This window comes from Rhea pennata, chromosome 1 (assembly GCF_028389875.1).
Source record: "Rhea pennata isolate bPtePen1 chromosome 1, bPtePen1.pri, whole genome shotgun sequence".
Classification (NCBI taxonomy): domain Eukaryota; kingdom Metazoa; phylum Chordata; class Aves; order Rheiformes; family Rheidae; genus Rhea; species Rhea pennata.
Genome location: NC_084663.1, coordinates 46,059,307 through 46,347,664, shown reverse-complemented (window position 1 = coordinate 46,347,664; position 288,358 = coordinate 46,059,307). Strand labels below are relative to the sequence as shown.

The 288,358-nt window shown below is 34.8% G+C and overlaps 3 protein-coding genes across 3 annotated transcripts; 1 reads left to right on the top strand and 2 right to left on the bottom strand.

The window, feature by feature from the left end:
* Nucleotides 1-98,780: 98,780 nt before the first annotated feature.
* On the bottom strand, nt 98,781-118,349 carry ALX1 (ALX homeobox 1). Its single transcript, XM_062568135.1, has 4 exons — nt 118,118-118,349; nt 115,568-115,872; nt 111,781-111,909; nt 98,781-99,101 (listed from the first exon to the last, which is right to left on the bottom strand). Exons 1-4 carry the CDS (start codon nt 118,347-118,349, stop codon nt 98,781-98,783), a joined length of 987 nt encoding a protein of 328 aa, XP_062424119.1.
* Nucleotides 118,350-132,084: 13,735 nt separating this feature from the next.
* On the bottom strand, nt 132,085-250,809 carry LRRIQ1 (leucine rich repeats and IQ motif containing 1). The gene is made up of 26 exons (XM_062568124.1): nt 250,669-250,809; nt 249,281-249,392; nt 246,884-246,978; nt 245,674-245,788; nt 244,698-244,927; nt 243,144-243,218; nt 241,757-242,974; nt 240,733-240,885; nt 238,063-238,213; nt 232,838-233,031; nt 231,963-232,090; nt 225,711-225,784; nt 225,285-225,378; nt 217,116-217,289; nt 210,919-211,392; nt 208,593-208,734; nt 205,844-205,963; nt 187,687-187,776; nt 186,766-186,887; nt 186,035-186,130; nt 185,580-185,665; nt 177,443-177,544; nt 153,665-153,797; nt 152,040-152,100; nt 146,755-146,875; nt 132,085-132,224 (listed from the first exon to the last, which is right to left on the bottom strand). The coding sequence occupies exons 1-26, from the start codon at nt 250,807-250,809 to the stop codon at nt 132,085-132,087; spliced, it is 4,641 nt and encodes a 1,546-aa protein (XP_062424108.1).
* Nucleotides 250,810-255,141: 4,332 nt separating this feature from the next.
* TSPAN19 (tetraspanin 19) lies at nt 255,142-264,990 on the top strand. The gene is given in 8 exon segments (XM_062568114.1): nt 255,142-255,213; nt 255,305-255,377; nt 256,303-256,433; nt 257,731-257,805; nt 259,651-259,761; nt 262,242-262,385; nt 263,744-263,827; nt 264,916-264,990. Coding segments are annotated over 8 exon segments (759 nt in total). The 5' UTR covers nt 255,142-255,147.
* Nucleotides 264,991-288,358: the final 23,368 nt, after the last annotated feature.

Sequence of the window (288,358 nt, the reverse complement as noted above, 5' to 3'; positions counted from 1 at the left end):
CTTCTTGAAGGTGCTGAATTTGCATCATGATAACTGGTTCTTATCCTGTGTCAGCAATTAATTTTAGGATTTTCTGGCTCCAGATGCTCTTGCTATGAGCTGTTGCAGAGAATATTCTGCTGGAGCAAAACATTCATTTTCAGATCTCTAATCCATCACACCCTATTTAGTTTAGAAAAACTTTAGGATTCAGAATGTATGTGGTGCAATAAAATTGTTCTAGTGCATTCAACAAGGACTCTGCTCAGCAGCAAGAGTCAGCAAAAGAACATAGACTTAGCAAACCTTGACTTGAATGTTAGAATATAATTCTAATATAATTAAGCAATGACATTCTAATGTTTTCCAACCTAATAAATTAACTTACTTATAAACTTCTTAATGGTAGAATAATTTGTTTGTGGCATTATAAATTTTGCTAAAACATTTGCTAGTCTCACAAACTTTTACCAGTGTCATTAATCATATTTGCCTCGCTATAAAGGTAGTTATATGAAATGCAAACCACGTGAAGGGGAATAAACAGTAGAACTACAGTGCTTACACGGTATAAACTTTTACACTGGAGATCTTCAATGAAGTATTGCAGAAATCTGCAACAAAACCCATATTATTTAACATCTTCATTAATTTTATGGTGGAAGAAATAAATAGCACTCTTAGTCGGATTTGCAAATGATATTAAACCAAAATGTTTTTAAATACTTTAAACAGAGTAAATAAATAAAATAGAAAACATTGTTACTGGCAGGTTTTTTGATTGTGCTGAGAGCAGTTTGCTTTAAATGGGGTAAGTAAACAAAATAGAAAACAATATTACCAGCAGGTTTTGTTTTGATTGTACTGACAGCAGTTTTGCTTTAGAGAAAAGTTTACAAACCAGAATGCAGAAGTCCTGTGTAAGCCTTGGTCACATATAAAGGAAAGTGCCAAATTATGTACGAGAAATGTGTTTATTTCCTTCCGTTAAGCTCTGCTGAGGCTGGATGTTCCATTCAGTTTGATGACTGTAAGCTTCGACCCTCTCTGGTAAGGGCAACATTAGGTTTTCTACAGCTTGCAAAGGGTATTGAATAAAACTCTTCAACAATAGCATTTTCCAAACCGATCCAGTCATCTCCACTGATTTCTTAGAGGCTGTAGGGATAATAAAATACAGGAATAAGTAAACATGGAGAGAGCTTTCACTAAGGTTTAAATACTTTTTTCCCAACTTTGGAAGAGTGCCATAAGGCAGCATTTTTAATGTTAATGCAGACATTATTTGTAAACCATTTGTTCCACTGTTGGTTTAGATTAGAGTTATTACAGAATATATACAGGTAAAGTATGATATAGCCCACATTACAAGTGCATTCTATGTGCTTTTGCACAGAAATTTTCCAGTGCTATTTTATGCTACAAAGGAGGAATATCCAGAAAAGCGTCTCTCTCAAGAGAAGAGAAAGAGCTTATCATTATGGATATTTAGAGTTTCTTAATTGTATAAAGCTTCTGGTAGCTGAATGGAACATAAAGTCTAAGTAGTTTTAAAAAGTATCCGTGTGTCTATATTGATTGGAATTAACAAAGATCGAATCCTCAGTAATTTTCAAAATCTTTTCTACCAACAGGTTGATGTACTGAAATACAAAATGTGTACTGCCAGATCACAGGAACTGATTTTTTTATGGAAAGATCCTGCTTAATGTGCTTAATGTTTAAGCAACATTATATATACATATGCATGTATATGTATATGCATAAAAGCTTGCACATCATAATATGAACAATTTATACATTTACATATTATATATAAATTCACAAATACTCAGCATGGCTTAGGCATCAATTAAGAAAACAACTATATGTACTTCGATAATTTACTGATACATAGTGAAGGATTACATGAACAACAAAAAAGACCCAAGATTTTGTTTACTCAAAAAAACAATTTATTTCAAAACTTATTGTTAAAGAGATTTAAATGAGAGACCACACTGAAAGTCAGCCAAGTGTTCACAGGCCAACTGGGAACTTTAAGCAATGTATGTTGACTATTAGATTTCTAGCTGTAGAACTTCAGTCAGTCAAGGTCAATGATTAGAGTTTGCCCGTCTTCCAGAAAATCACCTAGTTTTAAGTGGAAGACTCCAGGAGTTGTAGAATCCACCTCTTCTCTTTCTACTATATTCAATGCTTACCATATTCATGATACATATTCATACATACATATATAGCATACATACATACATATATATATATATATAAAACATACATTTCTGAACTGAATTTCTGTATTTTCATGTCCCAGACAATGATAGTGTGATATTTTTCTCATCTAGGTCAATATGCTTTTAATATCTGACATTTTCTTCCTATAACTACATTATCCAGCATAATCTATCTGTTTTTTCCTTTGAGGAGACAAATATATTTAAATATATTGACTGACCTAAGTCATTTTAAACTCTATAAGGTTTGTTGTTCTCTTTTGTTTTTGTCATACCTTGTTTTTCAGCCTCAAACCACTTTTATGGATCTGGTGCACCTTCTCTCATTTTTTAGGGTTCTGTTAAAAATGTAAGTAGCTTTTTGCTCATCTTTTAGGTTGCAAAAATGAATTTAAAATAAAGAAAATAGCAGTGGTTTCAATGCGTATTATGTGAATGCAACTGTGTGCTAATGTATTTGAGGAAAGGAAACTTTCCTTTGCATCAAAGCCCTAAGGGAGTGCTCTGAAAACGTCTCTTGTTTCTTCTTCTTCTGGGAAAATTTACAGCAACTTATATATGGTAGTGTAGTCGCTAAATCAAAATGTAAGTCTCCTTATTAGGGTCATGAGTTGTCAATAAGGTTTTGATAGACTGATCAGAAGAAGCTCTCTGCCTGTCTACCTGAAAACTGCTTATTCATGTTTTTATAATAACAAAATGAATTTTAATGAACTTTCAATGCTTAAATACTTTGTAAACAACTGTGTTGGAAGGTGCCTGTCTAACATTTAGAACTTAGCTCATCACATGGTGCTGAAAGAAACTACTACTCTGTTTTTAAAAATAATTTTGGTGTAAGCAAGAGTGAAAATATGTAATTTCATAGAATTATGAAAAGTTAAGTACACTTTATATAGCATTTTTGTGGTAAACATTATCACTTTATAATCCAATAAATTCAATTTTTTATGATTTCAATAAAGAAATTTTGTGCTGATAAAACAAATTACTTCTAAAGAACATTAAGATGATGATAAATGATTTTTAAAAGTACTTCTATTTTTCTTCTTAAAAATAGTTCTATAGACTAAGTATTTAAATCCTGACAAGTACTGCCAAGTATATTCAAAAATATGTAATTAATGTGCTTAAGCTTTTACAGTATTCCCAAAGATATTTTCTATCACATATTTTTTCTTCCTTCCAGATTTATGCTTGAATACTTTATCTACAAAGATATTTCTGAAAAATTTTAAAAATGCTTGTACTTTATGAAAAAGAAAGTCTTCCACATCTTGTTAAAATCTCTTTGTAAGATTCAATGATAGTTTGTGAAGACAGAAGGGTCTTAAATAAAAATAAATTAAAAAAAAATGTAATTCAGTCATGATAGATTGAGTCCTGATAGATCAGGAATCAAAGTAGATGAAACTTTGTCCTAAGAATTTACCAGTTAATGCTATGATTTTGTGAAATATTTACTCAGGCACACAACTTCATCTGTATTGAAGTCTATAGATCCACTCATAATACTAGTGCATCCTAATATGGACTAAAAACAAGGTTGTCAGTGCAGACCACAAATAGGAATACAGTGGAGAGGTGATAGATATATGTAGTATACAACTGAAAGAGGAAAGGTGAAGCATCATTGATGGAGAGGACCTATATCATCTATATACATAATTATAGGCATCACTTTCAGTGTTCAGGCCTTTTTATAACTATAGGTATGAGGTAGCATTCCAAAAAAACATTTTGATATTTCCATTTCCATGCTTAGAGAGAGTTCCATTGCTGTCACTGAGCTTCAGGCTTAAGAATATTAAATTCAAGCTAAGGAATTAAAAGAACGATGCATTTTACTTTTTTTTTTTTTCTAATAAACTAATAAACATGATTATTTTTCCAGCTGCAGTACTTAGCAACCACAGAGAGGTACTTGAGGTTTTGTCATGCTGTGCTGAACATATCTGTAAAATTTGGGTAGCAAGGCTTATTGAAGAAGTGACTCACAGGAGAGAAAGCATTTAGATCTCAAAAAAAAAAAAAAAAAAAAAATTCTATGACAGACTTGCAGTGTCTCAAACTATAGATGATACATTAAACATTGAAAAGTTTCCAGAAAGCAGTGCCATAGAAGAAAGAGGCCTGTCTTGTCCCAGTCAGGTCAAGGTTATTATTCATTAATACGGAACGGCCACCCCGTCTTTGCCCAAAACTTCAAAGGCAAAGGAATATCAAAGACATTTTGAGATCTCCATTCTTTTGAGTCTCGAAGAGCTGTGCTTTGAGGATGGGGATGTTGGGGAAGCTGGGCTGTTTTTACTTTTTCCCCTCTGGTTTTCATAAACAAAGTAGTCAGTACAGGAAAAAAGATGCTGAAGAAGCTCACCTTACATATACAGTAACCACAAACATGCTTTAATTTTCCATTTCATGCAAATAATGTTATGTAGGAAAAATCTCCTATTGCTTAAATAGTCTTTCATCCACAGCTGAACTGAAAAGCACACTTCCAGACAACATTGTTTCAGAAAGATATAAGTTACCTGGTTTGGTGTTTGTGTAGTGTTTACTAACATGAATTTTTCTCTTCATTTCATCATTTTAAAATAGATATGGGGACATATAAACAAAATAATTTTTTCAAATAATTTGTTTTTCTTTTCAGCAGATGACTTTTTTTTTTAACTTAACATGAAAAGTTATTTAATCTTAAATGGGATACAAGAGGAAAGGTAAGAGGGGAGGGAGGAAGAAAGAGAAAGCAGAAAAAGAAAGATAAAACTGTTGAAGACGATTTGCTTCTACTTGAGGAAATTTAGAACTGTATCTTTTATTATATAATTCTACTGACCTGTTTCCTGGATATTGACTACAGATGTGTAGGAATTCTAAAGCATCCCAAAAACTATTGTACTTTATTTAAAATAAATAATTGTGGATAAAAAGTGGAATAGGTACTTTTTCTGCTGGTTTTAAAGTTAACTGCCCATTCACCAAAGTAATGAAACATACGGATTACAGTCCTTAATCTGTATTTAAACTGAGTGGCACACAGTTTATAGTAGAGGTAGAATATAATATCTGTCAGAATGCTTTTAAATGTGGTGGCTATGGAGTTTTACCAAGAAAAGAAAGATGCAGGTTTAAATCTCTATAAATAGAAGAATGAATTGAATCTCATCTCTAGGACACTGGGTGAATATTTTTACTCTTAATTTTTTTGGAAAAAGAGACTTCCACTGAGTTCTTATGTTATTTGTTCAGCTAAAACTATTCAAGGAAGCTTAGTCAAACTAATGAATGGTTTCTGGACAATAGGAACACCTTTAATAAATTGAATGTGCTCCTAACTTTTTTAACCTCTTTTCTAGTGACGAGTCTTCTTGACTTACAAAAATACCTGAACTCTTTCTTAGCTCTTCCTGCCAAACTTTGGGGGTCTGTAATTTCAGAGTCATTTTTCAAAATACAAAGAGAGCATCTATATCGGCTGTATCATGTACTTTCAAAACAAGAGGGTCTCAGGGTATTATAAAGCTTCAGAATAATTCAATAGATAATAAATCAATTCCTGGGTATGATAACTGGTGGGAAATTGCAATTTTACTTGCACTGTGGAATCAAAGGTAAAAAATCCATGCTTTGAAGCTCTGGAGAGAAGAATAATCTACAGGATGCCTGTGCCTGATCTAAAGCCAGTGGAAATATTAACATAACTTGCCAACAGAGTTTGCATATTTCTGTCAGACTTTCTACATAGTGCCATTTCTATGTCTGGAAAAAAACATACAGAAGCTGCAAAACAAGTTTTTGTAGGCTTTCAAGCATCCATCAAATAGTAATCCAGCTGGCCACTACTGGTGTAGATTATACTTAGATCAATGGCTTACAGGGAAAAAAGAATTCATTGAAGCAACCTGGCTCTGCAAAAAGTTACCATTCATGGCATATATTATTTACTATTGTAACATCTTCTTAGTGCTTTTAAAATGCTGCCTGGCATTTTCTAACTTCTCTGAGGACCGTGAGACTGAGGAAGTCCTGTTCATGGGTGCTCAAGGGGGCTCTAGACAGCATCTATCAGGTCAAGAGCAGCACCATTCAGATACAGCTCTGGGGCTTCTTGGGGCAAGTCAGCTCTTCAACACAGCCCTGTGCCATGCTGTGAGAGCTGCCCAGCTACTGATAATGCTTCTGTGAGAATCTCTGTCTTGCATTCAAAGGCATGATATGAACATGAGTTTCATCAGACAAAAGTTTCTATTTCCATCTGAGTCTATTTAATATTTATTTCTCTCTCTTTTTCTTTCCTTCTCTCCAGTCCTCCAAAGTATTTACAAGGACTTCTGAACTTTTTTTCTAAAATCAAACCTGTTTGGAGTCGCCTAAAGCTTTCTCTTGCTGCTATATGATGAATTTTCTTTCCAGACTACAGCAAGACAAAGAGGTATAGGGAAACAGACTTTTTGAATAGAAACATGCAGTTTCAAGTGGGTGGAAATAATGTAAAAATTTAGATTGAATTCCCAAAAAGTTTTGATGGAAACTAATAGGAGCAATATCATAGGTATTTCAGTTCTCCAGATCTTATTAACCAAGGTCTTTGAGCTTGGTGTACAAACTTGGTGTCAACACCAATGAAGTTTGAGGCTAAAGTTTTGGACAGGATGTCTAGATCCTCAGGTTCAGCTCCCTCTTGCATTTTATTTGGAGTAGGCTCTTGTGTCTGTCTTCCCCTGATAGAAATGTTTTTCTCTTTCTGTTTGTGTATTGAACTACAAACATAGATTATTCAAACAGCTCCACTCAGAACTTCAGTATTGCAGGAGCAATGGAATTATTTTAGGCTAATTACCACTAACAGTAAATGCACAGCATAAAAAATTTTCACTCTCTGAAGCCTTGTTATACTTAGGAGAATATTTTTCAAGAAAAAAACACAACCAGATTAAATTTTTGTCTTTCTAATGTTTTTAGTCAGTTATTTAAAACTAACAATGATAAAAGGGTGGAATAACATCACAAAGATCAAAATTATCTAATAAAATATAATATGCATATATAAATAATACTAATATAACATACTGTTAATTGTTAACAATCAATATATTATATTAATATATAATAATCTCTTATATAATATACTTAATATAAGTATATTAAGTATATGATTTTATTATATTAAATAAACGAATCTTATAATGATATATTGTATATATTATATATATTATATATATATGAATTTTAAAGAAAGCACAAATGATAGCAAGAGTGTTGGAGAAAAAAGATAACAGATAATATCAAAGATAATATTTCTACTGCCCCAAACATTCCAGAAGGGCAATGCTCTTATAGTAAACTTTAGGAGGACTCTGTAAGGCTGAGAGAAATTTACCTGGAAATATTTTTATACCTACACTATAATTATTTATTATTTCCCTTTATTTTCTGTCTTGTTAGAAAGCAAGTAATCCTCTAGAATTTCTTCTAAGACTTGATCCCAAACTAGTAAAAAACAAATGGAAAAAAAAATCCCTTTCACTTCCATGAGCTTTGGATCCAGCTCAAATAAGTGCCCATTTCTCTCAACTACATACAAAAAAATGGTTAATAGATCAAATGTGCTAATTGCTTAAGAAAAGGAAACTCCTTAAGTAAGGGGTTATTGGTAAGTGGAAAGGATAAGAATATACACACTTCTGGTCACAGTTTAAACTTTCCTTTCAAGAGTCATTGCCAAGATTAAAGCTTTATGATTAAATTCCTGTTTGACAAAGACGTCAATTACTTTATTTAGCGGTTTTATGATTTAATTAATGGCTTAAGACAACATCTTATTTAAAGCTTGAGCCATTTTTATGGTAAGGTACCGTTTACATTACTAACTTCTCATCCCACTGGGACCACCCTTGTGAAAGGGCAATTCATTCTAAGATTTCCTTATGGTGGAACCTGCTCTCCCTTCATGTCATGTGTTTTATAACTTAGTCATGTGGTTACCACACAACAGTTTGAAAAGCAGCTGTTTTCATCTCCTCTTTTTTTTCCACATTCTTCAATGTTATTCCCTCCGGAGTTGTGGTAAAGCTGTCACCACTGAGCAACACTCCTTGAAGCAAAATTTACCAGTGTGTACCAATGGCACAAGAAAGCAATAGTTTCCTGCTTCTGTACCTTGAAAGATCCACTTCAATACAACATACAGAAACTCAGACAAATAAAAACTTGACCAACAACTAACTTAAGATACATTACTCTTTTTCAGGCCATTAGGTGGTATCTCTGCAGCTACTCTCTGTTTTTTTCTTTATACAGTAAGAGATTTGTCAAAGTTATGCTAATATCAAACACTTTTTATTTTTTTTAATTATATAGAAAACTGTAACTACATAACTCTTTTTAAATATTTGTAAGGTAAGATTTCACCCTGCATCTTTAAGAGACAGTAAGGAATTAGGAGATCAGGGTCACAGCTGGCCCTACAAAAGATAACCAAACTACTATAGTCCATGTAGCTGAGTATCTAGTCTGCATTAATGACTACTTCAAGAAGAATATGATTCTTCCACTTCAAACTGCCACTTTATAGCTATTATTGAAATTCTACAGGCTAGAGTCCAGCCTTAGGAAGAGCATAACTAAACCTGAGTAATCCTGTGAATGATGGCTGCAACTCTGAGGCTGATGTCTCCTCCCATCACTGCCTTTCTTCAAGCAGATTCAAAGAGATAACCCAAAGGGACAGGGAGAGTTTTCTTCTTCCTCACCTTCAGCTACCTGCCACCAGGACTAGTTCATCTGAACTAAAAGCTATTTATCTAGAGACTGAATATATGTTGATGTTCATAATAACATTTGGTCTGGAATGTGCTATGACTTGATGCTTCCTTGCTGATCTACTAAAGGTCAGTCTTCATATTACCAGAAATTTACATCAACTTCAAATAGATTCCTATCTTTTATATTTTAGCTAGAAAGGCATGATATCTTAAATCCCTGCTGCTAATTGCAAAAATGTTCCTTTTTTTTCCAAAGAATCATAATTTCTCTTGAAAAAACACTTTAATTTAATTTAATTTAATTTAATTTAATTTATCTGTAATGGTCTATGATTTTTACTAATTAATTTATTATTCACAGCTTCATTAACTTCTTGTGAACATGACTTAGGATAACTTGTTTACGTTCCCCATTCAAGTATTAAAGGAAGGAAGGAAAGGAAGAAATATTAGTATGCAAACCTGAAAATGGAAATGGTTCACAATTCGTAAAATATTTTCCTTCTGTTTATCTCAGTCTGTCTATGATTTTACATGTACAATACATAAAAATACTTAAATAAGCACCTAACCTAGCCAGGTTAACATATTGGACATATGTATTCAAGGAATGATGTAGGAAGTCTTTTTTTTAAAAAAAAAAAAAAAAAAAAAAAAAAAAAAAAAAAGTATCTATCATATATTTGACAGGAAAAATTGTCATATGATTTGGACTCAGAGCTGTGTGGGAACAGACATGTCAATGTTGATGACAGTTTTGCATTTTCTCTCCAGAATGTTTCATACATTTCTTCATGAGTACTGCAGTGAAATTTTATGAACAGAACATGAATTAAAGTTCCTGGGGCTCCCTGTGCAGCTTGTAGTGCAAGTCCTTTATTAAACCTATCCTGTTTAACCCCTTACAAACCTCGAGCATCTCTCTTCACTGGTATCCAACCCTCTCTTGGCCACCTTGCGGTCACAAATACAACGGCCAAAAATACAGAGAAAAGGTCCCTAGGTGAATAACATGAGATGAAACAGTCATTTTTAATTTTACCTGCCTCAGGAGTTGGGAATTTTAGTTCAGGCATTCCAGTATAGATACCCACACATGAACTAAGTGTTTAAAATCCCGTTGTTACCGGTAGAGACTTAGTTAATTAAGGCAACAGAGTCAAGGGAACAATTCAGCTCAGTTTGAATAGACACTTGCTTTTGGTGAATTTAATTTTTTAGCTTCCACTGACTGTACTGATTAGACTTCCATTGACTAAAGTGGGTACCCAGGGCGCATGTAGACTCTACATTATAGAAACCTAGTAAGTGTCAAATTACTACACTCATCTTAAGATGAGCTGAATCCCATCTGTGGCAACAATTTTCTCTTCTTATTATATCCTTTAATTATGAGTTTGCAAGAACTTTTTTTTTTTTTTTGTTTTGGGGGGATGCTGGGTGTGATTAAATAAGAAAGTCTAGAATCTGTTAGAAGGAAAAGTGAATTGAATTTCTTCCTAGACTTAAAATTGTTCAATGGTTTATAATCTTTATCACTATAAACCATATTATAAAGCCAAGATTTTATTCATTTGCCTCTAAAGACAGAGATGATGTGGTAAGTGATGCTAGAGGATTGTAAAGTCCTCATCTTTTTTACATTTCTGGAGGATATTTTGATTTATTCCCAAAGTAACTGACGAGTTTGTTCATGTTCAAAAGATTACTACAGGTTCCTACAATACTGGAAGAATATTCTTTTTTTGGAAAAAAAATGAGAAATAAAAATAAAGTATTGTATATAGGAAATGCCCTTCAGTTACATGTATGGAGATAATTTCTATGTAATTCAATGGAAATTAAACTCTGTGCAGGGAAATTTAGTTTCAGACATTGTGATTGAGAAAATTCTCATGAGCTTAATTTCCAAAGTATTTCATGAAACTATATCATATAGAAACATGATATTTTTTTTTAATCATCCTTTTGACTTCTCACAGATATATGTATAATTCTGTCTCTAGTAGATTAATACTATTGGGGATTTGGGGGGGAGAAACATTTGAGGTTTTTCAGGAGAAATGGAGTCCAACTTTAATGTTAATCAATAAAATATAACAGATTTGTTTTCAGGTTACAAGAAAATAAGGATAAATTACTTTCTTTTGTATATTAATTCAGGTTCTATTTTATACAAACAGAAATGCTTCTCCAAAAAAAAGGAGGTAAAAGTGATCATTTCTCTGCTGGTCAAGAAGACTTTCATACAACATTATTATACAGTCACAGACAGGATGTGATTTCTGTGAAAAAGCTGGGAGACTTCTTCACTATATGTGCTTTGTAGACTTACTATCCTGACATTATTAGGAAATGATTATCCTGGAAATCATCAAGCCTATTTCATGCTGTCTTGGAGGGTTTTTTCTCTCAATTTGCTCTTTCTTTAAAAGCAAGACTGCTCAGTTATATTCATTTCATCTGTACCCTGGATATATCCTGTGGGTATCCTGCATTTTATGTGTATTAGATCAACTAGTAAAGCATACCAGCAGCATACTGAACTCTTTGCTACTGCAAGAGGAAAAAAAAATGCATCTCAAAATAGATAAATAAATAACAGAAAGAAATTTGTTTGTTACAGAAAGTATTTCATTGAATTTAGAGATAGTCTAAGTCTAGGACACTAAGGTTGATTACCTTCCGTAGGGACTGCAAAATAGCAATGCGCACATTGCAGGGTTTGAGGGGATGTGATCTGTTTATACATCGACTGCTTATTTAAATTAATTGTACACTCAAAAATTATCCATCCCTACTGTGTATTCCCTGTGTATTACTGTGTAATACTATGTATTACAGAAAGATAACTGATCCTAAAGCAACCAGAAACCACATTTAAAAGCCCAGCTGTCCTCTGCTGTCCAAAACCTGGATTCAGAGACTGTAAGAATAGCATCTTTCTTCTTATGACAGTTTCCATTTCTTTCAGTTTATTGCATGTCAGGAATTCCTGTAAAATGAATTTGCCCATTTTGGCATTTCCAGTTATGGAAGAAAAAGTATAAAAGCCAAAATCCTAAAGAAGGGGAAGCTCCCTGTAGCCTACTTTTGCAGCTCTCAGACAGTCCTCAGGTAAATGCGTCCATGTCTTGGTGATATCTACCAGTGTCTGTTCATAACCATAAAAGTAATTTCAAAATGTACAGAAAAAATGCACTTATGTGTACAGAAATCGGGAAAAATAGGTAAATGATTTGGGCTTATTTATCCTTGTTTTGCTTACTGTAAAGGGTTTATTAAACCATCCTGAAGGCCCAGCTAGAGTACCCGCACTGTCAGTACCAGCAATAAATTCTGGAAGACTGCTTCAAACTGCTGAATTCTGCTCCTTTCTTTTTCCTAGTCAATTCTTCTCAAAGGCTTTCAGTGCGAGTAGGCAAAGAGTCCTACTATTGGTAGCAGGTTTTTGTGCCTGCCTTTTAAACAAAGAATGGTGCTGAAACCACTGACAGCCTTCAGATGTGGTAGGCTATTGTAAATTTGTAGGGTGAATATGATGTTTTTACTATTGCTTGTCTGGATTCATACCACTGGCTACGGGACTTTTTTTTTTTTGTTTTTTCTTTTTTTAAGAGACTATATGCCACTACTTCATCCTGCAGCCAACCATTTTGCCACTTGGGATTTCCTTCAGTTTTACTAGTATAACTTACTTGACAGGTTTTCATGTGTCACACAGCTTTCTGCCAAATGTGGTGTTTGGTGTATCCTGCTTGTCGCTCACTTCATTTTTAGAGGAGTTTAAGTTATTTGCAAGGAATAGCGCTGGCAAAGGAAACAGCTGAAGCATTGTACAGTCAGCCAGGAAGAGTGGTTAGCAGACTCACTTATCTGTCTCCTCATTCTCCATGTTTAGATTTGTGATATAGAGTGCAGAAGTGAAGTAAGAATTAAATTACCATTGCAAAAACACTAAGAAAAGTACATTTAGAATATTAAGTGTGCATGATTACTACATTCTCATGGAACGCCCCATCTGACATAGCAACATGTAAATTCTGCGATGGGAGTGGCAGAAGAAAAGACTATTTAAAATAAGGTTACCACTTTAAGAGTGATAGAAGGGTGGAAACCGGACATTTCTGCCTTCAAATTTTGTATACTGATCACACGGCTCCTCCTTTCCCCTTTCCTTCTCTTGCATTATTTATTTTTTGTGGCTGGGTGTTTCTGATGTCGAAGTTTCTGTTCTTTGGCTCTTAGTTGTAGTCTTGTTGGAGCCTTAAATCCTCACCTGTGCACACGGCTTCCCAGCTGACCCACACAGAAACAAGAGTTAATTCAATTCAGCTACTAGATATCCTTGTATTAGCTTTCAGCTACTTTTGTTGATCTTTTCCTCCTTGTTTATCTCTGCTTTTTTTTCCCCACTGCCATTCTATAATGCTGCCTCTGTTAGAGCTCAGAGGAAAGTAAGTCAGACCTTCTGGATGCATTGATGCCAAGGAAGTGGTTTCCCTAGCAACAAAAACAAGGTGAAAGCTCCCAAAATTTCTTTCACTAATCGATGTAACTTCTGTTCCCAGCTATAGGCTAAGGAAAGATATAGAAATAGATCCATGAACTATCCTGTTATTACATCCTGCCACATATCTCAAAGAGCTCAATTTTAACTGTTCAATTTCCCATGTTTTAAAACCATCTCAGAACTCACACAAATGAAAATAACTTTTAAATTATTTTAGCACTTTGCTGTCAATAACTAACAAAACAATAACTCATAATAACTTCACACGTGCAGCACTCCATTCACATGCTGTTCAAATTGTCATGGGAAAGAAGAGGCCCACAGATAATGAATATTCTGTGCTCTCTCGGTAGCCAGGAACTAATGCAGTGTCTAGAACCAGTCTGTTTTATAACTATTCAGCACTAATTATGATGAATGTTATTTGACTAAGGGTTAAAAAATGAAAACAAGTTCTTTTTCTGTTTGTCAAGTTTTGGAAATGTCTATTTTCTTAGAAATTGGCAAGGAAGAATCCTCACCCCCTTCCTCTCACAAGAAGCAATGGTACCAGTTATGAGCTTTGAATATTTTTCCAATATCAGAGAAGTTAGGGAAAATTATTTTGCCAGAGAAACCATTAAAGCTAAGCATAAAAATAATCATAATTTTGCTTCCTAAAATGTTCACTTACCATATGTGCTTTATAACAGGAAAATGACCCTTAAAAATGACATCTTGTAAACTCACTTATACAATTTGCCATTAGATAGTATCTGCTTACTTTGCTGCCAAAGCTGAATTTGAGAGCTCTATCACTGTTGAAGAACAATGTTCATTTTCTTCTTCACTCAAGCTCTGTCAACATAATATTTCCTCAACTCATTGCTGGTATATACCACAGGGAAAGCAGCTTGCTTTCAAGACAGCAGGTGGAACTTCTTTTTCTCAGACTTTTTTTGATTACTTAGTAGTTATGAAACACAAATAACATTTTTTTATTTCCTATGAAGAATTTTATCCTCTGATAAAAATACTGCTTTGATATGAATACTTTAAAATATTGTGTTTCATGAATTGCCTATGTGGAATGTACAACTGATGTGTTGATTTGAAGGAAAAGTTATCAGAAAAACTTTAAAAAAGAGAAAGGAAAAATAGTAATCATTTGTACTGGTATTTACACCCCTTGAAAAATTGAAATCCAGGAACTTCATTCAAGAAACAGAGATGTAATCATACTGTTATCTATTTTTTCTTATTATATAAACTTCTGTACAAGATTAGGTAAATCGAACAACTTTAAAACTGTTCAGCTGAAGATGGAGAAGATTAAAAATGTATTCTGGAAATATGATCCTTAGTTCCAGTTTAGTGCACAGGAGAAATGAGACTTTGTTAAGAGGTGCCACAGATACAGTGTAGTCAGAAACAAAGGGCTGTATTTTGGGGGAGTACTCAGTGGCAATACACCTAAAAAATTTACCATTTCTGTAGCATTTGCAGAATTCCCTCTTTGCAGCAGAATTTTGTTTCTGCTGCTCAAATCCCTCTCAAAAATGCCTATTTTGGAATGTTTTTCTCATCCGCCGCATAACCTAGTATGGAAAGAACGAGCCTTAAACAAAACAATGTTTATCAGTATTTTCCATTGTAAGTAGTTATTAAATGAATGCACCTTTACCACATGCTTAGAATAGGATTAACTGGAATTTCTCAGGTTATTTCCACATTAGCATTCTAGTTCAGATCAATGTGCTTTTAAAATTAATCTGCTGGGTGTCACTATCTGCTGTGCTTTGGGTTTTCATCCTGGTGGGTTCATAGTGTGATAAGTGGATTCTTTTCATATTACATTAATGAAGATATCCTTAAGCACCACATCTAATGTGCTCCAACTATTAATGGGCATAGAGTCCATAGGGATAGACTAGAGCTAATCTGAAATAAATACCCCCAAAATACCTACTCTGTGGACATCAAGATCAGCTGTTTCACTACAGATCCACCCCTACTGTGCTGCATTATTTGCTAACGTAGACATAGCTTCAGTCTGATGTCAGCTGTAAGGCAAAGTGTTGTCTTTGTAACGGTAAAATCTGTACATCACATCAAGGCTGTTTTAGTGTCACTGTAAACATGCTGAATTTGAATCTGAAATAAGGCAAAAAGTCCAGTTCAAAAGATACAAAAATAAGAAGGGCGATGTGTAATAGCGTTTCAATTCACTTTATTGTCAGCATCAGCCTGTAGAGGAAACATTGGTGGAAACAATAAATAAAAACACACAAAAATTTTGCAGAACACTATAATTGCTATTGATTATAGGCTTCAGTTTTGTTTATTTGTGTAAACTGATTTCAGCCACCAGTAATGAGAATCCAAACACGGAATTCAAACCTAGGAAAACAGTTTTAAATGTGTTGTTTAACTTACTTTTTCTTATCACTCTCCTATTTGTAGTTGAGTTTAATAGGAGAACATTATACCATTATTATAATGGTACAGAAACACCTAGAAGCCCTTATAACTTAAATATGGAAGAGACCTGCCAAGTAGGTGTAAAATACAACAGGAAGAGGTAAAAAAGTAAAGTAAGAGGACAGTCACAAGTAGAGCATTCTCCTAAATGGGCTGCAGATATCAATGAATCAGTGAATTATTGCCTAACAGGATTAAAATAATATGTTAGGGAATGAGTCTGTCCACAGAAAGTACACTAGAAGTGCAAGCACAGTTTTTCTTGGCTTGACTCTGCATGATTCTGTGAGCATCAGAGCTGTTAAATTGCATCAAAGTACAGCCAAACCACGCTTTGTTTGTCCAGAAGCTCCCTTAATCTCACGGAACAGTTCTCTGACTCCCTTTTCTTATTATTATGTGGCCTTTTATTGTGAGGCCATTACTGTTACAGGACTTTGATAACATTACATTTACTGGCCCACTTTCAAGGACACAAAAGAAATACTAACAAAAATAAAGTACTCCAAACTGTGTAAAAACCTTATTTTTATTGGTTTATTTGCTTAATAACTCATGCGACCAGTATTTTTCCTGTTGTGCGAAAGATTTGTGACATTTATGTCTCCCCTCTTCTGACCAAAACACTCCACAGGCCCATTGATGCACAGCTGGTGCAAACCTGACATATCCAGGACTCTAACATGGTCTCCAGATGTTCAGAAACGCCAGACAAATGGCCACACTTTTCTCCAGGTGAAAAAGAATATATTTCCAGAAAATTCAGATATATACTATACGTATGTGTAGTTTATATTGCTTGATGAAGAACATGCCCATAATTTTCTTGTTTGAAGCTAGATATATTCAGATAGAAACTAGAAATGTTTTTGTAACAACCTTATAGGCTTTGAAAAAAAGCTATAATCTCCCTTGTAAAAGTTTATAATGTTCACTTGCATCTCACCTGCATCAACATCATTATTTCCTATATAAAGCCACAGAAGTCATCTGAAGTTTACTGATGATAGGAACATGAATGTCAACAATTAGGCTTTGTATAGGAATTCTACATTCCCTCCTGTGTCTGAACACATGGATTGACCGAGACTCTATCAATGTACATGAGAGGCAGTACAGGAGCCATTTAGTCACTGCAGCCCTCAGAGAGGCAATATTTCTTCTAGGTAAAGGAGAAGAAAGAACATCTGAAAAGTAACTTGTCTGAGGAGTAAAGACATGATTATTCAACAGTTTCTTTTGTTTTAAGTCACAATCTCCTCTAAGAAACCCTATTGTATTTTATTTTTTCTACTAATAGGTGAATTGCAAATTATCCCGGCAGTTCTGATTCATGTCCTGACTTGTAAACATATGGAAGCATGCATGCCATATCTGTCACAATCTAGCTATAAATTTGTTTGTCAGGGAGATTTTAGAACTCCTAAATTCACATCATGAAACGTTGCTCTAAAACCCTCTAATTTGTAGCGCTGCAGATGCAGTGCTGCTAACAGGAAGGCTCATCACAGATCCATGTTATAAAAAATTCTCCTAAACAATTCTTCATGCAGATAATGAAAAACAAACAAGCCTCTGAAACTGAGATGACATCTTTTCATGTTGCTTTTTTTTTTTCTTTTTCCTTCATTCAGAAGGTTACCTATGTTTAAAAGTATCATTTGCCTTTTAAAGGATAATGCTGAATACACCATTAACAGCGGTTGGCCAGTCTCAAAACTGAATGGCATTGTTTTGTTTCAAATAATTGAGCCCTTGTTACAAGGTTCCTAAGGGGATATTGTTTTAAAAAGCTATTTAATCCACGAGAAAGTGCTTAGACTGTATTGCTTTTCAAGGAGTGGCAAAGGTGACATAGAAGAAGGCACAAATACAAGAGTAAGAGAAAGATACAAAGGGCTTATTACGGGAAATGTCACAAGAGCAATACAGATAACAGTAGGAGAAAAATAAGAACAGAGAGGGAATTAGATGTAATCTAGGAGATGGCTTCCAGTACAGCAAAGCACATTGCACAGGGAAATTTGAGCTTATGTTGCCATAGTGAGGGAGTATAGTGATATAGCATATGAAATATCCAGAACCTGATTTTAATCTGCCTTGTTACATTCATGTAAATAAATCACTAGACCAGGTCTCGTACACCAGTGGCTGGTTTTCTGACAGCCAAATCCACTCTTCTTGTTCTCTGAAAAATGTAAAAATATGTTAAACTCTTCAGAAGGATGTTATTACAGTTCTTAATAAGTACTAGATGCTTTTGATAGTGCATGACTAAGTGAATAATAACAGTCTGCCATTCCTCTATTGCAATTTAATTGAGTAAGTGCTGATTGATTATTACCTTTAATAACTTTAAGACACTGGGAGCTTTGTACTGGAAGAAAAAATAAAGGCTAATCTTCCATAAACAAGCTTTATTTTTTCTGCAGAAAGGAGAGCTCTGCTATAAATTGATGGGTTTTAGATAGTGGTCTATATGCTCGCTATATAGTGTTTTGTGGCTCGCTAGATGGTGCTGTGCTCCAGGAGCACAGCTCAGCATCCACGCGACAAAAATCCCGCCGCAGCAAAAATCCCGTCGCGAGGCAGATGCAGGCCTAGCCGGGGGTGTCCAGCACACACTAGTCATATTCAGTAACCAAACGATCTAGGAGTCTACATTTAGGTACCTATTTTAAAAAACAGTGGACTAAATTTAGAGCTTGCATTTTACAGACAGCCACTCAGGGATAAGAAATTGGACTGGTTTCTCAAGTATGAGGAGTGCTTTTGGAAGCGGGCAGCTTTTTTGTTGTCTCAGTGAAGCTCTGAGTTTTCACTGGGCTGTAGAAGCTGTCCTCAGCTTTAGCCCCTTGAGCTTACTGCGTGCCGTGCACATGCAAAACTGTTGTTTCCTTCCTATTCTGAAGACAGTGATTGTGACCGTACCGCTCAGTAATATTCCTGCTGGGAAACTGGAGGTACTCTCAGTGCCATAGCTCATATAATCTCCTTGTTTTGCAGGGAACTTACTTGTGGAGAGTGTTTTGTCATTATCAGACATACAGGCTTCAGTTCACCCATGGGCTTAAATGTCTCACTCAATCAAAACATTACAGAAAAAGATGAGCTAGTAAACAGCAGAACAAGGTGTTCTATTACCCCTCATTGAGTGTACTTTTATCTCTTTGCAGTCATGTGGCAAACGGCTACTAGGAAATTTATAGCTAAACAAAGTTTTCATTTTCTGACTGAAAATTCTTTGACTAGTCTGGTTTCAGTCTAGCAGCATGGTACAGATATTTGAGATATGACCTCTCTTGGAGTCTTTTATATCACGGTGAATAGCCTTCATTACTTTTTATCTAAAAGCATCTTTGACATAGCTCGCTTGAAACAAACTTGCCTGCATGATCTGTGGCTTGGCTGGACTATGAAGGCTACATCTACACTGTTTTGCTATAAGGCCCCAAACATTTGATATTAATTTTCCTAGCTATTCATGCCATCTAAATTTTGGCAGCTGTAACACTGAATCTTGGGGTTACTTGGCTCCCATGGTACAGGAACCATCTTTCTGTAGGGATTATCGACCAGAATATAGACTCTCTGTACAATATACTTAGCTCAGGAGACCAGCAAAAGGTTACAGCAAAAAAATATAAAGGATATGTGCTTGAGGCAAGATGGAAACCAGTACTTTACTGGGACGAAAGAGGAAACCCCTGAGGCTGAAAAATGAATGGCACAAAGCACAATGCAGTGTGGCTATTGCAAAATAGCTACTAGCTCCACAGAAATCATTGTGGCAATGCTTTCCAGGGTAGTGTAATTCCATGTATGCCTCCTTGTGCTTACCAAGACCCATTGTCTACTTACACATCCAGATATTTTTGCAATATCAGGGGTGTCTTATACCCCTGCTGCTGCAGTGAGACTGGCAGGGTATATTTACTGTCTCAATGACTCATGACACGGGTGTAGCAGATGCTTCTGATGCTTGGAATAGAACAACCATGCTGTAAGTATGGAAATATAGCATAGTCTAAGATACTCCCTGGAGCATAGACCAGGCGTTTGCCAGGAACTCTATAAGCCTACTACATCAAGAAGTGCACACTACCATAAAGAAGCTTAGAGAACAAGCTGGTAAAAGTCCTATGTTAATCTGTCTTGTTTTTTTGCTCAGGAGTTTTGCTGACCTGGATTCTACATTGCTGCTGAATGCACACTTAGTAGCAACTTTGAGCAGCCTATCTGGACTTTTTGAGAGAGCTACAATTTCTATTTCGAAAGCATTCTTTGTGTGCTTGCCATCTCAAAGTCAAGCTGGAAAATAAGTGCTGCCTGGATCCATACTGCCTGCATATCTTAACACAGTGTATAAAGTAGCCATTGTCTTCATAGCCACTCTCTTTCTGGACTATAAACAGGCAGTAGTTCATAGCAGTACTCTACCCTAGATTGTACTGAAACCCAAATTATTTTTCAGGGGATGATTTTTATCTGTAGAGCCAACCTCCACTAAGGTCCATATCTGATAAACAACATACTAACCTGTAAGGTTCATCTCTTTCTTTGGAGGGTCTTTTTTTTCCAGAAGAAATGGCAACAGGAAGCATGCCAACAGACTGTTATGGTAGATTAGCAAGAAGAACATTTTTGCCTTCAAAGAAAGGAATTTCTGTGCTCAGTATTTATTCTTCAAATAGTATATATTTTTCAAATATATTGTTTGCTGTTTAGGTAACACAGCCTGACACATATTAGTTTACAAAGACCATGTTCATTGGAAAAAATTAAATATCAGAGCTCCTATACTTATTTTATTGTCTCCTGTTTGATCTAATCCCTTTATCAGGATTTACCATCGTAATTTCTTTCTGAAGAGTAAGAGAGTATCCTGGAATAATCAATTAGCCTGATTCGATCCTTCTTTTGTGTAAGGATCTTTCTGGCAAGGATTGCAGGGTTTGGTACCCTGCCTGGCAAGGGTGGAACCTTACTGAACAGTTCTGCACTTGGAAGGAGGCCAGATTACTCATAAATGACTTCACAGAAATCTCAGGAAAGTATCCCTTTGACTTCACTGGTAGAAAATGTCTAATCATTTTATAAATTCTGTTTAATTTCTAGTATCAGAGAAAACCACTGATATGTACCATGGGTTTCTACCAAAAAGGACACTTTATTCTGATGTGTCATGATGTCTTCTGGTGGTGGTATCCTGGAAATAATATACTTCAAACATTTCTGCCTACTATGAAAGTTAAGAGGTTTCAAATCTAGTACTGAAGCTTCCTATCTTTCCTTTCAAATGCATTTGTATATTGGTATATATTTGCATGTGTATATATATAGATATATATATGTATGTATGTACATGTATATATATGTATATGTTATATAAAGTGAGAGAAATTCTGCTATAGCAAACTACTGGAGCTAGGATTTGATATTGTATCTAAAATAATTAGTAGTTTCATTTGTTCTACTTACAAAATGGCAGAAGATTTCAAGGCAGGGCTTAGAATAATCTTTAAAAAATCAGTTATATGTTTCTGTCCAGTCATGTACTTCTTCTCAAAGATATTAAAATGAACAAAGCAAGAGAGATTCCAGAAGCCTTTCTGTGTTGTGTTTGCAAAGCAAAACTCATTGTCTGACATGGAAAGCTATATATTTTAAGTACCACAATGTGCCTGGACATCTCAAATAGCGTGTTCACAAAGTGGCTTTGAGTTGTAGGCCATAGACCTACACAGTGTCCAAGAAAAAGAGAATCAGTGTTCTCCACATTGGTGTTAAGCAACTGACACAGAGCACATAGCATACCTGGGTTTCTAAAGCTGAGAGCTAATGGAGACTCTTAGCTCTCTAATCTGGAAAAGTTTTCACCGAAGTCAAACTAATGAAAACTCAGGTGTAACTTGCACCCTGTTTTCATTTTTCTCTTTTTTCAGACTACAAAACTTGATTTATTTCCTTAGAAGGGAATCTGCACAACACCAGATCTTTTAAAGAAAAAGAAAAAAGTTGTTTTATTCTTTGAATGAATATCCTGATATCCGTCCTGTTGTGATTTATTCTTTAGTTGCCATCTAATTTTTCTACACTTTTTTCCCCTCCACTTAACACACCTTACATAAAATTTATGCTCAGACTTGATTCGATTAATGGAAATTCTCACAATCCTCTTTTCTAAGTCAAGATTAATTGGAGTTTTGTGCAGCATTACTACTCTATTTCTGTGTTATTTTCATGATTTGCAAAATATTTTTGAGGAGTTTTTTCCCCAAATAAATGGAAACATCAGACCCCCAAACATCCAACAATGATCAGTCTTCTAAGGTGAAAGTCTTGTCAATAACACTCTTGATAGTGCTTTTGTTCTAAAGTGCTTAAACCTCAAATCCAACTAAAATCAAGTTGCATCAATTGAAAAAAAGGAACTGTTCAGGTAAGATTTGCACAGATTTTTTGCCTTGGTCTTTCTCAGCTCTGGCTGTGAAAAGTCTGCTAGCAGAGTAGCCTGATACTCTTCTATCACTAGACCTCAAGCAAGTCAGGGCCCTTCAAAGAGATTTTAAGGGTCATTGTCTCATCCTTAGTTGACTAGACTGGCTACCTATGGTTCCTCTGCTCTGCCAATACTAGGGAAAAAGGATCTGACTGGTATATTCTGTTAGGTCAAAATAAATAGGAAATTATTTATTCCTGCAACTGACTAGCATAAAAAGTCTCAGCATAAAGTTGAGATAAATTCATCAGAAAGGTGGAATCCTCCCTATATTATGTTACTGAAGTTCAAGACCAAAAATTCTGTGTGGACATAAGAGGCATATACATAAGCACTTTTGAAAGCTGCAGAAGGCAGGCCCTGTAGGCCCATACAAAACCTCAACAAAGCACTGGCAGTTTGGTAGGAGGAGGAGGAGGGAAAGAAATCGTTTCTCAGAACCTACTACCTGGTCCCTATAGAAAAAAGAACGAGATGACTGAAGAAAATCTGAAGCTGCACAGGAAGTACTGAGTTTCCATTTAAAGATTGGTAAATAGCAAAGGAGCATTGTATGCTTTACTGTCACTCTACGTAAGCACACATGATGTGTTTAAATTCACTTTATTTTTGTGGCCTGAGTCTTTTAAAATTAGTTCACCTTCAATATAAGCAGCAAAAAAGTGCAAGGGTTGTAATAATTAGTGTGGGATGGATGGACTAGCATTCAAGTTATGCCTTCAATTTTATATTTTAATGGATTTTTCTGTTGCTGAATTTCCTAATTCTGACCAAAACTGAGCAGCAAAGAATCAAACCACAGAAGCTGTCTGTTCTTGTTGTAATTGCAATCTGGCCAGAAATGGAATGCAGAGAAAGTCTCATAAAAAATCTCACTACTTTTTCATATTCTAGAATTGAGAAATTGTGGTCAAATATCCAGAATAAAAAACAAACAAAATAAATAAATAAATGAAAATTGCCCCAATGATTGTCTGTGAACTGGGTCTTTAAGTACTGATGTGTGGGGAAAAAAAAAAAAAAAAAAAAAAAAAAAAAAAAAAACATATGCAAAGGAATAAAAATGAATGAATTGAATAATCCAGGAAGAAAAGGTTGTTTCAAATGATCCTTTACAAAATACAGACTGTGGCAAAACATGTTATTAAAAACTAAGCTACGTGATAATTGACTGTCTTTTCTTTCAAATATTTTTTTCTCAGGGATGTAGCAACAGTCCATGTAGGTGGGAATCAGATCCATCTGCAGCTGTTGCAGGGGAAGAGAGTAATGCTGTGATTTCTGCCTATGAGTCACCTGGGACTACTGCAAGTTGTTACTCCCTGATGGCTGACTGACAGCTTGGAGGTAGTGTGTGTTAAGGGAAGGTGTGAAGTTGAAATGATACAGATGGGGGAAACTATGATGCATTTCCTCTGTGGTGAGGTAAAATGCTCTTCCCTATTTCAAATATTCTGGTGGTGTTTGAACCGTAGGCTCTATTCCCAAATCTAACATTTCAATAAAGCTTTCAGTCTTTCAGAAGCACCATTAAGGAATATTAAAATCTTTCATTGCAACAATCTATTTTTTTTCCTTTGTGATCACCTTCAGGCTTGCTCTGATAGTTTTTGAGGTGAAGGCGTCTCTCCCTTTACCTCAGAGCTAGGCTGGACCTCCAGCAAGTACCATTATCTCACTGCAGTGTCCTGAACCAAATACAAAATTGATGTGCTAACAAACTTTTAATACGTATCAAATTCAATGTCATTGCCTTATGGTGACACCTAGCGGACAAAAAAAGACGGTAGGAACTTAAAACATCACTCGTGTTTTTTTGTTTTTTTGTTTTTTTGTTTTTTTTTTTTTTGAAAAAGAAAGTATTAAAGTTGTGTAAACTGCTTTATATAAAATACAGACCCTCAGTAAACCTAGCAATATTTTTTTCTTTCTCCCTGAAATTGAGAAGACTTTTCTCTAGTATTCACAAAACGTGACTGACCAAAACTCTGCAGAAATCAATCTCCCACACCAAAACATGTCTGAAGGTAGTGCTTCCTACTTTACTAGTAATTCGTCCCAACGATGTAATCCCTTTGTAGCTGAGGCCAGTCATAGAATTTATCAAATCTTTTTTGTATAAAAGCCTTCTGTTTTCAAACTGCTTTCAGAAGTCATCCACTGAAAATGTATGTCTATCTACTTTCATATGTACTTTCCTGTTCTTATGATGAGAATTTCCCAGTTTCTTCCAGGATAATACACTTTGTTTAGCAAGAAGATAAGTGTGAAAACAGGATATGATGTGCTTAGGAAGCTATGTGCAAAATCAGTAAGATTGTCTTGTGCCAGTTCAAAAACAATGAAGAAAAGGAGCAATTCAAGTAAGAATCACAGAATCACAGAATGGCTGAGGTTGGAAGGGACCTCTGGAGATCACCTAGTCTAACTCCCATTCTGAAGCAGGGTCACCTAGAGCACGTTACACAGGATCACGTCCAGGCAGGTTTTGAATATCTCCAGAGGAGGAGACTCCATAACATCTCTGGGCAACCTGTTCCAGTGCTCTGTCACTCTCACAGGGAAGAAGTTCTTCCTCGTTTTCAGGTGAAATTTCCTGTGTTTCACCTTGTGCCCTTTGCCTCTTGTCCTGTCACATGGCACTACTGAAAAGAGTTCAGCCCCATCCCCTTGACACCCTCCCTTAAGGTATCGATAGACATTGGTGAGCTCTCCTCTCAGCCTTCTCTTTTCCAGGCTAAACAAGCCCAGATCTCACAGCTTTTCCTTATAGGACAGATGCTCCAGCCTTCTGATCATCTTTGTAGCCCTATGCTGGACTCTCTCCAGTAGCTCCATATCTCTCTTGTATTGGAAAGCCCAGAACTGGATGCAGTACTCCAGATGTGACCTCACTAGGGCTGAGTAGAGATGCACAATCACCTCCCTCGACCTGTTCGCAACATTCTGCGTAATGCACCCCATTGGCCTTCTTGGCTACAAGAGCACATTGCTGGCTCATGGTCACCTTGTCATCCACCAGGACTCCCAGGTCCTTCTCCGCAGAGCTACTTTCCAGCAGGTCAGCCCCCAGCCTGTACTGGAGCGTGGGGTTATTCTTCCCTAGATGCAGGACCCTGCACTTGCCTTTGGTGAACTTCATGAGGTTTCTCTCCATCCAACCCTCTAGCCTCTCCAGATCTTCCTGAAACTATAGAGCTAGCAACTACTATAGCTTTATTTCTTATTTGTATGTTCTTCATTGACTGCATTTTACCTTTTTACTTAGGCTCAACTAGAGTTTAATTATACATACAATCCCGCACAAATGTGCCCAGTAAGACTGTGGAAGTGTTTCCACTGTAGCTTCCTATACTAGCTATAAAGCCTCTATGCACCAATCCATTTTATGATGAGACATATTTTATCTAACTTGAGCCAGAGTAATTTATTTCTTAATTTATCAGGAAAGCCTCTTTTGGAACAGAAAGGCACCACAATCCTTGCTTAGGATGCGAAAGGAGAAGAACTCACAAGGATCCTGGTTCACCGAGGTCCCTCAAAATAGTTACTTTGCCACACTCCTGATCTCCTGATTCCTTTGTCTCGGCAACATCTCTTGTGACTTTTGTTGTTAAAATAGTTTCTAACTTAGCTACCACATTCCAAAAATGTTTTCTTGTGAGGAATAATGGTTGGTATGGCTGTGCTGTCACCAGGGAGTTCAACTGCCAAGAGGTTATCTAAGACCTACAAGAACTGTTACACTGTTTTCATTGGCGCTACATGAGCATGGGATTGAGTTAACCACATGGCAGGGTTCACACAAGTGGTGTTCATTCTACTAAGATAGGCGGATCTGAGGATGATAAATAATATGAAACAGATCATTGTATGAGTATGAGTGCCTGAAATTATGCACTTGGAGAGCTGGCTTGCTCTGAGGGTGAATGGACTTGTATACGGTATGTACAGTTGAGGTGTTCTGCTTGGCCCTCAAACCAATACAATCACATATATAACAGTGGAGACCTCAGTCTTCTGGTTAGACTCCAGGTTTCTTCACTCACCCTCTGACTCATATTGTTAAGAAACTCTTCTATCAGAAAAACAAGGTACTTGATTTTGGGGGGGGGGGGTGGAATTTTACTACAAGTTCCTAGTAAGAGGGAGAAAAATTATTTTTGCTCAGAGGACTTTTAGGCAAAAGTCAGAGATCAGTAAAGGGATACGATCAGAGATGTAATCATACACTTTGCTGTCAGAAAGCAGAGCTCCTAGTATCTTTAGCCCTTTGGGACACACCACATGGCCAGAGTCTTCAAAAGTTCCTTTTAAGTGGTTTCCACACAGTCTGAAGAAAGCAGGAATGATGCTGTAGAAGCTCTTCCTTCCTAAACTCTGCCTCATATCTGCAGCTGAGATCATGATCCCTAGATGCTCCAGCAATAAGTTTACCTTTTGTGCAGTGTTTTGAAGACAGGTGCTAAGTAAGATCTACTTTTCCAACAATTGCATACTCCCAATTCGGTGGGACCCTGAGGGTTCAATGTGTCTGTAAATCAGGCCATTCTGTTTTAAAACTGCAACTCTGTCAGAAAGCTTTTTACACACTCGTAATTCAAAAACTTCTTTCCCAAACCAAAGTTATGCTGGGGGACTGGATGAGTCATGGGACTGAGAACTGAATATGAAGCCTTTCATCTCTAGATCACAAGTTCAAATATGCCTTGGGTCACTAAAGCTTTGCCATCTACTGACTTTTCAGCACTGTATGATCCAGTGCATATGAGAATGGCAAAATTCCATTCTTGAGCACTACGGGGAAATTCCACCAGGAGGGAAAAAGCCCTACACTACAATAAAATCTTATTGCTCTGCCTGAAAAAGCAGAGGACTTTTTTTTCCTCTTTCTTCTTCTTCTTCTTCTTTTATTTTATTTTTTAACAAAGATAAATAACTCTGTCTTATGAACCTGGAACATAAATATTTTTCCCTGAGTTAAAATAAAAGATACAACATAAAGTTTTACAACTTCATAGACAGTTGGGGTGACTCAGCATCAAGAAGAATCAGATCAAAAAAGACCTGACAAACAAGAACAATGAAATCCAGATAGGGCTACATTGCTATTTTCTTTTATATTTTCTTTTTTATCTTTTAAGATGTCAGAATGAAACATCATTTTGGAATGTTGTTATTGTTGTCCCTAACTTTAGATAATTGTGCTTAAATTTACATAGTATTAAGCATGGCAAACACTATTTTTATGCAAGTAAAAATAGAATCACTGTAGATACATTTTCTTCAGTATCCTTATTCCCAAAACACTAAAAAAGGGAATGAAGACCTAAGATGGAGGACAAGAAGTCAGGACACAGTATTTATGATCTCATTCAACCTCCGACGTTATCAGTCTGGAAGAGAAATTTAATCTTGAACATAAATTGCATTTCCTAAAAAAACATAATCTTGCCTTAAGACACCAAACGCACTGATTACAGGGAATGTCTGTGTTTACACATTTGTACAGAGCATGCTGACTGTATTAGTGTCCTAGGAAACAAACTGTGCAGAATAGAGACCTGCTCCAAGCACTAAGCAGAAAAAGAAAAAGAAATTTTGAAATCAGACCCTCCGATCTCTAAATCCTTTCAAATTCCTGAAGCACATTAGCTTTACTACTGCATGATGTGCGCGGTAGTATTTCCCCTAATGAAATCTGACTAAAAGTTTAAATGAGTTTAATGCATGAAATGTATAAATAAAATGTGGCCTTGATTAAATTTAGACTTGATACATAACTTAAATGGGTAGCACAAGAGGAGCTTCAGTATCATGTGTCCCGGCTATTTTTGGCTATACTTTGTTAAAAAGAGGGTGAATATTCTGCATACCTTCTAAAGGATAGGCAATACAAGGAAACAATAAAGTGCAACTCGGTTAAAAATCAGATATTTTCTGCTATTTTGTAATATTTCAGAAGGGCTTACTAAGTCACACACGGATGATGCATGGTTTCTCCACATTACATGTTAAAGTGAATCTAGGATCGTGCGTGACGCCTGACTGACAAGCATCCTCCAACCATCCCCAGAACGAGTAGTATCCGTGTAAGCTTTGTCACATTACCTCACTAATGTGTCTGAACCCTGACCTGCAGGAGCGCATTCTGTGGCGAGGAAGGTAATTCGCTTTCCGTATCCATTAAATCTTTGGCTTCTTTCCAAAGTCTTCCACTGGGCACCCGTACAGCCTACTGTCACAGCCCCTGAGAAGCTGACTTCAGTAAATTCAATTAATTTTATTGCAATCACAAAGGTGCCACAACCTCAGTGGTACCGCTATTACTGATTTACACTTAATCAGGATTCTCTACCCAAATTTGCTCCAACAAGAGCTGGATGTTAGCCAACTTTGTGCAGTAAGGAAACAGATACTGCTAATTTTCAGTCCACGACTCCCATTCCATTCTTTAAACTTCTATTTAGTTCACAATTAACTACAAATTTCCCTGAGAGAAAGTATTTGAAGGGGAGCAGGATTTCCTGAGATGGGCAGAATATACCAAAGAGAAGCTAACACTGACTTGTATATTTGCTGTTAGTGTCAAGCAGATACGTGACAGTCGCCATCTCATTTTTGGCAGTCAGTTATTACCCTTGTGCAAGCCCTCTACCAGGTATCGTTTCCCTCAAGGAGTCTGTACCCCTCAAGGGTCCCCTCTGGTCTCCGTCAGCTATACGCCCTGTGAGGACCCAAAAAAGAAGCACTGCTCACTCCAATTCTGTAATTATTCTGGGGGACCCAACATTGACTGTGAATAACAGACCTATTTTCTGAAGTTGATCAAAGCCGAGTCTGTGAAGAGCACTTGATATTTTTCACCAGGGGGTGTGGGGAGACACGCAACGTCGATTTTGCCTGCTGAAAGGAGGGTTGCCGGTTCTTGAGCAGCGAGCCCTGGAGCCTGCACCCTGCGGATGGGTAAACCAGCGCATGCGTGAAGCGCATACAGAGCGACCCACAGGCTGGAGCTTGTTCCCTGGCACACATCACAGAGGCAGTAGAGATTATTTGAACCATATTTTTGTCCACTTAATGGCACACTGGAAGGAAAAAAAAAAAAAAAAAAAAAAAAAAAAAAGATGCTGCTGTTTTAATTCTAATCGATGCCAAGCTGTAAAGAGAGCTAGGACTGCTCAGCCGATCCTCTGAGGAGGAAGAACAGAAGATACCAGACGAGCTCCTGCACACCTGCATACGGCAGCAAAATGACTGTTCTGCACTCCTCATTCAAGGGGAAGATATTTTTTTCTGCACCAGTTTCAGCAGGGCTCACTGGAGGAAGTATGCACAAATGCACACAGGCGCACACACACACTGCTAAACTTAAAATTTTTCCTTATTTTGGGTAATAAACAATTTTTAAACTGAGAATTTTTCCTAAGTAACACTTCCAGAAAGGTTCATCAGGTTACAGCTTTATATTAAAAATCTAAGACAATGAAAGTACACCCTGAGTCTTTTAAGCTTTTTCTTTCTTCTTTTCCTTTTTTTTTTTTTAAGTTCACTTTGGATTCTGCCACTTCTGAAACGATGAACACTGTAAAATTGGATTTGAAACCACAGCATTAAATGCTTAAAATCTGATCCTTCTGTTGGGACCTGGGATAAATTAAACTGATGTACATTATTTTTAAAGAAAGGAAAAAATATGGGAAGCGGGTTTTGAAGCCTGAAGGCAGAGAACAAAACAAGTTATGCAGGTGATATAAACCATCTTATTTTCATTTTTTTTAATGGTTTTCTGCTTCCATATGGTTTCTCAGACTGGAAATAATTCTCTACAAAATGCATTTCAATGTAATAACTAAAATGCTTTATATATATTTTTATGAAATGGCAGCAACTATATCCAATGATTGAAATCCATATTTTTTCCTCTACTTTTATTCAACTTTTAACATTTAGTGACTTTTAATATTTGCAAGTCTTACGGAGATTATACAGGAGCATGTACAAATTGGCAAATGGCATTAAGTGAGATATTTTAAACTATTTCTCATAAAGATATTTTCAACACAAGATGAAAAGGATTGAGTTTTTTATCCACTTTTTTGGAACATAAAACAATACAACACAGCAATAACTATGCTGAATTGCTTGGTGAAGTATTTGACAGTAAATTTGCAGTTATCAGCAACTTTTCTGATTCTATAAAATAATATTTGTTGAATTAATATCAAAATTGAGTATTCAGAACATGAGACTCAAAATAATTAGAGTAATACGGAAACAAGATACTGAGGATCTTCATCTCCTTATTTCAGATTAACAACCTAGTCTATTAAAACTAATTCTAACATAAGAATAGCACTTTGTGGCTATGACTTTGATTAGCATATTCTATTCAGAAATTCAGGATAACTATAGTTATCCTGAATAGTTAATAAATTCAACAGTGTCACAGAAGTGTTAGCCTTCCTTCCTAGATTAGGAAAGAGAGAGAAAGATTGGTTGAATTTCCAGTTGCTGCTTTGCAAAAAGGCCTGAAAAATAAAACATTCCTCCACCTAGATCATCTTCAAGAGATGATGGCTCAGTGTTTCTCGGCCATCCCCAGTAACGCAGTTTCAAATCCCTTTCATGTGCATCACGCACTAACTACAGCAAATAGCATCAGCGACCCCAGAGAATGCACATCTAACCCTTTCTGATGTGCTCCTTATTGCAATATTTGGTTCACATTTTGAAGGCTTACGCATGTTCCAGCCGGTGTAATTTGCTCATAAACGCAGAGCAGCTCCAGCAAGGAGCCAGAAATAAAACCCCATGTTTCGTGAGACTGCTGTTGTTCAGAGCTTTGTTAGTGAGAGAAAAAATCAATAGCTTTTAGGTAGCTGAAACAGAAAAAATGCCCATAGGAAAAAGAAGATGCAAGAGTAGCTAAAGGCTGGAAATCTTGTTAACCCCATAGGAATATTAGCATGGTACACTGGTATTCAGAAGGCAAATGTCTGAGGCTTGTTGGGGGAGCATAATGCACCAATTCTCCACAATAAGGACGCAGTCAGACACGCTGCTCTGCTTCTTACTGATCCATGTAAGATGGTTTGTGCCCCACGTCTGCTCCCAATTCCCCAGCCAGCCTGCTTACTCTAAATACATTTAGCAGTAGTATTTCTTTACTCAGGGCTTGACAGACCTGGGCGAAGGGGTGGCACGAAGCAGTGGGACTGGCAACCCTATGCACAGCGACAGCCTCAGTAGCGAGGGAGAGGAGGCAGAGGAGAAGGGATGATCAACAGCAACCTGCTCATCCAGAGCAGCTCCACGGAGCTCAGTCTCAGTGCACGGCCAGGTAACATCCTGTGGCATGCAACTACAATGCTCTAGTCTGCTACCAGAAAGGACAAATCAGTCATAAAACAGAGCAAAGGTTGGGAAACACTCAATTTGCACTGAACACCAAAGGTTCTCCATCAGAGTGAGTGTGTGGTCAATGGCATATCTTTTAACTGGCACATTATTAAAGTGCTATAATTTATATTTGGGATTTTTTTTAATTATTATTTTTAATTTTCCCATGCTATAACTTTTAAAAACATTGCTAGACTTGAGAAACTCTAAGATGGAACTCTCACCACATGGAGAGTGCAAATTTATCACTCTAACTTTTCAAACTTTTTTCAGTCTTAGAAGTCATGATGACCTCTTAATTTTCTTCTCCAAGTCATGGTGGAGAGAGGAAAAGCAGAAGAAAAACAGATTTAAATTGATTTTAGCCTTAGTCAAAAAAAAAGGGAAAAGATAAAGAATTACAAAATTCACATTTTCTTACTTTAAAATATTTGAATTTCATACCGATCTGACCTTTGAAAAAAAATCATATTTTTATAATAGTGTCCATCAAAGTTAATATGCATGTTATATGACCATAAATGTATTTTTAGATATCTTAATAGTGATAATATTGCTTGTTTTTCATAAGAAAACTACGCTGTGAAATCTCATCTCTGAAATAATAGGACTACTGTTATTATTGACTTCTATGGAGACAAGGGACAAGATCTCATCCATTTTTTGTTGTTTTTATAAAATGTTGCTGCCAGTTGACAGACAAAGTACAAAATGTAAAGCCACTGAAGAGATTTTGTAATTCTATAACCACATGATCGGTCTTAAAATAAGAAGTATTAGAGTGAGAATTATCTGGGGAATCAAAAGCTAATAAATATGTACTCAACTGAATAAAAAGTCTGAAGAGAGCTAGAAGGTGATATTGAAAAAGACCCATGAACCATACTCCTGATATTCTAGAAGTCACTTTAACAGATAAATATACATACACACATAGGATATACACAATTTTGTCGATAGAAAAACATGTCACAGCACACAAATTTTATAATTTCTTAGATATTTCTGAATAGTTTTTTATATGCTATGACCGTATCTGAACTATAGAAGAACTTGCTAGATATACAGCACTACTATGGAGTTTAAGAGTAAAATTTATATATATATATATTTATTTATTTATTTATTTATTTGTATATTTGTATATATATATATATATATATATATATATATATATATACACACATAGTTTAGGAGCCTAAGTTTCATTGTCTTTTAAGGATTCTTTGTCACTGACATCACTAGGATAGTTGGATACTATTACCAATATCACCATCCCGGCTAGTTCTAAGAAGACTATAAAAACAAAATATATTAACTGAAGTACTGTGTTGCCCTATTATTTCCATTTCCATTTCCGTTACTCATCTTGTTTCACAGATACAAGCATAAGCATGTTTGGGGGCTTGGAGAGGGGTGGATTTTTTGTTGTAATCAGATCCGAAACAAATGTTGGTACTCAGCAATAACTCTAGCAGAAAACATGTCTCTAAATTCTCTGCACTCCAAAATTAATGAAGGGATAGATTGAGAAATCATCTTGAGAGCACCTCTACAGTTTATTATGCCTCTTCAAAGTCCATATGTATCCCTGCGTTTCATTTTTAAAGGCTGTGGTTGTTTTTTTCCAAATCACAGAATAGGGTTTTCAATAAGAAACTATTAATTCTCTGTGGCTTCAACACTAGTAATAGGAACCATTTTGTGGTAATTATGTTTGAATTGTCACCATTTGTATTTCCAGAAATAAACTGAAGCATACATATGGGATGTCTATGTTGTTATCTTGTACCTCTGTGCAGAACTGGCAAAACCTCAGCCTGCTTCAGTTTTGTAACTGAAGTCAGAAATCAAATTTAGCAAAATGTTTTTAAATTTTTCTTTTAAAAAATAACACTTTTTGCTAGTTCATTTCAGATGGCTGCTCTCATGCTATACCTGAACACCCACATATATCTTTTTCAATTTGTGCACTTTCCAAGAATCACTGAAGTCATTTGTCACCTGCACCTGTTTCTAGCAGTTCTATAACCTACAGAAAGACAGAGAAAAGTAAAAGACCATTTGAAATGTTTCTATCATTCTATCTTTGAGGAATGCTACACATTTTCCTCTTTCTTGTAAAAGAAGAGGAAAAGATTTCTTATCACTTCCTCCAGCGCTTAGAAGCAACAGCAACTTATAAGGCAATTAATAAAACCTACCAGAATCAGTGACTCAAAATGAGGAATCACACACTCCTTCTGTACTGGAAAAAATGAAGAAAGTGGACTTCAGGAGTGGAAAAACACCTATTTAACAATTTTATTTTTTGAAGTCAAGACCGTAAAGCAACAGAATCATTTCATTGCTGTTGGCTTTCTATGTACCGAACAACAAAATCTCACATACTGGGGAATTTAGTCTCCTGGAGTTTCGCTGGCCTAAATAGCAATTTTAGGTCTTTTAAAAGACAATGTTCTAAATCTGTTTGTGAAGTAATTGTGATAAAATAAATCACCTAAGTTAGATATCCACTCTGCACAAACTCCCACTCTGCCTTGCTTCACCATGTGTCCCTAGCGGATATCCTACAGTTCCTTAGGATCTTCCGCTTTCTCCTTCTAAGTGAATGTAGCTCAAAGTTAAGTTAATGATTGTTCATTATATCCATGAACAAACAGTTAGTGAAAAGCAGCATAAGCCTCCTCTCTTATAGTTGCTGTACACCAAGGGAAACTACCCAGATTGATTTGCCATGCTGCCATTTGTCACATCTCATTACCTTAGCTACACTATGGTAAGTTACAGCAAGGATGTGACTAACAGTAACCACATGTAATGCTACACAGTACCATCTTGTCTGCCAAGGATATTTAACAAGACATGATTTCCAGAGATCAGGACCTTTTTTTTTTTCTTTTTAATTGCAGTTTTTGTGGCTAGAAGACAGAAGTGGGGAGCCTTTAACCCATTAAAAATCATCTTGTATGCTTCAAAATATTCAGTGCTATTAAGCATATATCCATATACGCAATCTGATTGTTGATAAGGCAAATTAAGAGTAAGCGGAAAGAATTCTTGAGCCTGATCCTATTCTCATTGAAGTCAATGGGCAAACCTATGCAACTTCACCGGGAGGAAGAACAGGGTCTCATCAATCTTAAATCTAGCAGTTCTGTAAACCTGAAGTCACTGTTGTTGCTTCAGGTCTTTGAATCCTGGAGCCAAAATGGTATGAACTCACTATAGACAATACTGTTGAACAGACTTAATATTTGATTCCAAAATGGGAAGGCCCAGATCCTCAGATTAACTAAAATTCACAATAGTGGTGTTACACTGATTTGCACAATCTGACTCGTAAATTAGGTTTTGTTCCATGAATGTGTGGCAAACCAGAATGTTGTAATAGTAAGTCTATTCTGATTCCTGAGCATATGTCTATGACTGAAACTCTAGACAACTTATCTGAACTACTGTGACCTCTGTCTTATGAGCCTGATATTTAATATAAACCTTGGTTGCCTGTCAGAAGCTAAATAAAATCAGGAAGGACTGAATATTTCTCAAAATAACATTGTAAATTTGACTTGGGGTCCATTACGTTTGATCTGAGTAGTGCTATTGTTATTACATGTTCAGAGAGCATTGAAAAGACAGCTTTTCAGTAGCAGCAGAAAGATGCATGTTGAAGATGATTGGAAGCTTGAGAAGGAAATGGTCTGAAAAGAGTTATTACTAACTGCTACATTCACAAGGCACTGGATTTTTCCCCTGAGTACAATTTTCCATTGTATACAGAAGTTTTCCTTAACATAAAAACAGAATAATTTTGTTACAACCCTTATGTTTTATGGAAAATACAAAACAATGAGGTTCACTGCAAACCAACTTGGTTTTACAAGTATGTGTAACAGAGACTATCTCACCCATAACTGGTCTTGTTTTCAGTATTTATAGTCATTCAGATTCCTAGACTTGTGCAATATTTGTCTCATCAAAAGAATCACATGGGAAACAATAATCACAGATGTGACTTCAAACTTATACAGAAATACCTTTACTCGGTATGCTTCTTATAGCCTTTTAAAGGTATTCTTTCCATAATTTTATTTTAGGTATGTCTGGCCCCAGGGAAACTCACTGAGTTTGAGTTTAGAAAAGTAAAATGAATTTTTTAAGTTAAATCCCTAGATCAGGACATCCTGTTTTGAAGTTTCAGAAAAATAAAAAATCGGTTACCATGTTCTTATGTCACCACTCTTGCTCGTTCCAGCCTGAGTAGCATGTCCTAAGAGGACAGAGCTGCTGTCAACTCATGTCACCTTTTCTCATGGAAATTTTACTATGTTCACTGATTTGTAAAGAAAGATTTTGTACTTCACCTTTTTTCTTGTTTCAATAACCCAGATAAACTCTTACAACATTAACAAGGTTGATATAATTTTCATCACTGAAAATTTGTGCCCCACTCTGCCCTAATCTGCCAATTCAGACAGATATCCACACTTTTAAACACCTTGTATATCTCAACAAATCACTCTGGAATTTATTTAGGTAGTTCATATAAAGAGAGAGAAATTTAAAATAGATCAGAGCAGTAATATGTGGAGGTCTAAGTTGGTAGGTGAGTGAATAGCATGACTGGCCTGATGTGCCCAAGGTTTCCTCTTTACATCTTAGAAAGTTATTTCTTCCTCTTTAGCAGCTTTACTTTTGAAGTCATGCTTTATTAGCTTTTCTTCTTTCCAAGTTTCTAGAATTTAATAGAGGATAGCATACAGTATACTTTAATCTTTGTATTATGCTCCTTAGCTTATGTTACACAAAAGGATTACAGTAGCTATTTTCCACCCTTATCTCTTGTTCTGCCTGATGTGGTTTCAATTTTAGTTTTGAACGTTTTCTGGAGAGCTGTTTACAGATCTTTGGAAGATTTTGTTGTTGAGGGAGTTGTTTTCTTTTTTGTTGCTTTTCTTTTTTTGTAATTTTGCAAGAGTTCTTAGTTCTTTTGTCCAGAGCGATATCTCCTGAGGTGCTATGTTGTTATCCACATTAGATGGTCATGTGAATAACTCAATAAAAATAAAATATGTAATGAATGATATAAGTGAGTTTAGTTAAAATTGATATTAATTTTGAGGATATTACAAGATTCCCATTTGTTGAAAGCGAATAATGCAAGATAAAGAAACACATTCAGGTGGTGGGAATACAACCTGGGCTTACGGAAGGTCCATGCAGTTTATGTGCAAGTACTTTGGACTGACTCTTCTACAACAGTTAGTGCTGAGGCTCCTACATGCTTGAATGAAGGCATTGTATAGTTGTTCCTATATGGCAAAAAGAAGGACAAATCACCATGATTTGGGAATGTATGATGTTCCAGAAAAACAATGTCAGCCAATATTCTAACTTACAAGGAAAACGTGACTGTGAATTCAGCAAGCTCTTTGAAAGCTAACTCTGACAACACAACGGGCTGCCCACAATGTTCAGCAGCAGCATTCTTATTTGTTTCATTCCTTCAACATGTTATTCATTGCAGTATTTACAACACAGAAGGATTACTTTTCACATCCTGTCACACTGCATTACATGCGAGATTTGTACTTTAATTATATTCAGATTCATTTGATTTCTAGAGAAAATAATGCAAATGAAGGGAAATTATTGGATTTTTTTTATAAAGTCACCAGTTTGTTGATTTGAGAAGAAATGGACGCTAAGCATTTCAGGTTTTTATAATGTTTAGCTATTTTATTATTACTATGTAAATATCATTTGGAGTATCAGATTGTTTATAATTTATTGATGCTACTTCGAATGCATGCAAGTCAATTTTAAATAACTCATAATAGATAACAAAATATCTTTCAGATTCCATTTCTGATAATAATTAAGGTTTTTAATGCAGGATAATTAATGGAAATTACAAAGCTAAGAAAACAATAAAAGAGAAATCTGATAACATCAGCATATTTTAGTAATCCTGAAACTTATTCATCTCAGTAAATTTTAGTCCTATAAAAAAATCTATTGGAAAAGAATTCTGTACATGAATAAAGGTTGGATGGTAATTTTTTATTCTTCAGTGACAGAAATAAAAGGTTATTTCTATCTTTATCTATGCAATACAAACTACTATATTTTAACAATAGCATTATAAATGGGAAATAGTGAAGAAAATTATGTCACAAGTTGGTGTGTAAATAATAGAGAGTAAAAAGTCATTTTATTTATCTCAACTATCTATTTTGGAGATTCCCAAATGTGAATTCCAATCTAAGTTGAAATTTTTGTCAGTATAACTGTTCGAGCTAGCAAGAGGAGGCTTTTGAGTTATATCTACATCAGTAAAAGCTTCATTCCATTTATGCTTAATATTAGCATGCTGCAAATTGCTTTCATATACAGCTTCAACGGAGGAGTCAACCTAAACTTGGAGAAAGGGCAAAAGCATCATTTAATGGGTATATATACTTATATATATATATGTTTCTGTGTGTGTGTATGACATATAAACTGACATAAAATGACATGTAATTATACTAGAAAGCTCCACTATATATATTTATATATATATGTGTGTGTGTGTGTGTATCTGTGTGTGCATGTGTGTGTGTGTGTGTATGACATATAAACTGTAATTATACTAGAAAGCTCCACTCTGAGTGTAAAACTAGCCATAGTCTATTTGGCAAAGGCAAAAAGAGAGTTAATCCTCTCCTAAATGCTGTTAATTAGAAACAGGAACACTACAAGAAAGGACAAATTAAGAATTCAAATCAGTGAAAAATCCCAAACAATCCTTTGCAGTCTTTATTTACCCAACAATGCTGTAAATAGGAAGCCGACACCATCAGTGTTACATTTCACCAGTTATCTGATAAACCAAAACAAGAGACACATTGGCACACTGGGTAGTCCTGTCAGTCACCACTAACCAGTTAGCAAGGAGCTCCACAGGACATCCAGACTATTCAGATATATGGTTTAATCTCTATTGTGGGAAAGAAGAATTTTTTTAATTCATCTTTTAAATAAGTATGTTTAAAGTCCATTAAGCTAGGCCTCATATTTAGCTCTAAAGAGATCACTGAATTTTTTCCAACCAAATGTTAATAATACACAGACACAGACAGGCGCGCAACTCCTGTTTTGATTTAACTTTAATAAGTGGGTCTCTAGGAAAAAAAAGAGGTTCATAGAAAACTCCAGAATGAGAGATAAACCATTTTACCATGCTTCTTGTAAAAAACAGGGAGGAAAGTGGGTGGATCACCAATCCTGCTACCGAAAGGAACCGCAGGAAAAACATGCTACAGGCAAGCTGACAGCATGTCCATAGGGTCAGAAAAACCGTTTAGACTGTGGGATGCTTTTCAGAAATGAAACCCAAACTTTCATAGTTGTAGGTTATATATTGTAAACTGTTGTGGCTTATTGGGTGCTCTTACATCTATTTTTCCTTTATGCCCTAAAATAGATTATATGCCATTTAATGTTAGGCATTTTATGAAGCATTTGGGGGTTAACCTCTCCGGATTTTAGGAGACTAACAAAGAACTCTTAAAGGGATCACTGGATGGGGGTTGCATTTTTTCAAGAAAGGTTTGGTAGGTGCAACAATTCTTTACTTTTAATTAAACCCAAGACTAACTGAATGTTAACTAGAAGTCAAAATAATTCAGAAATTATATCTAAGTAAATATTAGAGAAGAAGACATATAGCCTAACTTCAAAACTACAAAAGCTTAATATACATTTGCCATATTTAATCACCAAGTAAGTACAAAATCCAGCATCCACTGAAGTTAACATGAGTTGTTTTGGAGCCCTACTCTGCTGAGGAGTAAATAGCTAATTCATGTAGATTAATGTGTAGGATTTAGTTTCCTTCAATTTAGATGCTCATTTTTATTTTTATTGTTAATCCTGATCAGCCTTTTAATTTTCATTCACCAAAATTTACTACAGGGGAATAACCACTGATAAAGTTCAAGTCATAGGAAGACAAACACAAACTAGACTATCATTTTTTTTTTCTTTTTTCTTTTTTTTTTTCTTTTTTTTCACCTAACCTTTCATAGAACAGGTCTACATGATGCTATATGCTAAAAATGCCAGCAGTGACACTACAGTGACAACATCAGCACTTTTACCATAGTTAGCATTTGTGTCTTGGCACTTTAGCTGTGGGAGAGTCTAAGTAGAGACTAACAAAATGAGGGACATTAATGACATGACATAAAAATCTTCTGAAATACAGCAGAAAGACTGCTGTGAGTTTTGTGCTACCCTGCAAGTACAAATAAATCATATTCCTTGTATAAAATTGCATCATTTATAAATATATATAGGGTCAAAAAAAAAACTTTTAAGAAACAAGAGTTTTTAAATAATTTCTTAATTGATGAATATCTTCTATAGGCTAAATTCATATTTCTGGCACAGTCCCACTAGATCAAAACATTTTTAATGAGCCAGGAAGTTTTTTTTTTTTTTTTTTTTTTTTTTTTTTTTTTTTTAACTACAGAATAGAGAAAATTATATCTATCAAGAATAGCTTCCTCTTAGTCAGAGTTGTTAGACTGTATTTGAAATCGAATGACTGCTTCCTTTTTGGCTCAGGATTCACTGGGTAATGAAAAGATTACTGTTTGGAAAATTCAGGGAAATGGAGGACATGTCATTATTTGTGACATTTAATTAGAAAGGAAAAGATATAAGATAATGTATAATAATAAAAAATAATCTTGCATTAAGAGATTTGTATAACCTAATAGGTTTATTTCATCCATAAAATCTTATTCAAAACCTAGAATTTTAAGAGATTTTATATAACACACTAAGACAGTTTTGCTATGAGTTTTAAAGATCCAGTATTTTGTGTAACTGTAAAAGTTTTGCCAAAGCAATTTCCTTATCCTCTCTCCAAGTGAAATAAACTTAATGAATTGAGTTGGAATATATAATATAAATGGTCATTCCCAAGGATGGAGGTGAAAGGTATATTTTATTAAACTTTATTTACATTAAAACTTCAGATTAAAAAGGAATAAAGGGTTTATTCTGAGTTTTTCCACGTTAGCAATAAAACTCTACAAATAATATTGTAATTTTTAATGATTTCTATGTCATAAATGTTAAAATCTATTTCTGTGATACTTCATTCATTCTTTTATTCTGACGGAAATGGACATTTTGTCACCTCATAATCATCAAAAATTTACCAAGATTTCTGTCTAATGTAGGCTATTGAGTTAACTGAAGCTAATAAAACATTCCACAAGTTTCTTTCTTTTTTTTTTTTTTTTTTTTTTTACTCACAGGTAGAATAAAATCTTTCTTTTTTCTAATGAACCAATACTAGAGAAATAGTTAGATTCTGAAATATCTAAAACCTCTATCTCTCCTCTGAACATTATTTACCCTCTCATTAGATCTAATAATATTAAAAACCCAGAACTAAAGAATATCTAAAAACCTTAAGAAACTTTACAGAGAGATGGGATGGTACTGTAAACCCCGACATCCAGTGCTGCATTCTCTTGCATAATTCTGGTAAGTAGGAATAATTACATTAAAAGTCTGCTTGACTGAAAATTCCATAGGGCATTAGCTATAGCATATGGTTTTCCATCTGAGTAGTCTATTCCTTCATTTCAAACTAAAGTGCGATATGGTATACATTTAGAAGAAATATTACTGCCTGCAGTATAAAACATATCTATCTTTTATAGTTAAGAATTGCATAAAGACTCTTTCCATAATATTTTTTTTATTATTCCGTAAGAGTGAGCAGTAATTTCACAGTCTAATAAAACAGCAATGGTATTCCACACATATGCATTACCCAAGAATGTTAAACATGTTCTTTTCCTGGCATCAGCTGAAATTAATTTGAATCTCTCATTAACAAGCACATTAACATAAACCAAGAACATAACGTTAAAAATTGTTTTTCCAGAAAATAAATAGGATCTTTTGCTCTGTGGTGCTTAATATTCCTTTTATTCCCTGCATCTCAGTGACTTTAATAACTTACCGCTGCTCTGGAACTTATCGGTTATGTAGGCTTTTTCACACCCAGACTATAAAAAACAACAAATATTGTTTTTAATCCGAGCCACATTTTATCTACTCTTCTATTCTCCATATTTCGGTAACACCATACATTAGAAAGGAATGTTGATGTTTATTGAAACAAGAAGTTTTGTTGCTTTAGTGTTTTCACTTAAGTCATCTAATTATCTGTGTATTACCAGCTAAAGTAGGTTATAAGACAAAGTTTGATAGCCCTGAGAGAACAAGAGAACATAAAGACATAAGTCACTGGTTTTGCACTGTGATCCACGGACTGCTGGCGATCCGTGAGGTAATTGTCAGTGGTCTAGTGCTGGCCATGAAGCCATACAAACTTTACAGTGTTTTTAAAGAGATCAGATAAAATTTATGCTTGCTGATCTATGAGAAAGTTTGAAGGTCAGAGGTGTTTTGGAAGCCAATGAAGTAGATAATCAATGTGAAAAAAAGTGGTGAAAATTTTATCAGCAAAAGCCTGCTATAACACAACCAGAGATAGTAAATCCTTTAGTCAAATTGGGTCAAGTTATAGCTACAGTAATAACTAACCTTGGACCTAGCCATCAATCTGAGTTTGGCTGTGGTATCATATTAATGTTGGCTTGTCCCTAGTTATTTAAAATAATTAGAATTTAATGCTTTTCTGTTCCACATAACATATAAAGAAGATGCATACAGTTCTTCTGTGTCTACAGCTCTGTTATATCATATCTCCTCTTCTCAACCTAGCTCTTTTAAAGCTTACTTGGATATCTGTGCGCTATCTTGTCATCTGTCAGACACATATATCCTAATTTTGCTTGAGGGGATGTGGAAGCAAGGGTCATAAATGTTAATTGTGAACTCTTGTGTCATAGTTGAAGGGAAAAGAGTACTGAAATTCTAACAAAGATCTCTTCTGTCCAGTATGTGTCCAGTATGAACCTAACTGCTGTTTCACGAACTGAAGATCAAGATCACTCTACTGAAGTTAATTAATTAGGATGTTAGAAAATGATGGAGAATAAGGCCCCATTCTGAGTTTGCAAAAACATTTTTCTTCATATTTTCCAGTGTTACACTATAATTTGGGCAGAGATGTCAATAGCAACAACATGAAAATGACTACTATCGTACTATCTGCTGTCTCCTCAAAATCTCTCATAGCAGGTCAGACAGTGTCTCTAGCAGCTGAATCCATTTGATCCAAAGTAAATAACAACACCTATTTTAGGCATGCAAACTTCATTTTTAGCCAGTGGAGAGAAGGAACATTTTAGATTCAGTTCATCATAAAGTAGGGGTGAAATAAGTAAATCGGCTAAATGCTGTCTTAGAAGACCTGATTTTAGTCTGTTGATTAGTGGAGAGCTTCATATTACTAGCTCAGATACACAAGAGACTAAAGTTTGGTAGAATATACACTTAGCCATCAGTATATGACCAAAGCCATTGTCACACTCTCCTTTAGGAGGCCACAATATACTCCATATTTTGGCCATTTGTGGGTATGTGAAGAAAATAATCCTGCCTTCCTTTTTCTCCTTAGTTAACAGTCAATGCCCAAGGAAAGAGTAACGGGAGCGCTCTCTGAATCCCTGCTACTTCGTTGGAGCTTTACTCTAGTAGTAATTCTGTTCAAAAGCTTTCAGGAGAACAGTTCTGTCACTCTCACAAAGTAACTTTGGGCTGAAATGGGAACCCTACACTCATGTTCCTCTCTTAATAGAAAAGGAGTTTTTAAGTCACCAGCAATGTATACTTCTCCTGTTAATTGCCTGCATTTTTCTAGCTACCACATGACCCATTTGACAGGTCACCTGCCTCAGTGAGGGCACAGAGGAAGTGTATTGGTAAATGACTTTACTGCAGCTATTTCTGCTGTGTGTGTTCTGCTCGTAACAAAGGAAAAGGAGAAATATTAACTGACAAGAAGTTTCATTTTTAAGCGTGCTTATTGTCTAATTCTGGAACTTATGTGGGCTAATGGGTAACTAGGTAATGTGAAAGTGTATTGTGATTAACTGAAATGTAAAAGGTTTTGAAATCCTTAAATGTTGTTTCTAAGTGAATGTAAATTGTAATTGTAAGATGTATTTGGAATAACTGGGATAAAGCTGTTACAAGTGAGTCCCCCAAATCGCTGGAGGCTGAAATATATGCTTGAGACACTTGTAAAAGCTTTACTTCAAAGCACACATTGCTCTAAGCTAGATTTCTCTTAGCCTTAAAAAGGAAATCTCTAACTCAATTAATTCAATCAACCAAACTCAAGCCGTGAAGTGCTCTTAGCTAGACATGCCGCTGAAACTCAGCTACATTCTGATTTACTGTATTAACTTGATATTGCATATTGTAACTAGTCTCAAACTACTTTTTCATTAAAAAGAAAAACACACAGATATGAAATTGGTTGCGTAAATCAGATCTGTTTAATTTAACTTTGTGGCTTTGTCACATCATTTTACTTCTTTGAAGCATGCAGAGTGTATGTAGTTTTCCATCTAAAACAGGGGTGATTCGTAGTAATAGAGTGAGGGAGATGGGTTTTGGACTGTTTCTTCCCTCAGTTCTGTCTGTCTTCACATCATCACATTTCCAAGAAGAAGAATTGGCTGAAAAATGACTCTGAGTAAGCCCTGCTTAGTGTTTTTTTAGTGTAAAACTTGAAAGTGACATTACGGTATCAGGCAGCTGTTTGGGGGAATTTTTCTTTTTTTTTTTCCCCAACCAGATGCAAAAGCAATGATATGAAACTGAAAGAAACCACAGCTCAGTCGTCTGCCTTCCACTTAATTTTTCATACAAATTTAAGGTCAGGTTGTGGCCTGGTAACCAGTGAGGTGTATGTAACACTAGAACAGTAATTCTCTGAAACTGATTACGAAGAGAAGCAAGAGAGGATGGACAAGAGCCTGCTCTTGGTTAAACTGCTCTTAAGCTAGATCAGCTCCATTGCTGTATGGAGTAAACAATTTCTTCAGATTTATGCTACTGTTAAATAAGCGCAGAATTCATCAATGGGTCACAACGGTGCTCTTTTGTTTGATTTTAAAGATGATAATCTTTTATACATATACCTATAGCTTATATATTGAATGTATGTATAAAACACATATCTACATAGAGAAACAAGCTGCAAGATATTTTCAGACAAGATAATAATATCATTTATTATAGAAAGCTTGTTATTTCACACACAAAAGCCAAGTATCACTAAAGCAACACTTAATGAGCTACAGTTGGATTTTGCTTTTATTTGGTAAATACAAGATCTACTCTTGCTTGCTCCTTCTTTAAACATTTACTTGTCTACTGTTAAAAAAAATGTATGTCAGGGTAACGTATTGTGGTTTTTGTTTTTGTTTTTTGAGTTTTCTTTCCAGAGACATTTCTGTATTGGCAGAAAGGTTGTTTGAAAAATTTAATAGGACTTACCTAACTTGACCTTCTATCTGGGCTCACTGACACAATACAGCTCTGAGTCTAGGTTGAGGGGATGTCCAGAAGCTGGTAAGGACCAATTCTTCACCAGAAATTTTCATGTTGCAGAAACTAATCTTATATTTTCAAAGAACTGGATTTCTTGTAACCTTAGTGAGAAGAATGATAAAGGAATTTTTTGGGGGGTCATAATTTAAAACACATTTCTGTTTTGATAAATTCCCAATAGAACCCAGGGAAGCCTCAAAACCACCTTGACTCTCTACCAGTTTTCTGACCTGTTGCCTCTGAAGTTGATCTACTGAGCTTCCAGCTAGGCAGGCTTCCTCAGAGATGGAAATATATAATAGCTCCTTAAACTCCCTAATTTTCAAAGCATGAAGATATAGCTCACTTGGATACCAAAGAGCACTGAGAGTTTCACCTCTGGCATCCCAGATACCCTTTAGTCTTCAAAGGGCCAGGGGCTACCGAGGGCCGAGATGATCCCGAATTTCCATGTACCCCAGCTCTGTAGTTCACCCGACAGCTGCAAAAGAGCCCACACCAAACTCTGTGTGTTTCTTCTCAGACTATTGCCCCACACGAATACTTATAGCAAAGCTAACCATCTTCTCAATAACAAAAATCTGATAAAAAGATTTGGTTGCTGGTCAGTGGCGAGTAACTGGGAGTCTGACAATATTATGTTAGCTCCAGGGAGCAGCTGCCTGTCTGACAAGAGCTGACAGGTCATCGGGTGCCAGCAAAGGATATGTAGGATATAAAGGTGTAGGTAACTCACTGTGAAAATAGTACACTCCATGGTGAGATGCACGTTCTAGTTTTTCAACTTTTTTTTGCTTTTATCAGACTGGTCGGAAATTTTGAAAATGTGAATATTTTCACTGAACTCGATCCCCATTTCCCAGGTGAAGTCCAACTGATAAGAGAATCACTACAAATATAAATCAGTTCTGTTGTCTAACTGCAGAGAAACAGAAAGATCCTGTTGTTCTGCCCTCCTTTGATTCATGCCTAAGACTTAACTCTGAAGACTATCTTATTTAAACTTCAGTGTTAGTATAAACTTCACCATAACCATTCATATCTTACTCTTCAGCTAACCTCTTTCTTTAAATCACTTGGGTAGGAAATGAAAAAGCAGGTCAGATTTCAGAGACATTTTAGACTGGCGACAAATCAGATAGTTCAGGAAAGACTTATTCAGGCAGAGAGGCTCCAAATAGAAAAACCTCAAAATATTGTATTAACTTTCCACGGGTTTAATAAAGTTTTTATTTCACAGTTTGCCTGTTTACAACATCTTCTGATACAAATGAAAAAGTATCAGGGTAAAAGAACTCAGTAAAAGTGACCTTGGTAATACACAAGACAAATTTATTACAGTGTGAAAGCATCTCCATTAATTCTAATCTATTACAAAGTTCATTGGAAAGACCAATTTTTACAAAGTTAATTAGAAACAGTGCAAAGCAGATTTTGCTGACCAAATACTATGATTTGTTAGTGTCTTCTCTGAATGAGTGTTCTGATGGTAGAAAACTGCTAGTGCAGATAATACTAATTTCTCTGTCAATAGGCAAAGCAATCGTGTTTTTATTGCAAACATATTCCCACCTTACTTAGTAAAACTTTAACTTTGCTGAAATAATTTTGAATTTTTCCATTAATTTCTGTGTAGCCTTAAGTTCCCCTCTTTGGATATTTTGTACAATTGGAATCTTGTTGACATTCACAAAAGGTGAAGATATTTTAAAAAAAAGACCTTTACATTACAGAGGTTCAATAAAATAATGCATCACAGCTGAATAGAATAGCTCAAAAAAAGCAAATAATTTCCTGTTTAGATATTAAAGAAAGATCTAGTATTTCCAGTCGCTTTACACAACACTGCATATAAACCATCCACAACACTGCATATAAACAATACACAATATATAAAAATATTCTATTTGTGAAACTAATGTATTTTATACAAAAAGACAAAAGTACTGACATTTAATAGCTCACTAATATTTTCACATAAATTCTTGCTATTACACATTTTGTTTCAGTTTTGCATAGTGATAACTTTCTTGTCAATCACTGAATTTCCAGGAATGTAAATAAGAAATTGCATCTGTTACTTGTAATTTCCCCAATCAAACTCTGAACTCTTTCCTTAATGTTTTCAACAATTCTAGCATGTGGTACTTGAGATAATCCTGAACCCAGTATGTTTTCCTGATGGCTAGATTTGCCTGTCACTAGTGTTTGCTTACGAGCAGTATCATATGAATGAGGTGAAATTTCATTGGAAGGAGCATATTGAAAACGTGTGTGTATCCTGCTTTGTCACATCTGTGTAAAGTTTCCCCCCCCCCAATGCAATTGTTTTTACTTTCTTTTAATCTTGCACAGAAATGTAAAAGTGGAATAACTGACCCCGTGTTCAAAGTCATTGTCAGAGACAATGAAGTCATAGGCTTCTGTTTTTAATAATGTCTTGCAAAACACAAAGCATCATTAATCATATTCAGAGGATAAAAGACACACAGATTTCCTAGTCTCAAACATTCCTGAAGCCTTGAACATTTCAGTGCTGTAGATTCACACAGATAACATCCCTCAACTCTGCACAAAAACTTAATCAGCAAATGAAGTGACAAATAAAACCATTTTTTATTTTAAAATGTAGTATCTGAGACCACCCTCTATGCAAAGCAAAATAGCTTAGAATGCCTATTCTATAATATTGGTTCCACAACCAATGATATCTGTAAGTAGGTTCTCTCATTCTTGCTTTAGAGAGGAATTCAGTTAAACTACACCTAGGAACATTAATAAGGACTTCCATGCAAGAAATAAAACAGAAAACAATCATGCTGTTGCAATATTCACATTCTTGCTTCCTTTGCAACTAGTTCCACTTGCGGGTAAGCTTTGTGTTTTATTGATTTTAGATGAATGTCAGAAAAAAAATCAGACTACAAATTCCTCTAAATATTATTCTCTGCACACTTGCATCTGCCTTCCTATCTAACTGTCCAGACTTTAATATCAAGCCCAATACTGCCAAATATGATTACCTTCAATACTGAATTAATTTTGTCTTGAAATAGTTCATTTGTGCATTAATGCTTCAAAAAAATCATATTTCTCTAGGAGAAGGGAATGCAATGGTAAAGAAATTTGCCAAGAAATTTGGCTCTCTCCAATCCAGCATGTGCCAATTTGGATCCAAGAAAAGGAATAACCACAATATTGTATTTAAATACGTTGGTTTCAGTTCAGCAAACTTGGCTTCACTATGGCTTGAGTTTAAACATGTGCTTAAAATACTTTGCTGAGTTAGGACTATGTTCTCAATATGTATGTAAACTGGCAATAAAAAAGGAAAAATATTTTGTATACTGCACTTACATTTTACAATTTATTCAGAAACAAGAAAGAGAAGGCCAAAACTTGCCTAGAGTTACAGCTCATGTGGTCCCAGATGAAAGGAGGACTAACTAGACTCAGTCTAGTCTGCAGGATGAAATCCAGCATCTGTGAAGGCCCATGGAAGATTTACCTACAACCAAGATTTAATTTCTAAGCGCTGTCATGCTGCACTAGAATAGATACAGCTAGCAAAAAGTTCCTCAGCAGTGCAGACAGTCTAGGGAGGTGGAGGTGGAATAGCCAATATATTGCACTCCCACAGGCTGGTTGCTGACCACCATTAATACTGTCCTGAGCCAGTTTAAGTACATTTTTTTCCATTTATCCTGACAAAAATATCTTCATCATTATTCAGAAGCTAAAGTGATTTCCACATTAGAGCTAGACAGATTTGCACAGTACTGCATTGCAATAGCTTGCAGTTCTGCATTCTATATTCTGATTTGGCTGAAAAGTACACATAAATTAATTAGTATGGATAGATACATCCATACATACATATGCATTGTATGACTTCAGTCATCCAGTCTTCAAGAAGAGCAAGAAGGAGGACCCAGGCCAGTCAGCCTCACCTCCATCCCTGGAAAGGTGATGGAACAGCTCATTCTGAATGTCATCTCCAGACATATGGAAGAGATGATGATGATCAGGAGTAGCCAGCATGCATTCACCAAGGGGAAATCCTGCTTAACCAATGTGATAACCTTCTAGGATGGAATGACTGGCTGGGTAGAAGGGGGGAGAGCAGTGGACCTTGTGTACCTTGACTTCAGCAAGGCTTTTGACACTGTCTCCCATAACATCCTCCTAGCCAAGCTCAGGAAGTGTGGGTTAGATGAGTGGACAGTGAAGTGGATTGAAAACTGGCTGAAAGGCAGACCTCAGAGGGTCGTCATCAGTAGCATGGAGTCTAGTTGGAGGCCTGTGGCTAGTGGCATCCCCCAAGGCTCAGTACTGGGTCCCATCCTGTTCAACTTCTTCATCAATGACCTGGATGAGGGGACGGAGTGCCTCCTCAGCAAGTTTGCTGATGATACCAAGCTGGGAGGAGTGGCTGATACACCAGAGGGCTGTGCTGCCATTCAGAGAGACCTGGAGAGGCTGGAGAGTTGGGCAGAGAGGAACCTCCTGAAGCTCAACAAGGGCAAGTGCAGAGTCCTGCACTTAGGGAAAAATAACCCTAGGCACCAGTACAAGCTGAGTGCTGACCGTCTGGAGAGCAGCTCTGCAGAGAAGGACCTGGGAGTGCTGGTAGATGATAAATTGACCATGAGCCAGCAATGTGCCCTTGTGACCAAGAAGGCCAATGGTCTCCTGGGGAGCATTGGGAAGAGTGTTGCCAGGAGTTCAAGGGAGGTGATCCTGCCCCTCTGCTCAGCCCTGGGGAGGCCTCATCTCGAGTATTGTGTCCAGTTCTGGGCTCCCCAGGACAAGACACACATGGAACTACTGGAGAGAGTCCAGTGTAGGGTTACGAAGATGATCAGAGGGCTGGAGCACCTGCTCTATGAGGAACGGCTGCGAGAGCTGGGCCTCTTCAGCCTGGGGAAGAGAAGCCTGAGGGGGGATCTTATCAATGTGCACAAGTACCTGAAGGGAGGGTGTCAAGGGGACGGGGACAAACTCTTTTCAGTGGTGCCATGTGACAGGACAAGAGGCAATGGGCAGAAACTGAAGCACAGAAAGTTCCGCCTGACCGTGAGGGGGAATTTCTTCCCTGTGAGAGTGACAGAGCACTGGCACAGGTTGCCCAGAGAGGTTGTGGAGTCTCCTCTCTTCAAGGCCCGCCTGGATGCGACCCTGTCTAACATGCTCTAGGTGACCCTGCTGAGCGGGGAGGATGGACTAGATGATCTCCAGAGGTCCCTTCCAGCCTTACTGATTCTATGACTTTTGTTCAATATACACATTCATATTTGTGAAAATTCATTTTCCTTCATTCTTCATAAGCAAGTAAGTACACTCTACCTACAACTTTATGCTACCTTTTATTTACAGTAAACAATTTATTTACTAAATTATTTCATTTAGCGTGGTCCTTCTTCTTAAATTTCTCTCTTTATATTTAGTATGGTTGCAAAGAATTTACAGAGATAAGGAAATAATCTATTCTTTTCAATCTGAAGAATAGCATTTATTCACTGAAATAAGGTTTACAGACAAGAAGAACAGAACTGAAGAGAGAAGATCCCACTTACTCCCTTCAAACATTGAATGAGAAAGAAATTTGATATGTGTAGGTCTTTCTGTTTGTCTGAACGAGCTTCTCCACATTTACACTCAGGTTTCTAAACTGCAAAGAACTTCAACAGCTCTCATCAGAATTTATAAAAAATATAGACAGTATTTTTCATATATAGGTTATATCTATGTTCAGTGAACAATCGAACAAATTAATTTATTGAAAGGATTGTATTCAGTGAATATTAAAGAATGATAATGGAAAGAAAATTTCAAATTTTTAATCATGGCTGTTCTCACTGAAAATTGGATTTTTGGAATTGCCTCTATAATCATATAATTATGTGTCTGTATATAACAAGTTATACATATATACATATGTTACATGTATGTATGTATGTAACAGATCTGTAGGATCTATTGTCCGGTTGACTTGCATGGTGACATTCTCTCAAAAAACTGTAAATCATTTGATGTAGTAGGTATACTACCAAGTTTGTAAGTTATACAAATATATATTCAGAAAAAATAACTAATAATCTGGTATCAATAAACTAGTCAAATCATTCACAATAAGAAGGAAACTTAAGATGAAACATAAAATAAAACCAGATCATTTTTCTATGCTATCTATGTAGCAGTTTATTTTTAACCAAAATATGTACATTCTTTGGCTCAAATTTTCCCTTCTGAATGAATGAAGATACAAAGCATATTGCACTCTTATGACATCAAATTCACAATGATGAGATTTTTAGATATTATCAAGTTTCACTGGTTTTTCAATGAAAAATAAATCTGTCTCTGAAAGTTGAGTTTCTGTGGAGGAGAAAAAGGCAGTTCATAAATGTATTGAATATCTAGCTAATTGAGATAGCTAAAAACCATGCATAAATCGTTATGTGTGGGTTCTCTTCAGTACCCATCTATTCTGTACTTACTATTCCGTACTTATAACAGCCCTTGGGAGGCCATATCCTTGCATTTTGTATTTTTACGTATTATGCCTGAGAGCTTCTTGCAATTTTACTGCCTTGGTATCACAGTGGTTAGCATCACTGTGAGGTCAAGTATCAGCTCATATGAAATCATGCCCACTACCATATCAGTGCTAACAATCATCCATCACTGTTTACTTGACATCACAGTTATGTGCCTACAGACCGAGTAACAGACCGAAGTATGTACTGGCAACATCACAGCATTTTGCATTTATATGTATACTTGTGGGTGAAGTGTTGCATGAACAGGTCTAAACAATTATGTACATTCTCACCGGAAAAAATGAATAGCTTTCTATATTGCACTCAGAATGTAAGAAATAATTTTGATTAGATAAGGATTATCAAGAGCTTGGAGTGTTTTTTTCTGAATTCTATTGGAATACCTTTAAGTGTTTGAGAGCTGACATAATTAAAAAAAAAAAATCTTTTGGGATTCTTTCTCGATAATTTTTGTAGAATTCAGTCAAACGTATGATTATTTATTCAATATAACCTAAAGTATAAATGAAGAAGTAGTCAGTTACTATGACATGACTTTTTTTTCCTAAATTATCTTTAAATTTCAGCATTTCTTCATTTCCTCCTACATTATTTCCATTCATTTTGAGCTCAAATATTGTTTCTTTAAGAGTGAAATTTGAAAAATCTTACACTGAAAGTAATAAAGAGCAACTTTTCATTGCAAAATGCAATATAGTGATAAGTAATTTGTATCTAGTAAAAATACAGCTATTCCTAATCACTTCATAATAATGATGACACACAAAAATATTCAATAAAAAAAGACTCCAAAAATAAGTATTCAATGGAAAAGACTTTTGCAACAGTGGAAGAATTGTAGGCTGAACTAAGCTGGTTATAGTAGAGATCAGAGCCACAAATGTATGAATTTCAAAAGTTCTGCTCATTTTATTCACATGGCTAGGAAATAGTACTGGCTTTCTTTACTGTGGAGCAATGAGATATACTTGTTTTCCTGTTAGGATTAAACAGCTAAATTATGAATTCACTTTTGTGCTTGATAAACATTAATAGTTATGGTGCACCTCTAACTCTCATCCTCCACAGTTCTCAGTTTAAACAGCCTTTACACACAACCTGTCCCCCATTCTCCTGTTCCCTGCCCACTGGGATCAGTGAATGCATTTATTCATGGTCAGCCAGACTGGGAACCAGATCTGTGTTGAAAATATTATTTTTTTTAACTGATTCATTCAGATCAATTCTAGACTGGGGAATGGATCCATGTGACACTGCAGGGCAAGGAGGCTGTGAGAGAAAATGAGTGTGTGGGTGGAAGATGGGATTACTGCTTTCACTAACAGTAAGTTTGTGACACTTTAAAGTGTATGTTTTGCTACAGCAGTAAGGTAGCTGCTGTACCACTCTTTCAATCAAGGCTAAGGAACATCAAAATTGATTCTGTGATGGTAAAAGTAATAAATCTGCTGCCACTTCTCTTGCCTGGCTTTGTTGTCCGATGCTATTCAGAAATTTTGAGAGACGTATGCTATGATAGCTTAATTCTTGTTAAGTGAATGCTGTTTACATATTTGCACAGTTCACTTCCCAAAGGCAGAAGTGAGCAGAAGTTCAGTTTATTAACAATACGTTTCAATCGTACATGCCCTTAGTCTTCTCCAGAATTAACACAATAAGCCAAAGTTCTGTTCAATGGGGACAATACCTGACTTTACTTAGAGAAAGAAAGCCAAGAGAGTATGTGTTTCTGAGGTTTTAGTAAAGTTTATCTTCTTTTGAGGTTAGCTCCATTTTCTGTTTTCACATACAAGAAAAAACATGTTTCTAAACAGCCTCTGTGTAAGTTTACTGAATTTAACTGTGGATTTTTTCTTTTAAGCATGGTACAGAGGTCAGCCTTAGTCCATTACCTTTTATCTGTAAATGCTTGATTACTACTTGCTGATTTCCTTAACCTTGAACCACATAAATCAGTAAATCCTTTTTGGGAGCTGAACCATTTAGTAATTCAATGTTAAACATCTGTCTTTAGAAAAACTGTAAATTCATTTTATAAAGAGGCAATTCAGCATAGCTAATAAATATGATTTCATGCTTTTTTGCTTCCCAGATGGTTCTAGGTTCTAGAGTATAATGAATTAGTAACTTCTGAAACTGTTGTAAGGGAATAAGATGCTAAATGCAAAAGTGCAGATTTCTGAATAATAGCCTTGTACTTTACAAAAATATTAAGATGTCCTTTTCTCACGGGGACAGCAAATCTGTGAGGATTTGAGTTATGGGATACATCATTCTGATACTGTCTCTTAGCTGGTGCAAATTCAAGCAGCACCAGTAACTACAGTAAGCATATCTGATTTCCGCAGCTGAATACTTAGCTCTATTCCTGTGTTTGGAACAGCAGTTCCCTCTATACCCACATGTAATTATTTACATACCAGCTTTCACACTGAAATCTGATTAAGGTAAGAATTAAATAGCAGGTGAGAAACCACCACTGAAAGAGTTGTCCAGACTTCTACAATCAACGGAGAGGAACAAGCACGCCCGAGGTGTGGCACGTCTCCTAAGGGAGGCACGATTCAAGTTCTGTGAATCATGCTGGAGAAGTCCTTTTTTTCCTTTGAGCAATAAAAGGCAAGCATGACTAGCCCAGACCTACCCCAGTGACCATACTCTGGAGATCTACAGTGAGATAAAACTAATTTCTTAATCAGATTTGAAAATGCAAACTAAATAATGTTGAAGGAAAGGCTTCACTCTTCGATGAGGAAACTAGGGTGACAAAAAGTACTGCTGCTCTTCAGCTCAATCTTCTGGCCTTAACACGTAGCTGTTTGCTGAGTTCTCCCACTAAACACATTTATTTTTATTTTACAAACTAAATACTCTTTGGACACAAGAGAAGTCATTCCAAATATTATTCTTAGTTTTTCTGATACACTTTGGGTGCGTCATTGAATTCCCAAGGAATCTGTTGTAATTTCTGCTCATATTATTGTAGGTGTCAGTGGTTTTGGACTGGCTGAGTTAATGCACTTCGTAGTGCCTCCCAGTCCTCAGTAGCATTAACCTGAGTTTGTTGTCTTTGTTTTACCACGAAGTGAGCCATCAATTAGACACATACTAGTGAGAGGATGCACTAGAGGCATTAGCAATTCCTTTCTAAAACGGGAGCACCTACTGAGTGCTCAGTGGTAAACCTGAAATCGAGAAAAGTGTCAAAATATTTGCTGGGTGGATACTTTGTGTTAAGTACCCAACCTGGGCTGCCTATTAGGCTTAACTACAATTAGAGGGAGAGTGGCTATCACCGCTCTTAATTCGCTAAGAAAACATGAATAAGTGGTTTCTAATTAGCTTCAGGCAAAGGTAGAGTCTCCCCAGAGGGGGGTTCTAGGTCCACGTGGAAGCTCCCTGTGGGATAAAGCCTGAACATCCTCCAGCCTCATAGCATGATGAAGATGGTGCTTTATTAAAAACATCTACTTTAACTGTGCCTACAATACCACAAGTAACAGCACATGGAGTCCATTTTTTTTATAATTCCTGGTTTCAGCTTGTAAAAAATCCAAAGGATAGTTTATGCTAATAGCAACATCATGGGCTCTGTTTTCCTTGGCTTTACTGAGGACGTAAGAAAAATTCCCATAGACTTGAATAAGTGATTTGTCTTTGGAAATTGGGCAAACTTATTGCTTACATGACTAATTTAAATTTTCAGATTATCCATAAATACATTCTAACTGCATTATTCTAAGCCAGTCTAAGAGGTAGTTATGAACTATTGCCTTTTTAAAGCTATTCACTCCTTTTTTTCTTCTTTAGAGTTACACAAAAACACTATTTGAAGCTGTGTGATTGGATATCTAACACTGAGAGTGTCTCTGTTCCTTGTTGGGTGAATCTTTAGCTCACTTCCCCATCCAAAATGCCTAAACAAACAACTCTGTATTTAACACTCAGGGAATGGCTTATCCACTCAGATTATCAAAACACTCTCTGTGCCTTGCAGTCCTTTAGTACACAAGATTATACCTATTCATCTTTCCAGAAACTAGAATTACTCTGTTTCCAAAGTGAATTTGCATATTTTAATTATATGAGCACAAGCATTCTGCAAAGTCTTTCCTGAGCTCTAGTTCTGAGTAAGTGTGTCAAGATTTGTCTTATCACAAAACACTGAGCTCAGCCATTGCGTAGCATTTTAGCTTTAGTGATTAGTAATTTAACTATTCTTCAGAATTAATGATTTAGCCAGTATGAGATTTAATCCTAATTTTGGAATTAAACCATCTCCCCTTCTTCAATACAATTCAGAACCCCTGTGTTAGCTATTTTTCTTCATGTATCAAAGCACTCACCTGTAGTGCTAGTGAATAGCCATCAAATCTGTGCATGGCTCTGACTGCGCAGGAGCTCAGGGCAGGCTCGAGGCATGTGCACTCCCCATCCCAGGCTCTGCTGCCCATGGAGGGCAAGCAGCCACGCAGGGCAGCTGGTTGCCAGAAGCAAAATAAGGTCTTTACTAGGAGGAGGAACTAGGAGGTTACCTTCAGCAAAGGTCTGTGCTCTGGCCACCCAACATTTGATTTCTCATCTCCAGTAAGATGTTTACATGAAGCATTCACTCTTCTAAAATGTCAGTCAGGGCCAAGTTTAGGAAAAAACAGAAATCTTCAACTATTTTTGTTAAGTCTTCTTGTTGTTCAGTTTTCACCATAAACTGCTGTCTCTTTTACATCCCTCCCAGTTTTTCAGACATGGGAGGACATGACATTGCCACGAAGAAATAATATGCTGCAGTTTTATATTCCTCCCATCCTAGTCATGTTCTTTGTTTTATCTCTCTCTTCAAAATCCAGACAGGATGATCTCATTAATATAATACATCTTTAAACCTGAGGTTGCCTCCTACATGATGCTCACAATGTCTTCTCACTTCATGCAGGACATGAATTGAAGACTTTCTTACTCTCCAGAGTTTCTTAAATGATCATGGAAACTTTAGACTGGCAATAGTCTGGTGAGAGGTATCTATGACTGCTCTATCTTCCTTACCTCATTATTCACATGGGAAGGAAGGGAAGGAGGGAAAGAAAAGAAGGAAAGGAGGGGAGGAAAAAAGGGAAGGCAGAGAAAGCAAGGGAAGGGAGTTATGTTTGCTCCAACATAAAAAAGCATACCACATCAAACAAAGTTGCTATTAAAGAGAAAGTCAAGACAGGAAGCTAAGAATCAAAGATCTGTAGATTTCTAGGACTTCTGCTGGTCCAGAGGACTGTAACTTTTTGCCCTAAATCACACAACATTTTTAAAAATCTTTAATCCATAAAGATCAACAGTAACATCTTCCCCCCCCAAAAAAAAAAAAGAAAAAAAGAAAAAAAGAAAAGAAAATGAATTAGAAAAATAATATAGAGAATATAACAAGAGGGATGAATTAGATGAAACCCCTTCTTATCAAGCCCTTGAGAGATCCCATTTACTATATCTGATTTCTTCATCTGCAATATCAAAAAATCAGTTATAAAACATAATTCAGGAATCTGGTCCATCTCTTTTTGAAGATTTGAGGACAAATCCTCTACAAAGTTTCCATTCAGAAGCTCAGATCACAGAACTCAATGCCCATTTCTGCCCATCTCAAAGATAACCAGCATCAATGTCAGCATTTTGTAGTGGAAGATGAATGTTATACCTAGGAGAGAGGAAAATAAATTGCTTTCTTACTATTTCTTCTCTTCTTTCTTCCTTTGGATAGACATTTTGATGCATCTCAGAACTTGGCATGTTCAAGGCAGTCCAAGCAGAGAGGGATGAACAGGACAAGCAAGGGTGGATGATAAATATAATTTATTTATTGACCATATATGTGGGACATATTTATTTGGGAACAGTCTGGCAGGTTCACAGGTATATATTATTCATCAGTACATTACATGTCAGTATATTGTACCACTTCATGAATGTACTTTTGTTTTCATTGTCCTACTGGTAAATTTACTGAGCAAATCTGCTGTTGGTCTTCCAGCCTTTTCTATAATTTAACAATTGTTAACAAAAACATTTGCAAAATTGTTATAAACATATAGTCAATTTTTTTTTTTTTTTAGTGTGTTGAATAGTGTTACTTGTTCCAAAATGAATAAAGAAACACTCAAATATGCTTTGCTGTTGTGTGAAACACAGTGATGAAATTATCTTGGTCACTGTTCAGAAGAAAGTGAATCCTCCTACTCTGGACCAGATCCATTCTGTTCCTTTTCACTTACATTCTCTATTTAGGACATCCACACTGCAAATTCTGCCCTTTGTGCAGGATAAACTTATTATCAAGGACACAACTGACTGTAGAAATCCCATGTCGGTTCTTTTAAAAGATGATGAAAACAAAGCAAAATATACAATAAGCTGTAAAGTGACCAATATCCTTTAAATGTTATGGGAAAGGACTAGGACTACGTGTGTGAACAACAGCAGAAACTAGTTTTTCATGGATGAAAAATACTTTCCCAGAGGCAATAGAAACAAAATAAAATAACCCAAAATATAGTAATTCTGGAATCAGAGGGTATAACCAATTTTTTTTCTCTACATGTATTTTTTGTTCAAATGTTATTTCTGTTTTGAGGGGCTGCCAAAATAGTCTAGCTTGTCTCCCAATAAAGTTATGTGTTATTCCCTCTGGAATGGGTAGGGAAAAGGGAGTCAAATGAGGCATGTTATCAGGTAACATAAATAGTTTATAGTGTTTTGAAATCATGGTCCCTTTATCTGACTAGGGGAATTTTGCCAAGCATTGACATTAAAAGCAGGAGGAACTTAAATAAGACGACTCCTAGCCTGCCAGAAGATGGTTCTTTATGATTTCACCCCAAATCTGCAGCCCTACTATTTTTCTTAAAAACACGTTTTGGCTTCTCTCCATCTAAAACTTTTGCTGATCCACTGTACTTGGCACATTAATTTTCTGTGATGATTTTGGCAGCCATCAGACATTGGCTGTGCCTAGTAAGGGGGGAAAAAAAAGAAAGAAAGGAAACATGGATATGCTTGTCATGGGGTAAGTTTTCCTTTCTATTTCATTACTGATAGCAAGCACCACTTCATTAACTGTAGATAATGTATAAGAAAAATTAATAGGAAGTAGATTGTGATCTGTTATTTTTATCAAATCTGGCCATCTAATACAAGCTACTGGATGCTAAGTAAAATCTGATATTGCAAACTATATAGCATTCATGTTACAAGCAGCTAGCTCAAACATAGTAAAAATATGTCTTTTACCAATATGGATGCAGTAAAACTCTCATAAGCCTCAGGTGATTTCACTGTTGATCTAGGAAGTTCACTTTGCCTACAAGCAGTTGGAGAATCCATTCCTCACCCAACACAATAAATCTACAGTTGTGGTTGACCTTCTGTCAAAGTCCTAACAGCTGTCTGCTGGTCTTCCTCACATTTTCGTCTTTTCTTGTCTTGTCTCTTTCTTCTCTTTTCACCTCTTTGTATTTGGTGGATAAAGCCCATATGAAGCCCACTTGGACAATAAGGCCCACCCACCTGTTAGAGAGGCAAAAGAGATGTAAAAGAATTTCTCTCATTAAAAAAACTGATAACCATTGTAGAGTATCCCAGAAGTGTATGATTGCTATTCTGAAATCTCATGGTTTTCATACACTGAAAGCAAAAATTGAGGAATTTGGATTAAAAGAAGGAGCAAATAGAAAGTCACTCAGAGGGAACATGAAGTTTGTTTGTGACTTCTCAATATGTAGCACATTGAACTGTTAGCTCTTTACCACAATTTTCCTTCAAAAGTATGGATTACTGCAATACTGGAGCACTGAACCTGGGAGTCCAACATATGCTCATCACACTCATCAGTTTGTGAAGGAACAAGGGCATTGGTGCAGCACACATCAGTAGAAAAGGAGGAATTGGAGAGGCAACCAAAGATGTTGAGTTTTCCTAAAATTCACAGGTCATCCCTATTTTTTTTATGTTCAGATCTGTCTCAGCTCTGAAACTATGCATCAGATTCTCATCACCGTTACTAGAGAATGTTTGTGTCTCTTGAGTTCCACTGCAATTTGAATCTGAAAACGAGCCTTGAAATAAATACAAAATTAAATAAAATAAAATAAAATAAGTGAAGGATTTTGGCATTTATTCAGGTCTATCACACAAGAAGAGACCTCTCATGGCAAACACAGGAATCATCAGGCAGTTACAATGTTATATCAAGAAAACAAGGAATTTTCCCAACTCATGTAAGGAAAGTAAAAAAAAATAATTCCACTCAAAAATAACAATGTTTTATATAATATATCTTCTAGACCATAATTAGGGAAAAATCAGAAATAAGAAGCAAATTTAGTGAAAGAGATCCAAGTTTTCAATTAGACTACAATATGAGAATTTATCAGAGCCCTGTAGCAGAATTTAACAATTCTATGTTGCTAACCAGCTCATAATTTCCTTGCTATTATCAGTGGTTTATGGCTGTAGTGTTGCAATCAGCAAATACTAAAAGAGGTTTTATGCCAAAGCTGGGCTGATATTCTCTCCCCAGCAGTCAATCTGAATGTATATAGTATGTAGCATCTCTAAATGCATCCTGCTGCTGATAGATGAAACAAGAGACAACCAAGCAAGCAAAATATATACTAACTTTAAACAAAACAATCTGTCACTCATGGTCTGATTTCAAACTGGCTTATTCAAGCTGCTTCAATTTAACGAACAAACCACCTTTTTAAACATTAGCAGTGGGGGAAATAATCAAATCTATCCTGAAATACGGTGAAAATTAAAATGCAGTATGACATGCATAATTATTTTGAAACTCAATTTTCACCTAGTAGAAGACAGAATATCGTGTATATGTGTGTTTAAGACCAGGGCTGAGGCTTCATACGTTACATCATTCACTTCTATTCCCTGAGAAAGAGACTCTCCAGGTCATACTCTAAAACAAATTCTTCAATCTTTAAAGCAAAATTCATGCCAACAGAAATTTTAAGTAACTAAGAATTGCACAGTTTGGCCAATTTAGAGTTTTTCTTAGCAAAACATTGGCTCACCATGTATTTTTGAGCAATGTCACTCATTGAAATATGCCAGGTTTCTGAAATCATCAAATTGTCCTGTATATCTGGATGTATGAAAGCCATGAAATTTTAGACTGAAAACAAAATTCTTAAGAGAGTAGCCTAAAAAGCTAGGGAAATTTTCCTGAACATCCATGTCTGGGCACTTTTCTAGACTTGATATTCTATGGAAAAACTCAATTTTCTCTCTTCCCTGGTGAATTCCTTCACTGTGCCTTACCAAATGAGTTTCTCTGTCTTTAAAGTAGTCCCATCAAAACTATTTTACTCTCATTTAATAGCCATCAAGCAACTCAACAGCTGGTTTCTGGAGCACTTCATGAGAAACAGCAGGCATATTCAAGAACTTGTTCCAAATCACATCACACTAAAACACAAACCTCCATGGATCTACTAGAACACAGATGTGTGTCTACCAGCATTCTCCTTCCTCCTCCTCTTGGAAGTTTTCTTTTTTGAGAAGTCTTGGGGTAGAACAGAAAAAATGGTTAAAATCTATTTCAGTCATTGTTCTCCAACCATCTCCAGAAAATGCAGAAGAGGTTTGTTCTATGTGAAAGAAACAGGGAAGAGATACAAAAGTATTATTCTATCCTGTTGATAATTTGTCCTAGGCTTCTTTCATTCAAATTACCCTTTGATAATGACAATAAGGTAATGTTTCATTTATGTATAAGGATCAGTTTCAGTTCAGATTTGATAAACACGCCGTGAGAATCTTTCATAGCCCATTTTACAACCCAACAGGACATAGAGGTGATAGAAAATCTACATCATGACCTCTGATGTGCCTGTGTGTGCATTATCAATATAGTTCTGCAAACATCCAACGGCAGAAATACACTGTAGAGTACCAGGGTAACACAGCATCTTAGCTGGACATCAAGTACCTGAAATATGGACTTAGCATCTAAAGTGTGAATTAGCTGTCCTAGCTCTTCTGTTACTCTGGCTGTTGCATTGCTTACTCACTTTGAAAATGTTGCCCTGAATCTCTAACCAGGGTCTCCAGATGTTACTACAAAATAAATACAAATCAATAATTTATGTACAATCACTTTCAAAAAGAGTAGCCAAAAGGCAGTCATTTTTATTAGCGTTCTACCACTCTTTCTTCTCCCTTTTTTTTTTCTTGTGGGTGACAGGCTACATGAAGGCAGCAGACAGAAAAGTTAAGTGACAGTGATAAGCACTTACATAAGGTCTTAGCAGTGTCTCTCACCACACTGCCAGAACAAAGAGCAAAGAGCTAACTCTTTAAAAAAGATATTGAGTGGTGTCTTGCTCTATCAAAATAAACACTAAATAAAACTTTTTAGAATATTTTCTATTAAATTATTGCATATAATTATCAGCACCCTAAAGAGAGCCAAAATACAAAATCTTGGAAACATGTATATATTTCGTGTTTCCAAAAGCACTTTGATGTTTCAGTAGGAAATACAATTAACAGAACTTAACTTAGGAATCATCTTTCAAGTTGTTTATACTTATTTCTTCCTACTCTTTTTTCCCCTCTTTAATTATTTATTCAATATTCCCTTAGAGAAGTAGATGAGGGGAAAGAATTATTTATATAATGGAGACCACATACTGTATAACGAAACATTTCATAAGTAGCACACTCACTCTTGTCCTTCATAAGTGTTCACAAAGAATGGTTTTATCCTTCACGGGGCAGGCTTATCCAAAGTAAACAATGTTCTCCTCAAGGAGTGTATGTTGACATGTTTGTGAAAAATGCACGCAGTCTGCAAGAGAGACATTGCTCTAGATTACTACTAAAAGCCAATATAGGTAGATATTTTTACAAGAGATGGAGAAAATGGTTGCATTGAGAACATAATTCATGGTAAGCTTGTTAAATGGAAATCTTTATTTTTAGGAACAAACACAGCGTGTTGCTATTAATCTTCATTTAGAAGGGGGTACTGTAACAGCATTATGATAAGTGAACCATTTTTGAGCTCATTTTAGAACTAGTTGGGAATTTTTTGAAGAAATGTTTTTTCATCTCCTTGCTTCTCATTGAAGACTAATTCATGTATCTGCATGGCACTGCATTGTGTCATATAGGTGAATTCACAACTCTTAGTCTCATTTCTCTGATAATATCTCTCTTTCCACACTTGGGTTCACTTGACCAATGATTCTGTTCAGTATGTTTGGAAACAAATTCCTGATTAGGTGGTAACTTACGATCAGAATAAAGATTACACTGTAATTGTAAATATTAAGATCTTTGAGAAAAAGACTACTTCTAACTGGAAATCCATAACATTTGTGTGTTTTTCCATTAAAAACTACATCTCTTTTGGAATGGGAATACTTCACAAAATCTTGTTCATTTTGTAGAAATCATATATCGAAATGAATACATAATTTTAAAAAAATCTTTGTCAAAACATCCTACATGAATATTTCAGAAAAAAAAATCTATCTGATGTGATCTTCATGTTGAATTTTCCATGCTAGGATGCAACATGCAATTTAACAGACACACTCAAATGAAGTGCTTTGACTAAATAAAAACAGAACAAAACCTACTCATTTTATCTACGAAAAACGTAGAAGTGCTGAGGGTTTGTTCTCAGTCAGAACATCTAAGGCATCTGCAAGATGGTATTTTCGTTCTCCTACTAGCTTTTGTATGAGTCCAGAAAAATTAACCAAGGCCTCAAAGTTCTTTCACAAATATTAACATTTACAAAAAATAATTAAAGTTTGTTGCATATACATTTCAGATATATATTTTAAATATCTAATAATTCTCTATATAAAACCATTTCATAAGGTTTTATTACAACCATGTAAATTTACTTTAAATTACATAAAGAAGCTAGACGATGAGATATTTGATTTTTTTTCTCATGACTTAAAATTTTTGTTAAAATTATTGTGTTTTCATTCATTCAGTTTGCAAACAAAGGTAATCACTTCAGCAAAGACAAAAAATTACAGAGTTTTGGTCAATTTCTTAAAATATATTTTTCTGATTTTAACTCTTTGCTTTTCATATTCTTTCCTGAAGAGGGGTTACCTGTTTACCGTTCCCAAGTTTAACAAACTTTGGATGAATACAGGAACATGAAGGACTTTTTGATCAGAAATAAAGGCAAATAAGAAATTTAAACACCTGATTCACAAATATTTTGTATCTAATTTTCTCTAGTTACATGTAAGCTGTGGAAAAGCCAGTTCCTTGGTCCTGGTGCAATGCTTAGCTACGGCCAGACTCCATTGGGTCAAGATCCAGAGGTGCAGCATCTGCCCTAACTTACACCCTAGTGCCCTTGGAATGACCTTTCTGGAGAAGCTTTCTAGAAAACAGTCAGAATGAACTCCTAAATGCGACTGATCTGAACAACAAGGTATATTGCACTGTTTAAATATATTTGTAGCCTAAAATTCTGGTCAGACAGCTCAGTTCCTTAAGACTCACATAAAAAAAAAAAAAAAAAAAAAAAAAAGGCAGTTTATTATGCCATCAATTCTCTCTTCCCTAGAATCCATGTTTAATCTATTTTTAATGCCTTTTTCCATTTTTAAAAAAAATCTAGAAATCAGGACAAATCAAATCTTCTTATATTGATATACTAGTCATTCACAGAGCATCTTCTCTTCTATCTTTTCCTGGAATTACGAATATTCAGGGACATCTGTTCAGACATGCAAGAAATACATTTCATGAAATTCATTGCTGTAGTTCAAAAGAAGAGAAAAAATATCCCAAGGAACAACTTTGGGGATCAGAAGAAAGCCACAATTTGTTTGGAAACACTCTTAATTAAGATTAGGTTATTATAAAATTATAATGTTGAAGACCTAAAGGAATGGATCAAAAGAAGTTTTTTTTTTTTTTTTTTTTTTTTTTTTTTTTTTTTTTAACATAGTCTCTTTACAGCATATAGCATCAGATTTATTTCTTGGTGCAGCTCACAACAGATGAGGATTGCACAGAAAGTCCTCCACAAAGGTTTCTTCTTCTTTGTTTCATACACAACAAAGCAAGGATTTCCAAAAGGAATTAAAAGCATGAGAAGCCCATCTGTTAGGCAGAAATCCTTATAGTGCCTTCCACATGGGAGTGAATTTTACTTGATATGAATAATCATATAGCTATTGTAATTCACAAAATCTTTGGTCATATAGAAACAAATGAGAATATTCTCTTACGAGATTATATTTTTACTAGCTGCAATTTAGAATATTTTTATGTGACATTGCATAGCTCTGTTTGACCTTTAATAAGACTTCTGATATTAATTGTTTGCATTAAAAACTTACATTATCAGGTCTATTTGAAAAAGTAAAGACTCTAGCCACCCATTATACGGCAAAATTGTTGATTTTTTTTAGAATAGTTTCTTCAAACCATACTTTGGAAATATATGATACAATACTCTCAAAAAATTAGCATTCAGTGTACCATGCTGGATGCACAACTCCATGAAAGTCAGTTTTCACATGTTGTTGTTTCAACACAGAGAGGTAAGGAGATTCATAAGAGCCAGCTTTATTGAAAGCAAGCATGTCTCCTTAAGATTTTTGAATAGTCAGTTGGGAGAGAAAGTCTGAAAATTAGATTTTAGTTCTTTTTCTAATTGAAAGTCCACTAAACCTAAAAAAAAAAAAAAAAAAAAAATCTTAGTGCTGTTATGCAGTGTTGTCATGATGGTTTTCATTTACAACCAAATGCCCTTTCAGGGTTTGTTTATTACTTCTAAATTCTCCCAAATTGATTGCTTGCTTGTGTGCATATGCAGGAATTTCTGTATATAGTTTGGAGGTGTTTTCTGCAGGGGAAGGTTAAATGTTTCCAACATTTTCATGAACCACCATCAGATGTCTTCCAGACCACTACTGGTTCCCAGAATACAGACTGAGGAATACTGCGTTAAAGGAGACATTTCCTTTTTCCATTGACTGTGGAGGGATTCTAAGAGGATTTGGCACCCTGGGCTGAGGTTAACTTTTGTGAATACCATCTGTAGTCTAATTTTAGAGAGACATTTTGGGGGGAGGGTGTTACGTGGTCACAAATGGTTAATGTTCATAGGTAGGCAGCAAATAGAATTGTATTAAGAAAGAAATGCAACACAGTAGGCCAGTAAAAGCTTCTATACAGTAGTTTGGACTGCTATTAAGATCTTATTGAGATCTTAGTAAGACCACAGATAAAAGTGGCAGAGGCGACTGAATGAGGCAAGGAAGTTGTTACAATTCCTATATGGGAACTAGTGGCACGGTTTCAGCTGTCTTCTTGAATCTCTTATACAGAGCTTCCCAGACTACTTTGGTATCCAGAAACCTCTGGGAAGGGGCAGGATCAGGGACTTTGGTTGTGGATCCAGACTATGTATTAGTATGTAAATTTTCATGCTTCTGATAAAGATTCAGAAAATGGAATTATAATGGATGCATCACAGAAGCTGCAACCGGTGTTTGCCACAGTAAGTGATATTATCAGGCTGCAATTATGACTCCCAGGAGCTCATGATCAGCTCCCCTAAAATTTCCATCTACCTTTCCAGTGCTAAATTCCAGACTAAATAAATAGGAAACTAAACTAAATATATCAGAATAGATAAAACCCATCAACTCAAAGCTTCAAAGCTCTGTTCACAGGATGAGCTAAGGAAAGAAAGGAACCCCAGAGCTGGCAATGTACTCAGCTCAGAAAGAGTGCCCCAGGTAACTGTATTTCAATTCAATATCACCTCAAGTAGGAAGGAAGAATTTGAAATTAAGTCTGAGAAGAGGTAAAGTTTAGTATCTATAAAGGACTTTTATCAATGAAATGGAGGATTATCCCTCTTTCACATATGGAGTGTTTTTATTGTTTAACCGAAAGGGAGAACCACTTCAAAACACAGCATGATATGAATGAGTGGTCAGTAGTTGGGTCGTATAGCATATTAAGTTTTTCTTTCAGCATTTCCCCTTTTTTATACTAAGAAACATCCCCCTCCAGTGTTTTTATACTAAGCTCTCAAGTGCTGAGACAGTTACTCTGCTGTTTCAAATTCCCACTTCATCTAGTCAGTAGCCAGAAACAGTCTCTGCTGCTAACAAGCAAGATGTGAACTGCCAAAATGAAAATTTCCAATAAAACAATGAATTTGTACTGTGTTTCCAGGCTTATTCGAGCATTAGAGATTAAATACATTTTCACAGGTATTTGTGCCAGAGAAGCTTGCATTTTCTTAAGCAGTGAAGCTTACCATATGGAAAGATCTATATTGCATTTAGGTCTCAAAGTATTTTAGAAAATGAATACTTCCTGTGTATGCATGAATAAACTATACTAAACTTTCTAAACCAACTGTATATATGCATTTATGTGAACTTGTAGCATGCATATAGTATCCTATAATGAAAAACATAATGTATGGAACACAAATAGTATCAGATCATTTTTATACTAACAGGCTTGACATTTCAAAGCTGGTTACAGGGGGAAGATGGAGTAAAATCTATGGGAACTCATCCTGAAGATATAGCTGGAGGATAGCTGTGAAGTGTTGAAGTAGTGCAGCTGTGCCAGAGCCAACCAGGGTTCAAGTCCTGAGCTACAAAAATGGGAGAAAGCAGAGCCTAGATATTTGTCTGGCCAAGTGGACTCCAAGAACCTGAATCAGCCACCAGCACTGCATTCATGAAGGGCAGAAAGAGTGAGTCATTCTCTATAATTCACTAAAGAAATATTGTGTTTGCTGTGATAAAGGACATTAAAGCAGGTAAAAGAAGATGAAAAAAGATGCTCTCTTGAACTTTTCAGCAAAAATACCCGATTGTTGCCAGGCTGCTGTTTCTTCTCATAGTGAGTCCTGTTTTTCAGAGGCTGCCCCATCTCTTCCCTGTCCAGCTAACATGTCAGAGGCAAGACAGATGATGCAGGTTATCAGTGGCCAATACGAGTAGGTTACCTCTATAACATGCTTTTTATAGCTACATCATCTAACACAGCATTTTTGGATTTTTCTGAAATCTGGATGTGTGCTTTACCATAGCTTCAAGACACAACACTTGGGAAAAGACAGTAAATAAAACAGAAATCAAATTGCTATTATTTAAAATATCCCAGACTATCTACAGTTTCAAAAAAAAATTCAGAGGTGAATTGTGAAATCTTGGCTAATGGAAATATTTCTAATGTAAATACCAATGACACATCTGAAGGGCTCCTGGGCCATTAAAAGAATGGAAAGTTTATTATAAGATGATGACAAGAGGGAAGGTGCTATCATTCTGACTCAAGTTAGAGCTATTAGGGAGTTTGAAACCCTAAAACCAATGGAAAAAAAAGCAAGTCAGGTGCTAATATTACTTCCATAATTGCTTTTTTATGTACCAAAGCCACATGCTGTTCCATTGACATAATATCACACACAAAGGTGTTTCATTAGAGTGTAAGAGCTTCCATCTATGAGACACCATTCTTCTACACTTTAACACGTGTGTAACGTTCACTTGCACGAGTATAGTTAAGAGACTTCTTCATACAATTCACAAGGGCCAGGATGGGCTCTGGAGCAGAGCTGTTTTCTCCTGTGGTCCCCTTTCAAATGTGTTTTACGCGTACTGCAATAACTCCCATTTTCACAGCCTTTTCTTGCTGTATTTACAGCAAGGGAGTAAAGGTATTATTTCTGTTAGCTCCAACTAGCAAAAATATGATCCGAATGAGGTACCAGGGGAAAAAAAAAAAAAAAAAAAAAAAAAGATTTCTGCCCAATATTTCTTCAGGTAATGTCACTTTGGTTCATATGTGCATGTTTAAACTCTATCAATATATAGATGAAGCAAAGCAATGATTAAGTATTTGCGAAACATAAAGCAGACATTTAAAAGAGAGTCTTTAAAGACAAAGACAATTAGTCAGACTAAAAAAACAAAACACTGAGATATATATGTCTAGCCTAGATACACACAGTAGCTGCAGTCTGGAAGCATTTATCCTTGGATTACTTTTTATCTATTAATAATATTTGAAAAATGATTCTTCCCTCCAAGTTATTTTCATGAGGCAAGTATAATGTAAAATCTTGTACAGAGTCTCAAATGTAAATAACAGTTATGGATGGTATTTGAAGAAATCTCCGTATGTTGCAGTCTCTGGACTAAGGTTTTTATTCATAAAGAATTTTATTCACTTAAATTAAGAAAAATACCAAGCTCATCTGTTCTAAACAATATAGAAACTGAGGCTTTTTGACTGTCACTGCTGTGAATAGCTTTAGGTAGTGATCAAGGATATTTAAAAAGAACATTAGATGCACAAGGAATAACATAAAATGATATGTCCCCAAAAAGACATGTTTTTCAGTCAAAAGCAGAGCCTGATCCAAAGCCCATGAAAAATAAGTAGAGGCCTCTCATTTGTCTGATTGTATTTCGATTCAGACCCTTAGCCACAACAAAGTACAAAATCACCCACAGCTGACAGCTAGTAGTTGATTTTCTTTTTCCTGAATCATATGAAACTGCAAAATCAGATTGACAGTGAGAGTATAGTAACGAGAGTGGTTTGGGAAAAAATCCCAGGAGAGTACATAAAGTGGCAAGTCACGTTCATTAAAAGATCAAAACCAAAGGAGAGTACATAAATCACAAGGCAGCCCCAGTCTGAGCTCTGGCTGTTAATGCAGGTTTTATTGCAACTCTTTTCTGCGACTTTCAATAAAAAAAGCATCTGCTGAACTATCGGCAGTATTTGATACATACACTGCCCCCAAGATACAGAGCACCTTCTGAAAGAAATGTGATCACCCCTGAGCAGTTTGAACTGTTGAATCTTTTACTACTTTTTAAAAGAAAAATATGTTCTATGTAATTCAATCATTTCCCCACTTCTTCCTTTTTTTTTTTTTTTTTTTTTCTTTTAAAGTTAGGGCTTAAAATGTTATTGGTTCCTAAATCAAAAGCATATATTGTTCATAAGAAAGGACACATAAGAGGAAGCCTGTAGATGCAGAACAGTAGCAGTGTGAAATACATAGTATTTGCATAACATTGAGATTATGGCTTCTTAGCAATTTTCTCTGTGAGTTTTCTCTCACTGGAATAATGGAATATCGTTGCAGAAACGTGTTGCCTTTTCACATCTTAGGAGAAGTGAAAGCATTCTGTTAATTCACATATTCTTGAAGTCTACCTTTCTATCAAAGTCTGCTTTGCTTTGGTATCTGCAGCCTATAAAGGAAGATACTATCTTCTTCCTATGTGAGCAATTTAAATAGACCAGAATACCATTTCTACGCAAAATATGTGGTGCCTCTTGATACACAGAGAAGGGAGACACTTCTTATGACAAGTACAGTTAACCCACTAGCATTAACTGGAGACAGAAAAGCACTTTCAGTTCTCATGCGGCTGCTCACCTTTTTGTTACGTGATTATCCTCATATTTTCAACAGTGTGCAGGTACAGAACAGGACCATCTGTAGTATGAATTTGGTGGCAAGCTCAGTGAACTGCATGAAAAATATAAAACTGCTCTGTTATTTTCAGGCACCATAGGAGATATAATATTAGTAAACTCAGAGGAAGCAAGCACTTCTTCTGCGGGTTAACTGTAACTGCAAATAGGCCTGTTAAATATATGTAAGTGAATCCTTCCAAATAAACATAATTATCACAGCAGTAAAGAAAGAGATGAGGGGCAGCAGGGCTGTTATATCCAGTTGTCTAGATGACTGTAGCAGCTAACAATAGCCGTCAGGAAAATAAATACACAAAACAATTTAGTGATGAGAGCTACCTCAGACATAACTGTTTTCCTTCAAGCAAGATGGGTTTAATACTGCTTTTACAAACGAAGAGGCTAGAGTTTACAGCTGTAGTAAATGACACTTTGAAATAATATGAGCGGGTGAGACGAACATGAAGTTGTCCAGTAACTCCATTCTCACTACTACAGCCCAAACCAGAGAACATTATTGTTACAGGTTGATTTGGCCTCCTTGAAGCTGTTAAGATTCGTTGCTTGTTATTTAAAGTAGTTGTTAGGAGAAGGACACAAGCAGAAGGCTGCTCAGAGAAGTGAATGCAGGGGGCACAAGCGTTTAACAGAAAATCGTTGATGTTCACAGTGTTCATGAGCTGGGTTCAGGTAGAAAATAACAGCTACAGCGCTGAAATAAAAACCGAGGAAAAAGTGTTGCATATCTTGAACACTGTTGTTTGGCTTAGAAAGGGACCCTTACAGCCATCTTTTTGGACTGGAGTGCTGGCTGAAAGAGGTGCTGCTGGGGGTGGGGAAATTGTCCTGTAAGTTGCCTCCCACCTTGTTTAAGAAAGTTAAAATTTGTGTCATTCACATTAATAAACAGAACAAAATGAAAGACCTTGCTGTGCAATTCCCCTGTCTCCAAACAGAATAAGACCGCAAGTTTGTGCAGTCATTTAATTCAAAAGCAGTTGAAGTATTATATTACGTATTATTGATAATGGTAAAAAACCTAATATGTTGCAAACAAGTCTTCAAGAGTCACTCAAACCTTGTTTCCTAGGGATGAGATGATGTTAAAAATACTTACAGAAACATCTCTATATTGACAGAGGTGAATAAAATGATATAGTATAAGTTTTTTTTCTTTTTAGCTTTACCAAGTATACCCTCTCCTTCTACCTGAATCATGGGCTTGACTTCTTTTTCCTGTATTCAGGATAGTTCTAAAAAGGTGATTTAAGGAGAAACAAGTTGTTCTGCTGAATAACTACATCTTCAGCTCAGAATTAGTGTAAATGGATTAATTTCAATAGTGTTGTGGGTACAGAGGGAAGGTGTGTGAAACCTCATTTTATTCAAGATAATAGACATTACATAAATCACAGAAGTACTGTTGTTATAACTGTGACAATCTCAAGACAAAGAAGGACTTGTGCCTGAATTGTCCAACATTTTCCAGCTTTATCAGTTAACCTAATAAAAGAAACTAGTGCCCTATGTACATGTTTCATAGCTACAGGATAGAGAGGGAATAAGTTTTTTCTGACATTAAAATATTAATGAAAATAATAATTTTAGTTGTTATATAAAAGCTCAGATGGTGACATCACCTCTGTCCCTGTGTTGTTTCTTCTAATGATACATGCCCCATGTTTGCAGTTTACCTATATTCCAGAAAAGTCCACATATAGTGCCAGAACATCTGTGTTCCTGCTGGAACACATTTTAGGGACATGTCAGACTACCTTTAAATCAATGTGAGAGCACTTTTGACTTTAGTGACATAAAGATTTCATCTTCTATATCTCCATTCAATGAATACACAAAATGCATTTTTTAACAATGTACAAAGATAGCTGAAGTTTCTTTCTTTTAAGGTGTTTGGATATCAGCATGTAAGATGACTTATTGCAATAGCTGAAGCTCAATATCTGAATAATTACAGTTCAAATTCAGCAAACAAGCCAGTTCATGTAATTACCTTGTAAAGTTTCTTTAGCAAGCAATGGTGACAAATAGCTAGAATTGCTCATGTCAATTTAAATTGAAAAATCATTCTACATATAGTTTTTGCAGAATGTAAATAACTCTGTTAAATTATAAAGCAAAGGGCATTTGTTTTATACAGCAATACAGCAAACTGATTATTTGTAAGAATTATAATAACTTACATTTGGTTGGGGATTCAGGTGTGTGTAAGATCCAGTTTAATGGTTTAATCAAAAGCTGATGTTTTATGAGGTGATTATTTTTCAGCACAGGACAAAACCATTACTTAATATTAACATAAAGGAGTAAGAAAAAGAGCTTTTGACTTAACTAATGTGTTCATTTTAGTTCAAAGAACTGAGTAATGATAGACATTAATGTATTAGCAGAATCCTACCACAAGAAAAGAAGAATGATACCATATATAATTATATTTTTCATTATTTTATTTCCATCCAGTTTAGTTGCACACTCCTGCACACTCCCTGGGTGCATACCAAAACTAGACGGTGCTTCCAGAGGCTACAAAGGAGAAGCCTTCTTTTCCACTGTGTCTAAAATAAAACAAACCTGTTTAACACGATTAAAAATATATAGTTCTGTTACTTCTCATGACATCTGAATTGCTGGAGACATTCTGCTTTCCTCTTCTAATGAGGTGCATTAGTCAAGAGCTAAAGGACCTTTGACCCTAGGATCAAGTGCCTACCCTGCAGGGACAGAGCTCAGTGTATGGGATTATGGGCTGACAGGAGACAGCTGGAAGAAATACCTGAGACTTCACACTTAAAGTAATCCCTGAAAATTGAATGTAGGTATGTGGAAATAACAATTATGTTCTCTAGTGAAAAGCCTTATAAAAACTTAACTAGGGTTTTGGGACCCCAGCTAGAGCTGTAGCACCGAATGAAGCGGTCAAGCATGTTTAACACTACACTCAACGGGGACTGAACTTTTGTGAATGAGCTTAATCTCCAGTTGATTTTACTGCTGACTCTTTCCCTCTGCTAATGATGTCCTGTGTTGTATACTAATATAATACCAAAGGATTTACCCATTATCAAATAACAAAATACTGAATGGTTTATTTGTAAAGGTTCTTCACAGGACAGCGATGACAGATAGTTATAAATGTTTAAGATACATGGATTGACGAATATATAAAAGTGGCAGAATACAAGGATTGCTCATGTTTTCTGTATGGAATAGTGATCAATCATTAGAGACAAAAAGCTTAGTATACTGTATACTTAGCTATTTTAATTTAAAATAGAAAAATATTCAGCTATGCTTTTTGAGTTGTTTCTCCCTTTTATCCATGTATTTATACCTTATGACAAGAAATATGTCCAAAATAATATTTAAGAATTGTAAAGCAGAATGGATTTGGGCAAGAATTTAATATCCTGTTGACAGAAACAATAAAAATACACAGAAAACGATTTTTTCAGCTTAACCTAAGAAGAAGGCATGACAAACAAAGCTTTAGGAGAGTTTTGAACTTCTTGAGAGTTTAATTAAAATGGATATATTCCTTTACTAAAATGTACTTGTAATCAAAATTCCATGTTTTTTTTTGATCTAATTAACAGAACACCTAGAGTCTTCTGAACTTTCCATCAGGCTTTTTTGTTCTTTTTCTATTAAAGATATTTACAGAGATCAGGCAAAGTTTGCTCTTTCTGCCAACCCAGTTCTTCATTTTTCAATACAGAAATTACCTGAAAATACTTCTATGTTCTTTGTCAAATTTTGCCTGCAGGACAAGAGATTTTTGAGATCTCTAGTCTTTATCTAAGTTCAAATGAGACATTTCTGTCTGCATCTGGAAACTGTACTAGAATCTCCTATATTATTTTTTTTTCATTACTTAGGCTCAGACAAAGCGCTGTCACGACACTTTTATGCATTTCTAGTGAACTCATCTGAGGCTTTTGTCCCTGTTCTGTGCTTGAAAAGTCCTTATACACTCCAAGTAATATCAATTACTGAAGGTATCAGCAAGTCAAAACTAGCAGGGTCTGATACAAGATGCGAACTTTCCTTTCTTTGCAGTAATTCTGCCTAAACCAGCAGGAAAGAGGTGAGTAGGACACGGCTGTCTTTTTTCCTCTCTCCTTCTCTCTCTCACTCTCTTTCATTCTGTGCCAAGGGATCATTCTGCACCGAGGTGATTTTTCAGTAGTAATGTAGGATCTGCTGAAGCTGTAGTATGACGTAGGAATAAATCCCGAGTGAGACACTGAAAAACTCACCACAGAATGAATGAATGAATATAAAGTCAGTTCATTACTCAGAATATGTGTCTGTTTGTGTTAATGACACATTTATATACAGTTTAATTCAGATTTGAATCATATGCTCATAAAAGAAAGGTCCTGAATGAAGACTATATTGGTGATACAAGAGAGCCACCAATGGCCCAGAAAGGTCCTTCAGTCAAAAATGGCCTTAATCTTGCTTCAATTTTTTTGAGAAAGTGGTTGTGCAAGAATAGTTTGGCTTAGCTAAGGCAACTGGAGGAAATTTTCCAGGCAAAAATTTATCTCTTTGTCAGCACATTTTGGTCTTTTGTATTCAATTACTAACTGTATGCCTGATATGAGCATGAGCTTTACTTGCCTTGATAACCTATAATCACCTTGGACTGGTGCTATTTCTCATGGAAGAGTACATCATTTTTCATACATTGTGTATACTTTGGAGTTGCCATTTTTTTAAATGCAACTGTTTTAAAAACACAATCAAGATTTTGTCCTGAATGATAAATTACAATCTAAAGCAAAGTGAACCCGCTTTGTGATAATCCTTTAAGATCAACAGCTGCCTAGCTGTCTGGCTTACATTGGCTAAAGAAACCTAAATACAAACATATATTGTCCATTATTATAATGGCAGGAAAAGGAAGCAAATCTGTCTTTCTTTCTGGAAAACAAAATAAATTCATGCCAAGGAGCACATTTATTTACAAATACAGCAATCACAAGGAAAGTAATAAAACAAATACAGTAAACAGTGCAATTATTCTGTTTATTGTAAACTTGACATTGCATTTGGAATGAGCTCCTGGGAGATTTCCCTTCCACTGCTGGCAAGATGGATGTCTCTGCACATGAAATGAAAGATTCTGTCTGTGTGTCGACTAAATATGTTTGGATGTGGCTGTGTATATGCCTAAATTCTTAATACAGAAGCAAGTGGGGAAAAGACAATGAATTTAAATTAAATAAATGTTGCATAAAAGAAACTCATTAAATAGTTATGCTTATTTTGTAAAATGAAGCACTTACAGGTATGTTTTTAACTCAAAATAAACATCACGAATATGGTACATTTAGGCCATTGACTATATCTGTATTGAGGCCACTCATTTTTTTTAGGTGGGCCTATATAAACTCTACTCTTTAGAAAAATAATCCAAGTCAGAGAGAGAAAAAGAGGAAAAATATGATCTTAATTCCAGATGATCTTTATTGTCCCCTCATTTGGGATGTACAGATGGATCAGCTGTGTGCAAGTAACAACCAAGATTCACAAATATGAACCTCCTGAAAAGCAAATGATTAAGCTGAAGTTGCATCCATCTTTCAAGTCAACTCTTCTGACATGTTATAAACTTTTCTTAATATTTTGCAGAAATTTTATATGTGATTATGATGCTATGATCAATAGGAAGGGAATAGGATTGTTTCCTGGAAAAATAACTGAAGATTAAATTCAGCTATAATTTAATTAAGGTTTAATTTGGTTAAAATTAAGCTCAACTCAGTGGAGACAAAGGCAGGCAGCAGAGACTCAAAGGAAGTCAACACAGTGTTAACAAGCTGGTCTTGCTGTCACAAACTCTGTTCTAATAATGATTTATTTCTGAGCTTCTTCTAGGGTCCTTGGACTTCTTAGAAGCAGAAAGACATGCAAGCTTTTCTACAGCAACCTACCCCGTTCCACTCTTTATTGAGGGCCAAGATACTAAGAATACACTGGTCCAAATTGTGTGGGGATTTATGGGTTTTTGTTGTTGTTGTTGTTTTACAAAGCAAGTATCTTAGTCAATTAAAAAATATTAGAAAACATATGTGTTTATCATTGACACCAATTCAGTGATAAGGACCATTAGAGAAAATTAAAGATTTTTTTTAAGTTTGCTGATAGCTGTGGGAGTTATGTTTTAAAATACTTACAAATGCATAGAAAAATTATCAATGAATTCAGAATCTGTCATATTCCTAAGTAATTTTTTCCAATTGCTATTAATTTTCTGTTAAAAACTTATTTCTAGCTCATGCAACTAGTGAAAGAGAGATATAGTGTGAATTAGTGATAGCTGCAATCACAAATGTGCTTGAAGCAACTCAATTTTATGGGGATCAGAACAAACATGATATTGAAGATTCCTATATTATCATAGACAGTTACAATGGTTTGCTTGTGCATTATCAACGGCAAAATTGAGATCTTTGAGTGTGAAAACTTTAGAACAAGAACTGTGCCATGTGGGACCTAGTAGGAGACAATCCTGATCTCAAGTGAAACTTCATCATTTCATGTAAATGCAAATAAGAAATATATTCACAATAACTGTAATGTCACAATGAGAAATAAACATTAATAGTCTTCAGAAATAGAAATATTACAAACTTTTTATAATAATGTTTTAAATAGAGAAAGAAGACTAACTTGTGTTTTACTTTACCATTCTGTATGTGCTTTAAAATTGTTTCCTCTGTAAATATAAATGGTCCCATTTTTCTTCTTCCTTCAGTTTTTAGTGATTTTTCCCTGCCTTAGTTTGCTGTTTAGGACTCTTGATGTAAGTGCAGCTGTGGGTTTTTTAAGAGGTGTTTACGCCATTTCTTGCGCACAGCTCATCCATCACTCTCTGCTCAGATACAGCAAGAATTCAAATTGCAGCCTGAGAGTGGTACAGCCATTTTTGCCTTTCATGAAGTGACTTAGCTGAACCTGGAGCATCACCAGAGTCAGAGATGACATGTATCACTGACAAAATGTTTCTGAAGTGGATGCAGTGGGTTTCTCCAATGTTCCAGAATATGTCAAAGAGCAAAAATACTAATGTTTACATATGCTATAATGAAACTTGAGACTCACGTGCTGAAATAATACCACTTGGTACTTGCTGCCATTCTTATGGTGGCTCTGTTCCAGATGTCATCCTTGGTACAAGAAATTTCCCTTGGATCCAACTTGTCTTTCCTAATTGTTCCTAATGAAACTGTTTTGACATCATATAGTGTTTCTCTTTCATATATAAGATTATGTCTCTGAATAAATGCTAGATTCATATATTTTATAATAAAAACATAATATCAGTGAGAGCCAAAATACTAAGAACACATTGGTCCAAATTGTGTGGGGATTTATGGGTTTTTGTTGTTGTTGTTGTTTTACAAAGCAAGTATCTTAGTCAATTAAAAAATATTAGAAAACATATGTGTTCATTGTTGGCACCAATTCAGTGAAAAGGATCATTAGAGAAAATTAAAGATTTTTTTTTAAGCTTGTCTGATAGCTGTGGGAGTTATGTTTTAAAATACTTACAAATGCATAGAAAAATTATCAATGAATTCAGAATCCTTGGACAAAGTTTGACCAACTCAGGTTAGAGCTACCTCCTTCTGCTGCTTCATGGGGCCAGCCAGGCCTATTCAGAGTGATGTTTGTGCCTGCTTTCCTTGGGATTACCTTCTGCCTTATATTGATCAGGAGTTACAATTTTAGTTTGTATCTGAAATCCACAATAACATCCCTTCATCTCTGTGACATTTTAAATGTGCATGTATGGGTGAATCTATTACCAATGGGAGAAGCATGGTGTAAAAATCCTGTACACTGAAGTTATTGGATGTGAAATTTAACCATACAGAGCCCAAAATGAACACTACATATAATCCTGCCTGCCTCACACCTGGGAAAACATGGAATTTCACCCTTCCCTTTCTAAGCTAAGTTTACCTTGGTACTGAGAGTACAAAGCCAGTAGCTAGCTGGTTTGATCAGTTTGAAAAATAGAGAATTGAAAAATATTATTTTTAACATTAATTTGCAATGTTTTCCAATGACAGCAGAAAAAAAAAGAAAAATCAGTGGTAAACATTAATATACAACTAATATCACGACAAAAACAGTTCACTAACTCGTAACTAAAGGAGAAACTTGATGGGTATAATGGACACAAGATAAGGAAGTGCAAGCTCCAAAGAGCTATTCTGGGCATAGATTTCCAGTTTAAATGGGGAGTGGATACACTCTGTTTCACTTCCACTCACAAACATGATGATTTCATAAGCACTCCATTTAGAAGTTAGATATTTAATCCATCTTACAGTTTAAAACTTGCATACGGGGTCTCAGATGCTCTCTCCATAAAAGAAAATCATGGATTACAATTTAAATAGAAGAATATAAAAATTGTTTTTCAAGACTCAGAGAAGCTGAGTGGAAATTAGTGATGAACAGGTGATATAAGATCCTCTTTACCAAAAACTTGGGTCTGGTAGAAGTCAAGCTAAGAAGCCTGGACTTCTAAAAGGTTACAGCTTAACTTCAGGGGACCAATAAACATGGCTGTTTACACACAGCAGATGTCTGAAGAAAGTTTTCTGCATAGGTAAGAATAATTATAAACAATGAAAAAGTAGCATTTACAATATATGTACCTAAACAAGTTATAGCAAAAAAACTAGAGTGTGTTTTTATGATATCTCAGTTACCCTGTTTTGATCTAACCTCACAATCAATACGGGATAGTGTTTTAAGAGGAAAAGCCTTCATACAAATAGACCAGGCTGGTGTGCTTTATGTTAATGACGTGAACCACTTATTACAAATTAACCTTAAGAGACACCTGTGTCCTTAAACAAAATGTCCTAGCAACAAAACAATAAACTCCCAAGTCTGAGTGGATCTGCCTAACACTAAGACAAAAGTTTAAGTCCCTTTGACCTTGGCCAGTATCTCAGCTCTTCTGAGATGTCTGCCAAGTATGTAGCAATAAGGAAGTCTTTGAAGAAAATCGATTGGCATTGCAGAAAGACGTTTTAAATCTCCTTGGAACCAATACTACATATGACATCTTCAGGCTTTCACTAGAGCTTGAGAAAGTTTGAGAAAAGAGCCTAATAGCTACATGATTTTTTAACTAGTGAAGAACAAAGGGAAAGAAAGAAAAGAACATCTGATGTCATTTCAAAATGGCACCCAAGTTGTTGTTCCAGGCATTTGCTGTTTCACTTAAAATATTGGTCTTTCACTTCACAAAGTTGAATGCAGGTTTAGCAGGAAAAAAAAAAAAAAAAAAAAAAAAAAAAAAAAAAAAAAAGGAAAAAGAATAAAACAGGCCAATAGTCAGATACCTATCCTGATCTAACTGGGAGGGATGTGTGTTTCGACTTCCAGCCTCATTTCAAGACAGTTCTGCTGACCATCTCAGAAATTGTAATAGGACAGTGGCCAACGGCTCCGCTTGTGCTTCTAAATAAAATGGATGCTGGTTTTCTAAATAAAACCTGCCCGAGCACTGATGCCCCTCACTATTTATTTGTCAGTGCTGTCCATAGAGCAGTCCCTGGCCTATGCCAAGTAGAGCTCTCTGACATAACACCCACACACATGACTTAGGGAGCAGTATAATCCAGGAACATCTCCTGCGACCAGCGATGGCCATGGCCCAAGTGCTTTGCAATGTGGATGCAGCTGGTCTGTACCTACTGGCTGCTGTGCCAGAGGGCGCTCCCGGGATCCGTTTTATTCAGCAGCATTTGTGTCTGCAGGGTGTTGCAGTGACAACAGTTTTATGAAGAATTTCAAGGGTCAAGAAGAGATAGAGTGGGCTGCTTTGATGAATTTTGAAGATTTTTTTCTGTTCTTTTGTGCTCCAGAATCTACTTGGAGCCCTCCAGAAAAAGAAAAAATATCCAGCAGTCTGTGGCATTTTTGTGAGGATAGCATCAAGGTAAGGATCAGCTGCGAACTTTTAGTTGGTACATCAGCCTGAATTTATAAACATGACAAGAGTCCCGTCAGCGTGTAATACCAAGTCTATGTACTAACCAGGTGACCAAGCAACACAAACCAACCTAAATCAGCCACTGATATATGACTACATTTCTATCATATTACCAGAGTGCATGGTGTAGAATTTATACCAGATTTTTGCTTTTAAAATAGATTTATTGTAGATGCAGAAGGACAGACTGTATCTGCTGCAGGGAAAATTTTGAATGGCATGCCACTAGTAGCTGATCTAGCATAGAATCTGCCAGGATAGAGTTAGCTTATTAAAATCTTTAGATGAAATTTAAATAAATAAACTAAATGCACATCAGGACAGTATTTGGCATTGTATGAATGTAGTGCTTTCAGTCCAATACTAAGAGCTCTAAAGCTGGATTTACAATTTCATCAAACTTGACAATAGAGAAGAGAGCTAAGAGAAAGGCAGGACTGCAGTGGTTTCTCACAGTGAGTTGTTACCTCTGAACTCTAACATTTCTAATCATGATTATTAATTGTTTCGCTGCTGAGTAATAAATATGTGGTCATCCCATGAAGACTGTTTAAATGGAGCCTCATCTGGGCACAGTGAGTGGCTTGTACATAATCTAAATTAAACTGTGAAATACAATCCATGTTCTGTAGAGTTTGAGGAAAAGTTGGCGGGCTATGAAAAAATATCCAGCCAAAAAAGGAAAGAGGGAGCGTAAATTTCATAATGCTGAACGAAAGCCCATCAAAGGAGAGGTTACTACAAAGCTGATTGAAATATAAATCTGCAACCAATAACACCAAAAGAAGACTTGGGGCTTGAAAGCAAATCATCCTACATGGAGGAGAAATGCAAAACTTTTTGTATACGGCCTATGGGAAGCCATGTAAGCATATTAGGATAGCAGAGATGACACAGAAGAAAAAATATTTTAGGATTAGGGGGTCTTTGACTTCATCATTGTCAGATTTAACCTGCATTGTTTCTGTATATATCTTTAAATTATATATCCATTAAGAAGCACTGAAAACTGCAAGCATGTTATATTCCATTTCTTGCATTCAAGATTCTTTTTTTTCTTTTTCTTTTTTTCAGATGTTCAGTAGAGGAATAAGTCCATAGGCTATTAACTGTCTGGCACTAGTAGATTTAAGTACTCTGGAAATTTTCTTCTTTAGAGGAAGGAAACCCCAGACTAGAACACGCTTACAGTATTTGAAGTTTACCTGCAAATAATAAGTTTTAATCAGTTCTATCTCTTTCTGATTTATGTCACTCCTATATAAAGCTTCAGAATATTTCTAAACTTTGGGGAAGTTCAGAAATAGATCCAAATCTTGGCCACTGTAGGATTTAAAATATAACAGAATGTATGTTTGTTCTATAGTACGGAAATGATTCAGCTTCATGTTTTATGTATACATGCTTCTTGAATTTCTTTTCCAACAAAACCCTTCCTTTTAGCCTACTCAAGAGTGCCAGCTTTCAGCCAATTTACCAGCAATTGGAGGTTTTTAATTTATATTGTCCATAAATCCATGTTTTCTGCCAGCAGCTCTGCAACAAGCATTACTCTATTTTCTGCTGTATATATCTAGGAAACAAAAATGTGAAATTACAGAATTATAATCACCAGAAAGTGAGGCACCAAATGTGTTTCCCAGTACTGCTAACTGGGCATGTGTCTTGCCATGGTAACAGGTGAGAAATAAAGCAGTGGAATTATCTAGGGCTCGGTTATATGTAATCCATGTGAACTTTAAAAGTAGGCATCTCACCAGCTGTTTTATCTTTTTTTTTTTTTTTTTTTTTTTTATGGAGAGATTTTTCCTTTTTTTTCCTCTTTGGTGTTGTTTCAGGTTGTTTTTGAGAGAAAATATTAGGAAAACATAGAAATAAGTATAATAACCTTGTTCCCTTCTCTTTTTTCTACTCATCTTTCTTTACTGACCTTTTGTCTCCTTTCTACATGCCTTTTTATCAAATTTTTTTTCTCCTCTCCAGACTTTTCTTTATTTCTTTTGGCCCAGCACAATAGCTGTTAACTAGATTTTTGCTTTAAAAATGCTTTTGTTTAAACAGAAAGGAAAAAAAAAAGATAGGATAAGAAACCTATGGCCCATGGTTTACTGCCTAAGCCCCTTATCTTCTATCTTATTTCTTTTTTACATGGTTTACTCATCTTACACAATCATATTTTTACAAAAATTGCATTTGATTCCCTTTTTTCCAGCTGAGTTGTACTTAGCACACAGATTTGAGAAAAAATATTGTTTCCAAATTATTATTGCTGCTTCTGATCATCTGAGCACAGCTTGGGGCCTGCCTGCCTATGACATAAATTAAAATAGTCTAAAGATCTGTGTGCAGCTGACAATAGTAACCTTAAATAACTTCCTTCACTGTTGTTGCAAAGGAGAGAGAGGCCTCCTTGATCAGCTTTATGTTGATTACAGAGTCACCTTACTTCAAAGGAGATCCACCAACTTTAAATCCTAGTAAATCACTAGAGCAGTTGAAAGGAGCTGTAGGTGTACAGAGAATCATGCTTTTTAGTTTCTCTCAAGTTGAACTTTCTATTCTTATAGATACACATGCACGCTACTCTATATATGCATCTGAATCAAACAGTAAAGTGTTTTGACAGAGATATTTTTGCCAACTGTGAAACATCAATATAAAATTTTCAGTATTTCAGTTTCATGGTGGAAAACTAATTTGACAATTGCTGGTCTATATGCATAGTTGATGAAATCCTCAGAGCATATGTTGTGGGATATATTCAGCTACAAGAATTTTTTTTAATTCGTGTAGGGTTATCTTCCTTGGAGCAGAGGTTTATCCTCTTTCACTACTTTTCTCAATTATACTGAGATATCTGGCCACAAAAAGTGAGAAAAAAGCATTAAAAGGCCTAGGAGTTTATTTAGTTCTAGTGTAGAGCAACATTTCTTTCTGAGAATAGTAAACTGTGGCTGGTCTTGACAGCTGGAGTTGAAGCCTTGAGTCTGCTGTGTGTCTTCTAATCTTGGTTTTATTACTGCTCTTTGCAATCTTTTTAACCTTTAACGGCCAGGAAACCTAAGAAATGTAGACAGAAACAGACTAGATAGATAGTCATATATATTTTTCTATATATATGTGTGTGTACATATATATACACACATACACATCTAATCATGCGTATGTGTGTATATATATACATGCACACACACACACACACATATATATTCCTAAATATTTAGTCTACATATGTACATTTATATTTCACCTGTCCTTCAGCCCAGGTGGCAGTTATTGTGAGAATCACTCTTTCTCTATAAGACACAAAAAAGGGAAAAAAGAGTATACTAGTTTTCATGGGAACTCTGAGGGGTAAGGAATCATAAAATGAATCTAGCAAAGTAACAGTGTCATGTTCATTATTGCAAGAGTCAAAGCACAGGATCAAAGGCTCAGAAAAAAACAAAGTTTGACGAAAAAGAATCAGTTGGGAGTAAGGGTCACAGCCAAACAGGAACAAAAGAATAAAGAGCAGAAGAAAACATCTGCAAGCCTTGCTTGTGGGGAGGGAGAAGGAAGTAGGAAGAGGGAGGAACCTTTTCCACATACTTGCCCTCAGAGGTTTGCATATATTTGTGTACTCCACGTTGTTTGAACCTGATTTATAAAATAGTTGCAATTCAGAGATAATGAACATCGCAGATGACCTCCCCGGAGCTGGTCTCCCTTCTCTAAAGGGATAGAGGAAGGGAATTTTCTCACCATAGGAGAACATAAGATTGTTAGGGGCTCTAGCCACATATCTTCCAAAACTTTTGCAAGATATGTTATATGTGTTCAGATCTCTGCAGGTCATTTTCTTAATTATTAGTCTCCTCATTTCCTTCCTGGCTGCTCACCTCAGTCTTTATGTATGTCTCTGTCAAATACCAGTGCATGACAGAAAGAACCAGAGCAGTCCTGCCCAGTATGGAGTAAGCAGAACCAGACTGAGTTTGACTCCCGATGGAGACACATAACCAGGAACCTGAGCAATGATTGAGGGCATGCACAGAAAAGGACAGAATCCACTTTATATTCTGCGCTTCCCTGCTTATCATAGCCATTTTGGGACAGGCTGCAGGAAGCCACTGCAAACTAGGAAGGCTTTCATTTATACCAGAAGCTATCCTTGCATCCCAAATCACATTAAAACCAAACAGGTATGTGTATCTTCTGTCTAGTAATCCTCTATGGGGAGGCTTTCATAAAGAAGTCACTTTCACAAAGTATTCACAAAGAGTAACTCAGGTAGGCAGGGCCGTATTTCCTAAGCTTCCTCTGCAGTCAACGAGGTGAAAAATAAATGGTGTTATAGAACAGATGGTGTTAGGAGACCATCACTTTCAATAAATATGGAAGTTTCCCGAACAGAAATACTCTTTTATTGCTATAGAATATCGCTCCTTCCCTAGCTTGCTTATTTCTTGTTAGCAAGTGAACAGGTTAACAGTAGTAGATTGGTGCATTTTCATGGATCAGCCATGAAAAGCATAAAATAAATCACTTTTTACCCTTTCACCTTGTATCAAGAAGTATTAGAAAAGCTTTGCCTACAGGCAATTAGGCTATCTAGAAGATGCTCAGATAGATATATAGAGTAGAAAATAGCAACCATGAAAGAGATAGCTCTTCATACTTGCTCTTGGATATGACTGCTATGTTTTCATAGTGCATGCTTTGCTCCTTATAAAATTTGCTTTATTTTTTTTCAACTATTCCTGGAGTAATATTATACTTTTCCGTATGGATACAGGGATGTCTAAGCTAGTATACTCTACTTATCAAAGATTCAGTTCTGTGGTATCCTTTTCTCCTTCATCCCTGTGAATTTTTGTAGCAGAATAATTTCTCGTGATATGAATGCTCTGTGATGTAAATGCTCATTAGAGTTATCAACGATCTCCAGTATACTGCAAACAAAGCTACAAAAGTAAAAGTGAAAGACATTCTTTCCAAGACTTGACATTAAACTCAAAACAAGCAAGATTCTTTCTCCAGACTCTGACTCAGACTTACAAAACCTCTTTGCCATTCAAAGCACCATAAGTCAACTAAATCAGTTCTGGACCACATGTCTTAGCCAGATCCAATCTGATTGTCAGCAAAGCAACAGGTTAAAATCCAGTAACTTGTATAATACAGAATGTCAAAAACTATTAAATCATTATGAAAGCTGTGGCCTTCAAAACTTTGAAAATTGTTAATAAAATGTCCTAAGTGTTTAATCTAAGTAAGAGCAACTACCTATCCTACTTCCTACTTAGGAGCACTACTTCCACTTGTGACCACTTATATTCTTTTATCTGTAGCCTCTTTTAACTCTACAAAATTAAAACCTGATTTTTAGGAAAAATGTAAGTGAAAAACAGTTTCTGAAATGGGATATAAATCCCATTTTAAGACACGTAAGTGTTGCAGGTTCAGATGGTTTTGACTGGGGAACACTTTCTGTAAATATCACCTATCTTGAAAAATGCAGTTTCAATTTCTACAAAATTTATTGCAGATAATTCAACATACTATTTAAAATATATGTAATAGAATTCAAGTATAACCACTTTATGGCAGTAAAAATATTTACCTGAATATTTGAAGTATATTGACAACATGTTGTGTTCTGCTGTCTTTGAATATCGGAACATAAAAATTCAGCTTGGATATGTTTAATCATCATAACACTGTTTTATAAATATGATAATAAATATTAGAAACTATATTATGCACATATGGAAAACAGACTTTTCTGAGACTTATTTCTGCTATGCAAATCATGAACCTTAAGAGAGACATCACTGAACAGAGACAAAAGCAGAAAGAATTTGGAGTCAAGGATTTATGATAGATCCATGTAGTAACTGTGAAAGATTTGGGCATCTAGTTGCCATTTACCTGCCTAAATCTCAAGATTATAACCTCAACACTCAGTTAAGATGAAGCCTAACTCAAGAAGCACTTATGTCTTCAAATTAAAATACTCCAAGTGCCAAGAATTCTGTTCTGGGCATGTCCTAAAAAGCTTTCATCTCCCTAGGTCTCAGCAGCACAAAGCATAGCTCACAACCAAGCCTTTCAGGATTTGCAAACTTCCTTGCAAATAGTAGATTTGGTGGAGTTTTCAAAGCATGTCAAAACCCCACAAAGGTGGGATTATTACCACGCTCTGCTTTCTCCAGTCTCAGCTGCAGAACTCTCACCCAAATATGAGACTGAGACCAGACTCAGCTTCTTCTACCTGAAAAAACAAAATCACCATTTTTCACCTCAGCACTATCTTAGCAACAAGACATCAGACATTCTGGAGAGATTTGTCCTCTTATTTGCTTCTGTAGAAGCCATTCCATTTCTCATGGGAAGCTTAAGTATTCATCATACCAGGAAAAATGAGTGAGCATGACTTCTGTTATCTAAGTAGATTCACCTCTGAAAAAAGTTCCCACTCTATTCCAGAAATATTTACCAGGTTCTTTCACTGAGTATTCATGGGAACAGAGGTATGAGTCCTATCTTGTAATATTTCCTGTAGTGAAATTCTTTTTGATGGCCTTGAGCTGAATGATAGCACTGTCATATCTTCTAATGATGCTTTCTGTCTTAAAGAAAGGCTCCTCTGCTTCAGTGTTATGCCAGGAGCTGGAAAGCAAAGTAAAACTCATTGAGAGAAATCTAAGGGAACAAAAATGAGTCAAAGAATAAAAATAGAGAAGATAGTTTCTAACTCTACCTTGAAAAGTCTTATCTGCCCCTTTTTAGAAAGGTGGGAGGACAATGTAGCTTAAAGTATCTTTAAGATAAGAAAAGATAAACGTAGCTTGGATTGCTAATAATTTTTTTTAAAAAAAAAAAAAAAAAAGGAAAATGATAACCACTGATATATCATTGCTGTAAAACTAACATGAAATATGTTGTTTTATGACACATGCAAAACCAGTTTGCTCTATTTGAATAACATTTTAAACAATATATAACTCCTGAGATATCATGTAGTTCATATATGTTCTTCCCTTTTCATTAATCTCCTCTCCACATCCAGTATGCGAGCTCCTTTCATGTACAGGTCTGAGAGAGGCAAAACTGTGTAAAAGATCCCCTCGTGACTTACTTCTGAAGTAATGAAGGAAGGAATCAAGTCCTGTTTCTTTGCTGTCCCTGGACTCTGCAGAAGGGCAGCTGATAAAGAGCTAGCCAGATCCATGGAAATGCCCATTGTTTCTCTGTCCTCCATAATTCACCCAGGAAAATATTTAACTTCAGTATAATTCAATTCTACCACGATTCTTCCATCACTAGTATATTTACAGCCAGAGGGACTGTAATCGAGGGACTCTCGGCTGCATGGTGCTAATAAAAGCTAAACTGCTGATAGCACCTTTGTAGTAAACAGTGAATGTGCAAGACACCACACACTTACGTGGAAAAATGTGGTGGCTATGGAAAGCTATATTAAAGTAGCAGGCAGAAAAAAGGTGCTGGACTAATGAAGAAAAGAATGCAGCAGAGGAAGAAAATGGAATCTGTAAAATGATCAAAAGGGCTAGTGTGTGATAATCAGGTAGCTGAATAGATGAAAGATATCCACTGGGAAGAGAATTAGGGAGTTTTGTTGGGAATGACAATTAAACATGAGGAAATTAAGAGGAAGTCATATGTTTGGTGACTTACAAGAATTGTTTAATGTGTGTATTTGTGCCAAGTATTCTGCATATAATTAAGAAGAGTCTCTGCTTTAAGGTGTCACAAGCTGAACGCTCAGGAAAATGAATGGTACCAGATCATTTGTATTTAAATCCACAGCATCCTACAAGAACAAGGAAGACAGAGTTGAAGAGAACATATGTAGTCATTCCAATCATTGCATGGGAGGGTCCTAACCTCAGGACAGAGCTACATGAAAGGAGCCATGAAAGTTGCCACAAAAGAACTTTACAAACATTGGTGAAGCAGAAGCAATGGGTGACAGAAACTTGGATATTAACGAAAGAAGAGCAGAGGAGATTTTCAAAGCCTTGAAGAGTTACCAAAAAAAAATTTGGATTGCCACGCAGTGAAAAGCTAACAGAGTGTGTGTGTGCATGTGTGTGCGTGCGTGCATGCGTGTGTGTGTATTCTAAGCTCAAACCAGAAAATAGCAGCAACTCTTTATACATGTGTTTTGGATGCCAAAGAGGTGATGAAGTTAAAATAAATAAAATGTCTTTTGTAACAAGGTATTGCAGTTTGTAGAATTATTCCTTCTGACAACTTCCCAAGGTCTCTCAGTAGAGCACTGACACATGGAAAATAGCGCTTTTTGTTTCAAGCTACAGTTTCTAACAAAGTCAATATTGCTGAAGAACAACAGAAAAGTGGTTATCTCATTAATCCACAGGAACAAAATTAACACATCAAAATATCATCCCTACAAATTCATACAAATACTAATTCAGGATGAAATAGTATTTTTAGTGAGATTTTGAAACCTAAGAATACCTTACCCCAAGTATCACCCATATTGGATGTTTTCTGCATGATGTAAAAGTGGTGAGAGAAGGAGAGGTTTATTTTTGTTTCATGTAAGGCAAATAATAAGCCATATTTTCGTCTGAAAAATGATAAATTTCTTCCCAGGGTAATAAAAATTCCCTGTGAACCCTGATCTTAAAGAGTGTAAACAGATGAGTATTTATAAAAAATGTTAGTCAAGATAAATATGTTACACAGTAATACTCAATCACTTGTTCTTTGTTAGGATATTTTCCTTTTTTGTATCTTGTACATTTGCATTGCAAGCATCCTGGATCCAGGGCCTAAGTTCTGGTTTTCCTTTCACTTCTGGAAATCAGAAAAGATGCGACTATAAAACTAGGGACAGTAACTTCAGAACTTGGTCCCTCATCACCTAGTACACATTGAGAGAGATGCATAAATAATAAATAATAGCAATAAAAAGGAGGCAAGTGGCCTTTTTCTCTTTTCTCAGCCTAATATCAGAGGACCTTGAGAACTTGACCCACTGATGAATAAGGCATAAATCTGTTAAGCAGCTATGAATATATGCAATATAATGCCTTCTAGGGACTTGGAAAATTCTTTTCATTGTTCTGACCTCCAAGGGGTCAGTATTCTTATCTCCTGGCAATGAAACATAGTTGAGACTGTTGTCTTGTTTTTTGAACATTAAAGATCATCTATGATGAAGCAGTCAGGGCTTGAACAGCACAGATTTCTCTCAAGCTAAAATATGTATCCAGCTCTTGGCTATTCACATAAGACTCATAAACGATGGAGTCTACACTTTCTAAAAGCTTTAGGATACTTTGAGGCTTTAAGGAGCCGACATCTACTAAGGACTATATTTAGATTTCTCTCTGTTAAGAGCAATAGCTCGTTCTAGCACAGTCAGTCCTAACTATGGTTTCAAATGTAACAAACATTACACTACAACATTATCATTAATCACAGTTTGTAACTGTGGAATTTGAGGTAAGCAGGGACTTAACCTCCTTTACTTAATGTAGAAGCTACATGACATCGGAAAATTGTATCTAAGAAGATAGTGGATATTTTACTCTGTTCTATAAATATTATTCATTTTTTGGAGATAGAGAAGGGATAATAACATTATTTGGATCTGCTAGCACGACTAAGGTTGATGGGAATTAGGGAGTTTATGTCCTTAAGGTCATAGTCTACCCCCATGTCTTTCCTCCACTTTATTACACAGCTACCCCTTTGGGCTGGCAAATAGCCTTCTGTTCCTGTGTAAGCAGAGCTATTGCACATCCTTATTGTTCTGCCTTTCTCATGCTTATGGGACAGGACAGGATATGGGCCACTGTGCATCTGTACCTGCTGAAATGTTGCTCCCACTAAAATGTCATATCTGGCATAAGATTGGTTGAGGAAAGTTAAAATTCCAGCTTAAAATTTAAAAATGCTATTAAAGGGAGAAAAGCTGTCAGTAGAAATGAGAGTATGAGCTGATGTAAGCAGTTTTGTAGCAAGCTACTAACTCTTCATATACTCTTCCAATACAGGAATTAAAATAGTCTCACACTTAATTGTGCTTGTTGTCCTGTTAGCATTCTAATAACTAGATGCCTTTCGGTTATGTGTTGGAGACAATCTTCTGAAATACAGCATGAGGTGTTCCTTGTACAAATGACTATAAACTAATGGCAAGTTAAAGGATAAACATAGTCTTTGATACATATGCTAAACATCAAGTGAAGTTTTAATTTGGGCAGTGAATAACTGATCAGTAACTTTTGGCAAGAAAGAGATAGCAAGGTGGGTGGACATATTTCTACACAGCCTCTAGGGAGGGAAGTAACCCTATGCTATCCCAGTGTTTCTAGGTACATCTGTGATATCTCTCAGCACCCTATATTTCAGGAAGTCAGCCTGTTTGTGAAGTTATTGTAAGGTAGCAGTGGGCATAAGTAAAACACTGCTAATATAGTACTTGGCCAAAAGTAGCCTCCCCTGTAGGAGTTTGTTTATAAATTGCTTTGGTCCACTTGACAAGGTCAAATCCATTCTCTTAATGATGAATCTCATCTGTTCTGGTGCAGAAAGAAATGTTTTCTTTCACTTCTACGTGTGGTAAGAGCTCATTCATCTCTGTATGTTCTAAAGGGAAATCTAGCTACATCAGAGAGAGAAGGAGTATTCAGAGGGCAACTGATGGCCAGGAAGATATATTGAATTCACTTTCCTGGGACAGACATTCAAATGGTAACAAGTGATAGAAAACAGCTCTATATTTCAGCATGATGTGTGTTCTCTCTCTTATGATTAAACCCCCTGTGGGCCATCTGCATTTAATGGGTTAGAACTACTTTGTAGCTGCAGTTTTTTCCTTCCATGGCTCTTATTTATTTGAGAGGAGACCAAACTGCACTCTTAAAAGTGCAGCATGTAGGAAACACTGCCAAAAGAATGAGACCAAAAAGGCAAATTTATGAGCCAGTGTTGTTTTAAGCATTTAGCAGTATAAATAGGAAGTGTAGATAAATGTGGACATATAAGTGACTCTCTGTTTATCTCAGTTACATTATTTGACTAAATTCCAGAAGAGAATTAGTCCAATTAGTTTATATAAGGGTTAATGCGCTGCCTCTGGACTAGCAATTTAGCATATGTGTAGAACTGTTTTCAAACTAAAACTGATACTCCTCTTTAGAACAGGTCTACCTAAAAATAAAAAGCATTACGCAGTTAATCCATGTCTCTCTGATCTTAGAAAAAAAAATAAAAAATAAAGAAAAAGGAAACAAATATGGAAACCACTGTAATCAATTAGATGTAAAACAATGATTTAATAAAGTGCAGTGTTTTAAAAATAGCAGAATGGGCTACCTAACAAGAAACCATTCATATAAACCAAGTAATGTTGTTCCAGGGCAATTTGATTTAGCATAGTAAATCTATTATGTATTTATTAGGGATCAGATTCTGGTCCCAAGTCAAGTCACTGGCAAGATTCCCATTAACTTCAATTAGGAACAGGATTTGATCTTACGGAGATTTTTGAGTAGAGTTAAGGAAATTTTATCCTTCCTTGCCAACTCTAAGTTTTCTGGCTTTAAATATTCAATAAACTTTTTGCCAATGATGCATTTTCCTATTTTCTCATTGTATATATTACTTAAGCATTTACTAAATAATACTCACTAACTCAGATCTCCATTCCAGCCTTTTTCTAAAAGGCTCCCAGAACAATTCAGTGTATTATTTATCCTATGTGTTCCAGTGACATCAGACATATTTTTCCATGTATGAATATGTATTTCATTATATTATTAAAATGTTTTAAAGACTAATTTAAAAAATCATTCTTAGCACTCTAGAATCTGAATTGTTCCCTTAATACCACTTTGAAATGAAAATATAGTGTCTGTGGGTTGTACTGTCATTTTCACAGTTAAAGATTTCAGCTGTTTCCATTTTTAATGAGTAAAACAAAATCATCTGAGTAAAATACACCCTAGTAAATACACCTTTATGCAGATCCAGATATTTCTATCTCTCTGTGGAGATAATGCTTAACTTTCATTTTAAGTGTGCTCTTCTCTTTCTCGGGAATCAGAAAGGCAAAGCCATCATGAAAATGTTAACTAGGGCCACATACAGGCAATTTGTTAATCAGATTTGACTTTCCTCTTTGATTTTTTAACAAAAATGTTTTAACCTGCTTAGTAGTCCCCCTCCATATCAATGAATTGCTCATTCACTGAGCAGTTTGGGGGACAGGAGTTTAACCCTTTGAAACTACTAGAGTGTAACAGAAGCGTTCTCCCCGCTATAATGAGAGTGGGTCTAAATTGGGGCTGGTATGTGCATGTGGATATTCTCATTGAAAGCATGGGGGTACAAGGTAGGAAGAATCAAGCCTACTTCGGTAATTTTTAATAATCAGAGGATGCAAAGATCTTTTGTTGCCCCAATTTCTGAGAGATGAAAGGAGTTTCTGGGCACGCAGCTGCTAGAATGTATTGGAAACGTGCTCTTATACCACTGCCATCTTGTGAGACATCAGTTTCCACCGTATAACCCAGTCAGAAAATATGAATTTTGTCCTGACTCTATAGCCTGTAGTCTTACCAGTAATCCTTTTTATGCCAACAACATCGTCAACTTTGATCAGGGTTATTGCCTATGCACTGACGGCTTTATTGTCCAGTAATTGACCCCATTGTAATAATCATTGTTATGGAGGCAGGCAGCAGGAGCCAAGCTGAAGTTTCAACCTATTTAGTGTGAAGACTCTGCAACAACCCTTATTCTTTCAGAAGGTAATGGTTTTTGCATTTATTTTTCCATCATATATTCAAAAATCAGTGACATCTCACACATGGACCACATTTGAAGAAGTTGATTTGGTCAGGAATGGTGTAATCTTTCTGTTATTATTTAAATAGAACAACCCTTCCCCTTGAATGAGGTCTATATCTCAAATATATCTTATGTGAGACAGCTGTGACAATAGATATGCTCCTTCATTTGCATGTCACAGCTGTTTCAGGTTTCATGAGTGTGTGGTGCAAGGGAGACAGGACATACTTCAGGAGTCTGGTAGTCTCACTGGCCCTCCTATCCCTGTGCATTACAGCTCTGCCCTCAAGCTGCCTTAAAATTGCAGGGGAAAAAAATGAAGTTCAAGATTACACGACTTAGAGACCGAATGCCTCTCCCCAGAGTTATCCTTTAATTTCCCGATATGTTTTTATTGTCAATGACAACCATCTCCATACTGGCCTCACCTCTTCAAGAAATTTTCTTTTTTTGGACTCTTTATACCCCTTCTTAATCCCATAATCTTCCTGCAAGCAGAGATAGGAGAGATGGCAATTAAAAAAATTCAAGGGTGGGAAGCAAAAGACCCCTGGCTTTGCATTTCCTCCTCACCCCAGCACTGCACCCTATCTCTCCCCACTGGAGCTTCTCCCTCCACTCCCAGACCTCCTACTCTGTAGTCACTGCACGCTCCCTCCCTCCCACACACCTCCCATTCGCCACTTCCCCAGTCTGCTGCTTATTTTACACAATTTAAATCTCAGATAGGTCCTTTTAACTATCACAATATCACATCTTGGATATTTCCCTCTTAAGTTTGCTTATACCACCAATATTTCAAATGATAATTCAGCAGCGTACCACAGCTGGTTCATTTTGCACTGGCAATGCAAAGCAGCTGTAAACCTGGTAGAACTAAACATATGCTTTAGCTTCTTTGGTATAAAATAAATGGGAAAAAGAAGGAGCCCTTGAACTGAGAGCTGTATAACTCACAATGTCTCGCTATCCTTCTGATGCCAGCCAAACCTGCAATATCACTGTAGAGAGGAAAGAAAGGTGTAGTCTGGAAATAGAAGAACAAATCCTTTGCTACTTGGGTATGAAAGAGAGGGGGGAAAAATCAGTGCCTTGTTGCAGAAAGAGCTTCCCCAGAAATATTTTGAATTTTAGCACTTTAAGTGTTCTAAAATGAGTTTTAACATTTTTTCAGATCAAATAGATAATTATTTAGAAGTTTATCAGGGAAATTTTGATTCATTTATCTCATTCTGAAAACACTCAATTATTTTATTCTTTAATAGCAAAAGCATTTATTTCTACCACGTTAAAATGTACTAATGTACTAAATGTACTAAAATGTACTGCCAGTGCTACATGCACTATATTTATTGTATTTTTAAAATAAGACATTTCTGGGACTTACTATAAAGTTTGCAATCAATACAGAATATTTTTAACATATTGAAATGAAATATTTCAAAACTTGATAGTATAAAGTACCATGATATTAAAAAGGTGAACTGGGTTTGAGCTAGTCGATCTGTAGAGGTCCTTTCTAACCACAAAGATTCTATAATTCTGTGAAAAATACAGCTCATTTCAGCTTATTTTCAGTAACAAAAAATGCCTGAATGTGTTTCTGTATGTAATGCTGATGATTAAATTGTAGTAGAAATCAGTTGTGTTAAACTTTTCTGAGTATTTTTGTGGTAAGGAGGCTGGATCTTCAGCCAGTAAATCTAGTCTTGTCTATCAGTCATGTGAATCTGCACAAATTTGGAAGAGGATATTAATTTTCATAGAAGAATTTACATGTATTCAAGGATTTGGTTTCAAACACAGGCTTAAGTTTTTCAAATTGCTGATGAATCAATCATAGAAGAAAAAACAGCACAGTAATATGTCATCGCAAATTCTTCACAGCAATAATTACAACAATATTTCACTTTCTCTTTTAACAGGATAGGGACTCTTTGCCCAGAAGTTCTATAAATTTACCTCTCAACATTGCATGATGACCACATATCTCAAACATTAGTTAAAGTACTTGGCAGGAAGGCTATGTAAATCACCTCCTTTTGTTTTTAGTGCATTTGCCACATGTTGAAGAAGCAGCAGAAAGATTAGTTGCTCGTGCTAAGAAATCATTAAGTGGACAAAATCAAAGCACAAGAACACAAGTCCTGTCAAACGTGGGAGTACAGTCCAGTGGGAAAGAAAATCATTTAACTTGAATAGAAACTTGCTCAAATTATTTGCATAGACTGAAATGTACCTTTTCTAGGGTTTTCTTATAAAAGGAGAACTCTACAAATAGCCCTGTTGACTTTATTTGCACTATTTGTGGAATAAGGCGCTACTCATCTCAGTTAAAAAAAACCCTGAGTCTGGCCTTTAGCCAGTGTGGGCCAGATTCTGCCATCCTTACCAGAGCTAAATAGTGTCTTAAGCTGGGCCTGATTATGAACCGATTACTCATGTTGTGGTGAGCAGCTCTTTGCATGAATAGGGCCATTGTGAATAACCGCTTACAAGTGATTCACAATTTGGCCTATGTGAGTAGTCCCACTCCCATCAATGCATCTACTCATGGAGTAAAGCACTACTAAATAAAAGTGGCAGAATGTGACCCTGTTGTAGTACTTGACATCTAACACGAAGATACTTTTTCATTAGCTAAATGTAACGCTGCAACCAACAGACTATCATTCATTCTTCGAGACGAAGCTGATGCAAGAGCATGACAAGCTTAATGCAGGGTCTGCAACTTATCACACCTCGAGTTTAACGAAGGGTTGAATACCTGCTTGTCTAAAGCATAAAGTTATGCCAGCAAGATGTAGCAAATAATCTCCATGGCTAAAAATGGGGAGGAAAAATTAATTAGAATGGTTTCCTTTCCACTTAATAAAAATCAGCAGGGAGATGACAGTGTCTTTTATTTTCCCCTTTGATTTTGGGGGATTCAAGCACCTAAATATGTTGTAATGTTTTGAAAATGGTTGTTTATTTTCCCCAAGCATGCTGTCACTGCAATAAATTCCTATGAATTGTATAATTTTACTCTTGACATAAAATACCTTGTAAAAATGAACTTTTTTCTGGGTTTCACAAGAAAATAATTACAACTTCTGCTATTAAATTACATTAGTAAACTGAGGGAGAGGCAACAATAAAAATGGCTTGAAGTTTGCCAGTTAAGCTTTTGCTGTTTTATGTACTAATGATGCTCTAATAAAAATTATCTGGAAATCAGTATGACATGTCCCAAATGTTATACCTTAAAAAATAATTATGTGGAAACTGGGGAAAAAAAAGGAAAAAAAAAAAAAAAGGAAAGAAAGAAAAGAAGAAGAAGAATTGGAAACAATCTGACCTTTTAAAAAACTATATTTCTGCTTTTATCTCCCGGCTTGTGCCACAAGTGTCTAAATAAAATCTGTATATTTACCTGTGCTAATGCTTTTTACTTTAAATCATAAGGCTCATTTTATGGTTATCTAAGCAGATCATAAAAAAGGAAAAGATAAATTCTAGCCTGAATATTTTATTCTAGATCCTCAAGCCAAAGTTGAAGTTCATTTTCAGAAGGGGAATAAAATTAAGAAATCACACATTGAAGTATACTTATGTGTTAAACATCGAGCTTCTTACTAGCGACAAACAGGACAACCTTCCTTTCCATCAGCTTTGCAAAAATTTTCTATAAAATTCTCATTTCCAAGTGATCTTAATGGTTTCAAAGTTAAAATTATTTATTGCACTGAAAGATTACAGAAAGGCTCTCTCGTATTTACATTTTTGAGCTAAAAGAGGAGCAGCCGAGTAAGTTTGGGGGTTCCTGTGAGTTTGCTTTTATGAGCACTGGTAGTTCGGTGTTGCTGTGATGAAATGTGCTTCCCCGATCTTCCCTTCTCCCCTCACCCACTCTCCACTTCTGAGTAGCGGCCAGAGAGAAAAGCAAGGAGCAGGGGGTGCCCAGAGAGTTGTATCCTGTTCCAGTCACAGCCATGCAAGTCCTTCTTTATTTCAATTAATTTACTTTGCCTTTATGAACCTGAGAGACTGACTGTTGCTTTCAAAGAGGCTGACATTTCACTCATCTGAAGGAGCTTGGAATGTGACAGGGGAAAGGGAGGAGAAGTAAATCAAAGCAGATAGCAATTCTCCAGATGTAAAGTATTTTTCTTCCCCTCTATTTTTTTTTCCACTAGAAATGTCAGAAAGTCTGCTGACATTTTAATTCCTTTGTGATAGGCTGGGAGATGAGAGCCAAATCCTCCTGCCACTTCAGTCGAAAGGGTTTTTCCTATGGACTTTAAAGGGAGCAAAGCTGTCTTACATTCTGAAAAAAAAAATACATAAAAAAGTAAAAGTATCAACAAATTGTAACTCAAACTAAGTGAAATGTACCTTTATAACATCTTGAGATCAGTAACGGACTGAAACTGGCAAGCCTTGTTGGGCAAAGTCTTTTCTTTTCTCTTCTCAATTTGACCGTAGCGTAACAAAAGACAATTAGCTAGAGTGACTCTGGATTAGAAGTAAGACTTTGCTGTTGTTATTGGGATTTTTTTCTAAATCTAGATTCTGCTGAAAGTGTTCCAGTACTTTTCCATGCTCTCTGCTAATCACCTAAGCTTCAGATTACTCTATTTGCTACCTTAAAGATTTCATTTAAACATTGGGTGATTTAAATAATCTGTGCATTTCTTTGAAAGCCCTACTAAACACTGTAATCCTGCCTCCAGTGACATTTTTGGCAAAAATATCTTTAACTTGAATAGGAATACACTCAGGTCCATAAAACAAAGGACTGTCTCCCTCGCCCATTACATTTGCTGTGGATTGATACAAGTCCAATAAGCTTAACACAGATATAGCAGAACAGAAGAGCTGGCTCAGAGCAACAGCACAGTGCTGAGAGAGTTAGGGCTACAAGTTCCGTCTGCAGCATGAATGGTCATATATTTTTCTCTCTGCACAGTGTACTTGGAGTTTTACCTCACGGTTTTAGTATAACAAATTTGTTTTTCTCTACAGAGTTCCTCTTTTACAAGTATTTGCTTGTAAAGCATTAATTTTGCATGCAGGATTTTTAAAAACCAATAGAGTAGACATATTTGCTTAATAGTTTTATTCTTTTTTGCAGGTTCTATAATCATATGTCATCAACCAGTACAACAAAACATGTTTCTATATAAAAACCAAAACAAAGAGGGCTTGTTGAGCTTGATGCATGGTAAATCTATTTGGTTTATTCTTAAGTTTTATTGTTAAATATTATATCGCATTTGTTTAAGCAGACTTTGTGTATACTGTGATTTCTAGCATTTCACACAGCAGCTTATTGTTGTGTCCTTTAAATATGGGAAATAAAAATGTTTTTGGTTTGCTATTAAAAAAAAAAGAAGAAGAAGAAGAAATAAAGAAAGGTTATTGCTATATTACATGGCCCAGGAAATATTGGCAGCATGCTCTTTGGCCTTCATCCGTAGAACCGCAATGCTGGAGGACCTTCTTTCAAATTCCGGCTTGGTTTCAAAAGCGTGTCCATTGGTTGCCCCGGAAAGTAAAGAGTCAGTGAAAAAATTGTTGAGGGGCACATGGCTGAACTGATTCTGGTGGTTTGAAAAGCCTGTGTAGCCGGAATCTGTCCGCGGTGAGTGGGAATAAGGTGTCATACAGGAGGACGTATCTCGGGGTAGCATGCAGGAAGTAACCACAGAGCCGCTAGCCGCATTCCCTGCCCACAGATTGTTCTGAATCTGGAATATATAAAATGAATAAGATTAAATTTAGATATTTCATCCCTTGTTTTCTGCATTATTTGCTTTGCTTCACTTAGCATATCCATAATTAGTTCTGCTCTGTAACAAGTACTTAACTAGTTCTCTGCAATCATATTAGAAAATACCATGAAGATACTACATGAGCCAAAATACTGGATCACATGCCAGGGAGCTACAGTGTTACACGACTCAAAATGCTAGCTCATATGCCTTGGAGCTATGGCTGTTAAATCATATTCTCTTCAAATCTTCCAATCACTCTGTGATTTTGCGCTGGGTATTTAACAGCATGCCTGTCAGTCCAGCTAGTTGAAGGCTTCCAGTGGAAGCCCACGATGGACCTCAAAGGAAAGATTATACAATACCATGTCATTATAAATCTTCTCCTAGTCAGAAATTTGTCTCAATATAATAGAAAATGCTGTAAAAAAGTGAACCAAACAAAGTAAGATTTCTCAAACTACCAAACCCAACAAATAATTAAAAAGAACAAATCTTGAATAGCCCTATATAGTTATTTTAAAACAAACAAATCCATAAAATACAAGCATGATTCATAGTACATTTAATAATTCTTCCTAAAGTTGTTCCACAGATGGTTTTAAGATGAAAATCCTTTTCATGATGTTGTTATACAAAATTATACTTGAGGATATTTCTTTCTCAGCTCTCAGCCTTAACTGTGCAGCCCTGGAAAACATTGCATGACAGTACAGGAGACAAATTTTGTGGTTACCAGCAATGTCTGCTGAAGATCTGGAGTAACCACGTATGCAAGCTTTCATGTGTAATGCCTTCTATACTTGGCAGCCACTTAAAGCTTAATTTTGAGTCTCAGGCCTTCTCCGGTCACCTATATATACCTGCTGTTTATGGATAGCTATTTCTCTCATATTTATTATTTGATCAACGGACAGAAGGATTTTCAAGGCCTAGCACAAGTCAGCCCCTGCCATTATTCCTGACTGTACATTCTTTCATTCATCCTCTGATCCCTTTGCTGTAACCAAACTTCACATTCAGCCCTTCTCTGTTTTAAACTCTCCACTTATATCCCCCTGTCATAGCCATATGGATATACTCTGGCCTCCTCCTTCATCATTTCTCTCTTACGCCTACCATTCTTATATATAGCTTTATAGTTCTTCTCTGCCTTTACTTACATCTCTTTCCTGAATGTTGATTAAAAAAAGATCTAGAAACTGTAGTAGAGAAGAGAATGTGATGATATAGGACATGTGTAGCCCTCATTCACAGTGGAAAACTTAGCCAACAACTCTGTTGTTTTCTATTTCTTCTACTTTGCTAAACTTGCCTTCTTCCTAAGAATCTGTTGTCTGTTCAGTATATCATTGCTCTGATGCACTGGGATTGAGCCCACATGTCTTTGTTTCTCCTTTGCTATATGTTGGAGTGACTGCAATTACTCTTTGGTTAGCATTGTAAAGTGAGTTCCCACTTCAAACTTAATTTTGTCTTCCCATTCCAAGTCCGTAGATAAAGGAATTTTGGCTTCAAGATACGTAGGTTATCTCTGTGGCTGAGTGATTCTTTTTTTCTGCCAAATTTGAGGTCAGTGGAAGTAATGAATTATGCCAGTCACACACACACACATGCACACACGCACACAGTGAAAAAAATGTTTCTAATGCTGTTGTTGTTTTTTTTCCCATTGTCCTATTACTTTGCAAGAACTCATACCCCCTAAACCACTGACAAACAGAAGACATAAATTATGGTTCACTGAACTCATCTAGCTGAGATCTAGTGCAGATATAGAGGATGAGATAATTAGACTCTTATTTTAAAAGTTAATATTTTGAACAGTTATGTGACCGTGGGTCATCAGGAGCTGACAAACTAATTTGGGCTCTTTGGCAATTCCAGCATTAGAAAAGAATGACTTTGGGTCAATGTTCCAGCTTGGTTTCCTGTAAAAGGCTGGGGAACAGTCAGAGTAGCAACACATCTCCCCAAATTCTTACTCTTCTTAGTCTCCCTGTTCACACAGTCATGCATACACGTACTTAGACACACACTCACATGAATGCAGCCTGCCTCTCTCCACACAGGCATACACACTGCTGTTTGAGCACACCTCAAGTATCTGCTCCTGCATATCCTAGGTGGTCTACTTAGAGGTAGTGGAGTGAATAATGTGCCTGGGGGAGGAGATCAAGGATATTTCCTCCTTCTTGTGGGCCTCCTGAGATCTACAGGAGGAAAGAAACCCTAGTGAAAGATTCAGACCTTATTTCAGTCCCCATCCTTACCTCCTCCCTTCAATGGTTTTTAGTTTGAAAATATTCTCAAACATGAAGTTTATGAGAGACCCTCCACAGCCTGACATGATCCTCAGCTGCCTTATTACTCCTTAACTGACCTACCTGAGCCTATTCTGATTTGTAATCAGACAAGTTGTTCTTGATCCTCAGAGAACTGGTGACTGGTTTGGAGATTAAAGGGCATGCCATGGCTGGATCTATTTGAACCCTTGCCTTGGTTACATGCGTGCAACAAATTTCTGTAACAGAGAATCTATTTAGGATTCTCTGAAGATTCCCAAAGAGAACAATACTTCTCTTATGGCTCAAGGTTCAGGGATCTCTGACTATCCTATTGCCTGGAAGGTTTCTCATATCCTAATATAAAGACATACAGACTACAGCAAAAAGGGAACAAGGGACCCTGAGAAGATTAGAAAGTAGGGAAGAAGCATATATGGCAGCTGGAGAGTTATACAGTAATACTCATAAGGCTTGCTGCCTTCTCAAAGTTATGGAGATTTAGAGCTACATAGGATGTGATTAAGGTACAGAGAAGGGTGGTTAAGAAAACTGCAACTAAAAAAACTAAAAAATTGAGAGGATGTCTTCACTTTGCTTGAAAACCTACACTGCACACATTCTGTTTAAGCCATGAAGTGGGAAAACCAGAAACCCAGTCATCCACATGAAAACTTTTGCCTTTGTTTTGTTCAGGAACGCTAGAATCCTTTATTTGTACTTTATTATATTTCATGCTTACTTACACATTTCTTGCAGCAGCAGTGACAGATTAAGCAACTTGGTTACTTACACATTTCTGTCAGCAGCAGTGATAGACTAAGCAACTGTTTGGGTTTTCTTTCCCTTTCTTCCCATAAAACAAGTTGTCCATTCCTATTCCCATACTGTTCCACTTCATCTGTGCTGATACCAGTGTTTACTGAATTGGAACAGAGATCTGATATAGTTAAAAAAATACAGTAAAAATGATACTGTTATTTTATACCTGAATAAAGCTCGGTGATTGGGTTCACTGTACAGTGCCATAAATAGTATCAGCATGGCTGAGGGAAGAGAGTAGGAATGGGAGTCAGAGGTGGGGAGGATGGGATGCTGAATGAGCCACCCCAGCTGCCAAAAAATGGCCAAGTAACCATACTGCCATACTGCTCTTTGCAAAAACCTTGCCTGTACCAGCAACAATCCAGTTGTCATTAAACACAGAAGTTGTGGGCCAGGCCATCAACTGGCGGAAAGTGGTTTAAGCTTACCTGAAGTGTCTGCCAGATTACTCAAGGTGAGATCATGTCCTGTTATGCTCACAATAGCTACTAAGAAATCCTTTCGTATAAATACTGTGTGGTTTCTATTTTTCACATGTAGAACAAACATAGTATCCTTTAAAAATGTAAAATATGGACTCCTTAAAGCCCTTAAAAGGGGAGTGACCAAGAAATACAAACTTAAAAAGCTTTCGTAGTACTGAATTTCTAAATTTAATCGATTGTAAAGGTGGTAGCAATTTCAATTGCACATGCGTGCGCACACACACACGCGCGCGCACACACACACATACACACACACACACACACACAAAATCCCTCTTTTTTTTGATGGTATTTTGGGGCCAAATGGTTAGTCTTAAAACTTTCATGACAGAATTAATTTGCCCAGATGGGGTCTAATGCATTTATGCAGCTCTAATACATGAGCTAATTCTGAAGGAGCTCACCATTCCTAGAGCTTACTTATATGAGACAGAGTCGCATTTGTCCAACCTCCTCAGATTGCTTTTTAAGACACCCTATGCCAAATACTGCAATTGCCCAGGCTGCACAGATATAATTACTAGAAGAATTTTCCTCAAAATCTGTCTAAATGGGAACACACACAACTTATGCCTTTAATACGGTCTTGATGGACAGACTTCAAAAGGTTCAGAAGCTCAATTTGAAAGTGCCCAATAATGTATGCGGTTTGGAGGTATCATAAAATCTGCCTTTCCTTCCAGATTTCTATTAGTTTGGTCTGTAGCAAACTATAAATTTAGCACCACCGGTTTTCCTGATATTTTTATCCTAGACGAGCTTCTTTCAATTTAACTTCAGTGATATTGCACAGGTGTAAATGAGAGCAGAATTCATCCACAAACCCTAAAATATACCTGTGTTTTATCAAAGAAATATGTGAACAAACTATCAATTCTTAAAGCCTTCAAGTGGTGCCCAATGTTCCGTCATCAGAGGAAGGAATCTAAATTAGCAAACTGTTCAGAAATGCCACGAGAAGCTAAAAAAGCTTTGCATGTTCTTTCATAAGACAGTTACACTTCTCAAAAGTATGATTATTATCCAATTTCTATTCTTTAACTCCTATACATGAACATCACCCTGCCTTCATTTTAGTTGGCTGAATCCCTTCACTCTTGATATATTTTCGGTTTTTAGGGAGGAGTTACAACATAAACGCCTCAGTGAAATTTAGGTGCAAAAGATATTCCTGTATTAAAAATAAGTTCAGTAAAGTTTTACAATAAGTTAAAATTATCAGACCTTCTTCTGGTATGCTGGAAGGAAAAGAGACATTATGTACATGAATTTAAAGAAAATATTTTTCCTCTTAACTCTTGTGTGATCCATGAGCTATATAAAAGGCAATTCAGAGACTGTGAATGAAGCTATACATACAGCACATCTCTGGTTTCTGTTAACATCACAAACAACTTGAGCTTTGCTCTTGTGGTTACCATGAAATTACCAGAGCCCTTCAATATATTTACCTACTGTATGTTTTATACACACACGCGTGCGCGCACACACACACACGACCCAATAGAAAAAAAAAAGTGGGATTTCATGGCTGTGAGAAGAACATAACTGGAGAGCTATGGTTGTTAACATTAGTATGATGTCACATCCTAAGAATATAACCTTCTGCTTGACATTACAGAGGAAAATTAGCTGAGATAACAGGTCATCCCATTTGGTTTCATTGCTTTTCATTTTAGTTTCAAGCTCCTGGAGTTTCAATCTTCTTGCACGACACAAACTCAAATCTGCAATTTTTCTGAGAGTTTAGTTATCACTTACCAGCCTTCGGTTCTTCCACTGCCAAATTGCTGATCTTTTTTTTTTTTTTTTTTTTTTTTTCCTCTTCTGCTATCTATTTTAGTCTCCTGTCTATTCAGATTGAAGTCTCTTTGCAGTAAACACACATAGGCACACATATTTTCTATTTGAGTGGATGTGTGGTTTAATCCTCATGAAAAAAAAAATGCCAACCCCTGTTATGATCTCTAGATATGAGCTAAAAAATAATAAGAATAAAATAATTTGATACTAAACCTTGGCTCTGTTCTCAGAATGATGCTGGGCATTGCAAGGGAGACCTCAAAAAGACTAGACTGCTAGTTTTTTGCCATTCCTTTCCTTGTCCCCCATGAAGAAACATCTTTGCACTGCCAGAAAATGCAGACATCCTGGGCTTGCCCAAGGAGGTAGTTTAGTCAAGTTAAATACAACAGCTCTTAAACTACTCTAAACTACTGGTTTGCAATTCATAATCTAATGGCTGTTCCTGGTCCATCAGGACAAGTCATCTGGTCTTGTCACAGTCTTTTTCTGGGGGCCTATCAGGAATAGATAAAGAATAGGCAGAGGTTTGCCATTGCATACTGAGTACGTAGAATCATAGATCTATAGAAAAAATGACATTGAAGAGGACCTCTGGGGTCATGAATCCAGACCCTTCTCATAGCTAACTTTGCATTTAAATCAAGTTACTCAAGCCATGATCAGTCAAGTTTGGAGTATCTCCAGGTACAGAGGAGATTCCACAACTTCTCTGAACAACCTATTCCAATGTTTTACCACACTCATTGTACCTTTTTGCTTATATTGAGACAGTATATAATGAGCTTCATTTGTGATCATTACTATACTGTAGGAACAGCAAATCCAACACTGGGCCTAGTGAACATGCAAAGATCATCTATACTGTTAGGCACGTCATGTACAGATACCTATGACAGAGCTGCAGCACACCATTCTCAGATACGCCTCTAAAATGCAAACTGACCCTTAGTAGCCAGAGGCTTATTTCATACCTTGGAAAATGTTATTAAAAAATAAATTCCTGTCTTCAAATAGTTCATTAGCCTCAGTAAAGCGACTCAGAGTTCAAGGAACCCATGTTTCACAAAAATAGTGTAACAAGCAAGATGTTGAGACTCTGAGGAGGACCACATGCAGTGATGACTGAGAACCAAGAAAAAATAAAAGCGCAGTGCAGAAACTATTTTGTGTAGAACAGGCACCACCCAAAAAGATTAGAAGAAGTGTTACTCTTGTTGGCAGATCAGTCACAGCAGTGCAACAGTCAGCACATATGCGGCAAGCAACACACTATCCAGGTGGTGGTCCAGCCTGACTTCCATGATCTCACAGATAGACAGCATGAATATATGATAAAACTTCTTTGAAGCTAGCTCAGATATGTCTACCACATCTACTCCTACTTAATCAGTGTGTCCATAGCCTTAGTGAACTATTGTGATTAACTGTCATTTATACATCTATTACAGTTAAAAGAATTTTTAACTCATATAACATGTGATGTCTAATACATGCCATATGAAAGATTTAATTGGAGCATGTAACTTTGATTATTGCTAATGAGAATTACCCATATGTACTAAGGTTAGAGCTGAAATGTAATGATGTTCCAAGGGTTTAGTATATAACACATGGATATTGATACCACTTCTACACTCTTTGGTTGCCAAAATAGATCGTGTGATGCCATGTTGTTCAATATACTTAATTTGATTTATCAGTCTGGCAGATGGAATGTACGTTAGCCTCTTCCTACTTCTGTTTTTTGAGAGATTTCAATATTTCTCTCTCTCTACACTCCCTTCCTGCATCATTCTGGTTCCCCATATCTTTAAAATTCTTGTATCTCCTCTTGATATTTCCACCTACAGTAGGCTGGATTTTCCATGAAAAAAATTACATTCAGTCTTGTCCAACTCTTGCCTTCATTTGCAAGTAAACATGAGAACATGAGTAAACAAAAAATAAATTCCCCAAACTGCAAATTGTGCATGTGATAGTAGAAGGGAGAATAGAACAGTGTGAGAGTATAAATCACTTGGAAGAACTTACAAGAACAACGACAGCTAGTGAAACAAGCAAGAACTTTGCAAGAACAAACAAGGCAGAAAAAGATGCAAATGGAGGTGTGAAAAGAGATTCCTTGAGGGAAAACTGTTGCTCCTTATGTCTGCTTTTAAAGGATACAATTCAACGCAAGTGTTTATTTATGTGCTGATGTGCTTACATTTGTGAAGATAATATCTATAAACTAAATTTATCTTATACGGGGAAAGCTGCAGTTCTACATGCTATTAATAATGTAAGCTCCTGATCAAATTTCTCTCTTTTGTGTGTAAATAAGGAGGAGATGGGGGGAAAAAAGTTTATCTTTTTTTTTTTTTTTTTTGGTCTCTTCTATATCTTAAGACTATACATTAAGTGTGATAAAGTCAAATACTCTTTGCAACATTAGCCTTCTCACAATGCAGGGGACATGATTTCAGTTTCACAGAAGTAATCATATGGACACCAATAAGGTAAGAGAACAGCAAGGCTAAGCAATCATTTTATTCTTCCTTTCCTACACACGATATATAAATCCACCTATGGTAACTGCAGATGTCTGCAGTTGAACAGACTATGGAGAGTGATAGACACTTTTGAAGGTCATTTTACTTTTTTTATATCCACTTTAGGAAGAAAAAAAATCCGTTAATAAGATCTTCAATGACTTTAAAGGGAGCCTGTATCTAGCATTAAAGTCTATTTGATTAAATTTCCAACACACAGGGGCCTAATCTGGACACCAACTGTCCCCCCTGAAGTGTGGATCTTGAACGTCCTCTGTCCCAGCACCCTAACAGCAGCCCAGATATCCCAAGAGATCTTAACCAGCGCTAAACACTATATTTAGGTGAGTGAAACAGTCTCCAGCATTTACCTCGGTGAACTGAAGTCAGTGTTTCCATGGGGTGAATCTGCACTCGTTTTCTCCCTATTAGGATGCTGCCTCTTAACTTTCACACCATCAGCAGAATATTGCTCGTTAATGAGGTGCAAAGTGCTTGGGATAAGAGTTTTATCCAGTGAATTGCTGCTGGCTGCACTTGAAAATGACTTAGAGCATAAGTGTTGCATCAGCAAGAGAAAGTCTGAAGCATGAGTACTGAAATTAAGGACGCTGAAACATGTCAATAAAATTAAATTTTAAAAAAAAGAATATATATAAAATTTATCCAGAGAAGTCTGTTTTTCAGTATAATGTTGACAAAAGTTAAATATTTCATCTAACTGAAAACTTGCTAATTTTGTGGTATTTTTAATGTTAAAAACATCTAGTTTGGAAATTTTCAACTGATTCTAGTTTTTGCCTCTTGTCAATTTGATTTAATTTAATTTTAGTTTTCATACTGTGGTTTTGCCAACAGTAGGTTCAGAAAGCCTAGAAAAAAACATGTAAACAACAAATGAGTTTCCCAAAATATTATACTAACTGTCCTTCCCTGCAATCCAGGTGTTGTCAGTATAACTAACAGGAGAGCTATTTTTTGCACAGCAGCCAGCACCTATACTCAACCTACTGCAAAAATAATTTAGGTTAGAATGAATTAAGCATGGCACTCTATCATGGGCTGTAAAAAAAATTTTTTTGTTTGTTACTATTCTGAAGATTATAACGTGTAATTTAATAGCAAAATCAGGCTGGATAATAGAAAATTCAGAGTCAGCCTTCCATGTGAAATAATTTGAAAAGATTGTTTCCGCACAGGAATATCTTTCAGGTTTATAGAGTCACACAATGCATAAAGACATCATATTCTTAATTTCTACTTGATGAAGAGAGATGGTAAAGAAATTAAGCAGTCTCCACACCCTCCATTGGCTGTAAAAGAGTCTGATCTTTCTACTGGAATGTGGGAGGCTATCTGTTTTGGGGAACAAATCCATAGTGAGGCTCAAAGCAGAAATCTTCAGACTGGAAAAAATATAATGCAGAAATTTACATTTTTTTCCTTACTCCTTCTACCACACAGAAGTGAATATTTCAGATTGATTTTATCCTTGTTGAACATCATCCTGTATTTTTCACCAGCAGCAGAAAGTCTGTTTTCCTTCATGTTAACAAAGGCTTCATGATCTAGCTCTAATGACCTGTGTTCCTCAATCCCCAAGAAAACCTAGTTTCTTGAAAGTATGGCAAAACCTGTCTAATTTTGAGGGATGTCAATGTCACAATAAAAGTTCTTTCATGTACAGAAAATCCTAAATGGATCTTTGGTTTACTTCATGGCATTAACTTTTCCACATGTGAGACTTCTCAGAGTAGTAAAATAATGGAGTTGTTCTGGGAAGTCAATCTATAATAGTACTAAGACCAAATATCCAGACTATGGTTATAAATATCTATTTCTGCCTTCTCTGTAGGATGGTTTCATGAATTTATAGGCAAATCATGCAGTGTATGTTTACTTTCTGTGACTCAGCCACCTATAAATGGAGATTTAGGTTAACAGTTTGCATGTGGGTGGTCATTATGTTTTAAATGTGGATTTTCATTGTCTCAAGCATTCTGCCTGTGAATAAGCTAGATATATGGTACATATATAGTTTTACTGAAGGTGAGGATTTAAGAATGTGAAAGACATTATCATGAGATTAGCAAGAATGTCAACTTACACTGAATCTTCTGTGAAATTGTCTGGATACATACTCATACTGTAGGATATTGTAAAGTAACCTTCTCCTTCTTCACTGAGGAATAAGATATCTTCTTTTCATCACGTAGCCAAACTAGCAAGAATTCATCCAAAACAGCTAATGTATGGTGGGCTCAGAGCTTAGTTTAGCTCCTTGATCCTGTTCATGAAGTTCTATTACGGAATAAATTAGATAAACCACTCTTAAAACTAAGAGTGCTCACATGTGACCCTAATTATGGAGTTCAATCATAAGGTTGGAAGGGACCTCTGGAGATCATCTAGTCCATCCGTCAGCATAGCCCCATACGAAGGGTGAACCCACGACCTTGGCATTAGCAGCACCACGCTCTAATCAACTGAGCTAAACCTGCCCCCAATTTCTCATGTAGGTTACCAGAGGCTATTTATGTATGTGTGCGCCTGTCTGTTTATCTGAAATTTGTAGGGCTATGATTCTGGGTGAGTACTACATGTTTACTTGTTTATGAATGAGTACATTTTTATACTCCTATACATTTCAGAGATGCTTTATTTAAGATTATGCTATCATTATTTCCACTTAAACTTTCTAGTTATAGAAATTTATAAATCAATAATAAAAAGTTTTACCAGGCTGAAACTTAGGCATGATATCAGGCTTGGAAAAACACTTTTTACCAAGTTCATAAAAAATAAATGAGATGAATTCACTCATCTTTTTTAACAATCTGAAAATACAGAATAGATATTTCATTGATTTTAGAATTCTGTCAGTAGTATTCTCCTATAACTCAAAAGCATTTCATTCTTACAAACATTAATTTTATCACAACCATTTTAAATACCTACCAACAACTTACATTACTCCATCATCTTATATTAGCAAAGCTTCCGACAACTGGAAAAGATTGTAGATTAAGTCTTACTTAAAATACCTGAGCTTAGAGGCAGCTAATTTACTGTAGAAAACTGAGTCAGCCATAAAAAACCCAAAGCCTAAGTCAAGTGTTCACCTATCATGATACTACAGAGAAGTCAGAGAGGCCTTCAAAAGATACTTGGACTCCTTGAGTGAAATGAATGGGTGCACCTACATCTCTGAAAATCTGCTTAGCAGTGCTTAAGTTTTTTTTGCAGCAAACACATTCCTTACCTAGGTCTCAGACAAGAATTTTGTCCTCCTTCACAATACTATACACTACATTTTATGCAATGGTTTCTAATGTAATTTGGGCTAATACCCTGTTGTGTGACAAAATACTAAGGGGTAGAAAGCTAGGTGCCTGTAGAGCTGAAATAACTCTCCCTGAGTTATGAGCTGGTAGAATAAAAGAATCTCCATTTCAGAAGCTATTCTAAGAAAAATTTAACCTCCTGAGAGGTAAGTCACTTTAAATTGGGTACAGGACCAAGAAACGTAGGTTTGAGGCCTCTGGTCCAAAGCTAATCACATTCAGACAACACTGAGTATAAGCAAAGTAAGGCCAGGTAGATGTATGAGGCAACAATTCTTATAAAGATGACAATGTTACTAAGTCTGGCAGAGACATTGCTACCTGATCAACTAGAAGAGCAGTGAGACACCAGAGTTGGAAGGACTTTACAGCAGGGATCCATAATAGATGTTTGCTTCTTTTGTTTTTATTTTGTTTATATGGCGAAAACAATGGGAAGTAAGAGACTTGAAGAGAAAAACCTACAAAAATAAAAGTATTAAATGCACTAAAATAGGCAGGCAGGAAAAAAAATGAGAGAGTGAGGCAAGAAGGAAACAGATTTGAGGATAGACACAGAAATTAAGATCTTATTACATGGTAATACCTTACTATGCAACAAGGGAGGAATAACAGAGAAAAAGAAATGAAACAACCCAGTATCATCCAAGAGAGCTTTGTTTTATCTCTGCATCTCTCACACAGCCATACAGATTCAGTCCTGATTGTACATGGCCATAAAGTGTCTTCATGACAGTAGAAGACTTGCTGAATTCAATAGTCTGTCCAGATCCCTAAAGGAATGTGCATGTTTAAAAGTTGGGACTTCAGAAGCAAGTTGCCTAGAGATCACGTAGTTTATGACTCATCCTACCAAAACATACAAAACCAAAGTGGTCAAGACAGTTGTGCTTGTGAATGTATATGTACCAGAAATTAAATCCTGACCCTATTGTAGTGAAAATGGCAATATTCCTGTCACTCTCAATGGGTCTAGCCTTCATCCAAAGTGTGTATGTTGACCCATAAGTGATTGAAATCCCCACATAATTTTACATGCAGGAAAATATAAGCCACCTAGCCATATCAACAATTACTTGGGTTCATATGCCATAAGTTGGCATATGACAGTTCACCTGTCATAAATTATGTAAAACTCTACAGCTCATAAGATCATTCTTTAAAGAAATACTCGTACTCTGACAGTTCGTTATTCATGTTAGATGTCAGAGCTGTTGTTCACAATAGCAGCTCCTGTGGCAGCGGTGTTTTTCACATTTATAAAGAGCACGAAAAGCTAAATACAGTAAAGTCTTCATGCGTCTCCTGTGTAGGTATACGCCTGAGGGTGGAAGAGAAGATAAAGCAAGAAGCAAAGTGCTACTTGGTCTTTACCATACCTGAGGGTAGCTGTCAGTCCTTGGAAGAACAGATATATCATAGGTAGCAGCGAAATGGCTCTTAGCTTGCTGGATCTGACCATAACGTTCTCTTTTCCTCCATTTTGCTCTTCTGTTCTGGAACCAAACCTACAGTAAACACGGAAATAACCGTGAAGATAAGCTCACTTGCTTACTGTCTGAAGTGTCTTAGCAAAAAGCCAAGAGACTTTGGGTAGTAGCTTTCAAAACGTCTGTGTATCTAGGAAAGAGAAGCCTTCTTCTGAAAATGAACAACTTGCACTCTCTGTTAAGTGTAAAACTACTCAATATGAGATCTACTTAAGTTATTTCCTGGCTATTTTAAAAGTATATATCTTTTCCTTTTCAATGTCTCAAAAACAAGCTGAGGATGCTGGTGCAAGCCACCCCAGCTGTCAGGAAGTGAAAATTTTGAGAGAGCTGAACTCTTGAGAGGAAGATCTCCAAGCAGCAGCAAGTCACCCTGTAAAGAAACTTTCTCCTTAAGTTCTCTTGACCACTGACTTGATATGGCAGCCTTTGTTCTGTTTTCTAGAGAGATACATAATCTTTATCAAGTACCATAGAAAGAAAGCAAGAAAAGCTGAATGGCAGGACAATAGTCTGTGTTTAAAAAAAGGCTTCAACAAGGCAAGTTCACAGATAACAATGATGTAAAATAATAAAAAATTATGCAATTGCAAACAATTTAAAGCTCTGGTGACATTTTTCATAATTTTTGTTAGGAAATATGTTTCTGCTGGTAGAAGACTAAAAAATGGTATTTTATACCTACATGCTGAAACAATTTGGATTTAGATCTGAAACAATGTCATGCTGGTCAGCTAAAAGCTTCCTATATGTTTCAATAGCCTTTGGATTCATCCTGTATCTTGAGCATCATGTGTTATCTCAAAGCCTATCACACGCACAGTTCTTGCTGCAGCTGATATCTGTGTCTTGTGGTCATCAAAAACATTCTCCTCTTTCCAGCAGTTTACTTTGGAGGAACTCAGGATAAAAATTGACTTAAAAGAATTATTCTGATGAATTAAAGAGATTGTTAAGTAAAGTGACTGTTCCCTTACATTATATTATCCAATTAAGTCTTTATCATTTGGCTAAAAACAAATTTATACCCACTTTTTAAAAACAAACCATACCACTAAGAGCATCATTTTTTTATTATTATTTGAACAATGGTATTGATTAGTATTCCTACTAAATGGGTCATGAACTCATTTAGATAGACATGGTATATAAATAGAGCTATTTTTGATAGATACTGCTCATAAATTACATTTTGAGGGATAACTGATGGTGAAATATTTAAAATAAAACTATTTGTTTTATAATGCAGTTTTCGCCCTAATCTCTGGAAAGCTTAATTCTCCTTTGATGCTGTTTAAGAAAAAAAGGGCATAGTTTTGTTCATTTTAATTCCTAAGTACTTGTTGTAAATTTAGTATGTGCAACTTTTAAAAATATACTCAGCAATCAAAGCACAGCCAATGCATACAACTGCTGAGTATATATTGTTAGGAACCTTGTTGATAAATTTGTATTATTATGCCCGAGGCTCAGCAAAAAGAAAGAAAAAAAATTCTCCTGTCTCCGCAGGAGACATCAAGAACACACTACGGGAATTTAGTAATGAGGCTCTTTCATTGAAAAAAGACCTTGACAATCTCTTTAAAATGGGTGCCAATTACTACACTGACATGTAGCAGGAAAGAGAACAACTTAGATAAATTAGGTTCAGGTTGGCGCTCTCTGCGTGTATGCAGGACAAAAATTAAATTGGATGTTGATGAAATGGCGGTGAAGGGAAATGTGGGTAAGCTATCCAGCTGATCACTCTGCTAAATTAAATCAAACAATTTGCTTGAGTTTATGGTAACTAAAGGGGTAAAAAAGTACATATTTTTTTCCTTTTGACAATCTCCCAAAATGTTTCTGTTTACATCACTTTACTAGAGACTGACTCTTGGCAGAGATAAAGTAACCATTTGCCTCCACAAAGCAATGCAAAAATCTGCTGCTTGTTATCCTTGAATTGCCAGATGCTTGCCTCTAATGATGTAAGGGCTTCTAAATTGCTTAATCTTGTGATGGAATACTGTTGCTACTCTGGATTAAAACGATCACCGTTTCGTTTAATATTGGGCTTCTCAGAAATGAGGAAGATCTGTTGTTTCTTGAGCAAAGGTAAAGCATATATAAATAAAATACGAATTTATATATTCTGTGAAAGTCCAGCGAAGACACACACAAGTTTTCACATTTGCTCTCTTAATTTTAATAATTTTACCATACAAAGCTTCTGTAACTATGAAAAAAAGTCATTTGGTTGATTTTAACCTCTCTATTGTGGCTATTAATTTATTAATGGAGTAGTTCTCACAGGTCCAGAATTATGCAATTGGAAAAACAGTGGTTTAACATTGCACCTTTTTGTTTTTTAAGTCAGAGTATATCCTAATGAATAGAAGTCATATTTTGAAAGATCTCTCAAATTCTGAAGATTCCTCAGAACCTGAAGAGTTAAAAGCCACTGAACTAAATTACTTTAACATCACTGACATTGTATCAATGTAGCTGATGGAAGCATTTGGACTCTATTTTCAGATGACAACAGTGAATATGCCATCTGGTTGAATAGACATGAAAAGAACATTTATTTACAAAATTAATTAGCTGAGTTAGTTTCTGAAAGTGATCTTGGCTTAATTTCAGTTGTATGCATGTGCACTGATGTCTATTTCTTTATATACATGTGTGAGTATGTGTTTAATTACAAGTTGTGAAGTTGTTATCATATTCAAGTCACTAAATTAAAAAAATTAATCCCAGTCTGTAAGAAACTACATGACTGCTAGTCCTAAATTGAAATGATGAGTATTACCAGAATGGGGAAGATCCTAAAAATAGGACAAACTTGCAAAATGCAGCTCACACCCATTTCTGCAGGAAGATCTCTTAAGGGGGAAAGAACTGTTTCCTGTGTATTTAGTTTCTTTTCTCACCATTGCACAGTCAAAGCCATAAATACTGTTGAGATTACTGTACATGCACATACTGAATAAATCGATTTTGTGCATAGTTAAGATACTCAAATACAGCACAAAGCGATCAATACTATGTATGTTTCATTCAAAAATTAAAAATAGCAGTATGAATTGGTTATGCAAGCTTAAAAACAAGCAAATGTACTTTCCCATTTTGCAAGTATTAAGCTCATTCCATTCTACAGAAATGAAAGGACTAAGTTCCCAACACAAACACACGCACACACATGTGTGTATATTTACACATGTGTCTATATATGCAATTTCACTGTATACTCTTTGGATAGAAATAAGGAATTTGATTATTTTTTAGTTTGTACTTTTCATTTCATAACAGAGAATCCTCTGCGGTTGAATTCTGCATCGTCATCAGTCCGAACTACAACATCTCCTTTTAATAGGATCTTTTCACATTAACACTTTAAGTATTCATTGACTGGATTTCTAACTATAAAACAGGGCAAACAGAGATCAAGACTACTTCTATTTTGATATCATTTCTCATAATTTAAACAAATTTTGAGAACAGTAACACAAGTGATTTTAAAAGTAACTGTTTATTTTATCACTGTATCATAGCAGCTCATATCTATAAAGAAATAAAGTAAAACAGGCTAATTGCTATAGCTTTACAGGCCTTCATACTATCCCCGAGAGAGCCATTGATCAATCCCTACAATGCATAACTTGCCACGGAAATGCTGAGGTTTGGTTCCTACCTGGACTCTGGCCTCAGTGAGCTCTGTTCTCAGAGCTAGCTGTTCTCTTACATAGACATCGGGGTAATGAGTTTTCTGGAAAACTTTCTCCAGTTCCTCCAGCTGCAAACTGGTGAAAGTCGTTCTGTGCCTCCTCTTCTTACTGCTGGAGACGTTGCTGTCACACTTATCACTGAGTTCATCCAGGTCACCCTTCTCCTGCATCCCTTTCACAGGAGACATCCTGAGATTGCTGCAATTGTCCATGGGCCTGTTCAGCTCTGTATGAAGAGGCTGTCCTTCCACTTTAGTAATTCCATAGTTCACTGTACATGGGATGGGGGGAGGGAAATAACTGGTTAAACAGGAGTTTTAGACTCAAGGGTTCATATAAAACAGTTCCATAAGGAACCGAGTTTATGTAATTACTTATTTCCATATGAGAACATGGAAAAGGAATCAGTAAAATTAATCACAATTAAGACAAAAATATTAAGTCACACAGAATTTTAACTGAGAATTGTTTTTAAAGTATCATCTAATTTTTATTGGTGTAAGGAGGCATATAGGAATACTTTCATTCTGCAACAAGAATAGATAATCAGCTATGAAATCAGCTGCAACTGGAGTTGCCCAGATAAAGAATCTTAGCCCAAAACAGATTTGCATATAAAATGTGGCATAAAGCTATTGACGAATGTCCCCTAAATTCGGAAGCAGATAAGCGAAACCCACTCCATTTCTATGAAAACAACTATAAAATAAACTAAATAGGTGTAAACTGACAAATCAAGAAGCAAATGAAACTGAAAATTAACCTCACTTTACGAACTCAATAGGATCTACATACTTCCTCTTGGATTTATAAAGTGGAATTGTTTTCAATTAAGTTTGTTATGGTTACAAAATACAGAGAGTTTCTGCAAAATATTAAGTAGTTAAAAGAGATTATTTCATATACTTTCTATCAGGATTGCAGGAACTGTTTGTCTTTAGGTAAAATCTGAGTAGTGATAAAAAATAGTCCTCTGTAACTTCTTAATAAGAAATGAAAACATTTTATATTTTTCTATTTTTTACATATCTCACATCACTTAAAAATATACAACATATTATAAGATTCGAAATGATTTTTTTTGCTTGCTCAAAGAGAGGTAAAAAATGTTAAAACATTATTGTAATAAAACCCTACAGAGATGACACGTAACGTACAACAAGAAGCTTGGTTTGGAATTTTTTCACATTCTCAATAATTTCTTTTCTTTCCGTACGAGGTGATTTTAACTAAACACAGTTTTAAATACTTACCGTCCATACATAGATAGGAAATGCCCCAAAGCCCCAAGGCACACATTAAAAGAGCTAATTAACAAAAACTTCAATCTATAAATCAAATTTTCTAAAGCTTGTTTCTAAAATGCGTTTGCAGAAGTCTGTCTTTATTTCTTATAAACTGTCTCGTACAAAAAGAATGTTTTCAAGAAATGCTTTAAGACCTATGCGAAGGCAAAAAAATGTAAGATATCGTTAGTCTCTGTATTGCAACTGATTTTAACAGTCCGAGCCTCTGCTAGACAAGATATTCTACATTAAGTTTCATAAGCACTGAACCATTATCCTGCTGAAATAATGGGCAAAATTATAAGCTGTTTATAAAACAGAATGTTCCACCTTCTCGTTTTCCAAGCAGCTAGAAATATATATTTAACAAAGCGATTTGAATTACCTGGGTTGTTTTTCTAATCTATATTAGGAATCATGCGGTTTGCGTGCTATGTGTTATTTAGTGAGACAGCGGAGAAGCGCTCTCGGTGCAAACCTTGCTTCAGTGCGTGAAAACACGACCGAATAACCCTCTATTTTCATCTTTAACAGCACCTAGCAGACTGACAAGGGCTGCGTTCACAGCCCGCTGCAACCCGCGGCTGCATTCTTCTAAAATTTTAGAGGATGGGGGGGGGAAGATAATAATAATTAAAAAGGAAAAAAGAAAAAGAAATCGCCGCCGCTGCGGCGAGGAAGGCGCCCGCACGGGCGCGGCGGCCCCGCACCGGGGGCCGGCGGAGCGGCGCGGCGGCACCGCGGCGCGGAGGCCGGGGAAGCTGCTCCGCCGCTGCGGGGCCCTTCGCTGCGCCGCCGCCGCCCCCGGCGCTGTCGGCGCCCCCGGGGCCCCGGTGGCGGCGAGGCCGGCGGGACCGGCGCTGCTCGGCGCTGCTCCCTCCGCGCCGGCAGCGCTCACCGATACGCGGAGCAGGCGGGGGCTGCGGTTTTGCTGGGGTGGGTAGAAAGGGCAGCAGCCGACGGAACAGCGCCAAAAGGAAAAAAAAAAAGAAAATCACTTCAAAGTGGGCCTTTTCCCCCTTAAGTTTTTATTATCAGCTTTAGGTTTTGTTTTGATTTTATTATTATTATTGTTTTTTTTCTTTTTTACCTGACAGCACCTCGAATCCCAGCGCCCAAAGGCTGGAGGCTCCTTCGGTCTCCCCGGGCAGGATGAGCCCTGGCCTCCCCAGGACGCCTCGGGGAAGGGCAAAGCACGAGAGTGTGAATAAGCCTAGGATGGCGACTCACCGTTACTGTCCTGGCAGGGTGAGGTCCTCTCCAGCCTCACATGATGCTCAGCCCTTTGCAGTGGGTTGAAGGCCTGCACGCATTTGCTGCCTGACGTTTTGCTGTAAAAGGACTCATTGTCCAAAGTTTCCATAACGTGCTCCAAAGTGCCTCCTGCTCCCATGTAAAAGTCACTGTTCTTGCTCGGCTGGCTCTTCAGGGCAAACTTCTCGCTCAGAAAATCCATAATCATCTAAGGCTGCTTGAGAGCCTCTTCCCTAGACAGAGGCTGGACTGTGAGCCGGGGAGGGAGGGAGAGTGGGTGAGTGGATGGAAGGGAAGGAGGGAGGGAGGGAGGGAAAGACCTTCAGCGCTCAGGGAGCTGCTTTGCCTCTGAGCCTTTGATTTGTCTTGTCTTGAAAGGGGAACCCGAAGTTGCTTTTATATCTTGAAACTCAGCAGGGCTCCTAGTGCAACCTCCCCTTTCTAATGAATATGAAAATAGGCAAGCAGTGTAACTCCACCCCAGGTCCCCCAAGACCTAATCCCAACACAGGAGGGAGTTCCAGGCCCATTTTAGACAGACAGATCCCTTCCAGACAAACAGACACACAAGCCAGCGGGGAGAGTGAGAAGAGAGAGGGAAAAAAAAAAAAAAAAAAAAAAAAAAAAAAAAAGAGGATGCGCGAAGAGGACATTTCCCCTCCACAACAGATTCATATTTCTCCAGGCATCCTGGAAGGCCAGTGACCCCCCCATTCCCAGCTCCCAGCTTCCCAAGAGTTTAGAGCAAGGTAACTTCAGCAGCAAACTCCCTCGAGAAAAGGGTCCTCTTTAACCAGTCTGAATGATAACTTGGTAGCTGCAGTCCTGTTCTCTGAGGCTGTAAAACTGAGATTTAGTGTTCATTCTTTATTAAAAACTTAAAGAGAGAAAGAAATATTATCGGGTATTGTTCGTGTTGTGGAAATGGAAAATTGAGGGACTTATAAACAAACAAACAAACAAACAAAAATCTGTTACATCAGAAATTGGCCCAAGAGAGAATTTGACTGCTATCAAATAGACCTCCAATGTGCCTCTGTGTGTGTGTGTGTGTGTGTGTGTGTGTAAAACAGCTAAAACAAGTCTGTTATCTTAAATCTCCTAGAACCTCAACCTCTATGGAGTTGGAAAAAAAAAGGGGGGGGTACACTTTCTAAATGGAAATATCAGAACACAAGAACACAATCTGAGGTGAAGTAATAACATGAAGAAGAAATAAGGCATGTATGTGTGTATTACTATGGATATTGAAAAAGCAAATGGTTTTCACCCAAAGTATGTGAACTTTGAAGCAATGAACCTTTTGTGCACATAGATAGGATTTAAGAGAGATATGACCTTAGGAGAATGTTTAGAAAAGGCCCAAAGAAAACAGTTGCTCCTTGCTTCCTATAGAAGGAAGATAGCTGACATGATCGTCAAAGTAAAGACAAGCTTGCAGCCGCTTCAGATGAGAATTTCAGTGATGTGGGCCCGAGCCTGTCTGTCTTATTAAGACTATTTTAAACGCTTGTGTAGTGGGACTTCTCCCCCCCACACACACCCCCCAATTTCTTTGGGAGAAGGAGGAGGTAGAAGCGAAGCTTTAAACTTTTAGCAGCATAGGTGTGGGAATGGCCAGCCAGGGCCGCCGAGACTTCTCCCGTGAGCGCAGCCGAAGGTGAAGAGCAGCGGGCTCGGCCGCGGCGCGTGTCCCGGGGAGCGTGTGGCCAGCCCCAGCGGGCTCTGGCCGGGCGTTGCGCGGGAGAAGGGGCAGCCCAGCGAGCGCTGCTTGCTCCAGCCATCGCCTCTCGCTGCGCGCACCCTGCCCTTCCCCGCGCCCCTGCGGACCCGCGCGTATCGCTCCCCTCCTGGGGGACGCGTTACCTGCGCGCCGCACCGCGGCCGCCCGCCGCGGGGGCCCTCCTCGGAGCCCCTCGTTTCTCCGGGTTTTCTTGAAGAAGAAGCGCATTTTCCCCCTCGCATCTTTTGGGGCGACGCCTGCTCCGGACCCCGGGGGGAAGGGATCCTCTCCCTTCCCCCCACCGCAGCCGCCGCATCTCCGAGCGCCGGGGTTTCGGCAGCTGGTTTATCACTATGCCTTAAAAGCACTGAATGCCTTGAGGGAGGGAGGGGAAAAAGAAGAAGGAAAAAAAAAACCCTCTCTCGGTGTCTTTTAAATGAAAGACACATGCAACGCTGTTGCAGCCTGCAATCTCCTTTTATCCCAATAAATGTCCCTCTTTAAAGGCAGCTAGTTAAACTCCCGGGGAGCCGGGGACAAGGAGCATCTCACACGCCGGTAAAAGCAGCTCGCGGCGAGCAGCGGGGTTTTGCCGCAGCGGCGGATGCCCGCGGCCCCGGGGAGTGCGGACGCCTCGCCGACGGCCGCCCCGCTCCGCGCAGCGCCGCGGCTCCGAGCGGCTCCTGCTCAGCCGGAGGAGGGTGGAAATGCCGGCCGCGGCTGAGAGCGGGGCTCGGGACAGCCTATGTCCTCGCTGCTGCCCTCCCCAGCCCGGCTGACAAAAAAAGAGACAAGCTCCTCTCCCAGCGTCTTCATCCAACGTCCCCGGAAGCGACTCCACCCATTTCTCGCCCGATTTTTATTATTGTTATTATTATTATTATTATTATTATGTAAAAGTGTGAGATGAGATGTGAGATTAACACCTTGATCTGTATAAGCGTTCACAGTATCAGCGGGCTGCGGATTAAAGATTGGGAGCGAAGCAGATAGTAACCCGAGTCTTTAAATACACCCTCCTCCAGATAACAATAATAATAATAATAACGTGGAGTGGATTTATTATTATTATTCGAGGGCCAAATTCTGCTCTCATTTACCTCCGTATAGCTCAGCTGACTTCAAAGGGAAGGAGAGATGTAACCTAGGGGAGAATTGGCGCCACGTATGACATTCGTTCTCCTTAAAAGCTTGAAAAGAGAAAGTCGACTTCAGTGGGCTAAAACCATTTAAAAGAGATTGGACACATCTCGAGGGAGAAGGCGGCAAAGTAAGAAAAAAAAAATCCTGTGCTGAGGTGAGACAGCTTTGAAAAGCATCTTTCTTCGGGGACTGATTCCCTCCGCCCGGCAGCCCGGTTATTAAGAGCTGCGTGCAGATGTGCCGCTGTGTTTCGAGAGATGGAGTATCTCCCAGACCTTCTGTGGAAGGGTGTTATGTGCGATGGGGAGACGTTTCGCGGCCAGAGGCGGTGCGAAGGAGCTCGCCCCGGCAGCGACGAGGAGCTCCCCGAGGGAAGCCTGTCCCCTGAGATAACCCCGGAGCGCGGCTTCCCCGCAGCGGCACCCGCAGGGCTCCTCTGCAAGAGGGCTCGCCTCCCCCCTCCTCCCTCGCATTCCTGCCCTTCCTGAGATCAGAAGTTACAGACCCAAACGTCGAAGTGAGGATCCCGAGTAAATTACAAGCGGCTTGCTGCTGAAAAATGAACTGACTTGAAAAAGAAAAGGGAGAGCCCCGTGAAGGACCCGGCAAACCGCCCTGGAAAAGGTAGTGGCTGCTGGTTCCCCAGCGGACGCTGTCGCTGCGGCTCTGAATACCAGTTTCCAGCCCAAACAGTGCCACTGCACATTTGAGAGGTCCCCTTAAGAGTGTCCCTCAAATTCTTACGTTAGTCTAAATAAAGTGAGAGAGCATCCATACAAACGAGTATCTCCCTTGTAAATGCGCAAGGATCTCCATCCCACTGTCCCTCCTCCCCATTTCTACTCACTTTTTTTTCTTTTCTTTTTTTTTTTTTTTTTTTTTTTAATCATGGAAGTCAAGACACGGAAAAAGATGCTTTTATATTGGAATCTCTTTTAGACTTCTCTTTCCCCCAGAAAATGTTACAACACGAAATGTATTTGGCGACTTCATGGAAAGAAATCGTTGCTACCTGCGACTAGACTAAACGAATTTTAGGTTGTTTGCTATTATTCTTTCTCTTCCCTCCACATGCACACGCTCCCGTCGTCCAGGAAAGTGGGAAGCCGTAGTTATGGAAATGAAAGCGGCGTGTTTTAGCAGGGCTATTCTGAGAAGGACAGTTGAGGACTGACAACAGGGGAAAGAAGGAGAGCAATTCCCTTCCTGGCGTAACCCGACAGCTACGGCAGGAAGGAAGGTCTATGAAAAACGAAGAGAACTGAAAGTTATGTCAAAAGACAGGTGTCCAAATGGCCCAGTATTTCTGCAGATCTTCTGTTTTCTTTGCCAAGGCTTCACCTAGTCCCTCATTTCACGTTTAAACGCGGAGATTTTTATTATATTAGATCAATTCGGGAGTGAGGTTAAAGCGAAACTCACCGAGAAATGAACGCACCAGCTTCTATCACTCGGAAACTTTCTCCCGGCGCCGGTAAATACCGACCTGATCTGCAGAGGCGAGAGAAGGTGTGAAAAGACACTCAACGATTCACTCTAAATCTCCCTTCCAGCGAAATGTGGGAAATTGCACGCTCTTGCTTTAAAATACAGCTTGACTGACTTAACATTTTCCTAACATCCTGTTTGCGAAAAGAATCATATGAAACCTTATTACTGCAAACACAAAATGTGAGATAAGATTCAAGGCAGCCTAAAGCAATCTGGGTTCGGGGGGTTGTTAGTTGGAGGAGGGGAGGTGGGCTTTTCTTTTCCATATATGTGGTAAGACTCGTTCCCTAATGCCTGAACGTGCTGATTATGCTTCCTTCGGATCTCCGCAGCTAGGCTACGTGAAAGGCCAGATCCTAGTCCCGTTTAACGAACTTTCTTTATAAAGCTCAGTTTTTGTCCAGTAAAGAAAAACAAACAAACAAAATTCAGGTCTCATGTAGGTGGGTAGCCTACATGATTTTCCGGTTGGAGGAGAAATGTTTAATTGACACTGTTTGGAGTGACTTTATTGAAACCTGTGATCTGTATCATTACTGACAACGTAAAGTTCAAATTAACTGCTCTTCTATTTGGTAATTTAATGATAATACCGCACCGACAGAGGAAGAGGTTCGATAGTCTCGTTCATCCTTTTTAAGCACATATAGCGAATGTGGAGGTGTCGTTTCCCACTATGCTGGGCCCGAGCCTGGAGAAGAAAAGCCCTCCTTTGCAAGTTTCCGGCCAAGACTCGAGGAAATCTGGTTCCCTGGCTCCCAGGTTTTGTCCACAGTCCAGCCAAAACATAATGACAGCAATCATTTCGCGGTTCCTGCAGCTTGGCGCTTCGACAGTACCTCAGCTGTTAGGGAGGTTTCTTGCACGACACCTGCACAGATAAAATGAAGATGTCATGTGCTTCAAAGACCTTCTGAGGGGGGAAGACAAGAAACTGGGGAGTGGGTTCACCTCTCCTCGCCTTAGAAAAGTAGGATTATTTTCAGAGTTGGGCGAGCTTTGATGATGTTCTTCTTGCCACACGTAATGACTCTCCTTAAACCGTCTAACGTTTCTTTCAACACTAAATGGAATGAGATAACATTTAGTATGTGGATTTAATCTTAGTCCCATAGGAAATCTCAGCAGAGATGCTCTATAAAACCAGAATAATCTCTTATCTTGATCTAGTTCAAATTATAAAGAATCCTACTTACATATGTGCTATAAAAACAAATCCTACAAGAATTTAATCGATACTTTATCTGTATGCTATTATAGATAGTCCTTTATCAAGTTTAGAAAGGATTTGAAAGTTGGGCCATGGGACTCAAAGCCCCATACAGTTTGGCACTATCGGGAGGAAGAAATCTGCTCCCAAAGATGCTTCCCGTATCCGATTTTTGCTTCGCACTTCATAAAAAGAGTCGGATCCAGTTTTCCTCTTCGGAATACAGAAAAGGTACACACAGTCCTCCTCTGCCTTCAGTGGGAGACAGCGCGGCTCCTGGAGGAAGTTTCTGTCCAGGGCACCTTTACATGGAGACAAATTTGGTGGCCGAATTAGCTGAGATGGGTTTGTCACTTCAGCAGCTGGATGTTCTCTTTGAAATCCAAATCCTCTCTCCCTCCGTCTATTTATTCTGTGTAATAAATTATAGAGATATACGCAAAGCAAGCACTATGCTTCATACCAAAGAAATAGATGCCTAACCGAAAAGGGGGGAAAAAACATTGAAAAATAAACTCACTAGTACTTTTTGCTTTTTTTTTTTGGTTGCTGCTCTCTCCTTCGAATTGCATTCCCCCCCCCCTTTTTTTTTTTCTTCTTCTCCCTCCTCCTTCCCATATAAGCTTATGGAGAATTTTAACTTTAGGAGCCTTCAGGAAAAAAAAAATTGTAAATCAGCACTCTTTTCTTGTTCTACTGTAGCGAACCAATTCAGCCCTGCATGTAGAGCATCGAGCACTAACGCACCTTTGTAAAAATGCATACCAAAAGAAAAGCCCTCCTTTGCAAGTTACATCGTCTTCTCTGCTGGTAGTTTGATTAATATTAGGGTAATTTCGGATATATACGGGCTACGTTACCGGAGCGACCCCGAAGCTCTGGATGTACCGAGGGGCCTGGAGAGTATGTGTGGGTGTGTGTGGGGGGGTTCCCTTGTCATCCCAGATAAATTAATTCTTTTAAGGCGTGGAATATGGCTTGACATTCTGGTTTCTAAGCACGAAGGTAAAGAAAGGTGTGAGACAGAAGAGACAGGGTCTAAGAAATAGATCTCTTGTTCAAGTTGGAGGCACTAACAAACGGATGCATTGAGCTACTTTGACAGGGACTGCTGGTTTTCAAGACTAGCTCGTTTGAAAAACTCATTGCTTTTTTCTATGCGATGTGTGCTAGATCCGATTAAATAATGTGTAATTCAGTGATGCTGAAAGCCACAGAGCAATTTTATTCCGGTCTTTCAGCCCTCGGTTCGTTCTGTACAGTCTCAGCCTTATTTTGTCCTTTGCTGAGAGCTGCCTATATCTTTCAAAACGTGCATTAAGGCGCACCTATCCCCTGCGAACAGGCTGAAGACTCTGCCCTTCTTACCAGAAACAGCTAGATGAATACAAAAAAGGACTTAGTGGTTAACCGATATGCTGCTAATATTTCATCCACGGGTCTCCCCCTCCTCCCTTTTTAAAACTTCAGCTCTTGGAAAAACAACATATTTTAAGCTTTCCACACAAATATTGATATTGGCAAATAAAGTCAGCCCCCAGTCTATGGTTAGAGACAGTCTTCTTTCTGTTTCTGCTCCGGGCAATCAAAATTAATCCACTGTATTACAAATTGCTGCGGAGTATTTCACTTTTCTTGACAAACCCCGTACCTGGGATCTGTCATCGTGAAAGACCTTTTCCCTAGCACCTTTGTGTGGTTTTTGCTTCTAGAGGATACCAGAGAAGGATGGGGGGGTGGGGGGCGTCTCCTCGCTCAGCTTGAAAGTTTGCTATTTGTTCCTACATTTGTGCAGGGGCAAGACGATGTTATCAAGTAACCAGAGAAAAGCGGGGATGGGGTGAACGAGATGCCTTACTTAGCCTTCCTGCTTGCAGAGCAAGAAGCTATCTGGGAAGAGAAAGCAGATCACCCCCCCTGGACCACAGGAAACCAGACGCGGTGCATCGCTTCGAGCCGCCCCGATAGTCTCCCTAGACTTCAGGCTAGGGAGAAATCATTTCGGCACCGCCCTGATCAAGGATCTGGGCTCCAATCGCCACAGGGCCAAGCTGTACACTACTTGAACTCAACAATTAAGACATTATCTGAAATTAAGAATGAATAAAAATAACACGACGATATAAAGAGGGTACTTAAAATGTAGCTCTTTGTTACGAGTTTTTATTCAGGTAAATATCACTGAGAAATCAATGGTACTGAGCCCGTTATGAGAGCGAAGCCATTGCTCGTAAAGAGGAAAACGAATTTATCTCATGATGTTTTTCATACAGAAAACAAAAACGAAAGACCCCATAATTTTTTCTGTGCTCTTCCCAGGGCGCTGAGGTACAGCGCTATTGCTTCAGTGGACTAACACTGAATGTAGCACAACGAAGTGCATTCAGTTTCATCACGTTGTTTTTTGTACAAGCTGCAAACCAAGGATAAATTGAGAGGGAAGAAAAAAATTATCAGAAATTACCATTTAGTTGAGACTACGTGTATTGCCGCCCTCATTCCTGTCGTTTGCCTAGTGCAACGTTTGCAGCGCTTGTTTTCCGTGGCACGCCTTCTTTTTTTCCCCCCAAACTAAGCTCATTGCTTAAAGGAAAAATTGCTGGAGAACTGATTTAAATCATGTGAATGACAAATAACATATTAAGCAAATCAGAGTCGAACTTGTGTATTCTCTCAATGAATAACCTCTTGAATCTGCTACACGTGGTGATGGTGGAGAAAGCACGCAGTTTTGAAGGGACAGCTCATATCTAATGATCCACATGAAATTAAAAGTCTCTTTTCCCCCCCCCCTTGCATTCTCCTTTTAACAGTGTGTCTCACAAAAATAGAGAATTGACACGAAAAAGAGGCATTTTTGCTTATTGCTTATTAGAAATATAACTAAATAGCAACAGCGAGCTCCCCTAAAAAGTTTTGTACAGTTATCGCTGGGTAAGAAGGTCAGACACTTTGGTTATGGCTTACCTAATTGGTGTTGCTTATTGACGTTCAAGCTTAAAGTAATCAGGAAAAATGCTAATCTCTGCTTTTTCTCTAGAAAATAATTAATAAATGAATTCCCTAAGAAAAGCCCACCCTCGGCTATTAAAAAACATTTTTGATCACACCTAATCCTTGTCAGATCAGCATCGGTGTTAACAATGTTAAATGTTCTTGGTTGTCCCTTATTATTAAAGAGATGGTTATTGAGGTCAGTGCACATCTATCTGGGTATAGAGGATCCTCTAATGTTTGGATGCAAAAAATGAGTAGCTATATAAATGACATTGAATTAACCCCCCCCCCCAAAAAAAAAAAAATGTCGCTAATTCCAGGTCTCCATATGAACCATTCAACTGAAGATCTGTTTTGTCAGTACAAAGACTCTATGGCATCAGAGTAATGGAGGTAGTCCATCTTACGCTTATATAGGAAAATCCACGTGTCCATCTGCTTTGTAAATGTAGTTCAATGTAGTTCAAAATGCCATTCATTTTCATTTCAATTTCTTGTAAGGACAGCCAGTCTGGGGCAATTGCACACTATTTCTTTTAAAATCTCTTGGAATTAACAGTTCCTGTCCACTGGCCATCATGGACACACAACATCCCTTCACTAACATCTCCCTGATGAGTTTTTTTTTAGAGCTAATTCTCCTTCAACATGACTAGCCATACCAAAAGCACTAGGAGGATGGATGGGGCTGAGGCAACGTGGTCAGCTCTTTTCTGCCCACCATTTACCTTGAGAACCAGTTCTCCACAAGACCTATGAATGATCTACAGTTACTTGCAGGCCACATGTGTGTCTCTTTCCCTGTACTAAGCATGTATCTCTGCCTCCGTGTGAGAAGAGAAGGTTTTCTCATTTCTGCCTTAACCAGAACTATGTCCAGAACCCATCTCATGTATATCACACAGGCTCTTGGGAGTGTTACAGTAATTCAATGTGGGCCAAGATTTCCATTTTCTCTTTAACATCTCGTGCATGGAAGAAATTAGCAGTGATCGTGGTTTGTGTTCTTCCTACAGACTACCAGTTCTCTAACTCCTAGGCTGGGCTAAAGTTTTTCACAGTTCCTATAAAAAATGAAATTAGTTAATTTGTTATTCACTTACTTTCACTTTCACTGTAAAGAGAAACAAATCAAACTACAAAGTTTGCTATTGTAAGTCTTTTTCAACTAGCACAGCTAAGTACAAACAGCTTGGATCTCAGATGTGAAATCTGGCAACTCAATCATTTATAATGCAGTTGAGATCTTTTCCTGCCTTTTTGGGGCTGTCCAGTAATAACTACTTTTCATAAGTGTTTTTCTCATTACAGAAAAACATGTTAAGGTATTGCAGGATACCAGAATATTAGCCTGGCTTCCATTAATGCTAAAACGAGTAACCTCAGTGCATGTCAAAAAAAGAATGTACCTCCATAAATACATATTTCCATAACCATGATGATGTGACACCGAAATCAAATGGATATTAATGCAGCACATTTCTCACAGAGGGGGAAATTGTTGTTGTGGGAGACGAAGTGGCAGCTTTGCATCCATGTGCCTGAGGCTGGATTTGGACTCTAGTTATGGAATATTTCTGAAAAATGTAAGTTTTACATGCAGGGCAGTCCTCTTTAATGACCGCAAAAGTTAGTAAATCATTATAATTAATGGTTAACAATCATACTTTTTTAAAGCCGAAACGTTACACTAACTGAACCTGAAAACAGCACTAGATTTCTTTCCTCTTTGCACCAAACCAAAGTCTGTGCAATAGATACATTAGCTCTTTGCTGTTTGGAGATCTCTTGAAACATTAACTTTATTTGGAAAATAATCTTCTGATCCAGCGGGGCTACTGTTTTAAAAAGTGTCTAAATATATTAGGAGGAAAATCTGCCCGTTTTTCAGTGTGAAACATATCAGCATTTGTCACGTTTTGTCATCTGAATGAGCACCATTAACAAGCACCATTAACACCTCTTCCTGTGAGGGATTGATTGAGTACACATTTTTTTTTTTTTTTTTTTTTTTTTTTTTTTTCCTGTTGCAGCAGGTAATACCCCTGTTCAAGCAACTGGGCGTTTAAAGAATAAATATACTGGCAATGAGAACTAAGGTGCAGACGTAAGTCAGAAAAGAAAGGAGATGTCAGCGTTTCACTCCGAGGACAGCTCACACAAAGCTTTTCAATTCGATTTGATGAGTGACACCAATTAAGGGATAAATGCATAAATGCGTCTCCGTTGTTTCACTCTCAATTTTGAATGAATGCTTTTCTATATTTCCGAGACACGAACTTCATACACGCCAAGGAAGATTTTTAAGCGCTTGTTTGTTTACATGAAGTTCTTCCTCCTCTCTGTAAACGGATCTACAAAGAAAAGACCAAAGCGCTGAGGAAATCACGCTAGTGAGCCTTTAAGAGATTTGGTGCACCACAAGGGCAGTAGCGCATCTAGAAAAATAGCTTCGGGTATTCGAGGTTCAGGATTTGATGGGCCATCCTTGTGACTTCCACTCAATTGCCAGCATTCAGCTCACAGCCGCTCTGACATCAAAACAATTTTTCTAAGAAACTTACCTTTAAAAATATATTATCCTAAATGGGAATTGTTCTATCCGTATAAGAAAAAAATAACAAACAAAAACAAACAAAACCCGAAAAAGGATAAAAAAACCCCACAAGAAACAGCTTTCTGTTTTGCAGGATAAAAAGTCATGTCATAAACTCCACATTCGTGTTACCACTACCCTTACAGAGTGTAAGGCGTGACTATGAGCAGCAAGCATTTGCCCAGATTTGGGGTTGCTTCAGCTTGTCCTTGAAAGCAATAAGCTTCTTTTTACTAGCTTAAATAGAATTTTGCACCTTGCACTTTTATCCATACTTGACCAGACACACCGTACTTTCAACACTGCAATTTTTAAAAAGTGTGTTTTATATAGTAATAAGACATCATATGCAACATATTTTGGCATGCTATATAACTTAATTTCTGTTGAGTGTGCTCTCTAACATATGCATGACAATATCAATTTAGGAATACTGCAAACTTAAAAAGGCATGTTACTATGAAACTGAAAAGGCATGTCACAAAACACTGTCACTTCAATTTTTAACTTAGTAGATTGTATGTTAAAAGCTACTATTTTCTCTTTACAAAATCAAAAGCCTTAAAAATATGTTGTGAAAACATTTTATTTAGGCTTGGAGGTCATTCTCTTTCAGGAACATCTGGAGGGCAAAGGAAATCAGGTATAAACTTTTATATAGTGAATCTTTATTATATAATAATATCTTATGAAAGCTGAAATATGTCCTTACTAGATTTATGACTACTACATACTACACAATATTGTTATATATTCATAACTATATGATACCATATTATTAAGATATTATTATATTAAATAATTCCTTACAAATTCTGGAATACAAATATCCCTTATCACAGCTGTGGGGTGTGCAGTATATGTGGGGATATGCAGCTCTAGACCTACAGAAGGAATAATCTGCAAGAAGTGTTAAGCTATAAGCTGCTTGATTTTGTATTGTGATCTCCAGTTAATATACGTAACAGCGGTGCATCTATTTACTGACTACACTGCCATACATAACGGCAAGCATTTCAGCTAAGAAGATTTTTCCTTCAGAACTGATATCCTTGATGATACAACTAAAACCACAGAACATCAGTTTTTGTGCAGCAACAACATTTAAAAGGCATCATATAGCAGATTGGAATATCAGATTAACACTTACTACATACTTCGGAAAAAAATTACATAATATAATCATCTAATGATACTTTATATCCTACTGACAACAAGTAGGGTTCCCAAAGCCAGGTTCAACAACTTGCATTAATCATCATCCCTCAGAACAGTCATGAAATCTTTTCTGAAGCAAGCAGCACTGACTTTTCAAATTTAAAATGATAATAAAACCAGTGCATTGATTCAAATGAGCAACCTCTCCCCCCTATTTTTATTAATTTTAAATAGCAAAGGATTCGATATAAAGTTTTCAGCTCTAACAGTGGAAATTTTCCATTAAAACAGTCATCTTTGAAGGTTAAAATAAATGCAAGTGTTAAAAAAAAAACGGAGATAACTGCTTTCAGCCCACAGTCATATGTGCATGTAAACATAAAAAGCACTTCACAAAATAATGTCATATGGAATTTAAGTATATTTTTTAAAACAGCCACAACACAAGAATTTATGTTCTTTACTAACCGAAGTTTCAAGCCCCATTAGCTTCCCCACCTCTCCCTCAGTCTGTAGGGGGCTGAGGCTTCTCAATACTGGACAAAAACAGATGAGGAAATACCAAAGACAGATATCTCCAGATCCAGTTAGCAACTTCTACCATCTAACTGGAAAACATTAAAATAATGTTAATCTTTGAAATCAAGGGACCTGTTCTGTCCTGTATGCGCATGGATAAAGCATTCACTGAAAGTAATGAATAAGGTATCCATTTTAAGGTTTCTACCTCAAAACAGCATAAACAGTAAACAATAATATTTCTTCTGTTTGTTTCTCTAACTCTTTGTACCACAAAACTTTTAGGTATGAGTCTGAAGGAATTTGGCTATGTGACCAAACTGAGTTGGGTTACCAGTGTCTTTTAGATGCAATGTCAAACTAATCCAGCACTAAATAAGAGCACGGTAAATTTATTTCCATTCTTCAAAAAAAAAAAAAAAAAAAAAAAATAGAAATCTTTGAAGGTATATAACTTTAATAGGTTGCTTTATCATATTATTTCCATAATTTAGGATGAAAACTCAAGAGGACTTTTTATATTATTAGGAACAGATAGTTGCATCCCCACCATTTATAATTCTAATGTGCTGTGAATTTTTGCTAATTCAATAAAATATTTTAAATAGACTTCTCCAAGAATGGCATTACTGTTGCTATAGCCAGCTTACAAGTATACATTTTATTTGAAGGACGATGAGGATTTAGCGTTTCGATATATGACATATACATCCTATAAGCATGAACCATTGTTACATTTCCACATTTTAACCAGTCCTTATAAGCAAGCCTAAACTTGTTCCATGTTTTCCATTTTAACAATTCTTATATAGTTAATCGACTCTGTATTCCATGCCACATGAACACACAAGCAATTGAAAACACAAACTATGATAACTTATTGACATAAGTTATTGAATATAAAATATTTGCACCAAAAAAAGCTCACTGCAATCCATGTATAATAAAATAAGTCTTATGTAGTTAATTGAAATTGTATATATATACTGGTAACAAACTAGAATCCAAAAAACCATGATATTTACAGACTTTAAAAGAAACAACTTTCCACATGCTTTGGAAATCAAAAATTCAATTAACTCAACTTGCTTAATATTCTCCAACATTCAACTAATATTTTTAAGCTTTTGCCTTTTTTTGCCTGTTCCCCATCCTCCGCTGAGTTGCACTGGATGGTCTCGAAATGATATCCGTTCTTTACGAGAGGGACTCAAATGCGATCTTTCTGGAGTAGATATATTCTTTTCTAAACAATAAACAAAAAATGTGAAATGAAAATAAAACCCCAAATTTTATTTCATTGCATTATTTTTACTATAATAATAAGCTATTCATATATATCTAATATGACAGCATATCAATTTTATAATTACGCTTTTTCTCAGTCTTTTTAAAAGTAATATAGGGTAGTATTTTTTAAAAATAAAGTATTTATGAAAATAAACAGCAAAATTACTACACAATATTGCTATATTTTTCAAAGTGCCACTACCTGTCCCTTTTGAAAATATTTTCAACACAGATGGAGACACACAGTGCTTTTGATAGAGAAATTAGTAATGCCATGCAGTCTTTCAAGTGCACAGAGAACAGCTTCAGAAAGTCTCTCTCTTTTACTAATTATTGCTTTAATAAGCAGCATTAAAGCAATAATTAGTCCAAATAAAACAGATATTTCTCTTATAGAAGCCCAGCAAAGCCTTCTTCTCTTGGCGATATCTTACATTTTGATGACAGATGAAGGTGCTGAAGCAAATTTAAGAGCATATAGAAATACATTAAATAATCATATTCCTTGTCATATATGCAAACATCTGAGTAATTTAGCCAATAGTTTCTACAACATATTTAAGTATTTTAATAGATAGAATAAGCTGTAGAGCTGACTAAAGTTATGATATTTATTCTACACAAACCAAAATTTTGCATATAGAAATATCTTTGTTAGACATGTATAGCAATCTGTGGAAGACAACTTAAACTCAGCAAGAGGATGACATGGTGCAGTGTTCATAGTATAGTAATTTGATAGACATAAAGATGTATATATATATATATATGTATATGTATATGTATACACACATACGTATTTATCACCATGTTTATCTAACTTTATGAAATACATTTTACAAATGTCTTTTGCCACATATCACAGGAAGACATTACAAGTTATGTACTTTTGATACTTTTTTATATTTCAATTTTCAGTACTTTTCAATAGCCAATTCATTTTTTTACAATAAATATTCCCCCAAAAATTAAAATGGAAACCTTAAATATTATGCCTGAACATAAGTCTATCTACTAATACATGCACAATAACTACAAATTTCAAGGACTAAGACCTTCCCTATTTTCTTATGGATGCTTTTCTGTAGTCTAATAGATTTAAATAGCAGGAGATTTTCCCAACCTACAGCTCCCTCTTTCTAAAGTTACTAATTATGGCAGCTGTACCACACTAACTAGTCCTCTCTTTTTGCTGTTAAGAGCTTTCAAGTATTTTCTATGTAATTCTTTTTTTTTTTTTTTTTTTTTTCCTTTCTGGCTCAATAGACATCAATTATTTTTTCTTCAAATTGGTAGTTAACTCCAGGCCTACCTGATAAAGATTTAAAATACTAGTGTCTTGTTTTTATAGGTGACTCATTTTTTTTGCCTTTACTTAATTTATTTTCTCTTTTACTTAATTTATTTAAACAGTCAACTTTCCATTAATTATTTTGACTGGGAACAATAATGTATTAATTGAAGGCTGAGATCCTCAGAGTAGCAAATTCAGTAGCTAATTTAGTGAAAGTAAATCCATAAATCTAGTAAATCCTAACATGTTAATACTGTTATGAAGGATGCCTTCTCTTTTAGTTTAAAGAGTTTTTTTTTATATTGCAAGTGTTGTTAAACAGCAAAAAGATTTAAGAAAGTAAAATATGTTCTTTGTTTAAAATCAGGAAACAGCTATTGTATATTTAAACTGGAAAAGAAGTTTAGGGCTAGTGTATGCATGCGACTAACTCTCCTACGCACTTATCTACAAGATTATACTAATGATAAAGGTAAATTAGACACACTAGTTGTTTATGTCTGTTTTTTGATGAAACAAACATTTTTGTTTAAAAATAACAATAAAATAAATATTCCCTTTAAAAATAGAATAAATACAAATGTCAGAACAAAAATAATTATAAATTTGAAAGTTATCTTAAAAGGGATAGAGTCAATTTAGCAAAACGTGAAGTCAACTACTTTCCTAATCACCTAAGCTGGATTCTTTCTGGACTAATAACTTCACTTGTTTTTGAAACTCTCCATATTGCTAAATTTTATTTTAATGATGGACTTCAGAAATCTGTAAATGTAGGATTTCTTGCTTTCCACTTATAACCATACATAATTCTTCGGATGGGATATATTGTTCTTCCATTATTATGAAATGTATATTTTTATTTCATAAAAAAAAAAGACAATGTAATTTGTTACAAGATACTTGTGAAAGGCTTTATAAATTATTGATATATCTTTGTATTTTGGCAGAATGACAACCAAGTCTGTTACGGCAGGAATTGTGCTTGTCTAAACTTCACGGTCAAAAGTTCACAGATTTATTATCTTTATTTTTTTTAATTGTAATTGATTTATGTATTATTTAGAGGGCAGGCAAATATTCTGTAAACAAAATGTAGTAACTTATTAATTTCAAGTGCATATAAATTGTCTGACAAAACAGTGTTCTATATGTCTGAGAACCATCGCTCAGACTTTGTAGACCTTGTGGTCTCTATAATAGGGCAGAATGACTTTCTCAGCCCAAAGGTATTTTTGCAGATTCCCAGATAGTCTAAAAGTGTAGGCTCTCTGCTCCCTTGAATTCAGGTTTAGCAAATCAGAGAGGATGTTCCAAAAGCCTGACGGTTACGACTCTCTTATTCTTCATCCAGCCTGAAGCGCTGGATAGACTTCCTAGGGTGCACTTTTAACTTTACCATACAATAGTGATCTAGACCAACTTAATCAAAGCATAGACTGCTCTGTTTTTTTTTTTTTTTTTTTTCCTTCACACAGTCCTATAACACTTTCAAACAAAATAAAGTAACACTTGTAGGGAATGGTGGACTAATTTAGAATGAAAGTCAGGTTTGTTATAAAGTGCAAAGACTGCAAATCACTCCCTTTGTGTGTCCATCGCCCCATCTCTGAAATGGGCATAATATTGCTGGCTCTTCTGATAAATTACTTTGATGTCCATTAAATAGTACTAAGGGATAGGCATTATTACCAGGACTGCTGTTCCAGTTACCAGTTCTACTGGAGTGATGACAGACAGCACTGGTATGGAAATTCAACCTACTAAAGATGAATTCTCAAACATAGATCTGAGTCAGACTGGCAGAGAAGCCTAGTTATGTTGTTGCCAATGGCTGTGTTGGCAACTGGCCTCATTTTACATTATTAAAACAGCAATCCAGGCAAAATTTTCCCTTGAGAAATATTCCAATAAAGACAAGTCCAAGTCAAATGGTTAGAATTTTGTCTAGTTTAAGGGAACAAGAGAAGACAAGAGAAACTGGTAAGGGATGGCAATGCCCTTTTGAATGAAATGATTAAACCTAGAAATATTCCTTAAGTGTATAACATCACTTATTTCCATTTAATGGTTTTAATATTTCATACGAAAATGAACAGGTAAATGAAACCTTATTATATCTGTTCTGCTTGCTTATATTTACTTATATATACTTCTCCTTACAGATACATGTTTATACCTGCTCAGGGGAAGTTGTGGAATTTTACCATTTTATGATTTTTTTTTCTCTTAAGAAAAGGGTAGAAAATTGTAAAAAGTTCCTTCAGTGTACAGAAAACAAAACTAGGGTACACTAAAGCCCAGTAATGGTTAGAGCATGGTGCTGCTAACGCCAAGGTCATGGGTTCAATCCTTGTTTGGGAGTATGCTGAGGGTTGGACTAGATGATCTCCAGAGGTCCCTTCCAACCTTACTGATTCTATGATTCTAAGTGTAACTGCCAGCAAATGAAAACACTTTGAAATTCTTAAATCTTCTACGAAACATATACCTGAAGTGCTGCAAGGCCAGATATTCAGGTTTTTAAAATATTTAAAATCTCACAGAAGGCCTCTGTGAGACCATCTAACTCTCGCTCTTCAGAGCGTGCTTTCTAATTTGTTTCTCAGGACTAACAGCACTGTCTTACTAATGATGTCTAAATATTTCTATTAGGAGACATTGTTACAGCTAGCTTTGATTTGCAGTATCTCCTTTTTTTCCCTTAAAATGTGCTTCTTGCAAATGAGTGGTTCAGGTATTAGCATATGTGAATGAAAAAGTTATCAGAAAGTTTTGACTGGCAAAATAAAAGATGACATTTACTGTCTTTTTCTATTATATATAATGTGATCTATGAGGCATATCTCTCATCTGTATGCATACAAATACATATACACAGAATTGCGTATGCAATTTATTTGTGATTTACGAATAGTTATAAGCGCTATTATTCTACTTTCATTTTTTGTTATGTCTCATGAGTATATTTGTAATTGGCCTTACTCAAAAGCAATGGCAAACTCACATTGTCTCAAGCCTGCACGTAAGTATAAATTTGAAGCATTACATTGGTTTTACTTCATGTAGTGCCAATATTTTTGACAATAATAATAATAATTATTGATACAATAATTACATAGAATCTGGCAAATGTATTAAGTATAATCTAACATGAAATACAGCTATTCTAATACCTACCCATGTGGGAAAAATATCTTAGCCAAGAAAAGCAAATTAATCTGCTATCCTAAATCAGGCTTTTGAATACTGAAGTTGTAATAATAATTTACTGTACCTTAATTGAATTGTAACATTTGACTATGTGAAACTCCAGTTTATTTGGAGATATATTCAGATGCTTGCATACACCAAAAAAACATTTCTTTTGAGTATGTGCTGAAAGCTTGTCTTGGGTTTGGTGAACATACTCTTATTTTCAAGCAGTCACTTTTCTGTTGTTTAATCTGTTTTCTGCTATTGATTTGTTCTGGTCTTTTTTGGTTAAAGCCTGGGTCTTTTAACAAATGTTAAGGTTTACATATCCTCTGTTTTGATAAGTAATGCAATATGTAAAATGCTTTGAATGAAATTCTTGGTATCCAAGAAGAAAAGCTTTGTTAAAGAGGTTATGATAGAAATTTTATGATGTATAATATACGTCATAGGGTATTCATCGATCCGCCTAACGTTGTGTGTCTGGATAGAAAATTTATTTCAAAGTCTTTACCATATTGTATTACTTAACAGCAAATACAGCTTAAGGAGGCATGGAGAAAAAAAATCTAACATTTTAATGAAAGTGACCAGAACGAATCCTTAGCAGCAAAGCGTTTACATCAATTTAAGCTCTGGAAAGAGGGTAGGTTCAGCAGGTCTGTAAAAAAAGTAAAAGCTGCAATCTAAGAAAAGTTGGTTTTTAGTATTGTTATTTATGGCTATACTGGAGTCAGAATCATAAATATTTGGGTTTTTAGTTGCACTGTTTACATTAAAAACAGGAAGAAACTGTTTTGCAACTTTTTTTTTAATTATTATTTCACATTTATATTTGCCTCAGGAGAATCTTATAAGAAATCTCACAAAATCTGTATACATTCCCTTTCCAAACGGGGATTTGGAGATAAAGCATCATCCTGATTAGAATATTTTTGTAAGCAAATGATTAATTTTGATTATAAATGTCCTTGACTTCAGGTTTTCAGGACTGGAATCTAAACTTGAAATTGTACGCAAACAATTAATTTTAATATTTTTGTTTACGATACATTGAAGTTATTCTAACCTGATCGTGCTGACAATTACATACATGAATAATTTGAAGTTTAACATGTCACTCAGGCACATAAGGGAATTCACATACATAAGCATTTTCAAGAACAATGTCTTAAGTTATAAATCTTTATTGATGGAATTTCTACAAACTTAAATAAAATATTATAAGAGACAGAACACTGTGCTAACTATAAACAGGCCCTTTAGCACCATTGGTTATTAAAGTATAATACTTAATTTGTTTTCCAGCTTCTTACCCACTTCACAGATTTTGACCATTTAGGCAGATTTTTCACATGCTGAGTACCTGCCTTTGGCTGAAGATTTCTGAAAGGTCAGTCACTTCTAAGAAAAAATATATGAAAAATATTTATGTTGCACTTTGTAGAAGAGACTGCAAATCTTTGCTTCCAGGATCTGTCCAAATTTGATGAAGTATACAATAAATTAAAGTTTCTAGATGATTAGAAGAGACTTTATTGATTTTTTTTTTGCTATATTGCCCAAAATATCAATCAACATGGAACAGGTTTTCCTGTGATGCTACAAGGGGCTAAACAAGACTATTCCTAAAAATAATGTTGAAGGTCATGCTAGATCAGGGAACTTAGCAGCCTGCTTGTTATCTGTTGTCTGTGTCAGGTGGAGCCTAGCTACCAGTAAGCAGGAACCAAGGAGAAGATAAGAACCAAAGCTCCTATAGGAAGGAGACTGAGAGAAGAGGCAGAGAGTTGCAATTAAAACCCGAGAGAGAAATGAGACTGACTTGGAATTAAGGTGAGATAAACTAGGGCTAACTTGGCAAGCAGACTGAAATAATAATCTGATATAGCAGGCATAAGAGACTAGAAAAACTTGACAATTCTACCGACATTGAAAACAGATAGAAAACATAGGGAATAAGGGAGCTATGAATCGGCAAAAGGGACTAAGACAGAATAACAAATAGGGATTAAGTGGCACTAGAGTGGCCCTGGCTCTCAGAATTTACATAATTAAAAGAAGTGGAAACATAGGTGAGAATAAGCACATGAGGAGTCTAGACAAAAGATCTGTACACAAAAAAGCATTAAATAAACTTGGAGGAGATTTAAACTAGGAGATAACGAAACTGAAATACTGGCAAGGAATAGTTGGGAATAGAGAGAGAGGAAAAAAGTAATCAGATAGGGACCTGTGGATATAGAAATAGGATTGAATGTGAACTTTGAGAAGGAAATTTAAGAGTGAATGGGAGAAGAAGCTCAGGCTGGAATAATAAGTTGAAGAAGCAGAAACAAGAAATGATTATGTTATGAGAGAGAATTACAGAATCCTCAGGAGTGAGGAAAAGTCAGCAGTGAACCAAATTAAAAGAGAAAGATATTATCTTGGAGAAAAATCTGTAGACGAGCATTTTGCCCTCCAATACAACTCTGTAATAGACCAACAGTATTGAGTCTTCCTCTGCTCTGATCTGAGAAATATTTCTGAAACTCCTTGACAAATACCCCCCAGGAAATGACACCTAATATGGCTATTATTTACTCTTATCTCATATGACAGAGATCCTTGTGGTAGGTCTAATGCTTCCAAGGTTCCAAGTGGGTAACTAAGTTACAGGGAGGGCATCAATATCTCAAAATTGATTTTTTTAACTTGCTTTTTTCCTAAAAAAAAAAAAAAAAAAAAAAAAAAATCCAGCATTCATATACACCCTATCCTAAAAGAAAAACAGGCTGTAAAATTACACATATAGACTTTAGGAAAAATCTGAGCTGAAGTTCACTATGAACTCTTAGTTATGCTTTCACTGAAGTCTGCGTTTTGGTAGTCTTAATTACACGACCACATTGTTTTTCCTCCTCTAGCTCTTTTTAATATAAGAATGAATAGAGTTTGTATAGTGAAGGAAATTATTTGCACACCCCCTCCCCCTTTTCATTTCTTGTTTTTGAATGTGTGAACTAGACGAGGCAAAAGATTGCAAGACGTAAAGTTGAGGGTGCCTGGTCAGGCAATTTAATACTGCCCTGAATACTCTTTCTGCCTCTATTTTGTGAATGATATTTGGAAAATCACTTAATCTTTTCTTAAGCACTAACTGTGCATCTCTCCTTTTTTCAGTATCTAATTAGGGTCTCAGCTTTGCAGAAATACTTATCAGTCATAGCTGAGTCAACGGTAGCTCTACTTTCATAATAGTGCTTACAAGCTATCCACTTTAAGAAAAATATGTCATAATATAATACAAATTCAGTAACCTAAATGAGTCAACCTCTACTTTTATTTTCTGATAAATATACCTTCTTAGTTTACATAAATATTGTAGAAAGGCATTCTTTCCATATCTGTGAAAGCCTCAATTACTACACAAATGAATGTAATAAAAAGGCTCATGGAGATATTGTATCCTCAAGCAGATTAAGAATAATGTGTAATGAATAATGAATAAATAAATGAATAAATAGTTTTCAAATAAATAATATGGAAATACTTAATAATAACTTAAAGAGTAAAATGTATTTTGTGCACTAAAAGGAAACAATGGGAAATGGAGAATATATACTTGAAAATTATCACAATACATATCTATAGAGGAAAGGGAAGGTGTAAACAGAAATACTTATGATTTTTTTGCTTTGAATTGATTTTGCAATCTTAATAATAGTCTATTTAAAATATCTGTAGTATATAATTCTATTTTTTTTCTATATAGAGATATTGTATATATCTAATACATAGTATCTATTCTACATATTTTTTGAATTATTTTCACAATTCAAAACATATACGATGAAATGATGTTAGAAAAGGTATTATTTTCTCTCTGTCCTACTAAATTTAATGGAAGTAAGTTCTAAATGCCTTTAAAATCTGCATTTAAGTAATTTTTTTAAAGCATGCAATCTGTAGTTTGTTCAAAAAGATTAGGAATATTCTGTTAGACAGTTAACTACTATAAGAATACCTATGCATTTCCATATTCATTTCAAATGATTGAGATAATAGTATCTTTCAACTATGATTAATGAACAGGTGAATGTTCTGATCCTGTGATATATGTGAAACTTTGCATGCATGAGCATTCTCATTATGCAAAATTATACACAAGTACTTTCTTGATCAAGATTTTCTTCTTAAACACACTCACCACAAACCCAATTTTAAACTACTTAGGCAGGGAAATCAACGGGATTGCTCTGATGAGTAAAAGCTATAAGCTTGTTTCCTCAAATTTCAAAAGAATAACTATAAGTTATTAAGATGATATACAGCAACAGTGAAATACTAAGCTGTTATACAAAAAAACAGTAAGCAATACATGCTTTCTTGTATCACACTGAAATCTTGGCTGCTGGCTTTGATTAGGCCAGGACTTCACTTCAGAATTTTTGTCTTCACAATCATAGATTTGAACCTAATTTACATTAATTTTTGAGAAAAGCCTTCTTCTCAAACAGATAACATTCAATTATATTCAATTCAATAATATTAAATTACCAAATTTAAGAAATTCTCAAATAATGAGAATTAGAATTTTTTTGTGTGAGGGGGAATTAATCATTCCACTGTATGACAAATTAGTTGATTTTGTCAATTTACTTTAACTAATTTGAGGTTTGCAGGGCTTTATCTGTGTATATCCATTTGAAATATTATTTCTGTGTTGACATGGTAGGTTGCAAATAATTTATGGATCCAGGAAGAGGCCTTTTCCCTATCCTAACAGTTAAATTTAATGATGCCATCATCCCTTCATCAGCAGATACATAAACATTATATAAGGGACTATCATGACCATTATTTCTGCAGATGGGAAAATTGATATATATAGCAGCAAAATGACATTCCTAATATCAACTACAAGGCTAGTGGTGGAACTGGAAACAATCCAAAAGTCCTGAACTTACTGTCAAGTATTTTCTCTCATGTGGATAAAATATAGCTGATTCACAGCATTCATTTACCCTATACAGAAAAGCTGGGTTTAGTATTTAAGTTTGTATAAGAACAAATGTGCCATGCATTTTCACATACAGGACATTAAGTAAAGTTCAATACACTGAATAATGCTTAAAATAACATGAAGAGTATTGTACTGATTTATTAATTTCTCGTACAATTCTGATTATTTCAAAGAATGCATCAACATTAATGTCAAATGCAAAATTTGGATGTGACACCATATTAACATTATAAGCTTTGTCCACCTACGCAATAAGCTGAGCTCTAGTCTGAAAGTTCCTAAAGAGCCTCTACTTCACACAGAGATGTGCCAATGCTCAAATACCCACCTCTCTGCAGGATTTTTTGCTTGGGTAGAATTCTAACTTAACATGCCATGTAGGAACCAGAAAATGTATAATACTAATACTGAGGGAAAAGAAGCAGGAATTTTTTAAAGTGAAGCTGTAGTACTGTTTAAAATAGAGTTGAAGATTTTCTGAGGGACTCTTATTTATCAAAAGAAAGGAAGGCAATAAAAAAAGATAGGGAGTTCTATCAGAGAAGAAAAATATGGCAATTAGCAAAAGAATATCAGTTCAGATAAAAGAGTAAAAAGGACAGTAAAAGAAAAGTTACTGGTTTTTCATTGAGTTCTAAGTGTTTTCACTGTAATAAAGACCTTATTAAATTTCATTAATTTAATTCCACAGAGTAACAGAACTGTAGAGCTAGAATTTATCTGAAAAACAGACTAGATAAATGTTTCATAATGAAGATAGCATTTAAGTGTTGGTTTTAGAAATAGGGACGATTAAAGAATGACAGGATTCAGGCCCAACAGTTGCTGTTTTTTTCCTCCCTGAAAAGTAATATTTTACTGAAATCAAAGATTTGTCGAAAGACTAGGATTCAGGGAAGAGAAGAACAAAGAATTCCAGGCAGTATTATAAATTACAGTTAAAGACAAAGCTCCCATTACATTCTACTTTCAAATTTGGGTACCTCTGGAACAATTTCGGTCTAAAAGAGTACAAGTTAAAAGACATGAAGCAGAATGAAAAGAAAGTTTAAGATTAGTAGAAAAACCCCAAACTTCTGCTTTGTGAAAATGGTGGTGAGAGGAGGGCAATGTACAAGATACAGACAAAACTCAACACAAGTTGGAGACAGCCAGATTAGGGTACTTAGGATAAACAGGAGTTGAAAGGGTACTGATGACTGTCATAACATGCCCACTTACTAGATATTAATACATAAAAATTATCTGTTCCTCTCTAGTTATCACAAATTAATTAATTTCTAATTCTTGCAAAATATTTCTATGTCCACCTTGTAACGTAGCATTGACTACACAACCAGTGCAGTGCTCACAAAATGGATTTTATTATTATCAGTTCACACCAATGTTCATGGAGCTGAGAAAAAGAAAAAGATGAATATAGGACTGATATTTGAACTTTGCGTAAGGCTAACGAAACTACTGACCATCATGGCTCATGTATGTATGTTACAGAGAAGGTATATGCAGAGGAAAAGATCGCTCTCTCTCTCTCTTTTTTTTTTTTTTAATGACTTTTTGTACAGAAACAAGGTAAGCTGATGTGAAATTGAACATTAGGAAATAATCATCAAAAGGTCGCACATTTCCGTTTGCAAGTCATTGGCAGAAAGTAGACCACAGAGATCAAGATTTAGCAGTGGTCAGATTAGAATGGTTAAGAATAGGCGGAAAGAAAAATAGAAAAAAAACCATTTACCAGGGATTAGAAAGAAATAATCATGATTTCTAGAAATAATATAATTCAGAATGCTTGAGAATGCCACCATTAAAGTGAAGTGCTAAATTTTATAGCTAACTAGTTAGTCTCACTGAACTATTGCTGCTCTCTCACCCTTTAGTTTTCCTTTTTCTTTTTTTCTCTAATACTAGGTAATCCACATCAGTCAATTTTGCTTCAGAATATATAACATGGAACCACATTAAATACCTTAATTAATTGAGATACATGAATGCTTTACTTAAACTGAGATGCACTGTGCCCACAGCATTTCCGTTATTCTTCAATACATCTTTATGTCAAAGAATGGAATTAAGGTATTTCAGGATTAGATCTCTTTTTTAATCCACTCCAGCCATTTTTTTTCGGAAATAACTAGTAATTTTGAGCAATAAAAATCATAATTCTACAAAGTCTAATTTTAGAAATACTAAGAAACTATCCCTGGAAAATAAAGTGTATAAAAAGTACTTCCAAGTTGGGCAGTTCTCCAAAATATTTCTGAAAAATCTTGATTTAGCTTTTCTAAAAAAAACCTCCGCTAATTTTGAAGCATTGCTTTTCTGCCTTTATGAGAACACAGTCATTCATGTGCAGCCATTTCCCTGAGCTATATAAAATGCATTTTCTTTCAATATTAGATATACATTTTTTCTGAATAAAAATACCTAACAAATAATTTATTCTGCACTTTTAGACTACTATTTTCAGCTTGGAGGATTTTAACAATCTTACAATACAATTAATGAATTTCATAAAAAAAGACATATATGATGTCCCTTACTAACACCTCTGATATATACTAAAATCTCTGTGAGAGAATGTTCAAAATATTTAATACTTCCCATTACTAATTCAAAAGAATTTGGAGCATCACTTAGGGTTATAGAAACTGCAAATCAAAGTTAGTAAAGTGCTATTAATTAAAGCTTGCCATATTACTGAGTTTGAATTGCCCTGAAAAAGGGATACAAGGACTTGATTTAACAAGTAATTCAAATGAGGCCACCTCCAAGGTCAGAGTTTCTTTTCTAAGCTATTCTGTAATACAAATTTAAAATACATCTACTGAATCTTTAAAATAGTTTCTACGATTCTTCATTAAATATTTCAGAATGCAAAACCAAGACAGATTATAGAACAGGAAATATTTTACAATAAATACAATTTTAATGTCAAAATATAAATGAAAAAGTCTGATGTTTTCAAAGTAATGATACCACAGAGTTAATTTGCTGTAAATTATTGAAAAACAACAGTATTTGGCAAATTGACCTAATAAGATAAGCACATCTATATACTGAATATAAATTCTATACAGATAATGGTGAGGTTTAGTTTTAAATATAACATGCATTACAATTTAATGTATCACCACTGTTTAATCTTCTGAAAATCATGATGAATAACTTTTTATAGATGCACATGTAGAAACATGTATAGAAAAACATAAGACATTACTTTGAACCTTTTTTTTTCCCCTGAGTTCCTGTACCACTGAAAAGAGAATGAATGTGTAAATATGCTATAGCAGATAAGTATTTTGCTGTAATATACATATATTACTAGACACAGTAAACCCTCTCTCTATCTCTCACACATATGAATATTCCCATTGATTGTTCTTTCCTGGTCCTTTTCTATTCTCTTCTTTATAAAGGTATAATACAATAGCACTTGTTTTCTTCATCATACTCAAGCTTCTTACTAGGGCAAGTCTTACAGGGCCATCTCCAAAGAAAGAGCTTATTCTTGTTTATTTTTCTCAGTGGCAGTGTAGTGTAGGTTACAATACAGACAGCAATTATATGTTGATATTAATGTAACATACGCTATTTAACTTAATTATTCAAGATTTATGCATTCATCCTATTCTGAATATATGAATACAATGAAAATTTTGCCATTGACATTAGTAGCTCAGATCTGTTTCACCTAAATTCGGGAACTGAATAATTTAATTTAAATGGTGGGACTTCATCAGCAGCCAATGGAGAGAAACAGGAACGTTCAGGATGCAATTCATTCCTTTCTAAGATAGTAGACAGGCAGAAAGAATCATATTCTCTCTTCATGGATGCATCTACCTTATTCTAGGACTTCAGCCTTTATCTAACTTAATTTTAGGAATAAGAATTAGGTGAATAAGCACTGACAACACTGTATTCACTTTTACTGTGGTGGACTAAAATAATACAAATAATTCTTTATTAAAAAAAGTCTTTTAAAAATATGTCATGAAATGGAGATAAATATTTTTATGTATTTTATATATACTTAAATTTTAATTCAATTTTAACTTAAACTGTAAAGTCAGTACACATATAATTCTAATCAAAATAAGCAGACCTAGTAATTATATACTATTTGTCAAATAACCTGTTTTCTATTTTGACATAAAGCATTTCAAGAAAATTCACTGCTTGTATAGTTTTAAGAATTTGAATAATTTTGCCTGTTATTTAACACTGCATATATTTTTAAGAATGTACATTTTGCAGTTTTGAAGTTGTATTTATTTGCAAAATCCATTTTATATAAAAATGACATACAAAATATAGTATATAATACTATAAATATGTTAAAAATTTCCTGAGGAAGATTACACAAAATACAACATGTAAGTTAAAATGCTACCTTTATATGAGCTTTTCATTTTTTCATTCTTTTGTTAATTTATATGCTCTCAAAGAGTGGTAACAACATACTGCTTAAAAAGGATTCTCTGCTGCTGAGTTAAAGTAAATAAGTTCATAGTAAAAATGTACTACATCATGCTTTGTAATCAACATGATTGAAATCTGTGGCTTGATTAGGATATCTCTTCTGGTATTCTGTTAATAAAAGATGTATTTTAGAAATTTCTTTTGGTAAAATGTGGAGAGAGAACATAAAAAAATGCTTTTAGAGTAAAATATTCTGTTTTATAATTCAGAGAGGGGAAAAATAATAATCTTGTAAAAAATCAACCATCAGAAGATTTAATATACATCACAAGGGATCTCCTGTGGGTTAAAATTACAAGAAAAAAAACAGATAATTAATAAAATAATAAAGGTATTAATGATGCAGTTTCTAAACAGAACTGTAGAAAATGTATGGAAAGATTTCAGATAAGAAAGAAACCTAAAAAGAGGTAGCACGTGTTATTAGGGATTCCAAGAACACTCAGTTCCACCAAAGCATTTTAATGATCTTTAAAACTGATATTGAAAAACCCCACAACTTACTTGGCGATCTTGCTGAATGTCTGTGTGGCTGATTATTTTTTTCTCTGTCCTGAGTCAAAGCACTTCCACTGGTCATGGAAACAAGGTCTAAATCCGTGTCTTCTCTGCTTACAGGGCTTGCCTGGGAGCAGTGGGAGAGAATGTACACAATCATGAAACAAAATATAACATTTTCTGAATGCAGCTCACATTACCCCAAATAAACAAACAGGGTCTGTCAAACAACCTTCTTCAAAATGATACCACAATCCTTTATTGTTGCTTAGGCTGAACAAATGCACTATGTCAAAGCATTTTTGTAAATAAGAGCCGATTTCAAAATTGTGGTTTGTGATCTGAGTCAGTGCAACAACAAAAGAAAACATTTTAGTACAGTAATTTTGAAGAAAATCAATCTTGCAGACAGCTGATGAAACCTTAAACAGCTTAAGATCATTTACTGACCAGTCTATAATTTAAGCTATAGTTGAATGCCAGAGATGTCATATTGGATTATTTTCTGCAATATTTATGTTTTATCCAGGACACGTATCAGTTCAATCAGTCAAGGATCCAGTAAGTAATTTAATCTTTTTGTTGTTCACTACTTAACCATATCCATCAGAAAGCATTTAAATTATACTTTAGGTAAAAGCATTACATTAATTATAATCTTCTAATATGCTGTGGTGGTACATTTTGGCATTAGATGTTTTACCTGAACTTATTATCTCAGAATAGAAGTGAAAAACATCTTTCATTTTAGCAATCTGTCCAGATTTTGTGAAAGTGTTAGGGTAAAGGCTAGAAAGACTGACCTGGAAGATACCACACATTGTAAATGGCAGATTGTTATTTTTGTAGAAATTACTTCATATTTGCTCAGCAAGAGCTCCCTTACCTTGAAATGAAAAGCTATTCAACACCAGAAGCAGCTATCTAACTATACTGTTGATTAGATACTGAGGGCTGGTCACAGTCATGGGGAAAAATAAAGCTTTGCAGAAGAGCAATCTACAAAACCCCCTGCATAGAGCTAATCAGCTGGAAGTACTGAACGTAGGGGTATATTTAAATTGTCTAGTCTCTGGAACTTCAGAAGTGGAGTCCAAGATGCAGAACAAGTCCTCCCTCTACTTGGGATGAAAAGCCCCAAATTCCTTTCATAATCCTGGTGTCTAGCTAAGTTCACTTTTTTTACAAAAAGAAAAAAAAAAAAAAAAAAAGAAGAAGAAAAAAAAGAACAAGCAATGCTGGTAGTAATGTCACTGAGACATTATTTTATTTAATATCCTAGCAGCTAGACTGCTCAACCAGGAATCGAAAGCCTTCCTCAAGCAGTCAAAGCCTGCTGCTCCCTTTTCTCAGGAAAATGCCATTACCAGAAAGTTGGAGGCTACTCTGGAGGAGACGATCTCCAGACTTCCTGTTCGTAGTGGCTCCTTGTACCAGGAGAAGCAATGCACCGCTGCAGACAAGCAGGAAGATTGCTTTGTAGTCCAATTTCACTTAGGGGACTCAGATGAAATGGAGACCTGTTTCATTTCTTTGCGTTTTTCCAGTCACTGTTTAATGTAAAATTCATTTAAAAGTTCATGTCATTTTCAAATCACCAGCTCCAAAGATACAGCGGTTTTGTTTATGCTCTTCCTTAGTGACTGTGTACCATTTGTGTCAGCACAGAAAGTTTATCCCTTGTTTCCTGATGCCTGCTTTTTATGTTTAATGACCATGATTTTTAAATTTTGTTTTGCACAGATTGCAGGCTCTATTATTGCTGTTAACTTTAATAATCTATTTTCTCTTCCAAGGCAATATTAAAAAAAAATTTGAAAGGAGTGACAGTTTTGTCTCACCAATTCTACTTATTTTCAGCCTTCTTATTTACAGTCCATTTAAGTTTGCTCAAAGTCTTTAAATATAAAGCCCATAGTCTTTCTCTAGTAGAAATAATGCAATCACTGTGATGCTCAGAGAAATTCAAAACAAAGGAATTGGTTAAATAATTCGTATTTCCATCCAATCTTTTCTCAAAAGAGCAAAAATTTTTCTAATGTCACAATTTCCAAAGACACAGAAGGCCATATTTTACACAACAATCTTTTCTATAGAAGTATTACCCAATTCCTACCATCATAGATTCTGAAGATTCATCATCTTGCAGACAAAATTATACTGTATCATATGCTAGATTTCAGTAGGTCTGTCTGATTTTCTGACTTAAAAATATTTGTTATATTCATTCAAATAAAGAAAATTGTTTCCACACAATTATAGTCAAAGTAATATTTAAAGTTGTATTAGTTACTGGAGAAAATTTAATTTCAAGTTTATAAAAAACCTGAGTGAAAGCCCTCTGAAGCAAATTAAAGCTTTTCCTTTGAGATTAGAGCCAAAAAACATTGGAAGTAGTTTATAATACTAGTACACTTCTTTAAAGAGTGCAGTCTTGGACCTTCATCTGTAGCGATCATTATATTTAGCTCTTTGGTTATTTTGCCCTTAGCTTTATTCTTTTTTCTAATTAATTGGAAATTAATGTCATTTAGGAGCAATGTTCGCCTCAAATGCAAATCTGAATCTGAATACTTGTCTATTCCTATGCTGAATTGTTTTGTTACCTTCTGAATGTAAAAAATGTTTTCAAATTCAAACTATTGCTTAATAATTTGGAGATGCTGATCAGTAATGAAGTGGTTAACAACTTAGGTATCTTAAAGTAAATATACCTGTAATTCAGCAAAATTATATTTAATTTAAAGTACTCAGTTTCAGCCGAGTCAGCATGTCTTCCTAAGCACTTACGTCGTAGCATTAAGCAAAATTATCAAGATTAACCAATTAAGGTCTTAGACTTAATGCAGGTTTGTAAACACAGTTCATTCCCCAATCAGAAGGGCTGAAATTGTAATGTTAATATGCAACTATTAAAATACCATCACATATCAGCTAAAATGAAAGTCTTCAATTCTTGGAATGTGCATAATTTAGAAAACCATATTAATCTAGCACTGTCAGAATACAGGTTTTGGAAACTCATTTTCAAATGAAGATAAAGAAATAAATACATAACCAGTACAAATCAAGAATTTTATTATGCACCATAAAACTCTACAAATGAGTATATGATATATTACTAAAGTATTTTTGCTAGAACTGCCAAGAAATGTTTTCCTGTTCCATTTTTTTTCTTTGAATGCATATTTTCCCCTTTCTGATTGCCAGAGATTTTCCTGCTTTTTGATATTGATTATTGCAAAATGTTAACTTTTTTTTATAGTTTTTAGCTGAATTACTTTGCAAAAGCATCAGGAGTATGTTCACATTTCATCAGTCAAAATGTAAGAAACCAAATATACATTTTAAAATATAGTTCTCCAGTGATTTATGCGTACAAACCACATTTCATTGACTATATAATATTGCAATCCATAGTAGAGATATATTTTATTCCTTTTTCTATTATCTGATCTTCCATTGCATTTTTCTCAGTATTAGGTTCATGTGGAACAGCTATGTAATTATGTGGCGCAAGCTGTGACAATCCTGTAACACTGCCAGTTATGTGGGCACACCACATAATACTGTTGTGGGACTGCTGCAGTATTTTGTGGACAAAACTGCTTATTGTATATCACTCACAATCTACCTATGCACATATGTTTACTGATAATTACATAATATGTATTTCTAGATAATATTATTAGATTATGATTTGCTCAAATTAGAACAATTACTGTTTTAGACTCTACCTAACAAACAACTACTCAGGCTGCTGCATCAAAACCCGAAGAGTAGCCTAGTTCATGACTGCAGATACTCAACTTTAAAAGAAACCTAAGAATTGGTCATACAGCACGCTCCAAAGAAAAATCTTAGACAAAAGTTGACTTCAAGAAAATAAGAACAGTACCTTCTAACAGCACTTTTTCAGTAATGAATTTTAGAAATGTTTTATCAAGAGATCACCCATTTTTGTATCTATTGCATAGGTGGTGAAACTAAGGAATGAAGAAGATAGAAAGTACCCAGATGCTCAAGATACATAACTGGATATATAATTTTATCAGGAGGGGGATTATCTAACTGTGTAAAACTCTTTTAGGTAACATCCTATATTTTGTATAAAAATCTATGACTTTGTTCCTGTTCTTCATCCAGACTTGAAGTCTGAAATATTGAAAAATATGTCTCTTTTTTGGAGGGCTTGGGGGATGGAAAGTCATGATTTTCTCTAAACAAATTTAGCTTAAGTGACCCTTTGTAATTCAGTGCAATAACTTCATATTCTCATCAGTATGTAAAATTATTTTAGCAATTATTTCAGCAAATATATTTTTTCAATAATGAGAAATGTAAACAAATACAACAACAAAAACCTGTAGTCAAACTTTATAAAAACACAGAGTATATATATATATATATATATTTATCTATACATACGTATACACATATGCTGAAATGTGTTACATTCACTGTCTACTGAAATCCAAAACTGAAAACATTGTATCTATATAACTGCTACAAAATGCAGTCTTGGTGTATTTAAATTTTTCTTCAACTAAAGATAGGCACATGGAATATATAAATATGTAGACAATTGCAATAGTATTAAGTACCCACTGTATACATTCAAATGAAAATACAGATCAGTCATAACTAAAAATTTTTATAAGGCTAAATTAGGTGTAGTTTGTAAGTTTTTGCACTTTTTTTTAACCATACATAATTATATCAGCAAGAATATTACTAATTTGGTATCAGATGTCAAGTCATATATGAAATAAGTGGGCCTACAGGCATCGCTACATGAATCACCATCATAGGAACTTTGGGATATTTCTGACACAATCTTTTAATCCTGAAAAACTTCAGATTGTTAAATGGCTTATATTCCCCCTCCCACCAAACTGTAGAATTATACATTTCAGAAAATATAGATTTTTTAAAAACTCTATATGTGTTCTCAGTCAATAGTGTAATTGCTGCTGAAGTACCTTTTTCAAATGCTTTTTTAAAGGTTCAGTGCAAGTTTTAAAAAACACCCCGTAACGTTTGATGTCCTAAAAACAAAAATCAGTACCAGATTTGAAATCGATGCCTTACACATAAATATGGGTTCTTCTGTCCATAAATTTCTGCTGATCCCCATCAATGGTTGATTTGATTGTCAAATAAAGACAACATTAAAGAATTATATTCAACTAAAGAAAGCTCCTGCTTGTTTTTGTACTAAGTATACATTTGAAAACATGATCAAGGCTTAGCTGAATTCTGCAAAATTCTACACAAAAACAAGTTCTTACCACAAGCTGTACACGTCTACCATTGCATATCGCAGGATCTAACACAGGCAAAAAATGATTGCTGTGAAAAATATAGAATGGAAATTTCAATAAACTTCACTATACTGGGTTCATTAAAATATACAGAATCTTTTTCTAGAAATGCTTCTGCTCAAAGGCAGCTAATTAAGACTATTTAAAATAAGCCCACAGTTAAGATTTGTTTTAAAGTATTAGAACAATGAATATTGTTTATTAATTAATTAGTGTTAAAAACACTATTTTCAAATTGTAGATGTCAATAAATATAAAAATACATGCATGTTTGTATGTACTGACATAAATTTTACCCAGGTCTTGACTCATGGAAAAGGGACGAAAGAGCTTCCATTAACTTACTGGGACTATAACTCAGGCTCATAGTTATCAGATACTATCAAATAAGTTGACTCACTATTTTATGTAGGAATAAAACTATTTCCAGTTAGATAAGTTTATCAGCTGTTCTGATAATGGAGGTCTTGCTACTTGCATAGGTGAGATCTTAACACATGTCATTACAGCTTTCAGTGCATTGCACATATCTGCAGAAGCTTGGTAAAATTATTTTAAAGATTCTTTTATAAGGTACCACGTTTTCTAACTTTCAAATATTATATGTTCTCTTGCAGTATTTTCATTCAAATTAAAATCCATGACAATCACCTTAAAAAAATACCATTTGGAATGTTTCACTATTATTTGACACAACTGACAGATAAAGATTTTCTAAGGAACATTTGCTGCAATATACTTCCTCCAGTTATTGATACAATTTTGAAATGTAGAATATTTTTCCATATAAAACATAACAATATGCAATCCACAAATTAATTTTATTTTCATAGAAATATATCTAAGACACTAACACTAAATTCATTGCCTGTTGACACATTGCTCAGCTTTATTACAGGTGCTTAGCATTGTGACGACTAACGACTTCAATAAGATATTAATGGCTTACACTGCATTTACAACCAACATTTACTGACTATGCATTCATATTAGTTTAGAGAATAAAATTAACCTTTTATTTAACTGCACTGAGATTTTACCTGTTTAACATCCAAAATCAAGTTACTGCAAAATGAGGGTTTTTAGAACATTTTCTAAAAAATACGATAGAGATATAAGGGTAGGGTCTATGCTTTGAAAATAAAATACAAATTCATACTATCTATTTAAAAAAGTGTTGGCTTTCTTTTTTTTCCCTTTTAATTTCTTAATCAAATTTAACAAGATAGATAATGTTACAGTTTATCTAATTACATAAAATCATATTACACACCAAGGCAGCTATAAAACATATGAACAATAGGTACTTTTTTTCTATGCTCTTTATAATATAGAAACCATTGTCTTGCTAGTGTAAAGTTATGCAAATATTCATAAATTTTGCATTGCACAGCCGTACATTATCACTGTGGAAGAAGCATCTATACAATGATTAAACCAGTTCTGAAGGGTATTCTATTTGGGACCCGGAAACCTGGTATATTGGCTGCTAGCTCCAAAATCATGTTTGCTTTAAGATAATTAACCTAGGTTTCATTTTACAAGATACATTTACAATAAAAAAAAATCTAATTTAAAGGAGATGACCTCACCACTTCATATTTCTGGAACTGTCTGCTTCATAATCCCAAACCTGTGTATGAAGCCATTGGTATGTAAAGTCTTTTCTCCGTAGTAATTTATCATTTAAAGCAGTATCCATCCGAGAAAATTCTTCTCTCTTATCTGGAGAGGAAAAAGATATTCTTGTCTTTCATTTTTATTTTAAAAGAAAAGTTTGTGAAAGATTCTCTGGATAAACTTTGAGCATACTGCATCATATAAAAGTCAATTATCTCATTTAAAAAGCTGAAAAAATGTGAATTATTTTATTTTTCTGATATATTTAGAAGTTATTTTAAATTAATTTTGAATTATATAGTTTATTTTCTTTAAGTTTAAATATTTGTCTTCTGAATAAAAGTATTTTTTGAGAAAGAAGATTCTTCTTCATAATGTTACTTTTTCATACTGGAAATATATATTAAATATAAATTACTTGTTATAGAACCTCCAAACATTGAAATGCTATTAAAATGTACTATCTCTATGCCTAAAAATACACATTAATTTATATTTATAATTCTATTTACCAGTCAATGAGATAAAAAATTCATCATTGTATTTAAGAGTGGACACATGGCACTCCTATTCTTCTGATCTATCTTTCAGTAACAGAATTTATGAAGACACTTTAATTGCAGCTTGTGACAATGGATTTCAAAGTAATTGCATACATTAATATCACTAATCAGTACATACTTTTGGACTATGAAAGAGAGCCAAAGATAGAGGACAGAATACTGACACTATGACAAAAACTGTGAGATCTGGGAGAGTCTTCGGTACTGGAGACTGTTCTGGTGGATATCAGATATATTTTGAAGCATGAGAAAGAACATGCCAGAAAATTGGAAGACTTTGCAGAAGAATCATTACTGTGACACAGAGACAGTAACAAGGGTAGAGTAACCGTTCTTGTTTTCTACTCTTATATATTCATTTTATAGGTGATGTCTTTTTGGCACCTTTGACTTGGCTTTTATGAGACATAAAAAAACTTCTGTAATTTTGCTTTTCTCTCTAATCACATTTCATACTTGGAATTATCTTCCCTCTTACTGTCTATTCTTTTTGTCCTTGTGGACTTTCCCGTCTCTTACTGAAACTTTTTACTGGAATTCAGCCACTACTAGAAGCTGCTTAGTAAACCGCAGTAGCTTACCTATCCTTTACAAAATTATTTTACAGTTGAACCACAGAAGTCACTCTACTTTTTACTGAGTCTGTTTGTCCACTATTAATGATTTAACTATCCATAACTGTATTGGGGGAACTAGCACTGCCTCTGAGGTGAATGGTTTCCTCACACTCTTTATTTTAAGCCTTAATCTTCATTAATATTTTTGACAATATAAGCTGTAGTCACAGGCTATTCGCAAACTCAACTTTGTCACAGGTTTTTATAATTATCTGTAGTATTTTTTAAACTTTTTCTTCTGCAAATATTATAATTTCCTTGGTATAAGTTGTGAAATGTAGTTTTTGTTGTCCAGCCCCTCACTTCAATTTTACCAATTTTACTTTAAGGGAATATTGTTAAGGTATCATGGCTTCTTTTCTCATAATTTTAAATGCTTTTGGTTGTGCTCCCCATTTATCTGGGTATAGAGAATTCCTATTCAATTCAAATCTATTCCTTAGGCTGAATGTGTTTAGCTGCCTAACACATTATTAACCTATTAAAATTAGGCAGGCTTCTCAGTCCAGAATATCATCATATATATGAGATTATAGCATAGTCTCTTGCTAGTAATTGACAGCCTAAAAATTAGGCAGAGAAATCTGTCCTCAGTTGATGTAAAGAACTCTCCTGTCCCTCCCAGCCACTGTATACACTTTTCAGAAGACAAAAAATTAAAAGCTTGGATGGAGAGTCATCGTGTCTTCTGAAATGAGGTTGTGAGGCCTGAATAAAAAGTACAAGCGGTCAACTACTGAATCATTACTGAATCATTAAAATATAAATAATGTTAATTACAGAACTGGCCACCTTTTCCTTGATTAAAGTGGGAGCCATTTCTTCTTCTAAGTTTATGATATTCTTTTCATCTATTCCTAATTCAGGAGCACAGGTTTCTGACCTTTAAATCTTGAAAAGTGACAGGTTCTACATTTGCAACTACTCTGGTACTCTCATAATGCTTCACATGAAGAAGACACTGATCTATATAACAGGAGTAAGAAATATTCCACATAACTTCGTAAGACAGTCTTGGAGACAGGACCTTCTACCTTTTAGCCTATGCTCTCCAATGAGCAGAGCATGCTCATATTTACAGAAAAGCTGGTCCCATCTCTCTCACCCATCATTTTCAGAAGAACTGTTTCTCCCCAGTAAAAGGATCAGTGACAATTATGTATTAACGAATAACTTTATATCCTTTTCCTCCATTAAAAAGGAAATCAATGTAGGGATTTAAAACCACTGTCAGAACTTTACATCTTAATACGTGGGTTTGGTCAAAAGAGGTTGCATATGCAATAAGCTATGTTAAAACTTGTAATAAAAAGAAATTACTTTTAACTTGGCAGGTTATGTTTCCAAAATTGTTGTTAATAATGCACTTTAGTTGTATTTTGAATTTCTGACTTTTGCTATGGAACATTACCAGTTTTATTCAGAACACTTCTGCATATCATTATTGAAAATGAGGAAGAGATCAAGATAAATACATAAGTGCACAAAATGAATCAGATCTTTTTTTTTCTTAAAATCATCTATGCCATTAAACAGTATTCTTGTTCCATATCATTGCTAATAGTGGCTTTTTCTCAAGTATGTACATGTTGTTCACTGATTTGTTTAATAATGCTGAGAAAACTGTATTCTATTTTCTTATTTGGGACATATCAATAGTCTCACATTTTAATAGCAATATCTCTCTTTTTATTTCTGATGAAAAATACTATATTAAAATTAATTAATAATATATTTAAATCACAGCATATTCCCTTTCTTATTCCAGTTATGAACATCATGTGTTTCAGGATATAGTATATCAGCATCATTAACATGCATTTGCTTGATAGCTTTCCTAAATTAGGGCTCTGGGCTTTTTAAAACCTGGACCTGATTTTGTACGAGTACTAACACTCACAGATTCCACAGAAGTTCTTAAGAGCTGTAAGCATTCTGCATCTTTGAAATGGATCAGACCTATAATCTTTAATTGTTAAACCCAGACAACTCATGGATATCAAAGAAAAAAGGAACACATCAAAGAAGGCACAATCCTATAGAAAACCAAATTAATCTCAGAAGTATTTAAAGTATCATACACTCATTAGATTATCACTTCTAAGATTTCAATCTTTTCAACTTTTTCTTACATGACATGCACACTTTAATGTTTTAAGATTAGAATACACTTACATTTGGTATTAATATAGTAATGAGTTTTAGGTGTTGCCAAATAATCATCCACCCACAACCTGCACACTTAAGCAGATTCAACAAAAAGTTTTTTGAGGCACTTACTGTCATTTCCCTAGAGAATTTTGGCATCTAAGTAGAGAGAACTTATTCAAAGACCCACCTTAATTTTCTCAGGTACCTGAAATGTGCCTGGAATTTAATATTTTAGGAAAATAATATATTCTTTTCTTAGTTCAATGTGCAGACTCATAAGAAATTGCCTTTGCTGAGAATTTTACCTGTTTATTTTATGGCTAAGGGACTTTAAGGATATATAAAAATATTATTCTCAGTCTGTCAGACTCTGTTTGCTGGGCATATGCTGAAGGAGCAGGTCATTTTCAGTTTAAAATATTAATGTTATTTCTGTTAGTTAAAGTTAGCTAAAGGAGAAGGGATAAGAATATATGGATTACTTCTGGTGAAGTGCCTTAACTTCTAGAATGAGTCAGTTGTATTCTCTGAGGTTTTTCTTCAAGACTGATGCATCTTATGCCCTTGGCTGTAGAGGTCAGCTTTAAAAAGTGGATTGAAACACACCCAAAGAAAATAGCCTGGATTGTAGAACTGGAGAATCAAATCCCAGCAGGCTAAAGAGTACCTCAAACCCATGTTTTCCTCTGCCAAGGCAAATGTTCTTAACTGCAAGGCATTATACAAAAGAAGGAAGATGGCTATACAATTGCCTACATTCAGAGCAATGTTTCAGATTCTGAATTTCATTTTTGTAGAGTCTATGCCCAGCAAATATCAGTTCTGATTATTCTGAATCGCAGTTAGCTACTGAACACTTTGCTGATTTATGTACAGAGATGCTCAGGAACCCAATCAAACACAGGGATTTTGTTCAAATCTACTTGTAGATAGGAAAATCAAAGTTCTAAGTTGACATATATTTCTTGAAACAGAGAACTGTGAAGAAGCTTATATTGTAGTCAACCTTTTACAGTTCAATTCACTTCAAAACTTGCTTCATACAAAATATAACACAAATAAAGTCAGAAACTAAGAATACTAAGACCTACAATGTAAAAGGAGGGCTTGGAATTTCTTCAGCAGTCTAAGTTTTCCTTTCTTAATATAAAAAATCTGTGACCAGAGTTAATTTTCTCAATATGTATTCTGGAAGTGGTGCTCTAAATATAAGAACTAAGCAGCTGAGCTTGGATATAAAATTCATGTCAAAGCTATTAATTCATTGAAATTTTTCTTATCTGCCAGTATTCTGGTATATATTACTGTCTAGTAATATATATTCAAAATGTGTGTGTGTCTCTGTGTGTACAAACCCTATAAAAACATACTCTGAATAAATATTAAAATTATATATACCCCATGAGGATTTTTATAATTTCTCCTGTGTCATCTATAAAGTTGTTTTAATGTACATTAATAAAAAGAATCAAAATTCAAAATCTAAAGTCCAACAAACAAAATGACATTATTTCTGTTATAATCTACTACAGGCAGAACAGAAAGCAAGAACAACATGAGTAACAACGTATTGATACCCAGGCAAGAAACTGGAGAATTTGGGAATAGACCAGAAAACAATAATAAAAAAGCAGAAACATAGTAGAATGCAAGAGAAATTAGAGCATTTTTTTCTCTTCTTCAGAAAAAAAAAAAAAAAAAAAAAAAAAAAAAAAAAAAGCACCTGACCTGAATGTAATCCTGTCCAATGTGCTCTATGTGTCCATAATAATAATGTGTCAATGTGCTCTTGAACAGGGGGTTTGGATTGGATGGTCTTCAGAGGGCTCTTCCAACCTCAACTATTCTGTGATTCTGTGATTTGTCAGGAGTCTATTTTGTCAGAAGTAACTAAACACATCTAAGTATTATATAGCAGTCACTACATGCCCAAGACATTTTTTTTTGGCAAAAGAATGGTATTTGGAATGGTTTTTAGCATGCTTACAAGTATTCAATGAATATGGTAGGAATATACATAAGACTTCCAGACAGCTGGTAGCATAGTGTGGCAATTACTGATGCAGAGTTTTCTTTACTTAGTATTATCACATCTCTAGATGTGATGTTTCTTTATGTACAACTCAGGTTATTTGGATTTTTCAAATAGCTCAAGCAAATACATACCAATATACTTAAAGAAACCAAACCAAATCAAAGCAAACAAAACAAAACCCACCTTGTTATAAGTTAATTGTAGTTAATTAACATGTTAATCAGTTTGAGTAAGTTTTGACAAAATCATTTTGCACCTCTGGGACCAGAATGAATGAAATAGAGAGAAATATTTAAAACAGTATCTGAGTCAGTGCAAGATGAGTAAAAGATTAGTTAGAATTTTCTCAGAAGAAAGCATCAGGTGATGACCTGTAAAACCTGCCAGCCCCATCTTCTTCTTAAATACACTCATTCTATATGCTCTAATAATTATATCCTTTCCATGATGCAACCATTCGTGACCTCGTTTTCACTCTCACTCTTCCTTCCTGGAAACCAGCTATCCATCACACTGAAAAAGTTAAGAATAAAATGCCTTAAGACCACAGTCTGGCTTTTTTGGTTGTCCCTTTTCTACTTGTTTTCATTTCTATCTTTGTCATCTTTTACATTATGCTCTATTTCTGAGTGATCTGTTCCAGTAATATAGAATCTACTTAATCTGCCCCACTTCAGTATTTACCACATTTCAGCTTGTCCCTTTTGTATTATCTCTTTGACCTCTTTTCATCAGACTATGCGTAACTTGAATCCTTACACCGAGCTTCCTAAACCACTGAAAATGTACAAATGTCAGTCTCCGAATTCAAGGAAAACAAAATTTCATACTTGGGCTTTCCCACACATTCCTTTCTATTTCCTTGCTTGTTCTAGGCTCTGTACAATACACTACCACTACCATTTATCAGGAGTAATTAGTATTTATCAATAGTTTAAGGGTTGTTTTCAAATTGTTCTGCTTCTCACATTAAAGCAAACCCAGCTCTTACTTAATCTTCAATAGTATATTTTTAAGATATCTCATTTAATGGTCTCTCTATATATTCATATTGCAATACTGTCAGTGAAGCTTTTCTCTTAATATTTCTTAATTATTTAATCCCTTCCATTGCAACCATCTGACCATACAGGTATACTGCAAACACCATTGCATATAAAGCACAGTTGCTTAGGTCTTCTATATTCTTCTTTTGAACATGGTGCATTTCCCTTTGAGTTTCTTTATAAGCTTCACTTTCGTGGCACTAACTTCAAGGCAGCATTAAACACTGTTCCTTCCACTTTATCCAACTTTGGCAATTTTCTGTGCTGTTACCACTTCCTTTACTCCACATTTACGTAAATACAACTGTATTTCTCATTTATCTTCTACATCTTCCTTCACAGTAATATAAGCATTTCATATCGTGTCATTTCCTAAGACTTACAACACTTTTCTGACTTCGTTTATAAGCCTAAAGACATGTTTCACCTGAGGTGTCTACAGGAAGCCACCACACATGGAGCTGTTTATTTCATTTTTTTTTGCTAATTGAACAGTGGAGGAGTAATAAAGGTACTATAAGAATAGGTTGATACGGTCAGTTAAAAATAAATCAGAGATGAGACAAAAAAAAAAAAAAAAAGTAAGAGTAGGGACACTGATTAAACAAAAGTTTCCACCCTCTAATAAATGAGATTCCCTTGTCTAAAGAATAAGCTAAAAAACAAGATAAAATTCTGCTGTTTGGTTAAACTGGTTGATTTTGTATCATTAAAAACATTAAATTTAGAGTTATGTAGACTACTGTTAATGCACATAAGTGTCATAGCAATATTCACAAAACTAAGTTATTTCTTCAAAGTACTAAGCTGCCATTTAACATTGGAATTAAACATACAGTTACGGTTATATACTTTAACCTCATTGAATGAGAAAGGCAATGTGGATTTTATTGAAAAGGAAAATAGAAGAAAGAAAAAATGACCTGATCACTGCTTTAGTTAGTCAGCAATCAAAATTGTGGTGTTGAATTCATGTCTGTAAATTTTTGATCAATTTTGTCCTTCAAAATGACGCAACTGAGGTTGAAGAAAAAGAAAGAATAATTAGGAGATACTTCTATGTGCAAGAATACATTTTACGTATTTGATAGGGAAGAGTAAAATGACTTTTCAGTCATTTACTCAGTGCTGTACAAATCAATGTTCCATTGTCTAATGCTAATATTTGGACAGAGACAAAATGCATTAAGTTTGCTATGGGACAATGCCAGCTTAAGTTCCTGTCATTCACCCAAAAGCAGTAGTTGATCAAATATATTCCACATTGGGAGGTAAGGTGAAAATAAAATGCACAAACCTTCTGAAATGCTAAGATTCTAATTTCTCTGAAACTTTCCAAGTATGTAATAATTTACCTCCCACACACAAAATCAGTGCTGGTATTTCCGAAGTAAGGTTTATAGAGAAAGTACTCTTTCAGATCTTGTAATCTGGAGGAATATCAAATCTTTGAAATGTCTGCACCAGGATTTGAATAAAACATGTTCTTAAAACTTATGCTGAAATTATTTTACAGGAAAAAAGAAAAGAGAAGGAGTGAAAGAGAGACAGATAGCATGGCAACATCATTTGTGGCTCTAAAGCCAAACATACTAATTCCTATTACAGGTCACAATTTGAATTGATGTATGTTTTGATCAGATTTGCATCAGATTATTTATGCAAGACATCCATTTTATGGTCATAACATTCAAAAAAAAAAAAAAAGAAAAAATGTAATGGAATGTAACTGTTTATGACACTAGAAAGCCAAACATAGAGTATATTTAAAGATATTTTACTTTCTATATTAGGAATTTAAGAGTTTCCATCAACATGTTAGCTTAGAACTCCTCAATCTTAGAAATATTTATCATTATAATTATTATAATTTATCACTGTAATAATTACAATAATTAGAATTTACCATTATAATGTATTTGATGTATTTACAATATCTCAGAACTGAATTTCCCAAAGGTCAGAACTGAGTGCCAGTTCACCTAATCTAAGGTTAATATCCAAAAATTGTGTCATTCTTCATCTTATTTTACTTTTCGGTTTTCTAAATCATTAGTGAAAAGTGGAGAATTAAAATTTAAAACAAATTGCTATATATGTGTGTTTTAAGTACTACAAACCTGTCTGCAGCCACTATTTTTAGATTTGAAGTACTATTTCCCCCTCAGTTTAACAAACAAGAAAGCACATAAAGAAGACAAAAAGAGGAAATGCAAACATTAAGCTTTCGCAAGTATGTTTGTGATTTTGTATTTATTAAGTTTTGGATTAAGCACTAAAGAGTCACTGACTCCATTCACTGAGCCTACAAAAGTCGAAATGTATCAGCTGTTCTTGGCATTTTCTGTGTGAACTAAAGGTATAGATGCATTAAAGACATTCCACACATTAAAATCCTCAGCTCCAGTGTGTTGGATTTGTATGTTGGACAGTATGTTATCTTTTGGTAATAAAATAATAAGCAGTAATACTGTCATCACCCCCACACTTTTTTATTTTAGATCAGTGCAGAATTTTAGGAGATGCTGCAAAAAAGACTGAAATTCCTCAAGAATCAGTGTAAAACCAAATGTTGGAAGAGTATATGGAGGATGGAAGACAGAGGATGAAAAAGTATATAGAAAGAAAGGATCTCGCTAATCATATTTCACTTCCTCAGGTACCCAAAACTTAAAAGGACAGAAATTAAAGCCCTTGCCATTATTCTTGTCTGCAGTCTTCTAAGAACAAGGTACTCTGTTGTCTATATCCTTGTTGTTTCGGCCACTCAACCTAAGCAAAATTTAATTAACAAAGCTGCTGAATAGTAAGTTAGGATAGCTAAGTCTGTTCCCCTGAGATCTTTGGATAACACAGGCCCTAAAAAACCCAAAGAAATTAAGAAGTAGTAAAAACTTTTTTTTGAAATGATATGTCCAGTGTTTCCATGTTTACTTATCTGTTAAATGCAACGAATCATAGAATAAAAAGCATGCAAGTAGAACCTATGTTGTTTATCCTTCTATTTTTTCATATAATCCCTGCCTCTTCCCTCAAATTTGCTTAATATAGACCTTTTCACTACTTTTAGTCATATTCTCTTGGAAATAATGAGCCCTCTGTTGATGCATATCCTTCATTAAATAGGGGAAGGAGTATACATTGCCCAGGAGAAAATTAAGAGACGTATAATATCAATATTTTTCCCCCTTTTGATAGATTTTATTCAAAAATTCCCAGTTCTTGAGATTAACTAACAACAGTATTCAAGAACTTGAACAGAAGTGCTTAGTTGCTCAGTGATGAAATAGCATTTCCAAATATTTATAAGAAAAGAAGATCACTCTAGGTATGGAGTCCCCATAAGAAGAATATTTTTCTATAGAATCAATAAATCAACAAATCAACTCTATGATTTAAAATATCAGATCTTCCAAAGGAATTCTCAAAAGCTAAACACAGAAGAATATATTCTAGGAGCACACACGGTTGGACTACTGTCTTGCTCCCTAACAAGAAGCCAAAAAAATAAAGTGTATTTTATTCAGTGTGATATTCATAAAGGTAGGTTTTTCTTTAGAAGCAAAGGATCTAAAGATAGTACAGGAGTATAAAAATCCCAAAACAAGAAAAGATTTGTTCACCATGACACTTTTAGATGGCGAAGTCACAACAGTACACCTAGGCAAATATTTAAAAAAGTCAACATTAATCAGGAGCAGCATGAAGTTAGTTAGGCTGACTTACATAACACACACTTGTCTCATAACTTTTATGAATGAATAATTAAAAATATGTAATTTTCTACCACATTTTGAGAATGCACATTTTTAAAAAGTACACTTCAAAAAGTATTAGATATGTTTGAGAATTAACATCTTGGTAGCTAGATAGAGACAGAGATAAGAGATAAAATCATTTATATTAACTAGAATATATGAACTTGGTTTTAAGAACTTATATTCATCCACTGGGAGTGGCACATCTGATTGATATCTATCAATGCAGAATAACACTGACAATGAAACTCAATGAAATAATTTCATTAACGTCAATATGTAGTTGCATTATAAATATCTATGGATATGGGTAACTACACAAAATCAATTAAATAATTTCATTAATATCAATATGTAGTTGTATTATAAATACCTATGGATTAGGTATCTACACTAAACAATTTATGTACATATACTATTTTTAATTTTGAAATGTTCTATGTTGTGTAGGTGAAACTATTTATTCCTGCCTTACTCCTTCTGGCTTACTTATGTTGACCTGAAATACTTACAAGTATTTGATGATAGTACTCTGATAAAAATTCATGGCTATGTCAGTGCAGCAGTACATAACAGTAAAACCACCCTATATTGTCAAACATACACATAAATCTATGCAGACTAAGAATGAAGCTGTTGTTTAATTTACTTTATTGCAAAAGCCAGAGGTAACATTGAAGATCAGGCCTGTCATTATGCCAAATATTGTATAAACAAGGCTTGATTTAATTCTCATTGAATTAAATGGGAAAAAAAATCTCATGCTTTAACACAGACATAGACATGATTCTCTTTCTAAAGACTCTACATCTAAAGTGAGGTAATCTCCAGATGTGCACAATTTTTATATATGTATCTCTAGTTTTAAAATAAGCATAAATACTATGAACTTAGAAGAAGCTATAAGTAAATATAGATATAAAAGCATTAATTGTTCTTATTAAATTATACTTAGTGGCTGATACATCATAGAAGAAAAAATATATGAAATTCAAATATCTTATGGATCAATTCAAAAATGGGACTTACATTTGTAAGGGATTTGCCTTACACTGATTTGCCTAAAGTTTGCCCTACATTAATACATACTTAATTCATGTGGCTCACAGGGCATAATAATTTTATAGAGGTCTTTATTATCTACAATGGAAATTTTTAGCTTGTAATCACATGAAAAATGCAATAATTTAAGTACAGTAAATCATTTTTGTTCAGTCAATTCATATTCAAGAGTATTCAGTATCATGGAAATTGAACTGAATTAATTACATTGACTTTGAACCAGTTATAGTTACAATATTTATATCTATGTAGAGAAGGTTTGAATGATTTCCTCACTGAATGAAGAAATAATGAATGAAATAATGAAGAGTTGAAATTGACCATGATTTCTGTTGTTTAGTAAAACCATTTGTTTTGAATGTTACTTAAGTTATTTTTGGAACAAGAAAATGAACAAAATTAAACACCCAATTCAATTATTGAACACAATTTCATCTTTCCTTAGCTTAGGTAATGATTATCATATTATTCTTTACGTAATTGTGTTTAAATTCTTAGTTTCATTCTTACGAAACTTTTAAGCTACAGTCCCTACAAAGCTCCCTAGTTCACTGACATATATCTATCCCTGTCGTCTATATCTATGTCTTAATAACCTATATTTATCTATCTCTGTCAGTATCTATATAGACAATACAGACACAACTTGTATGAAAAGGAGGGAATAAGTTAAATACCATGATAATTTTGAATAAATGATTTTTCCTCACATTTGTTCTCTTTATGTTTGTAATAGCTTCAGGACAGCCACAACTAATAAACTTGAAAGTGTAATTTGTTTTATGTGTTGCTTTGAACAACAATGGACAACGACAACAGTCGTCCATTCCTAATTCTGCTTATGTGCAGCCAGTTATGTAAGTTCCTGCTACTGGCACATGAATTTATAGAGCACTAAGGGCTGATCCAAAAAGGAGTGAAAGCACATGAAGTCCAATTAGGTAAGTAAACTCCCATTTGAGAGTAAGGTACTCCAATAGCTAACCAGATGCTATTTATTCCAGGAGAAGGGAACAGACAGTTGTACTAGAAGCTTTACAACCTTATCAACTACATTAGAGTAGTAAAATTGTATCACCTTCCACAAGAATTCTTCTAAAAGATAATAAAATAGTATTTCACTGAGCAAGTAAGATTTTACTTTAATTGTAACAGCCATTGTCATGAAGAAGAACTAATGACATTCTCTTGTTAGCTTTAAAAGTAACGAGAAAATATCTGCTTTTTGGCTTATATCAGATAACTTGTTTTATAAGAAAGATTCTAATATGGTTTATTTTTCATACAAAATATACCAATTTTTACACAAAATAATCTGAGTGAATCAACAGTTTTCTTTAAAACAGCTCAAGAAATGGAGAAACATTAATTAATAATATTTAGAGACTTAATTTAACTACAACAGTGAGCACATAACATTATTTTATTGCAGTAAGATTTTTCTCTTTATTTGAAAAGGTAAATACATTGATTAGAAGCAGTTTGGTAGAGGTATTGATACAGAAACTAGGAAAAGGTATATGTTTCTGCAGTGAGAGTACAAAAGATATACATAAGTAAATACACAAACTTGTCTTTAACTTGTACCACAATTCTTGAAACATTCTTTCAGCTCTTTGAACTTCTCCGTATTCTGGTTGAATGAATGCAACAAGGGATACTAAAATTGGAGACTGTCTGAACAGCATCATCATCCCCAAGGCTGCCTGGTCTCTGCATAGACTCTCCTTCAGGATTCTGCTTAGAAGAGGAGGAAACAGGAGAAAAGAATGCAGTGATGTAGCACAGTAGTTACTAAAATAAGAAATGTAATTTTCAGTGATATTTAAAAAGTCTTAGTTCTACTTACCCTCTCCCGGATTCCAACCAGATTCTTCAGCTTTCGTCTGACTAGACCCTGAATAACTACATCTCACAGTGCTCTGGATGCTCATCAATATTGTCTCCTTATACAACTGTATTAATCAGATAATGAAGTAAGGGGACTCTCCCCTACCATTTCTATGAAGAACAAACACATTCTTGACGGAAAGTCATAGAAGTATAAAATACTCTCATAGGGGAAATAAAACAAATCTCAAAGTAAGCAATTCGCATGATGCATGGATAATATGCGGGCTTAGCAATACAGGGAAATAAAAAGTGTAAAGAGGTATAAAAATAGAAATCCCTAGCAGCCATAATTTTGGAAGAATCAGCTTTTAAAATTTATTCCCAATAGCTTTTCATAAATATTTCTATTTGCAATAAATAAGAGGAAAGATGTTGGAAAGAGATTTCTGAACACAGTGCACAGCACTCACATGGTATACGATGACAGCCTATGCAATGTTTTAGCATACGAGTGGAGTCTGACCAAACCTAAGCAAGCAGACCTGGCTAAGAGTCAGGAGTCACGCTTATTAAATAGAACTCTCAGGGGTATCACGCAATCAGGGGTCACAATCGAGGCAACAGAAGCAATGTCACGATATCAGAGAAAGGGCCAATTCAGACCTGCTCCCTGACAGGCAGTGAGGTCAGGGCTTGCGGCAAATAACTGTATTAAAAGGGAATATTCTCTACACACTTTTAGAACTGTCATCTGAACAAACAAAGCCAGGTCATCGGTAGGTTAAATCAGAACTTTCTGCCTTAGCTTCTTCTTCTTTTTTTTTTTTCCTTTACATTCATTACTAATTTCTTAATTATATATGTACAACATCAGCTACTAAAGCAAATTCTCAGTAGATTTTACTTTGAAATACCTATTAGCATTTAAAATACTTTTTAAATTGAATTCTATCTTTGATAAAATACATCCCTGTTCTCTTCATAAACTGAAAAATATCAAACTTGCTTCATGCTAGAAAACAATAAGCATGCAAGTGCTTTAGAGAAGTGACTTTCCACAGTCAATTTCTTAGTAAGCTTGATACTCAATCTGTGCTTGGAAACCACTCAGAAAACTTAGCTGTTTATATTCTGCTTGTTTAATGATGATTGTGAAAATGAAGTAAATTCTTCTTTGTCTGATTATTTGGATTTCTTTATCTGAACTGAGTTATCTACATAATTCTAAAAGTCTAGTAACTTATAAAATTATAACCAAATATTAGATTATTTGACCCAATAATAAATCTGCAAAGGAAGAACTATTCTAGATTGTCATGTAAATATATTTTTTGAAAAATATTATCTCTGTATGCAGCCTTTCTTAGGAATCCAAGAAAAATATATTTAATATATATACATATTCTTTACATACATATACATAAAAATAACTAAAAAATACAGTATTTCCACCTTAGTCCAGCATTAAATGAATAGTACATTTTTTCCATGACAGCTTGAAAATATCAATTGAGTGCTCTGTTATAAATCATTTTTTTAAACATATAAGCCACAAAAAATAAAGGCATTATATACATCAAAGCTGCACAAAACTAAAAATTTGCCAAAACTGCTAAAATGTTTGTGTATTGCACATGGTAAAAGCCGATCTGTAAAATTATGAAGTTGGAAGATGCACATTATAGAAATACACAGCTTGTCATAGAATTTGCAAAGATATTACTAAATGATTGTGCATTTTTATCACAATATGTGGGTTTCTTGTAAATACTCCTACAATCCCTTGTATCTTCAAAATCTTTCATATCTGCTGTCTACTTTTATAGATCATATGAAACTTGCAAAAGGTATATGACTTTGCCACAAGACTTTGTATCAAACAACACAAAGTTTTCAATAGCTAGGTTTCAATTCTGAAGTCTTTTCTTTATGTTTTGTTTGAGAAATGTTGCACATTACCAAAATAAATTATGTTATACAGCTGATCCACAACTCTCTTAGTTATAAGAAAGAAAAAGACTTAAATGTATGTTCAGTATTAAAAACATTGTCACATTAAAACAACCTTTTTGGAATGCTGTAGCTCTCTGACCTCATAATTCTTCATAACACCATCGTTCCCATTACAGAATAGAAAAACAAGAATTTTGTTATAAGAAACTTTAATTGATTACACTTTCAACTCAATGAAAGGCTCTGGGGTTAAAACCTTCCTTTAATCCACCTTTAACAGTACTTCAGAAGATAAAATAGGCAGAGGCATTGCTACTAAAATGCATAGCTATATGAAAAGTCTTAAACTGTCACATCATGTTGTCCTACTGTAACAAGAGTTGCACCTATACATGTTTCTAAGAATTTAACATATTCCTTGTTCATAGCTCCACACAAAATGGAAATACTTTTGCAAGATGAATATTTATGCAATGCAACATTTGTGATCCTCCTCTGGACGCAGCCTATACACTTAACTTTCTGTGATCTGTATTAAAATACCATGTTCATACCAATATGAGTTAATGCTTAAAATACTCACTTTGGAAAATGCTTTGAATATATCTGAAAATGCAATTTTAATGACCTCTTTATGAATAATTGTTTTGTGAAGTATAAAAAGAGTACCTTTGCATTTGGATATTGTTTAGTAAAAACAAAACAAATAAACAAATCACCCCAATATTGCCTACAGTCCCAGGCATTCAAACAGATAACAACAAATTTAACAATTTTCACTAGACTTACTAAATCTAAGTGTTGTAACACTTTATTTTAGAGGAATTTAGCCAAACCTTTTTTCTCTCAGCCCCTTCGATGAGATCCATTTGGACTTAACTTGTTGCTAAAATTATCTGTCTTTTGCACTCTAAGACCTGGGTCACAACCTTACTTAGGGACAGGAAATAGTTATCAGGTCACTGAATGGTCAAATGAAAAAGGATTTGAAATGCTTCGGTAGTCAGGGGTCTATTCATCCAAAATGATTGCCTGATGTAGTATAAAATGCTGTGGATCTGACATGGAGTCAACTTATTTATGTACACATTGGCTGAAATAAAGATGATACATTACCTAGTCCTTGGACCTAAAGTGCCAAGGAAAGTAGGGAAAAAAGAGAAGGAAAATCTTGGAAGATGCAAATCAAAGCTTTGAACTGCTATGTTATCTTATTCAACAACGGTATAAACTTATCCTCATCCACTGATGATATTTTATGCAAAATCTCATTCCTACTGAAATCATCACTGGGCAGTCTTTAGCTAAAGCAGCAGTAAGCTTTTTTTGTTGTTGTTTTCTAGTGTGGAGTTCTTTAATAGTTTAAAGATAAACTACTATGATGTGGAAAGCACAGGTGATAGTTTATATGTTGTATAAAATCCAATCAAAAGTTTGTTGAAACAATTTGACACAAAATTCATTGCCATATTATATCAGAGATCACATTTAAATCTGATGTACTAATAAAGTCCACCTGATATCATTGCAAATTACAACCATCTATAAAATTCTAGAGACAGAGAATCAGATAATACAAGCAGGTGAAATATGCAGTCAAAATCACAATCCTTTAACACTAGAATACAGGACCCTTGAAGACTAGAACCAAAGTAAGACTTTATAATATGTAGTTGGAATATATCTGTGGTAAGTACTTTAGGTTCAGGAATTTCAGACAAATAGAAAAGTTGTTAAAAAAAAAAGAACATGAAAAGCAAGAATATTAATAAAGATGTCACATGTCTAGATCATTTATAATTATTCAGACACTGATGTGCACCGCATGAATGCACATAAATGCTGTTTTACACATTTATTTTTAAACTTATACTATAATTTCAGGATTGCTTCATTCCATGAACACTGAAAAAATCCTACATTATCATTGATGGACAGGGGACTAGAAAATTAGGCACAGATTTTATTTTTTAGTTTTATTTTATAATAAGAAACTGGGCCACTAAAGCTATGTAACTGAAGCTCGAGTGCGTGCACTGTAAGGCCCCTGCAGTCTTTTACAACTTTTCAGTGTACCGCTGTTGTGAACTGGGTTTGCACTCTGCCAGCAGAGCAGCTCTGACCCATGGAGAGCACTCCTTCAGATCAACACTGCCTCAGGCTTTACTGCTTTCTCCAAGAAGTCTTACATTTCAGGCATCAAGTTGAATTTCTTCTGGAGATGATTAACCCAAACCCATGACAGATTTTTTCCAAGATATCCAACTCCTTATGTTTATTTTATCCTGGCTCTTTTTGGATGTACTGGACACAAGTAACCTACTCATTTTACATGTTAAAGGGCTGGTGGAGAGCCATTAATTCCTTAAAATGAGAAAATATTTCAATGTGAGAGCTCTGTTGTGTGAGCTCACACTAGATAATAAGAAACAAAGCCATAGAATTCTGATTTTAAGAGATAGATTCCCTTCTACACTGCAGGTTTCTGTAATGCATTTTCATCACATTTCAGGACAGATCTTACATTCTCTGGAAATGTATTATTCTGTCATTTTCACCAGTGCTATATGGTTGAGAAATTGCTTCTGCCATAATCTGGCATACAAATTTAAAGTCTGGGAGATATTTAATAATTACATTTTACTCTAAACATTGCAATACTTTAGTAGAATTGCAGAAATGTCAGGTTTAGAATGTGGTTATTAATGCTTTTCAGATCACAGCCAAATAAAAGATGACTTTATTTAGAAATGGATGTTTACAAACAATGTATGCTTCCTGGGAGCTGATGCCATTTATAATTTTCCATTGAAAATAGCTAATTTGTTAAAGATGAAAACAGCTAACACACAATTTTTAGCTGCAGCTCCATGTATTTTTAACTGCCCTTAAAAAACAAATAAAAAATATTATCAATTTTACAGCATATAAACAGTTTAATCACAGTGTTCTATTCTCAGTGCTTTCTCTTAACTCTCAAGGAAAGGTATTTAAAACCACCAGCAATTTGAATCAACATAAATGCTATTTAATTACTACATATACTTTTTCATCAATGCGCTCATATTGAGTAATGCAGAAAATCTAAGGAATTATGTTTGTCATTATGTAGAAAAAGACAATCCTAAATTACCAGTTTCCATAGTCTCAACTTTCATATTAAATTAGTAGTAGTTATAAGAAAATGTAAAAAATCCTTGCAACAGTTTTCTTTTGAGAATACAAGGAGCTTCATAACTGTGAACTATTGGAAAGCTGGAGAATAGACACAGAACATTCAGGTTTACGTGAAGTCATGGTATTAAATTTAAATGGATTCTTGATAGTTGGTTTCCAATCATGTGACATAGCCAAAAGATTATTTTATCTCTTATTCTAGTTCCAATATGGAATATAAATGTTATTTTTTACTGACAATTTGAAGAGAAATTAATAAATATTTCCATAATTAAAAGCCACCTCAAAAAGCATAATCTATTCATTACCAAATTTGTATTGGTGAAATCTGTCTTAACATTATACTCATTACATTTGCAACTTTTTACTGGTTAGTCTGAGCATAAGACAACAGGAAATACAGTTATTTCCAGTTAGAAACTACAGATTCCCAAACTACAGTAAACACATCCTAACAAAATAATTCAATGCAACTAATACAGTTGAACTTCCTGGAAGTGGACACCGTGCACGCTTCTGGGTAAAGTCAAGTTATAGTTTTTTCACTTCTTTAAACTATATATATAGTATACTAGTGTCACTGATAGACACAAATATGACCAAAAATAAATGTATTACAGTGGCAATAAATCACCTAATCTACAAAAATCATTACAATACAGTGTCTGAAATTCTGAGAAACTGCAAGTGAATCATATCCAAATAATACAGAACTTGCATGGCTTTAACTGGACTCCCAACTAATCTCTACCGCACTTTTCCAATTTGTGGACTGAAATCCAGCTTCCTATGCCACTGAACAGAAATTATTTGGATGACCCACTAAAACTGTTGAGGCAGATGGATTACAGAGGACCTCAAATCATCTACAGTGATGACGTTTCAATGTTTGCAGCAAAACAATGTGCTAGGCCCGCAGGCTCCTTTAGCTTTGTGTTGCTCTATCAGGACAAAAGGTTTGCTCTTGGTTGACAGAGTAGATAGGAACTTCTGTGTAAATGGAATTACTGAGACTAACAGATAACTGATGTACTTTATCCAAAATATTCTGAATTTTTCTAGATTATTTTATGTTAGATCAATGACTAAAACAGCCTCCACACAACCAGATGAGAAGCAGTCACAAAGATGTCTAAATATACACTTCACCCCATAATAGAACACAATGAAAATTATTTGCATTCCTTAAAACTTTCCCAAAATGTTGAGATCTTTAAACTATCATCATCTATAAAATATACTAAAATCTCCTTAAATATTCATCAGAACAGTTAGCTGACATATTTTGTTTCTCAACTAATTAGTGCTAACTGACACTTAGAAACTCTGCTGAAAGCATAACTCAATCGTATCAAAAGCAGCAGCATATAACACACAATCCAGGAAATGTCCAACAAATCATCAGATGGGAAAGCACACCAAGTTAGGCTTTCATTTGCTTTTATGTTTTTGATCAGGCCATAGTTTCTTAAGAGAAGCAGGAAAGCTCATATAAAGCAGAGTCAATGCACATTATTTAAATAATATTTCCACTAATTTATCTGTATTATATAATGACTACATACATTAAAATAATTTTAAAGAAAGTGAAACAGTATCCTTGACAGAAAGCATTAAGATTACAAAATACACCTATATCTCGATATTGCAAATGACACCAAAAAGTAAATGCTCATAATTTACTTTCTTTTTTTAATATATGAAGAAAGTAGATAAAAACTATGCTTAATATACATACTGAATTCATATACTTATTTATATTTACAGTGTATGCGTGTGTGTATTTATAGACTCAGGTATTGTATGTATACATAGTCATACAGACGTGTATATACATACATGTACCCACAGAATACATAATTTATTTCCCCTTGCCCATGTCTTTACACACTGTCTGTATTTTTAAACGGTAAGCTCTTGTCTGTAGGCAAGATGATGTTCCCTTACATAGTTTACCAAGCCTGTAACACAAAGGGGTTTGTCTCTAACTTCTGTGTGCTATGTGATACAAATGTGAAACAATGGTTCTCCAAAAGAGAATCATTATAAAGTTAGTGACTAGAGTATGATGACTGACCTAAAAGTTAATACAAATTTATGACATTACTCAAACTTTGAAAGATATATTTTCATATATATCTGTCTAACCAAACCATTATGTTATGATACATGTGTCAAATTAAAAGCTATGTGAGTTGTCCCGCGGGATCAAAGCTATGCACAAGTTTTGAAAGTTGGATGTCTACATCTATTTTACATATCAGTTCCTTGCAACTGTTGTTATAGAGTGGTCTTCTTAAAATTAGGTCCTCAAGCTCATTTTGTAAAACTTCAGATAAATTTGTAGATTCAGATTATTTTTTTCATGTATAGCTACTATTTTCTCAGAAAACAAATTTCAAATGAGAAATAAGCAAGAGATTTAAAACTAGAGCTCCTGCACATACAGTTTTTAATGAAAAACATAAGAATAGAATACATAAAGAATCAGCATAATGTCAGCAAACAGAACGCCTGTTTAAAATCTTCCATGAAGCATCACTGTAACTTAGGTTTAATAATTTGAGTAAATGAGACTTGGAGGAGGGAAAGTTATAGTTTTCATAGAGTAGGAAAACAAGAAGAATTTTTTAAAAAGACTTGTATAAACAGTTATCAACTACATTTAAAGCCAAGAGAGACAAGTATTAGATCAACTACGTCCTCACTGTGTTGCCTTCTACATGGTACATCACATAACACTGCCAGCTCAATGCAGTAGCTTGTATAAGAAGGCAAATTTTGCCAGAATATAATCCTTAACTTGGTAATGATTTTTTTTTTAATCATCTCAGGTGAAGATAACATTATTTAAGTTCAAAGTTTTTCCTTTATGTTCAATTAACTCATTTTCAGACAAAATTCTTGGTTTTCACTTGGTGTATTCTCATTGTCAAATAAAGGTTTTCCATTCAGTAATCTTTAAAACAATAAACATAAGAAAATACTACTGGTACATATAAAACAAGAGCTGTATTTACAACTGATATTTTAACCAACTCATTATTCAGGATAAATATGATACCTACTGTTTAATTAAGGCATATAGATACTTTACATACAAGAGTCAGATATTAAGCTCATTCTCTTTCATTATTTATTTCCTTCTAACTATTTTTATACCTCTTTTTAAAATTCTTTTTGTGACTTTTTTTGCATTAGGTACATTTTTAGTGCTTTAAACATAAGCTAAAAAAAATGAAGACTCAAGACATTCATCATACATTTTAACTGGATTACCTCCTACATATTTAATACCATGATGTGTTCCAGTTTGAAAAGCTAAAACTGTTCTAATTGTTTCACTTCCGAGGGCATCCCCTTTCAAAAGTAGTGATCCTGTTATTTAACAGATAACACATGTGTACTTGCTATTGATGTTATGGTTTCTCCCTTCATTTTCGCTTTAAAGAAATAAAGCAGGAATATTTAGAATGCATTTTTTTGAGATTATTTAGGGGTTTATGAAGGAGATGGACTGGAGTTCAAATTCTCTACCAGAACATCGACTAACAGTCTATGAAGGAAAGACCTTGAAGTGAGGAAGTTTCTCTTTACTAAATAATGGACTAGTGCGTGTTCTCTTTTATTTCGAAGATAGTGCCCACAAGATTTATGGATACAGAGTGAGAACATTTCCACTTCTTGTTACAAAAACACTATCATCGCAGAGCAGACCCAAAGCAAGCTATACCAGGCAAAAAAGGAAGAAATAGTCAAACGGTGAGAGGGTAAATGGCAAATAAACTATTCTGTAAGTGAAGGAAGAAGTGATTGATAACAGTTTTTTGAAATTATCATGCAGGTACTTTGGTTTGTAGTATGAAGTGGTATCCAAATTCTAAAGTAAGAAGCTCTGAATTCTGTTCATATCTCACTTGCAAATGTAAATACTAAGCAGTGCACTCTCTAATTCATAGTCTAGCATTTTCTAGCCATTCCATCTGAAGTGCCAGCAGCTTAAGCAGAAGGACAATTTTACATTCTAGTCAATCAGAACAGTATTGTAATCCTTCTTGAAGGATTAGCAGAGCCAGCAGCACCCAGAAGCACCCAGTAAAAGACTGCCAAAAAAAATCTGTTTATTAGCTGGCCAAAGGAGTATAACTATCCTTGAAATGAAAGATAAAGCTCAAGAGTACCACTAATTTCCGTGCTTGCCTTTTGATATCTAATATGCTACAGTTTCTTCTCTCCATGTCTTCAAAAAACAATTCAGTAATATTCAGAATATGTTGGCTTCCTAAAATGAAGAGAAATACTCCCAGGCAGGAATAAACAAACCAGTGGCAGGAAAGCTAGGCAGGGTGCTGAGCCTGGGATCAAGCTGGTCTGATCAAGCAGAGCTCTGAACGTTCGCACTACTGCTTGCGGGCCTCAGGCACCTGCAGTGTTTGCAGGCAATCTACTTGCCTTCTTTCTTCAGCCGGAGGAACTGTTACGATATACAGGAAACGCTAAATCAGGCACAGTATATGTAGTCTGTCTCTATTATAGGTAAATCCATGCTTCGTTCCAAAGCAAACAGTGGTGCAACCTTATTTTTCTCTTTCACAATACCCCTAGAATTCTTTCAAACCAATTTGAGCTTGGGCTTGTGAATGTAAGACAAATTTGGACTTGCATATAGCCAGTAATTACATCTCAGTTATACTTAGATCCTTTGCAGACTTATCTCAGATAGGTTCTAACTTCCATTCCCATTCATTGAAGGTTAATATATATATATTTTTTCTTTTACTAAATGAGCTTGGGACTAAATGAAATATCATATGGCTTTTGACTCTGATAAAGGTAAAATGACAAGGGTGACAATTATATGATCACAGTTTAGGGCTGCAGAAAGAACCAGAACATTCTAAAACAATGCTTCTGCAGATGCTCAGCCTCTTAAAATGAAGATTTTTTTTTTTTTTTTTTAAAAAACAGACTTATTCTTATTGTAATTTTACTAAAGTCAAGGAGAGTTTTATCATTAATTCCAGCAGTAAAAGAAATAGATAAATATTTAAAGGCCTTTGGAAAATCTATCTCATATTTACATGGTGAAATTTCTTTTCTTGTCTTCCATCAAAAGGTGAGCTTTTAGGGAATGCTTATGAAAGTGGTTTCTTGTTTAAAAAAGGTTAATGATCTTCAGGAATGAATAGCTAGCTTGAGAAAAGATGTCTATGGGATGGAAAATTTGAAATGGCATTTCATTCATAAAAATTAATTCTAGTACTTTCTATTTTATACCTCTATGATGTACTCTGGTGTTCTTAAAAGTATGTTAATCAAACAGGTACCAGTTAATTACAAATTAATCTGTAGAAGCACTCTCCTCCCCCCGAATGAATTGAAATTGAAGTGTTTCACTGCTGTAATTTGAGATACACTGAGAACAGCTAAGAACATTAAACTCCTGCCTTCTTCTATTCCTGTGTTTTGCTTTATATTTCAAGTAGGCTAGTTGAAGATATTATAAGATATATACGTATACATGCATAAAGATAGAGTGAAATTTCTGTTCATACCTTCAAAGTAACCAATATTTACAGGCTGCGTCTTCCTTGGTGGTTTCACAGGGGGATGTTTATTTTCATTGTTTTTGAACAACGCCAGGCGCACAGCTGGGTCTAGACGACAAGAACAAGTTAAAATCAAAGGTCAGACCTGTCTCATTCATTCCTTCAAGCAGTTTTTCACCTTTTAGCCATTTAATAAACGAAAAAATTTTAAAGTAGATTTTATATTCACAGCAAGTTATGTTTTCTAAAATAAAGCACAATAAACAGTGCAACTGAGGTGCAAATTCACTATTTTTCAGGATTTCAATACTAGTGATCTTTTTGCTAGCTCTTCTAAAATATATTCTAAAGTATACAAATGCACAAAATATTTTTTTAAAATCTGCTTTTAAAGATTGAAATTCTATCATAATTAACTGAATCTATGCATACTACTGTTTCTAAAAACTTTAGTTCAGAAGTATTCTGTAGTCTAAGTGAAGCCATTTACACCTTATAAATGGTATTATTAAGTATTAGGTATTATTTATGCTAACAAGAAGCAGCTTATTTTCAGAAGTTAATCTTGAAGATAATAAGCTAACCCTTTCACACGTGCTATTCTAACTGAAGTAAAGTTGACTCCAGAAATCTATAGTCATTTGCATGCCAAAGTACAAAATCTTAATTAGTTTCATAATGGTTATTTTGGAAACTTTGTAAAGAATCAAAGATGAACATACAATTATATATAAATCTAGATAATATGTTTTCCTAGACTGGCAAAAAACCACAAAATTTAACTAACAAAATCTAGACTACTGCAAAATTTCAGATAAGGCAGGGAAAGACAGTCTTGTAGATAATTTATTATGGGAAGGAAGAAATGTTTGCTTGAAGTCAGAGGAAAGTATGAATTTAAAGGAAACAGTGTTAGAAAGAAGGCAAAAATTTTATGCACAGTACAGAATAAACCAGTCAATTATGAAAAAAAGAAAATAAAATTAGGATTTGGAAGAATGTAGAGACAAAAGCAGACATACAGTGAGAATAAGAAGTATATATGTTTTTTAGGTTTGACACTGACTATGATGACATGAGTGACAGAAAATCAAAGAGAAAAAAAAAAAACAAAGAAATAGAATTCATATGGTTAAAAGACAAACCTATTGCACAAGCAGAGGAATACAGACTCAGGAAAATCTGAGAGACAATGAAGCAAAAGAGGGTTGTCTACAAAGGTAATTACAAACTGTCAAAAAAGAGTAAAAATTATTAACAATAAAGAAGGAAAACTCAGCACCAGAACTTAGCAAGAAAGTAAACATGGCAAAAAAAGGATCTAAATTTTTACAAAGAGTGCAAGTGTAGCAGAAATGAATATGTGAGACACTGCCAGAACAGATAGAGCACAAAAATAAAGGAGATGGAAAGACTGACAGAGTGTTCAGATTGATTAAGCATACAATAATAATTATGTCTGGTTCTTCATTCTGAGCCTGTTAATTGGATGACCTTGTAGCAGATCACTACTGCTTAATGAGGGAGGTTGTAAGAGCATCTATAATCTGCAACACAATAAATAGCTTTTTTTGTTTGTTTGTTACCTTATCTTTTGAAATAAAGGATCAGAATGCTCTATGGAGTCAGCTGGCAGTTTCTTATCAAGTTTAAAAGTAACTTCGAAAGTTAGTTTTGAACAGACCCATATGTTTGCTCTGGGCACTTCAGTTAAAAAGCAGTATAAGACGAATAGGTCCTAAAAGTTCCAATTTGTCTCAGAGAATCCTCTTCTGACACAAATAATGAAGAGGCAGCCAAAATGTATATTTACTTTATAAGCCCAGGTAAGGTCTCTAATGGAATATGGAGATATACATTGACAAAACACCGCAAAAAGTTTAAAGTATTCTTGGTCAGTCCACACGGCAGTAACTTTTGGTTGATAGGATGCTCTTGATGGTGCTAACCTCTCAGAAAGCAGCAAACATGATTAATCAAAGAATTGTGGAAAATACAGATGGAAGTCAGTTACTCCATTCCTTCTTCCCAAGACAGATTCATCAACACCTTACATTTCCCGTTATCCCCGGTTGTCTAAGAGACCTTCCCTCACCTTGTATGATGATTATAGCTTCCAGATTCACCCAGAGGTTATAAGAGATTTAAAATAATTTCACTCTGCTTTTACTAACTACCTCAGGTATAAGTTCAGTGGAATGACTCAAGAAGCACAGTTAAGATTGACTAGATCCATTAGTTTTAAAGCAGATTATTAGAATGTTTCAGATAACTGAATTACCTTTCTCATGAATCAGATTACTAGGCTCGCAGATGTTTTAGCATTCCCTTGGATAGATGGACAAAGTAAATCTATTTTACCCTGACTCTCTACTCAAAATACATTTTTAGTAACATAGTGTTTGTCAGAGCAGTAGAAGTTTGGGGCAGTAACCTGATGATCTGTGATAAAATATCTTGAAATAAAAAATACTTTTATATCAGAAGTTCTTTTCTCTGCAAATTTTAAATGACAGAAGTTATTACAAATAATTTAATTGAAGTATAATTTTTAATTATATTTTCTATACTAGTAAGATTAAATACATGACCACATGAGCAACATACACAGATAGAAATGTAGAAAATAAAATTTTCTGTAATTACAATTTTTCCAACACTAACCAGTGTTGATAAAAGACTCCTAAGTAAAAAAACTAGTTACAGTAACATCAAAGTATCTTCAGTATCTCTTCAAAAGAACAGAAAACCAAAGACAATGTGTAAAAAATGATTAAAATCTCAAAAGACAAAATGTGATTTCCAAGCTGTATTTTTGACTTTCTTAAAACAATTCTTGCAATAGCATACTGTTTTCCTAAGGTGGTCTACAAAAACGGTTCCAAAATGCTTTAAAAATTCCATCTCTCCTTAATCCAACTTCATATTCAATTTTATGAAAACTCTGAACAGTCCAAAGTTAAACTATACCAAGAATATTTGTGTGAAGTCACGTGAAATTATTAGTACCACCAACATTTTTCAAACATTTATTTATGCACAAGGATATTGGTATTAAAGAAGGTCCATGAACTGGGAAGAGAGGGAAATGATGGAAATTGTTCTTCTAAGAGATTTCTTTCAGAAGATTTACTTTTGAGTCTTTGCAAAATAACTTAAATAATCTATGGGGATTTAACACAGTGCCAGACTACTTGAATTTGTACCTACCTGGATCACCTCAACCATTGCCTACAGCTCTTTTGTTATTAAAAACGAGTCTTTATCTAGTCCCAAACGTAGGCAATATTACACAGATTACTTTATAATACTAGTGCTTTTCAGTCTTTGACTGGGATGGGGAAACGAACCGCATATGTGCTTTGATGACAAGCAATCAAATGTTTTAGATTTCACACAGAGAACTGTGAAAGAGTCCAATAGTTCAAAATCATACAAATCTCTTCCTGGATTCTGGCACACTCGTTTAAATGCAGTTTATTAGATGATGAGCTGTGCTGGCAATCTAGAAACTAGGAAGGTAATTTAATGCACATTGCTTGGCAGATTCCAAATATAGAAGATAAGTTGGACAAACATTATCCAAATGTTATAGAAACAATATGGAGTAGTTACTGCCTGATCTGGCACTACATTTGTTAAACAATTTCTTGATAATATGTGAAATAGAAAAAATTAGAAGTTTGTCATTTATTGTTGTGTAATAACTGTAATTGGAAAAAGATGTATCTGTGCCAAACTTGAAGAGCTGGTAAATCAAAGCAGCACAGTGACAGATGAATATGTATAAGATTATTCAGTTTGTTAATTAATCGGGAAGAAAGACCACACTTTGTTCCAAATTAGAGGGCAATTAGCGCAATGGGTTTTCATCCGTGTTTGGAGCTCCTAGATGATACTGAAAAACACATCTCCAAAAGCATCATTCTCTCTGCTGCCATGAAAATTTAGATCAATCGTCACTTAATTAATGGGTAATAATGAGTAACAATGTCCTCCAGATTTTCATTTTGACTGTTGTTAATTCAACAAATTTAAGCTGTACAGTCAGATCATCTGTTTTGGAGTGGTTTTTTGTGTGTGTGTGTGTGTGTGCTAGTATTGCATTGTTATCTTAAATTCTAAAACTAGAAAAAAAAATTCGATCATGTCTATGAAAGTATCTTCATCAGTGTGCTCTGATTCTAGGAATCAAGTCTCACTCCAGGTGCTTTTCATGTTTTTGTTTTTGTTTGTTTTTTTAGCTGTGTGGCAGCAAGAATTATCCTCTAACGTTGTCAGTCATTGACAAAAAACTTTTCCTTTGGAGAGGGAATGGTTAAGCAAGAAATAATAGAACAGGATAGGCAAGGCAAGTTGAAAACAAGACAAGACCTCCAGCCATCTTAAAATAACTTTCAGAGGCTAATTTCAAATCCAAAAAAACAATGAAATTCAAAGTTAAGCAAGAAATTCTGTACTCTTGTGATATTTCTAGGAAGCCAGCAATGTTATGAATCAGAGACCCTTAAGTTTTAAGTGCAATGAGCTGCATTAATATCTGCTGTGCTTAAAACCCTTAAGTTTTAAGTGCAATGAGCTGCATTAATATCTGCTGTGTTTAGAGTTTTAATTAGAATTTGTATAGAATTTTATGCATCTATAATAAACAGGAATATTTTTGACATTATGCCAGTTTAACTTGGCTGTAAAATTTCTGATCTCTTGCCCACACTTTTCACATTATCTTACTGTGGAGTAAAAATAGTTGAAGTAGACACAGCATACATTTGGTATGGTTAAAACATAGGCCACAACTTTATTTAACTACATAAACAAGCATACATAACCGTAATGGATTAGTGCATAACAGGCCTTAAGCTATTAGCTGGTGGGACTGACTTACTGCAATATAAGCCTTGCCTGAATCACTCCCCATTCTAATATTAGGATACTTTAAGCTCTTCCTTGTAACACAAACCACACGATTCAGTGCACTTGCTAGTATTTTCCACATTTTTTTCACTATTGAAAAGATACATGGCCAGATATATGAGGTAAGATCCTTCTCAGTCACTTTTACATTTCTAAAAGTTTAGACTATACTTCAGCCAGTCACTCTAGGTTCTCTGTATAGACAATGGAGAACCATAAACGCTTTCACAGTGAGATTCATGTAGCCTGTTTCTGAATTCTATTTTAGGAGAAAATTAGCAGCATTTAAGATGCATATTTCTTTCTATACGGGAAAGCAGATGACAAAGTTCAGATGTAGACTTCTGTAGTTAACCGATTGTATCCATTACTGTTGTACTAAGGAAAGATGAATGATTCAGATAGGAAATGAAAAGGAATAAATTCCTACACCTGAGGATGTTAGGAATCCAAGTTGTTCATATCTGTCCAGTCCAAGATTCAATTCAGCAAACATCTAACATATTAAAGAGGATCTGTAAAACTCTCTGAGTGGAGGCTGATTTTACACTTTGTATTTGTGAATTTTAGGCTTTAGGCCAAAGAATCTGTTGACATTTGGAAACAGCACATTCTGGCAGACTATATGCAACCTACAACTACACCAGTTTAGGATTATTTCAGTGCTGTTAGCATACATTCAACAATTTTCAGAGAGCTAAGAAGGAAACAGTTGCAACTATAACACTGAAGAACTGGAAATTAAAGAGAGAAAGCACTAATAATAGCAATAAAAAGAAAACCTAGAAGATTGAGTATGAAGTTTCAGTAAGTACCGGATGGAAGAAGCTCATCTCAGAGGAGATGGAATTGATATAATGCTAGTTTCTAGGGAAACATTAAAATATAAGCGAAAAGGATGCTGTTGATATCTTGATATCTACTTATTCAGATGAATTTTACGCTGCCTCTCAGTATTAAAAAAAAATCATTTTTTACTGAATTCCTGCTTCAGTAAAAGGTTAAACTCATAGCTATGGTCTAAGACTGTGAACCAAATCTGTCTGTCTCTGTCTCTCCAGTAAGAGTGGAATTTCTGAAAGTATTCTAACATAAGCTGTACCACACAGAGATCCAAGGCCTGGTGGATCTGGTTACAGTTTCCTGATCTGGGGCTGGCTAGCCCCAGGATACAGTATATCTACTCTAATTTAAATGCTTTAAAGTCCCTCTGTTCCACCAGACCCTCAGCAAGACCCTGACTTGCTCTCATCACTTGAGAGGAGGTAGTTTGTGTAAAACACAATTATAATTATGTGGAAGTTCTTCTCATACGTGGAATATTCCATCAGGATCATTTTTAGAGCACCATGTAACAGTTGAGCTTCAGCATCAGTTCAAGATTAAAATACTTACTTATTTTAATTGATAATGTTCTATTTGGTCCTTACTGACCAAAGAAGGATAGGCTTTGCCAATGTACTATACAAGGAAGAATAGTTGCCTTGATAATCTTTGTATGGAAAACCACTTGCGTGTGCAACATTTTCAATCATGTTTCTTGGTTTTGGAAACAAGAAAGTGATTTTAATGACTGTCAGAGAACTCTACACAGGAAAATTATATATATAGATTTTTTTCTTTAGAAAGACAAAAAATGAGTAGAGTCAGAAAGAGAAAATTTGAACCTATAAAAACATTGTGCAAAAGTTTTGTTAATTTCTTCTACACCAGTAAGATATTTTGAGAATTTTCCAAATGATACATTAAAAAAGCCCAACACACACCTACCCTATTGAATAATCTGAATAAAATGAATGTAAATACATCCAAAAAGTCCACTAGAACTAGAACAAAAATAGGATAGTAAATCTGATATGCTCAAACAATCAAACATTTATGACTGGATTAATTACTACTAACATAGACCAAACAGCATATGGAAAAAAGATGATATAACCTATTAAGCTTTATTCATTAGAAATGATACACAGGCCACCAAGTGGAACACATGGCAAAAATCCAGCTGCACACCAGATATTTACAATTATTTTTTAGGCAGGGTGATAGAACATGGTGGGAGACTACCAAGGTTTAAATACAATTAAATACAAATACTTCAGCCTTCTGTCCATTCTTCTTCCATTTTTTGTAAAAAAAAAAAAAAAAAAAAAAAAAAAAAAAAAAAAAGAAAAGAAAATGCCTGGCTTGTTAAAAAAAATATATACATATAAAAATATATAAAAAATATACCAAAAGCCCACTTAACTTTATCTGCAGGCTGAATCATTTTCCCTTTCCAAGAGCAAAATATATTTGAATATTTTCAGTGCTTCTTAATTCAGAAGAGGTTTACCAAGTTGTATAAAAGAAGAAAATTAACTGTAGTTGTGATAAAATCATAACGAATAAATCAACATTTAAAAAATTAAACATGAATACCGGTGCATTTTCCAAAGACCACTCATCATGATTATTACTTTACATTTAGATCCAATTCAACCAGTATTTAACATTCTTAAACATTTCTTACATGAACATGATTACACTAACATGTTTATTAACACATTACATTGACATTTGCATAAGCATATTGTATCAAGAGCTGAGGATTCTAGGAAAGGTTAATGACATAAGAAGGGTCTGAAAAGAAGCAAAAGACAGCTACAGGGAAGCTACTTAAGTATAATTTATTTTCTCAATGAATATTACATACAAAAAGTATGGTTCATATCATGTATCACATGACATTTTCAGAAAGAGCTCTTGCACAATTAATCAAATTTGATTTGTAGATAGGAGTTGCATAATGCATTTTTTTTATGAGCAAATTTTTAATTGTAGGAAATGGAAACAAAAACAACCTGAGTAAGTCAATCATTTTAACTTGATATTCCCCCAGCAAAAGAATTTAAGAAGTACAAAATGCAGAAATATAAATTACATGTATACAAGTGGAGATATATGAATAAAAAGGAATAACATTCCCACTTACTATGTCTGTCAAATATTCCTTTCAGTATCCACCAGAACATTTTAAAATATCTGAATATATCATCACTGAAACAAATCTATCTTCTTATGGAGATTTAAGCAGTGAATTGTTTTTATTGAATTACACTCCTCCTTTATCCATATTAATGTTTAATTAACGTTATACAAGCAAACTTCAGAAAAGGAGACGCTATATTTTGAGATGTAGGAATAGAACTATTGCATGTGATATAATCATTTTTATCTGTTCACTTACCTAAATTTTTATTACTAAATTTTTTGGGTTTCATTTTATGGGCCCTCTTCAGCATTAGCTGTGCAGTAGAAATATCTTTAAAACCCCTAAGGAAAGAGAGAGTTTACTATACACTTGATCTATATTATGTTACATCAACTGCATATCTCTGTATTTATGCACTTTTCAAAAAAGAATATAACTGTATAGAATTTCTTATGTAAGGTATTAAACATTCTGATTCTACCAATACTGGCAATGTGTATCTTAAAATTTCTATACTGCAAATTATTGAGCTGATGTCTCAGACAGTTGTAAAAGTAATCACGATAATTTTTACCCTGGTAGAAAACAAAGATACTTCAAAGGTTTTTTTTAAGTAAAGTGGAATTTTAACAAACAAGCTACAACAGACAATGATATTGTACCTATTCCTGGAAGTCACTATACAAGAAAAATAGATAAGCTTAACATACCATTCTTCAGAAATTTTTTCTTCTTTTTCTGACCAGAATGAAAATTTCTTTTTTTCTTTCAAGTCAGAGAGCTGTGCCATTGTTCCCTTCTCTGATCTGAAAACAAAGTATGTACCAGAGGTACTGAAAGGTAGGTAAATAAAGAAGGACCCGGGTTGACTGCTTTGCAGCCTTTGTTACTTTGCAAGTTGTTTGTGCCTTTTGAAGCTTGGAAATAATACAAAAAAGTCTATTTTAATACTCCAGGAAGGCTTTATCTTGGAGAGTAATAAAAGTCTGCCATCAATTTGAAATGTTTACATTTCAATTACTTGAAGCATATTTCAGTCCTTTCTCTCAAAAGGAATGCAGCTGTGTAAGAAATCCCTTTTAATTCTTATCTAGTCTTAGAAATCTCTATTTCAACATCTACATGTTATGATATATGTGCAAAAGTATAAGTTTTGTGATGTATAGGCTCATACACACATACATAATATATATGTATATTTTCTTATATTCTTAATTCTGGCAGTTACTAAAAAAAACCCAATTCATTGAATTCAGCACTTTAGTTTCAACAAGTGAATATATTTGAACTCCAGTAATAGCATAACAACCAATAGTTATAAAAACATCAGAAAACATCTCAGTTCCTCCTCCTTTTATTTTTTGTTATAGTCAAATGAACTAAATTTAATTTCATACACACACACATACATATATATATACATATAATTTTTTTTACTTACCTGCTATGAAAGTGCACATTTTCTGGTGAGCATGAATGTGGTCTGTCATCACATTGCCAAGCTTCATGTGGTGCTAATGGCAAACTAATTGAATGTTCACTAGAATTTGAAGGCCTAGAATACTTCTAAATAAGAGAAAGAAAAAAATACAATTGATTATTCCTCCAAGTTTTCCACAAACCTTGCAAATAACTACTCAAAATCCTGAAATTATGCACATGGTTAACTGTTTGAGCATCATTGGGACTATACATATGTCCAGGAGTTAAAATGTGCAGGTAAAACAGAGGGCTTGCAGAGTCTATTCTCATGACAGAAGAGATTCTTAATAGTGCTATGCACATTACAGACCTTATCTTTAACTAAACAGGGCAAAAAGGTGGCCTTATTTATATCTATGAAGTCCCAATGGACTATATAGTTATAAGCATCCTTTCTTTTAATTGTAGGAAATAAAAAGTTTGTAATAGCACGTTTGTAACAAGGAGAAAAAAATTACTAAAACAAAAAGCAAAAACTTCAAAGTTTATCAAATAACTAGCAGACATTACAGTTCAATGACCTTTAGTTGTTCTGAAAATATTCAGCTGTTGTCATACTATGTAGATTATAGTATTTTTAAAGCAATGTATCAACTAGCAATTTTTAATCCATTGCCAACTGTACAGATGAAGTACATCATCTTTTTTTTTTGCTACTGTGAAGGAAAGTGTTGAAAGAAATCCAAAATAAAGAAAAATTTAAGCAAATGAAAGAAAATCTAAAAGAAAAATTGCATCTGGGGATGAGAAGGAAGTCCAAGACTTCTAAAAGTAATTGTGTTTTTCAAGTCAATAGATTGTAGTATTAATCACCCTAGAACAGCATATCATTAAGGAATAAACAGAGACTAAAGAGTAAGAAGTTTCTATAACATGTTACCTTTGGCCAGTCCAGCTGATTTGAGAGCAGGAGTGTTTTTGAAGGGAAACTGGTGGTATCTAGAGTTAGCCAGTCCTTCTCTAAAGCAGCCTGTAAGAATGAGTAAAGTCAACTGATAAAATCAGTTTAGTTTTGATAACTTTTACAAAGTCGCTTTTAAACTGTCTTACATACTGCATCAACTGTTTTCAAGTCATATGTCAGAAGTGCCACCTGCAGAGCAATCACATTCAAAACACCTTTTGAGATGAGGTGATGTATTGTTTTATTTAAAACTGTTCAAATCAACACATTTTAAAATGAGATGCATCACTCATTTCTCAAATTCTTGCAATTTTATTCTAATATTGTCAGTAAACCCAAGTCATTAACAAAGACCATCAGACTCTGGAAGAATACAGTCCTAAGGTTCTGTAAGGCTACAGGAACATGAACAGCCTTGTTTGTTGTTTTTTTAAGAAGTCTGTATTTTCAATGCAGATTTAGGTGCCTGATTCTGTCAAACTTGCTTTTGTTAAATCAGACTTAACCAATGAATGGTCTTCATTGACATATAAAGTTAAAAAAACCTAAATGTACTTATTCCTCTAATTAATCAAATTTATTTTTTACATAAACAGAATTATTTACAAACTAAAATGATAACTTGAAATGAAAAGGGATGGCAGAATTAAGTACTAAATGGTGTCTCTGGCACTTTAAGGCAGAATTCAAGTTTTCCAGAATTCGAGTTTTCCTAAAAACAAAATTTAGATTATATTTCAAACTCAACCTGCACATAAATTAGTTTTCTTACACTTTCTTGAGCTTTTCCACCATATTTTATTTCAATATTTCAGGAAAGTGAGAGAAATACATGACTCTCATACAGTAAGTAACCACTTCTAAAGAATTTGGCCTCACTTGCAAAGGCTTCATTCAGGCTGTTCTTATTTCAGCAGTAAAGGGGTTCATTCTTTTGAAAATGACTAATATATAAAAGGAGATCACCTTCTCCTCATTCATATAATATTTCAGATTGCGCTAATTTCTAACTCAGAGAATCTGAGATAGTTAACCCAGCTTTGGATACCTCAAGATAGAATTACAGAAGTCCTTTATTGAGTAGCTTGCATAAACAGGACTTCGCACAAAATTAGGCTGATAAACAAGAAAGACCTTCCAGGCCTTCAAAATTGTGACAAACAAAAGGACTGTATTCTAGTTATTTTTAAAAAGTTACTTCAGGTACTGGTCACATAATTTTGTGACTCTAAAACTGCTCTTCTTTTTATGAGGTAATATGAATCAGTATTCTTCTCCTATTCTGACCTAGCTTTATTGGATAATTTTTCAATATAATTTGAGTTTATTTCCAAGTCTTAAAAAAGATGTATTCTTACATCTTGAGTCCTTGTTTCTGAAATGCCTTGTTCTTGGATTACAAAATGTTTTGATTTTCCTTCCTTTATTAAAGTCCAGATAAATTCTATGCCCTTCTCCTTAATAGCTGATGTCTCTTTTACTGATCTTTCTGCTTTTGTTATTTCATCTCAAAATTAAAATATACAGAGCCATCCCTTTTATCTCCTCTCCCCTTTCAGATGGTTACATACATTTAAAAAAAATCTATATAAATAAACTGCAGAGGTATGCAACAAATAAAATGTATCATATTCTTTAACTGTTACACTTGTCTACTGCCTACTAGCCTATCCCTCAGTAATTCATTCCCACACTAAAAATCATTAAATAATTTATTCAAACAACTTTTATAAATAAATAGACATTTTGCCATGGTTAAATAACAACCAAATAACCCCTTCCCCCAAAACTACTATTACACATGTATATTATAACAACTCAAATCCTCAAGGCTATCAATTAAAAATGTGAGATAGGCATAATTCAGATATGGAAAAACTGACAAGTTCATATCTCAAAGAGATAAAACCATCACATATTCAAATTTTGCAGTTGCCTGGGCTCTATAAGCAGAATGCTCAAAGTGCATGACTGCAAACAATTCAGAAAGTTTGAGTAAAAACCACCAGTGAAATTAGACATCAGTTCTCCTTATCCACCTTGAATTTGCACTTCAATTTCACTATGCATATCATATTTACATTTTTTTTTTGTTTTTTTCACATTTATATAAAACAGCAAACTTCTTAATTATTTTTCTGCTTCCTTATTTGTAAAAGAATCAGTACAGCTGGGCATGAGGTAGAGTCTCCCTTTCTGTAGAGTTTAATTCATTTAATTCATTTACAGTTTAATTAAATTTTTATCTCAGGAAACTTCGTTTGTGTGGTACAATGAGTCCATGAATTATGTGAGTATTTACATGTCTTACATTAATAGTGAACAGGATCCAGGCTTGATTGTCAGATTTCAGGCCAAGCTTGCTTCCTAGCTGTTTGAGTTTTTTACCTCTATGACAAATTAGTTTGCTACAGAAATCAGTGTAATCATGAAACACAAAAGCTAATATTTCAAAGTTGTAGTTAATATCGAAGAATGAGAATCAGTGAAGCATTATACAGGCTGAATCTTGCATTTCAATTAAGGTTCTTTGTTTTAAATATTCAAGTTGAAAGTTTTCTCACAAGTTATTCTTAGTCCAGTACTAGCCATTTATTTATTGGATAATCTCCGAAGTATTCTTATTTCTTTCATAGCCTATGGAATTTCTTGCAGTGGTTTGAATGGTGAAAAGAAAAATCAGTGAAAATATAAAATGATGAATCAGTGATATACATGCAAGATCAAAAAGAAAACGAAAAACAAAAAAACCTTCCCCAAATGATTTATTGTTAAGATTATAAAACACATTTGGCATGCTTAGAAATGTATAGCATATTATAAAAATATACCACACTGTCGCTTTAGCCAAGAAAAATAAACACATAATTGATTTCCAAATGTATGCTCTTCCACTGTTTACCCCTAGAGATTTTGACAGTACTAAGTTCAAGAAACTTTTGTCCATATCTTTCCCATAAACACAGTCCTGAAATAGAACTAATGAAAAGTTTACAAAGAAACAGGTTTTGCCAATAACTAAGGTTAAAAATTAGGCCTATTTCTACTGAGATTATCCACTAACAGAAACAAATAAAATCTGAGATGAATTACAAAGCAAATAAAATGATAATGCTTGATTGTATGGTCTATGTAAACAGTTACGAACTCCTTTTATTCCACAGGACAGGAAGCAGTCATACTGAATATATGTTTATTTCTAAAGTCAAATTAAGGAATTCATTTCACAAATACTGAGGTTTATAAAATAACTTTACACATATGTGTAAATCACATTCAGTTGAATTAATATGTTGGTTCATTCAAAGTAAGTCTTTTACCCTTCTGAATAGTCCATACTTTATCTCCAGTTTGAAAACAAAGAAAAACTGTACTGATTATTTTTAAAAATTTCAGTTTTTATAAGCATACAAAACAACCATATGACTATCTATTTTTTTTCTTAAAACTTTAAAGAAATGAATTCACTTTAACATCATATTTAAAAATGTTTTTAATAATTGGCCAGTTTCCAAGGTATTTTTATTTTGTTTAGTTTAGTTTTGTTTTTCTGGATGTTATGTCAGGTTTTATTTAGCTCCTCCTTAGGGCACACAAGACAATTTCCAAAACTAGTAAGAATACAGACCAGCAAATACACCAAAACTTTATTTCCATTAAATACAATAAAATTATCTCTGATATCATTCTTATAACAAAAATAAACTATGAATATATTTATTTTCTAAATTTTATAATAATTTATAGTATTATTTAGCTATTTCTATTTATCCATAAGGACCAAGAACTTATCATGATTCACCATATATTCTTTACCTTCTGTGAGTCTCATCCTACAATTTTTCTTCTCTTGTATGACTTTGTAGCTCATGAATGAACTTTAAAGGAGTAGGGAAAATTTTTCATGGCATATTGTACGTAACTTTTTACATTTTGCCACTCCTTCTACTTCAAATATTTATTCTAGCCCTTCCTTCACAAAATGTAATGATTTTATAACATACAACACATTAAACTTCTGTTGTCCAGGAAAAAGAATCTAATCCTACAGTCACCAAAGTCAAGGAGAACAGTTCTATTAGCTTTAACAGGGCCTGAAAGCACTACTGACATCCAGAGTTTTAGTGCAAAAGTTATTCATACAGTCTAATCTATGATCTTTTTGATGATCTGGATTACACTTTGGAGTCATATATCCTTTTATAACGATTATATATGCAAATTGGGCTGCTCTGAGTCATGTCTAAATCAAGAACAAAAAATAGTTTAACAGGACACAGTATGAAAACTTGCACCCAGTTTTAAAGCATTTCTACATGTAACCTTCGGAACTGTGAATAACATGATATATAGGCCTTTTGTCTTAGCTCAAGGAGTCTCACAAGAGTATAATAAAAAACAAAGCAACACCCCAAATTATGCTGTGGTTACAAGAAAAGTAGGGGGTGCAAGAGGGCAGCATTAACAATACAGGCTTACCGAAAAGGCCAGCATTTCAAACAAAACAACTCTGTACCAGGTCAGACCAAATGTCTGTCTACATCAGTACCCTGTTTCCAAAAGAGTTCCTCAGCAGACGCTTACGAGAAGGGTGAAAGAAGCTGGACATGCAGAGGGCAATCCATCCCTTGCTATATTCTTTCAGACTCCGGAAATCAGTGGTTTAAAGAGTTTCCACAAACATCTAGGCAAAAATCCTCAACTTAAAATAGTAATCTAACTTCTTATGACAAACATAACCATCCAGTGAGTGTGTATTTTGCAAGATCACCTCTATGCCCATCCAGACAGAAGGCAAATCATAAACATGTCTCGGAGTGCATAACTCTGAAGCAGCATAGATTAATTCAGAAAGGCCTCACTACAATCGATACATTGGGTGTCACAGGAGCTGGACCTACTCCAGCACTGAAACCATGGTGGACCTCAGAATCAAAAGGTGAACACATTCTCAGAAGGGGAAGTTGCTGTCTGCTGATGAACATATGTTGAAAGTCCTCCCCTGCGCCACAGAAGACTTAAGTCACTATACCGTGGCTAGTGCAACTTCAGCTCAAACTGTAAACAGTGCTTCTAGTTTTGGCGATTCCTGGTTTCATTTGTGCTCCGGTAGCCAAATTAAAACGTGCCCCACAATTCCATCTTGTATTTTTTGCTTCTCAATCTAATTGGCCTCTGTTCTGGTTATTAAAAATATATAATTTGAAATGTTTCCTGTTTTTAAAATATACCTACTGAATTCTGAGTTAAATTTCTGTGAAGACTAGAATATACTTGATACTGAGAATATCTTGAGAGTCCCTGATTATCATACTTAAATTAAATATTGATTTAATATATTGGGAAAATTAATTTTTAAAATTTGATAGATTTGTGGAACTCCATTTTTAAAATTAATGAGGACTAAGTCTTTACATCTTTCTTTTCTTCTTTCATTCCCTCAACTCATTTGCTGTTTACAGCACAGCAAACATTTAGCTAGAATATCTGTTCTCTTGCTATTCACGTGGCACTTTTATTTACATGTTGTTTTAAGATAAAACGGGAAAAATTCTCAACAGAATATAAACAAGTAAAAGAAAATGAATGTCTGAAACTCCTTCTGAACTCAGAGTCACAGCTGGCCTCTGGGAATGACAACAGGCTATGAAGAATGGAAGGGGAAAAAAAGAAAGTATAACTTTATTTTTAAAACTCTTTCCACTTTATAGTTTCGCAGAAATAATGAGTGGAATTCTTTGCTTTTCAAAAAGATTCCTCTCTAGTCTGGTTATTTTTAACTTATTTCTTTGGACTTCTGTTTCCTCCATGCAGCCATTCATGTCATTCTCAATCTTTTACACCATCACTACAGACTGGCCTTTTTCCAACTATATTTTACAAACCTCTTGTCTTCCCTATATTCATACTAGTTTTCAATAAAAATACATAAATAAATACAGTAAAACACTCAGAATGAATCTCTCCATCAGTTTTTGCTATAAAATACAAGTTTAAATAAAATTTTTTGCAGTGGTAATGTCTTTGCTTCCTACTTTCTAGAAATGTATATATGAATAATGCAGTTCAAAAAGTCTACACCTAGACAAAAAGTCTAGAAAAAAAACAAAAAAATCAAAACAAGAAGACAAATTATAAACAGTACTTTAATCCAAAGTACGATACTCCACAGAATTGTTAGAATCACTACTTCCAATAGTCTGGAAATCTTTTTATGCAATACATGCCAAATGAGGAAGAACTACTTTTCCTTGTATTAGACACCCTGTAGGTAAGATTATTGTTTTTTTGGGGTGGAGGTTGAGGAGGAGTTGGGGTGATCATGAAGAAAGGATTACATGCTGAAGGCTAACCCTGGAGCTAGTCACAGTAGAAAAGGGCATATCAGAGAAAACTATGCTGCATTTTCCTTTGTCTAGCAGAAAGCTGTAACTTTCTCCCTTCATTTCTGGCAAACATCTTTCATTCTGTGGTGTCTTTTGTTCAAATGCTATGCTATTCCAGGAAAACCTGTTCTATTACTTTTTAAACTAAACATTTTTTTTCCTCTCTTTTTTTCTGCCAAGGCAGTATTCTTTGCTAGAAATTTCTTCTCCAGAAGTATAAGTAAATTTTGACAAACTTGTTAGGAAATCATGGAGTTTTAGATCTCGTAACCGATATAGAAAGATTAAATCATTTTCTCTGTTCATTTATATAGTGTTGATAGATTGTGATTGAAAATTGCTTTCGAAATTAGAGATCTGAATATTTCTGTGCATCTAATGATTTCTTTCATCCCAGTTGCTTTAGGAAACATATTACTGCATGGGCTAGTTTTCTTGACAAACTTGAGTTCATGTGCACAGTTTAGCTTAAAACTAGTTAAGTTGAATATCAAATCAGAGTCAGACTTTCTAGAAAAATTCCAAAGTTGAGGTAGTATCAAATATGAACATCCCTGATTAAATCATCCCTTTGTTGCATTATTTTTCCATTTCCAGTATAACTCAATCCCAGTCAGAGATCTGGCATCTTAAAACTAGAGCAAATGAATTGATCTGACTCATCTTTCAAAAAAAAAAAAAAAAAAAAAAAACACGCAGTTAAATTGATATATTTTATATACAGAATGGATCTCTGAATTGCAACCTCTAGGAAAAATATTTTTGCCTGGATTTGTCTTTCACGTATATTTTATGTTGTGCAGATAAATAGGGTAGCATCCTAATAAAGGTTATTTTAACCTTTGGCAATGGTTCTTTTTCAACCCTGTCATTATATAGGTTCAGAGAATTAGGAAGAAAAGCTGGACATAGATGCATTCTTTTGACTGTCAAAACCAAACAATGCTGCAAGCCCCCCCCCCCAAAAAAAAAAATGTAAAGAATATTATCTGGATTCCAAAGAAACATCACAGTAATAAATTGACCCCAAGAGATTTTAAAGACATAAGAAAGCTGGTTAATTATTAGAGTACATTCTTGCAGGAAAGTTAAAGCTAGAGGACAAGCATATTTGTTGGTTGTCAGTACAACCTTATAAATGGGCAATTACTGAAAAGTCACAATATTCTCTTCAGAAAAATATTTAGCAGAATTTTACTGCTAAATGTCTTCTCCAAATGTCATTTTTTCCAAAATGTTTAATAAGCCCAATTACCTTTTTACTCAAATGTGTATATATACACACATAAGTATATATACACACATACAAAATACGTATATATGTGTGCATATATACACATATAAGACATATACATGTACAGAAATATGTATGATTTATCTAAACATATATATGACTAAAACTGTAAAATAGTGAATTTGAAAGTATACAAAAGTAAAGGAATAGAATAAAGAAAAACAGTGATTCTAAAGGTTTTCTTTCACAAAAGCTTGAGTGTATTCACATACTTAACTTTCTGTATGTCTAGATCTTATTGTAGTCCTCTAAAGCCATTCATGACCTATATATTGCTTTTCTAAACATATGTTTTCTTCCTTAAGCCCAATAATGTTTAAAGGACGTACAAAGAGTCAGGAGCTAATGTCTACATTTTGTTTAGAATACAAAGTATAGATAAGTAAAGGACTAACCTCAGTTTTGAAATTTAGACATGGTTTAGGCACCTTCTGGCACCGTTAGGACGCCCCTGAAGGCTGATGGCTTCCCCCATGAAAATGCCCCAAATCTTCAGGTCTTCTCCTCTCTGATTCTGCCATACTACATAAACTTCAACTTTGCCTATGGACTTCAGCTGGTATGTCCCTACAACCCTTTTGCTAAGTCTTTCTACCTTTGTAAAAACAAACAGCTAAACAATAAACACCTACAAAAGGTAATGAATTAAAAAAGCCTAAACCAGGCAACTTTCTCACTCCTTAAATATTATATTTTCAAAGAATATACATTTTCTAAGAAAGATAACTCAATATATTGTTTCATCTTTTAAGAAGGAGTACTAAAAATACAATAATAAAATATAGACTAGTCACAAGTTTACAGTCACCCAATTTTTAAAATGTTTCAAAGTTCATGTGACATGAGATCATATTTGATTTAATTTCAGGATGACTTCCTTTTTGTTTACAAATGTCTATTTCAGAAATGAAGATAAAATGAGAAAGTATTTGAAAGTTGAAGAGTAGAAAAGGAGTAGAAAAGAATTAAGTTTTAAGCATATGTTTTTGAAACTGATAAAAATCTCTAATTACACTAAAATGCTTAATTCTAAAGATTATCGTAATTATCTGTCAACTTAACTTACACTGTCCACTTTCTCTTTCTCTAGTCATGGCTCTTCTCTTTGAAGAAATACATAAATGAATCTATAAGTTTTAATTTGTTGATTCTTATCTGATGTCTTGATTCCTTAAATCTTTTAGGATCTGCACTGCACAATCTGCTATTTTCTGGGAAATTTAAGAGCCTCAGTAGCTGGTTCTTCACAATGTTTTCCTGTCGGAAACTCAGATTTGTGCAATGATCAATAACTATTGCCATTTGCACATCAAAATAAATTTTTAAATTATTTTCCATAGAAATGAAATGATGAGGTGAGAACCAGAAGGTGGTTTTATCAGTAGCATTTAGGATTCCTTAGCTTGGTCTATTCAATGACAAGCTACATAAAAACTAGATTAAAAAAAAAAAAAAAAAACTTTAGGTTTATGTGAAATGCTTAATTCTGAAAGAGAAGAGCCCTTCAGGGAAAGAGATTTTTCTTTCTCAATTCTCTTTTGTTGTTGAGAAGAACTGATCTCTTCTTTGAATCATGACTATGCTAATTATTAATGTCCTTTTAAAACAATGAACTAATCATAAAAGCAATTCCTCCTCACATTTAGAATTACAGAATCCTAATTTTGGTTGGGAGGCACCTCCAGAGGTCATTAATGCAAACCCCTGCTGAAAACATGTCTATTTAGATCAGGTTGCTCTGGGCCTTGTCCAGTCAAGTCTTAAACACCTCCAAGGACAGAGATTCCACAGTCCCTGTGGGCAGTCTGTTCCTGTATTTAACCACTTTCATGATGATTTTTTTCCCTAATATCCAGTTAGAATTTCCCATTTTCAAACCTGTGCCCATTTTTTTGTCCTATGCACCTCCAAGAAAAGACTACCTTCATATCCTCTGTCTTATCAAGTAGTTTTAGATAGCAACCAGGTCTCCTTGTAGCCTTTTCTTCCCCAAACTGAACAGGCCCATCTCTCTCACCCTCTTCTCCTACCACATGTTCTCCAGTTCCCTGATCATATTAGTGGCCCTCCACTGGCTTCACTCAAGTAATCTAATTCTTGCACTTAGGAGCCCAAATCTGGACACACTACTCCAAATGAAATACTATAAATATTGAACAAAGGGGAAGCATTGCTTTCTTGAACCTACTGGCCATTTTCTTACCAATGCAGGCCAGGATGTTGTTGGCTTTCTTTGCTGCAAGGGCACACTGCTGACTCATGTTTAACTTGTGACTCCAGATCCTTTTCTGTGGAGCTGCTTCCTAGACAAGTCAGCCCTCAGCGTACAGTGCTGAATGGGGTTACTCCATCCCAGATACTGGACTTTGCACTTGCATCTTGTTGAACATCAGGAGGGTTCATTCTCCAGCCTATCCAAGTTTCTCTGAAGAGCATCTCTGCCCTTCAGTATTTTGACTACTGCACCCAGTTTGGTGTCATCTGCAAACTTGCTGAGTGCACTCTCATCTATCAACCAGGTTTTTAATACTGACATTAACTGTTTTGGTCTTAGTACTGATCCCTTAGAGACCCCATTAATTACTATCCACTGGCTAGATTTTGCACCACTGATCACAACTCTTTGAACCTGGCAGTCCAGTCAATTTTTCATCCATCTTACTGTCTACTTATTCAGCCCGTAGATCACCAATTCTTCATAAGAAAACTGGGAAACTGTGTCTAAAGCCTATCTAAAATCAAGGTATACAACATCCACTGCCCTCTCCTTGTTCACAGCATAGTCACCTTGTCATAGAAAGCAATGAAGTTGATCAGGTTTGATTTGCCCTTGGTAAACCCATGCTAGCTGCTCACAGTCGTTTTCTTATCTTTCACATATTTAGAAATGGCTTCTAAGAGGATTTGCTCTATAATCTTCCCTGGGTTTGAGGTCACGATGTCTGAAGCTCCCTGGATCTTCCTTATTGCCCTCCTTGAAGATGGGTGTGATGTCTGCCCTTTTCCAGTTTTCAGGAACTTCCTCTGACTGTCATCACCTTTCAAAATTTTTCAAAATGTGACAGTGACTTCAAAATGACATAAGCCAACTCTTTTAACACCCTTGGGTGCAACCCATCTGTGCCCTTGGACTTGTGTATGTCTAAGTGGGTTAAGTTATGTCATGGCTGGATAATATCCTCTATGTTTTAAACTGAAAGAACTTCAAGCTACAGGCAATAAAATATATGGATCCACACGTGGAGGAAAGAGGAGGCTGACATCTCACTTTCCTCTTTGATTCCTTCACAAGTATTGATATTTAAATCAATTACAATATTGCCTACATCAATGTCCTCTTCCCAAAGAGCTCAGAAGTTGATACTGCACATCCTTGGAACAAAGAAGTCTAATAATTTTAATAAGAGCATGACCCAACACTCTTAAAACTTTAGAAACACTGTTGTACATGCCCTTAAGGTTATGTCCTGTTACAGATTACTCAGGCCCCATATTACCTCATCTCATATATAAAGATATATTGGACATGATAAACTTACTTAAGAGTGCAGATTACAATGAAGATTGTAATCTTCATTGATGATGCCAGATGAAGATTACACGGGAATTCTGAGAACTGAGGGTAGACTATTGGTTGAAGGAGATTAATGGCATTGTATCTTTGTATTTCAGTTTTATAAAAGCTAAAAACATGGCAACAGATAGAATTGAAAAAATAGCAGCTCCATAACACAGTGTTTCTTTTCTTTGACATACTGAAATTCTAAGAAGAAAATGACAGAAAATGGAGGGGAAATATCAAAACATTCATGTCAATCATCCAGAAAGCAATCATTGGACAAGTCAGGTAAGGAGAGTTCCTGAAATTTATAAACAGACATTACTAAAACCTTTTTAAATGGAAATCAGTGTAGATGCATATGCTAAATAACGAACTTTAGCTAGATTACAAAGAAAGCTATACTTACACTAAAATGTCAGTTTTAGCTTGAAAAAAAATAAAGAATGTAGGGAAGTTATATTCAACAAATTTGGAATTGCTAGCTCAGCTTTCACAAGACTCCAGATGCTGAGAAGAAGAAATGAAAGATCTATTACTACTTCCACTTACAATGACACATTTTGCTGTTAGCAAGACTTTCCTATGTGACTAATCAGTGTAAAACTGCACAGGAGCAAAGATTTCTTTTCATTTTTATACATTGTTCCTGTGCTTGGCCTGTTTATTCAATTTAGATGCTTGACTTTGTCTTTAGAGAAATAAGACTGAGAAGCATAATTAATTAATGACATTACAGAACTTTGATATAGCTAAAGATAAGTTAGAAGAATACTGTATCGTTTGGCTAAATGCAGATTCCAAATGGTATCTTTAGTGTCATGCATTATTAGTTGGCTTTCCTCTGTGAAGTATTTGAATCTGGCCACTTGACCAAGAGGTAGACAGAGATAAGCTGTGCAAATAGTTCCTATTGAAACATTAAAAACACTTCAGCTGGCATTACAGAACTGAGATTATGGTGGAAGGCCAGAAAACAACCAGAGCACATCCTACACAAGCTGTGAAGGAACTGAGGTGTGAACAATGACCATAACCTCCAACATTTGGGTTTCTGTTTTATCACACAGTGACTCTGTAACAAACTACTTCCAAGGCTGCAGTATCTATCTACTTGATAACTAGAAAACAAGATTTCAACATTTTAGATAAACATAATTGCTGAAGAAGCTAGAAAAAAAAAAATGCTTTATGTCTCAAATGAGGTCACAGACCTAAAAATAACATGCCATTCATTAACCTGGTAGCTGAAAAAGCAAAATCATATTATGAGACTGTTGGTACACATCCATACACATAAAGTTTCAATATGTTCCTTAGGATAGGGTTTTTCTTTTCCTATTTCAAAGAGGAGGATGGATAGGAGGAAATTTTCCTCATACATTTTTTTGTTTTGCCACAACACTGCAACTTCAGAAATAAATTTAATTAAAAAAAGATATTATTTGCAGCATAAAACACAGAAAAGCTTAATTCTAATCTGACATTTATAAGCAATTAGAACAGTTAGACATGCCCCAAAGTGTCAAGATACAAGAAATGTTATGGAGACCTTCTAATCCATAGGCTACACTTATTTCCTGACATTAGAAAGAAAACATCAATCACTGTCACAAGCCCGCAATCAAAAGTTCACAGGCTGAGAGAAACTACATCTGAAAAGATTATCTGAAAAAAATCAAAACACATTGCACATATCCAATGTGAACATGTGATAAGACTGCTGAAGATGAGATATATATAAAAAAGTTGCTCAATGTGCTGTTTATTTTCAAGGGTTACTAAATATGAGCTAGCTTCTATCAAAAAAAAAAAAAAAAAAAAAAAGGAGTAAGAGAATAGACTCCTAGGACAAATCAGAGTGGGGCAAAAGTTCTGAGCCATAAATATACAGAGACATCTCAACGTATTTCAGAGACTGATTTGTTACCTTTTCCTGAAAAAATATATAAATCTACTTCAGCTCATCTCAAACCCAGCTGACTGGGAACCATGTACTTGAAAGGATCTCTAAGCATGTAGATTGCCTAAGACAAGAAACTGTGATACGAGTCTGCATGTAAAGGTATCTATGTACATACAGAACTCGGACGACTGCTACACAGCTGCTATGGGAAGGCAAGCAAAAAACCAGGAATGGCCTAGTGTAAATAACTCAAAATGTCAGAAATTTCAAAAGCTGTCAAAGAGACTAGAATGAAAAAATTCTAAAAAATCAATCTTGGAAGAACTACTCTTTCTCTCAGAGCAACTGATTATCTCTCTTGATTAGGGAAGCTATGATGGATTTCTTTTTAGTTTGATTGCAATTTACATAGTCACATTATTTAAAGGGCACGACCAGATAGCAAAAAGAAGGCCATAGTTTGTTTTGTCCTTACTGCTGCACATTGATACAAATTTGAGTTCTCTGGAGAGAAGATTTTACCCTCTTTAGAAACAGCTTTCAAGGAGGCAGGATAAGTTCATCAGAGAGAGTGAGAGACCTCAGCAAGGGGGATTAGTGCACAGCAGAGAATGTTGGGAAGAGACTAGAGAAACAGCCAGCTTCCAGCTGATAAAAATGACTGAACGACTTCCCCTATGGACTCAGCAAATTTACTGAAATTCAGAAGTCACTAAATTGTTAAGTAAAAGGTCATATTGCAAGGTCAAAGTTTACAAAACTCCTTATTTCTGCTTTGTCTCACTTTGATCTTTCTCTGTTTTAAACCATATTCTGTTCTACTTTATATTCTCATAAAAGCTAACTCTGAAATGTAAAAAAAGTGTTTTTTTCTTTTCTTTTCTTTCTTTTTTTTCTTTTTCTTTTTTTTTTTTTTTTCTTTTTTTTTTTTTTTTTTGAGGTATTTCCTTTTAAAAAGCTGCAAGCAGGCTCAAAACACTGGTTAATCTGGTTATGAAGAAATAACTCCCAGAGTATGACCTACTAAAGATCTGAGCAAGATGACAAACCCTGTAATGGATTTACACTCAAAGCCACTACAGTGATGTCTGCGAGATGAGTGCCTGTCTACATCACAGGTATGCTAATGTGGAGTGCCTCAGGTAAGCACTGAAAGAGGTTGTTAAAATTCACAGCAAGCACAATGCCCACTTTGGGCTTTACCAGGTACCATTTTCCTGAGTATCTTCTACTTTCTCTATAATTGCTTCATTTGGTAAACATAGACTTATATGTCAAACACTATGAATTTTATTTTAGAAAATGACAAGCCAAAAGTTAGGAGGCCTGATGGGTGATCTTCTACTTTGTAAAAGTCTTGAAGCTTGTATCTGTCTAAACTATTGTGAACTTTTCTAAACTGATTTAAACTAAATGCAGAAAGTTTGATTTTGAAACTTATTTTCTCTGTCATATAAACATCAGCATTGGTATGTATCTTGACAATTGACACAATAATTTATTCTTTGTCTATTATTCTAAGTAGAAAATTGTCTTAAAATTATCCTAGGTTCAGTTTAGTGTCATTGGTTCATTTATTTTACATTTGATGCATGCCTTATTCTCATCAAGAAAATGCAAATACTAATGGTTACATGGAAGAGAAAGTAAGTGCTGTGTCAGGCAAATGTCTTATCAGCTTTTGTCCACCAGAGGTAAAGTGAGCTCTGCCTTGTAGATCATTTGCTACATGGATAGACTGCTGATGAAAGGGTGTCTTAAGATCAGCCTTCTGGAGCATAGAGGCTGGAATTCTCCAAAGTCCACATGAAAGACATAAAATGAATGTGAATACCAAGCTCATACGTTCTGAGACATCTGTTGGCCAGACATTTCATCTCATCTGGGATAGCCTGTTAGACATTTTATGATACAACAGACAAAACACTACTGCCATCAATTGCCTTTGAATGCCTTGGCAATGTATGGAACCTGATGTGAACACAAGGAGATATCAGTATATTGTTCAGGTTAAACGACTACTATTCAAACTATTTCAAGCTAGCTAAAGACGTTTCCTCCAGCTTAATCATATACAATCCATTTTTCACATGATATGGTGGCAGAAATTTGTACAAATAATATATCACTGCTCAACTTGCACAAAAAGGAGTAAACAGAAAATCTTTGGAAAAGACTACAGTTTTTCCCATGGCATTTCACAGTCTCACATTCCACAAAGCACTGGGCTTACTGAGGTTATAATGAAGATATTGAAGTTACTTAATGAAGTCTGTTTCCTAATGCAATGTATTATTGACTTATTGCACTGTGATATTTGCAAATGGTTTTAATAGACACCAAGACACTAGTGATTTTGTGAAATGTTAGATAATACTGAATGGAATCATAATGACTGAATCTTGTATAATATTGGTATAAAAATCACAGTGACATTACAAAACAGTGTACTATTCCAAACTTTTGTACAAGATTTTGTAGGTTTGTGTAGGTTTGACATAAGGAAAGATTTTTCTGCGGTTCTGTCTCACTTCACTCATGCTATCAGCAGTGAAATCTGCAGTTCAAAATGGCATCCAGATCGCGTTCTCTTCCTTCACACCCCACCATATGGGACCTCTTAGATCAGCAACATGTACTCCTCCCTACGCACTTGTCTGAGGCCCAGCAGACAGCCACTGATATCATGTGTCACTATTTGGCTCTGCTTCAGTACTTGACGATAAAACACTGAGGCCAGAAAGGAGCAGAGAGGGAAGTACAGATTCCTCCAAGTTTTTCCTGCTCGTCTCTGCTAAAGTAGAAAGTCTGTGCAATTTGGTATTGGCCAGGTCCCGGGAAGGAAGCAGGTAAAGACACACAGAACCAGGCAACCTAGTGCTGAGGGTGGCTGCTCTGGCTGAGCTGAGTTAGGCTGAGTTAGGTTTTACTTCCCTCAAAATTGGTTTGACAAAATGGAAAAGATTTGTGGTAACACCAGAGGGTGCTACAGTGCAAGCCTCTCTGAAATGACCTGGCGTTTTGCCTGCTCTGTCATCCCCTTCTCCCTGGTCTCAGGACCACTTGTCCAAATGCAATTGTCTTGCTGGAACAAAACTGCTCAGGTAGTTTACAGTTAAGTAATTAAAAATGTATAGGATTATTAAGGCAGGACAGAGAGAGAAAAAGCATGGTCCAGTTGAACTGCAGTATAGGAGATTCTGGCCCATTGTTGAATAATTCAAAACAGGGTATTTTCCTTCTTTAATACATACAGATACTTCCTTCCTATGTGAAGAAACAAATTCTTCAACTTTCTGCTTTTGATTATTTTAGAAAGAAGCCAGGGATCACAGAACATCAACTAATGAGATTGTTCTTTATTATATATATTTTTAAATTAAAAAAAAATCTAAAATTTAAGCTAGATCTGTGCATTTATACACACACATTTCCTGTCTACCAAATGATTCTTGGGACTCTTGCTTCAAATATCCTGCATGCTCTTACAATCAGATGGTAATTCTGACATCAGCATACAAACTGCCCTGCTCCAACTAACAACATATTTGATGTTCATAACTTTCTATGAGGCATATAAATATGTGATCTCTAGCTACATAGAATCTCATCTTGCCAGTAGTAAGGATATCTCATCAATCTCCTTTGCAAAATTGCCATGGAATGTTGACAAATGGTCTTGAAAGGATGCAGCAGCTGAATAAGCACATCACTATTCATAGACAAATGTTCATTAAATAAAAAAAAAATCAATCATATTAACTCAGGGCTCAAATGGCCACATTTCTAACTGTTTTCTTTGCTCTACGTAAAATCATAAAAAAGAAGGTAATGAATGTGAACAATTGGAGAAAGCAATACTCCAGACAAATACGTAGGTGAATAAGTCATCAACAGATGACTTACTATGCATACTGAGTCTAGAACCAGGCAGGCTGTTGCTTTTGAAGGAATATGGAGCAAAGCTACTTTAAAGATTCTTTTGCTTGCTTACTGAATGACTGTCAGGAGATTTATCCAGCAGATATATATATATATTTTTACTTAATTATCAATCAGGAGCCTATTTTATTTCTTAAAGTGGAATTTTCTGGCCTAATTTCAATTCTTTGAAACTAGAGTCCTTAAAGGACTCTATTAATTCTATATAACTTGTAAAAATTACTAGCAATCATTTCTGGATTTTTTTGGATAGCAAACTTTCTATATTTGTTTCTTCTGTGATTTAACTATACTTTTTTCATTATTTATTACTGTATTCAGACATGAAATATTTAGCACCTTATCTATAAGATCAATGAAGAGCCAATAAGCATGCTGCACCTCTATATGGGCAGTTTTAATTTTACTGGGATTCCACAACTCTAAGCCCTACTAAACTGTATTTTCATTATTGCTTTCATTTTCTCACGTAAACGAACAAAATACAAGCTCATATATTATTGTCTAAGGTTGATCCACCACTAACCTATCTCCTGATCTTTTAAATAAGTATTACTTTGTGATACTTAATTGTCCACTTAAGGAATACTTAAGAAATTTCCTGACAATAGTCTGCAAGGGTCAGAATAAAAAAGTATTGGATTTTGTAATATTTGTTTTGTAATACTCGGAAACTATTTTATTATGTTTATTAAGTTAGATAGTAAGATAAGTATTATTAAAATACTAAAAACCTAAACATTTTAGAATTAAAATAAAATTTGGTTGTCCTCTAACTGTAGAAATATATGGTGTTCTATGGTGGATGTGACATTAATAGCACAGTAACTATCAGAGCATCTCAAAGATCAGGAAGCAATTAATCCACGACAAATACATTTAAATGAATTATATATACCAAATGCTTCCTTATCTCTGGACATCCAACATGTAATTCTAACTCTAGTACTCCTTTCAATTTATTTTATTTCAACACCTACATGATTGCTTTAAAAGAATAACTTTTTTTTTTTACATTAAATTTTTATGCTAATAACTGTGCTTACTTCATGAAAGGTGTAATCATCCACAGTTATTTCTTCATAGTCATCCTCCACTTCATCACTTTTAACAGCTGAAAGAGCACTGGCCAGTTTCTTTCGCAAAAGAAAGCCCTTCCAGAATGCCTAAACAAAAAATTTAAAGCATGTTATACAAAGCCATAGATCAAACCCAAATCCAGATTCTCTATGTTATCCCATTAGGAAGATAAAATATCTTGGGCCTTGGTTTAATACCTCAATGATCTGTTTTTTGAACTTTATGTGACATTTAAAACTACAAGACAAATTAAATGCCAGCATATGTCTAAAGCTTAGAGTACTCAAGAGGCTCTCCACAAGTAAGCAGAAAGGAATCCTGCAACTCCCTCAACTACAAACCTGGGTCAGCTAATTAATTACTTGACAATTCCTTCAGGGACTATTATAAACTGAAAGGAAAGACTACATAAGAAAAAGCTGAGTGTTAACTTTCAAATTACTGAGAATAAAAATACACTTGCACGAAATGTCTTACAGTTTACAAGTAGCAATTCTTGGAGACATCTCGTGCAATTGACCTAGGTCAGTTACTCTTTCTTAACTACCTCAGATTTTTGTTTAAAAATATATCACCAGTAGGAATAATCTTATGTAAGAAAAAGGAGTATATAATAAAAGAATAAAGAAGTAAGTGCTAGAAAAAGAAGAAAGGTGTTACAAAAACACACATGCCAGGCCATAAGCTCAGATTCATCAAAGCACTCCAGAGACCAGAACAACAGATGGAACGATGAAAACTAAATTAATGACAGCAACATATCCCTCAAATCATTGTTTGATAAAATTAGGGTCCAAGTTGCCCTAAGCACTTAAAATAGCATGCAAAAAAATGCCACTGTCCTAGAAGATGTACTGTTGTCCACACCTAGTGGCTTTGCAGTGAAGGTACTAAGATGAGAAAAGTAAACCTTACAGACCGGTTTAACAGTTAGTGTTTTTGATTTGTGGAAGTGATTGTCTAACTTTTTAAATTATTGAAAATATCACTGTTTTTACACACATATATCCCATCCTAAAAATTATGATATGTATTACATTTGCTTTCTTATTGTTTAATTTTGTTCTTTATGTACAGATCTTCATAATCATCCAGACAAAATACTTTAACATGTGAGTGAGCAAATGACAAATACTTCATTTAACAAATTCAATTAATTGTTTATAAATGCAAAGGAGAAAAAGAATCTTAATGGTATACACAGGAGGATAAACTCTAAATCAGCTATTATCACAGATCTCTGAAAACACCAGGTCAGTTCTCAATCGTAATCAAAAAGATAAACTGTATGTTAGCAACTGCTAGGAAAGGAATTGAGATGAAAACACTGTCTCACTATATAAATTCATGGTAAACATATCTCTGGAATTCAGTTATTACCATTCTTTAAAAAAGGAGGTAATAGAATAAGGTAAAGGTTCAGAGAGGGAAAAAAAAGATCATGAGATGCATGGAGCAACATATGATAAGAGACTAAATGGCTAAATTCTTTTATTAGGGAAACTGAGATATCTAAGGGTAGTTATAAGACACACCTATAAAATCATAATACACAAAGAAGATAAATAATGAAAGACTATTTTCACACTAGCTTTGGAAATTATTGGAAGATCTGAAACAAACAATGGAAACGTTTTTGTGTTCACCTTATAAATTTGTGGAACTTATCATTTTCATATATAGTAGAGACCAAAAGTATAAATAGATTCAAAAATGGATTAAATAAATGTATGAAGAAAAACAGTGATTATACCAGCTACACACTATACTCCAGAAACAAGTTCCTAAATCACTGACTGTTGCAAGCTGGAAACGTATGTTAGAGAAAAAAATTTTAAACTCTTCCATTTCTTAGTATGTACATTTACTAAGCATTTTACTACTGGTCTTTTGTTGAATAACGACCACGGAGTTACATAGATTTTTGGTCTGAAAGTAGAACTTAGGCTCGTAAATTATTCTGGTACTATTGACATTTTTATTAAAAACTTACAATATGGAATATTTTTAACTTAACTTAAAATCTCAAATTACAAAAGGGTCCATTTGCTTCAAAATTTAGAAAAACATAAGATCTTTTGCAGTTTTTCTTGTACACTACTTGTATAATCAGATACTACATCTGATTAGCAAATGAAACAGTGCCAAGGTATGAATGTGAGTTCTGACACTCAGTAATCCATTCTGTTTAACTGTTATACCGGTTATCTAGCATGGGCTAGCCTAGGCTGGAGCCTGTTCCTAGGACAGTATGAATGAAACTATCTTATTCTGGGTACATGGGCAGAAAATGAGGGAGATAGATAGGTAGGGTGGAGGAGATGGGAAGAGTGATTAGCTATATGGATATAAGCTATGATGTACCACTTACTCTGTGTCAGTCAGTTTAATAACACAGACATTTCCCAGTAAGAACATGAGCACAATGCATCTTAGACATAATATTAGAATTATACTAAGCAAAAATAATTCAGGGAAATATTTGATATAAAAGGAAAAAAAATATTTTTATGCTTCTATAAAACTTTCTGAGCAAAAGGCTCATTTTTTAGAAACATCAGACTTACACTGATTAAACTAATGCAATAAAACTTTAATTGTAAAATTATTAATAAAATCATAAAAAGCAGAGACATCATTTACAAGTTCACATAACTAATAAGATTGTTTCTTGTTAAATCTGAAAAGTAAGCAAAGAGAATACTGTAAACCAACCTGAATTATTGTGGCAGCTTCATGCTTCCTTCTTGCGGCATCTGTAAACTGATCACTCAAAGCTGTTTTGGTACAGCCAGTCTTCTTCCTGGCATGGTATGTCCTCCAAATGGACTGGATCACTGATGCTGCTATATGTAGCCTAGTAGAGAAATATGGACCTTTACAAATAACATAATCTTGCCAGTAAAACCGGATTATTTTAGTTGTCAGACTAGAATCATAAAATCCCCCAAAGAACAGCTCTGTCCACATGAGAAATGTAATGAATGCTCTGCCAGTAAATTGTAATGTAATTACAACCCAGGTGTGACATGTGTGTTCATAAACACGATAAGCTGTTGTGTTTATTGTGTAACTCTGGGAAACCAATTACCAAAGAGAGTTAATTGCCCCTAGATTTTGTTCCCTCTATATTCACTGGAGAGAAAGAGTGTCTTCAAGGGAAAGATTGAGAGCAGAAGTCTAACAATGACTGAATCACTGAATGGCTGAATGAATGAATGCAGGAGGCCATCTATCTCCACTGCCAACAAAAAAAAATATCAGAGAGTGCTAAGTTAAATGCTGAAAACTTCACAGTTTGAATATCCCCAATGCAAGGGACAGGAAAATCTGAGACAGTGCACTTCATTTTTTGCCTACTTTTATCTTTAATTTAACACTATAGACCACTGGCAAATGTGAACGTATTTTAAGTTGATTATTCTTTAAAAAACATTGATTACAGAATATTTAGATTTATTAAGTGATTATTCTTTCTAAATATTTAGGGAATTAATTAAATTTTTCGTGATGGAAAAAAAAATTAATGGCACTTCTGGTTTACAGCTTCATATCTTGAATCTTTTTCTCCATAAAATTCTTATTTCACTATATCAATGGGTTATGAAAAGGCATCTAAAATTCCCTCAATCTTTGCAGTATTTCCTTGCCTTGTGCAATAAAGCTATTAAAGTAATGGTCTACTTTTCAGCCATCAAGATGCTCCAGCAAAAATTACAGCACACTTCAGAGGTTAGGCCAGAGAAAAAAAGTGCTCAAAATATGACTAAAAATATTTTATCTAAAAAATGTGTTTATTAAACTTATTAACCCCCAAACTTAGTTTATTTAGAAGCTTTGCATCCATAAAAACAGTAGCTGACTTTAAAAAAGCTCTAAAATAAATATTTGTATTTTGCATTGAAGAGAATAACTGTCCAGCAAGAGGCTCCAGAATGCACTTAAAATGTTAACTACAAACTTGAAATGAACTATTTAGAAAAGAATCTTTTTTTAAAAAACATTCAGTTTTCATAAGACACCATTATACTGACTCCCAGCTTCCTGAGAGGCAGCTATGAATTCTGTGGTCTTCCTGAACAATACATTTTTAAAGAAATTATCTGTGTCTAAAGCACAAACTAAGAACTATTGCTCATTTACCACAGTTTTAAAGAAAACGAAGAAATGAGCCTTCCCTACTTAATCCTCACAGAGTATTCAAGATAGGTGCATATTTATGAAACCTGAAACCAAACTCTTACAAAAGAGCATACTGAACTCTTCTAACTGTAGGGCAAAAATTTCAGCTTGTATTCTCCCCGACTGAAACTCAGAACCATATGAACCAGTGGCAAATATATTCCAAGGAGGAAATAAACCAGTCCGTCTCATGCAGAATATATGGGAGCACAGAATAAGTTGAACTGGCCCTTCACCCTTGCCTGTCCTTGTATGAAGCAGGTTGAGACATGCTAGGGGAGTGCCAAGGGCAGGGCAGATGGTTAACTCTTCAGTCATCACAGCGTCAGGAGACTGGCCTAAGGTCAGGGGAGTATGGTGGTAGATTTGAACAGTTTTTCCCTCCTACCTTCTAAACTATGTTAACTGTAAACTCAGTACAGATGAGTCTTGAATCTCTGATTCCCTTGCTCTAGTGTGTGATTTAAACTCCAAAAATCCCAAACAGTTTCACTTCTAATACTGTATGTTACTTGAGTGTTCATGAATTGACGTTATGAATGTATTGCAAAAAAGAAAGGAGACGTTAGAAAGGGTAAGTTTTAAAATTCTCTTATTATAGAGCTTTTTTAAAAAAGTCTTTATATATGTATATTCTAATTTATTAACCAACAGAATACTACACCATATTGTTGTTAATATGGAAGTCTATTGCATATTACCTTAAAGAAATACTTTAACTTTATTGTCTATTTAATAAACTTACAACCATTATTTTCTTGATATCTGTTCCATGTCTCTATGTTTTAAACAAGAAATCCTTACTCTTATTGCCTATCTGTATAATCTACTTAAAAGCAATCCAATATCTGTATCTTACTTTTCTGTAACATTCTCAAAATGCTGGAGATTTCTTCCCATATTACTTGCTATAACTGACTGTTGCAACATGAATTGGGCTGACATGTTATTGTTGTTTTTGCTCTCCCCATCGTAATTAATATGCGATTCAGTGTTCTCTTGCTTTATTCGATGATCATCTTTATTTTCCTTTTGGTGCTCAGGTACGGAGGAGTTAATGAATGCAGCCTGAATATGGTCCGTAGTAATCCATCTTTCAGAAGGATCCAACGAGACCTGTTTATTTTCTGTCGCACCCATGATAAAGAGGTTATGTTCCTGTAGGCAGTCAGTGGATGTTTGTTTTAAATGATTTTGCAGTGCTTCTGGTCCATCTCTGTCAGTAATGTTTAGTTCACCATACTCGTGTGCACATCGATGTTCGATACTAAGTTTCATCAGCTGATTAAAATACCAGCATTGTCTCTGTGCATCATCAATGGAAGAGGCTATTCTGAAGAAAGATAATAATGCGATTACATGTATTTTAGATTGTAAAAATGTTCTTTAAAAACAAAATATCCCCTCTAGTATTTCCTAATCTATTCTATATTCTCAAGTAGCCTTACACATTTCCATATCCACAACATAGAGAACAGTAATTACTCTGACTGAAAACCAATTTATAGTGTTTGTAAATCTTGATCGCTTTTTCCTATTTCTGTAGTTCTCAAATATACACTAGATTTCTTTTTTTTTTTTTTCAGTCTGTTTGGAATATACACTTAGGCATGCATTTCACTGTTAATTTTTTGTGTGGTTAGAGGCATATGAAGCTGCAAATTTTAAAAGATTTGAGGTAATTTTCTTTTAAATCAGGTAATAACCTTAATAACCAAATTTAATTTAGGAACTAGGAAAGTTAATATAAAAATTATAGTAATTTTAAAATTTAGATCAGAACTACAATGACAAAATGTACACTTAGATTCTAAACAAGAAACTATGATGCTTAGACAGAATTTAAGAGAACAGAAACTTTTAAAAGTAAATATTTTTAATAATGAAAGGGAAAGTGCTAGACTGGTTTTCTATGAAAAATTACAATTTTCTGTAGTTCTTTTTTTTTTTTTCCTCATTGACAGTGTTATCTGTTAATTAGATTTAGTGGCATTCCTGTGAGTATTTGTTCCTTTTTGACTCGTGGTTTTAAATTTACTAAGTTGTATAAGCCAGGAGAAGGATAAGATGGAGGCATATAGAGCACCTGATTTCTTTTCTGATTGTTAAAAAAAGCCTAGCTATGTTAATCTATGAAATCTGGCTCTCATTAGTTCTTAGTGTTATACCATCTAAATGACAAGGAGATGTGAGAGCAAACATGAACTAATTGTTACAGATACAGAAAGATGTCTGCATTTAGATAGTGTTTATCCATGTTATTAGGTAGCAGATATGTCTGGAAGTAGGAAAACATTTTCCTTTGATAGTATAGATAGATCCAGAGATCTGCCACCTGGAGCTATTTTCAGAGAAGCATGACGCCAATTCTAGGTCAGCGATGCAAGAGAAAAAGCAGAAACATGACGGATCCTCCTGAGGGTCTGAAAAAAATCACATTCTAAATCTATTGTTTAAATAACAGAATTTCCCTTGTGTTTATCATTCTCGAAAGCAAAGCCTTTATAATGTTTTATTGTGAAAAAAATCCTTATTTGTGTAACAATTTTCTTTAGTGAAGTTCAATTAAAAACATTAAACATTTTAAAGAATATACAGAATCAGTTCTTACCAGAATAAAAACAAACGCTGGGTCTTTCTCTACTAATGTAACTTCAATGTTGTTATACAAATATGAATGGATAAAATGCAAGCCAAATCCACACAGCCTAATTATACATATCACTATATATTTTTGAAAGCTATACTTCTGACAGCACATTAAACAGTATTTCTCTTTTTTCCGTTTTTTTCATAAATATGGCAAAAATTACTTAAACAAACACATATATTTGCTTGAGGAATTGACATAAATACTAGCTCTTTCCTACTACGCAGTGAAAATAAAGTTATTTCTTCAACAAGAAATACTATCAAAGTATTTAAGAAGGTAAATTCGTATATAAGGTGCCATAATTAGTGCAAGACTATTTCCAAAGTTCTACAAAATATAGAATAGTAAGAATGCCAGGGAAAAGAAAACAAACAAAAAACACAATCAATTAAGCCAAATTGTTTTTTTTCCCCCTTAAAATTTTTGTTACCACAAGATTTCCTTTTCAGAAGTTATTATAAATTGGTTATCTGCCTTTCAGAGCTTTTTCAGTATTATAGGTGAAGGGGTCTGGTCACACTCCCTCTTCTATAATTGCTCGTGGATTAAGAAAGAACTGACACTCACAAGCTGGTATCTAGACAAAACAAGAAATGAGATGTTCCTGATGGAAGCAGCGCTGTCCGTCCTTCCTAGCTGCTTGCTATGCAGTATAAGGTAGCTACATATGGCAGTCCTACAGCCAAAGTTTTATGGCTTCCAGCTTTGGTCAGCACATTCTTTTACTCTTAATAGCTACCCGCAGCCTTATTTTGATTTTAACAAGGGAAGTATTTTTACTCTCTATGTAAATTTTAGCGCAGATGGAAAGGATGTGAAATTCCCTAATACTCTGCTTTTGCAATGAGGGAAAAAGGATAATAAACAAGAAGAGGAAGAGATGGGACTTTCGCAACAAGATACAACTATGCTATAGGTACTAGCAGTTCTGCTAGTACCTGTGAACCAAGATGCCACTTTCAGAAAAAATGCTACAAATAGATTCCTACCTGTAGCTTCCTTATTAAAAGGATACCCCTTGACTTATGCTGTTGTTTCCCAGGGGCTTGGAGGAAAGATAAAAGAATTACAATTCAGATTATAAGCTATTTGGAGGTTCAGTCAGTAATGACTGTTAGGATTCCAGTCCTAACATCCATCCACCAAAAGTATCCATCAGTATCTTCTTGATAAACCTAGGCTAAGTGCTGCTCAACTTCACATGCCATATTGGAGAACAAGAGGAGGAAACACCCACTGGCAGATAGGAAGTCTGAGGACCCAGGCACTGCCTGACCCATGCACAGGCTGATTTAGCAGCTGTTGAAAACAACAAGCTAAGGCCTTTCAATGGTGTTCAAATCAGTCAAAATGTTGCTTCCTCAAGGTAGCGTTGGAAGTTTGCCCACAGAGCTGAAACATTTTGTATAGAATTTCCTCTCCCACACATGCGATGAGTGTTAGTGTATTCAAGTGCACCATTTTATCACAATGAGACACTAAAAATCATGTATAAGTGACATATGCACTTTCTTAGAGCATTTCAAAAAAGTTTCATTGTAGTGTCTTGGTAGTTTAGATAGATGGGTCCATAACCTATTTTGGAAGGTATAATAAATAGGAAGAGGGCATGAAAAATTAGCCTATTTCTCAAGTAAAACAAAACTGTACTTTTTCCCATCTTCTTGGAAGTCATAATTTGCCAACCTAACAAGGAAAGCAGTTCATCCAGGAACAGGAAACAGATTATGTCCCTCTTGTCCCCCAAGAGAAAAAACTTTGCCAGAAAAGCTTGAGTAAGAAATAATATCTCATCTCTGTGCATGTGTTCAATGTGAGAATTTTTCATTTCATTTCTGTATCAATATCTACAGATGTTACTAGTGATCAAAAGGTTTATTTATAATGTTGCAAAGTTATTTTGAAAAACATATTGGTAAATGCTGATAAATAACCCTTTCCTGAACAAGCCAAGAATAAAGTAACAGAATGGAGAGACAGCCTTTTCTTTTTCAGTCTTGCCCTAGAAGAAAATATTCAAATTTTTCAACAATATTGGAACTATATTCACAAGCAATTCACTTGTGCAGAATGACCAATTAAAGAAAAAAAATGATATGGGATTCCTTTGGAAAAACAGCCCAACAAGTTCTCTCAGCCACTACAGGTAAATCATAAATAAGATTCTACACCTAACTGTTTCTATGCTAGCTTAATATAATGTTTCTTATATTGCTGCCCTATTGTGATTCTTATAAGTCAATTAGTTACAAAGTTAGCTCATTTTGTTGTAATTATCATTCAGCTCTATTTGTAAGTGGAATATGGAAATTCCAAAACATGGAATACTCAAATAGTGCACTCATATTTTAAGTGAGAGTTTGTTGTAAACATGTGGAAAAAATTAAATTGTTTTAGGGGACATTTATGTAAACATCATTACTGATGTTCAAGTACAGGATACAAAAATCTTTTACAAATACATGGAAGAGGTTAGTTTATCCTTTTCTACTGCAATCCCATTTATGAGATTCCTGTCATTTTCACTATATTATACATTTAGTACTTATGAAGTTCAGCTTCCACTAGCCAGATACATGCATATCTGATTACTGAAAGCAAATTACTGCAACCAAAGTGTTATATTAATTTTGTGTATGATCACTCCCTACAAGATATCTGAAGATTATGTGACAAGAATCATTTATTAGAATGGAGAAATTTAATTAAAAAATAAACATAATTCTTGGTAAGAATTATGGTAAGAACATTGACTTTGCAGGCAGAAACAACATAGACAACTTAATTGGGCATCAGTGGTGTAGGAAACATGGACTAGGGAACCAAGCAGTGATTACTTCTGGCAGCTTACATACTTGAGGTCGTACCTACAGGGGCTTATAACTTAGCAAGATGTGAAGCAGACGGAAGTTTGCTCTATTTTTAGCCTGTTCTTAAGCAATGTCACATTAATTCAGTCAATTTGGATAAAGTATTGCAGTATGTATGTATAATAGCTTTGCTGTTAAGGTTTATATATGTACATGTTGTTTAGGGTTTCTTTTATGAACTGCAGTTTTCAATGGTTTTTAAATCATCCATAGAATGTACTTTTAGCCAAAATGAAACATAGAAGCCTTTAACCCATAACAAATGCATTTTAAAACTAAATTTCATATATGATGCTTCAACCATGTCAAAATTACCAGTTTAAAAGTTGCTGTGGATGAATTTTCAAAATCTTATAAAAAATCTGATATGAAAAATTAGTTACATTAATTAGTTACATTATTCTGAGCCTGACCATTCAATAAGTTTTTTACCTATCTAGCTGTCCATGCATTTGGACCATGGTTAAGTAAACCATTAAATTTTGTGAACAGCATTTTGCCTCTGCACCAACTTTCTTACAGAAATGTATATGAAAGTGAGAATTTATTACAGCTCTATCACAAATCATATTCTAATCAGATTAGCATTTTTATACCAACAAAACAGTCCTTGGACATTATAAAATGATTTTTACTACAAAAGGAGTATTTTTATCCTCATTTTTATTCTTCTTTTTTTTAAACAGAAAAATAAAAGAAAGATCACTAATTCAAATGGTAAACAGATTAGAAATCACAAGCTTCCCATCTGCAACTAGAAGCCAAAATTACAGAACTGAAGAGGATACCTGCTCAAGGGCTCAACGGAGAAACACAGAAGCTCCAGGAGTCACCTAGCCATTACATCTGTCAGAGAAACTAAATCAAACTAATTTCTTTTGAATTAATTCCAATCTAAATCTTAATATTAATCTCTTTTCAAAGAAATCTCAGTTTTGTGAACTACAAAGAATTTAATATAACTTAGTAATACAGTTACTAAATAACACAGTAAGATATAACACCAAATAATACCCCTTTAGTCTATCCCTAAATATGGGATGTAATATCCCATTAGATTGTAATAAGATTCTAGAGATGCATATAATTATGTGTAAATACAAAATGGCAAGATTCTGAAATGGAAGTACTTTTCTTGAACTAACAAAGTAAATATGCAGATGTTCAGACTAAACTATGGTCAGATGTTAGATGTTTCACCTTCTCTGGAAGAATGTTCAGTACTGGCAGGCTCAAGCAAACTATCTTTCCAAATATCAACAGCGAAGTTGGATATTAAAAAGACTGCAAAGACATTGTGGACTTGCTAAGAAATCAAAATATCTGTGGGCCTTGGCTTTTTGACGTTAATGTTCAGAAAACAGGTGCAATATTCCTTGCACTGAACTTAATGTTTTATAATTTCTTTCTTAACATAATACATGTTTCTAGGCAAAAATCTATGTAAAATTCATAGGAAAAGCATAGAGAACTACATTAAGGACACATCAAAACATTTTTCTGAAAGCAATTTGTATTCACATCAATACATACCCCAATTTGGCAGCTTTTTTTTTAAGCAGAACATTTTCTTCAATTTGAGATTGACAAAGTTCCAGGAAAGTTCTTGATTTTGATTCTTTGATTCTTTCAGTTGTGAGTAAAGTATAATTTAAGTTTTCACCATTAAGAAATCGTAAATTATTAAGAACATTAAATAGGGAAGACCTTAAAAAAGAAAAAAAGTCATAATTAGTTTTATGAAAAAAGGCTATATCTCCCATTTTATTGATACTATCGTATAAAGGTACAGAATGTTATGATAGTTCTCTATAAATTTTCATGTTTGTTCTTACTTTATATTTTAATACAGCAGTATATTATCTAAAGGTTTTTTCCCCAATAAACTTTAAAACTGTTATGAAAGATCACTTTCTTACCAGCTTTTCTTAATACTTGGTTGATATACAGACCACTGCTGAGACACTGGGGTCACCCAGTGAAGTCAATGAAAACATCCTCAGTTCACTGGGGCTAGCGTTTCACCTGCTTAAACAGCAACAGGAAAATCTGACATGCCTGTGCAAAGGCACCTGCAATGCACTTGACTGGTAGGCAACACAGCAAACTAAGCCACAGGATTAAGATATAGCACGGATGTTGTTGATGTGTTTAGAGGTTCAGATTTAAAAACTGCACAGAACATAAAGACAGCATTGTCAGTCTTATCCTCTTCTTCATTTGCATAAATCTCATAACACAGTAATAAATTTAGCATGACTGCCAGGAAAAATCTATCGGCAATTATAAAAGTGCTATGTGAGGGGAAAACAGCACAAAAAAACTGTTTGCATAATGGCTTTTAGTTCCATATATTCTTGACCATTAACAACCATTATTCACAAGCATCTTGTACCTTAGAAAAACTGATCTTAGTTTTGGTATTCACACATACAGAGCTTTTGCTGATTTCTATTAACTGGATTGCATTCAGTTCACTTTGTTAAAAAAAAGGTAGCTATTGAAGCATTTCGTTTTAATTCTTCTAAGAATACATTAAGTATATTTTCACATTTATATATTAGATGTATTTTGGTGTATTGAATCGTTACCTGACTGGACTACAGAATTAATAGTACACTGAATAACATTAAGCCCACTGTCGAAATATTAAGGTCAAGTCAGTGAAAGGGATGGTAGTAGAGACAGTATTTCCATAATATGAAAAGCACAGTCAGGGCCACCAATATAAAAAATAAGTACGTAGAAGAACCATATTGACAAGTTTAAGAAATACTACTATCAAGGCTCTTTTTTAGGTTATTGTGAAATACAGTTTAGTACTGCAATTTTGTTTCACATATTTCATATGTCAGTCCAAATTTGTTTAAAGTTGCAAGACTGCAATATCAGTATGTCAGCACTCAATATTTTCAGTAAATTTGTCTTAAATAACACACATGGAAGAATGTCTATTGTTCTCTTGCTATGAAGAAAAGACAATGTGGTTTTCAAAATTTTAGAACCCCCTGACTATTCCCTGCAAAAGTAAAAGATGATTACTTAGTTCAGACTGTAACATTAGGTTTCAAATTAAAGAAAGTTTCTCTGATTGAATTAGAATATTCCAAATTGTTGCTTATTAGAATAGAATGTTAGTTCACACAGATACCAAACCTTCCTTCCTCATTGCCCATTACTGTAAGGATAACAATGTCTGAAATACATTTAGAATAAAATGATGGTTTGGGATAAGCCAATCTCCAAATACAGAGAGGAATTACCAAAGCTGATGTCAAATAGTGACACATTAAAAAAAAGTGCCGTATCATGTTGATTGATACTGGAAGTATTGTGTCTTAGAGTTATGGGATCTCAACACTAGTTTTTCCAGCTGGGTTTCTCCTGGTGAAGGACTGAGCCAGTATTTCATTTAGTGAAAACTTCCTGGTGAATATTCTGTCACTTAAGAGGCTCTATAAATCATTATGGCATTGCAGCACATTCCCCTAGGAGTGCTCAGACTGACCCCAGGGTTTAATTTTTAAAAAGCAATTTCTTACTACTTCACTTTTGTTGGTGTTATCGCTGGCTGGACATGAAAGTACAAAACCGATTGGGAAATTTTACAACTAATTCCTTTGTTGGTATCAAGGGGTTATGTAAAGTTCACTAGAACACATTGCCTGAAGTTACAGTCAATGCTGTATTCAGCAAATCCACATTCTATAGTATCGCATACTTTAAATCCTCTAGATAAATGAATCTCTTGTTTAATCATAAAAGCTCTATTGGGTCAAAAAATCTAAGGGAAATCTAAGGTGTCAGATTGTATCCTTAAATTGGAATTCAGAAAGGTTTTCCCCTCCAGGTTACAAGTGAAATAACAGTTATTTCTGTAAAATAGTGGAAATTAAAGCAATGCAAATGGGAACTTAATATATTGTCACAGTCATTGAATTTTATTCACAAAGTTACATTCAATAACCATGGGATTTCATTCACATAAATAATATATATATATATATGTTTATAAAGTTATCTTTTAAAAAACATGAACATTTCTGACTAAAAAAAAAATATATTTTTTCATGAAAGTAATAACCACAAGTTTATAAAAAGATTTTTAATGGAAGATATATTTGTAAGTTTTTTTTTTCCTCTTAATGTATCACAACCTCTAGAACACAAATGCCCCCAATTCTGCTGTTTTTATAGCCAGGCAATCCAAAACACAAAATGTGTATATAATGCTATACACACTTTTATAACAGTGTAAATCTTAATCTTTATAAGGAGCAACTTCAATTTTTAAAAATTGCTACAGAATCTAATTAAATATTTCTAAAAGTGATCATTATATGCTACTCTATACACTGATTTTCTACTATTAAGCACTTGGACAGTAGCCCTGGAAGACCACATATACACACTACTACCAGGAGCATACTTCTGTGGATTGAAGATATATTGTTCAGAGGCTAGTAAATTAAGAAAATAAATTAAAAAATTCTGATCAAATACGGGTAAAAAATAATTCTATAAACTGTATATCCCTCCATTTTGTGATAGCACTTTTGAAAGAAAAGGAAAGAAGAACGTTTCTTGGAGAGAGCCCAGCATAGGGCTACGAAGATGATCAGAGGGCTGGAGCATCTACCCTATGAGGAACGGCTGCGAGAGCTGGGCCTGTTTAGCCTGGGGAAGAGAAGACTGAAGGGGGATCCTATCAATGTGTACAAGTACCTGAAGGGAGGGTGTCAACGGGACGGGGACAAACTCTTTTCAGTGGTGCCATGTGACAGGACAAGAGGCAACGGGCAGAAATTGAACCACAGGAAGTTCAGCCTAAATATGAGGAGGAATTTCTTCACAGAAATGTGAGAGTGACAGAGCACTGGAGCAGGTTGCCCAGAGAGATTTTGGAGTCTCCTCCAGAGATATTCACAACCCACCTGGATACAACCCTGTCTAACATGCTGTAGGTGACCCTGCTTGAGCAGGGAGGTTGGACTAGATGATCTCCAGAGGTCCCTTCCAACCTTACCCATTCTGTGATTCCACTAAACTTAAAACAAGCAAAAAAACTTTACTAATCAAAATCTCAATCACTTATTTTAATTGCACTGGAAATGAAAGACCAATCGTTGTATCTTACTTTGTATCCCCAGAGATAATTTATTATGTTAATACTTTTCCAAGTAAATGCTTAATTTCCTTAGCTGAAAAATACATAATGATTTAAATTCTTATCGAGTAAAAGCCTAATGGGATCACAGTAAAAGTTCACCACAAGAGAGAGCCTACCACTTCAACACATGTATTATGAAAAATCACCTAAAAATCTAAAACTGAACTTTCCATTTGTCATTCTGCCCTTGAAATCTGTGGACTAGGAAGTATTACTTCTCAGGGAAATGCAAGAACACTCTATATTAAATCAAGACTTACTGAACTTGTGATGATTAGTACCTCCAGAGAGCCTTAAGTCTACACGCTATTGGCCTACGTACAGGATTTCAGACAACTAGATTCTCAAGAATACAGGAGACTTATACTAAAATATGGAAAACCATACAAATAGTCTAACCATGTACCCTTTTATTTAATTCTATTACAACTACTCATTTCAGAGATTGTGAAGACCATGCCTCGTTATACATATAAATATACATACACTTCCTTTCTAGTTTTTCCAGATTTTATATATTCACATGTAATAGTCTTTAAGACCAGTTTTCCAAGTTTGAGTATTGTATGTCACTGGAGGGGAAAGAATAGCACTATTTTTATGTCCACATCTCTCAAAATCTAAAGAAAATTAACTTCTGGTGTTAAGATATGGGTCTCTCACAAAAACAACAACAAAAGATCAGAAACAATCATTAATTCCCATTTTTTCTTCTAAAAATTTTCCCTTTGAAGACACTAAGCTAAGGATTCCTCTATACATTCACTACAGACAGGAATGCACTACTTCTTTTCAAGTTGCCGCAGCATCAAGTCTCTTAAGCAGAAGGTGGATGAAGTGATAGAAGGGAATAAAAAGACAACAACGCAAAAAGAGAAATGTTATAGGAAGCTATGGAAAGGACAGTCAGGAACTAGTGGTTCTGAGAAGGACAAGTAAGCAGTGTCAGAACATTCAGATTATTCTGATTAATCAGAAAGAGTAAAACCATAGTAGACTAAAGTAAAGGAGAAAAGGATGAGTGGATGGTCATATCTCCATGCAGATACTGTAATGAAATGTAAAATAAGGTAATAAAAGTTGCATTGGAGAAAACCTCTGTGAGAAGGCTAAAGTCACTGAAGATAAACCAAAGGTGGTAAACGGAGGTAATAAAGTGGAATACCAGAAATCATGCTGAAAAAGAAAATACTGTGGACAAATCAATTGACAAAGAGTTTACAAAATAAACACAGTCACAAATAAGGCATACATCATTTTCATAATTTATATATTTTCTTAGAGAAAAGTACTCACCTAAGATAGCATTTAAACAGCACATAAAACTCACTAACTTATGCACAAGTTTACAATTAAAGAATACATTTATTTTCCTTAATTAAGAATTACAGAATCTTACATTGCATTTATCTTTGACTGAAGTCATGCTGACAGCATTTTCATGGAAGAAATACTACCTTCATTTTATAAATACTGAGAGTAAGATAAACAGTAATTAAACAATAAAATTTTGATATAGTCAAGAAGGTATATAAGCTCTCTTAGGCCAAACTTCAAAATTTCATTTTAAAAATATAGATTAGAGCCACTAGAAACATTGACATCCTAGAGATATGAATAATTATATTATGGTATTTCATACATTTTTGCATTTAAATTTTAGTCTTAGAATAAACTATTCAGAAAATGGGTTTATATAAATGAAAACTGATTTTTGAAAAGCTTTTCTGCAATTACCACTTACTCAAATTATTAAAAAAGTATTCTATTGGGCTCTGACAAGGATTTCAGTAATTCAAACACATGTAACACAGTAAACCTGCCAATTTAAATTTGTACACTGTTTCAGAAGGAGAACAGAGATGAAGCAATATGTATGCTGCAAAAGCTCTGAGAGATAAACGTCTGTATCAAATCAGCTCAATGCATACTCCTGTTTTGTGATGGAACAAAAAATACTGAACTAAAATGTCCTAACTGATCTTTCTAAATGCATCAAATTAAAAAAAAAAGTCTTAGAAGTATTGTATTCAGAGGCTGAAAAAACCTCTAACAAGAAAGAGAATAAACTTGGGAGAAAATACAGCATGTAGTTTTGGTAAATAATCTTTTATTAGGGCTACAAATACTAGCCCAAACATCAATATTTCTGTTTAAACAAAATGATAAACAGGAGTTCCTAGAAAATAAATATCACATATTTAAACCTCTTTCGTGGTAGTGTTTGTATGTACATCACAATTCTTTTGTATACACCTACGCTGCTCTTTTTCATTTATTTGGAAGTGTCAAATGCTACTGTTTGCAAAATTTGAAAGGTAGTTTGCTTGGCGAGGCAAAGACCAAGAAGCTCAAGGCATAGGAGCCTTACTCATCAGAGTAAAGAATCAGTTGTTTATTCAGTGGTCACTTCATAGATTTATTTTTCAGCTTTTTCTAGTAGATTAAAGAATGGGAAGGAGTGAAAGAATATCTCCATAAACTAATGTTTATCTATAGTCTTGATGTTTATAAAACTAGAAACTGCAGAAGTAAGTGTTTTTTATTTTTTTTTTAACCTAACTTCCTATTTTCCTTAACCACACATCTTTGAATATAAAGGACTGAAAGATTCAGACAAAAGTTTCTCACGGTGCTTTCGCATTGTGTTTCCACAAAGATTCTTGTTTTTTTCTTTCTTCCATTTTTAATTTAAATGATTGTGGATAGAATTTTTTGCATTTAAGCTCTGTAACTGGAATTGGGGAAATGGGGAAGAATTGTGGTGAATGGGTTTTGAAACCATTAGACCTGACACAACTCAATTTTCACTCGGATCCCTTCACCCATACCTTTGAGTAATATTGACTCTGCACAAAACAAAGAAACAAAAGCTCTTGCACATACATTATCACCATAACCATAAAGAATGGCATTCTGTGTAGTTTTAGATATTGTTGGTACATAGATTTACAGAAATTTCCAAAGAAAGGTAAATTTACATGTCAAATTAATGTATTAATTCATTTATTACTCCAAATTAATGTCAAACAAATGTAGTTCTGACAGTAATCTGAGTTATGTTGTGAAACTTCTCCAGTTTCTCCCAGACAGTTAGTTAGCACACATAAATCAGATCCGAGTTTACCCTTAAATCAGATCTGAGTTTACACTTTGGATTTTTTTTCATACAGAAAATAGTATTACCAGATCAAAACCTTGACTGTGACGAGTATTTGATGACTAGTAGTATGGGGAAACTCTGAACAGTCAGACCATTCCTAGTGAATAGCGGAATCTGTGGTCAACTTCTCTTATTTTCTATTCTGACCAGACAGGTCAGCCTTTCTCATTTCTCTGTCAGTTTCAGAATATGGCCAACAACTCATTAGACAGTGGAATATATTTCTTTCCCTTTTGTCTATGCCACAAAGTATTCAGAAGGCAATAAGCCACAGTGGATCTCGTCATGAAGCTATGTGTTTCTGATTAATATGTCTCTTTCTGCTAAGTATCATAAAGTTGTTTTCCCTTTCACTTTGGACGACTGCTGCAGAAAGTCACCGTTTTCATCTCCTTTACTCTCTCATAGCACTGTTAGTGTGACTCTAGTGTATGCAATTGGATAGTCTCAAATATGTGTTAAAATTCGCTGTAAGTATGTGTTGCTGAGAAGGGAGGAAAAGGATCAGGAAAAGTCAAAAGGAGTCCTTTAAAAAATACACAACATCAAACACAGAGCAGCAATTTTCTTATCCTAGAATCTATCTGAACTCACAGTAAGACAAGCAGGTAGATGACAGCAGTCAGTTTAAGAGAATAAAAGTCTGCAAATGAAGAAGTAATCTTATCTGGACTACTTTCTGTAGGTTTACCATTATTAGGCCTGCAGTGGACATTATTTGTCATAACTCAGGAAAAATGTTAGGTTACTCTCTAATCATAAAAAGCAAACTGAAGATCAGCCTCCTATTCAAAATTAATCACTAATGTAAGATAATTCATATTTAAAATAATGAATATTTTTCCAAGATGACAAACCATAATGGCTCTCTAATTTATCTCAAAATCGCATATTTTAATATGCCTTTGTGTTAAGGTAGAAACATAGAAGAAAGGATTGCTATTTAAAATGCATAGGTTTTTAATCCAGAATCCAGCCCTTTGGCTCAAATTATCTAAAATAATAAAATTCTTCTAAAATAATAAAATTCTTCTAATATTATGTCACATGAAAAATTATTAAACCCTTTAATCAAAACTATATTTACACTAACATAAAAATGTTGGTGCACCTATATAACTGCCTACACTGTACATTTATAATGTTGCCACAAGCGTAGAAAAATTACACATCGTCTTTTTTGTGCATAACAGTAGGTGAAGAATGATTCTGGACACTTGCTTGCTGACACAAATTTAAGGTATTTGGACTAAAAATGTATTTCACTAATATTCTCCTATTACTATTTAACTAACTTAAGAAATACTTGCATACATCTAGGTTTTGGCTAATTTTCATTTTTCTATTTAGCAAATCAAAATTTTATTACCTCCAGGTCCTTTCTTGGAGAAATGGATTTCCACTGAGTGACAACTCACTCAGTTTATGGCAGCCATTTAACCATATAATGACACTTTTAAGGTCTGTATTGTATTAGGAAAGAAAATTAAATATCAAGTTGAGCATGGAATCACACAATTTACACTGCATCTGCTTAAAATTCATATGAAAATAAAATGTACCAAAACCATTGTACCATAGTACAAAATACTACAAGCAATGCCACTATACTGTATAGTTATTTTTAATAACATATATATTTGAAAAATATTTCTTTTTTCTGTATTAATATATTATAAATAACACTTGCATACTCAGACTCAACAAAGTTTTAATTTATTTTAAAAGTTCTTGTTTGGATGGGGTTTGCTTTTTTATGGGTTTTTTTTTGTTTGGTTGTTTTTACACAACTCACCTGACAAGCGGTTATTTCTGATATCCAGTTTTTCCAGAGATACACATGAATTTAAAGGTACAAGCTCAGTCAAACTATGAACAAACCAGAGTAATATTTTTCAATTAAAACAACAGCAATTCACAAAGAGGCAGGCAACAGAATCATTTGCAGTTACGGGAATTTACTCATTTATACGAGTAAATATTCATTTAGCTATCCAAGGTGCTAAAATTATTTACAAAAATTCCTCTTTTAACTTGAAAACATTGCTTTGTCTTCTAAGTAGCAATAATTCAGCTTAATTTTTGATACTAATTTTTGTTTTCTTTCGTAAACATTTTATTCTATTTTTCTTACATTTACTACTGAGGATTTGCAATCTTGCAAAATTTACAGATGATTCAATTAGCTTTCCTTTGGCATCATAACTAGCATGGATCTAACAAACCCCCCCGATTTTTTATATTTATTTTTAAATATCTTTTTCCTCTTTCCTCCATTTCTAATTACTCATAAATTTTGCCTGTTTCTTTTCTCTACTCACCACATTGTTTCTCAGTTCCTAAACCAAACACAATTGTAGTCACAATTGAATTTATTAACAGATCAAGGCTGCACTGTCCTGTAATGCCTTTTTAATGCTTCCTCTGTCTTACTACCTCTATAACACAGTGTCAGATAGCTGCCAGCTTTCAAACTGGTCCTCTTCCACATCAGAGCTTTTCTTGCATAATAAATCACCAAAGCAGTGGGAACACTATGACAAAATTCATATTTGTAGCATTGCAGAGTATATATAAGGAAACTGTGCTGACATTCATCAAGATAAAGGCCATCTAGAACCATACAATGTATATTATCACTGCTATTAAAATTAATAGTATCCAGTGTTGTTAAAAGGTTTGTTTTCTTACAAACTTGCATTGGTGTACCCAAGAATAAGTTAAAACCATTCAGTCAGGTGCAATGCTGTTTCCAAATATTACCTTTCAGATTAAAAAGCTTTATTTTCTTTTACTGTAAAAATGAAAAAGGGAGTGCAAAAAAAATCATGATGTAAAAAGATAGTTCCAACTAAATCTAGAATGCTTACGTACAAACATATATTAAATCAACTAAATCTGTTTAAAAAAGACGCTTTCAAACTTTTTTCATTTCTGTAACAGAAGGTCTGAGAAGCATAAGCAAAGAATGACGGAAACGTGTGGTCACTTTGTTAATTTTAATTGTGAGCAATATTCTTTGAGGGTAATAAGTAACTGACTTTGAAAGCTATAAAACAGAATTCTTATGGTCAGAAATGTGACCATGCAAAAAAATGAAATCTACTCACTCAACAAAGTTAAAACTGGTCAGAGACAAAAATGCTCACTTGCTGCTGAAATGTATGACTACATCCTGTTCTCCAAAAGAGGCACTTCAACTAAAAGACAGAGAGCTGGATTTAATTCTAGTTCACAAAATCTGAAGTTTTGATATAGATTCTTTAATCTTGTTGAAAATGTGAATGCAAGCAGGACAAAAAATTTCCATATTTAGTTGACAAAGAAGAATTTGTATAGGAAAATATAACATTTTAATTGTAGATTTGGAGGAATAGGTATAAAGTCAACTAAAGGTATAAAGTCAACCACTATGCCTTCCCCCCCCTCCAAGCTATACTTTAAATAGTCCTGATTTTAGTCCTATTTAGTCTTCTTACTGTCTAGGCAGTTTTCCAAAGAATCAAATAAATATGAAGCATTAAGTCTAAAAAGCATTAAGTCTCATAAATAGACATAGTTCTACAAATATCAGTGTTTTAGAAAAGTTTGTCATGACCAGTCAATAGTGCATAAATATATTTAACATTCATAACAGCTGTCAATAGAGATATCAGTGGCAAACACTATGGCCACACAAACTGAAAATCTGTGAATAGATTCACATATTCTCTGGTAAATAAAGGTAGTACTTGGTATAAAGGACTGAAACATGATTTTTGCAGTATCTTTTTTTCTACAAAAGACAATGAAATAATTTTTATTTATAGTGTGTTATGTATGTGGATCTTTGTCACTTTATGCTGTGGTGGTTTAGAAATCCTATTTAATTACTGGACTACTCCTGCCTGCTGTTGGCATGATGAGAGTTAAATCTTTTCCCCGTCATTCTATAGCTTTCCTTTTACTGACATTCTTTGTTAATTTTTTTTCCTAAGAAAATTCAAACCAGAAAGACAAAGGACATTACTGAAAACTTAATACTACTTGACCTTGTCACATTAGCCCTGGGCATATGAGAGATATAAATTACAAAGAAGACACAAAAGTAAAAGATATTCACAAAAAAAGTAAGCTACAGCTTCCTCTTTCTGCTCCCATTTAAGATTGTAGTTGGACAAGACATAGATAACCAGACAAATTTCAAGCCAGAAAACAATATTTAAGAGACTAGAAGAGTTGCAAGTATGCACTAGAGAAAATAAAGATTTCATTTCAGAACATATGTATCAATTACTGCTCAGGATGGTCCAAATTTTGCTGCGTGTCTGCTTTTTAACAGGAAAAAATATATCATTTCTGTTTATGAGAGGTTAGCAGGAAATAGGGCAAGATAATTAAGAATGAATTTTATATTGAATTAGATCCTTAAATAGTGCCCATATTTCTTTTGCATTCTTTAAAAATAAGAACAATATTTTTGTTTACAATAGTCACCATATTTACCAGAAGTGATCAAACATAATATAGAAACTCTTTCAGTCAGCCACTTGTTTCTTGAATACTCTGGCAGGCAATATTTCAACACTACTGCCCGTGGTGTCAGACTCTTAGAGACAATCACATTATCAGCAAAGAATTACTGAAAATGAAAAATATTCAGTCTGCTAAAGAAAAAAAAAACTATATCCAAATATAACTTTTTCATGATTGATTGAATTCAATATCCAGTATTATTTAGATTTCTCAAGATGACTCTGAAAAAATACAATCAAAAATAAAATGGCTTGCAGTGACAGCTCAACTCTTACATCTAAGATATTGTTTTAAAAACACAAATGTTCTGTAATTTAAATAGCAATAATAGTATGTAGTAAGAAAAGAGTGAATTGATCTTTCAAAATTTCTATTACAAGTCATTTAAGAATAGTATAAATCTGGTTGCAAAACATGCATATGAGGAACATGTTCACAAATATTATGATCCTATCCAAACTGCAACTCTCAACACATCCCTCCCAAAATGGAATTTCTACAGTTGACTTCAATTTTTTAAATTAAATTCTTATCTACCACCTTTACAACACCTTATAGATAATAAAAATGAGCCTTGCCATATTAAAACATAAATTTTAAGAGAGATAAATTTGCTTATTTCGAAATTGCACACAAAAATGTGTCGGCTATCTGAACAGTAACTTGATTTAATGTCTCATTATAAAACCTTTATATGAAGTTAGCAAAGAAGCTAAATAATTAAGCTGGATTACAAGTAAATATACATACCACAAGATTTTTAATACATATTAATTTTTGTCCTAGTGGCAAGGTTTTATTTCTCCTACAGAAAAGTATTTATCCAAATAAAAAAAGCATTCCTTTGCTTTTCCATTAACTTAATGCCTGTGTTCTCCAGCTGCTATAAAAGAGAACACAGATCTTCATAGCCCCATTTCCACAGTCATAAAGTCAACATCATTGACTGCAGCTACTGCAAGGAATGAGTATCTACTTGGTATGTGAAAACCACAGCAAAACACTCTTTTGATTAAAGTAGTAGTGATGAGATAGCTGGCATTGGTATATTTGAAGGAGTTCATCAGTGTGTGTTATTTAGCTTTGTTGTACCTCCTCATTGTTACATTGTAGATTTAAAATAGAATTATTTCTTATTTGGGAGTTTTTTATTTAGCAATTCCTGGTTTATAATACAGACAAAGCATCTCAGATATAAAAAACCTGTAAATTAAAGTAAGAATTTTTTTCACAGTGCTTTACTTGTAGCAAAAACACAGATTCACAGCATTACCATCATACAGGCTTCCTGCAATCAGTAAAAAGGAAATGACACTCAGTGCACACTCAGAAAAAAAATGCTCCCCAAAAATCACAAAAATTGCACTAGCTATAGGATAAAAGTAAAGAAACAGCTTTTCTTTCAACAGCTTACTCCATTACATTCATTGTTTCTATATAGAACATCGAGTTACTTATGCTCTAGCAGACACATATGGAGCTGCTTATAAGTGTACATAAAGCGAGTGTAACAGAGCTTGCTACTGAAATGCCAGGAATTTTGAGGCTTTTAATCTGCATTTAATACTATCTTGTCCTGCTTGCCCTATAGATTTGAGATAAGGTATAAATAAGCACAAAGGAAAGAAATTGATTTTTTTTTGGGGGGAGGTATTAGCAGCGTATCTCATTTGCTGATGCATAAATATGTGTTCTCTCCCAGTCTAGCAAGAGAAATTCAACTGACCAATCAGCTGGCTACTGGAAAAGCAGAAGCAGTGCAATGGAGAATAAAAGTTGTAAGATCACGGGATGAGTAAGTGACATAGGGCGCATCCACTTTGTCAGCTGAGCTCAACCTAGATCCAGATGTTCCACTCCAGCTATTCCTTATGTCATGCTCCTACTTTCATTGTCTCCATGGCAAGCAAGTCAGGGCTTCAAGTAGCCACACCTCAACCTTAGCAAAAACAAGCAGGAGAAAGGAGGAGGAAACTGCGAGCAGATATAGCCTCACTAGTGTTCCATGGGTAGATGAAAAAAGAAGGAAAGAATAGGAACGGACAAAAAGAAAAAAAGAAAAAAAAAATGTCTCCAAACAATGTGTGAAATTGTATACAGCCTTATATTTTTATCTAAGATTCCAAATAAAATCAATATGGGTGACTCAGAATTTAACTCCACAAGTAATGGTCTCATTAGTCACAAGCAGGAAACACTTTCTCCAAACTCCAAAAGAACTAAAAACCCCTCCTGCAACAACTTGAAGACTAATTTCTGTTATAATTACATCAAAGAGTTTACATGCATGCTACTTCATTAGAAATGACTTGAAAACAATCTGAGAAGTTATATAAAGTTTATGTATATTATACTCAAACAGTAATAAATTTTCCATAAATAAGAACATCCTTTATGGTAACCGGATTCAGACTTAGAGATCTTTTTCCTCCCAGACTCACAGCTAGTTGACATTGTCACTTAGGATAAGATTCATCTGTTTAAATGTAGATACCTACATGTGAGCTGGTCATCTAGGCTCTGTTAAGAGTCTATGAAGATGAACATACACATGTAGGATGTAATTAATCTCAAAGCAGATGTCTAAAAATTGCAGATGAATCACACTCTAAAAGTATCTCCTTTTCTTCACTGACTATAACAGGATCTGTAAGTGATTAGTTCAGAGGTAGATATTCTAAGCTAAGTTTAAATGAGACCAATCGTATTCAGAGTAAAACTGACAATATGGATAAAATCATCAATTCACATCAATCTACAATAAAAATCTACTTTACTACTAACACTTAGAAATTTATACTCAATTAAAACAATAAGAAACAATTACAATTTAAGAAAAAAAAGTGGAGAGAATCAAGGTTTTGACGCTGAATATCTGGTCATTCTAATTCCATAAGCATACAGATTCAACCATAAAATGGAATAGAAAGTTAATTATATAATATTTTAGTTCATGTTCTAGTTTAATGCTTTTTGTCTTGATTCATCCCTTTTATTTTATACTTTTCAAAATGAACCATAACAATGAAGAAAAAAAAAACAGTACTAAAGCTTTTTCTTTTTTCTTTTTTTTTTTTTTTTTTTTGGCATTAACATGACATGTATATGAAATAAAAACAACCTAATGAACATTCTAACTTGTACTCTTTTACACCATTAGTTGCACTTAACGTTGTCTTCAAAGTCTGTTTTGACTAAGCTGGCTGTGAAATATGAAGTTTGACAGGGATACTCTCAAAACAGTTGCTAAAGTAAGGAAAAAAAACAAGCCACCATGGTTTTAGTAATACCACAATGCTCAAAAATTATTTTCATATAACATCCAGTAGAAAAATGTACTTTTTGTAGTTGCTGCTGCTTCAAATTTTCTTAGCTAAAAGTGGTCAATGTCATTTCTTGTCAAATACATTTTTTCAACGAACTGGACAAGATAGTGATATTTGCAGCACATTCAGAATTATATTCTTTAGATAAGTGTTACATTAGTAAATATTGTATCAGTTTTGTTAAATGAAAAAATGTTTTTGTTTACCTATTTCGAGACAGCGAAAGAATCTGCAACAAAGGCAACCAATACAAAGAAAATGTTCTCATCGAAGAGATGCTATTGTCATCCAAATAGAGTTCTCTTAGCAGAACATGATTTTCCAGCCGTGGAAGCTAAATTGAAAAGAGAAGGTTATTTAAAATTAATATTAAAATAGAGAAACAACAATGAAATGCTTGCCAGATGCTTTTCATCAATCCTTACTAAAGTAATACAAATAAAAACACACCTTGGGCATATATAATAAACAAATGATATATATGTATCAATTATTACATATAATTTCTATATATCAGTTTGTAAATGTTTACCAATGTCTTCTATGTGGACTGAATATGAAATATAATTTTTTAAAAAGTGTTAGAGAACCATAGTATTACTATTTAATTTCTGCAGTTATATGCTGCGTATTGAAAATGGTTTTCCTCTCATGAGAGAGTCATTGTCAGTAAAGATAATTAAGTATACAGTTAGCAGACTAATTTCTTATTTTGAATGCTACAGCACCAACTCCAACTTTTGAAAAATCAGCATTCATGAAATTAACCCAAGCTATTACTTTTGTGTAGTGATAATAATATTTTGGTACATTTTAAACAAAGAATCAGCATTTCATAATGCAATCCGAAGACTACTGGCTATAAACCAAAAAGGGAACTATAATTATTATGGGGACAATTTTTAAAGCACTTAGGAGCAAGAACATATTTAATCATAGTGCTACCCATTTGCATCTTTAAAAATATCTCTCACTAAAAGGAAAAAAAAGCAAAACAACACATGATCAACATTCTGAACAATATTACTATTAACAAAAAGTTATACACAATAAACATCATATTTAATTCAAAGCTTTTTACCTCCTCAAGATTATTGCCTTGTAACTTCAGAATCTGAAGTAGGCCACTATTCTGAATGCCTTCAACTTGTGTGAGATGATTAAAAGAACAGTCTAGGTGCATGAGGGTAGGTGCTTCACAAAGACCTTTTGTAGTGATTAACTGATTATGATCCACGATTAACTGTTGAAGATTTTTCAGTGACTCCAAACCACCTGGAAGAAAAAAAGCCGAATTAAGCCACACTGAAATTGAAAACTGTTGTTTCCCAGTATCAAAAAAATCTCTGAGGTCATGATATACTCATATCATACATAGTAACTATTAGTGTTAGTTCTGTAAAATTTTTTAAAATTATTACTGTATTTTGACCCTTTCAAACGGTACATACATACATATATATATATATATATATATATATATATGTGGCTTTACAATGTGTACAGTTCACAGACTTCTGGTCCTATTAACTAGTAACTCAAGCACTTCTATTGGAAGAGAACTGATAATCTATACTTACTATGCTAGAACAGTTTATTACTGTTATTCAGAACCCACGGGCTTTATGAAATGCTAACAGCCCTCTTAAAATCAATCCTAAGAATTAAAATAGCAATTCTGTTTAAATGTTAATTTTCATTATTTCTTTTTTAAAGGTCTTTAGAAAGTTATCAGCAAGATGAGAACAAATTGTGTTAATGTAATATACTTAGGCCAGCACCAGCATTATTAATGTGAGTGTATCCTCTTTTAAGGAAGTGTCATAAAACATTTTTTATGAATAAATTTATAAAATCTAGTGTCTTTAAGTATAAAGCTATACTTACACCAGCATTATAACAAGCCTACTCCTGCCAGCTAGCGTAGAAAGTAAGAATGTGATATCTCCCCCACAAAAATACACAAAGGAAAATTTCATGTTAGTGTTCATTGTTTGCACAGAATTTTTCCCAAATCATCCTCTTTCAACAGTAAAATCAGACTCTCTTTCCAGTCTTATAGAGGCTAGACAATCTGTAATGTCTACCTTCCTAAAGCACTGATGTATCTAGGTGCAACGGATCCAAGCACTTTTTTTCCTATATTCTGCTAAATAAAGCTCATTTGAGAGGGGACACTTAACAAAAGGGATCTAAAAAAGGGAGTTCCTCAATTTACTTTTCTTTCCAGTAGTTTTTACAAGATTAAATGTTTGATGCAATACTCTGTCTCATCTTTACCTCAGTCAAAGCTTCCCAGGCCTGGGAAGCGACCTGGGATAGTTTTACAAAGGAGCATCTTATCTTTGTATTTATCTTCTGAGAACAAGCTGGATTACAAGAGCAGCATGTGCCACAGATATTTACAAGATGGAGGAGGAAGAAAAGACAAAACATAAGAAGAAAACTTAAGAAAAAAGATTAAATGTCAAAGTTGGAATTATATTAAAAAAACACAAAAAATAGGGCTTTGCATGATAGTAATTTAGAAAAGGAAAACACCTACTGGAAATAACACATTCACCTGAAAGTGCATTGGCTATTAAAGAGATACCATCGTAGATCTAAAACAAATGCTGAATACTGTAACTTCCAAACCAAGCTTTAGGAAACAAATATGCAAGTCTTCAATTATTTTGAAAGAATTTCAAACATGCCCACAACATACTATCCTGTCTGCAAGATCCTGTTCCGTGGGGATTTTGGTGCTTGGAAAAAAATAGAAAGGGAACTAGCACCATCTAGTGGTCTCAAAACAATTTCATTTTAGACAATATTCAAATTGAGACCTTCCAAGATGCCTTCACAAGAGCTGTTTCCATTTTTAATTTTCCATTTTTCACTTATCAGCATAGCAATAATGCTGACTAAAAGCACTCAGTTATCATGGAGTTGGAGAAAAGGATAGACTGCACAGAATAGATAAGCAGAGTGAGGCGTTAATACAGCATACTGCACAAATCATTTTTTTACATCTCCTTCTCCTGATCTGTCTTGTTTAATTAGACTGTATGTCACTAGGAACAGACATGCCAAGGCCGCCTACAATGGGATTTCAATCTATTTTGAAACTATCAAATATATTCCAAGAGAAATATATAAAAGGTAGAAAAATATAATAAAAGTGGTTGTATTTTAATACTTCTTCTACATATAAGAAAAATCAAAAATAAGCATGCAAGTCTTCTGTACATTTCCAGAAAATATTGTCTGTTTTACCTATGATGCAGCAAACAACAGCTATGTCAGTATATGGGAAAATGCATTTTGCTCAAAAAGAATCTGGTTTCTGCAAGATTTGTGGAGAACCTCAACATAAGCAGGTCTTAGCAATTTGGAAAGAATGCATTTGGGCTCTTTTAGTGAGGGATTCTACCTTAGCGGTCAATGAAGCTATGAAGTAACTTCTTTCCAATTTGCAACAAAGACAAATGAGAGAGGAGTGAAAGCTGAACATGACAACTAAAAAAAAAAAAAAAAAAAAAAAAAAAAAAAAAAAAAACTCACCAACAAAAATACCCACCGCAAAGAGTCTGATTAAAAAAGAACTTGATGTGCCTTCTTAAAAACATGATGAGCATCCCAATACTAAAACAACATAAAGAAATTTTACAAGCCTCCCTAGCAAACTTATTATGCAATAGTTCTTTTCCTATGAATTAAGTCAAAATGCTGCTTTTTGTGTGTGTACAATGTAAAAAGAGATTTAGGCATAGCATCCATCTTCCAAATACATACAAACACTGAATTTCAATATATTAAAAATGCGATTACATAGTTTGTGACCATGCATTAAGTGGATATGCATAACTGAGACATAGTTTTCAAACTTTATCTTTATTTTACGGGTTTCTGGCAACTCCCATTTTCCCCCAACTGACACTGTATTTTAGTGAAAAAATCAGAGTATGCTTGAAGTTTCCTACATTATGTTATTAAAGCTGAAGTATCACAAATAAGCCTTACTTCTCAGAGGAAAAAAAACACTCATTATTAAAGCTGAATGAGGGTAACCAACCCAGACCACTAAACAGTACAGCAACTTCCAAAACATAAAATATATATAAAAATGAACAAACAAATAAATATATAAGAAAAAACTAAATAAGATAGTAAAGTAGTAATAATAAATTACTAAATAAGAAAATAAATAAATGAAATTGCTGAATTAATCCATAAGATGTCATACTTTCAGGAATCTTGCAGTCATTTTTTATCAAATGAATTATATCTGAAAAAGAATCTTATACAGTATTATTGGCCACAAGGACAAGCTTCTTACAATCATTTTATTTCGTCAGTTCCCTTTAGGATACTGATACGCTTTTATAGTAAATGTTGGTATTCCAGCATCTTTACTCACAAAGCTATTCTCAAGAAATAAAATTATGTTCACAAACATCAACATTTCATATTTGAATTATTTTAACTTATTAGCATAAGATATTCAAAATATCTACATTAAATCTACATTAAACCTACACAAGGGGTTTGCACATATCAACAAAATCTCTTGAGTTTTCCTACTTCCTTCTCATTATGCTCTTGTTTTTTATCATGGAATTGCATTATCAATCTTCATATTGGTACCATCTCCTGTTTTTGACAATGGAAACCATTTCTGGAAATAAATCTTGCATGTGAATGTGTTTCATTCATCAGCTTCAAAATGGTTTTATTTTATTATCCCCCTGTCCAGACAGTTTTCTACTATACATATTTTAAGGAAAATCAAAAGTCTAAATTGAGACAAGAATCAAATAATCTCTTTTCCACTGTCCCAACTCTGAAATCTTTCCAAGGAATATCTCCAAATTGAACATAGGCCAAGAATACTAGAAATCCACCTTTTTCAGTTTCCCAAACAATTTTTCAATTATACGGAATTTTTCTCTCTTGCCCATAAGGACATGTGATCTGATTTCAGTAGGAAAGTGTCTGAAGGTTAATCTGTATTTTGGTGGCCTTGACAAACCTCACAGTATGCCACCTACCTAAACCTCACTCCCTACAGCCATAGGAAGGCTGTTAAATCTAGTTCTGTTCTGTTCTATCTGTTGTGCTGCCTTCTTGGAGAAAATCCATCCCTTTCAGCCTTGAGAATGCCTTTTTATGCAATGATCTGGCAATTTATCTTTTCTCAACTGTCGTTTCTTTTCAGGGACCACTTCTGGTCTTACCTCCCTACATAATTTCAAAATCCAAAAGTACCTGCTCCACTTAAGTATAGCAATGCTCTTAGTTATTTTCACTGCACTGCACTTTCCTGCCCTTCTGTCAGTAAGAAAAGGCTCTGGATCCTGATTACACCTGTACGAAATCTACATAACACAAGGCTCATGAGTCAGTATCTTTGGCTTGCCAGTAGCTGAAATATGATATCTGCCCCTTAGGCACTTTACAGTCTGAAAGGTAGCATAGGCAGACAGGAGAATACCTGTTCTGTATATGAAAAATTCCTGGCTGACCAGCAGAAAACATGCATCTCCTGGCACAAAGTTTTCATGTAGTGATGCATTCATTGAGCGATCTGGGGCAATGTGAATTCTAACTGGTTAACTGCGTGATAAAAGATACACTTGTTGCCTGACAACTGTTGCACCTAACAAAATAAAACGTGCTGCCTCCATAAATAAAATAAATGCCAACAGCTAAATGAGTTGCACTAGTGTACCTTAGACTCACTCTTTTTTTCCCAGTTTTAGAGCAATCGGTAGCAATGAAGAGCCACAGTGGGAGGGAAGCATAGAACAATAGCTTGGAACCAGAATGGGAAGCATTTTAGTAGAAAGAACAGTTGCGACACAGTGTTAGCCTGGTCCACCCACTCATACAAATAATATGATTTGTATATACCTACATATTATGTCAATCATAGGAACATGCTGGAACTCCCTGAAGCTGCAAATCTAGGTTCTGTATGTAGGTAAGTACAGATTTGATTTTGAGGCTGAACTCAAGCTACTCACATATTCCAATTGAACTGGTGCAGGTGATATTAGGAGCTCTTCTAGAAAGGACCGTATTCAGCTGACAACAGTCATATGACGTGGCAGATGGAATACATGGCAGTATAACCATACTGCTAATAAATGTCAAGTTGACTATACTCTAAAATGCAGATCTATTATAAGTCTGTTTCCTCATTCTCCTCCTCGGGTTTAGCAGTTGACTGGCCCTGAATCCAAGGTAGGTATAATCCTGAATGAAAACAGCACTAATACACTTTTTAAAAAGAATGGAGTATTTTTTTCATAATTTCCTTACCAATTCGAGTGATTCTGTTGTAGGAAAGTTCAAGATTTCGGAGATTTCTGCAGCCACCTAGGCCACAAACTGATGAAAGATCGTTCTTATTCAGAATTAGAATATAGAGATTTTCTAGATTCTCACAGTCTATTATCTGAATGTTGTTTTCCTGCAACAAAGAAGAACAAGAATATTAAATAACATTTTAAGTGAAATAGCAGAGTCAGTATAAGAATATGGTAGATATTACCACAATTGTTAATTTTTAACCTAAATTTCTAGCGAATAGTAAGGATATCACATTTTTTTTCCACTAGGAAAATAAATTGATGAATCATAAAAATTATTTTTGAGTTCTACTAGGACAGAATTAGAAGACATCTCACATTGCATTCTGCCTCCAATAATGTCCAGAAGATTAAAGAAACAGTATAAAAAGTCAAAGATTGGATGGTCCTTCCCAAATACACTTTCACAAAGTCTGGGAGACTGAACAAAAAAATGTATAAAAGCCATCCTATCTGCTAGATGCTAATGAAGACACGCTTTGACATAACGTATTTATTAAAAAAATAAAAATAATAACTACTTTTAGAGGTTTCTTTGGTTATAAACATTAACATGCTTTTTAGCTAATGTTCTTCCCCTCAAAGCCCTTGCTTTTTTTAACACTCCTCAAGTCATTTTAATAGTGCTTCCTCTGATTTCCCTTTTACTATTTTCTGCTTTTATTTACTTCTGTTGTTCACCTGTAAATGCTCAAAGAAAAAAAGAACTTTAATTCCCTCTCTTTATAACAAATCAGTTAAGCCCAAGGGACTAATTCCTATTCCAGAATTAACAAGCTGACTTGGTTAGGTGCTAGCTCCAACTGTGCTAGCTCCAACTGCAGGCACAGATACACAGAGGTTTCTGTGTACCACTGATTCCTGCCTTTGGACAGCCCCTTCAGTTGTACCAGTCAGTCAAAACAGGGAATTAATAAGTCTTAAAAGTTAAAAAAGGGCAATATCAAGTAGGAATGAATGTCTAAGGGAAGCAAAAGGGCAGCTGCTTTAACTATGCAAGAAAAATCCATAAAATAATTTTGGTTTGTTTCAGCTGTTACAAAAAAGGCTGTTCCTTCGTTTAGGTTGAATGGAAGACAATCGACACATCAGCTGGAATGATCAAAGTAAAAATATTATTCTTAAAGTATTATTAATATATATTATTATTTATATATTATTAATTCTTTAACAAAAGTGTATTTTCTAGGAGCCTTTGCCAGAACAAAATAAAAATACACTTTGGAAAGAACAGTATTTACTGGGCAAACAGAAACATTGAAGACTTCTACAAACAAGGGAATATTAACTTTCTTGTGAATGGGTATTGTCAAAACAACTCAAATCAAAAAGATAAAAAGAGTTGCTTGACATAAGTTGTCAAGTTCCATAAGTATGATTGATCCATCACATAAGAAAATGTTTTCTTTTGTCATTAAGAGAAACTTAAGTTGCCATGTAAGACATGGGATAGCATCAGGTATCCAGAGATTGTGCCTCTAGTATCAGTCATCATACTGTTCTTTGACCAAATGCTTGAGTAATTTTAAGGAACCTTCAGGTGTTTGTTGCAAAGGACTACTTTTCTCCTACCTACTTCTGCTTAAGCTGAGCACCCACTATGGTCAACAGCATCTGCCTGGTCATGGGTCAGAAAGACTGACATAAGGAAGATTTATCATTTTGTCATATTAATGTTGTTACAGTAGGGCTATTCATGATCTAACCTCAGAAAACTAAAAGCTGTGTGTATGATCCTAGCTCTAAAAGCTCTGAATTTCAATAATTCTAAGCTACTTCCCTTTCAAATGCCAAAAATACTACAGTAGGTAACAACAGTCACCTTGGGACCCATTTAACTATATATGGCTAAAATGCAGACATCCACAACTGAAGCATCTAGATTTCCTTCATAACCAGTGTAGTTGAATATATAATAGATGTAGTTTAGAGCTGATCTAAATTAATATACAAATAGACCAAGATTTCTGAAAGAAATAGGTGCATCTGAAAACTAGCCATCTTATCCCAGTGCAACATCCAAGTTAGGAGAAGATGATTCGTGATCTAAAATGCCTGTTTTTCTCTTCTGACTATAGATGGAATCAGTCTAAAGATTTCTACACCTGAGCTACTTGCAAAACTAAGTGCAAGATGTATCCTACTATTTATATCTCTAATTCAGAACTTAATTCAAAGACATAGAGAAAGAGTGCTCAAACTTTTAAAAAAATGACAAGCTGCTTATTAAAATATCTAAATATAAATGAATTTTAATATAGTCACTCATTTTCAGAAATCTTGGTCTATATTAATTTAGATCAGCTCTAAACTACATCTATTACTTATTCAGCTACATTGGTTAGCTGAGTAAATGGAATTTGATCTTTAACTAACAATATTGTGATCTTTTATTAGTATAGCCAGATTCATTTGTCCTATTTTGTTTTAGTACCACTATGCACAATAAAAAATCTACTGGTACAGTTTTGTTGACAGGAGAGTATTTTGTTCATATTCCTATACTAGTAAGGCACTAAAAGTTTTGTATTCAGTTGGACTCAATTAATTCATAACTGCCTGAGCAGCAAAAGTGGCAATCCTTCCCAAGTTATAATATAGAATCAAATGTGCTTGGTACCTCCACATTGATATACTTTAGGTCTTTGCAGTTACTTAGTCCTTCCAGTGCAACTAGTCCACAGCGTCTGAGAGTCAGTACTTGAAGGTTTTCACATGCAGATAATGTACAGAGGCTACATTCTGGTAAATCTTCGAGTGTCAGTATTGTGACCTATATGCATTTAATAATAAATAAGACTAACTGTTGCTGTATCTTCAATTCATCACACAATTTTATGAGCTATTTCTAAACCAAAACCAAAACCTTAAAGACCAAAACTACATTTTACTAAGCCTTTACAAAATATAAACAACTAATACATTAATTCTTTCATACAAAAAGGATGGTAATGATGGGTTTGATCTGTTGATTAGGAAAAAATATGATTAAAAAGTTTGATTTTGACATCTATCTTAAAATAAAGGACACACTACCAATGATTTTGAATTTAAGCAAAAACAAAGCACTAAACCAAAGCAATTAGTACTGTGGATTTTGTCCCATTACAGTCTCATAAATGATGACAGAATGTACAAGAATAGATCAAAATAGTTCAGACTAAAGTTCTATCCAGCATAGTATGTAACCTCAGTGTGGATAGCAAGAGAAGAGTGAGCACATAGTGATACTCAGTAAGTGTTGGCAAAACACCGTCCACAAGCTGATCAACAATGTCTTGCTTCTGGGAGAGACTAGTCTTCTCAAAACTCCAAGATGGGCAGCAGCTGAAACACAACCCCACATACAAAAGCAAAACCTTGCTTACTTAGCAGAAAAAAGGAACCAGAAGCTCCTGCCTTTTACAGAGTCATTGATATTGTCAATCATCTGAAGACTGCTACCATGCCAGTGTGCTCCACAATGCTCACCAGAATTCAGTGGGCCTGTATCCCACTGTACAGAGGATCTCAGAGAGAGTGGTTGCAATAACCTTCCTAAATACAATTCTGAAAACATTCTGCTGATATTCAAAAAATACAGAATTTTACAGAACATGTAAGCTAGCACTTCATATTTTACTCTACATCTTGTGTATAGTTACCTGCTGCAGAGTGCTCCAAGGGCCACTATTAATGATCTTTTCTATACTTAATGGAGGCATCTTGTTAACTGAACTTTTCCTTGGCTGTTTTTTTTTAGTTACTTTCTTTCTTTGATTTTCTCCATATATTTTAGACCACAGCTTACATGTCTTCATCCAATTTAATCTCTTCTTTTCAATATCATCAGGAAGAATTTCTAGTTTATTGGAATACTTAGTTACATCCTGAATTCTGTCCCAGTTCTCACCAACTTTCTCATTAGAATCTTCCATTAGAAACAATGCCGTCTTCACTGTTTCAGACTGAGAAAATTGATCTTTCATTTCTCTATTATTGGCATTTGGCTGGGCATTCAGTGGACTACTGTTTGTATTATTTACCTTATTTTCTACCACATCACTAGCTCTAAAATCATCAGATTCATTCTTTGAAGTACATGTAATTGTAGCTTTGTTAAGATTTCCAGTTTCTGAGTAACTTTTTTCTGCACACATTAATGAATTTTTATCTAAATCCTCATTACTGATTTGAGAAGAGTGTTCCTTCTTGTCAGAATTTAATATACTTGGTACTGGTGATGTCAACTTTCTTTTTACTGGAATCATCCAATCACTTGTTTCATCTATCTTTTCAGTTTGCTTTTCTTCTTGTTCCACTAGTTGTTTACTCAGTTCCTTTTTCTGTTCCCTTATTGCTTTTTTATTTTCTCCTAAATTTTCCTCTGTTATGTTTTCTTCATCCTTTTCTTCACCTTCATTCATCATAGCTCCTGCTGCTTTTTCTCTTAATTTTCTCTGTTCTTCTCTTCTTATCTGCAACTGTTTTTCTCTTTCAAGTCTCAGGCTTACTTTCTGTTTCTCATATTCCTCACGCCTCCTCACCTGTTCCAAATGTTTCTGTCTTTCTAGTTCTTGTTGTCTCATTTTCTCTTCTTTTTTTTGCTTCCTTTCTTCCATACGCCTCTTCATTTTTTCCTCCCTTTCTTTCATTTCCCTCTCTATTTCTTCCTGTATTTCCTTTTCCCTTTTAATTTTATCTTTCCATTCTTTTAAGATGGGAGCATATTTTTTATGGACTAAAAATGATCTAAATCTAGCTTGGATTTTCACAGCTGCTGCATTCCGTTGCTTTGCCAAGTGTTGTCTTTGTTTTGCTTTCTGCTCTTCAAAGGCCTTTTCCTCCTCTTCCACTTGCAACTGTAGTTTCATGATCAATTCCTAATCAAAATACAATTGTCACACAGTTCAGCCATTCTGCCTACATGACAAGTGTTAATATATGTTTATTCTTAAGAAGCAGAATCTGGTGTATTAACTTTTACTCTTAAATATATAACATTTATATATTCTCAAATTCTTTTAACAGAAATTCTTTGTACAACCTTACCTCGTGTTGCATCAGTTTGTCTCTCCAAACTTTCTTTTCTTTCTGTAACTCATCTTCCATCATACTTTGTCGTTTCTGCAAAACAAATTAACTTAAATGAATATTGTACAAAACCCTGAATACCACAATACACTCTCTCTCTGAAGTCCCTGTCTTCTTGACTTTCCAATGATCCACTGCTGTGAATGTCTAAATCAAAATGAGAAACTCAGCTGTGGGGAATAAAATAAATGACTGGACATTCAGATCAAAAAATGAAGATTTGGTTGTAGACTGAAAGTAATGCTGATGGTCTTCAGTCTTTCAGACAGGATTTTTGCTGAAAACTTTTCACTGAATCTGTTTCCAAATTGAAAATGGAAGTTCAAACCTATTTTCCCACTACTTGCAAATAAATAGAATTTTTTTTCCCTACACATGCTCAGTCAGGAAGAAAACTTCAATGATCTGGAATTACATTTGGCTGAAAATCAGGAGATAGTAACTACCTAAAAAATGGAGGATAATTCAGCTATCTAACTCCTGGTACTACCAAAATAAAATCAATATCAGACAAATTAAATATATAGTGACATGAAGAAACCAATATATACAAACCAGCACTTTCAATTTGTAGCATAAAGTCTGCCAGTCTTAGACAATCACTGTTTTTCTTGTATGTTCAGAAGCATACTGTTCAGAAATGAAGTCTAAGCCTTTCTCTAATGGAGGAAGGTGCCTCTACCTCTCACTTCCAGAAAGAGTGCACTAGGTGCAGTATTATCAAATTGTCTAAATGAGGACATGCTCCACCTTGTGCAGAGAAAAAAAGCCATTCTACAACCAGAAACAGTTTATGACATCAAAAAGAAAAGAATTATTTTGTGGTCTGTTGAAAAAGAAAGCCTGGATTCTAATCTGTTCCTAGAGGTACATTTGAAGGATTGGTAACAGAATACAATTGTAAGACAAATTTTTCACTTTCCTCTTTGATCTTAAGGAGTCCTCCATTCTTTTACTCCATAATACCCTAAAGCATAAAGGAAGGAGAAAGAGTGTTCCATTCTATTCTATTCTATGATCTGGTGATAAGAGCACATTCCCATGAACCACAGGTTCAAACCTCATCAGGATGAGGAGGAACAAGGTTCCTATTTTCTCACTCCTCGGCCAAGCATCAAAATCATTAGGTTACTGTACAAGAGGAGGCTGATGATATTTGTTTCACCACAAAGATCAGTATTTAGTAAGGCATAATGATCATTTTACTTTTGTAAAAGTACTTTTGTGAGTATCTTAGGACATTAACTCTTATCTCAGAGACTTTGGCTGGAATTATATCATAAACATACAACAATAAAATAAGCCAAAGCCTAAAGAGCAATTTAACATTTAGCATAGTATATTAATTCACCATTGATCAAAGCAAAAAAGAGCAAAATCCAAAGCAACATGGGTTATATCTAAGTATTTAGTATGACTCACCTCATTTTAGTATCATTCCCTTTTGCATATTAGATTTTGAATTCAAATAGTTTAGAAGGCAACATTTTGGTTTTGGTGTCAATTAATTACCTTATGAAGAAGCTCTAACTTTGTTCTTTCAGCCTCAAATTCCTCCAGACGCTGCAGCCTTTTTGCTTGTTCCTCTTCATTCTGTTTTTCCTGTGCTTCCCTCTCAGTCTTCCACTTTTTCCTTTTCTCATCTTCAAGTTCTTTTTGTTTTTCCTCCCATTGCTCAACTTCTTGCCTACATTTTTCTTCTACTTCATGATAGGTAAAGCTTACGCTCATGTCAACATCAGCTAAGAAATTGTAATCAGTCAAGTAAATCTTTTATTTAAATTAATTGTAAGCATCAGAAGGCATCTTAAAATACGAACAAGAAACACAACCAAAAGGATTCTGTGCCGGCATGGCCAGCAATAGAGATCTTCCAGGAAGACAGGACTGAAACAAATCCTTCACACCAGAGATAGCCCTGCCTTTTTTAATCATAAATTACACTTACTATTGCAACCTGTGTTTCCTGCCATAGCCATCCATACTTGTTCTATCAATGCATGTTTCAGGATTGCACTTTGGCTTCAGGAGAAAGTTCTTCCATGGCTATCAACAGGGGTTTTTATAACTGATCAACACCAACCCAAAACATGCAAAGACCATAGTAAAAGACAACAATCCCACCTAATATGACTATAAAAAAATAAAGGTTGTTGGAGCTAAGTACATTCTTGATGTCTCCAGTTTGGCTTCCATTTGTATTTATAATTACTTAAATAATTTGGGGAAAATGTTTTTGGAATAAACTTATATCGAGACTTTGAAGACAAATAACAGGATAATTTCTTAATCCTGGATTTAGCTGAAAGCATAAGAATCTGCTCACCTATGTACATCTAAGAATCTGGATCTATTGGATACTATCATTTTGTAATTCTTTACAAAGAATATTAAGCTACTAATGAAAAAAGAAATAAGTACTTATAGAAAGATTTGTTAACATAATGCTAAAGAGCAACACAACCGAAGAAATAATGATTTTGCTTACCTGCAACAAAATGTTCATCAGTGACCACTTTAATAGCATCATCACTTATAGACTGAGTACTACAATCAGGAGTTGTAGCAATCAGCAAGTCTTCATTTTCGATTTCAGACAATACCTAATATAGTTTAATATTGTCATTAAGAAACACGAAGTGTTGGAAAAATTAAAAAGTAAAAGTAGAACATTATAAAAACACTCCAGGACGAGGATAACCTTTTCATCATATGACAAGCATAATAATGACCCTGAGTTTGACTTGTACCCTTAGATATTGTATAATACAAATATGTGTCAGTCAAAATATTGTTTTCTAAAGTTAGAAACAATGAATTATTTTCAAAAAAAAAAGGGAGGGAGAGGGAAGCTTGAGGAGACTAGGTATTTTTGTGATTTTGGAGGGATTGTTTTTAAGTATTTTGCAGCATTTTGACTTGGAAAATGAGTATTCTGTGTTTGGAGCTTGCTTTACTTTGCCTAAAAGTAAGCACTACATGTATGCCTTAATATTATTAATAACATACAAAAATAAATAGTTATAAGTTTTTAAGGAACTGATTTGAAAATAACACTATGAGCACCAATGTTTGCTATATCCCTTTCATAGTTTTTATTGGCAATAACTAATCTATTCCTTTCACTCATTCATTATATGTTTATATCATGTATCCAGATATACTATTTGTTCCACAACTGAAGTCACAGAAAATAATTGTGCTGTCCTAAACAATGGTTTCTTGAAAATAAAACTTTGTGTTTGCAAAAGTGCTAACTAGTAAAAAAAAAAAAAAAAAAAAAAATAGATGATAAATTGAAAATAATTTAATTAAAGGTCTGTGTTTCGCTAAGAACTTCAGGAAGGTATTCACTCAAAATCCCTTAAAATATAAAAGCAAGATCCGCAATGCTTGATTCTTTGAAAGTTACAGACATTATTAAAACAATACTTTCTATAAAATAATGGAATATTTTAGGAGCCTGATTAACAGGCTAATTATCATAACAAAAGGAGTAAGATTAAATAAGTATCCTAATTAGTGATATGGACATTTTTTCCAAATTTTAAAACTTACAGATACAATATATTACCATTGATGTCGCAGTTCTGAAGAAAAGTGTACGCAAACTCATTTTAATACTCTGATGAGTAAGCATTATCTAGATTACTTCAAATAATTTGGTTCACTATATGTATTGTTTAAATAGAGAATACCCTTTTTTTTAATTCTTCTGGATCTTCATTATATTCCAAAGCCAACTCTGCCAAGTAGTCTGAAGTATGGCTAGAAACCACTTCATAAACACTACCTGAAGGAGAAAGAAAATATATAGATTAAGACACAAACAGAAAATCTCTTTTCAGTACTAGAATTCTGCTCTATACTGCTTAGTTACTATCTCTCTTCAGACCACAACGAAATAGTTTTTTCTTTAAAAAACTTAAAAAACCAAATATCTCTATTCTCTATGTACTTTTTATATATATATATTTTTCTAAATTAAAAATAGCAAATATGTATAACTTCAAGACACACAATGAACATAAGAATGTAGTGATAGCAATTTGTATCTATGAAAAGGAATTCCACAGTATAAAACATATCAAAACATTTTCTGCCTAAACATCTGAACTTTTAAAATTTCTTAAATCAAACTATTGTATGTCAAAAACTTGACAGTTTCATTATAAAAATAATAAATGAAAATAAGTCTGTTACAAAAAAGACTTTAAAAAACTCCTTTCCTAAAAATATCAAAACGTGTATAAAATACTGAACTTTTGTTCACAAAGGCCCTTATAGTGCATCAGTGTGATGATAAGATTTACTAAAATGGAGTAGGCAATGCCAGCTGTCTCACATAACATATAAGGGAGGGTGTCAAGGGGATGGGGCTAAACTCTTCAGTAGTGCCATGCAAAAGGACTAGGGGCTATGAATGGGCAGAAATTGAACCATAGGAAGTTCCGCCTAAATATGAGGAGGAATTTCTTTACTGTGAGAGTGACAGAGCACTGGAACAGGTTTCCCAGAGAGGTTGTGAAGTCTCCTTCTCTGGAGATCTTCAAGGCCCGCCTGGATGCGACCCTGTCTAACATGCTCTAGGTGACCCTGCCTGAGCAGGGAGGTTGGACTAGGTGATCTCCAGAGGTCCCTTCCAACCTTACCCATTCTATGATTCTGTGATTCTATAAACTACAGGCTTAGCTTGGCTTCAGTTATACAGCTGGGACAGCTAAATTTCCCCCAGTAACAAGGCAAGTTCATTTAATGTTAGCTTCTATTTACAGATAGATTCTAAATGTACTCTATAGGGCTCAGTTGTATGTGAACTCTTAACTTCAGCTCCTATTTGATTCTCATGGAGTCTAGTCCACATCAACAATTCCTGTTTCCTATAACTTATCTCAATCTATGGCTTAGTATCATATGAATTTTTAGAAAAAGTTCAATTCATGCTCAAAAGCTAATCCTAGCAGACTATATTCCATGATTTTATTCTAGCGATTATAAGAATATTTTCTTTTCCACAAGTGTGTATGTGCACATTACTTTCAAGGACATGATTATCTGACTAGCCTGCCTGCTATTTAGCACTCCTCAATAATAATAAACTGTGTTTTAAGTCTTGGGCTTCCTAGTCTTCAGAATGATAGAATAATACTATGCATTAGCTCTTAATATACAATAGTAATAAAAACACTTATGTCTATGTTTACTGGCAGTGAAACTGCATTACAGCAGGGAGTAACTTTTACCTGAAGAAGCAACTTCAGTGCTTCAACACGGTACACATGAACTTCAGTGTCAAAAATATACAAATATGTATTCAAAGATGTAGTGTTATGGTCTATACAATCATAGCTCATTGCTTTCAGTATTAGATCTATTTAGAGAAGAGGCCACAGATATAGGTACACATGCAAAAACTGTATTGTTTGAGTTAAGCACAAGTATTTTTTGAATAAATTTTTTTAGAGCTAGGATGGCAGCTTATTGTGACTGGTACAATCAGGAAAACTTCATTTCACCGGTTGTGAGTTGGCTGCATGAGTGAAATGCCTTACATTCAACCCTACTGAAACTATGCTGATAATACAGAAAAGTGCAATTATTTACATTTGAGCAATGATGCCAAAAAGAATGCAGACTTTAAGAATGTTATAATGATAAGTCAATATAACAAGGCACTGTAGTAATAATAATAATAATGTGCATATTGTTTTATTTATTGATTCCTCCTAAGCAAAAATAGATTTCTGAAACAATAAAAGCCAATGCCCTTAAATCAGTTCTAAATTATTACCCGCACATTTGCGATTATTATCTTCGCAAATCCTTCATAAATGAATTATTCTATAGAATTAAAAGTGTTGCATAAAATGTTTATAAAAGATCATCTCTCTCCAACAGATATGTAGTTACATTTAATAAGAGCAAGCAGAAAAAAAAAAGATCAAAGATGTAACAATACTGGGAAATGAGTTTAAACTGATGCAATAGCTTTCCTGGCTTGCTGTACTTAAAAGTTTACATTTTTTTTTCTGACTGTTGTGAGTTCTAGTGGTAATATGAGGGGCATACACATTTTAACTGTGAGCCCTGCTTACCTGTAGTTTCTTCATCTTCTAAGTCTTGCAGTATAAGTCTTTCAGCATCTTGATTTCTCTTCTTTATAAAGTTTAAATAGGACAAAACTGATTCTGGCAAGTCATCTGAAATCTAGAAAACATGTCATTTGACATAAATTCTACATTTTAATCTTACAGCCACAACCGGAGGTAAATACTTAACACGTAGAATGAAGATACATTTGAGTTTCACCTCTACAATATTTAAGAATGCAAATTTTATTAGCTATTGCTACTAAGATTTTTTTCCAATTCCTATACACTTATTTTGCTTTTACTATTGTCTCATCACCTACTGAACAATTAATAATTCTAATTATTACTTACATTCTAATTAAATTCTAAGTAAAACACATTTTAATATCTGCTATCGTCTGCTATCTTCAGAAGCATGTTTCACTTAATATTTTTCGTTTGTAATTTGTTTGTACAAGAAATTAAGAAACGGGTTAAGATAAAAATTAACCAAGAAAAATATGGACATATGGTGTATAAAGTCTTTTTCATAAAGATGCTACAGCTCTTCCAGAAAACAAATGTTTTTAAATTCACTACTACAAATGTTTAAAATGTTGATGTAAATCAGATACTTCCACTTACTCTACTACACAAATACTTTCTATTCAGAAGACCATCTTTTATCAACTTCAGGGATTTGGGAAAATGGACTTTTTCTAGGATCTGTAAATTGCTGTAAACGTTGCTGGCATTCAGCATGTAAGTACATAGATAAATACCAGCGATGTCTTGGCCTACCATGACTTCATGTTAAATATATGGTTTGTGGTCACATACAATTAATATCAACCACTCAGACAGTCTACAGAGCAGTCTGTAGGCTATGACTCTGAAAGATCGCAGTAACAGGAAAAGATCCAAATAACTGAGTGGACTTCAGAGAAAAATCTTTCCCCAAAATAAGAAGTCAAGAAAACATCAAACAAACAAACAAACAAAACTGTTCAAGCACCAATTCATATGAAATATATTAATATCAGGAGGTCTTCAAACATATTATAAAAATATTTTGTAAAATTTAAACCAAAGATGCATTGGCTTTTTTAATCCAATTTTTAATCTAGATGGTTAACTTAAAAAATCTTCCAGCTTCAAAGGATTCTAAAATAAATCGTGGTCTACCAGCGTCTGACTTTCTCACTTGAGTGGAATGTTGATGCTCATCTATTTTATTGTGTATTTATGTGTATTTATGTGTAAACATAACCACTGAAGGTTATGTTTTCATGGAACAGCACTAATTAGACTATTTCTCAGAATGAAAGCTTTGGTTAGATGTATCAGGATAAAGTTGGTTTGTCAGATAGGCTTTCCAATACCTCTATACCTCTAGGCTTTCCAATACTTACTGGCTCACTGTTGCTCAAAGCTTCTTCTGATATATCTGTGTCAGGATCATCTGCTTCAAAAGAAGAAACACTGATTCTGCTCAATTCAATTTCTATTTCTTTTTCAATTTTTTCAACATCTTCTGACATTCTATTTTCCATAGTTTCTTTTGTGCTTTCAGTGCTACATAAATAAAACATTAACTTTCAGCACTGAGTACACCAAAACGAAAAAGGCGTTTATTCAGACGTAAGTTTATTCAGACGTAAGTTTATTCAACAGGAGACTTAAAACATGAAAAGGAACAGCAGAAATTTGTTCTGAACACCACTTCGCTCTGTAACAGAAATGTACAAGAAAAATGTAAGAAAAAGATTCGTTTGTAGTAGGAAAATCCTGTGTTTACTCTTCTGAGTTTTACAAATGTAATCAAAGTGTAAAACCTTTACCTGCTCGCTGCTCCTTGAGGATAGTACCGGCGTGCAACTACAACTCCCAGAATGCACCGCGGGACACCAGCGACGCCCTTCGTGCGAGGCGAACTCGCACGCCGCCGCTCGGCACGCTGGGAGTTGTAGTTCTCGCCCCCCTCGGCGCACCCCTGTCTTTCGGGGCCCCGCTACCTGCCCTCAGGACCTACTCACTTCTCGTTCAGTCAAGCTGCTGCCGAAGCCGCCGCTGCCTTCTGAGCCGCCTACGGAGACCACCCTCTCCTCTCCGCCTTGAAATCCCGCAGCCTTTAAGCGCCCCCGTTAGGCACTTCGCGGGGACGGCGAGCGCTTCCCCGCGGCCTGGATACACCGGGCGGTAACCAGGGCAACGGGAAACAAGCGGCGCGGGAGGCGGGCGGCAGGAGCCCCGCAGGGAGCAGCTGGCGGTTTGGGCTCCGCTGGGGGCGGGTTTAGAGTTTTTTGTTATTATTTTTATCTTTATTATTTTTAATATATATAAGGGCCTCCAGGAAACTCAGGTTTGAAAATACATTAATGCTGTGATTCTTCTCCAGTCCTCAAAGTTCAGGAGCGGGATTCTGCAACAGAGAGGGTGTCAAAGTAACCATATCAATATTTGGAAACGTGAAGTAAAATCATAGGATCTGCCAGCTGGCAACGGTAGAAATATTTAGAGTTTTGGGGGCTAGTTACATATGTGGCCGCTGATGTGCCTGTGTGTCCCCAACAACGCTTACCTCAGTAATAATCTACCTTCTCTGGAGCCAGTAATTAACAAATAGCATAAAAGTAGACCAAAGACAAAAAAGTATACTAGAGGTAAATTAAAATATCTTACTTATGCCTCCAGAGGCATAAAAATGAAAGCTGGTCAGATATTTCTTCGGTTTTGACACACTGAGATCCCACCATCAGCTGGAAACAGGCTATTTGTTGGTACTTGTTTAACCTGGGAAATCTGGCCTCCCAAATGCAAGGGAATTGGGAAACTCTGCTCTAGAATTGATTAATCTGAAAAGGATTTTAGGGTCCAGAGCAGACCAGTAACTCAACAATATACTCTACTGCAAACATTGCAGAACAAAAGGTCTAATGTGATTCCTGCATGTAAAAAGAGAGGAAAAGTGAGTAGCTATGTGATTTGGTCTTTTTGTTTATCATTTTGGAAATGTCAGTACTGGATACAGTTTACAGCTCGGTGCTTTAATATGCTCCCGTAGTGAAAAGGGTGATCAGAAAAAAACAAATGCACATTATTTGAGAGCTTGAGAAAGTGCTCAGCCAGAGAATTAAATAGTCTGTGTTAACCTAGTCTTGCAAAAATAAATTGAGGAGGGAGAATACATCTTAAAAGTCAGATTAGGAGTGCAGAGCTGCAAACACAGATGTAACAGAAAAAGAAGAGCGGGAAGTTAGATGGACACATTTTAAATAGAAAATGGGCATTTTTGTGAACATTGGGGGTATCAGCTATTCAAACAAACTGTCAGAGATTATAGGATATTTTTTCCATCTCACAATGTCTTTAAAATAAACTGAGTACCTTTCTGAAAGACTTACATCAGTCAAACTCAAGATACTCGATTCAAAGACAACTAGTTAATATTTTCTCACCTATATTATGTATCAGTAAGTCATTAAAACCCTAAAACTGTGAAAGCTTGTCATCTGAAATCCACCCTGTGATATCTAATAATTTATAGAATTGTGTAATTAGTAATCTTCTAAATGTGATCATTTTAAGAAAAAAAAAATCAAACTCAGATGAATGCACACTTGATATTGTTTTCTAGTATGAGTTACACTGTGATCATGGTGACTGAAAACCACAAATATTGTATAATGCATTTATCAGATAACTTGCTGAGCCAATAAAAAAGATGTTTCTGTAGACATGTAACCAGGAAGTAAGACATGATCAACAAAAGAAAACTTTTGTGTAATAAATATGTGGTTAAGATGTACTTGAGGAAGAAACATACCGTTACAGGAATGTGCTCTTTAAGATAACGTGGAAATATTCAGAAGTTGTAAGGATTTCCTTATGAAGTACTAATTTAATGTGGTATGTACATGGTTTTATGAAGATCGTATTTATACTTTTCAGAGAAATAATTTAAGAGAAATTGTTAAATACCTCAAAGTAAAGCATTACAACTGTATAATTACTAAATCAACAACATAATTATTTCATATCCAAATTTTCAAGTGAAAAATGTAACCATTTTAGAGTTCTCCCTGGAACAAGCTATCAAGTAAATGTTTTAATGGATTTAAAGTTTCTGAAGAGTTTTAATTAATTTTAAGAGTATTGGATCTTCCCTAGGGAAAGTCCAAAAGCCATTATCTAATACAGTTCATAAATTTAAATGATGCATTATAGACCCAAATTCATTACAGAGCTGTTTTGAGAAGCTTATAATTTTCTTCAGTCTGTGATTCAACAGCTAAAGTTTTATAATCCAGAGAATGAGAATCTTGAAAAGGAAAACAAAAGCTTGTTTGCTAAATCTTTTCTGCTAATCAGCAAATTTGGTGTGTGTGTAATACATGCTTTTTGTGTAAGGTAAGTTGTTAATCTGAGATGTGTTTTAACTGTAGAAGCTTCGTCTTTTTTCCTGTCTTCTATTTTATGAATAATAGAAGACATAACTCTTATTGCAATCAATTTGTGGTAATTCTGACAAAAGTCAAGAACTTGATAAAATTTCACACAATTTTCTTTCAAATATTACATACTGAAATGTCTTTATATTAGAAAATATTTTCTGAGGAGCATGCATATACTGATTATGTGCACATGTGCATGTACATTTGTGTGTGTGTGTAATAAATGATAAGTTGATAAGTGTAGGGCAATTGCAGTAGACTGTAGCCGCAGAAATCATTTTCTAACATTGTTCTTTGACTCCTCACAGTTTGTATCACAAAGCAAGGCAGACAATAATGCTGGAATATATTTACGGAAGACATAAGACTAGGTGAAAGGCAGCTTGAGGTGGGAGGCAAGTGTATGAGTTTCACTCTCAGATCAAGAATCTTCATAGATCTATAACATACTATGGAATCCAATCATAAAAATAAAAATTATTTAAAAAAGAAGTTCTGTATCAGAGAGTTTAAAGTGCAAGGGAATCTGTCCTGCTGAAATATGCATGCTTAAATCAAAAAAATCCCTGCATGAATTCACAAAGGTTCTGTATATGTTTGCAAGAGTTGCAATACAGTAATATACAGTACAGTTGCAAAACAGTGTTGTAGTTGGAAATGAGATTCTAGTGTACACTTTCTTTGTATTTCAGAGGTTTTCGCTTTGGAGTAGGTGTAGACTTGTACTTCCATTGACTGAATGTCCACTTGCTGTTGATCAAAGATGGAGCATCTCTTTTGGTTTAGCTGCATTTGAAAGGAATTCAGGTTTTGCATCTGTTACGTTCTGCAACAAAAGCAAGTAAGTAGGGATGACTGGGAGGTTCACTTCAGAAGTGTACTCCAGAGCTTTGGAAACTACAGTTGATACCTTTAGAGAGTTCTCATGGCTTTGCTAGAACTGTATGCTAGATCTCATTGAAGTCATTTGACTGTATCTGCTGCTTTCAACAAAATCTGAATCACATCGTGTGACATGAGGCTTGTATCTTTATTATGTGTCTCACTCCTTTCCATTTCAGCTACTATCATTAGAAAACAGTAAAATAAATATGTTCAAGAATTTTAGGACAGATGTACATCAGGTAGTATGATGCTTGCCATCTCTTGAATATAGATCTTCTTACATCCTGCCCCTAAGCATCTTTATTAGTTAAGAAAAAAAGCTAAAAATAATACATGTACACAGTACAACATTAGAGAAAATCAGGACTTGATTATGCTTCTGTTGATGTCACCATTTTCTGCTCAGTCTGTCAAGTGACTATTTAAATATATTAAAATGTACCTCTTATCAGAAGTAAATAAATCCTGTGGTAATTGCTTAGTAATCTGTTTCATACTAACTAAATACATGATTCTATTTTCAGTTGTGATTCAAAAGAGAAAAACAGAAGAATGAAAATAAGAGATAAAATATTAATACAGAAATACTTTTTAAACATCTTCAATGGAATTTTCTTGGTAAAATTCCAGGATTTTTTGTTGTTTAGCAACTTCATATGAATTATTTTTGAATTGTTTGAATCAAAACAATAATTGTTTTTATTTCCAGGTTCTAGGTCTTGTGCTTTTGCAGTTTGGCTTGTGGCTTTTATATGACAGAAACAATTAATTCAGTATGTTATGTGAGTATAAATAGAAACAAAATTCATTTTGTTTTGAATGACTGCAGCATACACCAACACTGAAAAAGCTATAGAATTTTGTTTCACAAGGTGGCAGTATTGGATTGAAATGCGTAGGTTATTTTTTTTTATTGTTATATTTTCCATCATTACACAATATGATTATCAAAATAGGGAAACATATAGCACATATTGTTATATCTACAATTTATATATTTATGATTCACTTGATGTATGGCTTGCAGATGAATCACTGAAAAATAAAACAGTTCTATTATTCTCTTTATATAATTTATCAGAATGCGTTTGACCTACAGCATGATTATAGATCATTAAAGCAGATAGTTGGGCAGAATGGATACCAGCCAGTGCTTCTGCCTCTTCATTAAGAGACACCATTTTCCCTGGGTATCTATGAAACTGTTTCACAGAGAAATAAGTTTGGGTCATTATAACAGCCATATTCCTAAAGAATTGTCAAGGAGCTGTGCCAAGGAGCACGGGTTCTCCCAGCCAGCAAGGTAGTTCTGGGATAAGGCATTTGACAGGGAGGGAGGATAGCGTTGAATCCAAGGCTGAGTTTAAGGAAAACTATATCTGTGTCCATGCAGGAGCTGTACATGTGCTACTAATTTTTGGTGAACAAACAAAATTATAAAATTTTAATTGTTCTCTGACTTCATTATGAGTCATTCATATTCAATTTATGGTTTTGCTCACATCTCATAAGTTGTTACATCTGAATTTATGAAAACATATCTTTTTCTTTCTGTGACTGTAAATAGTTTAAGTAATAGTAGTGTCCTTTTGTCAATCTGCTATTTCCATCTATTCAATAATGGCATTAGAAAGGTTTAATTGTTTTTATGGTATAAATTTTGTAAGTGGAAGTCTCAGATAAAAGTATGAATGCATTGTATTACAGTTTCTTCAGGTGACAATCAGCTAGTAGCATATATTTCTTGTATATTACTTGGAACTGGATCTGTTATAACTTTTACATCAGCCATGGGATTCCTTGGAAGTGTTAAGGAAATCAAATGTCTACTAGTTATAGTAAGTGCAAATCAAATTCCAACTTTCTAATTAAATGACAAGGAATTTTTTTGTGCATGAAATCTCTGTGATCCTGTCTTGATGTTTTGGTTTTCACATACAGTGCTTAATAAATCTTCTGACTGAAAGATATTTTAATAAAATCTTGGCTCATCATAAAATCATCTCCAGTGAAATCTGAAAAAAAATTTAAGAGCCTTCCATGTCATGACATGAATGTTTTCAACTATTGCAGTTTGGTGAAACAAAAGTTTATTCATGTTTATTCATCTAAGGGTTGCAAAAATTTATTTTTGAACTGAAAGTATGCTGAAGAAGTAAAGGAAAGCCTACCCCAAAATATCTCAATTTGAAAGCACAAGTAGCTACCATATAGCTATAATGCGGAAAGAGAGGATATGATTAACTAGCAGGATTTGAGCAAAATAGAAACACTCCATGTTTATCTATGATACTTGCTTTTTAAGGAAAGAATGCTTTGCTTTTTTTAAAATTATACAATAAGTATATATGCAATTATATGTTATAATAATTGCTATATTATATGCTATATCTATAATTATACTGTAATTATATGTTCATATGATCACTTTGATCACATTTTTATTTCTTTGTCTTTTATTTATTGCCCTCTTTTTGAATAATCTCTCTTAGACTATAAGAACACTGAAACAGAGAACTATTCTATCAGTTCATTTGTTACACTGAAAATTTCAATAGGAACAGCAGTGAGAGGAGTCCAGGTGTTATTATCGGGACTCCCTGGCTACTACTACCCTAGTCATTTAATATTTGCTTTATTTTTTATTAGTTGATGAAAGAGAAGTAAGTGTCAAATTTCCAGCTTCCACGGAGTTGTCTGAAAACTAGTTTCACTATGGCTGAAAATCTGGTCTCAGCTGAAATGAGCAAAATCTATGAACTTTTTGTTCTGTTTGTACACCTTCTGTCTCCAAGGAGTCTTTGACTATGCATGAAGCTTTTAAATTTTTTGATAATTCAAACAGGAAATATTTTTTTTTTCCAGTGGGGCATACCTTTTGTTCTTCACTTCAGGGTTTTGTCCTTAAATCCTAAAACAGCAAGTTTTTGTTTGATTCTTGATTCTTAGTCACAAACACAGTGACAATGATGTACTGAACCTTCTGAGGGCTTCTAGGAGAAAATATTTCTTTCTTTTGCTGCATTGACTCTAAATAATAGTCATGAAGGATAATATTTCTAGTTTCTAGATTTTTTTATTTTATTGTTCTTGTTCAATATTATGCTTATACGTAATTTGTATGCATTTTTTCAGTATATGAGTTTTCAAGTTGTGGTGTTCGGCACCCAATTTGTAATATCAGTGCTGACATTTGCAAAGAAAGAAGAGGTATGTAATTTGTTATATGGGTCTGTTATTAATTTCAAAATACTTTCTTGCAATGTATTAAAATGTTCAATATCAGTCTTCATTGTATGCTATATCACTATTTGTTTGAATGTCTACCAAGTCAGAATATGCTTCTTATGGCAAAGCAAGGGACATGGAATACTTAATTTGAGGAATTTGGCATAATTGAATAGTCATAAAGGTGAGTGCATGGAAATACATTTCCAATTTCTTTTCTACTGATTTGCTACAAAACATTTTGCCTGTTCAGGCACCTGGAATCAACAGTGTTGGGGACAACTGTTTTTTCTGAGGGATGACCCTGCGAGTTTCTCTTTCCAGGACATAGGGGATGACATTAGCTGCTGCTAAACTGTTTCTGCTTATACTTACTGGGTAATAACTGTAGTCTACAGTGCAATTGTTAGTAGAAGTCATTGGTATCATGGCAAGCAAAGTACACTAATGAATTAATTTTGTCATTTGAGTCTATGTTTTAGATCCAAGAAGAATTCTATTATAAGAATTATATGTCTTTGTTTTTAACAGGACACAAAAATAAATACCAGTATACTGTGCATAGCTACTGCCATAAATGACTGTACTTCTTTGAATCCTTATGTAGTCACTAATTTTTCTACCAATAGCAGTTCCAGTTGCTTCAGCGCTCTTCACAGTACTATATGAGAGGTCATCTGTGCTGAATCCATACCAGTGCTGCTTCTTCCTTTTTCCTAAATTTTGGTCTGAGTGTGTGATACTGGTCTCATAATGTTCATAAGGATCTCCAAACTCTGCTCCTATGCAGGCAGAATACAACAAAAATAGATTAGTTTTACTCCCTCTCGGTGAATCTGTATCCTCAAAATTTGTTGATTAAATGTTAATTAATGATGATGGAGTCTTCTCTGTTTTTTACAGTGATTTAACATATTTAAGATACAGTGATCTAACATATTTAAAATTTAAACTCTCGGGAATGATGCATTCTGGAGTCAGCTATTTATACTAAGAAAGTTAATTGAAAGACTACAGTTAAATATATTTTATATCAACTGTAGTTTCACTTGATCTCAGCCTAAATTAAGTACTGCTGGAGTATAATAAATGATGGTAACGTCATCATTCACGGTGCAAGCTTTTGAATGTTGCTGTTAAGATGACTGTGGCTACTGGAATGAGTTGGAGAAGCTTCATGTTTTCTGGTTTTGTAATTAAATCTTTTGGTAGTGTTGTAATCCTTATCTGCATATATTCCCTGTTAGGTGCTCTGCAATAACTCTGATTAGCTTGTCTGCTTTAGTTGCAGATGAAGTTGTATATTAAAGATCTATGCAAAGATCCCTAAACTAGGGCCAGCAAAAGCCACTGATTCCCCTAATTTAACGCAGTACGTATCCTACATATACTGGACAAACTATAAAGTGTTCACAGAAGTTTGCATCATGTTAGGTGTAGAATCCATTTTTTTTTCATGCTTATTATTATATGGTGCTTTGCTTATTAACAATAAGAGGCAGGATGTACTGTTTCAGGACATATCAGGCATATCTAAACTGTGCTCCCTGACTCTTTTCTCTCCACTTGTGCTGATCACCCTGTGTCTTGTGCTGTATATGCACTCTGGGTCACTTCATTTATCTTCCCCTTTTACTTTCTATTTTCCTGTTAGTCCACTGGTTACAACATGTCTTACATCACACTTGGCAAATTGATTAGAATGGTGCTGCTTGCAAATAACCCTTGAAGAAAACTGAATGTCAATAACAGATCAAGAACTGTTCACTATCCATCCATACTCTTATCAATGTGCATATACTAAATGTTATAAATATTTGTGAACAGGTCCATAATCGATGGAACAACAGAATTGATGAAGTTATTTCTGAATATGGGAATAGGAGTCTGGCTGAGAAGGAACCTGTGTGGAACATTCTTAATGCAGTGCAGCACAATGTAAGGAAAAAAAAAGAGAAAGTATCACCACCAAAAATACTGTGTTAACCAAAAAATGTGCATACTAGTAAGAACTTACATTAATAAATAAATCCATTAGTAAGGGAGTAATTTTTTAGGATGTGATGCTAATATTTGGTGTGAGTGGACAGATTACTTGCTCTGACAGTGCCATGGATGAGATTAGCCATTTGAATGACTTCTTGCGAATGTGTGTAAAAGCAGATACAGTTCTAGGCACTGAAGTTTACTGCAGCTGAAAAAAAAATAAGTTTCCTAATATCTTGGAAAGCGGTAGATACAATAAAACACTGGGCCTGCTTAGGTCTGAAGACTGAACCTGGACAAGTAAAAGCTGGCATGAAATCAAAGCAGAGCTCCCACTGTTAGAGTATTTAAATAGGTATTGCTGTGAGCCTTTCTCAGAAATAATGCTTATAGCCTCAGATGAGCTTGCAGATCAATACTTAGCACACACATTTAGTTGTTCTTCATAATTATTTCTATGGCGTGGCAGCATGTAATTTGCTTTATTTTTCAGAAATCCTTAATAGGATTTATATGGGATCAATTATTTTGAAAGTTGTTAGCAATTTTTTTGACCAATGGCCCACTACAAGTCTTCAAATTTATTCTGGATCATCATTTTTTAATTACAAACACTACAGTTTTACAGTTTAACATTGTTTAATATCCTTCTATAGAACAGTTGTGATTCCATTTATATGACTTCTTGTGGAAGGCAAGTTATGTAGTTCTTGACAAATGTTGCAGAGAATTTTTGATTCCAGATAGCTCACAAAACACATATGTCTAGACATAAGATTATAAATGCATTTGTGATGTATATTTAAAATTTGTTCTTTGAAAATCAAGTCTTCTTTCATTGTGTTCATGATTTTTCTAGTGATTAATGGTGACTTCATTATGTCAATAGTGTGGCTAGCGGATATGCTGGCATACTTGAGCTCAGTTTCAATGAAGTACTGTGGCAGTGGAGTTCAGCAAAGCTGCCGGTCCTGTTCAATACTCAAAATTCTGGGTGGGCATGTTTAAATTGTAGCAGATCTCAGAGTACTGGGGGTATTTTGTTGTTGGTATCTAAGCTAGATAAAATGATGTAAAACCTGCCAAGATTAACTGTAATCACATTCTTAGATGAAATAATGGCATGCCCAAAACTTGGTTACATGCTTCCAGCTCTCTACAACATAATTAATATCTGTCATGAGACAAATGAAAGGCCTAAAATCATGACTAGTATTAGATAAGAATTATATTTTTCATATATTTTTGGTAAAATATAATGTACTAATTGGAGCTGATGATTTTTTTTAACTGAAGTTATAAGGTTGTTGAAACTGATCTTTTTTTGCAAAAAAATGACAATTTTGGACTGTTACCTAATTTTTCAAAATTTGGAAGCAATATGTTTTGGATTGACAATTCAGAATAACAAAATCATAGAATCATAGAATGGTAAGGACCTCTGGAGATCATCTAGTCCAACCCCCAGAATAGCCATGTACAGGAATTGAAGCCACAACCTTGGCATTAGTAGCAGCATGCTCTAACCAACCGAGCTAAACCTGCCCCCTAAAATGAGGTGTTTTTGTTTAGCAGTCTCTAAGCCAAAATGTGTCAGACTTTGTCTCATAAAAAAATCAAACATTTCTAAAATTTCATGCTGAATCAGAATGAAGAACTGCTGGACTTTCCTGCATAATAAGAATTACCTCCTCCAAGCGGTTTGCTGACTTTGTTTGGTATTACTGGTATTGAAATAGATTCTTGGGAAGAACTAGTTTACAATCCATTTGAGCTGGGCTTAGTATTTGCTCTGTCCTTAAGGTCTTTGAGCTACATTTTCGCAAGAAGTGTCTTCCTACTTAAAACACAGCTTGGAATAGCAAATCTCTCTAAGGATCTCCAACTTGTTGAGAGCTGAGAACTTCTGCAAATATAAAATAATATAAATAAAATATAAAAAAATATAAATAAAATGTAGTTTTCCTTCTGCTTTTTAGTGAACTTCACAATGAATAGGTCTTGAGTTTAACTTACCACTAACAAGATTTATAAACCAAAGTTTTTTGTTAACTTTGCAAATTGCAGTGTTTGTGAAGACTAAGGTTGACAGTTAAAACATTTTGCTTTAATCTGAGTTTACAATAACTTTTTCTATTTATGTGTGTTTTAGAATCATTTCAGGGTCTAAAAGAAAGATCCTTTCAAGAGTACATTTTAATTTTCGTACTATTCTTAAACTTGTACTATCCAGTGCATATCATTACAAATTATGCATATACACAAAGGTGAATCATCCCCTGCAGAAACCTTTCACCATTGAATAAAGAAGGGAACTTTCTAGCTAATTTAATCAGCTAAATTAAATGGCTAATACTGGCTGGAGTGAAAATTCCTCTGTGTATTGGTCTTTATAGCTTTTGATGTTATAAGTTACAGGACTTCTATTCTAGATGGAATGCTGCGGAAGATACAACATCACACAGTGGGATAAGAATAAAAATAAAGGAAATAGTACTGAGATCCCATGTTCATGCACAAAATCTATTCTGAAGAAATGGTTTTGTGACGTGCCGAGGAATTCAACATACCATATGGTAAGGAATAAAAACTTGTCTTAAAGAATGCAACTTTTGCCACTAAATGGACTTTGGAAAAAAATAAACAAAACATATTTTCCACCAAGACTTCCTTACAGACACTAGAATCTACGTATGAACATTAGTTCATTGTTTTGTCTTTGGCCACCCTGGAGACTTCGTCTTTACTCCTTAAATGTCAGTTGCATAAAAAATTCCAGATAAAGGATGCTTCAAGATAACAAGAGTTGGAAATATCACAGAATCAGTAACACAGGGACATTTACTAATGGTTTATGAGGTAGTAAGCATCCTAGCATTCAAAAATCAATTCTGTGGAAATACAGTGATGATAAAGGAAGGAATAGTATATAAGAAGTATACAGTATCTCTTCCAGTTGTAATTACTAGTCATTTATAGGATGTCAGTGATGTCTTCATCTGTGTTACATTTTTTCAGATCATCTTCACATACTTCACTGTGTAAGAGGAATGAGCAAGGCATTAAAATAAAAGATGTGTTGTCAGAAAACAGCTCATGTCAGGATATACTAGTCTTAGTACAGGGGGACCAGTTTGCATTGGATTATCAGATAGTATCACCTTCTGATATTAGAAAATAGGAGAAAAGAGATAAATATTATTTTCTTGTAAAAACCCTTCAGTACTGGAATAATAGGACTGTCCAATGGGAAAAAAATGTAAAGGATTCTCTTTGGCAAGACAGGACAGTTAGTAATAGAAGGGATGTTCTCAAACGATTTCTGGCATTCACTTTCTTTGCTTATCAGTTTGGAATTCATTGCTGTTGGTACAAACTTGCCATTGTTAACAAACCACTTGAAAGGACAGAAAGCATTTATGTATATGTTACATAATTATTTATAGATATTTTAAGCTATATAATGATTTATGAATTGTTAACATAAGCAATATAATAATCATAGACTATAAACTGGAAAAAAAAAACCCATCCATTTCAGGATACGTAATGCATGTGAATCACGGAAAACTTGAAAAATAGTCTTCCAAACATTTACTTGTAAAGCAATCTCTCAGTTATGCTTCTACAAAATCAAATTCCCTCTTGATTAAGACACAAGTTCTGGTACATTTCACTTCAAAAATACCAGATTTACTCAAGAACAATTTGCATAGTTTAGATAATTTTTAAAGTGTTACAGCTAACCAGCTAACTCTGCAATATGTATTACTGTTATATTTACTTCCTGGCAAGTAAATATCAAAACCTACCACATCACACAGAAAGTTTTATTCTATATATTTTTAATAGCATGTTCTTGTTATAAATATGCAATCTGAATTCTAAAGTCAAAATGATTTTTCTTGAAATCTGTTTATCTGTACTTGCTTAGGGATGTGAAGAATATTTAGATACATGGTTTGAAAACACTGTTTTGATCTTAACTTCAATTAATGTTGGCCTGCTAATTATACAGGTAAGAGTAATTTTAAGGAAAAAAACAAAAATTGACTTTCTGTTGGGGGTAGAAGTCAATTCAGTGCTGTTTGGCTCTGGCATGCTCTCTGAAATTTTATATAGCTTCTATCAATTTTAATTGGGAGTAAGATCTAGCACTGTTTACAGAGATATTGATGTTGAAGGTTTATTAAATAAAATGTTTGACTGGACTCATGAAAGCAAACTGCATTATAAGGGCGTGAAACAGTTAGAAAGAATGTAAAGTGTCTGGAGCAAGAGACTTATGTTTGTACCGTGTTTGTACAGAATTTAGTCCCTGAATATGCTAAATCAAACAATATAGAATCATGAAAAAATTCTCACCTACGTATGAGAAATTTTTATTGGGAGAAAAGGAATGAAGCTTTCAAAAAAAAAAAAAAAAAAAAAAAAAAAAAAGCTTGTGAATAATGACAACAAGACTTGATTCTTCACTCCAAAGACACCTAAAGGCTAAATACTATCAAGTAGGCAGGAGAAATTTTAGATAGCATCTAAAATGATGGGTTGAAAATCCATTATTTCATTTTTTCTCAAAGAACTAAGAGTATGACCTGTGTTGCTTTTCCCACATGTAGTACTCTACTATACAAGTAGATCAGTAAAATATTCTAGCTATGGAGTGGACTAGTTCATTAATAAAAAATGTTTTTATACATACCAAATAATACCCATTAGCACAGTACCTGAGTGTTTCGTGATTTTTAATGTGTTATCAGTTATGATACCTTTTTGTCAGGTGAGAAAGAACTGTAATCTCCATTCAAGAAGTTATGACCAAGATTCACAGGGCACTTAAACACTTAATTTTATTATGTGCCACTTGAGATAGATTTCAAGATATTTTTGCAGAGGGGAGCCTAAATGACTTGCTGAAGGTTACACAGCAAGTCTGTACCAGTGCATAATACCAGTGTATTGAGACACATGTCCTGATCATTTTTCTTTATATCCTGCTACATTGTCATTCATAGGAGCCAGGTTAACTGTCAGTTTGACTAAGTTGTGATCAAGTGTGAACACTCTTTCTTTGTAGTTTTTAACTTTTACTTTCTTCTTTCTCAGATTTTTGTGATCACACTAACTGCTCAGCTGTTTAGAAACATCAAGAATAATAATATTTGGCCAAATGAATCATAAACTCTTCTGAGTACTGCTGTGGTGCTGAGTGATCTAATCTAAATATGTGATAGTCAACAGAATTACTTCCACTAAAACTTGGGGATTGGATCCTACATACTGTAATCACTAGTGCATTATCATTTAGAGTTTATTATGTCTATTTATTGTTGTGATATGGCAGTATGCTACAAAAGTTATGCATATTAAAGTATTAAGTGCTTTGCCATTTATTCCTGGTTAATAAAATTTCCTGTTAAACTGAGTATTTTTTTGGTGTCTCCAGAACAACTTGTTCAGAGCTATAAATAGTATTGTATACTTTGAAACAAGCAAACCTTTATCAGGCCCAGTGGAGAATCAAATACATTTGCCATGTCTTGCTGACATTTCTCTAAGTCTTTATCTTTCCTCTTGTACCTTCTCTTTGTCTATTTTTGTCCTTGACTGTAGTGCAATTTAATCTCTGAAAATTTCATTGACTTTTACGTTGTTCTTATCTGTTATTCCATGAAGTGTTGTGGCAGACACCTTTCAGTCTTGCTGAACGATTCTTATCATTTATTTAGTCAGATGTCTTCACTGGTTTAGGTGAAGTAAGCTTGAAATCCCAAAAGCATTCATTATACTATGAACAGTGAAGTGGCATGAAATATATCAGGAAACACTAACTGAAGGCATTATGTTATAAGTGTAACAACATCTATTATTGTTTGTTTAAAACTTCCCATTTTAGTAACCATCTTCTAATGCCTAGAAAATTTGTTAAATTTGTTTATTTAGTCCAAAAACTTTCCATCCAAGAACCTGCCACAGGATGAATTTCTCATTTAGAAAATTTCAAACAGCAGCAGCAACAAAATCTGACAATTCAGATGTGCAGGTTGTGCTTGGAACAAAATTGGAATTCCAAAGTTGTATCTTTTGTCCTGCCATAAGCAAAAATCTAAGGAACACAGCAACCAAGTCTCTTATCCTACTCTTTTGTTTATGTGGATTAGGGATGGTAGCGTACTACTATAGGTTATTTCTGTTAGCTTGAGTTGAAGTCTGTGATGAACTAAGAGGTTTTAATCTAGTTACTGAAGTATACAACCTGAGGAAAATAAATAATAAATAAGTAGTTTTTCAGTAATGTTCAGTTTGGAAGTTTAGAATTTACAGATTACTTCAGAATATTAGGGTCAAGAATCTGAATTTCAGTTCCTATATATCATTTTAAGATATAAACAACTCAGCTTAACCATGAGAAACATTGTGCATAAAAATCCCAACAATCTAGTTAAGAAGCAGAAGCTACTTTTTCAGTAGGAAGTAAGCCAATTAGATTGAATAGGTCAGAGTAGGGTATGACAAACATTTCTCAGTCACTTCTTTCTAAGCATTCTATACTCAAACATGGAAACTAAACATGGAATCATAGAACCACACAATGATGTAGGTTCAAATGGACCTTTTGAAACATGTGAATTGTGTGAATGCACATTATCTTTCCACAGTAGGCTAAAGTCTAAAGTCTGTAACAAAGTACCTAACTGTTAGTTCAGTATTAGTACAAGCTGCTCCCATTGTCCTTGGTAATACCTTGTCATGCACAAATGAGAGGAGAATTTGCCCCAGTATGTAATAAAATGCTGCACAATTCCTACCAAGTCTTGTCATTGACATTCACAATAAACTGTACATATCTGCTGCTAAAATCCCCAGCAAGCACAGATAAATGAGTAATAGGTGTATGTGTGTGTGTGTATGAAGATTATATATAAAGTAGCTGTCAATACTGCCATGAATGCTGCCAGTGCTTAACAAAAAAATTATGAAACTAACATTATTAACATAATATTTAGTAAAAAAAAAAGAATAAGAACAAATACAGAAGAAAATCTATACGATAAGTTAAATAGTTATAGAAAACTTTTTTTTTCCTTTGGGACCAGAAAATGGAAACAAGTATTCATTTAATGTGTTAATTTGTGCAGTGTTGATAGACAGTCACTAGAGGGCACAGGGAGCTAAAGGATTATACATAGAAAAATAAACAAAAGATTCACAGAATGCCATAATGGATATACCTCACATATAATCAACACTTTAAAACATATGGAATAAGTCAGAAAGTGGGTTGAATAAGTCAGAGACATGTGGATCTCAGACACTGCACTTTCAGTGAAAAGGACGTTCAGGGAAGTGTGCTTCAAAAGATTCAAGAAGCAATTCACTGCAGCTTTCAATTTGTTACAACTCAGTAAGGTACTGAGGGAATTCAGTTCAGTTAACATATTTAGGAGTTAAATTAGAAGCTACATCATCAAAATCAGGAGATGTCCCTAAGGAGATTATTAGTGTGGGAGTAGAGGGGGGAAACTGTAACTGCATAAAGTGTGCTAATCATCAAAGAAAGGAAACAGATCATGGTTACACAGTCTCTTTAAACCCCAAAGCAGACTATTACTAAAGATTTGGTCCTGTTCTTAGCTTTGCTTCCATCTCTTACTGGGTGCCAGCAATGGCAGCAGCTTTATGAGGAACCAGTTCAGAGCCCTGACTGGTTTGAAAAGAAATCCTTAACAACAAAAAAAAAGTGGGTTTTTTTTTTGTTTTTGTTTTTGTTTTTTTGCCAGTGCTAGTCTGCTGTAAAATATACATAAGTTTCAGGGGCTGGAATTTCAATCCTACCCATTCTGTACTGAAATGACCCAACCCCTTTACTAAAATCAAGCTTCATACTGCTTTCTTTGTATCTGTCCCATGATTTTGTGCACCTGGATGCACGATGGTTCGACTTTAGTTGTGTGCTTTCATTCACCTCACCTCATGGTCTGAGGACTAGGATGAGGTTTTGAGATTTGTGGCTTCAACCTTTTGAGGGCAGTGAAACTGAAAACTCATGTTTCCTACCTCTTTGACAGATGCCTAACTATTAGCACATTATATAATAATAACGGGGAAAAAAATCACTGTCAGCAATACATCAAATAAAGTTATTTATAGTTTTGACCATGGAACTTTTCATAATTCTCCTGGGGACTTAGGGAGAGCTCAGGTGGCTCTTTGAGTAAATCCTACGTTATTCAGTTTAAACTTGAATTTTGTTAGAGGCACAGGTACAATTTAGATGCCAGATTCCAATGAAACAGGCATTTTGAAATTAAGCAATGGTGGAAGTTAAGCTCTCAGAAAATTTTGGGGCAAGGTAGAGAGACATAAATGCACTATGTGCCTACATGGCTAGGGAGTCATAAAAAATAGTGGCATATATGCCAACTGGTTATTTAGTTTATATGCTGAGAGAAATAGATATTATAGTCATTTCGTTTCTACTTATTTCAATGTCCTGCTCAGCTCCTGAGGGAATAAAGTCCGTGGTTCCCACAGCACATTTGTAATTTGTGTTCAGTACTTATCCAAAGCTAATTTAAATCAATGTCAGTTCTTCCGTGAATGTCTTTTCTAAACCCTGTATGAGAGCCTAGCCCTTTACATATCAACAAAATTACCCTAGTACAAAGGTAATAGGGAACAGGTCCACATATTTTAAATATACAGCTTGGGCCAGAACAGACAAGATAATTTCAGATATGACCTCCAAGAATTTGAAGAGACAGGCTCAAAAGAACAGGCCAGATCAAAGGGATAATTTGTCTACGATGAAAATTTCTTTGTAATGAAAAATGGAAACCATTTTTAATAGAAGAATACTAGTAGTCATAACATTATTATCCATCAACAAACAAAAAAGGAACATCTAGCACAGAAATGTAAATGAAAAAAAAAAGTGTGAACAGCTTTTTTAGAGTGATTCAGAGTTGGTAGCTCTTTGAGTAATCACTAACCAAGTTACTGTTACCCATTCTTACAAAAAATATTTAGCATTCCAAAAAGAGTACAACAAATAGTTTTCTATTTGCTTGAATGGATACAAGGACATTAACATATGATCCCAGTGATCTAATGATATTTCAAAATGAAGGGTGACCTTTCTTTCTTTAAAGAACATTCTTAAGCCTCAATTATGCTAAATACACATGCAGACAGTCCTGCGTAATGCTTTGATCACAGATCTTACGGAATTTATCCCTTATGGCAATAAGGTGATTAGAAGGATCTGTATATTTAATTTTTTGTAAAACAAAGCTTACTAACTAGATTCCCATCATGTATTTTCTCTTAGAAATGGTAGAAATTTATATTTTAATTTTCCCCAATCCAAACTGTTTTTATAATAAATTATATTTATTTAGTATTGTCTTATCTGAAGAGCTTTCAAAGCAAAAAATATCAATGTTCTATTCCAGACTGGATGAATATAGCATTCCAAAACCTTTAAAGGAAACATATAGATAGATCTATTGTTAATTGCTGGAAGTGGGATATCATTAAATGATATTTGGAAGTACTTTTATCTGTAAATAAAAACTAGTTTTCACATGAAATGGCACTTTCAAAATTTTGCACCAATGGAAAATAACTGTAAAAGTATTTTACAGTAAGTGCTTTTTTTTAATGTAAACACATTTTATACCATGGCTTTATTTTAATTAAGGCTTTTAACAGTCTTATAGTGTTGCTGATTCTTAAGATTTTGTCAAAAATGTCCTGATATTTGATTTATTTCTTAAAGTTCTAGCTTCATTAAAGTCCATTTGTAGCCCTCATTGCTGAAAAGCTTAAAAAATTAGACATATAGATTTGAAAAAGGAGAGGGGAAGGGAATAGTTATAGGCTGCATTTTTTAAAAAAAGCTTTTGAAGATTGATAAAATCCCATATCTTGCAGGCACCTGGCTCAGTTGGAGTTTGCAATTCTGCAACATTTGGAATTTGGTCTAGCTGCAGCTGTTTTACATTTATGTTACTGTTAGGTATCCCAAAAGCATCTGAAAATTTTGCAGGCATAATCCAACTCATTATTGCAACATTCACCAGGTTTCTAATATCTATGAGGTCTAAGTTCAAATCCAATGAATGAAAATGGAAGCTGCAAGAGAGCTCAATGGTTTTGCATGTCCTTTTGTCTGTAAACACTGTATTGCGATTATCATGCACAATGTATATTTCTACCCAAATTCAATTCTGGAATGTGCTCAGAGACTGTGAAGAGTAGGGGGTACATAAGGGGCCTCTCTGGGGAGGCAAAAAGAATGACAGCTTCCAAGGAGTGAACTTCTAGTATTAGGCATTTATGATGCATATGGGATGTGCAGGGAACATGAGTCAATTCCCACCTCTCCCCGTTCTGTTGAATAAAGGATGGAGGATATAATGATTCCCCAAAAGACTGGCTGATGCAACTGGTATCTTCTTTACTGTACGAAATAAATGCAGATAGTTCTTCTGTTTCTTGAGACTTAATCCTACCTAGACATCTGCCTGTAGCTCCACATTTCCCAAGTGCAGGGAAAGCAAAAGGTTTAGTATCTGGCTATCTGTCCTATTTCAGTATAGACTACAAATACTCTACAAATACTCTATAAATACATAGAGTATTAAAGCCTAATACAACACAACATTTTAAATACTATATTACTTGCAAGCAATATGAATTGGCTGTGAGTGTATGGTCTGAAAAACATCATTCTAGTTTGACTGTGGACTGTAATATCCATATTTTTGATTCACTACACTGAAACAGATTGTGGTTCTTGAAAGTCTGCTGCACTGTCTGGCAAAGTGCCATTTCATTTAATGTCTGTAGTTTTTGGAAATAAAATATTGCTGCAGAATATAAATAAAGCAATTCCCACCGCCACTTGAATCTGAACCAGGACCAGGATTCTGCTCTGAATTATTGGATGGACATGGCTGATACACACACTACCTTCAGCTGTAGTATTCCTGGGCTAGTTCCAAATCTCATATCATATTCATTGTTCTCTTACATATAAATAACTCCACTCACTAATCATTAGCAAAATGATGAGTGTTTTATGTTTTCTATCTAGTTTTGAGCTATGCTACATATGCATATGTAGATTAGAAGTAGACATACTTTAAATGTTTCTGTGAAATCACCTTGCTTCATCAGCTAATTTAAACATGGATACATGTTATTCATTGAATATGGGAATGACTGGAGTAAAAACTCTTTTGATAACATCCCCATTTTCACCACCGAGAGTTATAAAAAAGTAGATTTTAAATGTCATTAGATTCAATTTTGCCTGAATTTTGCTTCTCTCGTGCCAGCTCCCATAGAAGCTTTTCTCATGCCTAGGCATTCTGACTTTTTCTTTTCTTCATGGTGTCTTACATTTCCAGTGAAGAATGTGTTCCTGTAGCAGCCCTTCGCCTAAGGGTCTCTCTCCTCAGACATCTGTTTTAACTATTACAGTAGGAATCTGAAAGCTTTGAAACCTCTATTCATCTGTTAAATTTGGTTGAGAATGGTCCACAGATACAAAAGATATAGGGAAGGAATAATGAACAGACATTCAAACAAAGATGGGTCGGCATATCCCTGCATACATGCTTGTACCCATGTGCACCATCACAGCATGGCTACGCATTCAGAATCCATTTTCTCAAGAAGCACAGCTGAAGAGTGACTGTTAGCACAGTTACTAAATCTGGTGCCCTATAGTCCTACATGACTCGATCTCCTACATTCATTACACTGGGATATGACCATGTAAATAGCTCAAAATACTAAGTATAATATTTACCTTTACTAAAAAGGGTATTGTTCTTTCTCATTACTTCTAGGATAGCTGTGTACGCTGTTACTATTCAAAACCTTGGTGTAACTCCAGTAAGTTCAACCATCTGTAGGAATTCACACTCGCTAAGGGTTCCACATGTAAGAAAGTAGTCATATTTTAGAGAAAACTAAAAGTAACAGAGATTGTCCAATATTTTTAAAGCAGATAGCAGAGTCACTGACCAGTTCTTTCCAAAGTACAGCATCATGTTGCTGTTAAAGATCACAAATTTCCTAGCAATCCTTACAACTGGTGAATTTTTTTCTATGCAGGCTTATTACGTTTTGAAAAAACAATAAATATAGATGAAAAATCTAAAAGTAAATATTTTTAGAGTGTTGGCAAGGCTCTGCAAACACAGAGGGAAAGAAAACCACTAAAATATTTCTCTTTACGCATTCATAGTCTCATAGTCTTCTCTAATTTCCTCTGCCTCAAAGTTAAATTTATTTTAAGAATATCATGAGTATATATCTTTTAAATTGTGCCATAATTGGCTTCTTTATATTGCACATCATTGTGCCAGGTATATATGTGTGTATACATACACACGCACACACACACACACACATACATATACATATACGTATATGTATGATGTAACTATAAAAGCTTAAGGGAAATTTTTCAGGAAGAGAAAGGCCTCATTCTTGTTTCCCTTACACCAATTTTATGTGGCTATTGCTCCTCCAGTTCTAGCTGTGTTCCTCAAGATGAATATCTCGAGTGCAAGTATGAATTAAGCCTGAACCACAGGTCCCAAACCCTTACGCTTTCCTTGGCTTTTTGGAGAGGGGTGTATAACAAAATGAAGGTATATGTTTCCTTTGCTGTCTTCATATCAATAGATGAATATTTGTTTATGTGTCAAAATTGGATGTGAACTGCTTTAGACTGTTTTCTGCATGATATATCATGTAATATGTTGAATGGATTATGTATATTTAGATAGGATAAGCTATTATGAGAATTACTAGAAATGTAAATCTTGATTCATTTTTCACTGTCACTAACATACTGTGTCATTGTAAGCAATTTTTTTCATGTCTGATCATCCCTTCCCCCTGTAAAATGAAATAAGAATACTTCTTTTTTTTTATTATTCATTTGTCTGACTTCTCTGTTTTAAAGGCTATGCCCTTTGGCTATAGGACTTCTTTTCTAACTCTCTATATATTTGTTTAGTGTTCTTTGTTAGGAGTCAATAGGCACTGCTGCAATAAGTAATAATGCACAGTTACTAGTGATGTTTGAGTCTGATTCTCCAAGAGCTAAAGTCAAAATTCACATGCTAGGATCACAATAAACCTCGTTTATAAAATTCAAGTGAAGCTGCTTAAAATCCAGCCATCAGCAGGCTATGTCTGCTCCTATTAGCAACAACCAGACATGGGCCAGACAGCTTCATCCACAGATTTACACAAAGATTATGCCATCAATAGTAAATCCAGTCTAAAAAGACACAAGTTTGGATAGCATTTCTGTTTGTATTACCAAGGTATTCTTACCAACTGCATTTTTAGTACTACATCATTGGGGGAAATGCTTGCAGACATTTTTATTTGTATCTAGCAGAGAAACAAGGAGTTTATGAAAATATAGAAAATAAAATTCTTGTAAAGTATCTACAGTCTTATGACAATATGATGGAGTAAATTTTAGATTAATTTATATTATCAGGTTAAAATCTCTAGTATTTTTAAATTATTTACTTTCTTATATAAAAATACCTTTAAAGAACAGAGATTATTGACAGCCATATGCACATATGGATAAGGGATTCTGGTGCACTAACTCATTTGAATGTTAAACTAACTTACTTGTGTTGGGCGAAATCCAAATTGGTTTCTTACTGAATTTAACCTAAAATGATGAGGATGAAAGTCTGACTCAACAATTTTTATAGTCTGTAATTCAGAGTTGCCATACAATATATCAAATGACATATAATCTCCTAGTCTTTTTACAAAGCCTGACATCCAGGAGGGGCAAGCGAGAAAGAGTTTCAAGGTTACATCCTTGTCTATTCATAGTTTGTCAAGCTTCTGATTCTATGCTTCATAGAAATTATGAATATTCTCTATTAAACTCACCTCAGAGGCCAGATAATCTGTCCAAAATACAAATATTTAAGATCATCACAGCTAACCAGTTTACAAATTTTTACAACTCCTGGGAAATATTCTCTTTTAGATATTGGCTAATCGCAAGAGGATGAGTCCATTCATACAGTTGGATTTGGTACAAATCAGAAAGGTTTTGACACCATCTTTCAAATTTTCTGGCTTTTTCTTAATTTTTAAACAGAATTCTTCTCCACAACCAGAGAAATACCAATATCAGTATATATATATATATTTAATCACAAAAGTTTTACTTTATGCAAAAATGTTCTTTTCCATTTTCCCAAAAAATGGAAAAGAACAACTGTGAAATCTGTATGAAATAAAACTTTAAAATGTGAGAAAAGTCGTCAGCAGCTAACTCAACAGAATGGTTTATTGAGTTGCTGTGGAAGGTCAGCTCAGCTAAGCACTCAATAGTCAGCTGCTGTGACCAGCCTTGCAGATAAATTGTAAATAGACATAATAACAAAAGTTTCCCTGGACTCTTTGCAGACTCTGAGCTGTTGCTCAGAGAGTGTAAATGATTTCTGTAAGATCACACACAGACACTCAGGCCACGGGTGCACGTTATGCAAGAGTCTGTGCAGCTGGCGCAGCGCAGTGAGCCACGTGGCAGCGAGAACAAGCAGGCTTGGAGGGAGGGTGCAGAAGCAAAAGAGATTTAGGCTGTCGCTACTGCCAAGAAGTTATCCCCCAAACTATATCTTAACAGCAGTAAAAGTAATTAAAACCTGAATCTAAAGATTTTGAGTCTATATTTAATCCAGTTGGTCATGGTTGTACAGCAGCATTGTGCCTAGGAGGGTGTGTTTGTAATGTCAGAGAAATTTGCATATGACACAGAAATGAGGTACTGGACTGTTTCATGGCATTAATAAAAAAGATTTTTATGTGGTTTCTAATGAGTTTTAACCTGTTCAAATAACATCACATAATAATTTAACATATCTTGTAATTATCTTCAGTAATTACCAGCTAGCCATAAGGGCAGCTGAATAACAGCAGCTCCCAACAATTTTCTTGCATCAGCAACTGTAGAAAGAAATTCAAACCCTAGGATGAGAAAGTCAACTGCACTGAAATAGATGAGCCCTAATTCAACCCAGGCTTCACTGAGTTAACACAGAAGCATCTAAAGATATATCTGCTCACTAGATTCAGATCATTTTTCTAAATGGGAAACAGTCTTTTTCCACTGTAATAATGTAGAGGTATAGACTTCCTGCATCATTCTTTTTCACATGGCTGACTTGGTAAAGTGCTTTTGCATTTCTTGTCATTAAAATCGTCATTCTCAATGATGCCACGATTCCTAGATTCTCTAGGAATTACTTTGAACTGAACATGTCGTATAGTTGTGCTGTGCATGAAGACAAGCTTGGGGATCTGTTACATTTTGTTGAACCATACTACAGGACATACTCAGCCCCTGATGCAGTGAGGTCCTTGAATTCTGACATTTTTAAATGATTGGTGGAAATATCTGTTAATAGTAAATATGGTTCTTCTCCCAGGAATTGCTTAGCCAAAAACCAGTTGATTCCAGTGGAATTCTGGATAGCTACTGAAAATCTTCAAATCCCCACAATCCCTGAAAATGGGAATAACAAGCTATATTTCCTCCAGTAAGTCCAAGAAGTTATGAAAAAAACATGTTTATAAAAGACATTGGAAATTCATAGCACTCATGGACCGTACTGTGCTCTGAAACCTTCTGCAGCTGTTCTCTAATGAAAGGGGTGGTTGAGACAGCTGGCAAAGTGCCCAGCACACTCCTTTCCCACCTCCCAGCTATTGACCAGGTTTGGCCGATGTTAAATGTCAGGTGAACTGTTACCTCTAAAGATCTTATAGCATGGGGAAGGAGAGGAAAAAGACTTTACTACGTGATGAGGCAATCAGAGCTGGCTAAGAAAAGCTCACAGCAGTACATCCACTTAAGCTACTGCCTTTGGACAACAGGAATGCAGAATAACAATTTGCTAGAATGAAAGACTACTAAAAGAGAAGTGTTTGTTTGTTTGTTTGTTTGTTTTTCTTTCTGCTTTCCATGAATCCTCAGATCATACCACTATAAGCTGCTATTATGATTAGGTAATTTCTTGCTATTAGATGCATTTGACATTCTGTATTGCTCATTCACAAGCAAACAGGTATGATAATAGTTTATTCACTTTAACATAGAAATGAATGGCATTAAAAAAAAAAAGTGACAACAAAACCAAGCGCTCATTTAACTATTCCATTTCTTTAGTTCCATTTTTTTTTTCATTAACGGATGTTTGTAGAGATCTTACTCACCTAAACTCTTTCTGACTAGCTGGAATTCTACAGCTCTCTTCCCTTTGTTCACCATCAGGCGTCAACAAGAAACTTTCTAGTCTTCTAAGATTTGAAGCCAAAATTTTTTGCTTATCTGAAATGTAAAAAGCAAGGTCATATATAGCTGAAAGGGGAATCACAGCCCCTACTTAAGAATTATGATTTTGATTTAAGTAAGGCTATATATTTTAAAAGTAAATTGTTGAAACAAGTCAGAATGTTCAAATAAGTCAAAATCCATAAATTATGCTGTCTCACAAAGGTAATGCCCCCTGAAATCCCCTTTTTACATGAGAAATATAGCTAAAAACAAAACTGAAAATGTCTATCATCAGCTTCTGCTCCTTACATGACTTTTGTAAATTCCTCCACAAATTTATTTGGAATTGATTTTGGAGTTCAAAACAAATATCTGATTGACTCCCGGAATGTCAAAGACGGAGATTATAGCTTTTGTAACTGATTTTATTCATGTTCTTCAGTGAATGAATGATAACATACGTCTTCTAAGTACGTTTTCTATCCTATTACCAATGGAGTTGTGCTAACTTTCTCATTTCTATACTTGTGGTAGCTTGATGAGGCTTAATTATCATTCAAATCATTTCAGTTAAAAAGAAGTAGGAAGAAGAAACACAGTTTTTTGTTAAAAAAACACAAAAGACAGAGCAGTTAAAAAAAACCTATTATATGCCTGCTGACAGAAATGTCATGAGACACAGTTTCACAATGGTTCAACACATCATTTAATATTTTACAATCATAACACTTGTAAGTACAAGAAAATTCTTGTTATGGAGTAGCTCAAGCAATAAACAGACTTACATGATCAGCTGAGTGCCCTCAGGTTAACAAATAATATGATAATCCAAATTTTAAACAAAAGAATCTGAGATCATAAAAAAGAAACAGACATAAACATTTTGGAAACCGCAAGCTACGGGTCTGAAAAAATCCCTGGATCTTTCTCAGTGTTTCTCTTTTTTTCTTTTTTAACTCCTAAGTTGTGAGGTGCATTCATCTCCACAGCCAGAGTGCAAATACTTGCTCGTAACTAAGATCAGAAATAATGAGCTGTTTCTTATCCCTTAAAGAGTTCAATCCAGTTAGTGTCCTCAGAGTCCACTGAATGTATGGGGCCCTGGCAGCACATTTGCAGCTGCACGTTCACCCAGCGCATGGAAGACCTGCATGTGCTTGCAAACTGGATACTGTAGAGACCTCTGTATAATGGGACAGGCAAAAATAGTGGGGTCATGGATTTTTTTTATTATTTTTATTTTATTTTATTTTATTTGTGTGTGTGCCAGGTATGAAACCTTCTCCTTCCTCCACTTTTCCACTGCTCTCTTCATGAGAGGGTATGGGTCAAAAGAGAAAGGGAAGCAATAGTCCTGGACCAAACTCAGGAGGTAGGGACATACAAGCCAAGAATTACAGAGTTCAAGCAAGGGAAAGAAAGGATAAAAAGGATAATCTCATTTTCAGCTGAAGAAGTTTCAACATCTCAAGTAGCTAATTTTAATGTACAGTATTTCATCATTATGAGAGAGAGAAGAGCCACAAAAGTTTCTTATGGAACTGAGTACACTGAAGTGGTGAGCACTTCTGGAATAAGATGCAGTAATAGAAGGAAATAAGTAAATAGTTTTGACAGCCAGTTTGAGAATGAGCTGTGATTTTAACAGCCATTTTGAAGTGGCTCAAGCACAGATCTTCCACACTCAAATCCTTTTACTGTTATGACGGGAACAAGTTCATACCTCTCAGCTTCAGAGCAGTGTCTCAGTATCAGGCCATCTGTGAAGAGAAAAAGGAAGAATAATCTCCATTCCTTTGTTAAATTTGCTTTATATCATGGAAAATAATCAAAGATTAACTCGGCATAACAGACTAAAAGCAAGAATAAACAAGTTTCTCTAGCTTAACCATGCATCTGAGGTGGCAAGTCTGATGCTAGAACCTCCTCCAAAGACTGTTCAATGTGAAATATATAAGCAAGCCATGAGGGCAGAGATCAGACTAGGCTTCTCCACTCCTGGGAGAGTTTCCCAGTCACTGGATAAAACCATTAATCTTGCACTTGGCGCCTCTTTGTGGGTCCACTGAATTTGGCATTATTTTCTTTCAGAAAATTGCTGTTTCAGAGGCTAAGGTGAAGACTGTCCTGTTGCACACTCTCTTGGAAAACTTAATGAGTGGTGGGTAGGGCCTTAGACAGAGCTGTAGGAATGATAAGTTATAATACAACCCTCAGGCAAGTGAGGTAAACCAGAGCTATTTGGATCTTTTCAAGTTGTACTTTTCAAGAGGTCCTATATGTTTTTTTTTTCAGAGAAAAATGCAAGGATATAACCTTTCAGTCTCTCCTGACATGTATTGGACTTCTATATTTCAGCCTCATGTATTATAAGAACAAATTTTAGCTTTGTCCCGTTTTTTTAAACTGTAGAGTGTGTCTGAGTTTTATCTGTCTGTGCTCAGGTTTTAAAGGTAGTTTCCATCTTAAGAAATTTGTGTCTATTTGAGACAGGAAAATAACTTAAACTTGTTGGCCCTGCATGATGCTGGCCCTGTATATTGTGGGATACTAAAGGACAGCAGCAGGATACCTGCTTCTCCTTTTCCCATGGGCAAGAAACTAGGCAGGAAGTGGGTGAGAGGCAAGAGAGGTTAATTTTACTGGCTCCAAGAATGTGAGAATCATGAGTTAGGTCCCAAAATGTTATGTGACTGACCTGAAACTCAAAAGATGAAAAAAAAAAAAAAAGAAAAAAAAAGAAAAAGTTTTAATTTCTTTTTGTTTGATTTATGATTTCTGAGCCTCTAAAGTGCACACAGGTTAAATATTCAAGCTTTTTTTCCCACATACAGTAGGATTAAAGCAATATATTATTATAGAGAAAAGCTGAAATTCTCACCTAATCACATCATTTTGGAGCACAAGCTTTAAAAATATCAGATAGCATTAAGTTTACAATAAGGCTATGGGAACAGACAACATGGAGGGGATGCTGTAAGAGGCTATTAGCCAAGCTGAAATGTCAAGAAAACGGGACAATTTGCCACTACTACTCAGAAGAAATTCTGCAAGATGAGAAAAAAATCATTGCTTTCATAACTGTTTGCTCTTACAAACTAGCTCCCCAACGTCCAACCCTGTCCTCCACTAGGAACTTTCCCCCACGGCTTCAGCAGCAGAAATCAGGTTACACATCAGCACCCTCATGCTGGAGTTACTGAAGCATACACATCCCATGCTTTGCCTGTCCTCATAGCACAGAGCAGAGAGCAAAATGTAACCTGGGACAAATGGGAAACAACACACTTTCTGCTGTCCTTTGCAGGCTGTCCCACCCACTTAAGCTGGAACAGTATGAAAAAAAAGCATTGCCTCTGCACATCTAACATAGAGCAGCTGAAATGACGGCATATGTCTTACTCTCTGTTAGGAGTAATGCTTGGAGTGATTACTTTCAGCAGCACAGCAGAACAAATGTATTTTTAATCATTATATTCAACCTGTGCTAGACTAAGATGACCATTTCACTAGCCTTATGTGTGTTCTTTTTGATACTTTTTTGTAACTTTTTCTATATTTACTGTAAAAATATGAGAAAAAATTATTTATTATCTTATTTTGAGCATTTGTCTTTAACTAATTAATTAATAGAAAAAACGTAATGGCAAAAGTTGCTTTTACTAATGAAAACTTACCTAAACCAGCACCATCAAAATGACTGCTGATTTATTTTAAATTAACTCATTACATCTTCATTTCTCTCTTGAAGACTTTATTATTGAATGAGACAATGAAGCGCCTTTGAATGTTGTCAAAACAGTATACAATCCATGGTTATAAATGATGTTTGTGCATATTTGAAAGCAGAAAAATCTTACCTGAATGCAGCTAGCCATTCTCCTGATTGGACTGGAAGTATATCCAACAACATTATCAAGAGACTCACCAGCTCCAGAAGAAACTTGGGTCTGACTGTGCTGTGAGTTAAGTGTTATATAACAGAAGGACAAGTGGTTCTTAGTCCAAAGGATACATGATGCAATGGAAGGTCAAATATTTAGCACTAGCCCTTAGTGAGAGCCAAGGTATAGTTCTATGGCTCTGAAATATTAATGGTTGTTTTAAATTGTAATTCATATTATTTTTTATCTTTCAGGAGGAAGTGTATTGCATAACTATACAATATGTCTGGTGATTCTTATTTACTCCTTCTAGTTTGTGACTGAGCCATAATGACTAGTGCATTAATTAGATTGGAATAGAGTCAACTTTCTCTTATGTCCTGCCTTAACCTGCAATCAGAAGTTGCTGTCTTCTCTGTGTACGAGGTAGGTAATCTTCGTATTCCCCTTCATTTTCCCCTTCAAGAGGGGAAATGAGGACTCATTTGGGCTGAAAAGTAAAAACAGAGATTAAATTCTATGAAAAAAAAAAAAGATTACATTGTCATATGTATAATATATATGTATACACACATATATAAAACTAATAGTTACACCCAAGGGATGATGATCAGTGGCCTTTTATATTATTCCAGGACATATCCTATGTTCTTGCAAATGAACACTACAAAGATACTGGATTTCTGCAGTAAGCCACTGATATTTTATAAGTGGCTTTTCCAGACAAATTTCTGAAATGCTCTTCTGAAAAAAAAAGGAAATATTTATCTTAAACAGAAGATTTTCGCAAATTAATCCTTAGGTTGAAACAAATTCTGGCTTAGGAGGGTTTTATACTTGCAATTTCCATCTAAACTGGTGATTGATCTAATTTATTTTATGAATTTAGAATCATGGATCTAAAAACTCTTCAAGTTTTAGAGAAGCTTGATAGACTGATCAAAAATATATTACATCTATATTGTAATTATTTTCTTAATTTCGTGTAATAATGGCTCTAATAATGACTGGAAAAATACGAGTCTATTGTCTTACAGAATAGATTAAAATTAAGAGAAGAAATCATTGAGTTAATACACACTTCCATTCTGTGTCACAGTAATTTGAGTCACAAAAGAATTATATCACAAAAACACACTTATTGAGGCAGATCGAATTCCTAGATCTTTAACTTTTTATAGGTTCATCAGACATAAGCTTCTGATTACATGGGGCAGTGGCCACCTTTGCTGTGTCTGTCCTCTAGGTAAATTATGCCCTGCTTTGGATTGGGTGAATGCCTTCACATATTTTCCAGACTGCTTCATCTTTCCTTCTTCTCCAAAGAGAAGATGGAAATTTGTACCCCTTCCCAACTAACTGCAGCTAACTTACTCCAGTGCTGTGGACAGAGGCTCCCTTCAGCTTGAATTTGTCTCATGCTGTCTCAAGAAATATTTCTTGCACGGATCATGGGATCTTCATGTGTCTTCTTGAGAGCACTTCATGGGCTGTTATCTTTCAATCCAGGGCTTGTTCTTCTGGTGAAATCCCTTTCGTCTCTTTACTCAGAGACAAGAAGCACCTCTGGAAAACTACGGGAACAACAGAGTGAAGTAACAGGGAAGGAGAAGAAGGTATAACACTAGTTTCTCACATTCAATCAACCAAATACACAAATCAATAAATTGGCTGAGATAGGTGTCACCATGTTTGTTTTTATACGTTGTGACTACCTTGTGTTCTTTGTATCTACAGTGATTTTTCTAAAGAAATAAGCATTTCACTTTTAGTGCTTTGGTTTTAGCCATCAGTAGTGAATTATAATTTTGTTAATTCTGGGCATTGTGTTAGGACTTCAGCCCTTTATACATTCAGAGAAAAGATCACTTAACATTTTGCATATTTTGCATTTATACTGTGAGCTTCTATTGTTCAGATTATAAATCAATTAAGACTTCTCAAAGCCTCAACCTGCACAAAATAGTTACTTTCTACAAAGCAGTTTCTTTGCCAGTCCTCTGTCTTTTTTTTCCATGAGTTGTTCTTATTTCTCTAATAGGATTATAATCTACAACACATTATCTGAATTTTTAACTAATATGATCCTTGGAGATATCTGAGTTTGTTGACACTGGGTGATCTACTTTGTACCAGTTGCTGGTAGGATGAGCTTGCTTGACTCATTAATTATGGCATAACTAATATAAATGACACTTTATTCAGGCCTGGTTTAAATTTAGATGTCTATGATGTCACTAAATAAATAATGTGATTTTTGAACTGGATTCTTAAGAAAACTGAGTATCCTTAATCATTATTGTGCTTAGTGAGATTTGAGGGTGTATAGGTGTCTTGTAGAAATAGCTTGCTGTACTTCAGGATCAGACCTTTTTGTTTCTAAATTACCCATTTCTTTGGTTCATTAATACAGCACAGTGATTTATATTTACAGTGGTAGCCAGCCTGATCTTTACAGATATCTTCACAAAATTTGGTAAATATTTGTCTCCTGATTCACCTGAACAGGTCATTCATACAAGACTCTACATGAATAGCAGATGAAGCTGCAACCTTCTACGACTTACCTACAAAAGTGTCATAAAAAAGCAAGAGCAGCATAGGCACTAGACAGTTACCTTGACTGCACTATTTGATTTTCTGTATTCATTCTTTTTATTGTCATAATAAACGTTTCCCAATATTCTGATTTCCTGGAAGTTTATCAATTTAAGAATATTTTAAATGAAGACATATTTCAACAATTGCTCTAGTCCTTGGAAATAGAATACAAAAGAAAATCAATAACGAATATTATAAGATCTTAAAATATTTTTAGAAGATCTTTTTTGGAACAGCATGGAGATTTTTACATTGTGTTACATCATGGAAATACATTTCTAGTCAATAATAAGATCAAGAGAGTAAAATTTCAATACAGAATTCTTCAAGGCAGTAAGTATACACACATGCACATATACATGTTATGTTTATATGTATATATTTACTTAAACTGTCTTTATTTCCTGCCATTTTAACAATGTTATTTCTATTCTGTTATTCATAAATCAGCCACAGCATGTTTCTAAGAGCAACTGAATATTAATAAAATGTGTTCTGTGTTGTTGTCTCTTGCTATTGAAGGAAGCCATAAATCTTCTAGTCCTTTTTAAAACTAGATGCTTACCTTGCTTCCACCATTGTATTTGAAAAATTGTTGCAGAAATCTCTCTATAACCTATATTTCAAAATTTTTCCTATGTTAGTATTTGCCAACATGCTTTAAATAACCCAAACAAACCACTTTAGGCTCTTGCTTGTATTGGAAAAAATTAAGCTGGTAGATATAATGTATCCTCACTTTTTTCTCCCAGAGTTACTTATTTTTTTCCTCTTAAAAAAAACAAAACAAAACAAAACAAAACAAAAACATCATGTTCCTGAGTACTAAGAGAGGTCAGTCTTGAATGAAGAGACACAATGTCCTATATTCTTTTTCTTTTCACCCTTTATCAAATCTACTCAGGCTTGGATTTTTCAGTTACATAGACTAGCATAGCATTTAGGCCCTGAAATGCCAATGAAATTGCTTTCATCTATGAAGTCTGACAATTCAGAACAACTACTTATGTTTTTAAAGTTAGATACTGTAGAATTAGGTAAATCAGAGGCTTAATCATGTTTACTGACCAGAGATACTTAGTTGACCAAAAAAGATTAGAAAATCAAAGCTATTGATGGTGAAACAAAGCCAGCTTCATCAAACATTGGAGCATATAGAGAAGACAGTGTGAAATCTCAGGCCCTGGAGTTTTTTGGAAGTCATCTGGACAAGATCCTGGGCAACTTGCTCTAACATAGATGCTTTGGGAAGCATGATCAGCTTCCTGCAATCCCTTCCAACCTAAGTTATTCTGTGATTCTATGATTACAGTAGGAGAAAAATAAATCTAATCAAGATATTTTGAAGAGCTTAGGAGTGGATAAGCAGCATTACTGTGCAGAGATTCCTCATACAATCTGCAGTATTATTAAATGATGCAATAATTATGACATTTTTAAAGAGCCATCTAATTGAATGCATAACTCTGTATGACCAAATAAAACAACCAGACATTTCTTGTATGAGTAATTTTTCAGGAAATCTGAAGTCTTCAGATTTTTTCAGGGGAAAGGGTTATTTGTATGTCATGTCTTAGTCATGCTTTTGTTTCATGGATAACGTTGATACAATAAAAGATATTTCAAATGCAGAATAAACTTGAACATACAAATCAAGAGTCGATATTCTTTTATAAAGTAAAGGATGATCAGGAAATGTTCTAGTATGCTTGACCTTTATAAGTACACATATTGCCTTTGATATTTATTGAAAACAACTCCTAAGAACCAACTTCTCTGTTAAATCCAAATAAAGCAAGTGGATGGAAACAGGATGGATTCACTCCCACTGTCCAACCCTTAAAGAAACCCAATCACTTACTCTGAGAACTGCTTGCTTAATTTTATTTGCCTAAATAAAGCATGACATTTCATACGAGATCCATTTCATAAAGAAAAATGTTACCCCTTTCAGAGACTTATGATTCAAATCCTTGCACAAACGGTCAGAGAAATCCTTCTTTCTCAGTCTTTTCTGCTCTCTTTTTTATCAATAGAAGCACAGTCATATTTTAATATTTCATTGTATTGAGACTTAAATAAGAGAAAGGAATCTGTAAGGCAAGCCAATAATATTAAAACAGTCCAAGTATCATTAAATAACTATTTTACAGAAACTCAGCTTGCTAGTCATCTGAAATAATTCCCTGCTGTGTCCCAGCCACAGTGTAGCTAGATATAGGGTAGCGCAGCTATGAATGACAGTCAGCTAGTAGAGTCTGGCTGGTGTGCATTTCACTCTGACAACTTTTTGTGTTCTATATTTCCCTCATGCCCTGGAGATTAAATGCTAATTACTAGCTTTACCTTTTTGGGGGAGGTCATTTTGGAAAGGGAATTCACACCTGTGATGAGTCATACACTCCTGCTCTCCTTGTGTGACTTCCTGGGGAAAAAAAAAAAAAAAAAAAAAAAAATCTCTTGGTCCTCCTGACAGATGTGTATATTTTAAATTTCCCAAATTTCCCAGCACTGAACTCTCCCTGCATGGGACAACATGGAGTTATTTAACCTCTGAAAAATTATTTTCAGATATTTCTATCTTCTGAACTAAGATGTCAAGATAACAAAGTTAACCTTTGAACTTTTTATTGATGTAGGGTGATATTTTGACTAACATAACACCCAAGTACTGTAATAAAAACATATTTCTTTCATATTGAATTGAATTGAATATAGGTGCTGAACTGGCATTGGTCTGAAAGAACTGGTGTAAAAATAAATAGATGCCAATATTTCATAAAACTAGGCAGAACCCAGCTGTGATTGTTTGTTGAAGATCTGTGCTAAAGGTAGTGTTTGAATTAAGAACAGTCTGACAATTACTGAAATGCTTCTGAATTTTTCTAAAATTTGATTATCTCGTTACACCATAAGTTAGTTGCTAATGAAATTGCAATGAAATTCTGTTTCTTAATGGTGACAAGATTTCAGGCGATAAGGATAATTCTACAATTCATTTTTACTTCTTAGCATTGCAATATATTTCTACAGCTGTATCTCAGTCGGTGCAGACTATGTTTTTCCTTTTTGTCTCCTTACTGTTCTCTAAAAGATACAGGTGAGAATAAAAGACATTTTATGTAACAGTTTTATTTATCAAAGAAATTTTGAAACTCCATTTCTCAAGAATGACAGAAACTTCATATGCAACTTAAATCTATTTTTCAGTAACCACTGGAACTACCTTCTTTTCCCCCCCATTTTCATAGCACGATTAGCATTCTTTGAAATCAATATCACTAAACGTAGTACACTGGTTCAAAATGAGTAATACGCTATGCCTCTCTGTAATGAACTGATATTTTAAAGTTGGCTCTGTGAAAGAAGCAACTGAATAATAAATGCCTAGTTTTGCTCATATAATTGTATCTTCCCTATCAGCTCTTGCCAGCTCCTCTGTGTCTATCCAATTCTCCTGTGCTTGCTGAATTCTTGCTGAATTCTTTAGCATGGCTGTGGTCTAAGGCAGTCGGTCAGGAGCAGGTGACTGCTGATTAGAGATATAATGCTTTATTAAAGACATAATGCGTGCTAGCCATTTCTCAGAGCCCACCTGGGAGTAATGTATGCATCCCTGTCACCTCCATGGAGGGCACTCGGACTAGTTGGCTTGAGAGAGAACTGCACCCTTGGGGGCTGCTGTGGTGTGCGGGAAACAGGGCTAGATGCCACACTGCAGTCACCTGAGTCCCAGACTGCAGTTGTCCGTATCACCTCTTCTCCACAAAAATGCGTCTCACTAAGCTCTTAAAATCATTAAGCCGACTTCCTAGTTCCCTAGGCATCTAATCTGAGTCATCTACACAACTAAAAAAAATATCCTACAATGGGGATGTGGGCACCTATCTCCCAGCTAAGAATCTCTGTGATATATGTTTAAGCAAAGAGCTGCTGATATATTGCTTTCTTCTGTGGAAAAACCTGAACAGTCAGTTGCAACTAGTGCGAAATTATTCATCTATTGATTATGCTTACTCATTCCAAAACATAGGGGAGATGACCTTCTTTGCATAACGTCAGAGCAATTAGAGCACTGGCCCAAGAAAGCAAGACACTTAGCAAAGATGCAGGTGCTTTCATGGTTTGGACTGTGATGCTTAGGACAGGGACTGAAATTTTAAGTATTGTAGGAACTGGTTTGCATAGTTTGGATCTGACCCAGAGATTCTGGAAAGTTATTTGTCTGAAAAGTTATAAGACCTTGATTTGGTTAAAGTGGTTGGTGGCATGTTGTATTACCAGTGTACTATCAAGAAGACCTATGCTAGGCTCTGGAGAGAGAAGAAAACAAAATGGGAGTAATTTTTACAAAATATGTTCATGGCTCCTGAAATTTTTGTAAAATATTACAAAATATTTTTGTAAATAAAAATAGTTTTTGATAAGTAGAAAAGGATATGCTTAATCTACAGGAAAGGTAGTAAATAGAGATGAACTTTAGCATCAGTTCTTGTGTCAAGTTTGATGCACAAAGTTTACTCATAAATTGGGATGCAGTTTTGCACTGTTCTTTGACTGCAACACTCAAAAGGATGGAAGTTTATTCTATTTACTGACTATTTATTGTTCTCAGTGTCAGACAATCCAAATGTTCTGAGGTCATTCTTGAGAGGAAGCCATCACAATAAACTTCTAATTCACTCTGCCTGGACTTGGCATAGTTGTATTGTTTAAGCAAATGTATCATCATATGACCTACTAGAGTTAGTAGTAACTTATTATTGCGGGTTTTTTGGAAAATAGTCATAGAAACAAGGAGTTTCATGATGCCACTTAATTGCACCTCTCTACTTAAGTAGTAGAAGCAGCTGCTGTATAGCTAGTATGTTTTTCTCCCTATGAAATATCATTTTATAGCCAAGTTATGTTCATTTCGAGAATAAATAATGTTACCCATTGCCAAATTGCTTAGCAAGCTTTTAGCAAAATTATTTCTCTTTTTTTTTCCAGACAATCCTAAGTATATTGATTAAAGACCTGTATTGCCTAGGAATTACAGCGGTAATTCTGGTTTTGTGTCAGGCCAGAAAATGGTAATACTAGAAGCTTTTCTGAGAGGATATTATCAAGATGCAGTAGCATAAGATCAACTACAATGCTCAAGGTGAAGCAAAATACATTCTGGAGTTGAAAAAAAATAAAGAGTGCAACAAGGAAACTTCAAACTCATAATTTTGCTGAATTTCTTCTACATTCTTCGCTTTAGAGGAGTGATTACTTCACTTAGAAAAGGAATAAATGTTTTATTTTCTGGATGCATACAAAGTACATATATATGCAAAGATGCATACAAAGGAACATTTAAAATTTTTCAAAGTGAAAAATGAATTTTCCTAGACAAAAAGATTATAATTTAAAAACTGAAAACTCTAAAAGAGTCAAAACTGAAATTAAATACCTCCATGGTTCAACATTACGCTTTTTTATTGTTATGTTCATGTTTTCTGTATTTAGATTTAGAACAGCAATGTGTTTGCTTTCGCAGAATGAGAAGTGTGCCACCGAGCTCTTTGCCTGGCTGCTGTTGCATCTTAAAACACACCTAGGAGAACATAGAGATGTTTGTTTCAGAATGATGTCACAAGATAAAACGGTGGGGCTGGCACTGGGAAGTCCAGATGGCCAACAATCACAAGGCAGTAGTAGAACTGCAGGTGATCAGAAGAAAAATAAGAGA

Excerpts from the sequence above, each read along its gene's own strand:
- LRRIQ1 (XM_062568124.1), bottom strand. The coding sequence starts at position 250,809 with ATGGAAAATAGAATGTCAGAAGATGTTGAAAAAATTGAAAAAGAAATA. Across the intron at positions 249,393-250,668 it reads CTTTGAGCAACAGTGAGCCA|ATTTCAGATGACTTGCCAGA; the intron begins GTAAGTATTGGA and ends CATGTTTTCTAG. Across the intron at positions 146,876-152,039 it reads GTAGACGTGTACAGCTTGTG|GCAAGCCCTGTAAGCAGAGA; the intron begins GTAAGAACTTGT and ends CACTGCTCCCAG.
- ALX1 (XM_062568135.1), bottom strand. The coding sequence starts at position 118,349 with ATGATTATGGATTTTCTGAGCGAGAAGTTTGCCCTGAAGAGCCAGCCG. Across the intron at positions 115,873-118,117 it reads ACCCTGCCAGGACAGTAACG|TGAACTATGGAATTACTAAA; the intron begins GTGAGTCGCCAT and ends TCCCATGTACAG. Across the intron at positions 111,910-115,567 it reads TCACTGAGGCCAGAGTCCAG|GTTTGGTTCCAGAACAGAAG; the intron begins GTAGGAACCAAA and ends TGTTTACTGTAG.